General features: G+C 48.1%; 1 protein-coding gene across 1 annotated transcript; it reads left to right on the forward strand.

Moving 5' to 3' along the window:
• Positions 1-98,438: 98,438 nt before the first annotated feature.
• Positions 98,439-226,283, forward strand: LOC138498045 (E3 ubiquitin-protein ligase TRIM56-like). Its single transcript, XM_069621884.1, has 2 exons — positions 98,439-98,516; positions 223,417-226,283. Exon 2 carries the CDS (start codon positions 223,418-223,420, stop codon positions 225,608-225,610), a length of 2,193 nt encoding a protein of 730 aa, XP_069477985.1. The 5' UTR covers positions 98,439-98,516; position 223,417; the 3' UTR covers positions 225,611-226,283.
• Positions 226,284-288,358: the final 62,075 nt, after the last annotated feature.

The raw sequence follows: 288,358 nt of genomic DNA on the forward strand, positions 1-288,358 counted from the left end.
AACACCTTTTAAGACAACAGATACCATCAGTCGACAGCCAGGTACAGCCAAAGGGGGAGACGTGGCTCTAGCCAGACCAAAACACAAAGCAAACCAAATTGACAACTCCTATCTTCCCCTCCCACGTCACACCCCGGTGGGAGGAAGAGTAGGCCACTATTACCAATGCTGGCGGACAATAAACATCGGACAAGTGGGTGTTGCAAGTGATTCGAGAGGGTCACACAACCCCCATCACTTGCTCCCGTTCCACGCAAGGTACATCTCATGAAACATATAATGTTGGAAATTCGCAAGTTGCTTCAAAAAGCAGCTATAAAACCGGTTCCAGATCAACAAATAGGAAGAGGCTTCTACTCCTGGTTTTTCCCCGTGAGATAAAAGAACGGTCAGTGGAGACCAATATTAGATTTAAGAGCGCTAAACAAATTTATCAAGCGCATCAAATTCAAGATGACATCCTTACATAACGTCCTCCCGTTCATCCTGCCTGCAGAAAGTTTCCCAGATTTGCAATAGGGTATTTACATTTTCAATTCCGTGTTCTTCTATTCGGACTAAGGTCAGCACTGAGAGTCTTTACCAAGTGTCTGGCACCAGTGGAAGCAAGACTCAGACGAACAGGAACAGAGGTTTATACATACCTGGACGACTGGTTAATAAGAACAAGTGGTCCAAACTTGCAACCTCAGCCGTAACAAAAACAGTGAACCTACTGAAGTGGCTAGGTTTCTCAATAAACAAAGACAAATCCTGTCCAAAACCCGACAAGATGGTGCTCTTCCTGGGAGCGGAGCTGAACACCAGGATACCCAGGGTATGGCCATCAGCAGACAGAATATCAGCAATACTTCAACTAACCTCTTGGTTCCACGACAACGTAACAGCCACGGTACGCTATTTCATGTTACTCCTGGGCATGATGTCCTCATGTATATTTCTCATACTAAATTGCAGACTTCGCATGAGGGCAAACCAAGAGACCCTAGACCAGCAATGGAGACAAGCACTCGGGTCATGGGAAGATACCATCCAGCTTCCAGCAACCTTCCACAAGGCACTCCAGTGGTGGAGCACACCTCAAAATCTGTTGCAGGAGGTGTCTTTCCAAGCTCCGACATCAACGCTTCTCCTCGGAACAGATGCATCGCTATCAGGCTGGGGAGCCCACCTGGCAGATTTGCAAACAAAGGGCACCTGATCAGGCCCAGAGTCCCGGCTACATATCAATATATTGGAATTCAGAGCAATACGCTGGGCACTGAAAGCTTTCCTTCCGGCACTAGCAGGGCAAGTAGTAACCATCCAGATGGACAACACAACCTCCATGCATTATCCCACTAAGCAGGGAGGCACGAGATCAGAGATGTTGTCCCAGGAAGTGCAGAAGCTATGGGCCTGGGCACTACAGCACAAAGTTCACATCAAAGCAGAACATCTACCGGGAGTGGACAAGGTCTTAGCAGACAAGCTGAGCAGAGACTATTCAGAATCCCACAAATGGGAACTGGACGAAGCAGAAGCTCAACGGATATTCCATGAGTGGGGACATCCGGAGATCGACCTCTTTGCCACCAAGAGCAACCGGAAATATCACATGTTCATTTCCAGATATCCAGAACACCGGTCACTAGGGGATGCCTTCTCAGTGAACTGGACAGGGAAATTCCTGTACGTTTCCCACCGATTCCTCTCATAGCGCGAGTACTTCGCAGATTGAAGGGAACAGGCGTGCACAATGATACTGATAGCACCGGATTGGGCTCGTCAAGTTTAGTAACCAACTCTCCAACACTTATCCCAGTGGCCCCCGATTCACCTCAAAGCTCACCAAAACTTTTAACACAACAGAATCACAAGGTTCTCCACCACGACCCAGCAAGCCTGTCACTCAAGGCATGGTTCCTGAGCAGCGAAAACTAGCTAATTTGACTCTTTCTCCAAAAAGCTGGGACATAATCAAAGCCTCTATGGCTCTGTCCACACAGACCACATATATCTGGAAATGGACTTGTTTCATCAAATGGTGCGAGACGTCACTGGTGAACCCGTTCACTGTGTCAGTAGAACAAGTGCTACCATACTTATTGCCCCTACCTAAAGCAGGGCTCTCCCTGGCCTCATCAAGGTGCATTTACCCACCAAATTTGCCTACACTACAAATCCAAATCAACCATTCTTGCTTACCGACACGGCTATCAAGATATTTCTGAAAGGATTGCTGCGTACTTTCCCACCAACACCAATGCCAGTTCCTTCGTGGAGCCTGAACTCCTAGCAGCGCTCATGGAACCACCATATTAACCCATACATAGGTGTGACATGACATTTTTATCCTGGAAAACTGCTTTCCTAGTAGCCATCACATCAGCCAGGAGGATTAGTGAACTGCAAGCTCTTTCATCAGAGCCTCCATTCACCATGTTCCAAAGGGACCGTGTCATCCTAAAAACGCACAGTAAATTCCTAAATAAGGTGCTAACAGAAATGTCATTCTCAGAGAGTATCGTGCTTCCAACTTTCTTCGCAAGCCACACATCTAATGCAGAGAGATCATTACACTCACTAGATCAAGGCGATTCCTACAGAGGACCAAGGAGTTCCGCTCCTCTTCAAGTCTTTTCATAGCTTTCGATGGTTTCACAAAAGGACAGCATATCTCGAAACAGAGCCTAGGACGTTGGGTGACCCAATGTATTACCCACTGTCATCGGTCTAAAGGCTAGCTATCCTCTCATCAGACCTCCTTCACCTCACTCCACCAGGGGAAGAGCAGCTTCAGTTGCGTTCCACGCAAGGGTACCAATAAAGGACATCTGCAGATGTATGTATTCTTCCCTTTCATTCTACTTCCTTGGTGTTCGTTGCTGTTCCTCACTGTTCCATAATGATCTCCCCTTCCTTGTCAACCACGTTCTGGTCTTACTGGTTCTCATTCCTTTTTATCACGGCCAATCTCTCCCCTTCCCTCCTTTCCACTTCCTCACGACTCGATCAGGAGGATTATCATTGGACTGCCTGCATGAGGCAGCATGGGAGAGGAAGCTTGAGGTAAGCCCCTCAGGGCTTTGCCCTACTTTAGTGCAATTTCGCTTGAGTGCAGAAGCAATTGCTGCTTTTTGTTTTTTCTTGCCCTGGTGGGCTTTGCTTTTGGAAGAAGTTGTGCTCTTCTTAGCTTGATTGCTTGCATTGCCCCGTTTTGCACAGTGGCCTTGTGGTGCTTTGGCCATGTTTCCACCTTCCATCGTGGCCGCCGCGTCCCCTGAGCACCGGAGTGGTTGGATGCCTGCCCTGCCTCCAGCCTGATTGGACCTCCATTCTGGCCTCATGGCCAATCAGAAACCCATCTCACAAAGGCCCTCACTAGGCCCCCTCTCTGACCCTGTCCAGAGCTGGAGGGAACCCTTTCCATGCCACTTACTTCCATGATCCTGCCTCTTGGCAACTCTCAAAATGATCAAAACTGGAATTGACCCTTGCATGCTCTGACCCTGAACAACCTGCTTTCAATTACTCCAGTAAGCAACACGATTCCCTTGCTCTGGTCTACACATCTCCCTGGATCATTCTGACTGACTGTTGCCTGCATTATTTCCCTACTTGCCTATCTGCAAATTCTGATCTCTGGCCCAATTGAAATATGCATCTTGCTGTGTCTCTTACTGTATGCTTTCTGCTGATTTCTTAATGACGTACTTAAAAAAAAAAAGTTTACTTCTAAGGTGTGCTTTACACCTGTGCACCTCCATCTTGTACTGCATTTCTGTGCTTTCTGGTAGTTTAAAATGCAGGTGTGTTTACATCTGTGCATCCTCCATTTTGTACTGCATTTCTGTGCTTTCTGGTAGTTTAAAATGCAGGTGTGTTTACATCTGTGCATCCTCCATTTTGTACTTCATTTGTGTGCTTTCTGGTAATTTAAAAATGTAGGTTTGTTTACATCTGTATTGATCTAAACAAGATCCAAGAGGATATTAAAAAGGAACTTGATCTAGATTCTTCAAGACCAAACGAGAGTCACATCTGAAGTAAATATTGGACTTTAAAAATGATACCACCCTAGAAAGAGTTAAAAGAATGAAAAAAGATTTACACAACTTCAACCATGAAAGAGGTTTTCCTTAAGTCCCGGAAAATGACAAATTCGGGAGAAATTCTGGTGAACTTAACAGTAGGAGATGGGTACATTTTCAGGACACTTCATATAGCTCGAGCAGTGATGGAGGGAGCACCTCTGGACCCACTACCAGTGATGCCTTGAGCCAACAAGATACCAATACAAGAGGGAGAGGGTTCAGAGGGAAAAGTCCATCTAGGCAGGGTTGGACTCCTTTTACATCGAGGTTCCCAGAGAAGGAGCTGGAACAACGACCAAAGGAGGACTTGAAGCAGGAAACAATGTTAGTGAATCTGTCCAGCTATAAATTGAGTACAACTGAAGAAAAAACCCTCAATAAAGGGTTTAATTTTGTCATCACTAAGAATCATGATCCTTTCGAGTTCGGAACTGAATTCCAACAATTGATGCAAAAAGTACATTTAAGCGGGTTCTTTGAGAAACAATTCCCTTTTGACAATCAGAATCATAGCGGATTACGTAATCTCTCAACCTTCAATCCGCCCATCCACAGCCATTCACCGGAGTCCATTGTCTTTGAGAAAAGGGTGTTAGAGAAGGTTAACAGACTGGAGTGTATGGAGAGAGAAACCCACTCTAATTTTTTTTTTTATAATTGTCTTTATTATTTTCGATATATCAACAATCAATTAACATAACTTCAACATCCCCCCCTCAACTCCCTCCCCCTCCCTCCCTGGGGACACGTATGCTTTAGTACAGGGATTACATTATGCATTAAAGATATCTGAGATCCTGATGTTGTGTGGACACCACTGTTCCATATAGTCTGATTGGAGGTACTCCAGGACTCCGCCCCATTCCTTTGCAAACCTGTCTCTCGTTCCCTGGATTGTGTGTGTGACTTTTTCCATCGCCATCTGGGCGCAGACTATTTGGAGCCATGCGAAAATCAGCGGGGTGTCTTTCTTTTTCCAACTATGGGCAATTGTTGTCCATGCCGCTATAAGGAGACCCATAAGGCTTCTCCATTGTGATTTACTATATTTTCTTGTCATCTCTTATTCCACACAACCAGACACCCTCTCCTAATTGTCCCACATCTGGAAATATTTTGCCCATTTCTCCCTTAACTTCTTCCCAGAAAGGCTTTATTCCTTTGGATGTCCACCAAATGTGTTTCCAGGATCCCACCTCTCCGCATTCCCTCCAGCATAAGCTTGACGTTTTTGGGAACATAGTGTGGAGTCTCTCGGGGGTGTAGTGCCACTGTGTAACAATTTTTATCCACATTTCTCTTGTTTGAGCAGATCTGGTCATTTTTGGAATTAGAGTCCAGAGGTCCTCCCATTGTTTCCTTGTTGGTTCCCACCCCAGAGTGCTATTCCATTTAAACATATATGACCCCTTAATTTCTTCATCCTGTCTATTTATAAAGGAATATAAAGTAGAAACCCATTTCTTTGCCCCTGAGTTCGTTGTAACATATTTCTCGAATGGGGTGAGAGTTCTCGTTGCTGCCTTTGTTATGTCCGGGGATCTCAACCAATGTTTGAGTTGTTCGTGTCTGTATTTCTCCCGAGTGGAGCATACTGCGAGTGGGAGGCAGGATTCGTATGATCTAATTTCATTGTCGATGAACATTTCCCCGATTTTCGTTATTCCTTCCTCCTCCCAGCAATCGTATGCCCCCTGCTCCATCCCCGGTGGGAACTGCAGGTTTCTACAAATGGGGGTGAATGGGCCTAGCGTGGTGGTCATTAAGCCCCTACGAGTTTGCATGCCCCACGCCTCCATCGTTGTTTTCATTATTTCGCTTATCCTTATGTTGGGGTGTCTGTGCTGTTTCTGTTTCCAGAGTAGTTCCACTAATGGGGTTCTTGCCACTGCTCTGTCCTGTGCTGCCCAAATCGGTTGTGGATCATCGCCTAGCCACTCCCGTAGTACCTTTAGCTGTGCCGCTTGGTAGTATTTCTGGAAGTGAGGGAGCGCCAGCCCCCCTCCCTGGTGGGTGTGGACATGACAGCCCTAGCCAGTCTTGGCGTTTTCCCCTTCCACACAAAGGTTGAGATTACCCGGGACAATGTTTTAAAGAATAGTCTGGGTACCCCTATCGGGAGGGCCTGGAAATAATAGAGAAGTTTTGGTAGGATGGTCATCTTTACCGCTTGGATCCTGCCCCACCACGAGATCAGCAAAGGGTTCCATCTCTCCATATCCCTACGAATGCTCGTGAGGAGCTGCGGGAAGTTTTTACCATAAAGCTGCTCCACCCTGTGTGTAAGTGTAATTCCCAGATATTTGATGCCATCCGCTGCTATCTTGAGATTTAGTGCTTTAGCTTCTCTGACTATCTCCCCCCTCTCTCCCGCCAGAATTAGAATTTCCGATTTGTTTCTATTAATTTTTAAGCCTGAGATCGCCCCAAATACTTCTTGCTCCCCCACAGCTGCCGCCAGTTTTCGGCCCGGTTCTTCTAATGCAAGCAGCATATCATCCGCATATGCGGTTACCTTGTGTTGTATGCCTGCCATGTCTATCTCTTTAATATGTGTAGCTTCTCTCAATTTCAGAAGTAGGGGTTCTTGAAAGATAGCATATAACAACGGGGAGAGTGGGCATCCCTGCTTTGTTCCACGGGATATGTGTACCGTTTCCGTTACCTCCCCATTAACGGCCACTCTGCAAGTTGGGGCGATATAGTTCGCTCTTATTCTTGCAATGAAGTTCTCCCCAAATCCCATGGAGTGCCGTGTCTTAAAGAGCATGGAACACTCCACCCGATCAAAGGCTTTTTCCGCATCTACTGCGAGTAGAATAGCCGGGGTCTGCTTTATACCAATTTTTTCAACCAAATGAATGATCCTTCTCAGATTGTCGTGAGTTTGTCTTCCTGGGATAAAGCCCGACTGGTCTAGATGTATTCGCTTCGGGAGTAGAGGGGAGAGCCTGGTGGCTAAAATCTTCGTGTACATTTTTGCATCGATGTTTATAAGGGAGATAGGTCTTTATGAAGCTGGGTATGAAGGGTCCTTCCCTGGTTTGTGGAATACTAGGACCTTCGCCTCGTTCATTGTGGGGGTCACTGTGCCACTATCTTTAAATGAGTTTAGGAGCTTGGTCAGTACTGGAATCAGAAGATCTGCATATTTTTATAAAAGGGGGCCGTGAAGCCATCTAGACCTGGGGCTTTATTTATTGGGAGGTTATTTATTGCTTTTTTGACTTCCTTTTCTATAATTGGGTCCTCCAAGGTCTGCCTGTCTTATTCTGAGATTTGTGGGAAGGTGAGGGATTTCAGATATGTGTCCTGTGCGTCTGCCTGCGGGTGGTCAGTGGAATAAAGTTCCTGATAGTATTCTCTGAACACTTCCCCTATGTCTTGTGTGCGCGTGTGAAGTTCCCCTGTCGTGGCTGTGATGTATTTGATAGTGGTGTCTTTCTGTTTTGCGCGGAGTTGTCTCGCTAGCAACCTATCTGCTTTGTTTGCTTTTATGTAGTACCTTTGTCTTAGGTAAAGTAGGCTCCTTTCCGCACCTTTTGTGCGTAGAATCTCAAGTTGACCATGGGTATGTCTAAGCGTCTTCTTCAGGTCTCTGGAGGGCTGTGCCACGATTTTCCCTTGCAGTTCTGTTATTGATCTTTCCAGTTCCTTTTCCCACATAGCCTTCTGCTTCTCCTTCGTGATTTTCAGTGCCATTATCTTCCCGCGGATCACCGCTTTAAACGCCTCCCAGACCGTGCTCATAGAGACCTCCCCCATGTCATTCTGAGTGAAATATTCTTCAATCATTTCCCTTATGGATTCCCCCATAACCGGGTCCTGGGTAATGTCCTCTGGCAACCTCCACTTCCACAGCCCTTGTGGTTTCCCCGGGAGTTTCACGTCAAGCCACAGGGGTGCATGGTCTGATAATGCAATTGCCCCCTTTTACAGCCCCATGATCTTGCCCATAAGCCCAACAGAAACCCAAAAATAGTCAATTCTTGACATAGTGTTATGTAGATGTGAAAAGAATGTAAACCCTCTTTGATCCCCCTTCAATTCCCTCCACACATCATTTAGGGCAAGTTGGTCCATCTGTTGTTTGAGGCGTTTCGACAGTGCCCCGTGACCGTGTATACTACCCGTGCTCCTGTCCAATTGTGGGTCCCATGCCATATTCAGGTCACCCCCCAAGATCACCTCCCCCCTTGCGAAGGTTTCAAGTTTTCCCAGAGTGTCTCTCAAAAAACCATCCTGTCCCACATTGGGCGCGTATACTGACGCGAGAGTGAGCCGCTGCCCCTCCAATACCACGTTAGCAAACACAAACCTTCCCTCCCTATCTGCCATGGTGTCCTCCAGTTTAGCGTCCCTTCCATCCCTCACTGCTATAAGGACCCCCGATCTTTTTTCAGTCGTGTTGGCCTGGGCCCAAATTTTATACCCCCTTACACAGATTTTCTGTTTGTCCTTTGTTCTAATGTGGGTTTCCTGTAGGAGCAGGAGGTCCGCCCCTTCCCTTTTGAGAATTTTGTCCAGCTTTACCTTTTTCGTGGGGTGGTTCATCCCCCTTATATTATAAGTTACTATGCAGATTTTCCCCATTCAGTAAGGCACATGTTCATTGTGCTTGGAGTCCCTATCTTTGCCGCTATGCTGATTTTGTGTTCCCCTTCCCCTTGTCCCTTTCCCCTGAACCCCCCCCCCAACAATTAACCATAAACCAAACAAGATGCCCCCGAGCAGGGCGAGGGTCCCTAGTGTAGCGAGGGCGTTGCGCCCAATGTTCCCTGCCCTTCATCCTCACGGGGGACATTTTTGTGGGGGATCCTAAACCCCACATTACCGATTATCCTTACCGGATTCCAAGCCTGGTGGCCTCTCCCGGGCCGCCGACTCTGCCTCTCATGTAGCTGTCCTTATTCTCACCTTCCCCCTCGCTGTTGCCTTCAATGGCTGCCTCGTGCGGATCCCCGGCATTCCTCTTCTCTGTCTCCGATCACAGCATTTTCCTAAGGCCTTCTCTTCCCGTGTTTGTCCTTTTTTGTTTGATCGTTTCCCATCCGTTAGGTCTTCTCCTTTGCTCACCGCTAGACCTTGCTTGTTCCGCTTCCTCCCCCTCGTCCTGGAGCCCCATTATGTTGAAGCCCTCTTCCCAAGTGGTTACTCTTCGCTGTTTCCCCTCCCATGTGAAGATCAGCCCAAATGGGAAGGTCCACTTGTACCGGATTTCTTTTGTCACCAGAGCCTTGACGAGTGGGGTCATCGCTCTTCTTTTTTGCAATGTGATCAGGGCCAAGTCCTGGTATAGTAGAATTTCTTGTCCGTTCATCCTGATGTGATCCATTTCTCTGGCCTTCCTCAGTGTCTGCTCTTTTTGTGGGTATGAGGATAGTGCCACCAAAATGTCTCGTGGTCTTTCCCGCGGTGCTCCGGATCTTTTTGGTCCTACCCTGTGAAACCTGTCCACTCCGATTGTATCTGTATCCGAGGCATCCAGGATGTCTCTAAACACCTCCGTCACCGCAGTCTTTAGATCTTTGTCCAGCACTGATTCTGCCATATTTTGATGCGGATGTTAGAGCGCCTGGAGCGGTTCTCCAAATCCTCGCACTGTATCTTCAGATTATGGGTAAGTCTCACCAGGTGTTCCTGAGTTTCGCTTGCCTGCTGCGTTTCCTCTTCCACTCCCTGGACCGTTCTCTCCAATATGTCTGTTCTCTCCTCCAATTTCGCCACATCCACCCTGAACCGCCTGTTTCATGTTGTTTTTCATCGTCGTAAATTGTTCCTGAACTGACGACATTAATTTTTCTTGCAGATCCTGGAACCATTCTTGCATGTCATCCCTTGAAGGTGGGTGGTGTGGGTTCGTCTGCGACATGCCTTCGCCTTGTTGATTGTCCTGCGGCTTCCCTTTAGTTTGTGGCGCAGAGTCCGTTGACCACAATTGTAATATGTTAGCTTCTTGCCTTGCAAACTGTGTGGGCTGTTGGGAGGCAATGTTCTTGTTTTTTGCCCTTGACATGTTCCGTTAACTTGCCTGGGTAGGCGTGGGCTCCTGAGTTGCCCCTGTGAGCTGTAATATGTTCCCTCTGAGGCACACATTCTGCTGTGCTGCTAATGGTTCCAGGTCTCTCCCGCCTGTGGAATTAGCGTCTGGTGAGGCCTGCTTGGAGAGGCCCTTACCCCTATGAGTGTCAATCCCTTTGTTCCCGTCTAGACAGCCGAGGGGCTCCGTGCAGGTCTCGCAGTTTTGGTTGGGTCTCTCTCCTCCCTGTTGTTGTATCCCCCCCGTCTCTAGGCCTTATCCGCTTTGGTGCCTTTCTTACTGCCGACGGGCTCGTTCCTCCAGGCCCCTCCGCGGGCCACCGACTCTGCGCCCCTTCTTGTGAGACGATTACTGCTCCGATTGTGGGCTGTGGGGTTCAGAGGGAGACCTCACGCCCCCAGGTCTGCCTCCCCCGAGTCGCTGCGCCCCGCTCCCCTCCAGGGATTCCCTCCAGCCGGCGCACACCTCTCAGGCCTCTCGCTGCCTCCGATTTGCCCCCACCTCTGGGGTGGGCCTCCACCTTCTTTCAGCGCTATGTGCGCGCTGTCCCCGGTGGCTGCGTATTTGTCTGCTGCCCCACACTCCTTAGGCACTCTATCCCTTATGCCGCCTCGCGTAGTCTTAGCAGGCCTGCGCTCCGAGTGTCCGGCACCGGGTATCTTCTATGGGGTGGATTCGTTCCTCTGTGCCCTTCTGCAGGTTACCGGCTCAGCGCCCCTTTCTTTGTGAGGCAATTAATCTCCGGCTGGCGCCGAGGAGTTCCCGGACCTTATTCCCTCAGCCGCTGCGTTCGCCTTCCGGGATGTTCCCCGCCAGCATTCCCTTCTCCGGCCTCCTCTGCGCCCGCACCAAGCAGGAGGCTCCCTTCTTCCCTCAGCGCCGAGTGCGCACTTCCCCCGCTGGATGAGGATGCCTCCTCATATGCCGCTTGCGTGCCCGGTATCGGGTGACTCCCCCGGGATTGGGGGGAGGGGCCAATGCGCCCACTCCCCGGTCTTTGGCAACTGCCTCTTACTGTTTCTGTCCCCAGTGAAAGAGAGCCCCGGCGGCACGCCTGGGGGGAGGGAGCCAGGGAGCCCGCCCCTGCCGCAGCGTCTCCTCCTCGCTTTTGTGTGCGGCGAGGCCTCCGGCTCATCTCCGATGCTGCTGCCGGCTCGGCAGGTGGGGTTTCCCGATGGGGGATGGGCGGTCGCCGTCGCGGTCGGTTCCCCGGCTTCCCCTGCTCCGTTTCGGACCAGTTTTCGGATCGGAGGCTTCAGGGGGTGAGGGGGAGGTAATCCGCTCGCTGATTTTTCTCGTTCCGCTGCTTTGAAGTGCTGTTTTTGGCAGCCCGGGGAGAGCGCGGTTTAGACACGGCTCAACACCCCGGCGGACATCTTGGAATCCCACCCACTCTAATTTTAATAAGTGTCAGAAATGTCTTATGCTTAATTTAGCGGATAGTCATGAGGTGCTTATACGACAGGCCAATAAGGGTGGGGCCATTGTTCTTCAGAATTGAAAAGATTATATTACAGAGTGTAATAATCTTTTGTCAGATGAAGAAAGCTACCGCATGCTGAATGAAGATGCTAATGAAGAAATGGTCAGGGCAATTAGAGACAAGGTAACATGAGCTTGAGATCATCATATGATCAGGAAACAAGAGGCAGAGTTGCTTATGAGAGAAAAGGGAGGAGTCCTGGTTTTCTATACATTGCCTTACAATTCATAAAAATCCATTGAATCTGCCTGGTCGACCCATTGTATCGGGAGTGAGCTCCATTTTGGAGCCCCTATCTAAATACAATGACTATTATCTGAGGCCTTTTGTTAAAAACAAAATGATGAGCTATTTGAGAGATACTACCAACGCTATAAACAAAATTGAAGGTTTGACTTTTACTCCACCCACCTTCTAATGTGTCCAGGCATCCAGTCATTATACACTATGATCCCGCAGAAGGCTACACTCGAGGTGATTGAAAAGGTGTTAATGGGACAGAATGATGATTATCCAGTAAGTAATGGGTTTATTCTGTGGTGCACAGAGTTTATGTTCACAAAACATTTTTTTCAATTTCAGGGCCTTTTTTTCAACAAGTGTAAGGGACTGCCATCAGTGCCCAACCTGCCAATTTATATGTTGAAATGTTCGAGAAGACTGTAATGTATGCTGACTGCAATCCCCATCAAATTAACCTCAAACAGTGGCTCATATGCATAGATGACATTTTTATAGTGTGGGAGGGGACGAGACAGGAAGCAGAGAGCTTTATTGTGTGGCTCAACTTATACAATGCGCTTCTTAAACTCACTAAGGAAGTAAGTGATATTGAGATGAATTTCTCACCATTTTCCATCAGGAAGGGAAACTGTGGCTCAAACCCCACAGCAAGGCGACAAATAGAAACGCTTTGCTGCATTTCTCCAGCCACCACGCCCAATATAATAAATCGAACTTGCCATTTGGTCAGTGATTGAAACGCAACAGTAGCAAGAAAGAACATTATGAGAAGTGCCAATGTACTGAACAATAAGCTCCCTGAGAGAGGTTACCCCAAAAAACTGGTTGAAGATTTTGCCAAACAGGCGTATAAAAAAATCGGGAGGCTCTCCTGGAAAAGGGACATCAAAGGATGAGGAGGAAGACGGGCCAGTTTTTGTTAACATATTTTCCAGCTTGTCCTACAAGATCAAAACAGTGATAGCCAAGAACTGGAAGAAAGTTTACACAAAGTTGAAACCTGCCCCGCTAATAGCATATTAAGGAGTCAAAACTTGAGGAATATTCTAGTCAGGAATGACATAAAAGGGAAACATCAGGGGATGGTGAATCAAACAACACTATGGGGGGATGCCTCCGGTAACTGGCCATTTTGCCTGTGGACAATATGTGATGTGCAGATTTATCATGAAAACAGTTGAAGGCAACATCGGCTTACAGGCAAAATGGCATTTGATGGAATGTACCAACTGTAACAGCGAAAATGTTGTATACGTGCTTATTTGTCCATGCGGACTCCGGTACATAGGTAAACCTAACAGAAAATGTAAGAACCGACTCATCGAGCACCGCAGCTGTATTAAAGGGGAAATTGTACAGGCTCCTATGGTGAAACATTTTATGGAGAAAGGGTATAGCCATGTGGATCCACAGACTCCTTGTTTTTTAACAAAAATAATGTTTAGAACCCAGCGCCATTTGAACTGGCTCAATGAGGAGGTCTAGTGGCATAATGTTTGAATCCTTTTAAAAGTATATCCACATGGATGGGCCCTATACATGCTGTGAGGTGCTCAATGAGTCGGGTCCATACTGTTACCACCAGAGTCTATGCCAAAGGTGGAATATACATCTGGTGCCTTTGGAACCTGACTATTTGGAACGTGGTACTGTTTGAACATGTAATACATAAATATTGTGTCATCGTACAATGCCTATGTAACCGTAGGATAAGGAACCTGGTACTGTTAGAATATGTAACATTGGGTCATCCGAAAATGCCTATGTAACCTTATACTATGGAACTATGCAGTGGATTGAGGGAGTAATACATTGATTGTGTGTTCATTTGCTGTATTAATGCTACACATAAGGGTTTGATTTACTTTCATTGAGGGACAGAATAGGCATTCAAAGCAACAAAACTGATTTGTGATGTTGCAACACAGATGAATGAGACCCTGAAAAATTGCCACCATGAACGTTGCTGGTCTTTCAGGAGAGAATAAGAAAGTGGGATGAGTAGTCCTTTGTTTATGGCTCCCTGGATTTTTCGGGCTTCATGCTGGGTGTTTGTGTGTTTCTCTGGCTATATTCGATCCAGTCCAGGTGAAGGAGGATGACCTGTCGTTTTTTCTCGCCACAAATGCAAAGGTAAATGCTACCCCGCAATGTTGATCATGGTATAATGGTCCTGGTTACTGAGTAACGTATTGACTGACACAGTGTGTAACTAAGTGTGGCAAACTATATAGGAACTACTATGTGTCGGGATATTTAAGGGATATCACCATGGCTACATATTTAACACAGTGCAGCAAATAAGGTGTGGGTTTTTCCAACACATGATGTTAGCGTGCAGTGTTAACAATTTCCCAAAAACACAGTGCTTTTCTCAAACGCAAGTGCATAAAAGGTGGGGGCATCACATCTATGATTAAGAGAGATTTTATTAGCTTTTTTCTTCCATTACTTAGCGAGTGAGTCCAATTAGATTGGCCTTTGCAGGAATTAACTGCGTATGGAATCACCATGAAAAGTGTTGTGCAGTCCTAATTGTGTAGCATACAAAGTGGTTCCACATGAAGGTATTGTGATTGATATAGTTTACGGTCTTGGATCATTTATAGACTCTATGAGAGGGCCAATTCTTCTAGATTCATAAGTGATATCCATCAGTTTGGTTGCTTCAAAGGTTGCTTCAAAAGAGGAAAACACTTTTTTCAAAGCATTGATCATTGTCCCTCTGTGTATGGTGTATTTTTGCAGTGGTACTTATCAGCCATTTGAAGGCCAGGATGATGTTTGTCTCCTATTGAGTAGGATGGTCGAGTTGTTTCACCTATACATGGGCACTACCATGCACGATAAGCAGGTACCCTTTTATGTTTGGTTTAGTGGTTCCACAAACTAGCATCCCAGGAAACAGATTGTTTGTTTGGTGGTTAAAAGATGAATGAATATCTTCTATGGAATTGATTGGTGACCATTTTCTCTTTCCTTTCCCTCTTTTCACCTTGAATGTTTTAATTGTGTGGTTTGTAATATCAGTACGTGTTTTATGTGAACTTGAACACCCAAGATACCCAAGATACAAGAATTGAAAACTTGATGAAAGATTGAAAGAGAACAGGCCCTGATGAATGTCCGACCTATATGGTTTTAGGGACAGAAACACGTTGTGCCTATGAGTGTGGCATAGACGAATTGGATCAAGTGCAATTTATCTGTGTATCCTATTGTGTCTTTATATGATGTTTTGTGTAATGTGTATATATTTTTTTTATTGCATCAGTTTCCAAGAAAACTTTAAATGCAGTACATGAACTTAAACGGTAAGAAAGAGAAAGAAAAAAGGAAAGAAAAACATTTCGAACTATATAGGGAGGAAATAAGAACCAAAGGAAACTACGTGTTTAAGATTAAAAAAATGTCTCTCACAAAGTTCAGCAGTGCCAGAGTCAAAGATACTTTTCCTCCCCATCTTAAAATGGACCACCTCTCGTGAGGAAGTTTGGACTCGAGATTCTCAAAGTGTTTTCCCAGCCATTTTTCTCTGAGGACTGAGAGTGGAACACAACTCATTACCAAATGCTGGATAGTTTCTGCCTCCTGTCGGCAGCAACTACATGATACAATCCGATCTTCCCTCTTTTTAATCCATCTTCCTAACACCTCACTCGTAGGCAGGAGGTTTAAACGGAATCTCAGAAAGTGTTGCCTTTCTGAGTGTGAAGGGAATTTATCGAGGTATGGAAGCGCTATGCCTCTGCTGTAATGTTCGTCTAAGCCCAAGGTTATAGACGAGAATGAACTGAGCCTGTCCTGGGTAATGATCCAGTCCCAATCCAAGAGTGTATTCTTTACCCTGGACGGGTTTTGAGCTAGCCTATCTACATTTTGGGCAATGGTGGAATGTGTATATCTGTCTAATGTTTTGATTGTTGTATTTTTTCTATAAATTTGTGGGTGCTTCTTAGATCAAAAACCTTTATGGAAATGTTTTAGATGTGTAATACATTTGAACTTTTTGATATATAAATGCATTAGAATTGTTGATGAAAATGTTATGTTTTTGTGCTACGAGGTCCATTTTTTCAGGACTGAGCAGTAGGAAAGAATATGAGGGAGTCACTGGAAATGTTTAATGTGCTATCCCCATCCCTTCTTTATACATATATACACCTGTGCACCCTCCATTTTGTAATGTATTTGTGTGCCTTTTGGTAAATTCGAATTCAGGTGTGTTTTACATCTGTGCATCCTTTCTTGCCTCCCTCGGCTGCTAGGCATGCGTGCATTGTGCAGCCTCTCAAACTGTCCCTCTTTTCCTCCACCTCCATGGCACTCCATATCCCCATCTTTTCTAACTGTTACTCTATCACCTATCCCTCTTCTCTCACAAAGTTGAAAGAAAAAAGCTTTAGAACAATCTCTTGGCCTCTAATCCTGGCCTACCTTTTGCTGACACCTACATTATTGATGTGTTCGGAACCAGTGAAGTGGATGGAACCACTGAAGTGGGTGAAATGGGTGAAGTTGATAGAACGTGTAAAATGGGTGGAACCAGTTAAGTGGATGTAACGTGTGAAGATGATGTATGTGGATGGTGGCTAGAACGAATAAAAGGAGCAGTGCATACATTGGTTGAAGTGCTTGGAACGGGTTGGAGTGCATGGAATGGATGCGAGTGCATGGAACGGATGCGAGTCCATGGAACGGACTGGAGTGCATGGAACGGACTGGGGTGCATGGAACGGATTGGAGTGCATAGAATGGCGTGACGTACATGGAATGGTTTGGAGAGCATGAAACGTTCGGAAGAGCATTGAAAGGAACGGTTTTGAGTGCTTGAAACGGTCGGAGTACTTGGAACAGATGAGTACTTGGAACGGATGGAGTACATGGAACTATTGCAGTGGGCTTGATCTAATGTAAACCACCATATTCACATCTCCACGCTTACTCTCTTCTTTGCACCACCCCTCAAATAGAACACGGCGATACTATGACACCCTTCGGTATAGCTGTTCTCATACCATCATACTCCCCATCACCCTAATTAAACACTGCTGGTTACACAACCACCAGCCTAGGCGTTTCTCCTCAGGCCTAATGCCTCAGGCCTAATGCAGCCAAACTCGGCCTGGATAACAACCTGCCAGAACAAACACATACTCTTGATCTCTCAACCTCCACACCTACCGCTAAGAAGCAGCTATCACACAAATTCCACACCAGCTTCACACATATCCGGTGCTCACACGCACCTTTTGACTCTCTCTATTCTCTCTACTGACCTGAACTTCGGTTCCTGATGGCGTTCAACCTACCAGCGCCTTGAGACCATACCAATTGTACATAAGGCGCTATATAAATGCAAAGTAACATAACATAACATTAGTGCTACTTCCAGACGGACCTTCACTGATATCCTCTTCTCTGTCCCCTCTCTAGACCTATGGACGTCCCATCTGATCTCTCCCCTTTTTCCTCCTCACCCATTAATGGGGGAACTAGATGGGAAGTACTCTTGGCATACTTCTCATTCTCTAAGTGCATCATTAATGTCTATCACAATGGCACTGTCATGGCCCAGTGTAGTAAACCCAATCTTCTTCTCTTCGACCGGCTCCTGCCGGCTTTCATGAACTTCCTACCTTCTCCTGATACTCTCCTTCCTCTCTATCTCTGCACCTCCTTCACCACTTCTGACTGGTATACCACCTGTTAAGAAGGATTGCTGAACTCTGACCTGGAGAGGCAAAGGTTAAGAAGGCCAGCCTAGTTTCTTGGAACAGGGTAACCTCTGGACAAGCCAGACCAATCAGGGTAGCTATGGCAGGCGTTCAAGACTAAGTCTCAGGAGGGGTGAGGGTGACTGAAGGACCTCAGTGAGTACACAGAGCAAGGACACTTACAAATTACTCCAGGCAGGTGTTATATTAAAAATATAGACACATCTATTACAAGGCCTTTGTAACATAGACCATAGCAAAGGATCACAGTAACACTAAGTAAACCAATACATCACACTCAATACAATATATATACAAGACCAGGGGGGTCTAAAAGGGTGACTGCATGAAATATGTTGACAACCTAGATGGGAAGGATACAGGCAGTGCAGTTAATCATTAGGCTCAGTTCAACATCAGTTATTCACCTAACTAAGAGGCAGTCCAAGCCCTAAGAAGAGGGGAGCCTTATGCTCAATAGTACATGTAGTGCCAGCGCACGCGGTTGTTCCAATGGGCAAAACGGGGTCTCTTCAGGGGTCTCTAGCAGCTCGGGAAGGTGGATAAGGAGATGAAGAGTAGGTTCCCACTATTCAAGAAGGACCTCAAATTTAAGGCAGAGGCAGTTTGAGAGTTCGGGATGGAGTCGCTACTTCGCAATAGCAGTGGACAGGAGAGTGGCTCCCAGAGCCCACTTGTGCGTAAAAATGGGCTCTTGCGCGAGGGGCTCCCGGTTGGGGTATTGATTACTCACCGGTTCCTGATGCAAGGAGACCCAAACTTTGGCAGGCTAGTTCAATTCGGTTGCAGGTTCGAATGCGGCAAAAAGGACGTCTCAGCACCTTTTAGTTCCTGAGATCCAGCGAGGATTCCCAAACTGGACAGTAGCGATTTCTCCGCTCCCGGTGGATGAATCGCCCCAGTTTCACTGCAGCAGTCTTCAGGGGCAAGAGGGTCACAAATGCAGCAGACTTGCAAAGGACATTGCGGCAGCAGGGCAACACAGTTACTGTGCTTACTCCGGTCCGGGCGCACTCTTCTCACTTCAGACCTGGGAATGCCAAGTGTACAAAATTCGGTGTGAGAGTGCCGTGGATACAGAGCTAGCAGTATATCAAGTTTCAAGGGCCTCCTCGAAACGGCGGCAGAGACAGAGTAAAGGTCCTGCGTAAGCTGGTCAGCCCACTGGTTGGCCCAGGGACAATTCCGAGAAAGCTTACTTGCAGGTTTTGGTGAAGGTGCCGAGAATAGTTGGTCCCACTATTCCAATGGGTCGAAGCGTCTTCGCAGACCTTCTAGGATGACCAGATGTAGAGGGGTCCCACGGGACGACAGCAGGCTCAGGGTGCCAAACCTTCCAGCAGGTCACCAGGGGTTGCTTGACTCAGCTTCGTAGTTGCAGAATACTTGGATCCTGTCCTTTGTTCAGTGAGAACTCAGGAGATCGACCTGGTAGTGGCGTTTCCAGCCTCCTCCTATCCAAAGTTCCCTTCGCGCCAAAACGGAGAGGACCCAATGGGAGATCTGCTCACAAACAAACACTCCATACGTGGACCAATCACAGACCACGGTGGTCTCAGGCATTCAGGACACTCCAGACTCTCTTGCACCAAGGATGTGTATTGGGACCAGACATCCCAGCCCACATCCTGGAGGCACACACACAAGGCATGCAGAAGCCCGTGAAAGCGCTGGGATTCGCGGGAAAGTGCATGACCAAATAAGGACTGGCCCGGGTCGACTCGACCTGGGGAAGATGAAGGGGCAAGATGGCTAAAGGACAGGACAAAGAAACTCGTGGCATGGCCTTTTTGGAGCCAGGCCACCTATTCGTGCCAAACGCGGTTAACACAGTTAACATGGCAGGAAAGGGTTAAAAATATTGCGAAATGATAGCTGCCACCAGTCCTGTCCCTGACACATCTGCACAGTTCATTAAAAGTCCAACGAGAGTATCGAGGGCCTTTGGAAATGAGTATAGACCCAAGTGTGCTGTATGGTAAGATACATTGCACACTTGTTACATGTTGCACAAAAGTTGCAACATGAGAAAAGGACTAGGGGAAACAAAGTCCCCCAGTACTGACTGTCTTAAGGGCATGTCAGTTTCCCCATAAAAAGTGAGCGAAAGCCCAGAGGAGTGAAGCTGAAGGCTGTGCTTCTCTGGCAAAGTCAGTTAATGGTGTTTAAACAGCAGCAAAAAATGTGGGGGTTGACACATGGAGGGGAAATTACATACACATATGAAATCCTTCCTAACAACACCTCCCTTTACCCCTCCTTGGAAAACCTTCAAAGGCGGTGACCAGCTACACTTAGCCACCCTGAACGCTTGATCTGCTGTCAAACATTCTTCTGACATCTGCCTCCTTGAAGACTTTGATCTCAACGTCCTTGCTCTCACCGAGACGTGGTGAGCAGCTCAGTCACTGCTTTTGACTCCCTGATGGCTACAAGTTCCTCACCAAGCCTTGGCCCAACCAATTTTGTGTGGAGTAGCCCTGATCTTCCCTGAGTGGGTCCTTACCTCTCTCATACTCACGCAGCCCACTCCTCCTTTGAAAGTCTTGTCTGCAAGGTTGGTGTCTCTCCAACTCTCTCTTTCAATCTTGCCACTATCTAGAGGCCCCCCTGGACATATGTCTGTCTTCATTTCGGATTGGCAAATCTCTTCGGACTTCTACCTCTAAACTCCTCCTCCTTGGAGACTTAACATCCACTTTGACTGTTTCTGCCTCTTCTCTATTCCCTGATCTTTGTACCTCTCTCTCCCTCACTTTTCTCCCCTCCGCTCTCTCTCTCACTATTCTCCCCTCCGGCCATACCCAATCTGCCAGACACACTCTTGATTCCTTCATCCCAGCTGATATCCGGTCTCCAACCCTCTCACTACCCCGCTCTCCTGGTCTGATCACTCTCTCCTCTCTTCTCATCTGGGACCTCTCGGCCCCCTGACCGAGCCTCCACCACCACTGCCAACCTCCTTCGCTGTCATCCGACCAATGAAGCAAGTGTCAGGTTCTTTGTTTGCCTCCACATTCATCGCTCCTCCTTCCCCTCTTCTTGATTCTCCAACTGACTCTGTCCTTGCCGACCTTCATCTTTCTATCACCAACACCCTTGACATTCTTGCCCCTGTCATGAGGATCCACCTGAATCCTGCCTCCAAGCATACCAGCTGATACAACTCTGATCCAGCTGCTCTGAAACGCGAGTGCAGAGTTGCTAAACGGAAGTGGCAGACTTCAGGCTCATCCTCTGACAAACTGGCATGCTGCTTACTCCAAAGGCAATATCCGTTCCAAGAAGAGGGCACACACCCAGGCTCCTATCTCTGCAGGCTCTAACAACACGGCTGAACTCTTCAAAATCTGCAAAGAACTAGCCAATTCATCTGCAGTCTCCACCTCACCTCTTCCTTCTCAGGCCCTCTGTACTGCACTGGCCACCCATTTCACCTCTAAAACGCAGGGCATTCTCACCTAACTCTCTTCTCCCCCATCCTCCATTACTCATCCTGTCTCCCTGCCTCCCTTGGCCTCTCTTCCACCCCATCCCACTCTCTCTGCCTTCTCATCTATCACACCAGATGTGATCTATAGAGTAGTCTTCTCTATGAAGGTCTCATCCTAACAGGTGTCGCCCTGTTCTTCAAGAACCATTAAGCACAACATCTCCTCACTCGCTCTGCCTCTTGCTGAATTCTGCAACCACTCCCTAGCATCTGGCTCTTTCCCCTCTTCTCTCAAGCACTTACTTATGCACCCCATCCTAAAAAAAAAGCCTTCAGCCGACTCCTCATGTCCGGTAAACTACCACCCTATCTCCTCCATACCCTTCCTTGTAAAACTCCTGGAGAAGTTGGTCATCCCCCAAATGATCCAACACACTGAGCTTGTTGGTTGTTTGCATGACCATCAATCTGGATTCCAAGCATGCAGAGGCACAGAAACTGCCCTCCTGAACATCCACGAAAAACTGCTCACAAACCTTGACTCTAAGCCTCTTACTGTTCTCATTCATAAAGCGGCTCCAAAATGCTCTTGGTATCTCAGACCGGGCACTGCTTTGATTGACCCCCTTCCTCACTGACCACCCTTCCAAGGTGCTCCTGGGCTCCTTCTCCTCCTTCACCACTCTCTACATGTGGTGTTCCCCAGGGCTCTATCCCTTCGCCTTGGCTTTTCAACATCTACCTTGCACTTCTTGCTCACCTGATCCCTGCCTTCTCTGAAGATGACACACACCTCTTCTTCAAGCTCCCCTCTTCTTCTTCCTCCTCTATCATCCCTGACTGTTTGCTATTCAGTCTTGGTGCACCTCCAATGATCTTTGTCTTAATGCCAGTAAGAGCGAGATCCTTCCTAACGGGACACCTGCTGCCCATTTCCCTCCTGCACTCTGGCCGTCCTCTATGGGCTCACCTGCCTCTCCTTCCACTGAGGCCAGAAACCTTGGGGTCATCTTCGACTCCTCCCTCTCCTTTACTCCTCCCATCTTGGACCTTTCCAAGAAGGCCCATTTTCAAATTCACCCCCTTAGGGGCATTCTCCTTTTCCTCACCTTCCAGCAGAGCTTTCCAGGCTAGACTACTGTAACAGCCTTTCCTCCGAGTCGATGTCCCTCGACAGCCGCCGTATCGACGTCGACGTCGTCCTGCCTATAAAGGCCGCACGCAGCGTCCGTTGCTCAGTTCCGTTTTTCTGCGCTTACTCAGTGCCTCGGAATACCGTTGCTCAGTTCTTGTCAGATTAATCCTATTTACCTTGAGTTATTCGATCCGTACTCGATGGCTTCCTCGTCGGAACCGACAACTCCTCGATCCGGCTTAAAAGAATGCCGAGATTGTGGAAAAAAGATGTCACTGACTGACCCTCACAGAGTTTGTCTGTGGTGTTTGGGAGCTGAACACCATTGTTCGGAGTGCGAGGACTGTATGTCCATGACAGCTAAGGCCCTGAAGGAGCGTAGGGGGAAGCTGGAGAAAGGTAAGACTTTTAAAGCTTCTTCTTCGTCGACGAAGTCGAGACACTCGTCTCCTCGTCACCATTCGCGCTCCAGGTCTCGGAGTGGGTCCCATCACTCCTCGAGATCGAAGCACTCGAAGAGGAGACGTCGAAGATCCCCTTCTCCGTCTTCCTTTGTTTCGCCAAAAATAATCCCTTGCCCCACGAAACATAGTTCCCGGGCTGAATGGGAGGAATTCCGCAAAAATATGATGAGCGTCTTCGCGAAAGTGGCCTCGACCCCCTCGAAGACTGCCGAGAGCGATGCTCTGGTCGAAAGACCCGAAGGTCAAAAACGCCACGTGTCACAGTACCCGGCGAAGGAAACCTCTCGAGCGCGTCTCGAACCCTCGAGTAGGACTATGACCTCCAAACCTTCCTCGAAGGTTCCGTCGACGCCGTCGACGAGGGTTCCGTCGACGTTGAGGTCGATGTCTTCGACGCCGTTGTCGAAGGGACCTTCGACACACGAGTCTGTCGACTCGACGCCAGCGTCGACACCGGTGTCGACGCCAAGAAAAGTCACCGTTACGACACACCCAGTGTCTATCCCCAGGTCCTCGACGTCGATGGCTTCGAGATCGTCGAGTAGAATCCCAATTCTGTCGAGGTCTTCGAGGCCTCTGCCTTTGTTTTCGACGCCACGCTCGAAGCCTTCGACGTCGGCGTCGACGACATCGACGTTTTCGAGGCCGATTATGACAAGTTCGGCACCCTCAGCCTTGGAAATGGGGTTTACACCCTTTATGAGTTCAGAACAATTGAGGACTATGTCCTCAATATTGGAAGAGGGTGAATTGTCTGAACAGGAAGACACATTTGAGCTGCAGGGACCTGTAACCCCAATTAGAGAGGAATTTTCCTCTGAAGAACGCAGGTTAAAGGATCTTCATGATTCCTTACATGAGGCAAGGTGGTTAGACACCTCCCCTGAGGTGGAGTTTGCTAGACCAGACCCGGGGGAACATGCTGAAACCCCCTATAGAGCCTTAATGGCCAGGATCACAGAGTTTATGGGGTGGTCTGCACCTTCACAATCTTTCCAACAAGATGACCTCACGGATATTCTTGACAAAGGCCCACAGGAGGAACCTGTGGTGCCTTTTCATAAAGCTCCTCAGAGGAAGATCATGACAAACTGGGAAACCCCAGATGTCGTACCAGCAGTAAATAAAAAACTGTCTACAAAGTACAGGGTATCCTCTACAGACCCGGAGTTTTTGTCTAAACACCCATCCCCAGAAAGTCTGGTGGTACAGGCAGCATCCTCTACCGATGTCAAGACGGCTTATCCTACCATCCCACAGGACAGGGACGATAAAAAATATGATGCTATGGCAAAGAAAGTCTTTTCAGCATGTAGCATGGCGTTAAAATCTGTGAATGCTACTTGCACCCTTGCTAGGTTCAGCCATACACTTTGGGAGTGTGCTTCTACAGCGGCTGACTGCATCCCGGAGGGATGCGTTCCTGAATATTATACAGGACGGTAAATACGCTTTGTGCGAATCTCTCCAGACGGGCATTGATTCGGCTGACAGTATCAGCAGAGCAATGGCGGCAAGTACATCAACCAGGAGATTCGCTTGGTTGAGAAGCCAAAGGACTTGCCCCTCGCAGAGGTTCCTGTGGGACGAAAAGGGGTCTGACGGATTGCAGCTCCTAGGGATTTTGCTGCTGCTTTTGAAGTTTGCAGCTTCTCTAAACTGTCATCCGCCTTTTTCCCGAACAAAGAAGAGCCATCGAATGGCATGTTCAAGAGCCTGGCTTGCACATCTGGGGCAAAACCAGACTTTCTACACCGCATTCGGAAGAGGTAGAGGACGACCGGCTCAAAGGGGACACAGAAGAACTACCCGAGGTGGACGGGGTAGATATTCAAAAGCCGCAGCAACAGCAGGTGCCTCTTTACCATCGGCATCTGCATCAGCCGCCCCAAAACCACTCTGAGGACTTCCCTCACAGTACACTTGTAGGAGGCAGGTTGACTCAACATCTGGCGGTATGGCAGGCTATCACATCAGATGCTTGGGCATTGGAAACAGTTGCCCAAGGTTACTGCCTGCCTTTCCTACGTATACCTCAGAGTCATCCACCGGGGATCAGCTCTCAGAAAGCTCCAGATCTGCTCCTCTTGCAGGAAATTTTGGACCTGCTAGAGAAAGGTGCCATAGAACCGGTACCTGTAGCGGAGAGGAACAAGGGCTGGTACTCCCCTTACTTTCTCATTCCGAAGAAAGACGGAGGACTGAGACCCATCTTGGAATTGCGAGAATTGAACAAATTCCTCAGGAAAGACAAATTCAAGATGGTCACTCTTTCGCAGATCCTCCAGGCCCTTCAGTTCCAGGACTGGTTGGTATCTCTGGACCTTCAGGACGCTTATTTCCATGTGCCTATCCATCTCAAACACAGGAAATACCTGAGGTTCGCAATTGGCAACTCTCACTATCAATTTCGAGTGCTGCCATTTGGGCTGACCTCCGCCCCAAGGGTCTTCACCAAGTTAATGTCGGTAGTGGCAGCAAGTCTAAGGAGGGAAGGGATTCACGTCTACCCCTACCTGGACGATTGGTTGATCAGGGCTGTTTCTTCGGAACAAGCTCAGATCCAGCTAAATCACGTGTGCCACTTCCTTCACAGACTGGGCTTCTCCCTCAATTTAAAGAAGTCACAAATGATACCATCGCAGAGACTCCAGTTCATAGGAGCGATCCTGGACACTTCCCTGGGAAAAGCCTCGCCACCAGAGGTGAGGGCTCAAGATATTCTACAGATGGTTACCAAGTTCCAACATGCCCAACGTCTCCCAGCCTTCGACTTTTTGAGGTTGCTAGGCCTCATGGCATCCTGCATTTTCCTAGTGCCAGAGGCTCGTCTGAGAATGAGATCCCTCCAGTGGGCACTGAGGACTCAGTGGTCACAATTCTCAGGGAGAATGACAGATCTTCTTCAGGTTCCCGACAGAGTAGCTCGAGACCTTCAGTGGTGGGCCTGTCAGGAGAACATTCTGAAAGGAGAATAGTTTTGGCAACCCTGGCCGGAGATAACAGTAGTCACGGATGCCTCACTCACGGGGTGGGGAGCCCACGCCAACGACTTGACCATCAGCGGTCGTTGGTCTCCATCGGAGTCCAGACTACATATAAACCTGTTAGAGCTGAGAGCCATCAGACTTGCGCTGAAGGCGTTCCTGCCAGCTGTACAAGGGAAGAACGTCCTGATAATGACGGACAACACGGTGGCCATGCATTACCTCAACAAAAGAGGAGGCGTAGGATCACTACCCCTGTGCAGAGAGGCGATGCAGCTCTGGTTTTGGGCAATCCAAGAAGGAATCTCTCTATCGGCAGTTCACCTAGCCGGAGAGAAGAACTTGACAGCGGACGCTCTGAGCAGGCAGAGCACAGTCTCCCACGAGTGGGAGCTAGCTCAGGAAGTCCTTCAAGAGATCTTCGCCCTTTGGGGAACCCCTCAGGTACATCTGTTCGCCACCAGCCTAAACAGGAAATGCGACCTGTTCTGCTCAAGGGAATTTCCCCCGAGAGGAGCTCTCGGAGACGCGTTCACAGTGGACTGGGAGTTTCCACTTCTGTACGCGTTCCCACCAGTCCCTGTCATTCCTCAAATGATCAGGAGGTTGAGAAGATTCCGGAGAACCATGATCCTAATTGCCCCGGATTGGGCCAGGAGAACGTGGTACCCGGACCTTCTAGACTTGTCCATCTGCCCTCCAATTCGACTTCCACTCAGAGAGAACCTACTCTCACAGAAGGGAGGTCAGGTTCTCCATCCAGACATCAAAACCCTCAACCTTCACGCTTGACTTCTGAAAGGCTGAGGTACAAGGATTGGGACCTCCCTGATGATGTTATGGAGGTGTTGCTTTCGGCAAGAAGGCCAGCAAAGTCTTTATACCGCTGCCGTTGGAACAGATTTTGCAGCTGGTGTAGAGAACAGAATATCGACCCTTTTTCATGTGGTACACCAATGGTTTTGTCCTTCCTACTATATTTGGCAAATTCAGGCCTTCAAGTTGGCACCATTAAGGGCTATCTCGCAGCGCTATCCATCTTTAAGCGCACTGCGGAAGAACCATCCTATTTCAAATTACCCTTGGTAATACAGTTTCTAAAGGGGTTAACCAATGTTTATCCCCCAAGACCATTCCAAGTTCCCCTATGGGATTTAAACTTAGTACTAACTTTCCTGATGGGCACACCTTTCGAACCACTCCATTCTTGTTCGTTAAGATTCCTTACCCTTAAAACTGTTTTATTAATAGCACTAACATCTGCTAGAAGGGTGAGCGAATTACAAGCTCTTTCTTGTAAACCCCCTCACACAATATTTCACAAAGACAAAGTTGTCCTGCAAGTGAAGCCTAATTTCCTCCCAAAGGTGGTTTCTGAATTCCATATCACTCAGAAAATTACCCTACCATCTTTCTATCCTCCTCCTCACCCGGGGAAAGAGGAAGAGAGGTTACACAGGCTAGACCCTAGAAGGGCTTTAAGTTTTTACATCAGTAGACTAGCCAGGATAAGACAGGCAGACCAGCTGTTTGTAGGTTACGCAGGTCACAAGCTGGGGTTACCAATAACTAAGCAGACCATTTCCAGATGGATCATTCTAGCCATTCTGGAATGTTATAAACTGGCAGGGAAAGAGCCCCCTCAAAACCTTAGGGCTCATTCGACCAGAGGTATTGCAGCTTCATCGGCCCTCAAAAGAGGCGTGCCGGTTAAAGACATCTGTGCGGCCGCGACATGGTCGTCTGTCCATACCTTTACACGTTTTTACAATTTGGATTCCTCCTCCAGTCAAGAGACTAGGTTTGGAAGGGCTGTACTGCATTTTATTCATCAATAGAAGACAGCGTGAAGTCAGTACTCCCTCCTCCAATAATAGAATACTGCTATGGGAGCCTATCTAAGATGAGGAATACGTCGGAGGACACAATCCCTTCGAAGAACAAGTTACTTCTTACCTTGTAACGTTCTTTCGACGGGATGTTCCTCCGACGTATTCCTCATCGGCCCTCCCATCCATCCCCGCAGTTCTACTTCCCGTGTTGTTGCAGCTTACGCTCCTTCAGGGTGATTAGTCTAGTCCAGAAAGTATTATTGTGGGCTACAAAACGGAACTGAGCAACAGACGCTGCGCGCGGCCTTTATAGGCAGGATGACGTCGACGTCGATACGGCGGCTGTCGAGGGACATCGACTCGGAGGACGTCGACGCGCAGCGCCCTCTAAAGAAAAAAATTTCCGAGGCCAGCAGAGCTGGAAGGAGATATCTAAAATGAGGAATACGTCGGAGGAACATCCCGTCGAAAGAACGTTACAAGGTAAGAAGTAACTTGTTCTTCTTTGTGCTGTCCTCTTCAACTAAACCAGAATAGGGCTGCAAGACTTATCCTTTGCCTCAAGCCCTGGGGCCGTATCTCTCCAGCTCTAAAATCTCTCCACTGGCTCCCGGTTTCTGCAAGGGTCAAAATTCAACACCCTTTGCATCATCTACAAGGCTGTCTGGGGCCTGGGACCACACTACCTGCAACTCTCTCTCACTAAATACTCTCCTTCCAGATCCCTTCGATCTTCTGGATCCAACTCTCTGATGATGAAACGCTTCTCCAAGCAGAGAGCTGGGGGTAGATCTCTCTCCTCAGCTCGCTCCCTCCTATGGAACAGCCTCCCTCTCTCTCCGTCTTGTATAATTCACCTCTTCGAATTTTTTCTCTTCTCCTCCTTCCCTCTCCCACTCCCGTGCTAACGTCCCCTCTGTCGCAGAGGTTGGCGGCCTGGTCCCTCAAGAGTCCAATAGGGTCCTGGCCTTTGCCTAATCACCCCCAGCACTTCCCCCCCTGCATTGCCCTCTGGGCCCACACCCACCTGTCTGGTGGTTTGCCTCCGCTCTGCACTTACCTGCTGGGCGGTAGACCTCCCTCTCCGCCTCGGAGGTCTCTGCCCATGCATTTACCTGTAGCCTCCGCAACGGGTACCTATGGCACTTCCTCCCCCTTGGTAACTCTCATAACACTTACCCCCATGCCACCTCCCCTTTTTTTCCTTTTTCTTGCACTGCACTTTGCACGCTCTGAATGTCACAAGGGCTAGTAGGACCGCTATCCGTTTCTATTTATTCATTGCCAATTTTATTGTTTATTTGCTCCCTTGTTCCCTTCCCTTGTGTCTTGTGGCACTTTGAAACACCTTATAAAAATCCAATAAATACAAATACACTTTTCTCTTTGGAGCTTCCTTCACCACCTTTCTGTCTTCATTCCCTCATCTGATTTCATCTTCTGCACACCTCTCTCTCTCCTCTTTTCAACTCCTCTGCTCTTTTTTCTTCCTTTGCACCCTCCTCAGGTTTAATACCTTTCCTCTCCAGTCAGTGTGTTCTTACTTTTGTCTCCCTTTTCTGCCTCCTGTACTCATCTTTTTCTCGTGTGTGTGTGTGTGTGTGTGTGTGTGTGTGTGTGTGTCTCTACTGCTCTAAGATCCAGAAAGTCAATATTCTTGATTTCAATTACATGTTTGCAGAACTATCCAGTTATGCTAACGCCAGATACATGGATCCTCTCTCTCACTAGGACCCAGTGTCTCACCTTCTCAATTTTGACTTTTTCCTCATGGGCCCCACGTTTCCTGGATACCCCTAGTTACTCACTATAAAGGTTGCACAGGGGGCTTGGGATGGAGTTGGGGTTCTGGAAGACCCTCTGTATCCGTCCTCAGGCCTACGCGATGAAGCGTGCAGACTCCAGGCTCACCGCACGGTCTTCATTCATCATGTGATGTGACTTAGTCACAGGTGGTAAAGCTAGGGAACGACCCCTTGTGTGGGTGTGGGTGCTGGATGTTTAGGTGACTTAGTCACAGGTGGTAAAGCTAGGGGACGACCCCTTGTGTGGGTGCTGGATGTTTAGGTGACTTAGTCACAGGTGGTAAAGCTAGGGGACGACCCCTTGTGTGGGTGCTGGATGTTTAGGTGACTTAGTCACAGGTGGTAAAGCTAGGGAACGACCCCTTGTGTGGGTGCTGGATGTTTAGGTGACTTAGTCACAGGTGGTAAAGCTAGGGAACGACCTCTTGTGTGGGTGCTGGATGTTTAGGTGACTTAGTCACAGGTGGTAAAGCTAGGGAACGACCCCTTGTGTGGGTGCTGGATGTTTAGGTGACTTAGTCACAGGTGGTAAAGGTAGGGAACGACCCCTTGTGTGGGTGCTGGATGTTTAGGTGACTTAGTCACAGGTGGTAAAGGTAGGGAACGACCCCTTGTGTGGGTGCTGGATGTTTAGGTGACTTAGTCACAGGTGGTAAAGGTAGGGGACGACCCCTTGTGTGGGTGATGGATGTTTAGGTGACTTAGTCACAGGTGGTAAAGCTAGGGGACGACCCCTTGTATGGGTGCTGGATGTTTAGGTGACTTAGTCACAGGTGGTAAAGCTAGGGAACGACCCCTTGTGTGGGTGCAGCTAGGGGACGACCCTTTGTGTGGGTGCTGGATGTTTAGGTGGAAGGGTGGTTTCTCTGGGAGGGGAGAGGATAAGGAAGCTTGTCTCCTGATCACTTGTAACTTCCATTCATTGATGTGCTTTTCTCTCTCCTCTCGTTTGTCCTATTTTGGACCTTTGTGCCTGTCTGAGTTACTGGTTTGGCATATTGTGGAAATTGATCCAATTAAACAATTGAGGGATATAGTGTGGATTATGTGAGGTTTGGGGTGTAGAGGATTACTGGTTTTGACATGTTTGGATTTGACTGTGAATTCTTCTTCACGTGTTATATAAGTGTGATCAAGTAGTATCCTGGCTAACTCGCTGTCTACTTATTTTACCAATAATTGGATTAGCCACACTGTATATTTGGTGAAAAGGTGCAAAGAAAAATTATTTATTCATCAACTGGTACATGGGCTCATGGTCCCAGTTAAGGTCAGCCGACACGTGTTCCGACCCGTGGGTCTTTATCAAGGCTAGTTGAGTATGGATAATAGCCCCCTATGGGATCCTGGGATGGTAGACGTGGTCAGTCTTGTCTGTTGACAGCTGGGCTCCTTGTTGGGCTCTGATTAGTGAAGATAGTTGGCGGCAGTGTGTCCTTGTTCGAACAGGAACGCACTGCCGCCAACTATCTTCTGTCAGTTGTGCTTCCCGAGGCATACACTCTGCATCGTGCCCGGGCTCGCAAGCACTCTGTCTGCTACACTGCCTTCCAGGAGAGGTCTGCGCTCCTCTAGCAGTCCGTAGACCTGCTTCCACAGCTGACTCCATTTCCACTGTTCTTGCTGCTTGTAAACTTGCCAGCAGGTTGATTGTTCCAAAAAGGACTGGACCGCTCATCGCCGACTTGGAAGTTCTGCATTGCTGTTGCCTGCCTCCTCCTCGTCCCAGCACATAACTGGTGTTTTTATGTGTGTGTCTCAATAAAGAGAGGATGTATTTCTCTAGTTGGTCTATTCCTCGTCCCAGTACCTAACTGGTGTTTATTGGGAAATTATTTTTGGGAAAAGTAGGGAAGGAATTGACAATGGCCTATAATAGCTTGCGGAACATTGGACTCATGGTGAAAGGGAAATGAGAGTTACCATTTTTCACACATGGGTACCTCATCTCCACTCCTCAAGTCTCCTCCACACAGGTAGTCCTCCCTTGCATATCCACCCCCAGGGTCAGGATCCAATAGCAATGGCCTTTCCCTGGCCACCTGAGCAGAGGATGATGGTGAGACGGAAGTGAGGACACCCTCCGATTCCTTACACCGCTGATGTGCTGTTCAAGGTTTAAAGCAGGAAGATGTATTCCATGTGGTATGTGAAAAAGCCTGGATAATGCTGGTGCAGGAGGGCATGTGTGATTTTGTGTGGAATGTGATGTGTGGAAACTGGGCGAACGTTCCATGTGTGGCAGCTAGAAGTGTAGCTTCTGAGGAGTATATGTGCCACTGGATGTCTCCTCTGTTTTAACTTAATCTGAAGATCTATACTCGACCTGCTTGGAAGAGTCCACAATAACATGCATCCTTCATACCTGCAACATGTGTCCTGTGTTTCCTGCACCTGAGTCTTGTGTTATTAACCCTATCTTGGCTAATTCATTCATTTAATCTTGGAATCAGGTAGCCAATAGTAAAGAAGAATCTCTTTTGTTTCTGGCGGGCAGAGAGGCACCTGTGAGCACAGCCTGTCGAATGCACCGGCACCATTCAGAATGGTGCCGGTGCATCCGACCTCCCCATTCCCATTGAGCCCTATGGCACTCAAATAGAAATGGGGAGCATTCCGTTCCGGCGCCCGTGAATGGGCAATTACCGAGTCCGGTAATTGCCCGCTCATGAGCGGCGGAAATTTTCAGAAGTTTGGCGGCAGCCTGCCGGTTTTACCAGCAAGGTTACCACCAAACTTCTAATGAGGCCCATTATATGAAAATAGATGCGAGGGCAAGCACAAGTTTTGGACACAGACAGGTTTTGACTCAGACTATGCTTAGTTTATTTAGGTAGGGAAATAACACCTTAGGGTTTACGGCAAGATAGGCCTTTTTCCCACCTTTTTTCTGTTAATAAAAGTTTCTAACAAACTTTAAATTTAGTTGTCTGTCTACTTCATGATGCCTTCTCGGTGGGAAGAATGCAACACGTCTACACCAATAGGAGAAGATAGGGAACATGAGAACATTCACCCTATCACTGCTGATCCCTCACAAGAGAGAACTTCACTCAATCATCTCTGATAACTCACCCATAGGTACCCCGCGCTCATGCCACAGAAGGAAACGCAGATGAATGGTTGGTAGGAGAAAGCATGCCCACCAGGAAGTAGGAATACAATTCACCCCAATGCAGGCGCTCCAAGTTCAAAAAGTAATTGCACTGAATTACGATTAAGTTAGTTTATTGAATCCATCAACTAATGTAAAGAACATCTCGAACGTTAAAGCCAACTCATTTGTGAAAATGTTAGTAGGTGACATCCTGAAGTCTATACATCAACTTCTATCGTAAATGCTTGGAATTACAAGATGCTAAAGAAAAAGTGCCAACTGCGTAACCATCCGTTTTGCCCTGCTGGGCTTTTCCAAGGCAAATAACAGTAACACATCAGTGTTAACAAAAAAGAATACAAAAATGATTATTGAGGAAGTCCTAGTAGAATTCAGTTGATTTCAAGCATAAGTATTGCTTCGACCAAGAAAACCTTATATTGTCAGGCCATAGAAAGAGAGCAGTAAGAACAGGCTCAATGGGTGAAAACACCTGAAATTACTCCAGATGTATATCAGCAACCAAAAAGGAGTTAGGATTTTATGATCTCAAGCAGTCATGGAGAAGGTAAGCAGTAATGTGCCCATAACCCAGCTGCACATCATTGCCCATACACCCTGCCAGGGGCTGTGCAACCTATTAGCCTGATAAACCTCAAACAAAAACTGTTTTGGAGATGTCAATGGGAGAAGAGCAGTGGATGTCAGCAAATAGGTGCAAGTACATCTAAGGGTCACTAGCACCACCTGTGGAAGTGCCTTCCCAGTGGGATACGAAAGTATGGACAGTCCTTGCTGGAAAAGTAATAACGAGTTGATTCAGGAAGTACTAGGAGGCAAGTTTGACCTCGCTGAGGGGAATTGCTGGTTAGTGTCGGGGGACACCAAGTGCCGGTCCAGCTGTCTTAGCCTGGCATAAAATGCAACGAGCTATTCGGATGCACCTTGGCTGGCTTGCTGTATTGTCAACCGTTCATAGTCCTCATTGGCAAGGATAGTGGAACGCGTATTGAGGGTGTCTTTTGCTGCTTTGTAGGATCCATCTCCTGCTTGCAGTGTTGTGAGGATTTTGTGGGTATCTCCTCTGGCATAAAGCAGGGGCATTTACCTATTTGCTGCATCGCTTGTTTCTCTTGACGCAATGAAACACAGCGTGAGCTGTTCCACCCATAGGTTCATAATCTCAGTCCGAGGGCAGCCGGAGCACCCCTTTAGGAACCGGACTCAGTCCAAAGGTCGATTCTTCACCAGATGTTGGGCACATGCTCCCGACTCTGGGAGAGGTTAAAGAGGTGGGGCATACGCCATCCCCTTTGCTGCTGCTGCTGGCCATGGTGAGGTGAAACTCTGTCTGGTGGTCAGGCAGGCCACTGCTAGTAGTGCCACAACCTGCTTGTCTCCACAACGTTTATCGTTTGGGCCTGTGAACCTCTTAGCATGATGTGGTGAATGGTCCAGATTGTGTGGGTGTCCTAATCTTCCCTGTTTGTTTCTTAATAGAGACCTCTTTGCTTTTCCAGATGTGTCCGGGAGAGCTGTTCTTAGCTCTAGAACGTGAGAATGAGAGTCTGGTGGGTGTGTTGAGGAATCGCACTAGCATACATCTCAGGGCTGCTGGTGCTCTTGTCCTTGACTCTGGGGTCAGAGACTTGTTCTGGGGGTCAGAGCACAGGCAAGACGCTGCATTGTGCTCTTCCTACCCCTCATCACCAGTTAATGTAGGTTCACAGAACCTATGAAGCAGGTGTATGCGCAGCACCAGTTACAACAACAAGCACACTGGCATCTGGTTCAACACAGGGACTCCTCTCCAGAAAGGGAAGAGTCCTCTTTTATTGCACATATGTGTCGAAAAATGGATGGACAAACCGATGGCCTCACTAGGGCAGCAGCATATGGCGTGCCATTTTGTGTCCAAGTAGCTCATGGGGGAACCAGCTCTTAAAGAGGCAGCATCAAAGTAATGTTATCAGACCACAGTATGGCAATGTGATAGGCAACTAAGGATATTTACCAGAGAGTCCATTAAGTATTTGAGCATGCCAGGGAAGACTTGGTGACTGGTGAGCGCACCGGTGCGTGCAACATTGTAGCAGGCTTAAGAACAGTGCAGCATTTAGGTGGAACCCGCCGAGCAGCAAGGATAGTGGAAGACGCTGGGAAATTGCCCAGAAGTGCGGCTGTGAGCCCATGTACTGGACATAGATGCACACCCACATGCCATAATGAGACGCATGAGAAAGACACGGATGGCTCTGTGATGCAAGTAACCCCTGGGCTCCTGGAGCATCACTGCCCTAGTAGTCCTGTGGACCCTGCTGGAGAGGGGAAAGTTGGGGAAGACATAACTGGCCTAAGCCTCAGGGGGGGAGCCAGCTGGTGAGGAAGTCAGAACAGCATTGACTGTGCACTGCTGATGTGTGCATACCATATGAGGCTCGCCCGCCTGGGCTGATGGTGAGGTCGAGAGCGCAGGAGCACACCGGCAAGAGGGAACCTTTTAGGGCACAGCACATAACAGGCCGCTTTGGATGTGAGAGTGGCTGCAGTGGTGAAGCCCACAGGAACAATCACGCGTGGAACACCTTACTGTCAACAAACAAAGAGGTTGAAAGAGCTACAGTACATTGACGATGCCCCCTGAAGGGCAGACGGTGCAAGAGGGTGGTGGACGCCCCTAGCCCACCACTTGATGCCTGCAGTGGCTCTCCCCAATAACGGTGCAATTCATCAAGCCCTATGTTGGACGCATTGAGGCAGTGAACATTTGAGTAAACACTGCTACAGCGGCTGGCAGGTCTACAGATTAGAGACTGAGGAAGAGCTAAGGAACCCCTACTGTAGTGACGGTGACTGCATGGGCCCGGTGATCCGACAGGCGTGTGATGCGGTTCCCGAACACAGCGGCCCTGCCCGTTACACAAGAGTAGTGTGTGTGTGAGACTGGATTGTTGAGAGCCCCTCGCGCCCCCTGTGAGAGGACTATCGTCCAGCATTGGAACTGATATTACATTGGTGCCTCGCGACAAATTGCAGACGGCAGGCAGAGCCGGTGATGAAAGGAGCAATGGTGCTTAACAGTGGCAAAGATAAAGGTAAACAGCCGACAATGGATATTTTCGCGAAAACGCCGCAGTCCTCGACTGCGCCTGCACAGTCTAAAGGTAACACACAGGACATGGCCACCTTACTGCGGGATGATTATCTGATCCTGGATGCTATAACGGAGCTGACATCCTCATGGGTGACCACGATAGCGGATTTGAAAGCGGCACTGGAATCCAAGATTGATGCAGTTGGTGTGGACATCAACCTCCTGAGACAGGATGTGAGAGCGCTGGTGGAACGCACAAGTAACCTGGAAAGCGCGGTAAAAACCAATACTGAGATCAGCACTAACAATGCCAAGGAGGTCCACATATTGAAACAACAGGTGCCCAACTTAGAGAACCGAGCGGAGGAGGTAGAAGGGCGAGCTAGACGCAACAATATCTGAGTGGTGGGGCTGCCTGAAGGTGAAGAGGGCTCGGACCCTACGGACTACGTGGAGAATATGTTGATCCAAGAAATAGGGGCTGGTAAACTTTCCCAAGGCTTTGCGGTTGAACGGGCACATAGGGCCCAGATGAGGCAGCCTCAGCCTGGGGCTCCGCCCGTGCAGTTATTGCCAAGATTTTGAACTACAGGAATAGGGAACAGATCCTGGAGTACTTTCGTAAGGGCGGTACGATAAACCGAGCATCGGCGACTGTCACTGTGTACCCGGATTACAGCATGTTGGTGCAGAGACAGCGCTTCAGCTACGTGGCAGTGAAGAGAAGACTGAGAACAGCTGGCTTCAAATATATGCTTTTGTATCCTGCGAAGCTTAAAGTACTACACAAGGGTAAGGCACAGTTCTTCGACGTGCCAGAGGATGCGTGGAATTGGCTGGATGCCCAAGGCTGCCCAGAGGATGTGGACCGACCGGTGCAGGGCGGACAGGATAAGTGAACCGGCTCCATATTGCTGATTGTTCAGATTGAGGGTTAATGTGGTAGTGTTAACTAGAGGTGGTGTAGGGGGAATAGCGGCAGGTTTTGATATAGTCAAATTGGCACACTCATTATGTGGACTTGTTGGACTGGAATATAAATGTGTGCAACGTTAGACATGTGCGGGGAGTGTGCGATGGAACCGAGACCGGAGGCACATAAGGAGCACAACCTACCCCCAGTAGTTAGAGTAGTTGAATCGCCTATTGCAAGAAACTCACTTAACAAAGGAGAAGCAAGAAACAATGGGGAGGAAGTGGGGAGACATTACTATAGGAGCAACATACTCGGCATATGCAAGAGGAGTTACATCTTGGATAGCACCACATGTCCCCTTTCAACTTCTGCAATCTACCATAGAAAAGGACGGGAGGATGGTATTGATAAAGGGCCTGGCGGAGAACAGAGAATTGAATATTATAAACATGTATTCCCCGAACCTGGACACAGTGGGCTATTTCAGGACCCTATATGGCAAACTCAGCTCGTATATGGGGGGAGCGGTTATATGGGGAGACTTGAATTGCACATTAGACCCCCGGATTGATAGGTCGGATGAGAAGGTACGGCATCCAGGCCCAGCAGCTAGGGTCCTCCGGACCTTGTTGGCGGACTTTCATTTGGTAGACATATGGAGGTTACATCACCCACAAGACAGGCATTACTCTGACTATACAGCGCCACAGGATTTACAAACGCGGCTGGATTATGTGTTTGCCTTGGAAGACTTGTTGGGTGAATTAGTGCATTCGGAGTATAAAGCTAGAGTCCTTTCGGATCACTCGGCATTGATTGTACAATGGCAGTATTCTCCACCCAGGGCGAGGATCCCGACGTAGAAACTTAGAGTGGAGGCCTTGAAGGATGTGATGTTCAGGGAGGACTTAAGAAAAGAGATAGTTGAATATTTTAAGCACAACGCAGGGAGTGTGGCGTCGGCAGGCACAGTTGGGAGGCATTTAAGGTGGTGGCGAGATGGGCGGCAAAATCGAAATCCAAGGGGGTGCTGGATGAGGAAAAACTGGAGGAGATTATGCACAAGGGTGGGCACTCACAGGAGGAGATTGGGACTGTCAGCCGTTTGCAACAGGAATGCGAGACTCACTGGGGGAGGCTGTGTAACCTGAATCATAAAAAAATACTTGGAGCGGCAGCATGCAGGAGGAGACAAGCCAGGCCAGCTGTTGGCCTGGTTATACAAATGTGAAACGCCCAGGCAACCTATTAGAGCGATATGGGACGAACAGGGGCAAACGATGGACACCCAAAGAGGAGTGAATGAGGGTTTTGTAGGGTTCTACCAACAGTTATATGCAGATGCTGGTGGGGAGTCGGATACGGATATCGCAGATACACTGGAGGAAACTGGCCTTCCCCAGATAGAGGCGTCGGACAGAGAGGTACTAGAAGCCCCAATCACTATAGAGGAATTGGAGGCAGTGATTACCCTCCAGCCCACCAATAAGAAGCTGGGGACAGACGGACTCCCTAGTGAGTTTTATAAAACATACAGGGCGGAACTTCTTCCTCCGATGCTGGCAATGTTGAACGAGGCACTCGAGAATGGGGTTTTGCCGGAATCTCTGAGAGAGGTGATAATTATTCCGCTCCTTAAGCCAGGCAAACCTAGCATGGACTGCGGGTCGTACAGACTGCTATCCATGCTTAACCGGGATAGCAAGATCCTGACTGCAGTGTTGGCAAACAGGCTGAAGCCAGTCGTAGATTGACTTGTCCATCCTGATCAGACCGGGTATGTACCACATAGGAACATATCCATGAACCTTAGGAGGCTCCATTATATTATGGAACAGGCAGAAGAGGACTCACAAGAGGTTGCGATCGTATCACTAGATGCAGTAAAGGCCTTTGACTCAGTCAAGGTAGCCTTGGCTTATAGCGGTCCTAAAGAGTTACAGGATGGGGCCAGTGAATTTGAGATGGGTGCATCTGTTATACAACGCGGCACTGGCTCGGGTCAAGACGGGCGCGATAATCTCTGACCAATGGCAATTGGGTAGGGGCTGTAACACTGCGGGTATCGCTAATTCGACCTACAAGAGGTCTGCTTTACATTTCAACCGAGAAATTAAATACATTGTAACACACTATCACGGTCTGTAGAAGGAATATTCTATTCAACATAATCAATATGTGGGCTAATAGGATCTATCACATAAGGCAGCAAAACATAGTTATCATACTTGTTTATTTCTCTTATGATTCAGTGTGTTGATCCCAATAATGGACCTTACACCACTGTATAACAGCCAAAAGGACACTGATAGAAATAGCCTTCTACCTATTAATACAATTGCAAGTTATACAATTAAAAATCAATCCCAACTATTTGAGAAAAGATAGGCATTTTACATTAGATAATGCCTGATGCTTAGAGTTTTTTAGGGCTATATTTGCACGACATTGTATGCAAGAAAACGTTATTGGCCAATGTGGTGCCAACCACTAGAAAAGTCTGTCAATTTGTACTAATAACACACAATACAACAAAGGAACCTATACTATAAGGTCCTTTTCCAACATCCTGTTTAGGGCACTTCATGAAATGTAGCCCCGTTTCATTGGCTGGGGGGTGGGTTCCCTGAGCATCATAGAAACTGGTTTAACACACTTCGTAATTATTTTGAAGGCATCAATTGGAGGGCAAGCTCTGGTTTTACATAGTTTCATTCCCCTGCTTGCCCCTAGGTCTCGCCTAAAAGCCACCCCATCAGCCACAGCAGCGGCAGTTGTCTCATCTAGCCCTAAAAAACTCTAAGCATCAGGCATTATCTAATGTAAAATGCCTAGCTTTTCTCAAATAGTTGGGATTGATTTTTAATTGTATAACTTGCAATTGTATTAATAGGTATAAGGCTATTTTTATCAGTGTCCTTTTGGCTGTTATACAGTGGTGGAAGGTCCATTATTGGGATCAACAAACTGAATCATAAGAGAAATAAACAAGAATGATAACTATGTTTTGCTGCCTTATGTGATAGATCCTATTAGCCCACATATTGATTATGTTGAATAGAATAATCCTTCTACAGACCGGGATAGTGTGTTACAATTGGGTAAGGGCACCAGACAGGGATGGCCGTGGTCCCCAATGCTGTTTATCCTCTCCCTGGAGCCCAATGCAACATATCTGAGGAAACATTATGAGGAGGTGGGGAGCATTTAATATCGCTGTACGCGGATGATATGCTGTTGTATTTGAAGTATCCCGAGGAGAACTTAGAATATGTATTGGAGGTGCTGGACACAAATGCTGCATTGTCTGGGATGACGGTGAACCCCAAGAAGTCTTGTATATTTCCCCTTGGTAGGTATAGAGGAATATCACAAGAGACGCTACCGGTACTCCAGATACCATGGGAGACGGTGACCTTTAGGTACCTTGGGATTGATGTCTGTCACACAACCGAGGTCGAGTATGCACATAATACAGTGAAGTCGATGACGAAGATTGAACACAGTATGAAGTTTTGGGCCAATCTTCCTTTGACTATGATGGGAAGGGTGGCATTGCTAAACAATTATGGTGTTTCCCAGGTTATTTCACTTCTTCGGGAACATACCCTACATGATACCTAAGAGGTTCTTTGTTAAGCTACAAAGCTTGTGTAGGGGGTTTATATGGCACAACGCAATGAATAGGATTGCACTATGGAAATTGAAAAATGCATATGACAGGGGGGGCATTAAATTGCCTAACTTCGAGATGTACTTCCTCGCTAGTCAGTTGCAATACTTAGCCAGGTGGTTATCAGATGACTCAACACAGGAGTCTAGGTTAATGAAAGCGGAATGCACCCCATACATTCTGAAGGAATGGATCTGGCTGCCGAAATTGAGACAAAGGGAATGCACGAATATGCTGGGATTGGGAAGGAGGGTTTGGCAGAGGGCGAGCCAGGCCATGGGGTTCCCAACCCTGTGTTCTCCACAGATGCCACTGGTTGCGTTGACTGGGGTGGGTGACCAGTTGCGGAAGGTGATCCGAAGACCGGTCTGGGTCGGGGACAATATATTGCTTATGCTAGGCTGGCCCGGATGATAAGAAGTACGTGGGGGGGAAGAGGTATTGGAGAGTCAGCCAGACGCAGCCATAGAAACTATTTATGACATGTCAGAGGGCGGCCATGAGGTCTCTTGGATTTATGAACTGTTAATGTCTAAAGTTGGGAAGGAGGTGTTCCGGTTGAGGAAGGACTGGGAGGAAGAAGCCAAAGAACCCATGGGGGACGGGTTGTGTGTGTGGACCCTGAGGTATCACAAGAAAGTCTCTAGAAATGTGTGACTGTAACAAATTCAGTTGTATATCACCCATAGGGCATATATGACTCCCCAGAAGATTGCTCAATTTAAGGATGCAGGGACGCAGAAATGCCTTAAATGTGGGGAAGTGAATGTGGCCATGATACATATGTTTTGGGCATGCCATGAGGTAATGAGATTCCGGAGAGAGGTGGCTCGCTGCTTGAATGAGAAAGGCATTAAACTAGAAGTAGATACCCTGTGGGCGTGCATGGTGGGAGGGTTTCCCAAGCCACGTAAAATGGAACATGAGAGGAAACTAGAGGACTTGGCTTATATTCTGGCCAAACGCAGGATCGCCATGGGCTGGAAGGCTGTCAACAGGCCAAAGGTGGAGGTGCGGTGGTGTGACCTTCAGAAATGGGTAGAAGCGGAGACAGTGATGTGGAGCGAAGCAGCTAATAGAGGAGGGGATGACTCAGGAGAGTCATTGATGGCTTGGAGACACTTAGTGGCCACACTTTTTGACTCGCCGGGGAATGACTCCGGAGAGGAAGACTCCTCAGGTGGTGCAGAGGTGTGCATGCATTTAGAGGGCGAGACAGGGATCGATGTAGAGTTAGCTCGGGTGGGAGGGGGGAGTAGTGGTGTGGGTGTGATGTTTTTGTTATATTTATGAGTGTTATGGTTCATATGTTTTGTTTATAAATGTTGTTAAAAAAATTCAATAAAATATTGTTTTAAAAAAGCCCAAAAATGCAGTCAGTCCTACTAATCTGGCTCCAGACCTAGATGCAGTTCAGAAACGGCTACCCGATGATTCCCTTAAAAGCCTCGATGATAGCCATCCTTGCCTCCAGGTTTTCGACATCTCAGCAGCATTTGACATTTTAGACCACCAGACACTCACTGGCATACTACATCTCTGCATGGGGATTAGAAAGATCATCCTCAGTGGGTTTACATCCTATCTTCTAACCACCACCAGTTTGTCCTAATTAATTCCTCCAGATCACCAACTCTACCCATCACATGTGGAGTCCCTCAAGGATCCATTCACTCACCTGTGATCTTCAGTCTTTACATTAAACCACTTTCAACCCTCCTGCTCAACACAACATCCACATCCATAAATAGTCAGATGGTACCAAGCTCCTCCTCATGATATCTTCCATCAAAGACAAGTTCAAGGCCTGCCTCACATTGATCCATCCTGGATGTCCAGTGCTTACCTGAAGCACTACCCCTCCATGACCTGCTTCCTACTGCTGACAAACAACACTGAACACCCTCACATCCAGAACTGGCCTTCTGCTATGAACCTCGAGGGCTACACACCCGAGCTGGACACTTGCACCAAGTCTCTTGGGTTCAACAGGCACCTCTCCTTCAAATAGCACATAACAAAGAAGACACAAATGGCTTGGTATCAACTTTCTCTCCTCTGGAAAAAGAAGCCCTTTGACCCAGAAAAACAACTTCAGATCTGCTAGCCAAGCTTTGCTCTTTTGGGAGGACCTTCCTGCGACTACCCTGGCACCCCAGAGAGTTGTTCTACTGCTGCAGCACAACTCACCAAAGGGCTCTGAAATTCGACCATATTACTCGACCCTCATCGAATTGCGCTGCCTCCCATTGCAAGCATGCATAATCTTCAAATCCGACAGCATCATCTACAAGGCTGTCGTCCTGAAGTCCCCAAATCTCTGATCACCTATGATCCACCAGAAGTAAGAACATGTGCAGACTTGACCTCCGGTGCAGGAAGGAAAGAACCAGCAGACAGGCCTTCTCTATCTACACACCCAGACTCTGCACCCTCCTGCTCGTTAACACCAGACTCGTCCTATCACTTCTACATTTCAGGAAGCAGCTCAAGAGCCTCCTACTCAAGGAATGGCTCCTTCGTAACATCTAGGTCCATACACCCGCCACTCACCACCTAACCCAAGACTGGATAATCAGCTCTCACCCATTTGCTTGTAGATTCCTTGCGTCCAAATTGCCTGTGAAGTGGGAAAATGGAAAAACAGACTCCCCTCTTTCCCCTCTCGCGCCTGGCCTAAAGGTTCACGGCCCAAGCACCCGCCACGAGAAGAGTTTGCCCATCTACCAGACGACCAGATACCCTGGTACAGGAACATACGGATGTGTCCATCTGCTTGCCCAGCAGCCCGCCCTGCCCATGCCGATGCCTGCGGCATGGATCAACTGGACTAAAACTATACGTCGTTAGAGATGCCATGACGACCTAGCCAACGGATAGCACACCTGTGCCAACATACACACTGGACACTCCCGCACCAATCTACATGAAGAATATACTCAGTGCTATGACGTAGGCGACAGACATACTCACGGACGTGCATCTTTATCATTTTCCATATAGGCTTTCAGAAATGCAGAAACGCAAGACGCATCATGAACTCATCTAAAGAGCTTGCTTACGCTTCTCCTACACTTAGGTGCCGCAATGAGAATTATAACAAAGACACGACACTGGCCATAAGACAATATGAGACTATAACCTAAAGCGCCTGTGCACCAGACGGTTCCACCTATATACTAGGCCTGAGTAGGCCGTAAGCAAGAGCTCCCGTGGACGTTAACAGAACAAGAGTCAGGTTGCTGATCCTGCAGAATGAGCCTGGGGAAAGCAGACAGCCAAGGTCGTAATGTTGCAAACCCACATTCCAAAAGCAGACCGTCAAGGGCACGATGTTGCAACCTCGCACGCCGCGCACTAACATCAAAGTCGCACCTGCAATTAAACCAGGCACACTGTGGAAAAACAATATTAATTGTGCAGAATTCTGCCTCAAACACGGTCCCATCCCACGTGACCAAGCTGAACCTGACGAGATCCCAAGCCCAGGAGGAAGGAGGCGTCTGGATCCCTCGTTACAAGACACAGGCAGATACACTTGAAAGGATCAATGGACATCTGCAACGATGGGAGTAGTCGGCCATCTAGCTCACGAATAAGTCTTCACATTGTCTGCATGTACCAATAGTGAAACATTGTTGCAAATTGCAGGTACACCGAGAGCTGGGAACAGCGATGGTCCCAGGCTGGGAAGCTCACGGGCGCACCAATCAGAACATGGGGCTCTTATCACTGACGCCATTAACATCAACCAACCATTAGGAGTCTTCATGTAACAATTCTCATGTATCTAATTGTAGGGACAACCCAGATATATCACCTGACTAACCCTCAGCCACTCATATTATTCTCTATACGTATGCTATACTAACCCTACCACTCGAGCAACCAATTAAGAGTGGCGATAGGTTTTTTGTTAATTTTCTAAAGTGACGCAGGTAGCGCGTCATACTACAGTAAAAAGGGCCTGCGAGCCCCACGATTGTGTGTGTGTCAGGTCAGACGCGTATGATCCTTGACCCATCCCTGCCGTTTGTGTTTAATAAACAGCAGAGTCACTTTGCTTCTTGTGTGTGTCTCATACTCTATCTTTTTTGGGATATACGGGAGGAGTTGGCCCGGCCGACCCCGGCAGAATTTCCCCCCGACAAGTTGGAGGCACTGCTGAGATCTGTTTAAGATTGGCATTTTTTATTTTTACTTTTTCCAGGCACTCCAGTTGCGAGAAGGCCCGGCGGCGCGGCCCCCTCTGCCGTTGCCCCCTTCTGAGGACTACAGGACCATCGCGGAACTGCGAGAAGACCGGACAGCGCAATCCAAATATTGGCCCTCGGGAGCCGGTTGAGAAGTATCCCGCCCGCGGTTGGCGAGTGTCCAGACGTGGTCCAGACGAGGGGAGGTGGCGAGCCGCTTGGAGGGGTGCACGCAGTCGAGCGGCCCCGCATCAGGAGAACTTGGTGAACATGCCACGCACAACAAACAATGTGAAATCGTGAGGGAGGGGGGAAGAATTAAATACGGGAGGCGGGAGGTGTTGCACAGGTGAACGGCGAAGGTTTGATAGTTTAGTGTTAGAAATAGAATGAATGATAGTTGAACAAGCGCGAGAGCAGTTGGCAACGTAACGCGAGAGTAGGGGGCGGAGCACGAAAACATCACGTGCGGCCGCTCGTAGAAACTGATTGGCCTAGGCCGCGACTACGTGTAAGGGTGTGTGTGTGTGTGGTTTCCTACGATTTGGCATTTATTGATCAAAGAGTAGATGAGGATCCCTATTGTTCGAGCAAGACACTCGATAGGTAGATGACGTTTCCCCGTAGGCGGTAGCTAGTTAAGTTGCCTAAATACGGAAGATAATTGGCTGGTTAAGCCCTCCTGTCGAGGGGCGTATCACACGCGAGGCGACGCAGCGTGCGCAGTCCGATTATAGTGTTGATTTGGTTACCTTGTTCCAGGAGTGACAGGAAGACAGCTGTGGGGTTAACGGGGGTAGATTGCAGGTGTATTTTGGATTTAAAGAGTATATGAAGAACTTACCAGTAGCTCTACGTGATCGGTGACGTCACCAATAGGGTTTTCATAGGATATCGCAAACACGAGGCATCCTCGTTGTGAGAGTGTTGAGGAAGAGAACGGTGGTAAGGGAGTGGAAACGGAGATAAATGGTAAAACAAGTTGATCGAGAAAAGGCGAAACGGGGAACGTGGCTGCGCACGGAGAACGCCGGCCACGGCAAGTGTAGAAGGGGGAGGAGCACGTAAAAACAGGACGACTGTATAAGCACGTAATAAGGGGTACGCAGCCGCAGGGGGCTACGTGCGCCTCGGCCGCAGGGGGCCGTAAGGGTGTTGTATAAAGGAAGAAGGGCAGAGGAAAATGTACAAATGTGACATACTATATTTTTATAATTTCCCTTAAGCAGACTATCGTAAGTCCCCAAACTTACGGGGGCCGGTAACGATATAAGGTTGTATATTGTAAACTACTAGTGGGATAAACTGACACCAGATTAAGGGAGGGTAGCGAGTGGAGAGCTACTATGTCATACGGAACAGGATCAGGAGGGTGGGGGAACACCCTCACTACGCCACTACAATACATATGCACAACACTGCCACCCCATAGGGAGAAACTGATTAAGTATAGCATAGAATGGACCCAGGGGACGGATAACAAAATGCTAACACCGTGGCCGCCTAACGGTAGCTTCGATCCATATGCCCAACATTCACTATTAAATCATCTGCACAATACATATAAAGGGAAGAAGTTGGCAAACCACATGGAGGTGTTTAACTTATGGAGGATGTTCCAGGGGTCCCGACCAGGACCAAATGGAATATTCACTATGGGGGAAATACCAAAATAAACAGAGATTAAGGAGGAAGACGAGAATGGGAAGCAGGGGTATGAGGACCCAAAGAACACGGGGAACAGAGGTGAGGGAGGAGAAAAGAATAATAAAGCAGATGAAATAAAAAAGGAACCGAGCAATGATATACCCATAGTAGCGGGAGTAAAAACAGAGGAAGGGGGGTTGTACCCTTTAAGAGAATTGGGAGAAATAGAAAGAGGACAGTTAAGGGCGGCTGAGGGATACTCGAACCCGGCATACAGCCCTCCACCATATGTAGCTCATAGGAAAATGCCAGCAGGGGAAGGGAGGACTGGAGAAGACCAGTCTGTGGAGATAGGAAATGATGAATGGGTAGCTGCACAGATATTATTAAAATTACGAGGTTCATTAACGGGAGAAGAGAGGGAGGTAGTGAAGAAAACAGTTGAGGATAATACCAGGGAGAGTGAATTGAGGGGGGGAAGAGCTGTTAAGACAAACGGAAGAGATTTTGGAGGAACGATTAGCAAAACTAAGGGATGAACAGAATGAATTGACCAAGCAGCTTGAGAGGGAAGAGAGAGAGAGAGCGAGGAAAAGGAAAGAAGGTAAGAACGAAGTGGAAAAAATAAGGGAACGAACTGAGGAGCAAAGGAGAGAAGCTGACAGGGTAAAAGCAGCAGCAGAAAGGGTATCAAGAGTAGTACTGCGGGAAAAGAAAAGGGAAGAAGAAGAAAAAGAAAAAGAAATGGCAATATGGAGGAGGAGGTTACTATCAGAATCAACTAAGAAATACGAAGAAGAGAGGGTGATGGAGAGTATAGTTGAAAAAGAAAGGGCGAAATGGGAGAGGGAGAAAGAGGATGAGAGAATATTAGAACAGATGAGAAGTGAAGTGATGGAGGAATTGAAAAGGAAGAGGGAGGAGAATAATAAGGAGATGGAGGAAAGGTATGAAGGAGAAAGAGGAGATAGGGGAAGAGAGAGTGGAAGATGGGGGAATATATATCATGACACAGAAGTAGCAACAACATCAGCACAAAGGGGAGCGGTTGACAAAAGAGAAAGAGGAGAACGGGACCTAATAGATTTACAAACAGTAACGATCAGGGGGGAAAAGACCGAGTGGGGGGTGCCGTTTATAAATAGCTTTTGTAGTGAGGAAGAGAGAGTGGAAAGTGAAGGGAGGAAGAGTGAAAGGGAAAGCTTAGATAAACTATACATCACCCGGACCAATATGGACTCACCATGGATCAGTAGGAGAAAGGATGAGATGGAGAGAAGTGAGGGGGGAAAAACAGGAGTAGAGGAAAGACGGGCAAATGAGGACGCAACATCCCCATCCCCATCATCTCCATCACGCCCTCCCCTATCGCACCCTACAGGCTCAACCACCTCACGTTCGTTACGCAAAATAAAACTAGCTCCCTTCACAGACGAACTGACACCCTATACATGGCGGCTTAGAGACCTCCCTAGTCGCAGGCAGGAAAGAGGTGTACACATGCCCACATTAAATACAGAGGAAGAAGGAAGAAGGGGAAAAGATGGAGAAGAAAGGGGTATGAGCAGGGGAAATACAAACGAAAGTGAAAATGCGAAAGAAAGAGAAGTGGAGGAAGGATGTGAGGACTCAATATTATGGAACACAAAGGGTGAAACGGAACATAATTTAATGCCACTGTTGGAGAGAGGTGGGGTTAGACCACAGTATGTTCCTTGGAAGCATACCGATAAAGAAAATATCAAATGTAGGTTCCCATCATTAAGTGGAGGTGCGGGTAAATGGATATATGAAATGGAAAAACACACCGCAGGACCGAAGCTAGCAGTAGGAGATGTAAAGGGCCTTTTAATATCAATATTAGGGGATAGAGCGGATGACATATGGAAAAGAGCGGGATTTCATGGGGTAACAATAACAAATACATCGCACGATGGGGCACCGTTCGCAAACTGCAGACATGCACTATGGCAGGCATTGAGGGTACAGTACCCAGACACCTCAGATATAGGAGCAATTACATCTCGCAAAATGCATGAGAACGAAGATCCTGTTGATTATATTCAGGAAATCCAAGAGAAGTGGCGCATGGAAACTAGAGAACAATGGGATAAAACACCAGCAATATTTTACCATATACTGGTACAAGGGCTCCCGGAAGGAGTTCAGAAACAACTAAAGAAAGTAGTGGGAATGGAAGCAAAACCATGGCCCGAAATACAACTGACTATAGTGCATCATTGTAGGACATGGCAAGGAAAAATGAAACAAAAGGAAGAGGACAGGAAAACGGAAGAGGCTAAACTAGTACAGAAAAAGCTCACCAAGTACACAATGGAAGGGGCACTAATAACTACACCTCCAACAATGACCCAAAGCCCTACACAAGTAGTGGCTGCACGAGATTCCTCACAAATACCACCTTCACAGATTACAACACAACAGGTGCCGCCACTCCAACCATACACGCCCAACTTGGGAGGAGGATACCCAATGCAAGGAGCTGGATATTATAATTATAACAGGGGGAGAGGAGGACTTATGAGAGGGAGAGGGTACGGGTATGGTACCCAACCGCAGGTGGGAGGATTTAGAAATTCCTATCCCACAGGGCAACCAGTATAGCAGGACAACACTGGGAGCTTTCCATGGCAGAATAGGGAACCACCGGTGTGTTGGAGCTGTGGACTATTGGGGCACATGTCACGCATGTGTAGAGTTAGACCAGGAACACCATCATGGAATAGTGAGGGACAACCACGGCCCGCACAAGTACAGCAAGGCATACCACAACAGCAAATGTTGCCACAAGGAAATGAACAACAACAACAATTAACACAACAACAGCCCCAACCATTGCCACAACAACAGGTAGCGAGCACACAACAACCACAAATACCACAAACGCAATTGGGTAGGGTGACGGTTTTGGGACACAACCCTTATACCAGGAATGGCCAGTCGTTGTACCCCCAATAGGACAGCCCACAGACGGCCTTGGTGTGTCCCATCCTGTCAGTAACACCTAATAGTGCGGAGGAACCACGCATAGAGGTAACGATAGGTGACAAAAAATTATCATTCCTTGTTGACACCGGGGCGACCCGGTCTTGCATAAGGGAAGGTAAATTTAAGATGTCAGGTGAGACCATGAACACCCAAGGATTTTCTGGGGCTAGAGGGTTGGTTCCCTTTACTGATAACATTCCCTTATCTATTGGAGATTACGATCTGTCAGTTCCACTTTTATATTATAGTGCTTCACCAGTAAATATATTGGGGAGAGATATAATGAACAGGTTGAATATGACGATCTCCTTTACTGAGGACGGCATAATTTGCTCTACTCCAGGGATTAACATGCTCACAGCACGGCAAATTATGCAGGCATACTGTGGACAGACAGCGATTAGGGTGGAGCCAGTAGATGGTGAACTGTTCCAGTATGGAACCGACATGGCAATTGCATGGATGCCAGGGATAGAAGGGAAAATATGGAGAAGGCCAGCTGCCTATCTGTTTAGACCAGAAACACCTGTTAATGAACCAGAAGGGAAGGTGGTTTCAATGGATATTGAGAGCATTATTGCAACAGCTGATTATATTGCTGTACATGCCCAAGACAAAGAAGGAAGAGCATGGAGGGCAGTGATAGCATTAGCAGAAGGATGTAGGCTCACCCAGGTGTCAGATGAAGAGCTGTTTTCAGATGAAAAGGAGGAAGGTGAAATGGTGTTTATGATGAGTGTGGAAATATGGCTAAGAGAGGCCTACAAACAAGTAGCACAGAAAATTGCAATGGCACTTGAGGCACCCACATGCACCCCGGTCCCTTTCTTTAAGGACGATATGTCAAAGGTACCCAAATCATTGTGGACTACTGGCCCCTATGACGTGGGCTGCATAAAAAGTATAGGGGGAGTAAAAATAAAATTGAAAAAAGGTGCAATACTCCCCAGAGTAAAACAGTACCCACTATCAAAAGAGGCAGATGAGGGTATATGTGAAACCATAACGGCCCTTATAAATAATGTTATATTGGTCCCCTCAGAAACACCATGTAATACGGCTGTGTACCCAGTGCGCAAGGCTAAAGGAGGGTCTTGGCGCTTTATACAGGACCTCAGGCCCTTGAACAACATAGTAGAAGCGGAATATCCCGTAGCTGCAAACCCGGCCACAATATTGTGTGGCATTCCGGCAGAAGCATCACGATTTACAGTGATCGATCTTAAAAATGCTTTTTTCTCAATACCATTACACCCAGACTCACAAGATCTGACGAGCTTCACTTACAGAAACGCTAAGTGGAAGCACACCAGATTACCACAAGGGTATTGTGAATGACCTTCAATTTTCAACAGAGTGATACAGATGGATTTGGGTAACATTGAAGTAGAAAGCACGGTGTTGCAGTACGTGGATGACATAATAATTTGCAGTAAAAACGAAAAAACATGCAGAGAGGACTCATTAAAGATGTTGACAATATTGGCTGACAAAGGTTACAAGGTAGACATGGAAAAGATACAGTACTGTCAGGAACAGGTACTTTACATTGGTCAGCTTATATCCCAACATGGAAGAAAGATCGCACCACAAAGAGCACAAGCTATTTCGGCCACTCCAATGCCACAAACTGTAAGGGAACTGCAGCAGTTCCTGGGGCTCTGCAACTACTGTAGAGCTTGGGTATTTGATTACAGTTCATATATAGGGCCCCTGCTTGAGGCGTTACAGGAAGCTAATAAAGGGGAGAACAAATTGGGGTGGACGAGGGAAATGAAAGAAGCTTTTGATGAATTAAAAGATGCAATATCAACTGCTCCGGTGCTGGCATCCCCAGACTATGAGCGGCGATTTTTTATATTTTCACATTGCGACTCAGCAGTAATGAAAGCCGTGTTGGCTCAAAAAACAAGCATGGGCTACAAACCAGTAGCATTTTACAGTGGCCACTTAGATCCTGTGATGTTAGGCCACTTCCCCTGCGAACAAGGTCTCGCCGCAGCCGCTTTTGCGGTGGAGAAAGCATCAACAATAACCATGGGGTGCCCGACTACACTATTTGTGGAACATGCACTTTTTGCAATATTGAATAAACCTAAATCCACCCTAACCACGCAAAGGGCATCAGGTTATGAGATCATTCTATCCAGAGCTGAACTATCAATTGTTAGATGTAGCACGGTCAACCCTGCAAGGTTCCTAGCAGAAGTAATTGAGGAGGGAGACTATGCCCATGACTGTACTGAAACAACTGAAATGTACTCATGTACTAGAAAAGTTGAGGAAAACGCACTAGAGGGGGGTGAGCTGTTATTTATTGATGGGTCATCAACCATCGATCAGGGGGATGGTGTGAGGAGGACTGGGGCAGCAGTGGTGAAAATGATGGAGGTACCGGTGTGTGTGGCAGTGAAATGTGTACAATTACCACAGCATTACTCCGCTCAAGCAGCTGAACTGGTCGCACTGATCTTGGCGTTGAAGGAAAGCTTTCACAAACGAGTGACTATATATTCCGACAGCGCATATGTTACATCAACTGTCCACTCAGGGTTGTCGAAATGGAGAAGAAGAGGGTTTAGGAGAGCTGATGGCACCCCAGTGCAACATGCTCTCTTATTGGCTGAACTGATTGAAGTAATAAATGACCCCCAGGAACTAGCTTTAGTAAAATGCACCGCACACACCAATGGTGAAGATCACGTCTCAAAAGGGAATGCAGCAGCAGACGCACATGCGAAGTATGCTGCATACTTTGGTGAGATATGGAACCCCCCCAGAGTCACAGAGAGGGAGAGGGAGGGGAATAGCAAAAGAGATATTGTTAAAAGAAGGGTATACCCATCTCCCAGCCACACAGATTATGGAGCTACAAGCGGCTGCACCAATGGCCGAAAAGGAAATATGGGTAAAAAGAGGATGTACAATGTCCCCAACTGACGCACTATGGCGCCAGGGTGGCACTGGAAAGGTTGTAATACCATTGGCACTTTTGAACACTGCCCTGAGCCAACTACATCATCCAGCCCACACAGGCAAGGAAGTAATTGCAGCACGAATTAGGGAAGACTGGTTCTGCCCCGATTTAAATTCGCATATGTCGAATTTTATCAGTAACTGTATCACATGTCAACAGTTTACGGCCGGCCACACTCTAAAGGTGATAAGAGGTACTATACCCCGGCCAGAGGGACCTTTCCGGCATCTCCACATTGACTATGTTGATATGATCAATATATGTCAAGGAAATAGGTATATGATTGTAGTAGTATGCCCATTCTCTAGGTGGATTGAGGCAGGGCCCTGTTCACACCCAGATGCATTTAGAGCAGCCAAGTTCCTAGTGAGGGAGGTCTTCCCCAGGTGGGGAGTGTGCAAGGTGTTAAGGTCAGACAACGGCCCACATTTTGCAAACGAGATGTTTCAGCACATCACATCGCTGCTGAACATTAAACATAAATTTGCATGTGCATACCACCCACAGGCCAACGGTGTATGTGAACGCCTAAATGGCCTATTAAAGGAGGCAATTGCAAAGATACAGCAAACAACAAAGAAGAGTTGGTTATATTGTCTTCCATTAGCATTATTTGAGCTGAGGAATAGGCCAGGGTCCGACCACCACCTCACTCCCCATGAGGTGGTTACCGGACGTCAAATGCGCCTTCCCCTAACGCCAACGTCAAGAGCATTTAGCGACCATGAAAGCACTGCAAGTGTTCTGGGTGATGAAATGTACCAATATGTGTCTTCTTTGATTACTAGTGTAGTGTTTGTGTCTCAACAGCTCGAGCGCACACGGGGCGGGTCTAATAGAAGCCAACAAGAAGACGCGGATAAAGAACTGGAAAAGGAAGGACTGTGTAAGATTGCTAAAGGTGACCACGTACTACTTCGCAACTTCAATAGGAGATGGAATGACCCACGCTTTACTGGTCCCCATCTGGTAGAGGAGGTATCAACAAGAGCAGTAAAGTTACAGGACAAGCGTGCCTGGAACCACCTACACGACGTAAAGATCTACGGACAACAGACCCACCCCAGCGCCACCGACAGGCCCATTGAGAGAACAGCAACAACATCGACAACAGAAGAAGGAGGTTCTACCAGAGCCAGCGGCTCAAGTATTCCCATACCCTGTCACTCCCCAGACTCCCCAGAGACAATAACTGAAGAAGAAAGGGGTGATCCCCATCCAGCCCACCCCATGATCACACGCTCAAAGAGTAAAACAACGCCCACCGGTTGAACCCAAACACCCCCTGCCCACCATCCGCTGACCCCTGTACCCATTACAGTAGTAACTGTACTAAAGGACATTGCCTCGCACAAATACACATGTAAACACGTGAATGCTCTTTTCTTTTTCTCTCGCACACGCAGGAACCGCGTATTATTGTATTGCTAAGAAGTAGATAACTAACAAATTCACTGCCCAGGAGTAGATGGTACCCTCAGACGATAATTACCCAGAAGAATTGTCACACCAATTTGTATATGAAATAAAAAGGCCAACGTACCTGAAAAGGAAAAGGGTACGAGTTTACTACACAGCGTTCCTTTTGGCCATAGAATATTCGATGCCCCACCTCCACCCGTACTTACCTGCCCTAAGAGATAGATCGCTCAGAGTAGCGTGGGAACAGCTCTTCGCCTGGGCACTGAATGACTATTTGATAGGGAGAGCTTAACCACTAACATTAACCAGCATATTAAGAATTTTCAGGCGGGCAACTCTAACATCGCAAGAATTCGCTGCCGGACTGCAGCAAGGTAAGAGCAAAATGCCGGTGAAATTAGCATATGTAATAAAAGTAATAGGGATTTTGATAATCACCGGGTTCGTAGCTGCCTCTGTATGGCAGTACAGCTATGCTACCAATATTATTGCTGTACCCAAACCTAACACACCCCCATCCCCAGCTGCAACAGGTGTTACGTCAGGTGATATTAGCAAAATTGCGCACAAGCAGAATAGAGTACAACGCAGCACATACTCAGATAATAAAAGTATTGACAATTATATACAAGATTCAGCACACGTCTCAAACAACATATGGTATCAACATATGACCCGCATTGGTAAGCAGACAACAGAAGACAGCTGCTACGTTTGCTCATTAATACCATACGCCATGAGCGCTTCTCGAACATTTGTTGCCACAGAAATAGACGAAAAAACGGCACGGTGCCTAATATACTTGGCACTGTTCCAAACGAAAGGAAGATTTCAAGGAACAGTGGTGCATATGACGTGGAAAACACGAGACTCATACCCATACGAAAACAACTTCCTCAAGACTTATTTGAGTTACCACAAGAGCAGTTTACATGCTGAAGCATTTAGATACATAACAAGTGGTCCTGCAAAAGGAGAAACAAAGAAAGTAACACTGCAGTACTTATCATGTGATTGGTACGCCACTGAAGTCCCTGGTAAATTAGGATGCTGGGAGAGGCCACTGTTGACGATAACGGGGAAAGTATATTTGGACAACAAATGGGAGATAGGAGTGGTTGGCAGCAACATGGTAACAAAAGAAACTATTTCAACTATCGATGCGCACAATCACAGATGTTGGACAACTTGGATCAAATACGGGCCCATGCTCACATGGATAGAAATGGATGAAGACCCGATAACAATACTGCCGTTGACTGCGCCTAAAGTATGCTACCAACATAAAGGAGAGGTGGACGTAGGATATAACACCAATTGTGGAAGCGTGATGGAGTTACCTGAGGGGGGAGCAGGAACAGCAGTGATAATGGACCATTACTGGGCCTGTGGAGAAAAGGCATATCACACGCTGCCCCCTCTGTGGAATGGTGTATGCACGATGGTGCACGTCAAAGTACCATCGCTAGTGGTACCCCAGAAGCATGTGAATGTGGCAAACTTTCCCAAGATGGATGAAGGGGACAAGAGAAATAAGAGATCTGCACCGCCTCAGGGGGAGCCAGGGAACAGGACCAACGGCAATGATACTGTCCTAAACAGACGGAAAAGACAAGGGGAACCTCTGACAGGAAATTACCTGTGGGGAAGGTCGGAAAAGGCACTCACTTCGATTCCGCCAGAACACAGACTATTCAGCAGAGCAGCAATGTTCTTCTCCTCAATAATACATCCAGGACTGCAGGCTTACGCGAACGCAAAATGGCTCCAGATAACTAGATGGGAACTCATGATGACCATCAATTCTACAGTAAACGGATTCAACGCAATAAAAGAAGAGCTGCGAGCAATAAGGATGGTAGCACTGCAGAACAGATATGTATTGGACCTCCTCACTGCCATGGAAGGAGGAGTTTGCGCAAAGATAGGACAATCATGCTGCACATTCATTCCTGCCAATGATGCTGAAAACGGCACATTGACAGAAGCAGTTTCACAACTGGCCCAGTTACACTCCAAAATGGTGGACGAAAGTAAGGGTGTGAAAAAGGATGAGAGCTGGTTTTCGCTATTATGGTCATGGATGCCATCTTGGCTGTCAGATGGACTGAAAATTATAGTTGGCTGTATTATTTTGGCTGGAGCTACACTGATCATAATAAGATTTTGGAAAGCCCGGAAGGCACGCACCACTGACGAGTTGCTTGAAATGGTCGGTATGCACCCACTGATGCCAGCAGGTGACGGCCAACACACAGGCATAATAATACAAGAGAGAGAGAAATTGCGCAACCAGATCATCACCAACCATCTGGACCCACCATCGGTGAAGGTCGAGAACCCAAGAAACCCCAGGAGTTACATAGGGAAATGGGTATACTGTACTCCTGGAGGAGCCTGTGAGTATATGTATTGGTCATTTGAAGATCATGTCAACCATTATGGACATTTAGGAGGAATAACTAAAGTGTGGAGAGTAAGAGGAGATAACGAAAAGGATATGTTTGTGGTCGACAAGTCGACCAGAGGGGGGACTGAAGTGGGAAAATGGAAAAACAGACTCCCCTCTTTCCCCTCTCGCGCCTGGCCTAAAGGTTCACGGCCCAAGCACCCGCCACGAGAAGAGTTTGCCCATCTACCAGACGACCAGATACCCTGGTACAGGAACATACAGATGTGTCCATCTGCTTGCCCAGCAGCCCGCCCTGCCCATGCCGATGCCTGCGGCATGGATCAACTGGACTAAAACTATACGTCGTTAGAGATGCCATGACGACCTAGCCAACGGATAGCACACCTGTGCCAACATACACACTGGACACTCCCGCACCAATCTACATGAAGAATATACTCAGTGCTATGACGTAGGCGACAGACATACTCACGGACGTGCATCTTTATTATTTTCCATATAGGCTTTCAGAAATGCAGAAACGCAAGACGCATCATGAACTCATCTAAAGAGCTTGCTTACGGTTCTCCTACACTTAGGTGCCGCAATGAGAATTATAACAAAGACACGACACTGGCCATAAGACAATATGAGACTATAACCTAAAGCGCCTGTGCACCATACGGTTCCACCTATATACTAGGCCTGAGTAGGCCGCAAGCAAGAGCTCCCGTGGACGTTAACAGAACAAGAGTCAGGTTGCTGATCCTGCAGAATGAGCCTGGGGAAAGCAGACAGCCAAGGTCGTAATGTTGCAAACCCACATTCCAAAAGCAGACCGTCAAGGGCATGATGTTGCAACCTCGCACGCCGCGCACTAACATCAAAGTCGCACCTGCAATTAAACCAGGCACACTGTGGAAAAACAATATTAATTGTGCAGAATTCTGCCTCAAACACGGTCCCATCCCACGTGACCAAGCCGAACCTGACGAGATGCCAAGCCCAGGAGGAAGGAGGCGTCTGGATCCCTCGTTACAAGACACAGGCAGATACACTTGAAAGGATCAATGGACATCTGCAACGATGGGAGTAGTCGGCCATCTAGCTCACGAATAAGTCTTCACATTGTCTGCATGTACCAATAGTGAAACATTGTTGCAAATTGCAGGTACACCGAGAGCTGGGAACAGCGATGGTCCCTGGCTGGGAAGCTCGCGGGCGCACCAATCAGAACATGGGGCTCTTATCACTGACGCCATTAACATCAACCAACCATTAGGAGTCTTCATGTAACAATTCTCATGTATCTAATTGTAGGGACAACCCAGATATATCACCTGACTAACCCTCAGCCACTCATATTATTCTCTATACGTATGCTATACTAACCCTACCACTCGAGCAACCAAATAAGAGTGGCGATAGGTTTTTTGTTAATTTTCTAAAGTGACGCAGGTAGTGCGTCATACTACAGTAAAAAGGGCCTGCGAGCCCCACGATTGTGTGTGTGTCAGGTCAGACGCGTATCCTTGACCCATCCCTGCCGTTTGTGTTTAATAAACAGCAGAGTCACATTGCTTCTTGTGTGTGTCTCATACTCTATCTTTTTTGGGATATACGGGAGGAGTTGGGGCCTCCCTGCCCGGAGGTCTGCGGACGGCCCGGCCGACCCCGGCAGAATTTCCCCCCGACACCTGCCTTCCCCTTACCCGTTATTATCTTGCCACTCCATTGTAGCTCTCCTTCCCTCACAGTGCCCTTTCCCCTATGATAATTTGTAAAGAGCTCCATTGCTTCCGAAAGCCATTTCCATGAATACCCATAATAATTGTAATAATATTAATACAATAAACAATAGGTATTATCCCTAGGAATAGTAGGGGCCAGCCAGAGGAACACTGAATTATAAACTAAACTAAATGAAGACTCACTTAAGTTGAAGACAGGACAGTGTGCAATTTGGTTGGAAAATGACATCAGAATAATACAGCAAAGATGCCATCCAAATCATGGAGGAATGGAAGCATGATGAAGGTTTGTGGGGCAACGCTGAACTGCGAGTCTGCAAGCAAGGGGGAGAGAACAGGCAACCACCTGAGATCTTCAACAATTCTAGTCATCAGAATGCCCAAAGCAATAGAAAGTATTGACGCTAGACGCTTCATGCTGGACTGACTGTCTGCAAGCCTGGCATCGCGTCCAGCAGATCCAACACTGAACATGGTCCAAATACACTGGTTTAGACTAAAGGAAGAAAATTTAAGTGCACTGAAGAAATAACTGGGGGGCAGCCATGATGGTCACCCTTTAGGAGGAAAGCTCAAGGGATGAGATGAAGAAAACCTACTCTGTGTTTTTTAGGACACACCAATATTTAAATTGCCAGGTGTCAAGCAATATACTGAAGCAAGAAGGAAAAGCCTAATGCTTATTAAGACAGGGGTTAATTTCTGGGCTTTTTCACTCTGCAAAGATAAGGCTTTGTCGCAAATTTTTTGGGAACCTGAAGCCACTCAAGCGTTGCTGTGACAGTGAAAAGAGGAATTACCGGGCAGTGGGTTTGGGCATTGTTGGCTGTTGCTGCCAGAATAAGGGTGAGACATGGAGAAGCAACCCAGGCTTGAAGGCGGAGAGAGTATCCAAGAACTGACAGACTATTGGAGAGAGAAACAGATGGTGTGTGCAGAGCCTGAGGACTTGCTAGTCCAAAGGTGGTGGCTGTGCTGGCTTGGCCAACTTTAGACGTAGCAACTCCGAAGAGACGGCCCACACACCCCATCAAACGTGAGAATGGGATGTACCAGCAGCCGAGGATGCAACTGGAGGACAAAGAGAAGACCCAAGTTGTCTACAACCCTGAAACAAACAGTTTGCAAATCGAGACTGCGAGATAGAGAGCTGAGGGATCATGTGTGCAGCATCCTGGAACCTGGAGTAAGGTTCATAAGGGCAGATCTATTAGAATTACTGCCAAACTTATTTACCATTTCTGCCATTCAGTTCCACAGATTTACCATGGAGCTACAAGTGGGGAAACGGAAGTGTTCATCAATACGTTTGGATGCCATGGGATCCCTGGGGATCTTGTCAGACTCCACCTTGGCAAATCTGATGAACTTTGGAGATAAAGTTGAAGATTCACCTGCAGCTTTTTCCTGGAGGTGAATCCTCCACTTAACCTCCAAACTTTTCTGCAGTGCGGGAAACTAGCAGTAAAGGGGCAGCAAATCAGCATTTTTTCCTGCACTTCAGAACTCTTAATGAAACCCAGTGTGTGATGCATCCTGCAACTTGGAGGCAGGGTCCCAAGAGCAGAACCGACTGCAGAGAAAGCGAAGCAAGACCGTGCATATTGATCTCAGCACTGAGTAAAACAGTAAGAAAGAGAATGCACGTGCTGCATTGTGGGAATTGTGGTACATATAGTGTGAGAAACCTGAGGGCATCCTCACACCTACTCCCATCCGGTCCTCTTCGCAGGTGTCCAGGGAAAGGCCATAGCTCTTGGATCCTGACACTGGGGGTGGATATGCGAGGGGGGGATCACCTGGGTGGAGGGCCCTTGGGTATTGGGGATAGGATGTCTTTAGGCGTCTTGGAGAAGGAAAACCCAAGACATTGTAAACTGTGTTGTCACCTTAGGGAAGGAGCCTTGAGGTCTTTTCGAAACTGTGCTATCTTCATGGGGAAGTGAACCCTAAGAATTTTGGAACTGTGTGACTGCCTTGGGGAAGGGAACCCTGAGGCCTTTTTAAACTGCTTTGAACTTGGGGAAGGGGAGCTGGAGAGTAAGCCAAGAGCTGGAAGAACTCAGAACTTTATTTGGAACACTACTTTATTTGTTGCTGACATCCCTACACATTGTTTAGCTTTAGTCGTGAGGGTAAGCCTAGGTTTTGGACACGGACCGACTTTTAAGTTGAACTTCCTGACTCTGACTATCCTTAGTTTATTTGGGGAGGGAAATCCCACCTTAGCATCGGGCAAGTTAGGCCATACATAATGCTGACATTTAAGTTAATAAATACATTTTGTTTGAACTTTGAATCTGTTGTCTGTGCCTTGCTTCATGATGTCTTCACAATTCCTAAGTGTCTCAAAAGTGATTGTTTCCCAAAATGCATCACTGGGTGCTCTCATGCAAAGTAATTTTTTGTTATGTTAGGAGGGGAGAGTGCTACCACCCGACGGTATCCAAGCACGTGACCGAAAGATCCATAGAGACCAGATCCTCAACAAAAAGGCTAAAATAAGGCCGTTTGCATCTGTTTTCTGAATTCCGTTGGCCGATGCCCCGAATTTCATCTGGTAACAAGGTCTAAAGTTTGGCGGTCATTACTGAGCAAGATCTATCAAAACTCATGTGTGTTTAAAGCAGGTTTTGATCATGGTATTTTGTGAGGCAGGCTTTAGAGGTCTCGTTGATGCAAACCATCTCAAACACGTCTTAAGATAAAGCAGGGCCGAGCCATGAAGGGCTTTCTAAGCTGTAGTTAGCAGCTTGAATTCGATTTGTGCCTTCACCAGCAACCAATAGAGGTTGCTCAAGGCAGAGGATGTATGATCCTGTCTGGGAGTTAGCGTTCATGACAATAAGTAAATAACATCTATCAACGATGAAAGCCAATTCAGTTCCTCTGCTGGTGCGAAACCCAGATTGACAATATCCTAGCAGTTAGGATTTTTTGAGAAAACGTTGAAGTTGGTATGTTGCTACCTGGTCCAAAATGTTTAGGGGGAAGGGAGCATTTGTTATGGGACTATAGTTAGCACAATGATCTATATTTAGTCCAGGTTTTTTCAAAAGGGAGTGACTGAAGCTTTTTCTGAACCTCAAGAACATGATTCTGAGAAAATGCGACATTGATAAATTTATTGATTATTTGGCTCAAAGATTCAGCACAGTCCTTCCAAGAAAGGAGGGGCATGTATGCCTGGGACAAGTGGTAGGCTTTAAAAGAGCCAGAAAAGATTGTCAGGGTAATTCATAGAATTTCGCACAAAACTGGCGCACGCGGCTGGCGCACAGTGTGCGCGTGCGAATGCCTGCGCCAGCCGCGTGCTCTAAAATCGATTTCCGCGCACAGCGTATTCATGGATTTTAGCCTCCAAAACCAGCCGTGGCGCAGAGTGGCACAGCGACCCTGCAGCAGCACCAGTTACGCCCCCAAGAACGCCCTCGCCCCAGGAAAAGCCATCAAAATTACCAATTCAGCGCTAACCCTGGGCCAGTTTACAGGGCTGCCAAACAGCAAAGCCAAGCGGGGAACGTATATTACTGGGGTGCGCGTGAAGTTTCACACGCGAAAGGGCCTGTGGGAGTGGGGTACATGTATTACGGGGGTGCGCGGGAAGTTTCACACGCAATTGGCCTGTGTACGTGTATTTCAGGGGTGCGCGGGAAGTTTCACATGGAATTGGCCTGGGTACGTGCATTTCCGGGGTGCGCAGGAAGTTTTACACGCGATTGTCCTGGGTACGTGTATTTCAGGGGTGCGTGGGAAGTTTTACATGCGATTGGCCAGGGTACGTGTATTTCGGGGGTACGCGGGAAGTTTCATACGCGATTGGGCTTGGTACGTGTATTTCAGGAGTGCGCAGGAAGTTTCACACGCGATTGGCCTGGGTACGTGTATTTCAGGAGTGCACGGGAAGTTTCACACGCGATTGGCCTGGGTACGTGTACTTCAGGGGTGCGCGGGAAGTTTTACACGAGATTGGGCTTGGTACGTGTATTTCGGGGGTGCGCGGGAAGTTTCATACACGATTAGGCTGGGTACGTGTATTTCAGGGGTGCGCAGGAAGTTTCACACGCGATTGGCCTGGGTACGTGTATTTCAGGGGTGCGCGGGAAGTTTCACATGCGATTGGCCTGGGTACGTGCATTTCCGGGGTGCGCAGGAAGTTTTACACGCGATTGGCCTGGGTACGTGTATTTCGGGGATGCGCGGAAAGTTTCACACGCGATTGGGCTGGGTACATGTATTTCAGGGGTGCGCGGGAAGTTTCACACGCGATTGGGCTGGGTACGTGTATTTCAGGGGTGCGCGGGAAGTTTCACACGCGATTGGCCTGGGTACGTGTATTTCAGGAGTGCGCGGGAAGTTTCACACGCGATTGGCCTGAGTACGTGTATTTCAGGGGTGCGCGGGAAGTTTTACACGCGATTGGCCTGGGTACATGTATTTCGGGGGTGCCCGAGAAGTTTCACACAAGATTGGGCTGGGTACGTGTATTTCAAGGGTGTGCGGGAAGTATCACACGCGATTGCGCTGGTTACGTGTATTTCAGCGGTGCGTGGGAAATTTCACACGCGATTTGCCTTGCTACGTGTATTTCCGGGGCGCGCAGGAAGTTTCACACGCGATTGGCCTAGGTACGTGTATTTCAGGGGTGCGCGGGAAGTTTTACACGCGATTGGAGCAGGGTACGTGTATTACTGGGCTGCGCATGAAGTTTCACACGTGATTTTGCTGTCAGAGCGGGGAACGCGTATTTCGGGGGTGCGCGGGGAGTCCTACACGTGAATTGGCAGTGTGGGTCCTCCCAGGTGTCCCCTCTACCCCCTCCACGGCCCCTGCAGGCAGCCCACACCACAGGGGACTACCCTGCACCCCTGGTCATGTCCCGCAGGCAGCCCATCCACCATGGGCATGCCCCCCAGCCAAGCCACATGTCACGTTGCAATATGATCACCAACTCATGTCCCCCTGCACCCCCACCCCCCAGCATTGCAGGGCACCTGCCAGCAGGCCCCCACTCATGTCCCCCAGCCCCCATCATTGACAGACACCTGCCAGCAGGCCACCACTCATGTCCCCCTGCACCCCCACAGCAGTGCAGGGCACCTGCCAGCAGGCCCCCACTCATGTCCCCCTGCACCCCCACCCCCCAGCAGTGCAGGGCACCTGCCAGCAGGCCCCCACTCATGTCCCGCTCATGTCCCCCTGCACCACCACCCCCCATCATTGACAGGCACCTGCCAGCAGGCCCCGACACATGTCCCCCAGCCAACACGTCATCACAATCCAGATCCCTGATCTTATGGCCACACAAATCCCACCCCACGCCAGCCCAGTCCAAACACCAAACCAAGCTTTACATCCACTCCAAATTGAAATCCCCATTACATGATAGATCACAAATAAAGCAGTATGCGCATGAGTACAAGTCTGTCAGGCCCACACAATGGCAACACATTAATGATAAAACCCACATTGTGACATGCATGAAACCAATGAGAGGAGACCACACATTGAAGTAAGAAACAAAAATGTATTCAAGTCAAAATGAAGGGAATGAAATCAAAACACACAATAATGCCAATAATAATCAAAAAGCAGCATGTCCTAAAAAATGATAAATAAATAAAATGAGAATCCAAATCAATCCAAATGAAAATGTGTCCAAAGTCACCGTCCAACAAAGCAAATCCAAAGGGAGAGAAAAGCGTAATATCCATTGCTCCATGGTGAAAAAAAAAGATGAAGGAGAAAAATCCACTGTAAAACTATGTACAAATAGCAAATCCAGGGTCCATGAGCCCAACAACATAAATGAAACCTACAATGAAACCTACCTAATTACTAACTATATACAAAAATGTAGGGCATAGTCCATGCGCCCCAAATGAAAGAAAAAAGAAATGAAACTTAACACTAATGAACTATATACAATGGCTGCGGGCAAGTCCAACAGCTCACTTGTTGATGTCTTGGGCCAGGGCATCATCGAACTCCTGTTCAATGTCTTGGCGGTGGGCCTGTTCTCTGGCCCCGAGTTCTCGAAGGGATAACGCCATGTCCACCTCCAACTCCCTGCGAATTCCCTCGAGGCACTCAGCCCGCCTCAGCGCCCTGCGCATGGAGTTCTCCGCCCTGACCATTGTGAGCCGTGCCTCCTCCGCCCGCTGCCGCTCCGCACCTATCTGCTGGCCCAACCGCTGCCACACGGAAGACACTCCCATTCCAGGGTCCTCCTGCCCTCCGGCGATGCCTGCCCCTCTGATGTAGATGGCCCCGAGCCATGATGCCTCCCACGTTGAGCCTGCCGCTGCCTCCAACGCAACTGCCTCTGCCAGCACAACAGCATTCAGGCAGATGGAATCCACTGACGCCGTCGTGCACGTGCCCTGCCCGATGATGCCAGCACATCCTCCATCTGCTGGGGTCCGGTTGCTGCCGTGTCCACCCCTGCTGGACCTCCGACTCCCGACTGTGGCAGGGATGGGATCCCCACCGAGCTGGCTGCGTTGGTCAGGGCAGGTCCACAGGGGGCCCTGGTGGCATCTGGGCCGGAAAACGGCATGGAGAACGACTGGCGCATAGCCTCCACAGAGGAGGAGAGGGCCGCCAGAGTGGCCGACACATGTACAAAACCCCCGACCATGGACACTCCCAACTGGGCCACGTTGGCATGCTGCTTTTCGTGATGACGTGCGTGCTCCCCCCGGGAAGCATGCACGTCTTCACGAATGTCACACGTACGCAACGCGACACCAATCGGGACCTTCTCCATACGGCCAGGGGTCCCCTCGTCCGCAGGTAGAGGAGTGTCAGATGACATGGACATCCCCCCTACCTGCAGATGGGCCTGGGATGGGGCATCCCTGCTGGTGCATCGTGGTGCAGTCACAGTGTCAGGGACAGTGACATGCACAGGCCCCTCCATGGTGACCTGTGCTGCCTCCTGCCCCTGCCCCTGGACTGCACCACTTGCACCAGTGCTACCACCCCCACCAGGCCCCATGTTCGGCTCAGTAGCGGCCTCCTCCTCCTCTGTGGAAACCACCAACCTGTCTGGCTCCACACCGTCTTCCGCCGTTGCAAGCCCCTGTGGGGGCTCACCCACCTCTTCCGCTGCAGCCGTAGTGGCAGACGCAGCACCAGTCCCCTCACTCCCAGACAATGGTAATTTCTGGGAGGGTGTCTGGGCCTTGCATCGCCGGCCGGTGGGGGCATCCCCGCCGCTTTGCTCCACAGCACCATCTCCGCCCTCTTCATCACTTGCCGCTGTGTAGAGGGAGACATAGAACACAAGCATCAGGGTACTGTACAATGGTCCCCTAGACAGGAAGCAATAGCAGATGAGTGGCACTGTCAAACATCACTTCCATCATGTCCCTCCACAACACATGGGTCAGTGCAGGCAAAACACATGCAGTAACAGGCATGGGGCATGCTATGAACATCAGCATACATGTCCAAGGGACTCTTGAAACATACAATGCTGGTTTGAAACTCACATGCATCATGGGTCATGCCTATCACATGCACACACTTCACCGTAGTTTCATCCATCTGGCCTCGTACACCCCAGACACAGTGGATACAAGGATGAGTAGGCTGCATCAGTGAATCTTAACATTGTCACAGACATGTGTCATGCATCTATGGCATTTACAAGTCACAGACACGCAAGTCAGACACACATACATAGACACCATACATGTCCATGACAGCAGCACCCATCTCTCGCACCCCTTCCATGTCCAATAACAGAGACAGGCATGCATTAATGTGTGCATTCCGCATGCTGCTCCGCATGTTGCATTGTAACACATGCACCAACCATGTGGTTCACACATTACTGGTCTCACATGCATGACCATGATGTCCCTGCACACACACATACGTACATGGCCTATGTCACACATACAGGCAAGTATCAGACAACCAGCACCCTGCAACATGCCCTGTCTCACACAGCAATGCTTGACCACTTACCGCTCAACTCCAGACGGGTCTGCCTCCGAAGGATCTGGGCGTGGAGCGCTGGGCCTACGCGTTCCAGGACCCTCATATGGATGGTACGCATGCTGCCCCGGCCCCCCTCCACGAGGAGCTGGGCCTTTATGAGGGTCCTGGACCTCAAGCCCTCCCAGCGCTTCTTGACTTGCTTGATGTTGCGGGTTGCCACCCCCTCCACGTTGATGGCAACCACAAAGTCATCCCAGATCCTATCCCGTCTTTCCTTGTTGGCGCGTGATGTTCCGAAGAGGGCATCATAATGCCCCAGGACATGCTCCACCAGGACACCAACTTCCTTCTGACTGAAGCTGGGGGGTGGCAGTCCGCGACTTACAACATGTCAAGAAGCGCTGGGAGGACTTCAGGTCCAGGACCCTCAACAAGATCCGGCGCCTCTTGAAGGCAGCAGATGCTAAGGGGCGCCGGGGCCACCTGTCGGAAGACCAAATGAGGGTCCTGGAACGCGTATTCCCAGCACTCCACGTCCAGGTCCTTGAGAGGCAGACCCGTCTGGAGTCGAGCGGTAACTGTACATGCATACTGATTGTAAGTTGTGCGTGTGGTTCTGTGCCAGTAGTGTGCAGGTTGCACATGTGGTTTTGTAGGGCCATGTATGGATGTGTATGTACAGGGCCGTGAGGCTGACACATGCGAGTGCTCTCATGTGTGAGACACATGGATGGAGTATGTGTGGGTAAGCATGCAGGCCAAATGCAGATGTGTGAGCACACATGTTTGAATGACTGTGTATGTAAGTTGTCAAGGTTGTAGTGTCACACATGGATTTTGGTTCCAGCTGTATGTATCTGCACTGTGTACATGTGCATGTATGTGTATCTGACGAGTGTGCAACTGTGATGCAACATGGATGCACGTGACACGGATATGTAGAAGGATGAATGGCAGATGTGACATGTATGGCGATCTCATCACTGCAACAGTTGGAGGAGATGTAGACATGCATGTAAGTGTGGTGGCGTGTGTGCATGTCTAGTGCACTCCTTGTGTTTCATGTCATGTCAGGCCCACCTTTGGCTGTGTATGCTGTTGTATGTGTATGGACGGTGTTGCCTGGTGCAATATTGCTGTTTAAATGTTCATGTGTGTGAGTTAAAATGACATGTGTGTCGTGGAGTGTGATGCCGTGTCTGTAGTTAAACAATGCCACTCATGTGCAACTGTCATGTGTGTATCAGTCCATTGTACAGTGCCCTGATGCCTGTGTTTTATCTCAGGGTGCGATGGAGGAAGATGGCACGGAGTCATCCAGGTTGGTGAGGGGTTTGGTGGAGGAGGAGGCCGTGCAAGGGACAGACACGGGGGCCTGGAGGTGGGGATTCCACTGGTGCTAGTGGCGCAGTGCAGGGGCAGGGACAGGAGGCAGCACAAGCCACCGCGGAGGTGCCTGTGTGTAATCCTGTCCCCGATCCTGTGACTGCATCATCCCGCACCAGCAGGGATGCCTACGTCCTGACCCGTTTTCAGGGAGGGGATCCGCTTCCAACAACTGGCCTTCCTCTCCCTGCGGACGTGGCTATCCGGGACCGGGTTGAGCCTGTCCTGGGTGGGGTGGCGTTGCGTCAACGGGCCATGCGAGGTGACCTGCAGTCTTTTCATGAGGAGACTGCACGTCTTCTCGATTGGCTCGTTGACCGCGTTGACCTACTGGGACAGCTCACCAGGGCCGGATTCCTCCATTTTTTTCTGGACCTTCTTTCGACCCCCTCCTCAACTGAGCCCCCTATGCCCCAGTTGTCCTCCATGCCATCTTCCCACCCATGTATCACCTGGGTACCCTGTGGAGCTTCCTCTGACCCTGCGGCCAGGCTGGTGGAGGACACATCCCTGCCACAGTTGGGAGTCAGACGTCCAGCAAGGGTGGCCACCTCAAGAACTGCACCCCAGCCGGAGGAGGATGTGCAGGCAGCAAGAGCCAGGGCACAGGCAGAGGCACAGCAGCAGCAGCAACAAGGTGGGAGCCATCATGGCTCGGGGCCATCGACATCGGAGGGGCAGGCATCGGCCAGAGGGCAGGAGGACCCAGGACTGGAAGTGTCTTCCGTGTGGCAGCGGTTAGGCCATGCTATAGATGCAGAGCAGCAGCAGGCAGAAGAGGCACGGCTCATGATGGTCAGGGCGGAGAACTCCATGCGGAGGGCCCTGAGGCGGGCCGAGTGCCTCGAGGCAATTCGCAGGGAGTTGGAGGAGAACATGTCGTCGTCCCTGCGAACCCCCGGGGCCATGGAAGAGGACCGCCTCCAGGACATTGAGCAGGAGTTTGATGATGCCCTGGCCCGGGACATCCAAAAGTGAGCCGTCGGACTAGCCCGCTGCCCTTGTAAATAGTTTTTAGAGTTTTTCGTTTTCCTTTTATTTGTGGTCAATGGACAATGCTACACAAATTTGTATATAGTTATATTTTTAGGTAGTTTGTTAGGTAGGTTTCATTTGTTTGGTTGGGATCATGGACCCTTTACATCCTTGGACAATGGATTGTGTATGGTTTCATCATGTATTAATTTTTCTTTTTTTTTTGCATTATGGACATGGAGCAATGGATTTATTTTTTCCGGACAATGGATTGTAAATAGTTGGACTATGGATTGATTTCTCTTTTTTTTTTTAATTATGAACATGAAGCAATGGAGATTTTTTTTTACATTTACTTTTCATTTGCGTTGTTGGAGGGTGACTTTGGACTGTTTTTCTTTCTAATGTTTTGGATTGGTTATCATTTTCATTCAATCATCTTTTTCACATGCTTTTCATTTCATGTTTCATATTTTGGTATGGTTTCATTTAATTTTATGTACATAATACATTTTAATTTTTTTGTTCCTTGTGTGGGATTTGCTCATCGGGTTGATGCATGTGAAAATGTGGGTTTACACAAGCAATGCCAACCAGTGTATGTGTATGACGGACATGTGTTGATGTACATAGTTGACTTTTGGTTTGTGTCATGAGATCGGCATTTCACTGCTGAGGGGTGGAGGTGCAGGGGGACATGAGTGGGGGCCTTCTGGCAGGTGCCCTGCACTGCTGGGGCGTGGGGGTGCAGGGGGACATGAGAGGGACATGAATGGGGGCCTGCTGGCAGGTGCCCTGCACTGCTGGGGGGTGGGGGGTACAAGGGGACATGAGTGGGACATGAGTGGGGGCCTGCTGGGAGGTGCCCCTGACTGCTGGGGATGCAGGGGGACATGAGTGGGGGCCTGCTGGCAGGTGCCCTGCACTGCTGGGGGGTGGGGTGCAAGGGGGCATGTGTGGGACATGAGTGGCGGCCTGCTGGCAGGTGCCCTGCACTGCTGGGGGGTGGGGGTGTAGGGGGCATGAGTGGGACATGAGTGGGGGCCTGCTGGCAGGTGCCCCTGACTGCTGGGGGGTGGGGGTGCTGGGGGACATGTGTGGGGGCCTGCTGGCAGGTGCCCCTGACTGCTGAGGGGCGGGGGTGCAGGGGGACATGAGTGGGACATGAGTGGGGGCCTGCTGGCAGGTGCCCTGCACTGCTGGGGGGTGGGGGTGCAAGGGGACATGTGTGTGACATGAGTGGGGGCCTGCTGGCAGGTGCCCCTGACTGCTGGGGGGTGGGGCTGCTGGGGGACATGTGTGGGGGCCTGCTGGCAGGTGCCCTGCACTGCTGGGGGTGGGGGGTGCAAGGGGACATGAGTGGGACATGAGTGGGGGCCTGCTGGCAGGTGCCCCTGACTGCTGGGGGTGCAGGGGGACATGAGTGGGGGCCTGCTGGCAGGTGCCCTGCACTGCTGGGGGGTGGGCGTGTAGGGGGACATGAGTGGGACATGAGTGGGGGCCTGCTGGCAGGTGCCCCTGACTGCTGGGGGGTGAGGGTGCTGGGGGACATGTGTGGGGGCCTGCTGGCAGGTGCCCCTGACTGCTGGGGGGTGGGGGTGCAGGGGGACATGAGTGGGGGCCTGCTGGCAGGTGCCCTGCACTGCTGGGGGGTGGGGGTGCAAGGGGACATGTGTGTGACATGAGTGGGGGCCTGCTGGCAGGTGCCACTGACTGCTGGGGGGTGGGGCTGCTGGGGGACATGTGTGGGGGCCTGCTTGCAGGTGCCCCTGACTGCTGGGGGGTGGGGGTGCTGGGGGACATGAGTGGGACATGAGTGGGGGCCTGCTGGCAGGTGCCCTGCACTGCTGGGGGGTGGGGGTGCAGGGGGTCATACGTTGGTGATCAGCAGTGCAAGCTGACATGTGGCTTGGCTGGGGGCATGCCCATGGTGGATGGGCTGCCTGCGGGACATGGCCAGGGGTGCAGGGTAGTCCCCTCTGGTGTGGGCTGCCTGCAGGGGCCGTGGAGGGTGTAGAGAGAACACCTGGGAGGACCCACATTGCCAATTCACGTGTAGGACTCCCCGGCACCCCCGAAATACACGTACCCTGCTGAAATTGCGTGTGAGACATCCAGCAAACCCCAGGAATACACGTACCCCACTCGCACAGGGCCAATCGCGTGTGAAACTCCACGCAAACGCCAGTTATACACGTACCCCACTCGCACAGGGCCTATCGCATGTGAAACTCCACGCGAACCCCAGTTATACACGTACCCCGCTCGCACAGGGCCTATCGCGTGTGAAACTCCACGTGAAGCCCAGTTATACACATACCCCACCCGCACAGGCCCTTTCGCGTGTGAAACTTCCCGCGCACCCCCGAAATACACGTACCCGGATCCAATCGCGTGTGAGACTTCACGCGAACCCCAGTTATACAAGTACCCCGCTCGCCCAAGGCCTATCGCGTGTGAAATTTCACGCGAACCCCAGAAATACACGTTCCCCACTCGCACAGGGCCAATCGCATGTGAAACTTCACGCGAACCCCAGTTATACACGTACCCCACTCGCACAGGGCCTATCGCGTGTGAAACTCCACGCGAACCCCAGTTATACACATACCCCACCCGCATAGGCCCTTTCGCGTGTAAAACTTCCTGCGCACCCCCGAAATACATGTACCCGGATCCAATCGCGTGTGAGACTTCACGCGAACCCCAGTTATACAAGTACCCCGCTCGCCCAAGGCCTATCGCGTGTGAAACTTCACGCGAACCCCAGAAATACACGTTCCCCACTCGCACAGGGCCAATCGCATGTGAAACTTCACGCGAACCCCAGTTATACACGTACCCCACTCGCACAGGGCCTATCGCGTGTGAAACTCCACGCGAACCCCAGTTATACACGTACCCCACTCGCACAGGCCCTTTCGCGTGTGAAACTTCCCGCGCACCCCCGAAATACACGTACCCGGATCCAATCGCGTGTGAGACTTCACGCGAACCCCAGTTATACAAGTACCCCGCTCGCCCAAGGCCTATCGCGTGTGAAAGTTCACGCGAACCCCAGAAATACACGTTCCCCACTCGCACAGGGCCAATCGCATGTGAAACTTCACGCGAACCCCAGTTATACACGTACCCCACTCGCACAGGGCCTATCGCGTGTGAAACTCCACGCGAACCCCAGTTATACACATACCCCACCTGCACAGGCCCTTTCGCGTGTAAAACTTCCTGCGCACCCCCGAAATACACGTACCCGGATCCAATCGCGTGTGAGACTTCACGCGAACCCCAGTTATACAAGTACCCCGCTCGCCCAAGGCCTATCGCGTGTGAAACTTCACGCGAACCCCAGAAATACACGTTCCCCACTCGCACAGGGCCAATCGCATGTGAAACTTCACGCGAACCCCAGTTATACACGTACCCCACTCGCACAGGGCCTATCGCGTGTGAAACTCCACGCGAACCCCAGTTATACACGTACCCCACTCGCACAGGCCCTTTCGCGTGTGAAACTTCCCGCGCACCCCCGAAATACACGTACCCGGATCCAATCGCGTGTGAGACTTCACGCGAACCCCAGTTATACAAGTACCCCGCTCGCCCAAGGCCTATCGCGTGTGAAACTTCACGCGAACCCCAGAAATACACGTTCCCCACTCGCACAGGGCCAATCGCATGTGAAACTTCACGCGAACCCCAGTAATACACGTACCCCACTCGCACAGGTCCTATCGCGTGTGAAACTCCACGCGAACCCCAGTTATACACGTACCCCACTCGCACAGGCCCTTTCGCGTGTGAAACTTCCCGCGCACCCCCGAAATACACATACCCGGATCCAATCGCGTGTGAGACTTCACGCGAGCCCCAGTTATACAAGTACCCCGCTCGCCCAAGGCCTATCACGTGTGAAACTTCCCGCGCACCCCTGAAATACACGCACACGCTATTTTTCACACAGCTTGTGTCCGTGTTTGTCGCATACCCCTTTGCACATCATTTGTCCAAGAGGGACGTGCTTTTTGTTAGCGCACATTTTTTTCATGCGCAGGGACGCTACCGCCTGCCTTCGTGTGGCGGTCGTGTTTAGGCCTGTGCGCGTCTTTGCCCGTGCGCCGGTTTGCCCTATTCGATTCCATGAGTACGTGTTGTAGGCGAGCGTGTGGGCGTTCCGTGCACTTGCCTCCTGTACTTCCCCCATGACGCCCACATTTTCACACGTTGTTCCCCATTCCGCGTGTCACGCCCCGTGTTACGCCTACTTTTGTTGTGTGCGCTGCGCTATATGCGCTTTCGCTGTGAGCTTAGCGCACGCTGTTTGAAGGCATGTGCGCCAGCGTGTGCCGAACAGGATTTCAGCGCACATCTATGGATTTCCACACGCACAGACTTCCATGAATCGCTGTGCGCGGGTTTCACTGCGATTTACGCACTGGCACTGCTATTCGCACGCTTTCGCACACTTGCGCTGAAAATTTCAGCGCACATTAATTCCATGAATCGGCCTCTGTGTATCCTCTAATTAAATTGGATGAAAATCATACATGGTATCTGGCTTTAACCTGAGGAGGAAAAGTAGATATGGCTGAGTTTTCTAGAATCTGGTTTTCCATGGCTGAGACCAGAATGGGCTGTGAAGGTGTAATCTCCAATCTAATCTTTGAAATATTCTCTCCGTCTGTATTTTCTTACACCAAGATGGGGGGATGGGAAGGTGAAGAGGGTTCTTAAGTGTTATTAAAATTTTAGAAAATTATTTTGAAGAGTGGAAAGCAGTGTCTATATTGTTTTTTTTTCGTCTCTGAAATAGCATGTTTACAATGAATTCTAACGTTCTTTAAATCCCTGTTCCTATCATAGGAGGGATTTCTTCTCCATTTATGTTGAGTGATGTGAAGCAGATTCCTTAAAGTTATTAAATTCTGCTGCAAACCATTACTCCCCACATATTTTTGTTTTTAATGGTAAATGTTTATTGGTTTTATGGCAATCTTAACAGGGTAATGCAGGCGATACATACAGTTATTAAATCGAGCAAATAAGGGCATGTCTGCAAAGTTCAGAGCTCTGGGGCGTTTTGGACATGAAAGAGCATTAAAATCCTTTTGCAAGTAGTTAAAAAATGGTAGCCATACAGAGAGACAGGGTAGCTGGGAGTTTCTAATGTTAGCAGTGAGTTTCGCCATTCCCATTATTGTCCATACTCAATCAATACATAGATGCGTTGAAGGAAGCTCGGTTTTCCTCCATAGCTGAGGAATGGCAAGATTGGCTGCTAGAAGGAGATGGGCCATCAGTTTAAGTTCATTTGTACTTCACTGTGGTGCAAAAGGGATTTTCGAGGGTAGACATGGTCCTAGCATCAGCAACATTAATCCCCTAAGTCACGGTGATAGATATAGGGGTACGATACCTATTGGATCATGCCCCAGTAACCCTCCAAATTAACTTGATCAGATCCCAGGAACGACTATGAATAATGGAGACAGAATGAATTGGTCCTTAGGTCTCATTTGCTTTAGGGAGAACGACACTGGAGAGTGGTGTGGGATGAGGGCAAAGCAGTAGTCAGGGGCGAATGTATATCGTTTTTTTATTTTTATTTTTCATTTGATTTAATTGAATTTATCAATTTTTACAAAAAGCAACCCATAAGGTTGGAAGATTACTTGCATCCATTTCTTTTTGTTGGTATACAATCAAGCACATTTATAAACACATCTTGAAACGGGTATGTGTGATTGCATGCGTTTGTTTTTGGAATTACTGTCAAATGATTTGTTTATGATTACGTTGATTCATTGTTTTGAAACAGAAAACGATTAGGCATAACGAAATAATTGTACGGCCCTGATGAAGGTTTTAATAACCGAAATGCATTGGCAAACGTACATAGAATTCGGGCCAATATCTTTATGCCAGGCCTCATTGAATATGAAGTAGAATATTCAAGAAAGACGTCACAGCAACTAGATGTGAAATAAAAACATATATTTTTTAAGAAAATGATGCATAGTTTCTAATTTGAATCTTCACGCAAATACGAATATACATTGTGAAAGTGGACATTCCATATTTTTAGGGAAAACTGACAGCACCAGTCCTAATAGAGTCAATTCACTCTATTTTTCTGTGGTCAAATTTTTGGGTCCTTATGCCATAGGACCTATATAGACTGGTAGCCCCAGGCTAAAACTTCAACAAGTGCAATACGATTGTATAATTAACGCACAGAAAAGACACGTAGTGCCCTCCTTCAACTCCTTTGTTTATGACTGTAAACATCAATGTACTTGTCACCTCATGCAATCTTGAGAGTCAGCAATGCACAATGCCATGACCATCAGCCTTGAGATACCTCCGTTAATGCCATATTGATCATGCCAGGTTAATGTAATTAACAGGCCTCCACACATGAGCGTACACATGCTCGAACATGTCCAGTGGTCCACATCACACACAAATGTGTCAGGCACCATGCGCTATACACCCAGGTGTCAGCAAACTGTCACAAGCATGCCAAGTCACCCAGGGCTGAACAGACACCCTCCAGAAGAGTAGACCTAGAACTGCAGCCACCTGCACCAACAAACTAGGGGGGGCACCCTAGCAGTCACACCAATATATTAGCATAGATGATATGATATGATATGATATGATAAGGCATTTGTAACGCGCCTATACACAAGTGTTTCAAGGCGCGACGAGGCAGGAGGGGGAACAAGGGGAGACAGACAACGATCTTACTAGGCCAGGTGTCATTCAGATCGCGCAAGTGCAAGGGTAGAGGGGAAGGGAAAAGTGCATGGGGGAAAGGGAGAGGGGAAAGTGCAGTACAGGGTTATTACATACAGCATACAGGATAAATAACAAGGGCCAGCTGGTGGCAAGTGCGAGGTAAGTGCAGACAAGTGCTGGGAAGGGGGGCTGTACGGATACAGACACAGTCCCGTAGTGCAGGGGTTGCCGTGGAGGCAGTGCAGGGGAGAGTGGCTGGGCCGAGAACGGTGAATGGCCCAGTTGCAGATTCAGTGCAGTTTCAGTAGTATTAGCAGGGGAGAGGGGGAGAGAAAGCGGAGGCAAAGAGGAAGGTTTTGAGGTGCTTCCCGAACCGGAGGTGGTTCTCCTCAAGTTTCAGGGAGGCAGGAAGGCTGTTCCAGAGGGAGGCCCCTGCAGTGGAAAGAGATCTGCCCCCAACTCGTTGTTTGGAGAAGCGGCTGACCCTGAGGGAGTTGGAGGCGGATGAGGGAAGAGCTCGAGAAGGAAGATATTTAGGAAGAGAGAGTTGAAGGTATTTTGGCCCAAGGCCCCAGACGGCCTTGTGGACAATGCAGATGGTTTTGAACTTGATCCTCGCAGTCACTGGGAGCCAATGTAGTGATTTCAGTCCTGGAGAGATACGGTCCCTGGGCTTGAGGCCAAGGACAAGTCTTGCAGTCCTGTTCTGGATGAGTTGCAAAGGGCGGAGAGTAGAGGCGGGCAGATTTAGATAGAGGCTGTTACAGTAGTCCAGCTTAGAGAGAACCAGGGCTCTAGAGACAGTGAGCTTCTGGGGGAAGGAGAGGAAAGGAAGGATACCTCTGAGGAGGTGTAGCTGGTAGTGTGACTTCTTAGATACGTCGGATATGTGAGGAGAGAAGGAGAGTGTGGAGTCAAAGATGACCCCAAGGTTTTTTGCCTTGCAGGTAGGAGCAGGAAGAGGGCCCAGAGACCCTCTGTGTCATTCAAAGGCCAACTTCAGCAATGAGCCCTCCCATACACACTTCAAGAAATTATGAAAAACCTGGATCTTTAATAAATTCTAACCCTCCTGCAGACTCATGTTGGAACCTACGCTTCGCCTCAAGACTAGCGGCCAAGAACCACTGTTTCTGCAATGCTAAGTGTCATACTGCTCATCTCCTAACCATGTTTATGTTGTAACCAGTAAGTGTTGAAATTATTCTTGTAACCAGTAAGTTTGTAAGTATTCTTGTAAACTACGCCGTGACACCCCCGGGTTTGGGCGTATAATCAAATGCAATAAATAAAATAAATAAACTAAATCTGAACTGAACTTGCAGTGCTCATTTTGTGGCCCCAGTGAACTGTAAATAAGACAGCCATAACACCAACATAGGTAGATGTACCCAGTTCACTGACCATGACCTGTGTGTCCTGCATGAACCTGCCCATGTGCACATGCCAACTGATTCCAGGTCATTTCAGGTCATCCCACAGCCACACAAGTCAGTCAGAGTGAAGGTATCTGCGCCAGTGCAGCAGCGTCTCTGTATACTGTATCTGTCACCTCAACAGGAGACGCCACCACCGGAAGCACCTCTTCTGCCACTCCTGCACTCCATACCTCAGGAACCTGCCACAAGACCCCAGCCAGAAAAGCAGGAATCAAGGTGTTCTTGGCAGCATCTGCCATCTATACGGATGTTCACACCCCTATGGCAACATCTGCACCCCCCCCATCACCACTAAGCTGCCTGCCCCCATATTTGCTGCTGCACCCATCTCCACCTCAGCTAGTAGTCAGTCAACTACCTTGCCAGATCCTTCACCACAACTTCCACCAGTGTGCCTGCCTCAAGTCATGTAGGAATACCTATTGCAACCACAAGCACCAGTCAGCCTGAATCGGTCTCCAGTATAGGCTCTTTGTCACCTGTCATTGGTCAGGCTAGAGTTGTTCTGCCCTCATCCACCAACCCCCCCACCGCACCAGGCCATGAGTCTCCTGTGATCACTTTTGCCCAATCATCTGTCGCTGCTGTCCTTGAGTGGCCTACACCGCATGATGGCACTGTATGCACAGATGAGGCTACAGACAGTGGCAATAGAGCATGAGGATGCGGGAACTTGCCGAGTCACTGTCAGCTGGCCAGGAGAATATGCAGAGGCCATTTTGCAAAAGGTGCATGGCCTGGAGTCAGTCAGCTCTGCATCCGGTACCTCTGCAGGAGGGTCACAAGCAGTGAGTCCCCGTCGTTGGTTGTTGCGCAACGCCATTTACATACCAAAAGCGACTTCTGGCTAAGAACAACGTAGGATTAAATAATTGCCAGACTCCAAGATGACATTGAGATGCAGATTGAAGGTGGAGTGTCGGCATGGGGGTTGGGGGGAGGGCATGGATGTTGGGGATGGAGGGTGGAGGGAAGGCATGGTTGTTGTGGAATCGGGTGGAGGGAGGGCACACATATTGGGGATTCAGGGTGTAAGGAGGACAAGTTTGTTGGGGTTTGTGGTTGGAGGGAGGGCATTTGTGTTGGGGATTGAGGGTTGATGAAGGGCATGGGTGGTTCTTTGAATACAAATTAAATCACACTGTTGGGAGGGCAGTCCTTTTTGAGTGGGTGTGACAAATTTACTATATGAATATATACAATTGTGTCAGGCATGTGTTATCAAAAGAAATTCTCGATCAGTTCTTGGAGCACTTTATGCTTTTATCACGGTCAATGCATGGCGGCAGGTGGTCCCCGGCAGGTATGTCATTATCATCTGTGGGTGCCATATCGACATATGGGGACAGCAGGACATGTCTCTTAATGACCTGTGTAGCATGGCACACACAACAACAATTCTGACGACATTGTTTGGGTTGTACATTAAGGAACCTCCTTTCTGAGGTAGACACCGGAACAGTCCCTTCAGCAGGACAAAGATACGCTCAATGCAGAGCGGTCCTAATATGTGCCACATTGTCTGCCTCCTCCTGTTCTGTCTGTGGGTTCCGGGCAGGTGTTGTCAGCCACGGGTGCTAAAGATGACCAGAGTCACCTCCAAAGGTAATGGGGTTGGTTTCAGAAATATGAGCGAATGTAACATTTAGACATGACATGATGGGAAGCTCTTGTTTGGGCAGGCTGCGGCATTATGTTGCCTGCAAACAGTTGCCGCACATGTAAACCCCTGGTTCATCGAACCCGGAGAAATCCTTCCTCCGTTGTTGACAGCCCAGATGCTGCCTGGCTGGATGGCACTTAAGCGAGATGCTGATAAATTTGAAATTCGAGCCTTTCGAGCTGAAATTACATCAACATCGGTGGTACATAAGGCAGTAGTTGTTCGAGCACTGGAATAATTCCGGCTCCTTGCTCGAGATTTAGAATTCTCTTGAATTCTTTTCGAGTTATATTTGCGGGTCTGACCATCAAGAGCATATAATACTGGAAGTCAGTTGTAATATTGTATTCATTGTTTCTCCTGATGAAGACGTTGTCCTAATTGTTTTCAAACGTCGAAACCGGTAGAGAAGAACATCCGGGGATGGGAATTGTCATTTTCTGTTGAATGCACCCCCTGCGTGGAATAGAACACATCTTGGACAATTATTGTGTTGATACACATTCAATCTGGATTAAATGAAATGATAAAGACTATGTGGGGCTAACTAATGAAGTGCTACTACATATATATTGCACCAATAGTTTGGTTCAATTTTTATTGTGATTGAATGAGGCTGATTGACATGAGTTGCAAATGATGGTTTGATTGTTGAGGAATGATGGTTGTGTTAGGTTGTTTTATAATCTGGTGTATTTTGCTCTCCTGTAATATTTATGTAATTTAATGTGTGCATTAATTGATGATTAATTCATTGTGGAAAATATTGTATCTTAGCAAATAAATTTTGATACCTTTATAAATTAAAAAACAACCTCTGGACAATTTTTCTGTATACTTTGTTACCTAATACCCTGGCCCAGGGTGTGGGGTGTTCCTTCGCCTTTCAGTACGCATGTTGGTCAACATGTCAGCTAATGGACATATGGCACATTTGAAATTCACTATTCTCTCACTTCATTTTATAATGCTCATAGAATAAGGGAGTAATGGTTAATGTCACTTGGGAATCCCCCATTTCACACGTCACTGGCCTACTAGAGGTAACCATCATACATTATAACTAGATTGGCAATGAACATGTCTGTGGATACTCAGTACTGGGCACTCGTGCATGTGCTCTGATAAGCGTGCTGGTAATCCTGTGCACTTTGTGATAGTGCTCCTGCTTTTAGGAAATTACATTCCTGGGATGCAGCGTCGATACCATCACTACCTGTCTGTTTCGCGCGTCATCCTACACAGGAACACTGTGCTGTCTGCTGTGAGGGCATGGTTTCAGTATGAATTGTTGCACATGCAGTTCAATCTCAGTACATTTCTTAGTACATGTGGGATCATGCATTTCTGTCAAGCTCTTATGTTGTCCTGCAGGGACTTGCTCGTGGGGTTCTTCTTTTTATGTGTGTTGTCAGAGGGAAGGTCCTTCATGTACAGGGCTGTGACAGGGTGTGCATTACATTGACATCAAATAGCTGTTTGCACTCCACCGTCATGGGTACCAATTTTACTTGAGAAACATATATGTGTTGTTTGATGGTGATTGTACTTACCTAGGATCATGGTCTGTTGCCCTCTGTGGGTCTCCATATATGCTGGCAGTGTACTATGGCATCATGGGTGGAACCTTGGAAGCGGGCAAGGTAGGGTGTCACAGTGAGGCAGGGGAGTTGCTAGGTCTGGAAAAGACACGGGGCTAAGCTGATGTTGGAACTTTTGGGACTGGGGGCTAGCTAGTCTTTTGGCTGCAGCTCCTGGGATTCTATCAGGGGCTACAACCAAAAGATCAGGGGCTATAGCCCCCTTAATCGCCCCTTAGCAACGCCCCTGCAGTGAGGTCTGCATGAAAGTTCACCTGTACACTGAGGGAATGTTGTTGTTTGCTGTTCCTGAACACATCTTTCGAATGCCTAATAGGCCACCATGCAGTCCAGATCAGCGATAATGTTAGGGAAGTGGGCAGCTGCATAGAACTGTGCCTTTGATGCATTAACTGTGCAGGGGTGGTGGGCAGAGAGGTGTGCTAGGGTGCATGCTGCATGAGTTCGTCCAGCAACTGGCCAAGCAAAGCATGATGGAAAAAGTGGACAGCAATATGCCATGCTGTAATGCTAGAAATGCCTTATGAAGGGACAGGGCCCCCTAGTCCTTGTCCTACCACTTCTCTGTGTGTGTTTTTCTTGGTTATATTTCATTTTATCAAAGGTAAAATCAGAGTGGTAAATTTCACTGAAGCCAAAATACAGAATTTTTTATTTTTTATTTGGGGGGGAGGGGCTTTTTTCTATCCTTTTAACACCACCCCAACCCCATCCCCACCCATTTTAACCCCTTACCCCACAACCATATATATATATTTAATTAACATTTTCGGTGTTTTTTTGGTATTTTGGGTTTCGGTAAAACTTACCACACTGATTTATTTTTGGTAAAATGACTGGGTACTGTTTTCCTTATGTTTTCTCCCACTGAGGTCCAGCCTGGACCTCTGGCAGTGCAGCTCTTCCTTCTATCCTTTGGTGAACAACACCTATGGGATACCCTCATGGCACCCATGGGTGGGGGTACACCCTTGTACCCCTTCTCTTATGTGTGTTTTTGGTCATCTGTGTGTTCCCCACAGAGCAGGGTACGGGCTGGTGGCAGCTACATGCTGACTTAGGAGTGGTTCTGAGTATCCTCCATTTTGGGATACCTAGGCCCTTCCATAGGAATCAATGGATCCCTACACAAATGCAGGATGGCCCCTGTGGCCTTTTGGTTTCTAATACCTTTTACCTTATTTCCCGAAGTCTTGCAAAGCCCTGTCTCTATTCCCTTCCTCCTAAGTGACTGTTGGGTGGAAGCACCACATATCACTCTGGGGCTACCTCCCATCAGACTGACGGGAGCCTTCCCAGAGGCTGTGTGTTGCGGGCACACCTTAGGGGTCGGGCCTGTATGAATGGAATCTGAAGTGAACCCACATTCTGTGTTCTGGGTGTCTGGTTTCTGTGTGTGTGACACAATGAATGAGACAGCCCTGACTGAAACTGACATGAATGCAGTGTACTGTGCTGAAAGGCTGGTTATTTACTCCAATCCACATTCCTTGTTATGGGTGTCTGGGTAGAGTGAATGGCCTGAATGCCTGTGAGCCTGATTGGCTACCTGACTGCATGAATGCCCTTCTACCTGATTGGCTGACTGACCCTGCCTCAGCCAGGGTGAATGGGGAGCAGATGTGTATATCTAGGGACCTCCCACTTATTAATTAGTTGAGAAGCTGATCGTGAAACTCAAGTTGTCCAGAAGCTGAAGTCGAAGCCGAAGCCAGAAGAAACTGTTCCTTGAAGCCCAGCAGGAGGAGAAGTCTGCTGCTGTATTTTCTTTGTGTAATCCAAAAACTGCTGTGTTCTTCCAAGGTCTGATCCAGAGATGATCTGCGAAGGAGACCTCTTCCCGAGCTACAAGGGACCACCGTGAAAAGTGCTGCTCTTCATCGAAGTATTCTGGAAGCCAGTCCTGTGTGCCTGCCATCCGGGAGAAGCGGTCTTCGTAAGTCCTTGTCATGCCTACACGTGCATGTGCCCTTTCCTGGCCGTGCCCTAGACCAAGTGTTAGTGCCCGTACACAATCACGCCCCAATTCCTTACACAGGGCTAGGTTTCCCACTGTTGGGAGGGGTTGGGGAAGCCATCGTAGAGAACGTCAGGATAGGAGCCATCGCTTCTATCACAGATGGGGATTCCCTGGGCTTGTGCATATGCTGCAGAGTCTGCCCGCTTCTGGCAGACAGCACATACGGGCTCCAAATCTGCATGATGCCCAGATCATTGCCCTATCCCAGAAAACGGCGCCTGCTGCCCGCATTGTATAGCATCAGAATGGCTCACCTGTTTCTCGCAGCACAGCGTTGCGCGTCACCGTAGCAACAGCCACGCCCCTTTTGGAAACAGCGTCTTCATTGGACACTGGACCCAGTAACTCTCAAGCTCCAAGCAACCAATGTAATGACCACGTGACGCCTAACGCGTCCTCAGAACTCACGTGATTTGCCTCCCAGCATATAACGAACTCCAGGACGGCACACAGCGCTTCTCAGCTGGTTGCTGACGCCGTTTGGAGTTCGATTCATCGTCACGTTGCCTTGACCTGCTTTCGACCCTGGATTACGTCTTAAGGACTTTTTTGCTTTTCCCTGTTGGTACTGTGCACGCACTCACTGTTTTTCCTGGATTCTGACCACAGACTGTTTTTTGGATAAGCTCCTGTTACATTCCTTTTGGCTCAGTTGAAACCGGAACTTTCTATTGGCATTCTGGTGCTCCTAGTCACATACTCCAGGAGCATTTGTCTCAGGTGCATCCAGTGTGGCAACCCTCCTCTTTTCTCCTCCCCTGGCTTCCCTGCTCTCAGCCCACTGAGGGAACAGGTATTACCCCACCATTCCGGCTTTCCATCTATTGGTCCCTGGTAGCTGACAGTCCTGTTTCTTGAGATTCTGCATTGTATTGCCCTGTGTGTTCTTGATCTTACCTGCCCTTCTTTCCCTTACAGCAGTCATCCGGACCACCTGGGTATCCTGTTTCTACACCAGTGACCCTAATCCTCGAACTGCAAGTGGTTATTGTCTTGCTGTTGGTTTCTTAGACATCTCGAGTCGAAGAAGTCCATAAAGACTTGGGTTCCATTTTTCTTCTTGGACTCAGCATCTAAGTGGCTCCATCTTTTAAGGGGGGGGGACGATCCTCAGAGGGAATCATCGAATGAAACTGAGAAAATCTGCCACTTTGCCTGCCCAGACACCAAAGGTACTGTGACGAGGAAGAGCATCTTCTAGCCTCAGGAGTCGTCCATGGGTCCCAGATTGGTCTTGGATCCTGTTCTGCTGTGGCCTCTCAGGTACTTTGGTAGAACCTTTAAAAGAAAGCACATTTTTGAACATTATTGGACTGGGCTGTAAAAGACAAGATAAGGTTTCAACAAGGGGTAGTAAACACAACAGGCGCAAACGCCCTACCAGCACCTCAAAGAGTTACCAGAGCCTACTATCAACAGCAACAGATGAATCGGAACTGGTAATTCGGATTTGTAACCTTAGTGATTATCAACTCTCCTGTGATGAGAAATCTGTACTCAATAAAGGGTTATCATTTGCACCTTTAGGTTTTAATAATTATGTTGACATTCAGATTGATCTGTTTAAATTTGTACGCAAATTAAAACTAAAAAAGTTCTTTTCATCTCAAGTCAAGATGTTTCAACCAAAGGCAGTACAATCACCTCCTTCTCAGATTACACTTCAGACTATGATAAATACACGTCTATTGATGACATTGGAGGACTGCAATGATGAATCACAGTCAAGCATTGTGAATGTACTTAGTGATCTAGACATTGTTCAACAGAACATGAAAATCAAAGAGCGTTGTACAAAATCCAAATTCACGCCCACCTTTCCCGATGACAACATAATTGACACTTTTCATCAGGCTGTTACCATTGACATCCACAAATGAGTGGATGCACCCAATAGACAACCCTCTAAGAAACATTACAATCTTAGTAAAGGCAAACATTTGGCTATGCAGGGATTGGCCAACAATGGAGAATTGATTATTAAGGAAGCAGATAAGGGGGGGGATGTTATTGTAATGAATCGGACTGATTATATTACCATGGTTTTGAGCCATTTGAATACAGTTGGATGTTATCAAATAACCCCCTCAATCAGATCAAATTATCTATCAATAACATGATTCAGAAATGGTTTATAAAGGGTGTACTTTCTGATACTAAGAAACTATACCTAACAGTGGATGGCCCTACGATGCCTACGATATATTTCCTGGCCAAAATACACAAAGAGTTTAACAAGATCCCTGAAGGAAGACCTATTGCAAGTGACAGAGGAGGCATTCTAGAACCTATTTCAATCTATATCAACGAATGTCAGTTACCTGTAGTTCTAACAACACCCACATACATCAGGGACACTATGCACATTTTACACATTTTAGACAATCTGGTGCATAAGGAAAATATGATTTTGGTAACGCTTGATGTCAAGTCTCTATATACCTCAATCAATCATCTGAGAGCCATTGGAAGTGTGGACTATATTTTTTGGCAATCATCAGCTTCTTACTATGATCATTTGGAGATGCTAAAGGAACTTCTACTATTTACACTACAAAACAATGTATTTTTATTTAATGGCGAATATTACAAACAATTGATCGGTATAGCTATGAGTGCAAGTTTTGCGCCAGCCCTTGCAAACATATTCATAGAACATTTTGAACAGGTATTTGCACTTATTAGCATCCGGTACAAACCTTTTATACATGTTTGGAAGAGATTCATAGATGATGTTATTCTGATTTGGTCTGGTGATGTATTGAATCTTATGCAATTTGTTGAGTATTTGAACTCTAATGAGTGGGTATACAATTCACTTGTACATACAGCCATAGCAGTATTAACTTTCTAGATCTTACTATTTCTCTAACTGATCATGGTTTTGAAACCAAAACCTTCTGCAAAAGCACGTCTGTGTATGTGTTACTCCATGCAGATAGTTGTCATAAACAACAGGTGATTTGTAACATCCCAAAGGGGGAATTTATCAGGGCAAGGCGAATCTTTAGCCTTTAAAGATGAAAGCGTACGCATTAGAAATAATAATAATTTACAAAGAAGATATGAGGGCAGCAATCGCCACAAAAAAGAACAAGAAGTGAAATTAAGAGAGTTGATTTACTGACTCCCAAATCAGATCATCAGAGATCCGCAGCCAGAAAAATTTGATTGATTACACGGTATAACTCAGACATTTACAAGCTGCATTTAATTGTAAAAAAGCACTGGCACTTGCTGCATTTAGACCAGTATGTGACTAATTGGATAGATCCTCAGCCAAACTTCACCTTCAGCAAAGGGACCACACTTAAGAATATTCTGTTTCCATCCTTTATGAAAAATATTCAACAGAAGAAGCCATGGCTACATTTGGCTCAGAACAAGGGCTTTTTTTACAAATGTGATAATTTTTCAATGTGCATACATGCTATGGAAACATCTATTGTTTAATTTGATAATTTGGGTGATCACCATATTGGGACATTTATTAATTGCAATACTAAAAATGTGGTGTACTGTATTACATGTGTGTGTGGTCTAAAATATATAGGTAGCATTATCAGGCCTCTCAGAATTCAGATCAGGGAACACCTCTCCACCATTGCTAAATACTATTTGGTCAGTCATTGGCAAAAATATCACCAAATAGACAATAAATCGGACATTAAGTTTGCTGGTTTGGTGAAGGTTCTGCTGTCACCACGCGGTGGCAATTTGACTCTGCAACTACGTAGATCAGAAGCCAGACTTATATGTAAATACTGCATTGTCCATTTTGGCCTAAATTCAGGTCATGAGTTTGCAGACTTTTTATGAAAATATATGTATTTGTGGATCATTATATTTTAACTGACATGTAACACATCAATTTCGGGAAATTTTTCAATTGTAAATTACAATGTACATATATTGGCATGCACAGCGAAGCAAGCAGGGCGCACGAGCACCTAGGAGTATCTTTAGTATATTTATCAGTTAATTATTTGGTCTGTATTTGGGTCTTAGATAATTAACAAAGCTCAATTTAGAGTGCCATTACATACAATTTCCTTCAGATTGTTGGGTGCATTTAAGATCAATGGCGGAATTGTGCACGTTAAAAGCAATGGTTTAATTTTCATGCAATGGTTTTACAAATATGCAGGATCCATTCAAATGTTAGCACGCACTAATCACATTTATATCGTAACATCATGAACATTGCATTTATCTACGCAAGATGCTCAGGTCAATGTTAAGTAGTGCAATTGAAGGTATAGTGTACGGGACCAGGTCCGTACTCTCTCAAGATGGCGGCACGAAATTGCCATAGATCACGAACCAGTGTTGTTAGTGCAGCAAATTTATATATTTTTCCTAGTAACTGCATGGCGTCTAAACGTCTGAATTCAGACCAGTTACACGCTTGAACGAGGTGAGACGATTGATTTATAGTCCCTAACACCTCCGCGGCTTTGCGGTTCTGCAACTAATGAGCAGTCTCATTGCTTCGGTGAGATTCTATTATCAATTAAGTAGACGCTTAGATGCTTATGTATCTTTCATTTATTCTGTGTATTTGGAAACATGGATTTGATTGATGGCCCACCAATACATTCTCGTATGGATCGAATTGCATTGGCATGATGATCACGGTTAACAGCTTTGCAATTACTGCAACCGCGAAGAAGTAGAGGTAGGTTTTTAAGTTATGGCTTCATATTAGAAATAGATGCAACCTTATTCATTATTGGATTTGATCGGGATACATTGTGACAATGCATCTTTTATTTTTCTATTTTTGTGATCTATTGCAGTTTTCCGCATACCCAACAGGGCACCAGCTGGTAACTTAACCAGACTGGACTCTTTCTATTTTGGGAATACCAATACAGTTACAAGGTACCATTACACCGTTGGGCTTGTGTGCTCGGGCGCTTTGTCGCTTTGTTGTTCATCTTATTCTGAAATTATCAAAACAATCAGCAGCACTAACGGATTGTGGTTTTTCTTGTGATTTTTCTTTCTCTGTTTCAAATCCCTATTCCTCTTTATTCTTTTTGACATAATTTGTGAATTCATAATTTACCAAACAATTATGTGATGCAATGATCAATGTCTTGATATATGGTTTATTGCGGACTTGTTACACCTTGTTTGGCTTTTGGTTGAATTCATTTATGCCTTTCTAGTGTCATGATATGTATCAGCCTCTGAGAAAGAGCAAGTTTGTGCTCGAAACATGTGTCAGGCTGGACAGAGTCAAATTATTCAATTAAAAGCTTTAAAACTTTGGAAGTACTCTTTAATGCAATTTACTTTGGCGCTGTGTGACTGATTCTGTGTTTTAATTGATTCGGTATAGGTTTAGTGGCAAAGTGTTCTAACCATAATGCTGGAGAGTTCAGGTAAGGGTTGTGCAGTGGCGTGGCTGAGATGGTGTGTGAGCAAGAGTGCAGGAAGATGGATGGTGGTGTACTATCAACTGGAGGGAGTGTACTGCTCAAGGTTAAAGATAAGTGTGTAATGTTTTGCATTTTGGGTATGCAGGCAGATATAGTAGATAAGTGGCTTAAGGTAGGAGGGACCTTATTTAGAGTAATCAGATTGGCGAATAGTAATCATATGTAACTTAATAAGTAGGGTAGGTACATATTGAGATTAGTGTATGCATATCTCATTTAAGTGAGGAGGTGTACTGAGTTGGTGGTCTTGGCTGACTGGGCCTGGCTCAGCCAGAGTGAATGGGGAACAGATGTGTATATCTGGGGACCTTTCACTTACCAATTTGTTCAGAAGCGGATCTTGAAACTGAAGTTGTTTAGAAGTCAAAAGCTGAAGCAAGAAGAAGTTGTTCCTTGAAGCCCAGCTGGAGGAGAAGTCTGCTGCTGCATTTTTTTCATGTAATCCAAAAGCTGCCGTGTTCTTCCCAGGACTGATCCAGAGAAGACCTGCGAAGGAGACCTCTCCAGAGCTACGAGGGACCATTGTGCAATCTGCTACTCTTCATGGAAGTATCCTGGAAACCAGTCCTGTGGGCCTACCGTCCGGAGAAAGGGTCTTCATGAGTCCTGACGAGGAGTGCCTGGACATCTTGAGTCGAAGAAGACCATTGGTGTCGCCCAGGGTCCGGAGGTGTGTTTCCTGACCGTTGGAAGCCGTTGCTGTCTACCGCTCAGAAGAAGGGGGTACCCTGGCATAGTGCTGCTGGACACCCAGAGCTGTGAAGGTTCCAAACTGCCTAAGAACATTTCAAGGGACATCCTCACCAGAAGCTGTCCAGAGGTCCATGCTGCAGCTGCAGCACCGAAGAACCAAAAGTCGTAAAACTGCGATATTCCGAAACCCGACACCAAAAGTTACCTATGCACCCATCGCTGCCAGAAGTCGTCGAAAGATCCCAGGGGTCTTGCTTTCATCTGCCAAGCCTTTAAGGAGCCCACAGCAAATTACATCTTCACAGGACTTCTACAGAGAAATCGTCGACCAAAAGAGAGCACCGCAAAGAGTAAAGCTTCTGCACTTCAGAAAGACTTTGGTTCCATTTTTCTTCTTGGACTCAGCATCCCAGTGGCTCCTTCTTCCAAGCGGGGTCCATCCTCTGAGAGAATCACAGAGTAAAGCCGCAAATCTCTGCCACTTCGCCTGCCAAGACACATAAGGTACTGTGACAAGGAAGAGTATCTTCTAGCCTCAGGAGTCGTCCAGGGGTTCCAGATTCATCTTGGATCCTGTTCTCCAGTGGCCTTGCAAGTATTTTGGGGTGGTAGAACCTTTTAAAGAAAGCAGAATGTTATTTAGCATTATTGGACTGGGCTGTAAAAGACAAGATAAGATATTCCCTAACTTTTCCATTATAGGTTGCCCAGGTGGGGGGTTCGTCACACAGAATTGAATATCTAGTCTAAAGAAAGCATTCTGCCACTGTTCACAAGTAACCAGCCTTTCTTCCCTATTCTATGCCGATACACCTCACTTAAGAATTCACATGCCTATTTAAAACTGACTGCAGTTAGTGCATTTCTTACCGAATGTAAGTATTGTCTGGTACCACATAGAGTGTATATATCTGCCATTCTTTGAATAAGAATTTCCAAATACAAAGTGTTATTTCAATTTTATACATATATATATTACATTACTGAATCTTATTTTATATAAAGAAGCTGTGTTATCACCTAACATAGTGTGTACACATTCCTTTGTAGGCGGTTTGGGGATTCACTGTACTTAAGAACCAGCCAGCATCACCTCCTGAAAGCTTAAGCCTGGCTGCTCGTCCATTGCTACCAAATTGAGAGCCTTGCTGGGGTGCTCTGCGCTTTTACCCTACCATATAGAGGGCAGAAGTACAGATATGCCTGCCACCCAATCTTTACACATGGGATACCAAGGAAAAGTTTTCAAATTTGTCCTAAAGTATGTAAGAATGGGATCAAGCCTGACCCACACAGGCTCGAGTTATTAATAACTCCTTGTGAACATCTAAGTTACAGATATGCTTAGTAGATGCTGGTAACCTTACCCTGCAGTGAACTGCTGAGAACACATTAGAAAGATCCTTCTGGTAGGTTGGTGCCCATTGGACAATAATTGAATCATTTTAAGCAGTCTGAATCGCGCAAATCCGAACAGAACTTTTAATGGGATGTAATTTGTTTTTGTTGTAGACACTTTGAACACCGAAGTTTAGTAAGGAAGGCAGTCCATTCGGATGCCACTCCTTGTCCCGATGATGGCGGAAGCAGGATTTGGCATGAATGTTTATAACACCTATGGACAAGAAAATCCACCATTTGTTAAACATTGATTAGCCTATGTGAACACTGGCGCGTAGGCGAGCGGATATATGTTCGTTTATCTAGGTGATATGAATGTGTATGAATGTCAGATATGCGTGGATTGAGTTGAATGAATTAAGGTGTGAGTATTTTTATATAGATATGCTGTGTCAATATTTTATTCAGATTTGCAAAATGTTAATTTAATTGTTTTGCAAATAATAAATGAATAAGTAATACAAATTGAATTGCTTAGCTTCAATGGTTTAAGAGACTAAAACACTAATTTACAGGTGTTTTCTTCTGTTCCGTTCAACTGGTCTTGATCAACATTCTGTACAAAAACACAGTGGTAACGTACAGTGGTAATGTACAGTGGTAATGTATTCCATAGAGTGGGCGCAAGGACCTGAAAGGATCTACCACCGGCTTGGGTAAGCTTAATGCATGTGCTAGTTAGTAACTGCTGCGAGCTGGAAGGCAGGGAGCGAGGAGGCTTTTACCACTGTGGCCGAGCTTTAAGATAGGCCGGTGCTACGGCATGCAAGCATTTGTGGGTGGTGATGGTTAGGGCCTTAAACTTGATCCATTCTGCAATTGGCAGCCAGTGGAGTTTTTTCAGTTTTGCCGAGATGTGAGATCGTCTTTCAACGTTGGCCACAATCCTGGCAGCCACATTCTGCACCACCTGAAGTCTAGCAACTTCGTTGGCTGGTGCACCCATTAACAGGGCATTGCCATGATCTAGCTTACTTACTTCCGGTGACAGCCCTAGTGATGATGGCAGCAAAAAGGTCCAATATGAAGAGCTTATACTGCCAAAGCAGGCAGAGGTAATGACGGCAGGCACTGACCGCAGCAGGGCCATGAGCATTCATGTTCATATCAGAATTTAGGTAGCTGCCTAGCGACTTCCTCAATATTGGGATGGAGTAGGGACCCAATAGCATAGAATCATAGGCACTTCCCAGTTTCTTAATTGTGTTTTGAGCGGCCAATAGTAGTCATTTGGTTTTCAGGTCATTTAAGCACAGCCAGTTATCTCTCATCCAACTGGTGACCACCGTAAAGATGTTATTGACCTGGCTGGTATCTGAGGCCATGTCACCAGATAGCGTGAACAGCAGTCGGGCATCATCGCCATAGTTTTGGACGAGATGTTTTTTGTCATAAGGCAAATCATGGACTAGTCTAATATAAAGATTGAATAGCAATGGGGAATTCGCTAATTCCGCCGGCATAATTTCACTCGGTGGTTATTCCAATTAGCGCTGATTTTCAATTTCCATTCATTCAGTAGAGTGGTAAAGCGGAGTTAATTCTCTCAACCGCCCAACTCCTAAATGGCTCTTTGTGCCATACCGGAGGATTCACCCCATCTATAAGTCACTAGGCTGTAAATAGTGCACAAACAAGAGTCTGGTGGACGTATAATAACTTGGTTAAAGAAGACAAGTACATTGCAAACGGTTTAGATTGTTTGGCTGCAAAGGGATTAGAGAATTGGTTACATCCTTCTAACCTTTCAAACACAGTTAGGAGCTGATTTTCAATAATTGAACATCAGAAAGCTTGATCTAAGAACCTGTTGGACCCTGTTATTCAACAGAAGAAACAGGGGATGCGTGCAGTCATGTATAAACAGTCATTCTCAAACACAACAATCTGTATTTACAAATCTAATTCCAGGGCATGTCTGGTCATTGCTCTGTTTGACCTTTGTGCGTGCCCATGAACCATAACAGGCAGAGCCGCAACCACCACAGAAAGGTTGGGGGGTCAGGGGGGAGGTGGCAAGACAGATGAAGGAGTCAGACTCGAGGACGTCATTTCAAGGGGTGTATATTTAACTCAAAAGAAAAATGCCTATCTGTCCCTATTGCTGAGAGGGATTTCTCTTCCCATCAACGAAACTACAGGTGCTTGTCGTCTCTCAAAACAAAATAGTCCTCAGTCCCAACCCTATTCGTTATCTGGCCCTACCACTTTAGGAAATCAACATAAAATAAGCCAGAGCAGGGTCCTCCCGGCTCAGGCTTCGTCATAGCGATCTTACGTGGGTCTCACCCAGAGTATTGGTCGCGGTGCAAATGTTCTGTCTTGAAGTTAACCAAATAAAGGTTCCCATGTCTTTCTTTAGGTTCCTCAAAGAAAAGCTCCTGCGGTCTCTGCCAACGTCCAACGTTTGGTTTCTAGGGCTCCCGCAAACCTCTGTGATATTATTTTTCTGGGGTGCTGACTGACCCGTATGTGGTGTTACTCTGGTCTTCCGCAGATCCCTTTAGCCCTCTGACTTATTGAGCTCTCGGGGCTTTCTATTAGGTCTCTGCCAACGTCCAACACTCAGGTTTCTAGGATCCCATAACCCTCCTGGATATTATCTCTCTGGGGGTCTCTGATGGGCCAACGTCCAACACTCAGGTTTCTAGGATCCCATAACCCTCCTGGATATTATCTCTCTGGGGGTCTCTGATGGGCCAACGTCCAACACTCAGGTTTCTAGGATCCCATAACCCTCCTGGATATTATCTCTCTGGGGGTCGCTGACGAGTCAACGTCCAACACTCAGGTTTCTAGGATCCCATAACCCTCCTGGATATTATCTCTCTGGGGGTCTCTGATGGGCCAACGTCCAACACTCAGGTTTCTAGGATCCCATAACCCTCCTGGATATTATCTCTCTGGGGGTCGCTGACGAGTCAACGTCCAACACTCAGGTTTCTAGGATCCCATAACCCTCCTGGATATTATCTCTCTGGGGGTCTCTGACGAGCCAACGTCCAACACTCAGGTTTCTAGGATCCCATAACCCTCCTGGATATTATCTCTCTGGGGGTCTCTGACGGGCCAACGTCCAACACTCAGGTTTCTAGGATCCCATAACCCTCCTGGATATTATCTCTCTGGGGGTCTCTGACGGGCCAACGTCCAACACTCAGGTTTCTAGGATCCCATAACCCTCCTGGATATTATCTCTCTGGGGGTCTCTGACGGGCCAACGTCCAACACTCAGGTTTCTAGGATCCCATAACCCTCCTGGATATTATCTGTCTGGGGGTCTCTGACGGGCCAACGTCCAACACTCAGGTTTCTAGGATCCCATAACCCTCCTGGATATTATCTCTCTGGGGGTCTCTGACGAGCCAACGTCCAACACTCAGGTTTCTAGGATCCCATAACCCTCCTGGATATTATCTCTCTGGGGGTCTCTGACGGGCCAACGTCCAACACTCAGGTTTCTAGGATCCCATAACCCTCCTGGATATTATCTGTCTGGGGGTCTCTGACGGGCCAACGTCCAACACTCAGGTTTCTAGGATCCCATAACCCTCCTGGATATTATCTCTCTGGGGGTCTCTGACGAGCCAACGTCCACAACTCAGGTTTCTAGGATCCCATAACCCTCCTGGATATTATCTCTCTGGGGGTCTCTGACGAGCCAACGTCCAACACTCAGGTTTCTAGGATCCCATAACCCTCCTGGATATTATCTCTCTGTGGGTCTCTGACGGGCCAACGTCCAACACTCAGGTTTCTAGGATCCCATAACCCTCCTGGATATTATCTCTCCGGGGGTCTCTGGCGGGCCAACGTCCAACACTCAGGTTTCTAGGATCCCATAACCCTCCTGGATATTATCTCTCTGGGGGTCTCTGACGGGCCAACGTCCAACACTCAGGTTTCTAGGATCCCATAACCCTCCTGGATATTATCTCTCTGGGGGTCTCTGACAAGCCAACGACCAACACTCAGGTTTCTAGGATCCCATAACCCTCCTGGATATTATCTCTCTGGGGGTCTCTGACGGGCCAACGTCCAACACTCAGGTTTATAGGATCCCATAACCCTCCTGGATATTATCTGTCTGGGGGTCTCTGACGGGCCAACGTCCAACACTCAGGTTTCTAGGATCCCATAACCCTCCTGGATATTAGCTCTCTGGGGTCTCTGACGAGCCAACGTCCAACACTCAGGTTTCTAGGATCCCATAACCCTCCTGGATATTATCGCTCTGGGGGTCTCTGACGAGCCAACGTCCAACACTCAGGTTTCTAGGATCCCATAACCCTCCTGGATATTATCTCTCTGGGGGTCTCTGACGAGCCAACGTCCAACACTCAGGTTTCTAGGATCCCATAACCCTCCTGGATATTATCTGTCTGGGGGTCTCTGACGGGCCAACGTCCAACACTCAGGTTTCTAGGATCCCATAACCCTCCTGGATATTAGCTCTCTGGGGTCTCTGACGAGCCAACGTCCAACACTCAGGTTTCTAGGATCCCATAACCCTCCTGGATATTATCTCTCTGGGGGTCTCTGACGAGCCAACGTCCAACACTCAGGTTTCTAGGATCCCATAACCCTCCTGGATATTATCTCTCTGGGGGTCTCTGACGGGTGCTCATAGCTGTTGCTGTCGTTCAGCACGGAGGTAGCACAAACACCTTCCTCCCCTTAGAGGTCTTGGCTCCCGTGCTTGTGTGTACACGGGGAACCGTGCCCCACATGGACACACATACCATAACATTCTATGATCACCACGTGTCCCCCTTTGTAGGTTGAATTCTATAGGCCAAAATGAACACGCATTCCCCATGCATGTTTAGCATCATAGCACATGCATTAACTTATGTGTGTTAAATAGCAGTCTATCGCATCATAACACGCATTACCCTAATGTGTGTTAACACATGGTAACAATGGGAACTTAGAGGTTAGCGCCCAACCGCTGATCTGGCGGTAATACCCCCAGACCAATGGGTTCTAACGCTAATAAAGTTGGGCGGTATTACAGCCCAGATACCGCCCAACTCGTGATCAGGCCCAATGTCTGGGTGAGCCCTTCTCGGAGCCTGCTATTATCACGGACGCGACGCCTTTGTTGCTCCCTCCATCTGAGCCAGAAAACTGTGCTGAGCACCGCTTCCCTGAACGCTCAGTACAGCGTTTACTAGTTGCATGAGAGCAAATCCCTATGGAGTGGCTCCAGAGCCACAGTACTTATCTGTGTGGCACCGGGCCCACAAGAGCTTGAAGAGTGGTGCAGCCCCTTGCAAATTTCTGCCTGTGGTTTTGCTCCAGCAGGAGCTCCGATAGGGGCGACCGCTTCAGGCACGGTCTGGAGCCTGTGGTAGGGGCGGGCCTGTGCCGGTGTTGAGGTGTGATTGGTTTCCCTGTGAACGGTAGTTCTCTGTCGGTTCCTTGTCCTTGGGGTTCTTCTGTTCTGGGATATGGGCACTTAGTTCCTGCCTGTTCCTGTGCCCTTTTAGTGTCCTGTGCCTCAGATGTGGGCCTAAAGGGCTGATGTGGCATCGTGTGTGTTTTTGGTTCCTGTCCCCACCAATGCCACAGTTCTTGTTGGTGTCTGGGAGGACCCAGGCCCTGATGTCTGGAATGCCCGGAATCCCTTGGCCCTCTGACTTCTTTAGCTCTCTGGCCTGTCTATTGGGTCTCTGTCAAGGTTCAACACTATGGTTTCTAGGGCTCCCGTAACCCTCCTGGGTATTATCTTTCTGGGAGCCCGACTGACCCATTTTTGGTGTTACTCCACTTGCTCTTCTTTTGCCTTTCTTGCTCTGTTCAGTTCGCCTCCCTCCACCCTCAGTAACCCTGGTGCCTTCACTACCTTTGGGTGTGGTCCAGCAGAGTGGTGTCTCAGCAGGAACGTTGCTGTGCGTCCCTCTCTTTGGCATCTCCGTCACATCAGCATTCGATTTCCTTATCGGCCCATCTTGGCACTTTCTGGTAGTTCTCGTTACTGACCACAGAGGATGTGTTCCTCCATTGCTCCCTGGTCTCGGCCTCTGTTCCCGGGCACCAGGCCCACCATGGCTGCATTGTGGTCACACCACCAGGTAAGACGGACTATCTCCCGTCTTCACCTCGGTGAGATTTTACTTCTCGCTGCCTGCGTCTCTGTTCCGCCTCCTGGTCACTCCATGCCACTCCATGCCACTGCGAGCTCTGTGATGCAGCACAGCTCCGCCCCTCCGTGGCGTTGTCACATCAGAGGCGGGCCTCTGCGTAGGATTCCTCTCTATTCCTTTCAAGGTTTGTTCTCTCTTTATTCTTTCCGTCATCATCAGCTGTTGACTTCATGGGGATTTCAGCGTTGCCTTGAGCCCAACATTTGGAAGCCATGTCCGTGTGTTTTGGATTCCAATCAAAGGATATATCATCAGTCTTTTCTATACCCATTTAGGCAGACATGGTATTTCTTCTAGGGAGCTCCTGAGAGCAATGGGGGCTCTTGTCCCTCCAAGGGAGGTCCTTCTTTTTCCTAAACCCCTAAGGTGGGTGTTGCTGAGCAGGCTCACCTCCTTAGCCTCAAAGGGGGTGGCTCCCTCTTGGGGAGAAGTCATGAACTTGTTACAGGGGATACCAAGATTGCCACATGTACTTTTTCGATTGCAGTGTTGGCATGGTGTAGCAGCATTACTATGCAAAATGACTCTGTAGTCATTGTTGTAAAGTAAATTAGTATTAGTTGTGTCCAGTGACAACATGGTTTAGCCTGCAGGAAGGAATGAAAGCTCTGTCTCCTGTAGGAAAGATGGATTCAGTGAGGACCACTGGTCACTTAGTAAGGTTCAGTTTTAGAGATAAGCTGTTAATGGAAAGCATCAGCAAAGGGGATTCACTAAGCACCATGGACTGTCACCCGAAAGATTGATGTACTCTGTGAGTTTGCCTATAGAAAGAGAACTGGCATTTTTACGGGATGGGGTCAGGAGATTTCACCCATATTGGTGGATGGATTCTGTGCTTTGTCATGGTGCCAATACACTAGATGTCACCTCCAAGAAGTATACACTCTGCCCAATGTCCCAGCGGCAAAACACTACATTGCACCTGTTAGATTCTGAGCATTGTCTCACTCAAAAAAAGATGTGCAACACGTTTACCTGTCGAAATAATAGATTCAGGGGAATGAGCAAAGCGTGACCCATTGCCTGAAGGATGGAGGGCTCAATGGATTCACAGAGGGATGGAGAACCTGGCGAAGGGTCGATCCTTGGAATCTAGCCAGGGACAAAAACAACTTATCCATGGTAGGAAGTTGGGGTTTTGAGGATTCTCTTCTGGATGCAAGTCCTAGCAAAATATACTTCTACCTGTAAATGAATGGGCTCCAAAGATCAGCACAAAGACAGAGAACCTGTCATTAAAATGTGAAACTGCGCCAGTAGGAGCGATACAAACAGACGTTATTGCTATGCTGGAAGAGTTGGATCTGGTGATAAGCAAAGAGGTGAAGAGCCAGTCACCTCTAGGAATAAATGCTGGTAAGATAGCTCAGCAGGTTGAGCGTACGCTGCTGCGATCTATGTGTGATCTGCAGGTTGCAGGTTTGAATCCCGGCAGGGATCAGAATGTGGGACGATTTTCTTGCAACTGGAGGATGAGTGGCTGTTGGATGGGCTGTGGCTGAGGATGGCTTGGCCTGGTATGTCTCTCTCTCTCTCTCTCTCTCTCTCTCTCTCTTGAACCCGTGGTAGAGGCAAGAAGCTTGCACCTGCAGACAGAGCTGGAGGAGCCTGCCCAGCTCACAAGGATTTGGGCTGTCCTGTCCTGTAATTCTAGGCCCCTGCACAGCATGCTGGGTGTTCAGTTTTTAAAGTAACTGTGAGATGCAGCAATCAAAGCCTAAGTGATGCAGGGACTGATTACGGGTCCGGCCGTAACTGTTCTGGTGCTACCGTCAGGTTGCCGCCGGACCCGTAATGATTTATCGGCACCTGACTTCCCAGTAACACCGGGGGATTACACCCCTGGCGGCCCGGAAAGTCAGGCGCTGGCAAATTGTAAGTCCCCATTACCATACAGTCCTATGGGACTCTTTGGAAATGGGGACCACAGAAGCACCAGCACCGGTTAACAGTGCCGGTGTTTCTGTGACGGGTCTGCCTACCGTGGTCGCTGCGCCAAGCAGGGTTAGACCTGTGGAGAACGACGGCTCAGGCATATAACAGTGGCGGTAAGCAGGCACCGTTGTTTCCGGACCGGCAAACTTAGAATGAGGCCCACAGTCATGAAAAGTGAAATACATATATATATATATATACGTATGTTTTTGAATTAGACATTAAAATCGTTCACTTAGTGTAGAAACAAGGGGGGGGCATCTGGCCCCCAGTGTGCAATCTTACTAGCCATCACTGTGCACAGTCAGTAACATTATTAAGCGTATGACAATGGTACAGGCAGTGTAATGCATGCGTAAAACTGGGTGGTTTTGCAGGCGGGGTGGGAATGAGTGGGGGGAACTGTGTTTTCCCCTCCTGTCTTCTACTCTGCCTTCAAAAGAATATACCAGAGCGGTAAACAATGTTTAAAATGAGTCAATTGCCCTCATTCTGTAAATAAATCACTGATGAGATGGAGCATTGCTGCTTTGCATAAATTCAAAGTGCATTTTGGGAACATCAGAGTGACCATATGTTGGTAAGTTTGATAAATATCCCCGTGATAGTGATTTAAGCTGAAATCCTTCTGAGCACATAATGTACACTGTGTTTGGTGCACATATCATTTCTCACAATACTTACCCTAACAATAAAATGTCTGCAAACCCTGGTATATATATATTCTTTTGGACAAAGTTGTCTCTTAGTGAAAAGATGTGGACTGCCCTGCTTAAACCATTTTTTTTATTATTTTTATTTTTTTTAAAGCATTCCTGCCAATGCCAACACTTGAATATTAGTGGAAAAAAAGGGCAAATGTTGGGGTGACATATTTGGGAGATTGAAGTTAATAGTTCATATTTTGAGGGGGTCCGGACACCCTTAACCCCCTGGTTGTTGTGTACATGGTTCTTCACACATCCTGCTCTCATTCGTATTCATTCACCCACTCTGCCTAACTTTCACTGTAAGCATCGAACTGTGAAAATGCTTTCACTACACAGCAGTCAAACTATTGGCTTTGTCACTGCTCGTGTTCCTCTTAGCTCAGCACACGCCTTTGTTCCACAGCAGGATCTGCACTTTAATGCACTGTCCACGTCGGTATTGCCCCACGGCAGTGGCCTCTGCACTTCAACGCAGTTGTACTCTCTGCCCGTATTACCAAGGTGCCACTCTAGAGCTTTTTTTAATCAATTGCATTCTGGGAGTTGTAGTCTTCGGTGAGTAAAGTAACACTAAACACAAAGCTTAGTGAGGCATCTCACTTTCATGTGTAGAGGTCTCTGTTTCCAGCAGAGGTGCCCTGACACATGTGGGCGGTGTGTCTGCCATAGTGTGCAGGTGGCGTGCCTGTCCCATGGCGGGATAGGAACTGTGGGTTCAGTTCAGTACAGTGCATGCTGTGGGCAGTGGATACATGCATACTTGGTTATATGCCGGGTACTAATGCCAGGCTGCGCCTGTCCGATATTCTCATAAACTTCAACGAAATCTACCCAACTCAGTGACTTACCCCTGACAACTCCCAGAATGCCTTGCGCCTGGCCCCAGCTGGCCTAGGTTATAAGGTGAGTTCTGAGGCCGCAATCACGCCTCCAGGCAGACCAGCTGTGGCCGCGCATTGCAGGGCGAGTAGGGGGACAGCCTGGCTTCCTAGTAAAGTAAGTGCTCTCCCCGTGGGGTGCTAAGGGGGGGGCGGGGGCTTAAGAGCGGGTGTACCGTGTAATAGTGATGCCGCGGGAGGGCCACGTACCTTGTTTTACACGTTCAATTAGTCCTGGCCTTTTGCAACGCTTTGCATTCTGGGACTTGTAGTTGTGCTTTTTCTAGTGAGCTGTCGCATTTGCCAGCTAGGCTGATGGCTGTTCGCCCCCAGCATCCACCTGTTTCTCTGGATACGCTCCAACAAATCTCCGCGTGGGGCAAATATCGTCTGAGATATTGAGATCTGCGTTTCTTACTTGATAGATACCGGTAGCGCGCTTTGCATTCTGGTCTTTGAAGTCCTGCATTTGAAATTGGAGCTGAACAAATCTTCAAGTATCGAAATGCAGAGAAAGAAACATCCCCATGTGAGCTGCACAGTGCGCGCTGACCGGGCTCTGCATAGTGTGTACCTTGCCCCTGTCCAGCAGTGCATTTGCAGGGCTGTGCCTCACAACGCTGTTGTCTTCTCCAGGGGAACTACTGGGCACGCACGCGCACTTCTGCTGGAAACTCGGGGAGCAGTACTGGCGCCTCTGCTCCTGGGGGCACTAAGGTCCAGCAACATGCAGAATTGCCTTTTTCCTCGTGAGAATAGAGGACTCTGTGCCACCACATAGCAAAGTGTTTCCGCTTCTGGACATATTGATTAAAGTAATGCTTTCTGGGAGATGTAGTTCGAGGCGTCTTTCATTGCAATTTAGCACCAGAATAAAATGGTTCCTAAAGTCAATACCCAGTAGTGGAAACCATGTGCCTTGATTACATGAAATGATTGAGTCACACGCAGTCTTCTCTACTCGCCAAGAAGCTATGTCGACCCCACCCCCTCGTCTTCCTCCACTCCCCCTCCACCTCTCCCTTGCCATCCTGTTCTTTCTGGCAATTCTGAGATGTATAGTTTCCCAAACTGTATAATGTGAAAAGAAAAACACTACACGTTCCAGAATGCACATGGAAAACACGAGTGGGTGGCCTTCTCACGCATGGCCAAGGGCCACCTGAGAGGTTTGATAGTGGCTGCTTCTAGGCACCTCGGTCCTGGTTGGGGAAACCGAATGGCAACCAAGTAGTTTCGTGTTACTAGACCGTTTTACAACCCCAAGCTTTCTTTAATGCACACATGCAGTCTTGTAGTAAGTGGGCTAAAGGGACGTTATGGTTAAGTTGCACTAATAAAAAGCTATTAAATTCACTGAAAAAAGTTTTGTTAAAAGGACATTATGGTTACAAGAAAAGCCTCAGAAATTCGCCAGTTATGGTAAGCTAAGCACCCATAACTTGCGCCACCACTGTGCACTACTAAGACTAACACACAGGGCATCAAAGATGACATCACAAATGTAATTGAGGACATCACATATCTGGTAAACTTGTTTTTGTTCACTGACATATCTAGGCCAGGTGGTTTTGTTCACTGACAGAATATTACAATTCAAAAGGTGCTATATATCTAGAAGATGTTAACGCCATCGTATGTTCGAGAAGCTCTTTCCTTAGGGTTTGGTCTTAGTTCATGGTGCACATACATGGATGGGGCAACAAGCAGGCCTCAAACACACAATTCATTTGTATACATAAAGATGAACTTTAATGTTACTAACATTTTCTGATAATGCCGTTTCTTTCTTCCTTACTTTAGTTTCCTTGTACGTGCCTCTGATTTGTATGCATTGTGGGTCTTCATATGTATTGTTTGTACCGGCACACGTGTGTAGTAAGTCTTGAATTGTTAGCTAGTTATTACATGTTTAACATAACCAAAACTCTGATAAGGTAGCATTCATTATTTTACTATCCAAAATTACAAGATTATAAATATTGTACTTCTATGGGGCATGCTGCAATCATACCTATGTTCATGTATGATTAGGTCCTGGTATTATCAACACTCCAATATAATGTTTTGTTTAGATGAGGACATTCTTTAATAGATTAAGTATTTTATGCTAGGTCGCGTGATCACCCCTGACATCTTGTTGCCAATAGTATAAACACAACCCCTTGTGGGGACTTCATCAAAATTAATTTCATATATGATGCCATCAGCAATGTCATCAATGACATTTGTGATGTCACCTTAGATGTCCTGGGTGTTGGTCTTAGCAGTGCACAGTGCGAGTTATGGTTGCTTAGCTTTACATAACTGTTGAATTTCTGAGGTTTTTCGGTTTTACTTGTAACCACAATGTCCCTTTAACAAAGTGTGTCCAGTGAATTTCATGGGTTTTGATCAGTGAATTTCTTGAGTTTTTACCAGTGCATGCTAATTTCCTACAACTTAACTAATATCATACTTGCCCCAATATAGCAACATGTTTGTCCAATTTTAAAGTTTCACCTTAAAACACAGCCATTTCCCACCTTCTAGCATCATTTTTAGCACTTCTATACACTTTTTTTGTAACTTTTTCCACTGTTTTTGCACTCGTCATCCGCAAACGTCTGACATCATCGCAGACTTTCCGCACAGTCTTGAGTGCGCGGCTGGTTGACGTGTTCACGAAATGCGGACGCGTTTGTGATCGTGTAGGTGCTTCGCACACAGTTCAGAACTGCATTTTCTACTGATTTGGAACTTTCAAGCTCATCTGTTACCCTTGCACAGCTCCTACACAAACGTACCCCTTATTCATTAACCATCTAGTACAGAGCACATACTTGGAAAAATATTAGCACAACTGCTATTTATCTTACAAATGGCATCAGCTATTGCCATCCCTTCTCCCCAAGAGCCACCACCACCACCAGCTGGAGGACCTACACAACAAAAAAAGCGCATGTACTTCAAAAGACAGTTAATAGGACCAAGAAGATGAGGTAGAGAAAGTGCCTACCTCTAGCACCCAGAGAGAATCATTGATGTGGCAGTTCTTTATCACTGTCGGGAATAAACCAAAGGCTAAAGCTACCAAAGTGATATGTACCGAGTATAAGGCTGTACTCGGTCAAAGCATATGCTTTACCTAGTGAAAGGTTTTTGAATTAATACATAGATGACAACTCTTTTTATTTATTTCTTTCACTATTTTTAGATTAAAGGCTCCCTTGCTACATCCCCCGTTTTGGTTTCCATCAAGAGACAACCCGAATTGAGCGATTGCTCTTCCTGTCCTGAAGGAGGTTGAATACCAAGTTATTTTATGAGGAGACTGTTTTTTCCTCACTAAGAGAACCCAACCGAAACATGTCGACAACAGTTTTCCAAACCCTCTGAACAAAGACAGAGGGACCCATTGTGAAATAAGAGCGTTTAATCTACAATTGTTGGACCCATTATTGTGATTTGAACAAGATATCACTATTGCTTTTCTATATTTTGTGAATATGCATGTATGAAGAAGTTGTGAATGAGCTGTGTATGGAGGGATGTGTTGTGTTTGGTAATTGGAGCTAAATTTTACATGAAGAATATTGTATATAAGTTGAATATGAAATATTTTTGCACAATAAATAGAAAGTTTCTTTGATCTAAACAAGAAATAGTTGTCATCTCTAGTCTAGTTGGCCCACTGTCCTTTACTTCATTATAGAATTGCCTGAAGGGTCATAGACAGTAATCAGGCTTCCCTTATTACTTCTACTTATGTACTCGGTCACAGACTACCTGGGCAGTACTCCTACAGGACCCCCCTCCATGAGCCGCCACACCAAATCCAACCACTGCAATGCTCTCAGAAAGGTTGTTCGTTTCTTAGCAAGTAGTAGGCTGTCTTAACACCACCTCATCTTTCTCAACCAATACTGTAAACACACAACCCACTTCTGTTTGACTCAAAACCCCACCAGCTACCTTGCAAAGAAAGGAAGGTCCTTCCTACAGCTGTAGGAAGGAAAATCCTTTTCCAAGATGGCCACCATGGACTCCGTACAGAGCCCCTCTTCCCTTTCCATGGCGGCAAGCAGAAGCTGAAGAGAGAACTCTAAGCATATTAAGCTTCCATACACCAACTGCCACTTAACAATCTTTTACGTATCTTTTCTATCTACATTTTCCTTACTTATCCAAAAAGATTGTACACAATGCTCCTATAAATGCACATATGCATTGTGCAGTGAGAGAAGTGCATAAATAGAAGGGGCAGTATGGATGGGCAAGTGCTCATGAGAACCCAGGAGGGAAATGCCAAGGGATGCCAAGGTGGGACGTCACTGGCTAACTACTGGAGCAGAGGAGTCCCAAGGGTGGGGTGCATCTTAACCATAACATCCCTTTAACAAAGTTTGTTCTGTCAATTTAATAGATTTTTTTCTAAGTGAAAATATTACATTACTGTGTATAAGTTATTATAATTCCTCTTTTCACATATATGAAAGAACTATAAAGCTCCTTTAAGAAACATTTTTTTTGCAACACATACTTATGTCTGTTAGCAGTGCTTGCTGGGGATAGTAATCATTGTTCACTTGCTTATGGCATAAGGTTCCACCATGACCCAGCCAAACCAAACCACCACTATTATTCACTGCACCTACCCTGCATCCTGGTTCAGTGTACACTATACCATAATAATGTAAACAATGGCCAGTGCGCATGGCTTGCAGCCATGCCAGTATCCAAATCCATAGGGCATATGCTTCGGCCATGCCGCATTCCCCAATAAGCAAATCGGAGTACACATTTGCGTTTGCAGAGGACCAACCCAGACACCAAATGTATATCACTAGTTTTTCTACTTACATTCTTACACTTTTTAAAAATAAAATACAAGACATATTTACAAAACATGCCTGTAGGTCCGGTGTTGTAATCTAGTCCACCACCTCAGGCTGTAACCGCAACCAGAATATTTTTTCCCATTCAAACCTACTGCTTCAGCCATGTCGCATGCCCCAATAAGCAAATGACAGTACACATTTCTCCTTGCTGACGGCCAGGCCCATTGCTCAGACACCAAAGTTATATCACTGTTGTGTACTTTATGCTTCATAAAATTAAAAAAAAACCCAGGACATATTTGCAAAACCATGCTTTCCAGTTCTTGCTGATCCTCGTCGTGCATATTTGCTGCAATCCCATCCAGCATTTCAACCTGTACCCACAAGCATATTTATTTTCCATTTCAAACCTATCCCAATTTCGAAAAACGTTACCAAATAGTCGGTCCCTGGTGGACATGGCCACTTTAACCCTATTGCTAATCCCTTGTGGTCGTGGCCAGTATTTATGAGGAGACTGTTTTTTCCTCACTAAGAGAACCCAACCGAAACATGTCGACAACAGTTTTCCAAACCCTCTGAACAAAGACAGAGGGACCCATTGTGAAATAAGAGCGTTTAATCTACAATTGTTGGACCCATTATTGTGATTTGAACAAGATATCACTATTGCTTTTCTATATTTTGTGAATATGCATGTATGAAGAAGTTGTGAATGAGCTGTGTATGGAGGGATGTGTTGTGTTTGGTAATTGGAGCTAAATTTTACATGAAGATTATTGTATATAAGTTGAATATGAAATATTTTTGCACAATAAATAGAAAGTTTTTTTGATCTAAACAAGAAATAGTTGTCATCTCTAGTCTAGTTGGCCCACTGTCCTTTACTTCATTATAGAATTGCCTGAAGGGTCATAGACAGTAATCAGGCTTCCCTTATTACTTCTACTTATGTACTCGGTCACAGACTACCTGGGCAGTACTCCTACAGGACCCCCCTCCATGAGCCGCCACACCAAATCCAACCACTGCAATGCTCTCAGAAAGGTTGTTCGTTTCTTAGCAAGTAGTAGGCTGTCTAACACCACCTCATCTTTCTCAACCAATACTGTAAACACACAACCCACTTCTGTTTGACTCAAAACCCCACCAGCTACCTTGCAAAGAAAGGAAGGTCCTTCCTACAGCTGTAGAAGGAAAATCCTTTTCCAAGATGGCCACCATGGACTCCGTACAGAGCCCCTCTTCCCTTTCCATGGCGGCAAGCAGAAGCTGAAGAGAGAACTCTAAGCATATTAAGCTTCCATACACCAACTGCCACTTAACAATCTTTTACATATCTTTTCTATCTACATTTTCCTTACTTATCCAAAAAGATTGTACACAATGCTCCTATAAATGCACATATGCATTGTGCAGTGAGAGAAGTGCATAAATAGAAGGGGCAGTATGGATGGGCAAGTGCTCATGAGAACCCAGGAGGGAAATGCCAAGGGATGCCAAGGTGGGACGTCACTGGCTAACTACTGGAGCAGAGGAGTCCCAAGGGTGGGGTGCATCTTAACCATAACATCCCTTTAACAAAGTTTGTTCTGTCAATTTAATAGATTTTTTTCTAAGTGAAAATATTACATTACTGTGTATAAGTTATTATAATTCCTCTTTTCACATATATGAAAGAACTATAAAGCTCCTTTAAGAAACATTTTTTTTGCAACACATACTTATGTCTGTTAGCAGTGCTTGCTGGGGATAGTAATCATTGTTCAATTGCTTATAGCATAAGGTTCCACCATGACCCAGCCAAACCAAACCACCACTATTATTCACTGCACCTACCCTGCATCCTGGTTCAGTGTACACTATACCTTTATAATGTAACCAATGGCCAGTGCGCATGGCTTGCAGCCATGCCAGTATCCAAATCCATAGGGCATATGCTTCGGCCATGCCGCATTCCCCAATAAGCAAATCGGAGTACACATTTGCGTTTGCAGAGGACCAGGCCCACTACCCAGACACCAAATGTATATCACTAGTTTTTCTACTTACATTCTTACACTTTTTAAAAATAAAATACAAGACATATTTACAAAAACATGCCTGTAGGTCCGGTGTTGTAATCTAGTCCACCATCTCAGGCTGTAACCGCAACCAGAATATTTTTTCCCATTCAAACCTACTGCTTCAGCCATGTCGCATGCCCCAATAAGCAAATGACAGTACACATTTCTCCTTGCTGACGGCCAGGCCCATTGCTCAGACACCAAAGTTAGATCACTGTTGTGTACTTTATGCTTCATAAAATTAAAAAAAAACCCAGGACATATTTGCAAAACCATGCTTTCCAGTTCTTGCTGACCCTCGTCGTGCATATTTGCTGCAATCCCATCCAGCATTTCAACCTGTACCCACAAGCATATTTATTTTCCATTTCAAACCTATCCCAATTTCGAAAAACGTTACCAAATAGTCGGTCCCTGGTGGACATGGCCACTTTAACCCTATTGCTAATCCCTTGTGGTCGTGGCCAGTAGCCAAATTTTCTGGGTCATGACCTTATGCCATGACCTGGACAATCAAAGGTATACCACTATTTTTTTGTACCTACATTATGACACTTGTCAAAAAATAAAATGGACACATTTGCAAAACCATGCTTTCAGGTCCAATGCTCCTTACACGAGTTTGTTGGAAATTCAACCAAGTTATATATTTTCAAAAATGTCAAAATGTACATACAATAGTCATATAAATTAGCCCCCACTTGACAGTATCTATTCAGACTTTGCACAAACATTCATGGTTGGACCTCCCTCTAATTTTGACCCCTCTTGACTAAACCCCACCAAACTTTGCAAAAACATTTTATATCTAGATCTAAAATCTGTTTGTAAACTTCGTCAAATGGCACCACATTTATAAGTCTTTGCAATATTTTGGGACCCCCCTCTAATGTTGTTCCCTCTTGACAGACCAGGACAACACTTTGCAAAACCATTCAGAATCCGGTCTAGAATGAAATCCCAAAATGTCATGCAGGGGTGATGAGCATGGGGTGGGGCATGGTCTTAATAAACGAAAAACAGGTGTTTCTCTTCCCCGATGTCCATGAACAGTCCGGGACAGTCCTGTGATGTCCGCGAACATCTTAGATATTCGGGGGCATCTATGGCTATTTGTGCATTACAGGGTTGGTGAAAAGCAGTTTTTGGACGGCTAATAACTTTGGCGCCACTCAATGAAACTGCATGACATTTTGAGATTTCACTCTAGACCTTATTCTGAATGGTTTTGCAAGCCGCCGCTGCGGCTGCAAATGTGGTGAAAATCCATCCAGTGGTTTGGGCTGTAGACATGAGCAAAACGTTTTTTCAGTTGCGTCTATGGGAAAAACCACAAATTTAGGGATTTCCCTATAAATATGCCCCCCCTTAACCAAATCTCACCAAACTTCACATATGAGGGCGTCATATACATTTTTTTGCAAAGTTTTGTGAGGATTTGTCCAGAGGGTACAAAGTTATAACCTGCCCAAAAAGTGTTCTTCGGGTTGAGCAACTTAACCATAACTACTGGACCGCTACTGCAGGGTTAGTCAAGGGGGGGTAAAGTTATAGGTGGGGTGCCAAAACGTTTTTTTTTTTTCCATAGACATAATGGAAAAAAATGTTGCTCATGTCTACAGCCCAAACCACTGGACGGATTTTCACCAAATTTGCACAAGGAGTGGTGGCTTGGTACTGAAAGCGTGCTTTTGTAAATTTGGTGTAAATCAGTCCAGTATTTTCTTTTTACATGTCCAAAAAGTAGGTCAAAACAAATTAGTGATATCTGGCTCCGCTTCGCTGACCCATTTCCCTGTTCGGTCTGCAGACAGGCATCCGATTGGCCCAGAGGGTGCCGTGATGTCCACGGACATCGGACGCGCACACTGTTTGGATGGTGAAAAACGTGAAGTGCGTCAGATTTTTGGAAGCACCCGCCATGTTGGGTTCGTGGACATTCGCTGGTGTCTGCAGACACCGCGGTAGAAACATATAAAAAAATACATTGCACTTGTCAAACCTATCCAACAATCTTTGGGGAGGTGAGGGGTGATGAGGAAGGGATGGGATATGGTCGTAAGAAGCCAAAAAACGGTTGTTTTTCACCCCTGAAGTTCACAAACACTTCAGATGTTCGGGAACATCTATGCCAATTTCTGCATTACAGGGTTGTTGAAAAGCAGTTCGTGGGTGGCTTATAACTTTGACCTCAGCCAATAAAACTGCACGAAATTTCTGAATTTTATTTCAGACATGAGTATGAAGGGTGGAGCTGTTTGTCAAGAGGGAATGCATTTAGGGGGTGGGGGGCCCCAAAATATTGTAAAGGCTCATACATGTGGTGCCATTTGATGAATCTACAAAAACATATCTAGACTTGAAATTGTTTTGCAAACCTTTGTGCAAAGCTTGGTGGGATTTTCTCAAAAGGGGGTTACATTCGAGGGGGGGTCTCAACATTTTTAGATGGCTTATAACTTTGTTGCTGTTTGACGAATGTGGGCAAAGGTTTTCAGAAAGATTATAGGCCCAACCTACAATGTCTGTGTAAAGACTGAATGGATTTTGTCAAGTGGGGGCTAAGTTATGACTATCGTATGTACATTTTGGAAAAAATAAAGCCTGGGCGGATTTCAAGCAAACTCCCGCATTGGCAATGACTTTAGAGCATGGTTTTGCAAATGTGCCTGTGTTTTATTTTCTGACAAGTGTCATAATGTAGGTACACAAAATAGTGATATACCTTTGGTGACTGAAGTATAGACTGTGGCCAAGGGAAGTTGCCAGATTGTCCGGTTCATTGTATAAGGTCATGACCCAGACAATCTGGCTACTGGTCATGACCGCGAGTGACGGAAAATTGTGTTAAAGTGGCAATGTCCACCTGGGACCGGCTATGTGGTAAAGTTATTCGAAAGCAGGATAGGTTTGAAAGGGGAAAAAAATGGGTAATTCGGTCATAGGGTTCTGACTTCACCTTCTGCAGGCTGCCATGGAAAGGGAAGAGGGGCTCTGTACGGAGCCCCGCCTTTTCTTTCCATGGGGGTCATCTTGGGAAAGGATTTTCCTTCCTATGCGGTAGGAAGAAAAATCTATTTTCTAGCATCCTGGGTTCCCGCTTTGGGATTTAGGGGTGTTAATGGCCTTTATCCCCCATTGCAGGTGCTGCAATGGAGGATAATGATCAGGAGCCCTCATTATTTATTGATCACGCGCTGAAGCCCGCAGGCATCAGGGCGCACACAGACACACTTCACTTGTTCTTATAACTTGGGCTGCTTGGCCGTTATCCCGATGAACATCACATTATTCCCATTAGCATAACACAAAATGCTAATGGGAATGTTAGAAAAACGTATTGAGTCTATGTACTTTACCGAGAAATGTAAAGTAGATGGAGTCTATAAGATTTGTTTTTAGTTCTATTTTTTTTAACTGTGAAAGGTGGTTCCTAAAGGAAGCTTTTTTTTGTTTGAATTTTCTTTAAATGTTTGCAGTAAATGTTAGAACGTAAGGTGAGGAGGGAAATGAGGGAAGAGGCACTAAGCACTAATATGGATGGGCAGGTGGACGGGGGAAGATGTTGCGAGTGTGTTACTTCTAAGGTAGTGGGCAGTGTTTCTCATGCTCCTTGATTACAGCTTCAAACGCACATCGAAATTGCTTCCCCCTGCATAGAGGTGTGTTGCAGTATATGCAGAGGACCGTTGTCTTCCAAAGATATGGATCAACAGCCTCTTATATTGCTTGCAAGGTAGCTGGTGGGATTTTGTGTCCAACAGAAGTAGGCTATGTGGTTACAGTATTGGTTGAGGAAGATGATGTGGAGGAAGACAGCCTACTACTTGCTAAGAAAGGAACAATCTTTCTGAGAGCATTGCGGTGGTTGCATTTGCTGTGGCGGCACATGGAGGTGGTCCCGTAGGAGTAATGTGCAGGTAATCCGCGACTGAGTGCAAGTTGCACTCAGTGCATTTCACTTTTGTAGCTTTAGCCTTTGGTACATTCCCAACAGTGGTAAAGAAAGTCCCTAGATCAGTTGCAAAATGCAGTTCCAAACAGTCCTTGAAGCATGAACACGAAGTGCGGATGCCTTCGCAGGCACGTCATCGTGCTGCGTGCGAGCGCATAGTCACGTAGCACTGTCCGGAACAGACGTTTTGTGGACGTCGACGGATGCAAAAACAGTGGCAAAAGTAGCAAAATTTTATAGAAGTGTTGCAAATGATGCTGAAAGGTGGGAAATGGCAGAGCCTTAAGGTGAAACATGGTAAATTGGACAGATGGGTTGCTATCTTGGGGTAAGTATGCTATTAGTAAGTTGTAGGAAAATAGCATGCAATGGTAAAAACCCATGAAATTCAGTGAAAGGTTTTGTTAAAGGGACATTATGGTTAAGTTGCACTGATAACCCATGCAATTCTATGAAAAAGCTTTGTTAAAGTGACATTACAGTTACTTTGCACTAATAACAACCTATCCATATTATGGTTACAAGTAAAACCGAAAAACCCCAGAAATGTGTCAGTTATGGTAAGCTAAGCAAACCTAACTCGCACCACCACTGTGCACTGCTAAGACTAACACCCATGACATCAAAGATGACATCACATGTCTGGCTCCCTCTTTTGTTTTGTTCACTGACATATCTAGGCCAGGTGGCTTTCTGTACTGACAGTTGGGAACTAAAAATTCAAGATACTATATTTGTAGACCTTTCCCTTCTCATATGTTCTTACACTACTTTCCTTAGGGTTCAGTCACATCATAGGATACATAGGGGAAGAAGCAAGCCTGAAACACAGCAATCGTTTCTGTGCATGCAGACAATCACCTAGGTTATGAACACTTTCTGGTAATACTGCTGCTTTTTTGTTTTCTTTACTTTCCCCATGTATGCTCATGTTTGTATGCGTTGTGGTCTTTGTGTTGTGTGTAGTAGTACAATTATGTAGTAAGTGAGGGATTGGTAGCTACTTATTACATGTCTCACAGTACACAAAACTCTGAAACAAAAGCATTCATCATTTCACTATCCAACATGGCAAGATGTTGAATATTGCACCTCTATGGTGCATGATGCAGACAATGCCTACGTTTCTACATGAGTAGGTGCATGTACTGGACAGATCTCTGTAATGCAAGGGTGTTTATAGCAACGCATTGCTTAATGAACTATGTATCTCATGATGGTTCTCCCAATGACCTGTCATAGTTTAATTACTCATGTCTTTTATAACTGACGAATTTCTGGGGTTTTACCTATAACCATAATATGGATAGGTTGTTATTAGTTATGAAGCAAGGACTAAGGCTACCCCACCTTGCGGACACTGGCTGTGAAAAGGAACCAGCACACTATTGACAGATCACTGCTAGTGGTCTGTGTTTAGAGAAAACCCAGAAAAACATGTAACACATATACATGTTATTCATATGATTTAAAACCCAAACAGTTTTTACTAGCATGACATTGCTAGTGTTAACGTAACCTTTTGCTTGCCCTTGAGGCATTACAAGTGAGCTTCATACAGTCATTTGTGCATTTAGTTTCTTTGCAGTGGGAGGCCAGTGTCCGCAAGGTGGGGAAGCCTTAATCCTTGCTTCATAACTGTTCTACCCCCTCATGACTTAGGCCCCCCTCAACAAAAAAGAGGGCAATTTACTCCCTTATATAGCATAGGTTGTTATTAGTGCAAAGTAACTATAACGTCCCTTTAACAAAGTTTTTTGCACTGAATTTGCTAGGTTTTTATTAGGGCAAATGAACCATCACGTCCCTTTTTTAACGTTTTTTCATTGTGCATATATATATATATTTTGAGCCAAGTCACACATTCCACAACACCACCTAGCCGCCATCGCTGGAAGTTCACCTCCAGTTCTGAGCCACAACAGCAAGGTATTGTGGGTATGCAAATTAACTCAAATGCAAACCTTTTTTGTCCAGGAAACTGTCTTTGTCCTGTGTGCAGTGCTCATTTATACAGAGCTTAATCACCCCAAGACAGGCATTTTGCAAGGCTGCCAGGACAACCACATACCTGGATTCATCCTTGTTAGGGATCCTCCGTGCAGCATGGTCCTGACAGCCCTGTGGTTGCAGCATTTGGCCATGTTTTCACAACACCAAGAAAGTTATGGTGGGTTTAAAAAGGTTTCAACAAAAACTTTCACCTGAAATGTGAAAGTAGGAAAGTATATTTGAACACGTGGATGGATACTAGTCATGGCCTTCAGTTATGGAAAGTGGTCACAAACTTCACCCATGTGCACTGAATATTTTAAAACACGAATTGGATACCTGATATATATATATATTGGTCAGGCACTAGCCATGGACTTCAGCACAAGCTTTGGCTGTGCTCGCTATATATTCTAACATATAAATGGGCCAGTAGCCATGGCATTTGGCCTTGATCAGTTTGTACATCTTTTGGCCATGTCCACTGTATATTTAAAATAATAAAATGAGATAAGCGATGGTCTTCGGCCGTGCCCAATAGGTATTATACAATACTAACCAGCCACTAGCTATGGCCTTCAGCCGTGCCCACTGTACAATATATAGACTAACCAGCCACTAGCCATGGTCTTTAACACAATACTAGTCAGTGGCCACGGCCTTCGCTGTGCCGACTATATATAGTCTAACTTATTAATGGGCACTAACTATGGCCTTTAGCCATGGCCACTTACTACAGCTTTCAATGTTGCCCACTTTTTATTTTAAAACAGTGATGGGCTACTAGGCATGTCTTTTACCCATGCATATTATTTGTTTCTAACACTAACCAACCACTAGCTATGGCCTTTGGTACTGGACAGTCACTTCCTAAATTGTAATTTCTGAAAATCTGAAGACAGAGGAACCCAATGGAACGACTTGATGGCGTCAAGAGGGCTTCTCAATTTGGCCCAGTTATTTCCCAACCCAAACAGACTCCCGACATGGGAAATAATGAATAAGTCTGCTACAATAGACTACATCTTCATATCCCCAGAAACTCAGATGGTGATGTCCTCTTTTGACGTGATCGAAACCGAAGCGAGTGACCACAACTTACTTCAAGCCTCCTGGTACTCATTCAGAGGGAAAAAACACCTCGACGGGCTACTCGGTCGAAAGCAACAACCAAGGGACCCGCCTCAGACTAACGGAAGAATGCATCGCCCATTTAACATCAAAATATAGAGCAGGCGGTCCATCAGCAGACTACCAACCACTCTTAAGCCCCTTCAAAGTCACCTCGAAAGGGACAAAATCCACGGTCGTGACCAAATCCCATAACTTCGACAAACAGGTGGTGGAAAGAAGGGCAGTATTGAGAAGACTAAGAAGGCTAACTACTCGGAAGCCATGCAAGAAGAACTGACAGTGGAAACGAAAAAATACAAAGCCTGGATAAAAAACTACCGCATAACCTTATATCAAAACGACTCAGAAGCCATGTTGAAAAAGGGGGCCGGAAAAGACGACATAGAATTCTGGAAACTGTTAAACCAAGCGGGCCCCGCATACCAAACAAGCCCCTGCAACGCAGTAAGTGAAGAAAACTGGAAAACTTACTTCACCAATCTGTTTCAGGAACCACCATCAGTGTCGTCCTCAATTCAAGCTGAGGCTGAAACAGAGTGGGTCAACGTTTCTGATAAAGAAGACATCCAAGACGCACTCAGAAAACTCAAAGCCTCGCGAGCACCCGGCCCAGACGGGATCACAAATACCGACTTGAAATCCCACGCTGAAAACTGGGTCCCCTTCATCAGCCAGGTGTTCAGCAACTGCTCAACCACTAGAACCATCCCGAGGTCCTGGACTTCTGCCACAGTGGTCCCTATCTACAAAAAGGGAGCGAAGTCAAACCCACAGAACTACCGACCAATTGCACTCCTGGACACAATCGGGAAGATATACGGGTCACTGCTGCTAAAACGATTCCAAAAATGGGCGAGGGCAGCTCCGTGTGCAGACCCATTTCAAGCAGGCTTTAAGAAAAACTCATCCGCCACGGTAAACATTATGCTACTGAGCATTATCAAAAGCAAGACCATTCAATCCACATCGAGAGTCTTTCTCTCGTTTATAGACCTATCGCAAGCATCTGACCTGGTGGATCGAACAAAGCTATGGGAGAAGTTAACAGCATGGGATTGCCCCCCGAGCATCCTCGCCCCAATAAAAGCCCTCCACAAGGCCACCACCATGAGGGTCAAGCTAAACCAGCAGGGCCTACTCTCCGGAGAGATTCCGACCAATCGAGGTGTGAAACAGGGGTGCCCGTTGGCACCAGAACTCTTCATAGCCTTCATTGGTGACCTGAAAGAAATAAACAAGAGCTCCAGATCATTCCCCCCCAAAATAGGCAACGTACCAACAGCACGTTTGCTATATGCCGATGACATCACCTTACTGGACAGAACAGAAATCGGTCTCCAGAGACAAATGACGGACCTGGCTGACTACATCAAGCAGGCAAACCTTCTTATAAACAAAGCAAAAACAAAAGTCCTTATACTGGAAAAAAAAACAGAAGACTGAAGCGCTTCAACTGGAGCCTGGAAAAAGTCAACGTCGAAACAGTGCAAAACTTCAGATACCTGGGAATAATAATAGATAGCACTCCTACAGACTCAGCCATGCAAAAAGACCTTTGGAGGAAAGCCAGACTACTGACCTCCCAAGCCCGACTTCTGGATAAAAAGTTCGGTCGCTTCTCACTGATACCTATGATAAGGTTCTACAAAGCCAAGGTGATACCTGCCTTGACGTATGGAGCGGAGGCGATGCCAGCCATACCAATGACAATATGGAAAAAACTCGAAGGTTTCTTTTGGAAAGCAGTCCTGAACCTCCCGAACTCCACCCAGATCGAAGCAATCAGGCGTGAACTGGGCCTCTCTTCACTGAGTGCCAAAGTGAATCTAGCGAGCATATTCCTATATAGGAAAACGATCCTTCCTGACGCGCCCCGCCTCTACAACCTAATAGATCTGGAGATCAAAGCAGGCACCTGTAGGCTGATTGTCAAATGGGCCGAGCAGATACAATCGCAGTTGACCGAAATTGGCTGCTCCAACGAAGACCTTATCAAGAACCCCAATAAAATTTAAAAATAAATTGGAAGAAGTAGACTGGATTGACACCCAAGAGCGTGCCAAAGGAAACAAAACACTGGCTCTTTTTCCTCATTCCCCAAAGAAGCTAAATCAAACAACACAACTACTCGGAAGATTCCCAAGCAAACCATTACGGCAATTCCTCTTAAGAGCCCGCTTAAACTTGCTACACAACAACGAAATCCTGTTCTTGAGAGAGTCAGTCACCCTCCAAAACCTGCCGCCTATGCAAAGCTGACACAGAAACAATTAGACATCTGCTACTCTAATGTCCTGGGACTGAACACGCTCGTCAAGCCTATCTACTCCCTCTCCTGGAAACCCACGTTGTGAGTGAAGAGGAAATATGGTGGGCTCGTCTAATCAGCGGCCAGAAGACAAACTGGTCTATTGCAGCGGCAAAAATCTTACAAGTCGCCTTAGCGCAGTGCTTACAAGGGGCATCTGCCAAAGTCACCGTCTAATCAAAGCAAAATCAAGCATTTGTTAAAATCCAGAAAGATGGATAAACATAATAAAAAAAAAAAATAAAAAAAATTGTAATTTGGTAATCAAACTTTTCATGAGCTAACTTCTAAATGTTATTTCTAATTCCATTATTGATGTAATCGGTTATATTAAATGTAATTGGTGTTGTCACCAGGGATGGCATCAGTGATGTGATTTATAATGTCATCAGTATTCTCATATACCATGTTATTAGTGATGTCACCAGTGATGTGATCTGTGTGGTGATAGGCTGTGCAACATGGGTGCAAAGTTAAGGTGGCTTTAGCTGAATTTCATTTGTTTTGGTGCGTTCACCTCAATGTCCCTGCAACAAAAAAAGTTTTGCTTGCAAGGGTTTTGTTATTCCATAGATTTTTAGAACGCTTCCAGACCACTAGCAAGGTCTTTGGATTGCAGGCTTTGAGATCTCACAATGTTTTTAGGCAATGCGTAGTGAGACTAAATAAGCCATGGACCACACACTTTGGTTAAGCAGCGTACTCCAAGCGGTAGACCCCATTTCAGCACCCTCATTTTGCCACACGCTGATCTGGCGCAGCTATACCACTGCAGCGCCCATTTCGGCACACCCTTTTCAGCGCAAAAGCCATTCCTTGTTATTTTGGTGCAAGGGATGTTTGGACGTGGCTGACATTGCAGCCACATCTAAACGCCGTCATGCCAAATAAGATCACAGGATTGCACTGCAACAAACCTCGCCACCTCCCAGTTGCTTTTCTTTTATTTAAATTAAATTGGTTCAATAAAATGTTTTTTAAAACGTACAGCCTCGAACTCTAGTCTGCCAGAGCTCAAGGCCCAGCGTTTAACCACTATGCCACAATGGTTTACTGCTTAAAAAATGAATCTGTACCCGCGGGTTCCGAACTACACAAAATCTCGGCTATACGTAGTGCTTTGTAGCCTTGAACATAAACGCGAATATCAGCGAAACGACTGAAAAATACATTCTTTCCTGCCACCCTCCATGCCCCGTACAACACACACTGTTTCTGTGATGCAGTTTGCTCTCATATGTCAGCTATTAGCGGCTATAGCAGAGGCTGCAGGAAGCTTCATGTTGCAAACTCAGTCCCTGAACGCCCCGGCCAACTCCCATGTTTCACTTGGTGCCCTCTAGCCACACCCCCCACCCCCCGAGCTCTAGCCTGATGGCATTTCATGTTTTTTGACCTGCTATTAGCTTTTTTCCTGCGTTTCATTTTCCAATATCCTCGGCTATATGCGCGGATATTGCTTGCATCGAGAGAACAAGAAGGTTGTCGTTTCATGTCTAAAACACCCCAGTTTTGGGTAACTCCCCTAAATATCTCTATCTTTGGGAAGGGGGCAGCCCTTCTACGTCAAATATTTAAAAACGACTGCAGGGAATAACTAAAAAACCGCGCATGGATGGTGAGTCAACGCTTCGTGCCCAAGTTTTGGGCTGTGCGCTTTGGCAAAAATGTACCTTCATTGTCTAGGAGAAAATGAATGGCGAGTACGCCGCACTTTGGAATGTGTTTTTTTTGTTAAGCTTAATAACTTTTCTCATTTTTTTAAAGAATCTTTACGAAAACCTTGCAGTCTAGGGGGGAGGGGTCCTGTGGGGTTTGTATCACTTTCGTAATTTCGGTCAAATCCGTTACTCCAATCAAAAGTTAATGATAGAATTTTGAGGGGTTCCTATGGGAGTCTGACTCACCTGAACTATAGGGCGGCTATTGCCGCCCTAATATATACAGACGCACACACGCCAGTGGTATACCAATGTCCTCTTCTCATCTGTCACTCCAAGACGAAAATGCTTCGTCTTTTTTGGTCTTTCAGGGTGGGAGGGGATCATCTAGAATGTTTTAAGCCGCTTTTTGACATGCTTGACAGAGTAGGTGTCCATTATACGAATGATGCTGACTACACACATCTTCGCTGTCAGGTAATTATGTCAAAGACGCGGCCAGGATCAAGTCTGTTATTGATCTTATTCAAAGTTGGATGGCCCATAACTGCCTGGCCCTCAATGAATCAAAGATGGAGCTGCTCCTGGTTGGCACTCAGCAGAGATTGGATAAACTTGCTTGGCACTCAGCAGAGAATGGATAAACTTGCTTGGCACTCTGCAGAGAATGGATAAACTTGCTGCCTCCTATACTATGTTTACCATAGCATACTATGCAATAGGTTCTTCCCAAGGTAAAATACTTGGAATCATGTATACTGTGTTGCCTCTTCGTCTGCCTAGTACCTAAGATTGCTAGGCAAGATTTGGCTGTTTATCTCCTATCTCTGCATTGCCTTCTGGCCTGGGAACGCCTGAAATTTAGGCTGTTGACAATTACGCATAAATTAATTTAATTTAACTTTAATGTGATATAGATTTGAAAATGAATTCAAAACTTTACACATTGTGAATTACATACATTAACACAAATAAAGAGCAAGTCATAAAATAAGAAATCAAATCATACAATACAATATACCATATAACATATGGAATATCAACCTAACAGATATATGTGAATCTATATATATTAAAACATCAGACATAATTTCTTTAAAATGAGAATGAGATAAAATATTAGGACTTCATTATAACAGATCTTTAACCGTTATGTTTCCCAAGTCAGTACCGTAAATACGGACATTACATCTCTCACCCACAGCTATCCTAACGAAAAGATGCCATAGATATAGGGTTCCATCAAGTAAGGGTGCTTTACAAAATAGCATGCTTATCCAGCACATACAACATCGGCAATCTTTTAGCCCACCATGATCAGACATTTCAGATCAGAGTAAAGGACCCAGATGTTTTTCGATCTGTTGCCACACATTATACAATGCAATAAACAGGTGCATATTGCTGGTATTTGTGCAATAGCGCCAGAAGGAGGTTCTACGTATGTTAAGTGGGTCGTGTACGAATTCCCTAAGATATTTAAGTATTGGCTGTTCCAACATTAAGCACTCCGTTAACAGATGCTTAGCTGTTTCCACACATCCAGGAGATTTGCATATACGGCAAACTCTGTCACAAGCTGCAATTTTTTCTCTGACTCCTATGTTATAAAAGGTAGGTAGTTGCTCCATTCGGAACAAAATAATGAACCGTCTAAGCCTTTTGGTGGGGCAGAGATATAAATATGCTTGTGGTTGCATTAAAGTATATGATCTATATTTAATGAAGTGGTAGGAGTTTAGGCTACTTAAATGTGAGAAATTCTCTAGCCAATCCCACATATCCACCTTTTTGCCAAGTGCTATTAGCACCTCCTTAGAGACTGTTTCCTCTCTTTGCATCCAGCCTATGTTCGCAAGAAATTTGGTCATTTCTTTCAAGAGGGGGGAGGAGGAATGTTTTTTACTCACTTCTTGATGTATCACCACCAATAATTGGTTGGAAGTGCCACCCTTCATTTTCAAATAGAATCCTGCTCTCCTCTTAAGTACTAATGCTTTAAGAGAGGGCAGGCCGAGTTCGAGCCTAATCAAGGCCATAGGGACACTGGGGGGTAAGCCGAGTATCCGGCGCCAAAATTTGCCCTCTATTACTTGCAGCCAGGCGAGGTCAGTAGAGAGAAGAGTCTCCAGGCCATAAATGATAAATGCCTCTTTGGCAATAATGCCACTTACCTGAGGCAAAGATTGAGTGTTAAAAGATGCAATTGTGTACCAAGATCAAGCAATAGCCATCTCCTCTCTGTGCCACGTGTCAAACTGGATAGAGCGGGTAAACGCTCTTCTATCTTGCCCCAGAGCTCTGGAATGGACTGCCTGTTTATCTATGGTCTAGGGTTTCCATTAAGCGGTTTAGGAAAATGCTAAAAACCTTTTACCTAAAGCTGTTATTTTACCAGTTGTATTAAGTGTGATGGTGTTGGGGTTTTATTGAAGGTCTCTATTGCCTCTCATCTGCTGGGCGTTGCTTTTTAAGGCTTTTATCCTGTATACTTTTGTCTGTTTCTACTCCTTTCTTTTATGTGGTTGTTGTCCTTGTTCGTTTCTGGTGTTTTATGTACTTGTTTACAGCGCCCATTTACCCCCTGGGCTTAAGGCACCCTACATAACATTCTTACAGTCTTTTAGGGAAAAGGAAGTGGCTAAGGAGCCTTCACGCATCTTTGGACAAGCTCTCGGCATGGCACAGTGACTGGCAGATTGCACTGAACACCTGCGAGACCACTGCCACACCGTTTACCAGAAAGCACATTACAGAGCGCACCCGCGCATCAGCCTCAATGGAGAGAATATCAAGTGGGAGAGCAACAGCCGCTACCTATGTGTAACCATGGACAGAAAGCTCAGTTGGAGGAAGGCATTGAGGGTGATCGGCACAAAGCATATGGCAAGCTGGTGGCACTGTACCCACTCCTAAAGGCAAAGTTCATGCCTATCTGGTGTAAAATCGACATGTAAAAGGAGATTAGACCCACACTGACATAGGCTTCCCTGGCATGGAGCATTTGTCTGCAATGGCACAGGATGACTCTTCAAAGAGTGCAAAACAAAACCCTAGCAATGGCATTCAAGGCCACACTTGTCACAAGAAAATGGGGCCAGCACAGGGAGATGGGCATCGAGATGTTGCACGAACAGTTTGCGGAGCAGAACAGGAGTTTATGCCCAGGACTGGATCAGTATGCAACACCACTGATCACAACTGTTATTATTGCAAACTGCTTTGATTGCTACACGCAGCCCATTACATTGCTTGCCCTATTTAACCAACGATACTGTGACAAGATACAAAACATCAAGCAGCAAATTAAACGGGGATTACAATTACAGTCCTCCTTGTTATGTTGTAGGAGAGGCTGTAATTGGGGGGGAAAAGAAACAAGACATCTCACAAGGTCTGCATCTTTAACGAACATGGACCAGTCAAGAGTCGCCAACCCACACCCAAATTAGACCTAAAAGGTTAATTGAGGAAATGGGGTGCACGTTATTCATTTTGTTTTTATTGGCTATACTGTCCTCCTTGCTATGTTGCACTGTAATTGGGGTGAGTGTGTGTGAGGAATTTGACCATCCACGCGGGCAGTGTGCGCTCGCCTGGGCTTTTTTGATTTTTTGACAATGAAATTAATGGAGTTCAACCTCTGAAAATGTGTGTGCCCTTCCACACACATTTTCCCTGCTCAGCGCACGAAACGCATAATCACATGAACACTGGGAGGACACAGCCTACAGGCAAACTCCTCCCCTGTCATGTTCAGCTGGAATGTGACAGCCGCGGGTACATCAAAGAATCTCAAGAAGGGGAGAGGCACACCTTCCTCCAGCCATGGGCAGCATCTGCTTCCCTATTGTCTCGTGCAGCTGGTGGCGGTGCATACTAATGAGAAATAATTAAGGCAAGCCTTCAAAGGGGCTTGGTCGCAGGACAGACAACAGGAAGGCGGGGCTAACACCTCTTTGATATCCACATATGTGGGTTTGAATTTCCACATGAAGACCCACTTGCAAAATCAATTATCATATCCTACGGACCGTGACTTCAGTTCATTGCAGGAAGACAGTCAAAAGAAAGAGTACATCTGTGCACTTGGGAACCAGTCAGCGCTTGACCACAGCCCCACTATATTTCTCCAGGTGAGTGTGATGACCCTTTGCAATTACTGGTAGACATGGGTGCAATGGTGAATGTCATCAGTGAAAAGGCATATGCCAACCTACCAAAGGCACCTGCATTGCGACCCTCCAACGTAGATATATTTCCTTATGGTTCAAACACTCCCCTACCATGCAAAGGGACATTTGTGGCTATGTGCAGCTACAAATCCAATCCGCACGCATTCCACTGCATGTTCTAAAAGCTGCAGATGACAGTAGGTGTATCTTTAGTTTCAAGACAGTGCTAACCCTGGGTCTGGTGCACATTTTACACAGAATGGCTCACAAATATGCTCCATTGACTGATAATGTTGAACAAATGTTTCCTTCTTTAAGGGATTGATAAAGCCGAAGGACTTATGGGGGCATACCTGTTAACATACAAAAGCAGGTGGAAAAGGAGCTGCGCAGGCTACTGGATGAAGACATTATAGAACCGGTCACAGGACCTACCCCATGGGTGTCTGCCATTGTCTGGGTTCCAAAGAAGGACCTAAATAAGTCCATTTGACGGTGTGTTGACATGAGATGCCCAAATCAAACGATCCAATGCGAGCACCATAAATCTCTGCGAATAAGACCTGATCCCCTTCCTGAAGGAAGCAACTGTATCTTCGAAACTGGATTTGATGAAAGGCTACCTTCAGCTGGTACTGGCGTCCAAGTCATACTATATCACTAAATTTGTGATACACCTTGGTCTCTATAGATACAAGCTTCTCGGTTTTAGGGTCTCCTGGGCGGCAGATCTTCCAAGAGGAGATTCACAAGGTTATCCATCACATACCCAACTGCATCAACTATAGTGATTGTTTTAGTATTTGGAACATCTCTCGAACAACATGGCGCTAGAGGTGGCTCACCTCCGATTAAACCATGAAAGAGTTCAGGGAAGGAGCACTGGCATTTTTCTGACATGTTTTCTAAACAGTGGATGAGGCCAGACCTGGAGAAGGTAGCTATGTCAAAGGATGCCCCTTCACCTGCAAATGAGTCTGATCTTTCCTCCTTGCTGGGGTTAGCGAGATGCTGCGCATGCTACATACAGGACTTCACTACAGTCAGTGTGCTGCTGTGAGACCTCGGTTTTCACATGGACCCAACAGTGTCAGGAGGCATTTGAATCCACCCACAGACAGATATCCGCTGAAGATATGGCGTACTTTGATACTGACAGATCCATGGAGCTGACAGTGGATGCAAGCCCACTGGTGTTGGGAGCCATATTCGTGCAATGAGCCGGATGCCTCGCAACACACACATTGTCGTATGCGAGTAAGAGTCTCTCTTCCACCAAACCAGCATAATCGCAGCCTGAGAAAGGTTTGACAGTAGTGTGGGCATGTGAGCACTTAAATTATTTCCTGTATGGGAATGCATTCCCCATAATGACGCACCATCAAGCACTCTTCACAATCCATGGGACTCCAAAGGCACGGAATGCCACCCTGCATTGCCCAATGGGGTTTGAGACTTCAGGATTATGACTTTCGTATTGTGTCGACCAGGGAAGGATAACCCTGCAGACTTAATTTCACACCAACCCACAGTGTCCTCTAGAGGGTATCCCGTCAAATGCTGACGGGTATATCAGGGACATCCTACAAAGCTGATGTGTCTAGAGATGGACACGTACAAAGAGAATATGATCATGATACTGCCTTTTCCATCATTGAGGAGTGTCTCACTCAAGGAAAGAGGCGACATGCGCAAACAAATTGCGAGAAAGAAAACTAAGGAGGTGAGGGATGAGGTAGCGAGTTTGTTGTTGGTACGAGATGAATTATCTTTGACGGATGAATTCAATCTATTTAAAGGCAATAAGATAGTGATTACCTGATTTCTGAAGCAACAAATAATTGAGCCGGCTCATGAGGGTCACAGGGAAATTGTCGACAAAAAGAATGCTCAGACAAAAGGTGTGGTTCCCGAAACTAGATGTGAGAGTTGAGGGCATCTTAAAGAAATGCTGCGCATCTAGCATCATAATGCCCACTGCTCATCCTGCTCTATTTCAGATGTCAACCGTTCCAAACTGTCTGGGACGAGGTGGCCATGATTTTTCTGGTCGCTTGAGGGATGGACTATACGTGCTGGTAGCGTGTGGCATACCACAATTTGCAATGGCCCTCCAGGATTTCAGCAATTTTGCAACATACATGGGTTTAACGCATTGGAGACTGCCGCTGCTGTAACCACGGGCGAGTGGGACAGTGGAGCGATACATGGCTATTGTCAAACGATCGCTTCAGATTTCGCATTTAGCGAATCGCCCATTGGAGCGCATGTTCTACCTGTTGCTGAGGGATTACTGCAATACCCCACACAGTACCATGGGAAAGTGTTCATGCGGAGCGAATGTTCGGGCGAGAGATCAGGACTCGGTTGCCACATGCAAGGTCAGAAGATTACACTATGAAGATCCGAAAGTGTGTGAAAAATATGGGAATGCCAAAGAACAAATGAAAGTTCATGCAGACAGAAGAGCGAGCGAGTCCTGCATAGAAGTGGGAGACTGGGTGATGGTGAGACAACCTCTGCTCAGGAAAAGTCGAAGGCTGAGGAGGGGGGACTGAAAAAAGCCCTTACTCCCCCCCCCCCCACCCTTTGTTTGCACCGGCTCTGAGAGGTGAGCGGTCCGGCTGCCTGGATCTACGTTCCTGGAAGCCGTGGAACCCTCCATATGTACGACCCTTCTCTGAGCGCTGCTGAAATTGGGTGCAAGATTTGGGCGTGGTCTTTGTAAGAATGGACAAAGATTTTGCCGTTTGTGAGCTGTTCTTCTTGTCCAGCTCTTCATCCGTAATGGAAGAGGGCCCCCCCTCCCCAAACGGTAGATCTAGAATGCACTCCTGGAAGTTCGGGTTGAATTTCGTCACCCGGAGCCAGGCTGTGCGCCTCATGTCAGTGGCAATGCAGATGGCTCGGTCCGAGGTATCAATATGCGCCACAGTGGATTCTATGAGGTTGTGCGCCACGAACTTGGCCTCCGCTAGCCCCGTCTTGAAGAGTAATTGGCATTGGGAGAGGAGTTCCGGGCGGAAGTCCGCAATTTCCCGCCATAACCGTTGGTTGGCGGCAGCCAGAATGGCATCTGTGTTGGCCTGACGCAGGTGCAGGGAGGCGTTGGAGTAGATGTTCCTGCCATAAGCATCCAAGAAGGGAGAGTCCATATAATCCAGGATCCTTAATAACTTACAAAAAGGCACATGCTGATGGCGTTGCATTGTGAAAGAGAAGTTACGTCTAATGTGTCCTACTTCAAACTGTGTGAAGGAATGTGACCCGAGTGGAAGTGACTAGGTGGACACTCGGGTGTGAATATGATGTTTCTTATCTAGGGGCTTGTGAGCCATCCGAAGATGAAGACCTCATCGCAAGGTTTGCACTTTAACGAACATGGAACAGTCAAGGGAGTCGTGCCCAACTTGCACCCGAATCAGACCTACAAGATTAATTGAGGAAATGGGGTGATAGAACTGTTTTGTTAAAAAAGGGGGAAGGGGAGTTGTAATTTTGTAAAGTTGTCATTGACTATGCAGTCCTCTGCATTGTGGTGTTGGGACTGAGGGGGTGGTGGGGGGTGGGGGGGTGTAGTTTGAAGGGGAGGAGGTCTAACGTCATGGGAGGAATAAAGATAGGAGTGGGAAATTAACACACGGTACAGGACTCTCAAATCTAGGCCTATTTCCTCTGCTGCACTGGACAAAGATCACTCCAGCCAAACTATTTCAGAGCCTAAGGTACGAATATCTCACACCACCAGTGTGGACACAGGCCACAGGCACGGCATGACATACCTCAACACCTCTGCCACTAGCATACAGCGACTACCAACCAAAAGAAACTTGGTATAGCTGGCCACACATCGACTCTCAACAATAGCAATCTTTCGCAAACCACCAACAGCGCCCACCCACGTGCCTGGCCTCTCTTTGGGATGCTTAGTGGAGCCTTGCCAGCCACCCAAGTCCTAGACTGGCAAAATTAGCACATGCGTCTCCTAAGGTAAACTCTTTAGAATGTTCCTGCACATTGACTACGGTCACCAAGGGCGTTCCAACAAAAAAGCGGATTGAGGCTACGCGAGTGGGGAACGAGCGCTATATAAATAACCAAATACAATACGTGCTGTCAAGTTATTTAGCACTACAATACGGGTGTATACCCAGTGCTGGAAATTGGCAATAAGTTACTCGGGGAACTTGTGGGGAGGGGTAGTGGGTGAGGGGTGGGTGATTTGTCAGTAGTGTGGGCGGGGATTGAGGGGTGGAGCCAAGTGTTGAATAATGTGGGTGCCCTGAATATAGGATGCTAGCTGCTTTGCATACAAGTGCATTTTGGGAACGTAAGAATGGCCACCAACGTGTCTGTTGTGGTAATTCAAATGTGCATTCCTTCTGAGCATGCAATGCACACTTGGTATAGTACTCATTTAATCTGTCGGTCGGAATAGTCCCCATGACAGTACAGTGTGCATTACATGAGACACATATGCAGCATTCCCTGGAACGGTGCTCCGCAAGACGATGTTTGCCGGAGCACAGCTCCGTCTTGTTCCTGCTCAATTCCTCCCCTGTATACCACCTGCAGCTACAGCAAGCTAAGCGCGGCTCTGGACCTCTGGTCCAGCTAGTGGTCGCCTGCGACTTCCTGGGCGTTTTGGTCGCAGTGCGGCCCCGCCCTGCCACGCAAGACTGGCGACGAGGGGCCCTTGCCCCCACCCCATGGCAGCTGTAATGGCATGGCGACGCCTGTAACCGGTGTTACGTTGCTGGCTGGTACACAGTGCTGCACCCCAGCTTGCTACCACTGGTCAAGTGGCGAGGAGGCCCCTCCCCCCAACCTCCAACTGGAGGAGTGGAGCCTCCTCTTCTAAGGAGGAGGTCAACAATGCGTACGATTTTGGGGGGCTGGTCGAGGAAAGAAAAGAACAATTGGTGTAAAACACATACCCAGAGGAGTAATGATGATAAAGGGTGTCCCGACCTATCAGGCCTGCAGAAGGTGCATGTTCAAGGTGGCAAGAAGCTATGCCAGGCAGGGTGTTTGGGCTGCCAGCTCTTTAACCTTGGTTCAGGTGGCAGACAGCCTTCTGTGCAAGGTGGAAAAGGCCAGTCTGGCGTGTTTCACCACACACCAGTGTCTCATCCTGCTAGCCCATCCTCACTGGGGACCAGATGGGAGGTGTGGGTGGATCGTCTGGACATTGGCTTTGATGCCACAAAGGTGACTAAAGCAATCCCGAAACATGTCTGGGGATGCTTGTGGTCTCCTGCAGGAGACATGTGACCTAGCAGTTCGGGCTGGACAGCTCCTTTTGGGGTGGGGCCGAGCCTGATTTGCATATGGTCTTTCCCCTTCTGTAATTGCTTGACAGGTGAAGAACGGTGGTCCGGAGGGCTCTAAATCTAACAGCCATCGCCCCTTTTGTTTTGCTAAAGTTGACCGACGGCATGGCTAAAACATTGAAGCTAATAATGTTTGCAGGGAATGCAGTGCATTAGATTTGACAATGCAACCAGCCGATGATTCTTATGAGGCTTCCAAACTCATTTTGGCCGACTACATGAAGGCTATGATTTACCAGGTTATGAATGTTCCTCGCTGGTTCAAGCAAGGGGACGAGTTCGCTAGATGCGTGTCCAGCACTGCTCAGGCACCTGCTGTGAGAAACCTGAGGGTATTCTTCCAGGCAGACCTCGAGAATCCCTTATTCAGGTGGCCAGGGAAGGGCTGGCGCTCTCAGATCCCAACCTTGGGGCTGGACGAGTGAGGTAGGATCACCTGGGTAGGGGAACCATGGTTTGTGCTTGCGGAAATACCCAAGGTGAGACGCAGTATTGTGCCATAGAAGGAGAGGAGGACGAGATCTGAGGCCTTTGTAGGTTGTACCACATCTGTCTCCCTTCCTCCCAATAAATCTCTCTTGCCCAAATCCCATAACACCTCTGTATATAAAAAATGCTCTAGGATCCCAAACCCTGTTGCACCCGAAAACCACAACTCCCAGAATCCCTGTTTTCTACCCGAACACTCCAAAATATTCTTCTCCACGGCCCTCCAGCCGACATTGAATAAACACTATAGTTCCCACATCCCCCCCCCCGTTCCTTTCACAATAATCCCCGTCATTCCTGTCTGTCTCACATAAACTCAGAAGGGTGAGATTGATAGTTTTATCAAAACCCCTGGTACGAGGGTTGTAATTCAATATAGCACCTTTCCCCTATCCTACCACGCAGGACAATCAGACACACTAACCTCTCCCCTTTGCGACACAAACACTGTCATACCCCCCCTGAAAGACAACAGACTAATATTAAAACTGTCTACCTGACATGTCCCAACCCAAGGGTCAGACAAGGTCCGGCAATTGACCAAAAACTCACACACACCCGACGGCCCTTTCCTTTCCCCACAGGGATAAAAGGTGGAGCACCAGAGCACAATACGAGCAAGGCAGACCACACGACTAGAGAGCTATCAGGCACAGAGGTTCAAAAGGAGGAGAAAGGCAGCAAGAGTATCTAAGAGACGACAAGGAGAGAAGTGACCTTGCCCTTTCTGACCCAGACCCGCAAAGCCTTCGCAGAAGGAAACATAAGACCGCAAACAATAGCCCAAGTGTGTTGCAGCAGATGTCAATGGTACACGGAGCGTGCCTACGCTGATTAGCAGGACAGAGGGAGGTGCCTTCTACCGTGGTACCGGGTTTGATTCCAGATAGAGTGAAAAGCCAGGCGGTTCATCACAGCCGGTGAGTCTAAGGGGAACCGATTAAGAAACCGAACTGTGTTGAATGAAAATCGTGAAGTGGCACATTGAGGAAAGTTCAAGGAACTGTAAATTGTTTAGGGAAGACCAGCTGCAGAGGGGATTGCCACCACATGGGCGCTGACTCAAGGGACTCTGGTTGATCCCGTGTTGATGGAAACTACTGATACCAGAAGGCCATAGGAGAGCCGTCAAGAGTCAGTGGTCATACAGGGTTCTAGCAAAATCCCTGTACAGTTGAAAGTCTTTGACCGACAAACCATTGAGAAACGTAAGGGAATTGAATCCCATAGCAAGAGAAAGCAAAAGGAATTGTGAAGTGGCACGACAAAGGGATGCCAGTAAAGAGGGGCAAAGTCTAAAGTCCCAAGAAACAGTGTTGACAAGTGAACCCGGCAGAGGGATGTCCACGGAGAACTGTTTAAAAAGACATTAAGATTTGTGAATGCCAAGGAGAAAATATCTTTGCAAAAGCCATAGTGAACCTGACGGAGAGAGGCTGATATTCGAGAAGGGTCTGCGCCCTGAAGAGGGGGACCCAGGGGTGAAGCCATCATCCAATGTACATTTGGAACAGAACTTTTGTTTATTTTTGGAAGCCGTCAGGTCCTTGGGGCAAGAGACTTTTTGTAGAAAAGAGACTTAACCACCTAAGGTGATGATACGTGAAGCAGAACTGTTGTCTCGTGCTGGGAAAACTCGAGTGTGTGCTGTGCTCAGGAGTCCCGCCTTGACCCCTGCTCGATATGGGGAAGAGAGACCCTCGGCTACACATCCTGACTTAACATTTGTGAACGCTTCTTTCTTGTGAACCTTATACCACACTCTTTTTGTATCTAGCGTTGGATTGGCAATAGGCTTTTCTTAGTATGGGCATTTTTATTTGACATAATGCCACTAGGACTGCCTTATTATTTGGTCGTCGCTTGTTCCCATGTTAGATTTAGATTGGGCGTTTTTCCAACCTACCTATACAGTTTAATAGACACCCTTGAACCATGATCACTTGTGTGTCTATTCATAATACCATGCCTTCCTTACACTGCCCATCACGCATCCTCTAAGAGACCAGGACGCTGCAAGAGCACAAACTATTCAGGGTCTTTTCTTGGTAAGGGTCCGAAGATGGGTCCTTCATAAAGTCAGGGGTTCCCTACAAAAAAGTCTGGAATTAAACAGATTATGGAAGTTAGCGATAGTGTGCGTGAATCACATGGAAGACGCCCTAAAATGCCTTAGGGTGGAAGAGGTGAAAGTAGTGCGAGACGGCAGAAACCCATAGGAACGACATGCATCTCTACCAGGCTCAAGTTGAAGGGTCATTGATCATGACGCGACTACTGTGGAGATTATCAACAGCACGCAGGATACTATCCGCTGATTAGAGAAACATGTGGTTGCTCTTTCAAATTGAAGCATTTTGTGAGGGTCTGCAGAGCACCTGCTCCATAATAGCTCCACCGTAAATACCCAGAGTGGGGGCATGGATTTGCAATGTAGCAGCTGTCCAGGGCATACTGGAAGTGATCGCCTAATCCACAATCCTACTAGTCCTCCTAGACCTGGTCATCTGTGAGATGTCATCGCGTTCTCCCAGTTGGTCTTCTATTACTACAGGAAGGGGCGTTCGTGACACAAGTGGGCAACGTTCAAGCACAAGCCATATTGTGACGCCAGAAGCAAAATACACTTTTAAACTGTACCACAGATGACGCGATCATACTAGTACACTTTGCTTTTGGGGTGTACATCTAGGAGTCCTTGCTGCAGGAGTAGCAAGATTGGTTCCTGAAAGGATATCGGATATAATTGTACATCGATTACCATTTACCCAGTGACTATTCAGTAGAGGGTAATCCCCTTTCACCTGAGGAATAAAGTAGAGCTGTAGAGTCCAGAGGAAACCCCAAAATCTGGAGACAGGAAATAATTGAGAGAGTCAAAAGCCTGGCTTGATGGATCTCGCCAATAGTGTTCACTGCACAACCGAACCAACCTGATGTAGTGTGCATATGTGGGGATATGCGGCTGCCCAATAAGGCTATCAAATGTGAACGTCGCTGAACACCCACTATTGACGACATTGTGGCTGACTCACGTGGTGCCTCTAGTGTTTCCAAAGTGAATTTTAATGCAGGATACCACAATGTACCAATCCATCATATTTAGTTTGGCGATATTCCTGGCAGCAGAGGCCTTCCAGGATACTGGAAACATCAATGATATGAAAACATCAATGATATGCTATTTGCTTCCTCTGTGTAAGAAAACATACCGCAAGTGGTGGCTCTCTTCAAAGGATTATGCGAAAATTGTGTAACCTTCAACAGAGAAATGTTTGCCTTTCTACACTTGAAGATGGTGTTCTTTGGGAATGTTTCTCAGGAGTTTGACCTCTCAGTAGACTCCCAAAGAGTTTTGGATGTTTCTGCAGGAGATTCATTCAGAATCTGGTGGTACTCGCTAAACCCCAACATTGCCTCACAAGGGAGTGTCAGCGGACTTGGTCGGACATGGAACCGGCGCCATTCACATGGCCATCTGGCAGGCTCTCATGATGATGGTGTTCTTTAACACTGCAAGGCCCACGGAAATAATAGTGGGTGCCGGTCCGACTAACCGGTATCAGCGCTGGTTTGAGTAGATAAGAATAACAACTGACGGCTATTACTTATGCTAACGGAGCACTCGCCAAAGATACTCCCAGAGCAAGAAGAACGGCTTGGTGGCGTATGAGGCCGTTGGGATCATGTTTGGGCGTCTTTTGGCTGTGATCACGGATCACAAACTGTTATTGATTTTTGGTACTTCTGACTGTCCAGTAAACCTTGTCTGCTGCAATCACCGGCCTATGGGGAGACTTGGTGCGTGCCGGCCGGTACAGACAATCCAACAAGCCGGCCAGAGCGGACAATCCAGCAAGAATTTGTCCTTGCACTCAGACAATGGTCCGACTAACCAAAGTGGCAAATTCTATAACTACTTGCGTTGCTTGGCCTACAACGCAAGCAATTGCTATATTATCCCAGAGCCAGTGGTGATGTAGAGAGTTTTGAGGACCCATAACAAGGTGTTTCCCATCGCCATGAGCATTGCTGTACAACGTAACTCTTCGACGATTAGCCCAGCCAAGGAACCCTGAGCAGGACCATGAGGTACCGGATTCCAGAGCACCCCTCAAGGGCCGCCCCCAAGATAAATGGAAAGCAAAAGATGTGGGACTCCCACTAACTAACATTGGCAGTGCTAACAGTTTTGGCTTTTGTGTAGGCATGGGAAAGGGACTGCCGTAGTGTTATTAACTGTCCATTGATGATAGTGGGTGCAAAATGGTGCGAGTACCTGGGAATCTGATAGTTCTGGCGAATTACTAATACAAGTACATGCTTGTTTTGACAGGACTTCAGGGAAAGACATGCATAGTGCTTTTAAATCGAGTGGCTGAAGCAGGATCGGACTAGGACAAAAAAGGCCCGGACACCCAAGAAAAAGTGGCCCACCCCTCGCCTCTGTTAGGCAGAATCCTGTGCAGTGCCCTTAGGGACCACTACACACAATTAAGACCACAGGTGGCAATACAAGTTTTACCTTTGGTACAAGCCTGTACTACCATGTTAAAGTGGTAGCAGTAGCGGAGCAGCCAGGCTTATCTCAAGAGTATATGAGCGGTAGCAGAGATTACACAAAGGGACCACAATTACTGTGACTCAAGCAAACACTGACTCAAGGTTTCAGGTAAAAAATATAAGTACATTTATTTTTAAACCATTTGTTATCACCACGACACTTACATACAACTAACCAATTCACTTTGTACAGTATTATTCGAGGTAAGTACCTGTGTTTGAATGGACTGGTGTTACGAAACAGAACACGTTACCGTGAATACAATTGCGATCACTTTTTGACAGTTCGGTCTACTAGATAAACGCGTATCCGTGGCAAGAAATGCTACCGGGGTAAAAACACTTCGCACCCTAAATACCCAGAGAGAGTTGGGGGCAAAAATCACAGACAATATGTTGGTTAGGCAGACAGAATCGAAGAACACACATAGACAGGAATTCAAGAGTCAAAGGTCCGGAGCCAAAGTCAAGTGACACCGGGTGCCTGTTGTCGAGGATCACACAGTCGGACAGTTCACGATTCAACGTAGCCAAGAGTGCTTTGATATTGTCAATGTTCGGAAGCAAAAGTTATAAGAAGGAGGGAAAAGTAAGGACAAGCCTTACAGAAGAGAAATAGGGATTTCACCCATAATTCTTCACAGGACACGGTACCTTTCTCAAAGAACAAAGCTGGTGCCACGGCAGTTGTTCCTGTTGGTTTCCCGCAGACCAACGCTTTCCTGCAGCTTCAGCACAAAGGACGATGAGGGGGTCCGCACCACACAGGGATGAGGCCGGCAGCAGTGACAATGAATAAAAGGTGCACTTTTTAAAAACAGGAGAGGTTCTTCGGGTGCTATCCGGACCACTACAGCAGTGTGCAGTGATTTCGACCACGAAGGCGAACTCTGACTGAAGATGAGCTGGTTATCCCCACCAGGCTCAAGGGAAGAAGACTCCGGACTGGATCTCCTCTTAGTCGTTGGAGGGTAGATAGCTCAGGACTGCAGCAGGGCTTCACCGGTATGGTGTAGTTGCAGCAGTAGACCTCTCCTCCACTTCTCGTTGGTTTCTTGTAGTTCCAGTGGCGACTCTTACTTCCAGCCCAAGAGACCTGCCTTTTATGTGCAAAACCCCCATTAACACAGCCTGGCTGTCAATCACCCAGCAGGGGGATTGTCCAGCCCGAACAACCACCTCAGCCAATCATGACAAAGTGCCACTTGGGTTTCCTAGGATACCCTGTGCAGGGGGTGACTACTCCCCTCCCTCACATTCAGCCCACCTAGACAACCAGGCGCCTTGAGGAGGGCTTCTAGGTAGAAGCCCGCCAAAAGACAGTGAACAAAGAAGGCACACCTGGTTTGCCGCGCAAAGTAAAACACAAGAAGGATTTTAACAAAAAGAAATGGCAAGTAAACTGCACCGGAGCCAAAAGAAAAAGGATTTGGTCAAGCGGGTTTAAGTTCGAGGCTAATACAATAGCCTACAATATTACCATGGTTATATAAGATAACCGCGGTAGAAAGTTAGGGTAGATACCACTGCCACCAGCCATATCTAAATGTTCAAAGAGCGAAAACGATGCTCTAAGAGGTACAGATAAAGAGTTAAGAGTTAACCCTTCCAGCACTCCATGGAAGATGGTGTGTACTGGATCTGTGGTTAAATTTGACTAGGTAAAGTTAATGGTAACTTTACCCTTTTCTGGGGGACAGTAGTCTCCTCAGAAATGGAGTGGGTGGGAGTCTGAACGACAACCCTGTGCCACTGCACAGAAGGTGCTGTGTGACGCACACAAAGAAGGGGGCGACTGAAGTGGTGCACTCCAGAGCCCACAATCACAAAAACAGGTAAAAACACATAGCAACATACAAGTAAGAGTGGGGGAAAAGCTCACACTCTTACCAAGTGGAAAGAAATAACTCCAGAGATCCAGCAAAGCTGCTGAGGGACTCGCTAGGTAAGGGAAATTAGCCATAAAATGAGAATTCTCCCTAACCGGTAGTGATGTCATTTGACCCCACCGGAAAGTGATATCCCGGGAAGCGATGAAACGCGACTTTTCACCCCTTGACAAAACAGGAAGTGTCATCAAATAGCATTGTTCCCAAGTACACTATGAACAATATGGTTATGATTTCACTAATGTGATTTCCATTTCATACAAGAATGGATCACCATATGTATCATTAATATATGTGTGTATAGATCCAGATTGTCAAATTACTGTGCATGCAAGCAGACATCCAAGGCCAAATGAAAATGTTATTGTATAGCACTTACCCGTAAGCGCTTTTTTATAGAACAAATATGCATACAATATCACCCACCCTGTGTTGTACTCATTTATCGACCTCAGAAGGATGAAAGGCTCAGATGGCCTTGCTGGGATTCGAACCTGCAAACTGCAGATCACACACACATCGCAGCAGCGAGCGCTCAAACCACTGAGCTGTCATATCGGCTATAGTAAAATGAGCAATTATTCTGTAGTGGATACCGTTAAACTGGTAACTGAGATTTAACAGGAGACCAGTTAAGTTTATCTGCATGTCTGGTGCAAAGTTGGCCACATGCCAAGCCTGCATTCTACTTTCAGGCTTCAGAGGTTGGCAAAATAGGGAAAGCAGCGCACTCGCAGGACATCCCATATTATGAGCACTCGCTACCTCATAGTGTATGATGTAAAGAGTGCTCAGAGTATGCAAACAAACATCCTGAACAGCATGCCAGGGAGATAGGAAAGATAGACACATTACAACAAAGCATTCATTGTGGCACAATGAAGTCAAGGGCCACTTTTTGTGCTACGGTCAAATATTTCTACACTGTACAGCAGCTTTTAGGCACAAGGATTTTGTCAAGTGACCGAGGACACCGAGATGGAATGCACACATCATGCATGCAAATCAATCATCAAAGCAAGGTAACAAGTGTTAACTTGCTTTGATGAATGATGCCATTGCGGATGCTTTTATTTTTTCAAATTCTTTTTTTCAAGTTTTTTTTTTCTTTTTCTTCAAGAAAGCCCAGGTGTGGCCAGAAACCGGCCCCCAGGGACTACTCATGATTTCGGCCCGGCCACCGGCCGATTGGCAGATGGGCCAATCCGACCCGGGGCTGAAGGCAGACATTTCTTACACCATTAGCAGGTTGACAGCTCCAATTAAGTAATTAACTCTCAGAAGACTGCTTTAGACACACTGGCAGGCACTTCCAGTGAAAAGTTTGATGGCAAGGCTCCATAAAGCTAGCTCAAAGAGATCCCAGGAGGCCGTGTTTTGGGTGGGTAGGGGAGAGAACTGGGTGTGAATGGCCATAGGGATTTGCATGGCCATGTGCAGTCAATTCAGTGTAGGGTGCTTTCCTCCAACATCTAAGGAACGGAGCAGCTTGTGCTGGCGAGCGTCGGTGAACCCTGCAACACTATAGGCTCAATCTCTGAGAGAAAAGGATGTGGAGTGTACTTAAATTGCGCAGATGGACCTGAATTACAGTGATTAATACTTGAATTTAGAATTTGGAATCCTTAACAACATCCAAAAATATATACATGGATGAAGCCATTGGATGTGTGTAAGTGATTTAATCCAAGCACAGCCAACAAGTGTTTTTTTTTTTGTTTTTTTTTTTGGAGCGTTCACATTTGAATTGCGCGTGACGTCACGTTACATCGATGCGCGTGACGTCAAGCGCATGACGTCATACGCAATGCGTTGCGCAACCAAAACACGGACTGCCATACTGAGCACAAACGCTGACTGCTGGCAACCGCTTGGGATTTATCCCATTAATACGAATCCAAGGTAAGACTATCCCCAACTTTTAGGCTACTAGCCACTCACTATTGCCAATTTGATTGTGATATCCCTTCACTCGCATTACAAGCCCAAGTAGTAATCTCCATATTGAATTTTCAGGTATTGACACCTCTATTTCTAATGGAAGATTGAATGACAGACTGGCCACTGCGCCCCACTACAGATCTCCACTCAGGTGAGGGCAACGTTATTTCTCTCAGTTAGTGTCCCATTGCAATTTTCTGTTCCCCTGATTCCTGTGAATGTGCATATCTTGCCTGTAGGCAACACATTCAGTGATCCTGACTTATTTTATAGGCACTCAAGCCAAGAAATCAGATGACCTACCACGGGGGTTTCTTTGACTGAGGAACCCTTTTTGCAGCGCAGTATCTACTTTCCATATCCAATCCACCAGGGTAAGGATCATGCACCCTATTCTCTCTGCACTTACCTCTCCACAATATATTAATTGGATACCTTCACTATTGACCACAAATGTTTTGTTTCCTTTCATATTTTCCTATAGGGATTTTGCCCAGAAATACTAGACTGGTGAGTTACCAGCACCATTCATTATGCAGGACTATTTACTATCACACGTGGTACTTTGTCGCTAAGTAATGGGTCTTAATAATGCTACAAAACAATGGCATCTGTGCACAATCTGTTTATAATGATCACCTAGATTGGATCAAATTACGATAATAACCCCAATAGCTGTAACTAATCCTTCTGAACAGAGTCAAAAATAAATATTTAGCATTTTGAGCAGCTAAATCCTTTCCATGTTTTAAACAATTCTCATGTCTTATTCCCCTACTCCTGCTTTCGCCCTCCATGATTGTGCATGCCCTATTTTGGGTATGTATACATATTTTGTGTTTACTTGTTTCTTTTTTATGTACTACATCTGATGTATCATTTGTGTCTTAATGTTGTGGCATTTCACTTCACACCAACATTTTGTAAATGTTCTTACATTCATAAAAAAATATCCCATTTCCTTTTGCTTTCTGTGTGATTGATGTTTGAACTGTTATAACTGTAACAGTTCGCCACAGTTGTCGGACATATCTACTCTGGTATCTCTACTGCGGTCTCAATAGGAGCAATTGCATTTTTGCATTTTTGTATGAGTTAAAATTAGAAGAAGTAATTAAGCAGTACTAAAATGCAGTGTGTCGATTTGTAGATAGCAGATTGTAAACTGTAATGGGAATGTCTTGCATTTTAGTTTATAAGAATAATGTGAACATTTTTTGTAATTTCTTGTTTTCGATATTGAAAAGTTGATAAATATCAGCTATAACAATAAATAAAAAAATAAAAAAAATGTTATAACTGTATTAATAACACATGTCGGCTGTGCTTGGATTAAATCACTTACACACATCCAATGGCTTCATCTATGTATATATTTTTTGATGTTGTTAAGGATTCCGAATTGTAAATTCAAGTATTAATCGCTGTAATTTAGGTCCATCTGCGCAATTTAAGTACACTCCACATCCTTTTCTGTACATGGGGTTTCAAGGGGAATCTTCTGTGTACTATCTGCTGCGTTTAGACAAGACCTCAGGAAGTTGAGCGCACCAGTTATCCCCCCATTTTTGTTATTTTCAATCTCTGAGAGGTCTGACCACGCTGTCGGTAGCGAGGAGTGTGGCGCCCCATTCCTTGCCCCACACCTCTCTGAAGCTAGTTGGAGCCCTCGCCCTCTGGCAATCCGCCATCCAGCCGCCCGTTCCACCCGCCTCTGGGTCTCAGCCTTGGAGAGAGGTCTGTATAGTACCACGGTGTGCCTGCGCAGTGCTTGGAAGGCGCTGGGCTTAACACATGGGTAAGCGTTTACTGTTCTTTCACCCTCTCGAAATTTCTATTTGCGTCCGTATGTTGGACCGTGGTTGCTCCTGTGTGAACAGCTGCCAAACAGTCATGCCTGTTACATGGTACCAATTTCTGCTTAGCATGGACCAGGATATTGTCCGATCATTAGTAACAGATTTGGTCTCTACACCGCCGCCTCGCAGCACCCTGAAGGATGGGGGGGGGGGCATGGTGGTCGCTGCGGCTTCCTTGCTAGCCTCACCTCAACCGGAATGTCAACGTGACGCTCGCATCTAGGCGAAATACTGCCCTGTCAACTAACCCGCACTGCCTGCCTGCCACAACTTATGCCTGCCCAGCTCACCTGCCCACACAGGTCTTAGCATTCCTACCCCTGCCTAGACTACCTTACTAGACTGCACCCGCCACCTGCCTACACCCTTAGCCCTAACTTGAAGTTGCCTCATCAACTCCTCCCTGCCCATGACCACTATGAAAACCTCCCCACACCATTCACTTCACCTCATACTGAGCCTCCTTACCACCATGGCACTTACACTTGCCGCCTCACACCCTCCTAAAGACAGAAACATGAGGCTGAGGGCAAGACTCCCCAGCCTACACGAACCATCATCCTAGAACCATCATCCTACCACAACCACAGAGGTTACATTAATCTAGCAAACAAACGCTCGCAACATACCAAATCTGCCCCTCTCATAACACCCAACCAGACACCGTCACAAAGAGACACCCTAACCAAAAATAAACAACCCCCTACCACTACACTAGCTAATACCTTATCACTTACTGGTTCACTAGTCAATGCTAGATCCATGGTAGCCCACGCAACAGAGATCTCTGACACCTTAACGAATGAGAACCTAGACCTACTAGTCATTACCGAAACTTGGCTCCATGAGGCGGCTGGCCCAGCCATCATGCTAGCAATACCGGACGGCTACCAACTCCTAAGAGTTGACAGACCTCACACCAAAGGAGGTGGCCTAGCCATTATCCACAAATCCTCTCTACCCATCAAATTAGCCACTAACGTACTAATTCAATCATGCGAACTCCTTACCGCTAAACTTCACCTCTCGTGCAACCGTACCCTCACCATGCACGTCATCTACAGACCTCCAGGACCACTAGGATCCTTTGAAGATGACCTAACCAGTATCCTAACCAATAACACTAAAGACCATGCTCAAATCCTTCTACTGGGAGACTTTAACTTGGGCTTCAATGACTGTAACGACAAACACGCCCTATCCATTGCTACAATCTTGAATGACCATGCCCTAACTCAAAAAGTCTGCTCCCCCACTCACGTCAAAGGTAGGACATTAGACTGGATTGCTGATCGGAACTGCAACATCAGCATCACCAACATCCTGCCACAATCTTGGACCGACCACTACTTAATTGCATTCAACGCCTCTCTTGACCTCATCCGACCCAAACCTATACTCATGGCCCCGCCTCTCCCTACCAGAAGTAAAAAAGATATCACAGCAGAAAGACTCCTACCTCACCTTCTCCCCACACTCAACAATCTAGACACTACTACAGACCCTACTCTGCTTGCGGAAGTATACAACAACACGATGACTAAGGCACTAGATTTGATTGCTCCCACCAAAACTCGCAAAAGCAAACAACTCTGTCACCTGAACAACTGGTTCACACCACAGCTGAAAGACCTCAGAATCCAAAAAAGAAAGCTACAATCAATTTGGCAACACTCACCCACGGTGGAGAACAAAATCAAATTAGCCACATTTGCCAAACAGTACAAAAAGGAAATTATAACCACCAAAAGGAACACCTTTAACAACAGAATATTTAAAGCTAAATCAGACACCAAGGAACTATTCTCTATCCTCCGGGAAATGGAATCACCCATACCCCCGACTGATAACTTCCCAAAAAACAAACTCTGGTGCACTAACATACAAAATGCCCTCGCGGGCAAAATTAGCCTGCTCCAAACAAAAATCGCAAATAAAAAAGCCGCCCTGCTCCTGCAAACCGAACCCATACCTCACTCAGAACCTCCCTTAAACCAGCCTAACACTCCTCACCCATTCAGCTTCAGACAAGTAACCATACTAGAGACAGAAAAAATCATACTATCTCTAAAACCATCCAATTGCAAAGGAGACAACTGCCCTCCCCAAATCATAAAAGATGCAGCTAGAGACCTAGCCCCCTTCATCTCTAAACTCATCAATGCATCCTTGAAGTCAAACCTAGTGCCCAATAACCTAAAACACTCCTGGGTGCTCCCCCTCCTAAAAAAACAAACACTTGACCCTGCTATACCGACAAACTACAGACCCATCACCACCGTCCCATTCTTGCTTAAAATCATTGACAGAGCAGCGTATCTGCAAATACAGGATTACTTAGAAACTAACAATCTACTAGGCTCTCGGCAATCAGGCTTCCGTCCCCTTCATGGAACTGAGACAGCCCTGATTGACCTCAAGACCCAAATTGACGAGCTGAAGGACAATGGCAAATCAGCCATGCTACTCCTCCTTGACCTTTCCGCGGCTTTCGACTTGGTAGATCATGCAGTTCTATGCAATCACCTTAGTTCTGCCGTTCATTTTTCAAGTGATGCCATAGCCTGGATACATTCCTTCCTGGCAAACCGGACAATGAGAGTATTTTCCCCCCTAGCAGCTGCTGATCCCATACAAGTTTCATGCGGTGTCCCCCAAGGATCATGTGTATCTCCAACGTTGTATAACATCTTCACTAAGCCCCTGTTCGACAAGCTGGATAGACTGGGTGTCATCTATACTAATTACGCTGATGACACGCAGATCCTTATTCCCCTCTCAGGCAACTTCTTGGCGGACACAGCCTTAGTGAACAAGATATATCTCCTCATTCAGGCATGGATGGCATCTCACGGCCTCTGCCTGAACGACGACAAAACTGAGCTACTGATCCTCGGCTCAGAGCTGGCCATCAAAAAACTGGACCCTAATTATGCCTCATTTAACATAGACAATAATATCATTAAAGTGATGCCTGCAGTTAAGACTCTCGGGGTCCATCTTGACTCAGCGCTCAACTTCAAGAAACAAACTAACTCACTAGCATCCTCCACTGCATACACCTGTAAACTGATCCGAGCATGCAGACCTTTCCTAACGGAAGCTAGTTGCATTACCCTAGCGAACGCACTCATCATATCCAAGCTGGATTACTGCAATGCCTTATACGCTGGCTCCAACAAATACATCCATGACAAGCTGCAAACGCTCCAAAACAACGCTATCAGAGCAGCTTTAAACATTCCTAACAGAGTTCATATCTCCACCGCTAGGAAGAACATTCACTGGCTAAAAATCAAAGACAGGATTGCGCTCAAGACCTTATCCCTTACCTCCAAATGCCTCAACCACATAGCGCCCCCCTACCTGGTAAACAGAATCAACAAGAGAATCTCAAACCGACCCACCAGAACGACGAATGCCTACACACTAGTGGTGCCCAGATACAAAAAGAGCACAGCGGGCGGCTCTAGCTTCCCGGTCATAGCTGCTCAAACCTGGAACAAACTCCCCCTTGACCTCAGAATAGACCAACCATACACCAGCTTCAGGCGCAAAGCCCTCTCCTGGATTCGCTCCCTCGACACTTAGCCCGTCCGTCCACCTCACCGCCACTTTTCCCGGATGTGCATAACTAGATTACAGGTCGCTAGACTACCTGCTCTATCTACAGTTCTGTATTTTGTACTGCCTGTATATGCTTTCCTCTCATCTGTATAACCTTTTCTTGTATTGCAACTAAGTTCTCAAGTATCCTTGTACTGCCTGCGCCCAGTTACCCTCGCGGGTTTGGCTTCTGCGCTATACCAAATAAACAAACAAACAAACAAACAAGGGAAAAGTAGTGCAATAAAACGACCGAAGTTACAGGCAGAACAGCGCCTACTTTCCGAATTTCTGGTTAAAAGCAAAAATCTTAGTTGTGACATTAAGAATAGTGCTAGCGTGGCAAGTTCTCCCTCAGCCTCCTATTATCGAACAGCATCAAGCACTGGAGTCCATGGCAGAACTCCGTCCATTACGTGCCCAGACAGCCATAACCCTGCAACCAACAATGAGGGAGCATAAGGGATTCAGGACACCAGGAAATCCCAATGGGTGGCGGGGTACCGATAAGGCACCCGATAACTGGTCGCCCTACAAGGGCCAGCTGCTGCAGGAGTTGGCGGCCTGTTCAGATTATGAGGACTTAGACCTGGGGGACCTCTGTTGGTCACACACTACGAGTGCCAGCACTGTCATCTCCGCAAAAGCCTCATCAGGTCTCAACAGTACTGATAAGTCCTCTCAAACTTCACCTTGCAATCATCGGTTGGATCAGGAATGTCAAACAGTTTCAATCGACCCTGTCCAGCTGGTCTTGGCTTCGCAAGAGAAAGCAGTTGCTATTGTTCCCTGTTCTGTGGTGGAGCATCCAATAGAGGGTATCCCCCATTCCACCAAGCCTGCCGCCCTACAGGCTTCTAAACTATACAAGGACCCACGCCGAAAGAAATTATCCATGGCTCAAATCCCTGACCCCAATCTCAGGAATTTTGTGCTGGACCCCCCCTTAATATTGTCATCACTAATGTTGAGAAACCGGGTCAGTTTGAATCGAGGGAGACTTTGAAAAACAAGATTTTAGCCTGGTTCAACTTGAAGGTGGCGTCGAATTGCACTAGACCGCAGGACTTTGGGGTACTTCAGAGGACCAAGATTGAGAACTGGTGCAGCTTGGACAACAGTGTGTTGTGGTGGGCTGTGGTCACATCAGCCTACCTTTGTTCTTGCACAGAATAGCTAATATGAGTCATCCATCGCCACACTCTAAACTGAACATTGTTAGGAACTGATCTGTTCCAATCTGCCCTGAGTGACTGGCCCGCTTGATTTTTGCTCTGCCTCGCTACAATCATGTCAGCATACCATTGAGGGAGGCAGTCTTTCTTTTCCATTGGCTTATAATCTTATTTTTATAGTACATATGTTCCCACCATTCTGTCTAGAAATGATTTGTGCCATCAGCGAACCCCTGTAATAACAGATGGGATGATGTGTAGTTCCAGGCCCCACCCAATTTCCATCATTATCTTGTCTGCTAAGTACCTGTTGCTGTTGTCTTCTGTTTCCCTTTTTTATGTTGTGCATGTGCACCTATGCTTGTTACCTGTATGTTTTTCCTAGTGCCCTGATGCCTGCAGGCTTTCGGCGCTTTATAAATCTACAAATAATAAATAAATGGGTGGGCACATAACCAAACACCTCCTTCAGGCTGTGCTCCTATGCCATTTCTCCTTATCTGTGCTCTCATGCAATAGTTTGGGCTCGGCCACCTAACAGCCCAAACTAAAAAGGATTCTTCTCAAAGTGCAACTTGTGTTCGTGCCACGCTCATGGACCATAACTAAGATGAAAGGGTCGATGATTGCAACCAGTGATGACTGAGGCACATCATCCGAGTACAACAAGGTTTCAGAGGAGCTTGGCCTAAAACTGAGGCAAGACCAAGCCCATGAAGAGCATAGAAGACCGATCTGAGGGCTCAGGCGCTGCTGATGAACAAAGTTGTTTCCTAGGCAACAGCGGAACATGGGACTCCTTGCAGAGATGCCACCAGGATGAGGTCAAGGCTTCAAGATTGTATCCTTTCTGGTTAGTTACAGGTGTGAAATGTTGTTCCTTTTTGGGATCTCTTTTGTAAGGAGATGCTCCAGGTGTAGCGCGTGGTGTTATGGCGTGATGATGCGGGCAGCCTCGGTGCACGTGCAAGGCATGGCTCTCCATCTCTGGTCCATCTAGTCTTCGCGTGGAATTTGCTTGTTGTTACTGGTGCTCAGACTCCTTGCGCACAACACCCTGCAACGTGTGCAGTGTGCCATCTGCAGCAGTGTGTGGCTGCACTGTATAAAATTGCTACTAATTTACAGTATCCCTACTTATTATCCCCACCAAAAATATCGCCGTATATATAGTCGTCCCGAACGCCATAGGTGATATTTTTGGTGGGGGATAATTTGTGGGAGCGGGGGTTGCGATGGTGTCCCCCGTACATTTAAAAATAATGCAGGGGTTGCGGGGGTGTCCCTGCAGGGTCCATGCCTCAATTTCGCCGGAAAAATATGGCGATCGTGATATTTTTGCATGGATATTATCACATGGAACCCTAATTTACATCATTATTTAATAATTCAAGTTCATTCAAGCTTCAATAGTTCATCAGGCAATTGGTTATCATTCTGTTGATATGAGAATTGATATGGCCAATTATAGACAGCATTGGCACCCACTCCACTGGGCCAAACACCTGTACCACAGCTGTGAAGAGGTATGGAGTAAAACACTCCTGAAGTTCCTGTCTCACAGACACTTGCAACAGGGTGGCGAGAGTGTACACTATGGGCCGCAAGAGTTTGATTAGAATTTTTATTTAGATAGGGCTATAGAACGGTACAGGTCAAGTAAAACAAATTGAAAAACACAAGTTAACCAGTAAGCAAGTGGGTTTGAAGACGTGAACGGAAAACAGGAAAAGAAGACCACGACCGAAGAGGGAGGGAAAGCGTGTTCTAGTTTTTCTGGCCCAAGACGGAAAAAGATCAGAAATGGGAATTAGCACAAGGGGGATGAGGAACGGTTGGAAGAAAGAGTTTGAGAGCTAAGTGGACGAGATGGAACATAAAGAGAAGAGATTAAAGATGAGCGAGATCCAGAAGACATTTAAAAACCAGACGACGAAAGTTAAATAGCCAGCATGACTCGAAGGGGAGTCCATGAAGCGAGGCACGGGCAGGGGCAATAGTCATGAGAGGAGGCGTATAGCTGAGTTCTATGTGGAACGAAGACGAGAAAGATGAGCAGCAGGAAGACCTAGGAGAAGAACAGTAGAACAGGGGAGACAAAATAAGAGAAGAAACAAGAATTTCGGTAGCAGTGAAGGAGAGAAAAGGCCAAGCCTTATGGATATTAAAAAGCTGGAACCGACAAGAGCGGTAAAGCGCAGAAATATGACTAGAGAAAGAAAGGGACGAGTCGAGAATAAGTCCAAGATTCTGGGCAGAAAAAGTAATGGGGAGCACAGAAGGGGGCAAATGAGATAAAAAGGGGAGGCAGGGAAGGGGGCACAGCAGGGAGGGAAAGTCAGTTTTGGAACGATTTATTTGGAGGAAGTGGGACGACATCAAGATTTAACTACAAGAAGGCAAGCGGTAAGAATTTAGTGTATGGACGGAGAGAATGAGGAGAAGGAAACAAAGAGCGGAGTATCAGCATAGAGATGGTGGAAAGACCAAAAGAAGAAATAAGAAGCAAGAGGAATAGTGTAAAGGGAAAGGAGGATGGGACCCAGGGCGAAACCTGAGGTACCCCATACTGAAGAGGAAGGATGGTGGAATTGAGACCAGCCCAAGACAGAGTAGGTACGATTAGTCTGAGAATGAAACCAGTTCAGAACAGGGCCATGAAAACGTAAGAACCGAAAGAGTGAAGGAGTGTAATCAACAGTGTTGAAAGCAGCAGACAGAGTAAGACCAGAAGAGACGATTGCTCAGAGTGGCTAGCAGATAGAAGTGAATCAGACAGAGCGAGTAGAGTGCAAAAGCCGGATTGATAGAAAGGAAGAAGAGAAGAAAAATTAACACGTGAAGAGACTTGAGAATAGATGATATGTTCCAGAGGTTTAAAGGGGAAAGGTAAGGGTGAGATTGGGTGGTGATAGATGGCCGAGAAGGGGCCAGAGGTGATTTCTTGAGGAAAGGAAGGATAAAGGCAGTGGCAGCGTTCCTGTGTCCTTTATTATCACCAGAGACTTCACCGCCTGCCTCTCTGCAGGGGCACGGCCCCTGCTACGCTATTTTTGTTTTTGTTGCTGTGCCTTTGGGCTCTGCAACAAATGTAGAGTGAATAATGGGGCTCCGCTGGGAATCGAAGTCTGGGCCCGCCGGCTCTCATTATTACGTCGGCAGCGTAGGCACACTGCCTGGCAGGAGAAGAGCCGTTCATGTCGGTCAGCGTGTTCCCGTTGCAAAGAGCCTCAATGTGAACAAGCTGACAGGATAGGCATCCATTCCTGTCAGGCAGTGTCTCTACGTCCCCAGAGAGGAGGGCTATCGCCGTGGCTGCGCATGCACGTGTGCATGCATGCATGCAAGGTGTGGCGTTGCCCCTTTAAGGGTACGCACGCGACGGAGTGACGTCAACTCCGTCGCGTGCCAGTTTAAATAAACGGGGCGGCTCCTGGTGACGTCAGTTCACCGGGGAGCCCACACCGACAACATCTCCGTCTCTGTGTCTCATTACCACAGGGGGTGGGGGGCTCACGGAGGCGGCCCATCGGAGACCGCCAACAGTGGCGACGAGACCGGGATCGCTTCCTGGGACACGCGGGGGAGTTCCGCCGCAGCGCAGATGATCGTATGTGAGCGCGCGACGAACTCCGACCGCAGAGAAGGAAGCGACGCACGCGGCCGGCGGCCATTTTGATGAACAGGCCTCGGAGACTCACGGCTTCATAACGAAGCGTCGGTGAGCCATCCGGGCTTAATTTTTGGAAACTTCAGCGGCGGATGGTCGCTGAACACAGCACATGTCAATTTCGTGAGGAAATTTTGACAATTTTCACTATTATTGTCGAGCAGAGGCAGGGAGACTCCATGGGGAGCCTGCTGTTGCACTAGGAGTCTGTCTCTTCCTCTACTCAATTTTTGGACACATCATTGTCTGCATGCTGGCTGGAGTGACACCTTCACGAAGATCACGGCTGGTGGTGAGTTGCGGCCCCTTTCTTGCCAATCTTGTGGGGTGCCTGTGCGCTTTCCACCATGAACCAGGATGCTGCTGCTGCTGCTGCTCCTGCTGTTGTGGGTCCGGTACCGCCTGTGCTTCCACCTGCCCCTCCGCCGAAACCACCGGGGTCCCTACAGCCAATGCCTGAGTTTGATATCTCGGGTGCTCCATCGGGCCTGGGACAGAGGTGGAAGATGTGGATGGATAGGCTGGAGATGTATTTCAGGGCCACAATGGAAACAACGGACGACGGCAAGCTGGCCACCCTCCTGTACTCTGCTGGTCCGGCGGTGCATGAGGTATTTATGTCCCTGCAGCCGGTGGACGGATCGTTTGCTGCGGCAAAGGAGGCACTCCATAATCATTTTCTGCCAATGGCCAATGCGGACTATGAACGTTTTCTTATGGGAACGGCTCGCCAAAAAGATGATGAGACTCTGGATGTATTCTTTGGGCGGCTGCGGCGTCTGGCAGCACCGTGTGCCTGGAATGACCCCGAGGTCATGATTAGGAACCAACTCATTCAGGGGTGCAGCTCTGGGAAACTGAGACGCCAGATCCTGCGAGAGCCGGGCATCACCCTCCCTCGCATCCTAGAACTGGGGAGGTGCCACAAGGTCTCTGAACTGCGGGCAACCAGGATGGAAGCGGGTATTCGCCCAGCCAAGGTGGAAGAGATCTGTGCGGTCGGAAGAGGCCGCGGGTTAAGGCGCCCCATGAACAATCAGAGCCAGCGCGCGCAGGGGTCGAATGTCTCCTGCCCGAAGTGTGGCTATGATCTCCCGCACCCCGCGGAGTGCCCGGCAACGGGAGTCAAGTGTGGCAGATGCGGAGGCCCTGACCATTTCGCCAGAATGTGTAAGTCTGCCGCCCCCAAAATTGTGCCGAGGGGACCAGTTCGAGCCGGCTTCTTCCGGCCCCAGAGGACCTCCAACGTTGCCCAGGTGGACCAAGGTGACGAAGGAGCCCCTCAGGAGGAGGAGGAGGAGGAGGAGGACGAGGATGAGAACGTGTTTTTCGTGTCCAGTGTGAGCGTGCTCAAGTCCCGCTCCAAAAGACAACCCAGGTGTAACGTGCTGGTTAATGGAGACTCTGTGCCGATGCTAGTGGACACTGGCGCATCTGTAAATGTAATGGCCCGCCAGCATTACAAGACCATGCTGGCCCTGCCTGCGCCGAGGGCACGCATATTCACCTTCGGCGGGGACCGGCCTTTGCCTCTAGACGGTGTATTCGTGGCCGGTGTGCAGTATGGGGACTCGCACATACGGGCTCGATTCTACGTTACACCGGTGAGCGACAACACCCTGCTCTGCTGTGCCGCGGCGGAGGCACTGGGTATTGTCACGTTCGCATACGCAGTATACTTAACATCCAGGTCCTCCTGGCCAAACATGGATCCCTGTTTGAGGGCATTGGACAGCTGGTGGGTGAGCCGGTCCGGCTCCATATCGATGAATCCATACAACCAGTGGCGCTGAAGCACCGACGGGTCCCTTTCCATCTCAGGGATCGTGAACTTGACAACCTCGTGGGGTTGGACATAATCGAAAAGGTTGAAGGACCCACCCCCTGGGTGTCCCCCATTGTCATCGCCCGCAAGCCCAAGCAACCCGATGCTGTGAGAATTTGTGTGGACATGCGGCTGCCTAATAAGGCCATAAAGAGGGAGCGACACCTCACCCCCACCATCGATGACATTATTGCGGAGCTGCAGGGTGCAAGGTTTTTCTCTAAGCTCGACCTGAGATCGGGCTATCATCAGGTGGTCTTGCACCCCGAGTCCAGGTACATTACTACCTTTTACCACACATCGGTGTCTCTATCGATATAAAAGACTAAGCTTTGGGGTGTCCTCGGCAGCGGAGGTCTTTCAAAACATAATAAGAGGTGCATTGGCGGATCTGGAGGGCGTCCTTAATATCAGCGATGATATCCTAGTGTACGCCAAATCGGAAACGGAGCATCTGTCACGCCTGTCCAAGACTTTTGAACGGCTACGTCTGCTGGGCCTCACTTTACACAAGGACAAGTGCGAATTTCTGAAGACGGAGATCGAATTCTTTGGGTTCGTATTCAAGGCGGATGGGGTGTCACCAGATCCCCGCAAAGTGAGAGACATCAAGGAGGCGCGCCCGCCCGAAAATGTCGCGGAGGTGAGGAGTTTTCTGGGGATGGTCACTTACTGCGGCCGTTTCATCAGAAATCTCGCATCCCGCTCTGAGCCCCTGAGGTCGCTCACCAAGAAGGACACCACCTGGCAGTGGGGCCCTCTGGAACAGGCGGCATTTGACGATATTCGAGGGGCGTTAGCGGCGCATGACACCATGGCATTCTTTGACCCGAGCCTGCAGACGGAGATCGTGGTGGACGCCAGCCCATATGGGCTAGGGGCAGTGCTCACGCAAGTGGGAAAAGACCAGGAGGTCCGGCCAATAGCATACGCCAGCAAGGCCCTGTCTGACACTGAGCAACGTTACTCTCAAATCGAGAGGGAGGCCCTGGCGGTGCTGTGGGGCTGTCGGCACTTCCGCCTCTACATTCTGGGGCGTCCCGTGACCGTGGTCACTGACCACAAGCCGCTGTTGCCGATCATGGCGGGCTCGCCATCTCGCCCGCCAGTGAGGATTGAGCATTGGATGCTCGCCCTGCTGGAGTATGGGGTGTCATTGACCTATCGTCCCGGTGCCAACAACGCGGCGGACTACCTATCTCGACACCCCAGGAACGACTCGCAGGTGTCGGCGTCGGCGGAGGAAGCCGACGAACACGTCTGCCTGGTCATAGAGACTGCGACACCCAACTCCATGCAGGTGGAGGAACTTGAGGCGGCTTCGAAAGGCGACGAGTGTTTCTCCATCCTGAAGGAGGCCATGCAGAAGGGTGCCTGGAAGACAGTGCTGGAGGCGGTGGAGCGAAGAACATGTGAGGCCAGGGTCACTCTCGAGCAGTTGTGGAGAGTGAGAGAGGAACTAACATTCTCCGAGTCGGGGCTACTGCTAAGAGGGGAAAGGATCGTAGTGCCCCAGGCCAAAGTGGCACAGGTCATCGCGCTGGCGCACCAAGGTCATCAAGTGGCCCCCAAAACCAAAGCTCGCCTCCGTCAGAAGGTGTGGTTTCCTGAGCGGAAGGTGGAGGCGTTCGTGGCCTCTTGTGTGTGGTGTCAGGCGGCGGCCCCGGCCCAGAAGGAACCGTCCATTGAAGCAATGCCCCGCGGGACTCGACCATGGGAAGTGGTGCACGCCGACTCTGGGTCTACATCCAGAGGCACGCATTTTCTAGTGGTGGTAGACGAGTGGTCGAGGTACCCGGAAGTTGAGTTTATAGACTCAGTGGCGTTTGAGAACGTGGTGGTGGCGCTGGAGAAGATCTTTGCCACTCATGGCCTCCCCTCTGTGCTGTGCTCGGACAACGGAGCCCCATTCCAGGGGGAGAGTTTCGCAGAGCTCATGAAAGAGTATGGAATTCAACACCGGCGGGTCACCCCGCTGTGGCCCCGCGCCAACGGGGAGGCCGAGCGAATGATGCGCACCCTCAACAAGGTGTTCCGCATTGCCCATGGAAAAGGGGAGTGTTTGCAGAGGGCTCTGTACGTATTCCTACGAGGGTACCGCACCACCCCTCATTCGTCTACGGGGGTGGCTCCGACAGAAGCACTATTCCAGCGGTGCCCGAGAGATGTCATACCGGAGGTGGGGGACAGAGACCCCGCCGTCATCGACAATGAGCAGGTGGAAGAGGACAGACAGGTCAGGACACAGATGGAGAACATCCGGAGGGGGCTCAGACCCCCACACATCGCGCTGGGGGATGAGGTGCTGGTAAGAAATCGTCACCCTCATGGAAAACTGTCTCTCACGTATGAACCCGCCCCCCTGGACGTGGTAGCCGTCAAGGGGTCAATGGTGACTGCATCGGATGGAACTTCATCGGTAACCAGGAATGCGTCGTTCTTCAGGAAGATTGGTGACCCCAGAGTGGACAACCCGGACAACCGAGAAAGTGAAGGCGCTCTGGATGAAGGTGGGGGAGAACGCGCCGTAGTGGAATCGCCGGCTCGAGGCGGACCCAGTCCAGGAACACCAGCCAGGGACGGTGGCAGGAGGTACCCCCTGAGATCAGGGCGTGGGAAACCTGCCCGTCTCAGTGACTATGTTACGGTCTGAGCTGGGAGGCTGACCGGGGACTAATGGTCAGGCCATGACAGGTACACACGGGGGATCCGGGGTGGCTGTCAATAAATGGGGGTTTTTGTTGAAACTTATAGAGTGATATGTGTCATAGATGTGTGCTAGTTAAGTACTCCTATTTCCAATTTGTTGTTATGGAAAAGGAGGAGTGTGGCGTTGCCCCTTTAAGGGTACGCACGCGACGGAGTGACGTCAACTCCGTCGCGTGCCAGTTTAAATAAACGGGGCGGCTCCTGGTGACGTCAGTTCACCGGGGAGCCCACACCGACAACATCTCCGTCTCTGTGTCTCATTACCACAGGGGGTGGGGGGCTCACGGAGGCGGCCCATCGGAGACCGCCAACACAAGGTAAGTGTATTTTTTAAAATGTATTGTGTATGTATGTGTGAGGCTGGAAATGCTTTGAAGGGACAAGGGCCCTCCTCGTCCTTGTCCCACTACTTCCTTGTATGTGTTTTTATGCCACAGGAGTCGAGTCTGGACCTCTGGTAGTGCAGCTCTTCCTTTACATAGTTGGTGAGTAAGACCCATGAGACACCACTATGGCACCCATGGGGAGGGGTACACCTAGTGTGTTTTTTAGATACAGGTGTGCTAACCACAAAGCAGGGTATGGGCTGGTGACAGCTACATGCTGATTTTTCATTGGCTCTGGGTCTCCCCCATTTTGTGACACCCAGGCCCTGCCATAGGATTCGATGGATTCCTGAACAAAGGCAAGATGGACACTGAAAGCCTCATGGCTGCCTGCCTTTCCCTTCATATTTCTCAAAGTCCTGAGAAGCCCTGCCTTGGTCTCCCTTCCCCTGATTGGATGTTGGGTGGTAGGACCATATATGGCTCTGATGCTGCCCTTACTAGACTGGTTGGAGCCTTGCCAGGGACTACTTGTTTTGGGTACACCCTAAGGGTGGGACCCTGAATGGAAACGGGAGTCCATTCACGTTCTGTGTTGTGTATATTTGGTTTTGGTTGTGACACAATGCCTGTGGTCTGCCCGAGCCAGCCCCATCTGAAACTGGAGTGAATGCAGTGTCTGCTCTGAAAGGCTGGGAGTTGCCCCCATTACACATCCACTATGTGGAGTGTCTAGTGTTGGGTGAATGGCCTGAATGCCTAAAACACTTGTGTATGAGCGTGATACAAATAAAATATAATATCATTAAAGCCTGATTGGGTGCTGCACGATGAATGCCCTAGTGTGATTGGATGACTGAGCCTAGCTCAGCCTGAGTGAATGGGGGGGATTGTGTATAACGGAAGGCCCCTTACTTAGCTATGCTTATTCAAGGACTGATCGACAGGACCTGAACGGGCAACCTTTTCCCGTAGCTACGAGTGGACATCGTGCAACTGCTGTTCTTCACCCGAAGTGTCCTGGAAGCTAGTCTTGTGTGCCTGCCCTCCTGCAGAGGTATCATTGTGGGTCCTGAAGAAGAGTGACCAGACATTTTGAGCCCTAGAAGTCCACCAGTGTCGTCCAGGGTCCAAAGGCTGTCTTTGACCCTTGATTTCCTGTCACTCTGCATCAACCAACGATGGTGGCCTGCAGAGAAGTCCAAGTCACCAGAGGCCATCCTGTTATCTGTGCTGCAGCACCAGAGAATCACAGTGGCAAACTGCAAACCGATGAAACCCGACACCTACTTCTGCCACTCCACCCATCTCCACCGAAGGTCATCAATAAAAACCAAAGGACTCTTCCTCGCTTGCCACGCCTTGTGGAGGTCCACAGTGAGTTTTAGCTTCGGCGGACATCCACAGCCATCATAATAACGCAACCACTATGACAGCCTTCTCTGCTGCCTTTCCAACACTGCTTGGTTCCCTTCTCCTGTTCGACAGCAAGAAACCTGTGGCTTCTCCTTCAAGAGGGGGGTCCATGCTCGTGAGGCATTGTCTAGTTAAGCTGAGGGACTCTACCACTTCGCCTTCCAAGGTACAGTGATGAGGAAGAGGGAGGAGATTCCACCCTCCAGGTCCATCCAAGGGTCCCAGATTCGTCTTGAGCCTGGCTCCCCTGTTGCTTCCTAGGTTCTTTGGGGTGGTGGGATCTGTAGAAACAAAAGCAGACAATTAATGAACAGTGTTAGGGAGAATTCTCATAAATGGCTGATTTCCCTTACCTAATGAGTCCCTCAGCAGCTTTGCTGGATTTCTAGGTTTTATTTCTTTTCACCTGGTAAGTGTGAGCCTTTTTCCCACTCTTACATGTGTTTTGCTGAGTGTATTTTTACTTTTTGTGTGATCTTGGGTAATGGAGCCTCACCTACTCCATAGCCTCACTTTTTCATGTGTGTTACACAGCACCTTTAGTGCAGTGACACAGGGTTGTCTTTGAGACTTCCCACCAACTCCATTTTCTGGGGCTGACTACTGTCCCCCAGAAAAGGTAAAGTTGCCATTAACTTTATCATAGTCACTTTAAACCACAGACCCAGTACAAACCATTTTATATGGAGTATTGGAAAGGGTTAATTCTTATCCCTTTTTGTCTGTGTCTCTTGGAGCATTGTTTCGCTCCCTTTACATCAAGACTTGGCTGGTGGCAGTGGTATCTACCCTATATTTTTATACCGCGGTTATCTTAAACAACCATGGTATTGTTTTAGGCTATTATATTAGCCTCAAACATAAACCTGCTTGACAATATATATTTTAGTACGGTTCCGGCTAGGTTTATTCGCCATTTCTTTTTGTAAATGTATTTCTCGTGTTTTACTCTGCGCGCCACGCCAGGTTTGGTCCCTTTGTTCGCCGTCTTTTCGCTGGCTTCTGCACAGAAGCCCTCCTTAAGGCGCCTGAAAGTCTGGGTAGGCAGGATGTGAGGGAGGGATTTTAGGATTTATGGATGCCAGGCGGTTATTCCTTCATTATACCTCTATGCGGCCCACTGCCCTGTTGGGCTCTCACTCTCTCTCATTCATACACAAGCAATGAAGAGACCGAGCCTGCTCTGCCGTGAACTTCCTTTATTCACACCCTAACACTAACTGCCGTTTTCCTCTCCAGCCCCCCCTCCCTTTCCGCTTTCCTCCCGCTCTTTCTCTGTTGGTGCTCTTAAAGGGGCAGTGTCTCTTTGTTCATGTACAACACCTCCCCCGTACTTAACATGATAGTCCAGTTACATCTGTTCGATGAGCCTCACTGGTTTCTTTATTCTCCTAGGGGGTCTCCCTGGTGATTCTCGGCTTTCACCGGTCGATTCCACTGGGGGATCTGTTTCTTCTTCCTCGCTGAGGTTCTCGTCGGGTGTCTCTTGTGTTTCGGGTTCTTCCAGATATAACTTCTTGAAGAATGAGGAGTTGCGGTTAATGTCTCCCAGTTCTCCAGTCGCCGTGATCATGGGCCCCTTGATGGCTGTAATGATTTGTGGCTCTGGGTTGTATCGGGTGTCCGTTCTCTTACGTTGTGTTTGTCGCACCAGGACGGTTTGCCCGATCTCTAGTTGTTGTTCTTTCGCTCTTCTTTTTGCGTCAGCCCATTGCTTGGCCTTCCTCTTCTTTTCGGCGTCTCGTTCTCTGATGGCTAGGTCTTCTTCAGGTGTGTAGTCCTCCCATCGGGGAATGCGTGTTCTGGGTTGATACCTCACCATGAGTTCAGCTGGTGGCTTTCCCATTGCATCGTGTTGGGTATTTCTGTAGCTTCGGAGCATGCTGCAGATGGCTTTCGGGTGGGGCGTCTGCTCTGATACTGCTTTTTGTCTGGTCAGTTTGATGGTGGCCATAAACCGTTCCACCATCCCGTTGGCTTGGGGCCAGAGTGGTGTAATCTTTTGGTGGTGGAATCCTAGGTGGCTTGCAAAGTTTGCGAATTCCCGTCCTTGAAAGGGAGATCCATTGTCGGTCTTGACGACATTGGGGATGCCCCATTCGCTGAATAGTTCGTCCACTATGGGTGCGTTCTCCACAAATGACGTTGAAGGTGTTTGTTTAACAAAGGGGAATCTTGAATATTCATCTATTATTACTAATAGATAACCTCCCTCTTCTAGAGGTCCATAGAAGTCCATTGCAACTTTTTGCCAGGGTCTTGTCGGGAGTGTGGTTAGTTGCAGAGGGTTTGGGTTCGGTCCTTTCGCTGCCAGTTGGCAGGGTCTGCAGTGTCTGAGCATGTCCTCTACTATCACGTCCATGTAAGGGAACCAGACATAGTTCTTGCGAAATCGTTTTGTGTTGTCGATTCCCCTGTGGCCTTCATGTGCCAGCGTTGCTAGGGTCTTCCTTAGGTCCCTCGGTGCTACTAACCTCTTCCCACGTAGCAAGAGTCCTTGGTCAGTGGCTATGAGTTCGTCGTGTATCTTGGCTAGCCGGTCAAGTTCCTTCTGGTCTGCGATCTCCTCTTCGGTTCCTTTTGTGTGGCGTTCCCTCCATTTGTTGGAGCGTGTGAGAGAGACAGCGGCTCTGATTGTTGGGTCCGCTTTGCTCCTTCTTTGAACGTTGCGGTTGAGATGGTGGGTGGCATAGCATTTGATGACAGGTACGAGATATGTTCAGTGGCCTCATGGGCCAGGGTGTCATCTTTGTACAGTAGGGGGTGTCTGGATAGATAGTCCGCTGGGTTTGCGTCTCCTCCTGGCTTTTGGACAATAGTATAATCGTACTCTTGCAGTCTTATTCCCCATCGCTCTATGCGGGGTGGCATTTTCGTTTTGGGGTTCCCAAAGATTGATATGAGGGCTTGGTGGTCTGTTACCAGGGTGAATCTCCGGCCGATGATAAAGTGGTGGTATTTCTCGCATGCCCATACTGCAGCTAGGCTTTCCCTCTCTGCTTGAGAGTAGGCCTTTTCCGTGTGTGACAGGGCTCGGCTGGCATATGCAACTATTGCGTGATGGGCGCTGTCTGCAGAGTCGGTCTGGCAAGGATGGCTCCTAGCCCTACTGGACTTGCATCGACCGTAATGATGGTGTGCCAATCTGGACGAAAATATGCTAGTTGTCGGTTGCTGGTAAGGCCTTCTTTTATTGTAAGGCCTACCTGTGTATAGGCGCGTTACAAATGCCATATCGTATCATATCATATTGTCCTGAAGGCTTCCTGGCAGGGTGCATCCCATATGAATGGTTGATTCTTCTTTAGGAGGTTGCGGAGCGGGTCAGTTGTTGTGGCGTAGTTCGGGAGGTAACGCGCACAGTATCCCGCCATGCCTAACAGGGAGCGCAGTTCAGCAGTGGTCATAGGCACTTGGAGATCGGTGATGGCCTTGATCTTGTCCGGGTCAGCTGTTATACCTTTGTTCGAGAATATGTGGCCGAAGAATTTGAGGCTTGTCTTATTGATGTCGCACTTGGACTCATTGAGAGTCAGTCTCGCATCTTGTAGGATGGAGCAGATGATTCTTAGGGCTCTGTCATGTTGCTCTTGATCCCTTCCAAATATTAAGATGTAGTCACTATAGTTTAGTGCGTTCATCTCCGATGCTATGAGGCGTCTGATGGTCTCTTGGAAGATCTCTGCAGCAGACGATATGCCGAAATTTAGCCTTTTATATCGAAATAGGCCGTCGTGCGTTGCAAATGTAGTGATGGGTCGTGATTCTGGGTCCAGGACGAGCTGATGGTAGCCCTGGTTGAGGTCAAGTTTTGAGAAGAACCTTGCTTGGTTTAGCCTGATCAGCATGTCCTCCAAGCTTGGCCCTGGGTGCCTTTCCCTCTGGATGGCGGTGTTCGGGATGCGCATGTCCACACATATGCGGAGGCGACCGTTGTCCTTGGGAACGATGACTATTGGCGATACCCATGGTGTTGGCCCTTCTGCTTTCTCTATGATGTCGTTGAGAAGAAGTTGGATTTCTTTTGATACCTGTTCCTGAAGGTGGAAGCCCACTTTGCGTGGATGCTGTGGTACCGGCCTGATGGTATTGTCGATGTGTAATTTGATGCGTGAGCCTTTTAGCATGCCCTCTCCTTCAAATAACCTGGGGAATTGGCTCTTGAGGTCTCCTTTCGCCAGGGGCCTGTCTATCATTGCCCTGATGGATTTGTCGGGCAATTGTAGTCCTTCTATTACTTCCGACTGGTCGTAGTGTAAGTCAATCAGGGCGAGGGCATTGGCTCTCCGGTAGCTGAGGAGACAGCAGCCGATGGATGGGCTCCTTATAACATGTATCGTGGCAGGTACTGTGATGTTCCTGTTCCTTAGATCACATTGAAATTTTCCTTTGGAAGTCATAGGTTGAGCCGCTCCCCATTGAAAGATGTGTGTCTTGGATTCTTGCAAGGGGTATGAGGAGGCTATTTCACGGTAGATATCTTCGTTCATGATGTTTACCGTCGCTCCCGTGTCGACGATGAATCTGTTTCTGGTGTTTCCCATCTGGATTGTGACTTCTGGGAGCTGAGGTGTCTTCAGCTTCAACACTGAGGAGGCATACGTACTCCCTGTCGTAGCCATCTTGGAGGTATTGAGCATGTTCATTCCCTCCTAGCTGATATTGTGGTGGGGAGTTGAGGTATGGTTCTCTGTCTTGCCCCAGGAGGTTTGGAGTTTCCGCTTTGTAGGTCTCTTCGTGTTCCAGGTTCTGCATGAAGTTACTATGGTGGATGTCATATAGTTCGTGGTCTTTCCTATCTGGCTCGATCTGAAGTCCCTCAAGGGCTCTTACGGTGTTTGGGCGTTGATAAGTATTTGTGGGGATTGACGCGTTCCTGTCTGTCTGGCGATGTTGTTCCGTGTGTGTCTCCATCATGCGAGTGGCAGGCCGTGGGCGTGTTGATCCTCCTTCCGGTAGTCGTTCCTTGCAGATCACTTGGAAGTGGTTTTCCATTCCGCATCTCATGCAGCGTTGTCCGATGGCAGGGCATGGACCTCTGTGTGGATACTCGAATCCACAGCGATAGCATCGGCGGTCGCTTTGTGTCCGTTGTGTCGGGTACCTCGGATTTATCCTTGTCTGTGGTGCTGGGTGTCGGGTGTAGGGGTGTATTGCTGCTATTACTTCTTTCTTGGGGTTCTCAATGGCTGCTGCCTGAATGTCCACTCTCTCGTAAACTCTGGCTAGGTCCAATTCCTCTTTTAGGGATAGGGGTTTCTTTAGGAGGTGTTTCAGGAACATCGAGGATATGCAACCTTCTATTATGCGTAACCTGATGGCTTCTTTGTCATTAAAGTTGCGAAATCGCACTTCGATATTTTTCTTTGAAGGCGAATGACAAATTCCCCTATTGATTCGTGTGGTAATTGACCACATTGGTTGAACGTGTATCTCTCATAGTCACGATTGGGTGAGATGACAATTTTTTCATTTATGGCTTGCAGGAGTTTTGCATATGTAGTGCGGTCCTGTAGTGGAATCGTGCGTATGATGTTTTTAATTTCCCTCCCTGCGACGTTTGCGAAGATGCTTAGTATGTTTGGAGGTTCTTGTGTGCCGATGGCACCCACAAAGTCCTCGAATTCCTCCATCTACTCTTCCCATCGTTGGCCCTGGTCATGGTGTGGGTTTAATGTGAATGGGGCGGGTCTCCTCATTAGGCTTGCGTGAGGGCAGGGTGCCCCTGGTGACGGTGGTTGGGCATCGGGGTCCGCTGCATCCGGGGCCGACATGATGTTGCCGGTTTGCTTTGGTTGGGTAGGTGGCACGTGGGCGTTGGTCACAGTCACTCTTGGTGCTGTGGCTTCCTGTGCAGATCTCACATGTGAGGCACAGGCTTTCTTTCTTGTGTTGTGGGATGATTTGGCTCTATGTCCCTTTAAATGTCACGTGTGGGGGGGGACACGGGGTTTCCCTTCTGCTGTGCCGTTCTCGGCGTATTATCCCTTTGAGTGTCACGTGGGGAGACACGGGGATTCCCTTTTGTCATGGCCTTCTTAGCTAAATATCCCCTGTGATGTCACGTGGGGAGACACGGGGATTCCCTTTTGTCATGGCCTTCTTAGCTAAATATCCCCTGTGATGTCACGTGGGGAGACACGGGGATTACCCTTTTCCGTATTGTAATCCTCCTGTAATATTCTAAATGTCACGTGTGGGAGACGCGAGGGTCCCTTTCTCCGACACCTTACTTGTTGTGGTTGCCGCGGTCCAGTGGGTCTTTCCACGTCGCGGTGTCGGCTCTTCTCTCCTGGGCACACAGGCCCCTCGATCCTCCGGCGCTCTCAGGTCTGCTGCGTAGTGCTGGAGTGTGGCAGGCGCGTTCTCCTGCTCTCCGGTATTGCTGTGTGGTGCCGGAGTGTAGCGGTCGCACTCTCCTACTCTCCGGTCGGGCTGGTCCACCGCTGGTGGGCCTTCTCTGCTGGGAGGCGCATGGGCCTCTCGGTCAGCGTTGGGCCCTCGGGCTCACAAGGTCGCTTTCTGCTGGTTGTTGGTTCGTTGGTTTCCTCAGGTTGCCAGGTTGCTGTGGGCTTCCCGATCCTTCCAACTGCCGGGCTCACGGGCCCTCTGGCAGGACACACAGGCCACTGCCCGGTGTCAGGGCTCACGGGCCTCCACTCCCTCCACAGGCACACGGCTGCTCTCTCACTTTGCTGGGTACACGGCCCCTTGGCAGGGCGCACGGGCCGCTGCACACTGCTAAGGCACATGGGCCTTTCCAAACTGCCAGGCGCGCAGGCCCACCAACAGGGCACACGGGTCGCTGCTCTACTCCGGAGCACCTCGCTCCTCACACCTGCTGGGCTTTAGCCCTCCACTGCTGCCTACACGCAAGAGTTTGTCGGCCTCGTCGCCAGTGTTGGGCTCTCACTCTCTCTCATTCATACACATGCAATGAAGAGACGGAGCCTGCTCTGCCGTGAACTTCCTTTATTCACACCCTAACACTAACTGCCGTTTTCCTCTCCAGCCCCCTCCCTTTCCGCTTTCCTCCCGCTCTTTCTCTGTTGGTGCTCTTAAAGGGGCAGTGTCTCTTTGTTCATGTACAACATGCCCCCATGTGTCATTGCACTCAGACGATGTTCCGACTTATCAGTGGCAAATTCTATTACTACTTGCGTTGCTTGGCCTACAACACAAGAAATTGCTATATTGTCCCAGAGCCAATGGTGGTGTGGAGAGTTTTGAGGGCCCATAACAAGGTGTTTCCCATCGCCGTGAGCATTGCTGTACAACGCAACTCTTCAACGAATGCCCCAGCCAAAGAACACTGAGCAAGGCCAGGAGGTACCCGATTCCAGAGCACCCCTCAAGGGCCATCCCCCAAGATAAATGGAAAGCAAAAGATGTGGGACTCCCACTAACCAGCATTGGCAGTGCCAACAGTTTGAGCTTTTGCATAGGCATGGGAAAGGCACTGCCGTATCGGTATTAACTGCCCATTGATGATAGTGGGTGCAAAATGGTGCGAGTACCTGGCGAATGCCTAATACAAGCACATGCTTCTTTTAACAGGACTTCAGGGAAAGACGCGCCCAGTGCTTTTAAATCGAGTGGCTGAAGCAGGATCGGGCTGGGACAAAAAAGGCCCAGACACCCAAGAAAGTGGCCCACCCCTTGCCTCACAACCCTTCACCTCTGACGACATCACCGGAAGTGATGTCATTTGACAGCACCCAAAAGTGATATCCTGGGAAGTGATGAAACAAAACCTTTCACTCCTTGACAAAACAGGAAGTGGCATCAAATAGCATTGTTCTTAAGTACACTATGAAAAATAGGGTTATGATTTCACTAATGTGATAAACATTTCATACAAGAATGGATCACCATATGTAGCATTAATATTAGTATGTATAGATCCATATTGTCAAATTACTGTGAATGCAAGCAGACGTACAAGGCCAAATAAAAGTGTTATTGTATAGCATTACCCTTAAGCATAATTATTTTTTAATAGAACAAATATGTATACAATAACACCCAACCTGTGTTGGTACTCATTTATCGACCTCAGAAGGATGAAAGGCTAAGATGGACTTGCTGGGATTCGAACCTGCAAACTGCAGATCACACACATCGCAGCAGCAAGCGCTCAACCCAATAAGGGTTATATGGGCTATAGTTAAATGAGCAAATATATCCTGTAGTGGATACCGTTAAACTGGTAACTGAGATTTAACAGGAGACCAGTTGTTCATTTGCAGGTCTTGCAAAGTTGGCCGCATGTCAAGCCTGCGTTCTACTTTCAGACTTCAGAGGTTGGCAAAATAGGGAAAGCGGCGCACTCACAGGACATCCCATATTATGAGCACTCGTTACTTCATACTGAATGAGGTAACAGGTGCTCAGAGTATGCAAATAAACATCCTGAACATCATGCCAGGGAGATAGGAAAGATAGACGCGTTACAACAAAGCATTCATTGTGGCACAATGAAGTCAATGGCCACTTGCTATGGTCCAATATTTCTACACTGTACAGCAGCTTTTAGGCATAAGGATTTTGTCAAGTGTCCGAGGACACCGAGATGGCATGCACACATCATGCATGCAAATCAATCATCAAAGCAAGGTAACATGTTACCTTGCTTTGATGAATGATGCCATTGCGGATGCTTTTATTTTTTCAAACTCTTTTTTTTCAAGTGTTTTTTTTCTTTTTCTTTAAAACGGCCCAGGCGTGTCCAGAAACCAGCCCCCAGGGACTACACATGATTTTCGGCCCGGCCACCGGCCGATTGGCAGATGGGCCAATCCGACCCTGGACTGAAGGCAGACCCGGCTATGACATTTTTCTTACACCATTAGCAAGTTCACAACTCCAATTAAGTCATTAACTCTCAGAGGACTGCTTTAAAAACACTGGCAGGCACTTCCAGTGAAAAGTTTGATGGCAAGGCTCCATAAAGCTAGATCAAAGAGATCCCAGAAGGATGTGTTTTGGGTGGGGAGGGGAGAGAACTGGGTGTGAATGGCCATAGGGATTAGCATGGCCATGGGCAGTCAATTCATTGTAGGGTGCTTTCCTCGAACATCTAAGGAACGGAGCAGCCTGTGCTGGCGAGCGTCGGTGAACCCTGCGAGTTTCCCCGCACTATAGGCTCAATCTCTGAGAGGTCTGACCACGCTGTTGGTAGCGGAGTGTGGTGCCCCATGCCTTGCCCCACACCTCTCTGAAGCTAGTTGGAGCCCTCGCCCTCTAGCAATCTGCCATCCAGCCGCCCGTTCCACCTGCCTCTGGAAGCAGCCTGTGGTCTCCGCCTTGGAGAGAGGTCTGTATAGTACCACGGTGTGCCTGCTCAGTGCTTGGAAGGCGCAGGGCTTATCACATGGGTAAGCGTTAACTGTTCTTGCACCCTCTCGAAATTTCTATTTGCATCCGTGTGTTGGACTGTGGTTGCAATCATGCCTGTTACAAGGTACCAATTTCTGCTTAGCATGGACAAGGACATTGTCCGATCAATAGAAGCATATTTGGCCTCTAGACCGCTGCCTCGCAGCGCCCGGAAGGATGGGGGGGGGGCAGGGTGGACGCTGGTTAAAAGAAAAAAATCTTAGTTGCGACATTAAGAATAGTGCTAGGGTGGCAAGTTCTCCCTCAGCCTCCTCTATTATCGAACAGCATCAAGCACTGGAGTCCATAGCAGAACTCCGTCCAGTACGTGTCCGGACAGCCAGAACTCTGCAACCAACAATGATGGAGCATAAGGGATTCAGGACACCAGGAAATCCTAATGGGTGGGATACCCATAAGGCACCTGATAACTGGTTGCCCTACAAGGGCCAGCTGCTGCAGGAGTTGGCGGCCTGTTCACATTTTGAGGACTTACAGACCTGGGTGACCTCTGTTGGTCACACACTACAGTACTGATAAGTCCTCTCAAACTTCACCTTACAATCATAGGTTGCATCAGGAATGTCAAACAGTGTCAATCGACCCTGTCCAGCTGGTCTTGGCTTCGCAAGAGAAAGCTGTTGCTTCTGTTCCCTGTTCTGTGGTGGAGCATCCAATAGACAGGCTTCTAAACTATACAAGGACCCACACCTAAAGAAATTATCCATGGCTCAAATCCCTGACCCCAATCTCAGGAATTTTGTTCTGGACCCCCCCTTAATATTGTCATCACTAATGTTGAGAAACAGGGTCAGTTTGAATCGAGGGAGGCTTTGAAAAACAAGATTTTAGCCTGGTTCACCTTGAAGGTGGCGCCGAATTGCACTAGACCGCAAGACTTTAGGATACTTCGGAGGACCAAGATTGAGAACTGGTGTAGCTTGGACAACAGTGTGTTGTGGTGGGCTGTGGTCACATCAGCCTACCTTTGTTCTTGCACAGAATAGCTAATATGAGTCATCCATCGCCACACTCTAAACTGTCAATCTGCCCTGAGTGATTGGCCTCGGTTGATTTTTGCTCTTCCTCGCTACAATCATGTCAGCATACCATTGAGGGAGGCGGTCTTTCTTTTTCCATTGGCTTACCTGTGCATTGGACTATAATCTTATTTTTATAGTACATGTGTTCCCACCATTCTGTCTAGAAATGATTTGTGCCATTAGCGAACCCCTGTAATAACAGATGGGATGATGTGCAGTTCCGGGCCCCACCCAATTTCCATCATTATCTTGTCTGCTAAGTACCTGTTGCTTTTGTCTTCTGTTTGCCTTTTTTTATGTTGTGCATGTGCACCTATGCTTGTTACCTGTATGTTTTTCCTAGTGCCCTGATGCCTGCAGGCTTTCGGCGCTTTATAAATCTACAAATAAAAAATAAATGGGTGGGCACATAACCAAACACCTCCTTCAGGCTGTGCTCCTATGCCATTTCTCCTTATCTGTGCTCTCATGCAATAGTTTCGGCTCGGCCACCTAACAGCCCAAACTAAAAAAGGATTCTTCTCAAAGTGCAACTTGTGTTCGTGCCACGCTCATGGACCATAACTAAGATGAAAGGGTCGATGATTGCAACCAGTGATGACTGAGGCACATCATCCGAGTACAACAAGGTTTCAGAGGAGCTTGGCCTAAAACTGAGGCAAGACCAAGCCCATGAAGAGCATAGAAGACTGATCTGAGGGCTCAGGCGCTGCTGATGAACGAAGTTATTTTAGGCAACAGCGGAACATGGGTCTCCTTGCAGAGATGCCACCAGGATGAGGTCAAGGCTTCAAGATTGTATCCTTTCTGGTTAGTTACAGGTGTGAAATGTTCCATTTTGGGATCTCTTTGTAATTAGATGCTCCCGGTGTAGCGCATGGTGTTGTGGCGTGATGATGCGGGAAGCCTCGGTGCACATGCAAGGTGTGGCTCTCCATCTCTGGTCCATCTGGTCTTCACGTGAAATTTGCTTGTTGTGTTACTGGTGCTCAGACTCCTTGCACACAACTCCCTGCAACGTGGGCAGTGCGCAGTGTGTGGTTGCACTGTATAAAATCGCTACTAATTTACGGTATCCCTACATATTATCCCCACCAAAAATATCGCAGTTTATATGGTTGTCCGCAACGCCATAGGCAATATATTTGGGGGGGGGTCGTTTGTGGGAGCAGCGGTTGCGGGGGTGTCCCCCACACATTTAAAAATAATGCAGGGGTTGCGGGGGTGTACCCTGCAGGGTCCATGCCTCAATATCGCTGCAAAAAATATGGCGATCGTGATATTTTTGCAGGGATATTAACACATGGAACCCTAATTTCCATCATTATTCAATCATTCAAGTTCATTAAGCTTTAATAGTTCCTCAGACCATTGGATATCATTCTGTTGATATGAGAATTGATATGACCAATGATAGATGGCATTGGCACCCACTCCACTGGGCCAAACACCTGTACCACAGCTGTGAAGAGATATGGAGTAAAACACTCCCATAAGTTCCTGACTCACAGACACTTGCAAAAGGGTGGCGAGAGTGTACTCTATGGGCCGCAAGAGTTTGATTTGAATTTTTATTTAGATATAGGGCTATAGAACGGTACAGGTCAAGTAAAACAAATTGAAAAACACAAGTTAACCAGTAAGCAAGTGGGGTTGAAGACGTGAACGGATAACAGGAAAAGAAGACCACGACCGAAGAGCGAGGGAAAGCGTGTTCTAGTGTTTCTGGCCCAAGACGGAAAAAGAATGGAAATGGGGAATTAGCACAAGGGGATGAGGAGCAGTTGGAAGAAAGAGTTTGAGAGCCAAGTGGACGAGATGGAACACAGAGGAGAGAGGAAAGCTAAGGAGTAGTGAGATCCGGAAGACATTTAAAAAACAGACGACGAAAGTTAAATGGCGAGCGTGACTTGAAGGGGAGTCCATGAAGCGAGGCACGGGCAGGGGCAGTAGTCATGAGAGGAGGCGTATAGCTGAGTTCTATGTGGAACGAAGACGAGAAAGATGAGCAGCAGGAAGACCTAGGAGAAGAACAGTAGAACAGGGGAGACAAAATAAGAGAATAAACAAGAATTTTGGTAGCAGTGAAGGAGAGAAAAGGCCAAGCCTTATGGGTATTAAAAAGCTGGAACCGACAAGAGCGGTAAAGCGCAGAAATATGACTAGAGAAAGAAAGGGACGAGTCGAGAATAAGTCCAAGATTCTGGGCAGAGAAAGTAATGGGGAGCACAGAAGGGGGCAAATGAGATAAAAAGGGAAGGCAGGGAAGGGGGCACAGCAGTGAGGGAAAGTCAGTTTTGGAGCGAATTAGGTGAAGGAAGAGGGACGACATCAAGACTTAACTGCAAGAAGGCAAGAGGTAAGAATTTAGTGTATGGATGGAGAGAATGAGGAGAAGAAAACAAAGAGCAGAGTATCAGCATAGAGATGGTGGAAAGACCAAAAGAGGAAATAAGAAGCAAGAGGAATAGTGTAAAGCGAAAGGAGGATAGGACCCAGGGTGAAACCTGAGGTACCCCATACTGAAGAGGAAGGATGGAGGAATTGAGACCAGCCCAAGACAGAGTAGGTATGATTAGTCTGAGAATGAAACTAGTTCAGAACAGAGCCATGAAAACTTAAGAACTGAAAGAGTGAAGGAGTGTAATCAATTGTGTTGAAAGCAGCAGACAGAGTAAGACCAGAAGAGATGATTGCTCAGAGTGGCTAGCAGATAGAAGTGAATCAGACAGAGTAGAGTGCAAAAGCCGGATTGATAGAAAGGAAGAAGAGAAGAAAAATTAACACAAGAAGAGAAGAGACTTGAGAATAGATGATATGTTCCAGAGGTTTAAAGGGGAAAGGTAAGGGTGAGATTGGGTGATGTTAGATGGCCGAGAAGGGGCCAGAGGTGGTTTCTTGAGGAAAGGAAGGATACAGGCAGTGGCAGAGTTCCTGTGTCCTTTATTATCACCAGAGACTTCACCGCCTGCCTCTCTGCAGGGGCACGGCCCCTGCTACGCTATTTTTGTTTTTGTTGCTGTGCCTTTGGGCTCTGCAACAAATGTAGAGTCAATAATGGGGGCTCCGCTGGGAATCGAAGTCTGGGCCCGCCGACTCTCATTATTACGTCAGCAGCGTAGGCACACTGCCTGGCAGGAGAAGAGCCGTTCATGTCGGTCAGCGTGTTCACGTTGCAAAGAGCCTCAATGTGAACAGGCTGACAGGATAGGCATCCATTCCTGTCAGGCAGTGTCTCTACGTCCCCAGAGAGGAGGGCTATCGCCGTGGCTGCGCATGCACGTGTGCATGCATGCATGTAAGGTAAGTGTATTTTTTTAAATGTATTGTGTATGTATGTGTGAGGCTGGAAATGCTTTGAAGGGACAAGGGCCCTCCTCGTCCTTGTCCCACTACTTCCTTGTATGTGTTTTTATGCCACAGGAGTCGAGTCTGGACCTCTGGTAGTGCAGCTCTTCCTTTACATAGTTGGTGAGTAAGACCCATGAGACACCACTATGGCACCCATGGGGAGGGGTACACCTAGTGTGTTTTTTAGATACAGGTGTGCTAACCACAAAGCAGGGTATGGGCTGGTGACAGCTATATGCTGATTTTTCATTGGCTCTGGGTCTCCCCCATTTTGTGACACCCAGGCCCTGCCATAGGATTCGATGGATTCCTGAACAAAGGCAAGATGGACACTGAAAGCCTCATGGCTGCCTGCCTTTCCCTTCATATTTCTCAAAGTCCTGAGAAGCCCTGCCTTGGTCTCCCTTCCCCTGATTGGATGTTGGGTGGTAGGACCATATATGGCTCTGATGCTGCCCTTACTAGACTGGTTGGAGCCTTGCCAGGGACTACTTGTTTTGGGTACACCCTAAGGGTGGGACCCTGAATGGAAACGGGAGTCCATTCACGTTCTGTGTTGTGTATATTTGGTTTTGGTTGTGACACAATGCCTGTGGTCTGCCCGAGCCAGCCCCATCTGAAACTGGAGTGAATGCAGTGTCTGCTCTGAAAGGCTTGGAGTTGCCCCCATTACACATCCACTATGTGGAGTGTCTAGTGTTGGGTGAATGGCCTGAATGCCTAAAACACTTGTGTATGAGCGTGATACAAATAAAATATAATATCATTAGAGCCTGATTGGGTGCTGCACGATGAATGCCCTAGTGTGATTGGATGACTGAGCCTAGCTCAGCCTGAGTGAATGGGGGGGATTGTGTATAACGGAAGGCCCCTTACTTAGCTATGCTTATTCAAGGACTGATCGACAGGACCTGAACGGGCGACCTCTTCCCGTAGCTACGAGTGGACATCGTGCAACTGCTGTTCTTCACCCGAAGTGTCCTGGAAGCTAGTCTTGTGTGCCTGCCCTCCTGCAGAGGTATCATTGTGGGTCCTGAAGAAGAGTGACCAGACATTTTGAGCCCAAGAAGTCCACCAGTGTCGTCCAGGGTCCAAAGGCTGTCTTTGACCCTTGATTTCCTGTCACTCTGCATCAACCAACGATGGTGGCCTGCAGAGAAGTCCAAGTCACCAGAGGCCATCCTGTTATCTGTGCTGCAGCACCAGAGAATCACAGTGGCAAACTGCAAACCGATGAAACCCGACACCTACTTCTGCCACTCCACCCATCTCCACCGAAGGTCATCAATAAAAACCAAAGGACTCTTCCTCGCTTGCCACGCCTTGTGGAGGTCCACAGTGAGTTTTAGCTTCGGCGGACATCCACAGCCATCATAATAACGCAACCACTATGACAGCCTTCTCTGCTGCCTTTCCAACACTGCTTGGTTCCCTTCTCCTGTTCCACAGCAAGAAACCTGTGGCTTCTCCTTCCAGAGGGGGGTCCATGCTCGTGAGGCATTGTCTAGTTAAGCTGAGGGACTCTACCACTTCGCCTTCCAAGGTACAGTGATGAGGAAGAGGGAGGAGCTTCCACCCTCCGGGTCCATCCAAGGGTCCCAGATTCGTCTTGAGCCTGGCTCCCCTGTTGCTTCCTAGGTTCTTTGGGGTGGTGGGATCTGTAGAAACAAAAGCAGACAATTAATGAACAGTGTTAGGGAGAATTCTCATAAATGGCTGATTTCCCTTACCTAATGAGTCCCTCAGCAGCTTTGCTGGATTTCTAGGTTTTATTTCTTTTCACCTGGTAAGTGTGAGCCTTTTTCCCACTCTTACATGTGTTTTGCTGAGTGTATTTTTACTTTTTGTGTGATCTTGGGTAATGGAGCCTCACCTACTCCATAGCCTCATTTTTTCATGTGTGTTACACAGCACCTTTAGTGCAGTGACACTGGGTTGTCTTTGAGACTTCCCACCAACTCCATTTTCTGGGGCTGACTACTGTCCCCCAGAAAAGGTAAAGTTGCCATTAACTTTATCATAGTCACTTTAAACCACAGACCCAGTACAAACCATTTTATATGGAGTATTGGAAAGGGTTAATTCTTATCCCTTTTTGTCTGTGTCTCTTGGAGCATTGTTTCGCTCCCTTTACATCAAGACTTGGCTGGTGGCAGTGGTATCTACCCTATATTTTTATACCGCGGTTATCTTAAACAACCATGGTATTGTTTTAGGCTATTATATTAGCCTCAAACATAAACCTGCTTGACAATATATATTTTAGTACGGTTCCGGCTGGGTTTATTCGCCATTTCTTTTTGTAAATGTATTTCTCGTGTTTTACTCTGCGCGCCACACCAGGTTTGGTCCCTTTGTTCGCCGTCTTTTCGCTGGCTTCTGCACAGAAGCCCTCCTTAAGGCGCCTGAAAGTCTGGGTAGGCAGGATGTGAGGGAGGGATTTTAGGACCCCTGCCATGGGTTCCCTAGGTAACCCAAGTCGCACTCCTGTTTGATTAGCTGGGTGACTGTCCTGCATTTTTAGTTGTTTATTCGGGTCCCAACACATCTACAGGGCTTTGTCAAACGTGGGTGCGATGTTGGGGAAGATCCATAGAGGGATTTCCAGGTCATATAGGGTCGTCAATCCCATCATCTTGTATATTTTGGATCATGCACGTGTAGTGGTGCTTACCAGGTCAAATTCACAAGAATCTCTGTGCTTAAGGCAAAAGATGACCGATCGGACATCGGCGGGGGAAGCAGCATATTTCTCTGAAGGGATGTGTGGCTGTGTCATTGGGATCAAACCAGTGTTTAGTGAATTGCGCCTGTTAAGCTAAATAATATAATTCAAAGTCGGGAGCTGAAATGCCGCCCTTAGAGAATGGTTCCACCAGTTTGCCCCATTTCAGTCTGGCTGTCTTTCCTCCCCACACAAGAGGTGGCGAGTGTCTGAAGCTTCGCAAAGAAGGTTTTTCCAGGTCAAATTGGAATGTTGCCAAAACAGTACAGCAATTTGGGGAGGACTACCATTTTAAGAAGGGCTACTCGACCAGATGGGGAAATAGGGAGCTTAGATGACAGTTGTAGTCTGCAAGGGTTCCCCATGGTTTTCCATGTATAGCGTGTGTTTGTCTCCGGATACAACAATTCCCAGGTAGCGGACATGTGCAGGGGACCATTTAAACCAGCTTATATCCGATATATCTCCGGTACTGGGGGTCAATGGGAACAGTTCAGATTTTGAGACATTGATCTTATATCCAGAGTATTCGGAGAATATATGAATGTCATAATGGGCTCTAGATTATCTTTCGGGTTACAGATATATAGCAGGGTATCGGCATAAAGAGATTATCTGCGGGGTCCTGGCATTCTGAGACCTCTATGCGCATGATTCTTCTGCACTAATTCCGCCATGGGCTCTATAGTGAGTGCAAACAAAATAGGAGGGAAGGGACATCCCTGTCGAGTACCCCTGCCCAGATTAAAGAGAGAAGACATGGTGCGGTTAGTAAGGACTCTTGCTTCCAGTTCCTTCTAAAGCAATCAGACACATTTAAGAAAATATTGGCCATTCCGAACCATTCGAGCGCTAAAAATAAATAGGACCAGGAGACTGAATCGAAAGCCTTCTCGGCATCTAGCGCCGCAATAGCTGCATTTGCCTTTGGGTCAATTTGCGCCATCACACCAAAAAGTCGTAAATTTAAAGCTGTGGATCAGGTACGGATAAAGCCAGCTTGTTCGGGGTGGACCAAGATGGGCATGGTAAAAGTCTGGTCGCAAGGATTTTGGCAAACATTTTTGCATCCGTATTGATCAGGGAGAGGGGCCTATATGAGGACATGTCGTGTGCGGGGCGTCGGGGCTTAAGGAGGACTGTAATAACCGCCTAGCGAATAGATTTGGTGAGTGTGCCCCGATCCAATGTCTCCTCCAACACCATCAACAGTACAAGGGCCAGCTTGTCGTGGAACTCCTTGTATAGCTCGGCTCCCAGGCCATCCGAGCCAGGTGCTCTGCCGGAAGTTAGTGCTTTTATTGCAGTGGTCATTTCTTCGAGCGTGATGGGTGCATCTAGTGCATTGCGTGTGCCGAGGGTAAGGGTCGGGAGGTCAAGCTCATGTAAGTACTTGGCTATCTCCTCCTTAGATTTAACATCTTGGTTGGAATATAGGGATTTGTAAAGTCGGCAAATATGACGTTGATATCTTGTTCCCGGTTCACCGTCGTCCCGTGTGTCGTCCAAATGCTGGCAATGGGACTATGGTAAACCTCTGCTTTAAGAATACTGGCTAGGAATTTAACAGCTTTGTTACTTTTCCCGTATCTGCGGGCCCGGGAAGGGGTGGTCATATACAGGATTTCTCTGTCTGCCAGCTTATTAAACTCGTTCAATGCTATATGGATATCGGAAAGGGTGTCCTTATGTGTGTAGGGCTGTATTCAATTTCAAGCATATCGAATTTCGCTTTCGCTATACTCTGTTCCCTCCTGACAGTTTTCAGCAAACCCAGGGGACTTTGCCATAATGACACCCGGCACCCACACCTTAAACATCTCCCATAGAGTAGCATGATTATTTACCGACCCCTCATTCAATTAGAACAATTCTACTATCTCTGTGTGGAGTGATAGACATACATGGGGATCTCTAAGTATGGTGGGGGGCATCCTCCAGCATCTGGCATGGGGTGCAGTGTCTCGCATGGTAAGGGTAAGGGATATTGGGGAGTGGTCCGAAAAGGTGCGGGGGTGAATCTCACAGATACATTGCATCTGAGCCAGTAGTCTATACGCGAGTCCGAGTCATGTACAGATGAGTAATATGTAAACCGCTTCTCTTGCAGGTGCAGTACACGCCATATGTCGATCAGGGATGTTTGTAATATTATCTGTCTTAGGGTAGCTGCAGCCTTTGTGAGCCCCCGGATGCAACCGAGGAGCGGTCCAAGGACACATCAAGGATTGTGTTGAAATCTCCCCCCCCCTACAACACCAGTGCATCATCGGATGTAACCAGCATGTCCAATATTGTGCTGTAAAATTTTGGATCGTCAATATTGGGTCCATAGGTATTGACTATCACTATCGGACGACCCACCATTTCCCCCCAGACCAGCACATATCTGCCTTGGGGTGTCTATCTTGCTGTCCAGGTATCGAAAACCCAGTTCTGGGTGAATCAATGTGAGAACTCCTCTGGACTGGGCAGAGTACTCCGTGTAGTACCAAAAAGGTCCCCAGCGTAAGTGAAAGCTAGTGTTGACATTTCTGAGCGCATGTGTCTCCTGAAGGAGAAGGATCTGTGGACTATGCCTAGTTACATAGGCTGCACTTTTTCTGGCTTTGACTGGGTTGTTGAGATGATTGCTCAGATATTCCAGGAGAGTAACTTAATCCTCAACCGCTTATCAACCTGTGTCGTGGTTGTCATTTATCTTGGTTCGGTTCCTTGTACTCTGGCGCGTGCCAGTCCAGTGAGCGGTGCCTGCTGCAACATAACTCCCTGATTTTGAACATCGAACATCCCCAACAAATCTCGGCCTAGCCAAGGGTAACATTTCTCCGTGCCCCAGCCCCACCCGCACCATCAACCCCAACATGATGATGAAACCCTCTCATTAACTTGTGGAACTTTCCGGAGGAGCATGTCGCGGCCAACAGCCGTCGCAACTGGACACAACTCATCCGGCTTACAACAAATATAGGTTGGTGCCACCCAGACACTCACTTTCCATATTGCAAATATTAAATGATATTCTCCAGCATGGGGTCTGGCATGGATTCACATGCTCATGAATATTCCCCGTCGTCAGGCTGGGAATCCTCGGTAAAGAAAAAACCAGTATCAGTTTCGTTTCTGATCTGTCTTTCGTAGTAATAACCAATCACTGGTCTCTGCGTCATACTGACCACAGCCAATGACTGCCCTCTACCTAAGCACCGCCTCTGGCAGCCATCTTCAGATTTTTACCGCACGTTCATGTGTTGGGATCCTCGTGCTATTGCTCTCGAGCGTTAGTGCTATTTTTCGCGCTTTTTCACAAAAAACTTCGATTCTTTCGGTCAAAAGAGCCTCAAGCTCCACCGATCCTACATCCGATCAACGGGGACCCGTGTCGGATTCATCTGTGCCCCTCAAGGGTGAAGATTTCGTCGAGCTACACTTCGGAGGACTCCAGAAGCTTCTCAGGCCCGGTCTCGGAGATGGCCCAGGAGAAGGGAAGCTCGACGCCCGGAAAGCTGTTCAGGGTCTGCCCTGGATGCCAGCTGCAGAACGTCTTCAAGGAGGACGAACACTCTTTCTGCCTTTACTGCCTTCATGAGGACAAGACGCACGTGGAGAAGGACTGTGCGTTTTGCGGCAACATGTCGGAACGGACCATGAAGGACCGCCATCAACGTCTCGCCAACTGGCTGGAGGGTAAGAGCCCGTCTGGCGAGAAGAAGAAGAAATCCGAGCGGTCTTCTAAGACCTTTGAGGGCGCCCCGGCGACGGGGGCCCAACATAAGGCCAAGCACCGCGAGTCCGCTGGCACCGGGAGCGCCGAACGGTCGGGCTCTACGGGCGCCAGGCAGGGCGCACCCTCCCCGGCACCATCAACCACGAGCCAACGCTCTGGGTCGGGTAAGAGGAAGGCCGAGCACCCGGCGAAGCTCCTGGAGAGGCCCCGGTCGAGCTCTAAGGCAGAGGAGGAGCGTGGCAGTGCCCCCTCCCTCAAGGATAAGGCGGTGAGCGCACCTAAGGTGGTGAAGGCCTTGATCCATCCGACCAAGCCCTCTATCGAAACGGTCGCGGCGGCCCTGGCTCAGCCTGTGGTGGCTACACCAGTGGTGGCGACCTCAGGGCCCAGAATCTCCCTGCCTCCGCGGAGGGAATCTTCCTTTGTGCCCATCGATAGGACCCCCGTGAAACCCTCCGTGGGGAAGAAGAAGGGGGGGCAGGGCGTCGTCGTAGATTCGGCCTCAACCTCAGAAGAGGAGCTGATCGAGGTCTTAAGCCACGGCCTAGGCGTGGAAGAAGGCCAGCCCGTCGGAATGGACCCCGACGCAGGTGACGACGACGACATCGTCGAGGATACCGACGGGGCCCCTGCTCGCCCGTCGGATTCCCCTCTGCCAGCGCCGCAAGACAACTCGGCGGCCATTTTGTTGGCCATACAGTCCTTATGCTCCGAGATAAGGACGAGGCTACCGTTACCGACGGAGGAACCTCTCCCGTCGGGGGATCCAGAACCGGGACCTTCTGGTGTTCCCCCCACCAAGAAAAGAAGGATCCATCCACCACCTCCTTTTCAACCGTCGCGCCCCGTCCAGCCCTCCTCCCCGTCCACCCGAGGGGATGATACGGGGACTGACACGGCAGCGACGGGTACGGACGACGAGGCATACGACGAGGATTTTCCGTCGTCGCCTCCCACCAGGGCTTCTCCGCCCGACGAGATCGGATCTTTCCACTCCATGATCTCCAGGGCTTCCGAGCTTTTCCAACTCTGCCCTGAGGAGAAGAAAAAGGAAGGCTTCCTTTATCAGCGGCGCGAGGCCAAGAGGAAGACGGTCCTCGCAGTGCCTCTGTTGGACGACATTTGGGATGAGGGCCTTTCCCTCCTCAAGAACCCTTCCACGACGCCAGCTAGAAGAGACCGGTACGAGAAAAAGTACCGGGTCCCGGACACGGCCCCCCTATGCCTCCGGGCGCAGCCTACCCCGGACTCCGTCGTCTCCGCGGCAGCCAGGAAGAAAGCGGGGGGGGGTGCGGCCTCCACATCAACTTCCCCGCCGGACGGCGAGGGAAAGAAATTGGATGCTATGGGACGTAGAGTCATCTCGTCGGCAGCGACGACGATTAAAGCGGCCAACGCCTTGGCTATCGTGGCCCGCTACGACAGGGAGCTCTGGTACAAGATAGCTCCCCTGCTGGATTTTCTGCCGGACGACAAGAGGGCGGAGGCCCTTGAGATCCTGCAGGAAGGTGAGGTGGCGTCGGACCACGCCATCACCGTGGCGACTGACATCGCCGACACTGGGTTCCGCCAGCTGGGCAACGGCGTTTGCCTTCGACGTCGTGGATGGCTCAAAGCTACAGACTTTCGGCAGGACGTCCAGACCAGAGTCCTGGACATGCCCTTCGACGGGAACAACCTGTTTGGGAAGACAGTGGACGATTCCCTTCAGGCCATCAAGGCGGATACTGAGACGGCCAGGGCCCTTGGAGTCCTGCAGCAACGACGAACGCCCTTTCGGAGCGGCGGAGGCAAGGGCGCCTCCAAAGGTTCCGGCGGCGGTTTCGCTTCCTACCGTCAAGCGGCCCGCTCGTCGTCGCAAGAGGCCTACAGAGGACGAGGCAAGTCTAGCGGACCCCGCCGTCGTCGCCAAGGAGGTCAAGGCGGCAAGGCCGCGTCCAAGCAGGATTGAACCGGCCGTGGGGTCGGGCCCCCACCGAAGCACCCCGGTGGGAGGCCGGCTGGCGGGCTTCGTCAGCGTGTGGGAGTCCATCTCCACCGACCGTTGGGTGCTGGACGCCCTGGCCCGGGGCCACGCGCTCGAGTTTCAAAGAAGGTGCCCGCGCGTCCCCCCCGTGGCCAGGAAAGAACTTCACGTCCCTCAACTTCTCCTGGAGGTAAAGGCGATGCTCAGAAAGGGCGCCATCGAACTCGTCCCAAAGAGGCTTCGGGGCTCCGGAGTCTACTCGCGATACTTCCTCGTGAAGACGAAGACGGGAGGATGGCGCCCCATCCTAGACCTGCGACGTCTGAACAAGTTCATCAAGGCGCAGAAGTTCCGGATGGTCACCCTCCAGCACGTCCTGGGTCAGCTGGAGGAAGGAGACTTCCTATCGTCGTTGGATTTGGAGGATGCCTACTTCCACATTCCCATCCTAAAGGGGCACCGAAAATTCCTCAGATTCGTGGTCCAGGGGCGTCATTACCAGTTCAAAGCCCTTCCCTTCGGACTACGGTCGGCACCCAGGGTATTCACCAAGTGCCTCGCACCGGAGGCGGCGCAGCTGCGCCGCGAGGGGATTCACGTCTACCCCTACCTGGACGACTGGCTCATCCGCGCCAAGACGAGGGAGCTCGCCGTGGTCCACACGGCAAGGACCGTCCAACTCCTCACGGACCTGGGATTCTCCGTGAACTACGCCAAATCCCACCTGGTGCCCGCGCAAGTCGCACTGTTTCTGGGAGCGAGGCTCGACAGTGTCCCTTCTGGCCTCCCCGTCGGAGGAGAGGACCAGGACCATCTTGGGCAAGGTGCAACGGATGTTGGTGGCCGACGCGGCCAAGGTGAGGTCCATCAAGTCCCTCCTCGGGATGATGTCTTCCTGCATCTACCTCATTCCCATGTGCAGGCTCCGGATGCGCCCGTTGCAAGAATTCCTGGATGCGCGCTGGATCCAGACGACGGGCAGCTTCGAGGAAAGGATCAAGCTCGACGAGAGTTTCCGACGAGCGATACGGTGGTGGGGCACCCGCGCGCATCTGACGGCGGGCATGGACTTCCAGACCCCAGCCCACCAGGAGACTGTGACCACGGATGCCTCCCTGGAAGGGTGGGGAGCGCACACCGAAAATCTGCACGCAAGGGGACTCTGGCTCCCGACGGAGAAGTCCCTGCATATCAACGTCCTGGAGCTCCGTGCAGTGTTTTGGGCCCTCAGGTCCTTCCTTCCGTCCCTCAAGGGCAAGGTGGTGAGGATCTTCACCGACAACACCACCACCATGTTTTACATCAGGAAACAGGGCAGAACCAGGTCCCCAGCGCTGTCCAAGGAGGCGCAGGACCTGTGGCATTGGGCCGTCGCCCAAGGGATTTTTCTGGTGCCGTTTCATCTGGCAGGAATAAAAAACACCATCGCCGACTCACTCAGCAGGGAGCTGCGCTCGTGCCACGAGTGGGAACTACGGCAGGATCTGGTGGATCGCCTCTTCCGACGGTGGGGCACACCCCAGATCGACCTGTTCGCGACGGCGACGAACACCAAGTGCCGGAGGTTCGCCAGCAGGTTTCCCCAGACGAGGAGCATGGGCGATGCTTTCTCGTTCCCCTGGGAGGGCCTGTTCCTCTACGCGTTCCCTCCCTTGCCTCTGCTAATCCGGCTCGTCAACCAGCTCAAGAGGTCACGGTGCAGGATGATCCTCGTCGCACCTGCGTGGCCGAGGCAGATATGGTTCCCGGACCTTCTGGACTTGTCAGCGTCCCCGCCGATCAAGCTGCCGGCGGACGCGGATCTACTCTCCAGGGAAGGAGGCGCCATCCTCCACCACGACCCGAAGTCGCTGAACTTGCAGGCCTGGCTCCTGCAGCGCTAGAGTTTGGAGGATACGACATACCGGCCGATTGCAGAGAGGTTCTTGCAAAGGCCAGGGCGTCCTCGACTCTTAAATGCTACGGACACAAATGGAAGAGGTTCTCTGTCTGGTGCCACGCACAGAAGATTAACCCTCTACGGATTACGGCTCCCCAAGTACTGCCGTACCTGCTGACGCTGGCCAAAGCTGGTCTGGCACACGCGTCCATCAAGATTCATCTTGCTGCGATCTCCCGATACACCAGAACCACGGGGCGGACGTCCTTGTGGTCTCATCGTCTGGTGAAAGAGTTCATGAAGGGACTGTTCAGATCGTTCCCGCCGGTGAAGGCTCCGGCCCCGGCGTGGGAGCTCAACGTGGTGCTGACCAAGCTCATGGGACCTCCGTTCGAGCCTCTGCACTCGGCCCCGTTGAAGTTTCTATCGTGGATAACAGCTTTTCTTGTGGCCATCACCTCCGCACGACGAGTGGGAGAGATCCAGGCCCTTTCCTGCAAGGCCCCGTACTTGACTTTCCACGACACAAGGGTAGTGCTCAGGACGCACCCCTCCTTCATGCCCAAGGTGCCGTCGGACTTCCATCTCAACGAACCCTTGGTGTTGCCTGTGTTCTTCCCGTCGCCTTCGTCGCCGGCTGAGAGGACTTTGCACTCGCTGGATGTGGCTAGAGCGCTGAAGTTCTACGTAGACCGCACGAAGTGTTTTCGGAAGACGTCACAACTCTTTGTGAACTTTGGACCTGTCAATCAGGGGAAGGCTCTCTCGAAAGCTTCCATTTCCAGATGGCTCTCCGGCTGTATCATGTACTGTCATCGGTTGGCAAACCGACCGCTGCCTGGCCGTCCGAGAGCCCATTCCACCAGAGCGATCGCAGCTACCACGGCGTTCCTATCTGGTGTGCCCCTGCTGGACATATGCAGGGCTGCTACGTGGAGGTCGACGCACACCTTCACGAAATTCTACTGCGTCGACCGGGATTCCAGGGAGGAGTCCAGGGTCGGCCAAGCAGTGCTGCGCAACCTGTTCGCCTGAGGTGAGCCTGGTGAGGAGGTAAGATGCTTAATGTTGAGTTTATGTGATGCTTAATGTTGAGCCTTTGCCACCTCCCGTGGTTGTGCATGTGTGTACTGCTATCTATTCTTTATTCATGAGCATGTGAATCCATGCCAGACCCCATGCTGGAGAAGGAACAAGTTACTTACCTGTAACTGTTGTTCTCCAGCATGGGTCTGGCATGGATTCACATGCGAACCCTCCCGCCTACCCCTCTGCGGCTCTTCACTTGGTCATACTGCCACTTCACGTGCTTCCAAATCTGAAGATGGCTGCCAGAGGCGGTGCTTAGGTAGAGGGCAGTCATTGGCTGTGGTCAGTATGACGCAGAGACCAGTGATTGGTTATTACTACGAAAGACAGATCAGAAACGAAACTGATACTGGTTTTTTCTTTACCGAGGATTCCCAGCCTGACGACGGGGAATATTCATGAGCATGTGAATCCATGCCAGACCCATGCTGGAGAACAACAGTTACAGGTAAGTAACTTGTTCCTTGTGGTACATTCAATCAGTCGTCCGGACCTCCCCTATCAGCGACTAGTTGTAGGAGACCATTTTGATCTGGACCTCTTCCTTGTGGCGGGAGTGGAATCATGGCCTCTATATAGTCCATGGCCGCCATAGGATGTTTGAAGAAGTGTGCACGGCCTCCATGCTGTATCTGTAGTTTTGCCGGAAATATCAGTGCGTACGGGACCTGTCTCAATCGGAGTTGTTTCTTGACTTGGTCATATGATCTCCTTTGCACCTGTACTCCTGCAACAAAGTCCGGATATATGTGTATATTGTCGCCTTCATGGCGGAGGGGTCCCATCTCCCTCGCCAGACGGAGAGCAGTGTCTCTATCTCTGTAGTTTAGTAATTTAGCGACGATGGTGCGGGGGAGGGGGGGTCCCCGGTTTGGGTGCTGGGGCCAGTGTGCGATGGGCTCTCTCTACCAAAAAGTGTTCCGAAAAGGCGTTGTCACTGAACAAGGTCTTCAAAAGTGCTTCCATGTGTGATTCCATGGGCCCTTTACAGAAGGATTCCGCCACTCCCATTATGCGGATATTGTTGCGACGAAACCTGGATTCCAAGTCGTCACATTTGCCACGCAGTTTGGTCATTTCGCCCAAGTATTTTGGCCAATCGAGTCCACGTTGGTGCTGATCCTGCTCTCCGCTTCCGTGACCCGTACGCTTTCTTTATCAACGCAGGCCTTGAACGAACCAATAGTAGCGACAATGTTGTCGAATTTTACGTTGACTGACGTGAAACTGTTTTGTACAGTAATAAGGAGTTGGCCGTATCTGGAGTTTTCAGTTGATATTGTGGGAGGGTCAGCCGGAGGTGGCAGCATATTGAGCGGGGCCTGGTTGCTCGTGAAGGAATCCATCAGACCAGTTTTCTTCTTCTTGGCGCTGCCTCCTCTTGTCATTGCCCGGGAATGGATTATAGGCAGCTGGCGGCCGCCCGGGTGGCCGATATTGTCTAGTACGCACAGTAAGTCCCAGCAGTCCCAGGCACCAGATACTTCTATAAGGCGGGGGTCTGGATATGATCACGCTATAGCATCGGTTGATCTGAAGGGTTCTGTATGATGAAGCCCACCGATGGAGTTTATTTTATGTGGGTACCCCTTCCACAAAAGGATGGACATGTCAGATGAGGTCATTACATAGGGTCGGTGCCTACGAATGTCCAGTTCGGGGTAGTAGGTCAGTGACTGCCGATCAATGTACAAAATTCGGGGCTGCGGTTAATTGCACGTGACCAGGTAATAATTAGTGCAGGTCTGTACACAGCGTCCCCAATGATTTCCATCAGGCGTACGTAGGGCAGCTTGTATGTCCATACACCCCGCACCATGGCGTAGTGAAAAAACGGCGGGTGGATGTGGTCACTTGCTTTCATTCATATGTCCTGCGAATTGTGAATCTGAGCAGGCTTCAAGTTTTCATAGCTTCACTGATTACCCTGTTCTTCGTGCAGGTTGTAGCACGCAGGAGCCACCAGTCCCTAAAGAATGGACAGTGCCCTTCCACGTATCGCAGCTCTGCTTATTTTTCATGGGAATCAACTCGGTTGGGTGTGGGTGTTGGCCGCCTGATAATTGGGCAAGGGTTGTGTCCCCTCACTGTGTATCCTAGAGGAGTGCTCTTGGTCCGCGGTCCCACAGCTGTACCAGTTCAGTGTCGCGGACTGCTGTTTCAGGGCAGTCTCAGCGGTTGCATGGGGGTCCAAGTGTAGACCAGCATCCCAGTCGTCCTTCCAGTGTGATATCACTGGCTCCAGACTACCTCTGTCGATGCATTGCTCAGATGTACATATATTACACGTAGGCTGTCTGGGTACCAGTAGCTAACTCACCTCCTCTGTCACAAGGCGCTCCAGATCCATGGTGCCTGGTGGGGAACAAGTGTCTCAGCCCTTAGTTAGGTGTTACCAGTACAGTTCGTTGTAGAAATTATGGACAATCGGAGCCCCGGGGTCAATGTTCTGTGTCACTCTGCATGTGGGGCAAGTGGCAGGGAGGGAGTACGGGAGGATTTTCCAGGTTGTGGCCCAAGACCAGGATACAGTTGTCAGTGCCCTAGCCGGAGCGTCGCGGGTTTGCTGCTGGTCAACCAGTACTCCTCTTGAGGGGGCGTGGCTTGGCAGCCATGGAATAGGCTGGAAACCCTGCGAGCTCCGTCATCCGACAACTTGATCCGACCAAGAAACGCATATTTTTCTGATCAGTGTCCGCCCAAAAAGGACGTGCAGGCGTGGGAAGGTACATAGTAGAGCATGAGCAGGTTGACTGTAAATTTACGGCGGAGAAAAGACCGCTTTGCCGCTTTGTTCTGAGTGGCTGGCCGCGGAGAGGGCATCAAAATGGCCGCGGACGAGAACAAAGAGATCCTGAGGGACACACCCCTGAGACGGAGGAGCTGTCTCCGTTCGACGGCAGCAGAGGAAGATCGCTAGGGATACGAAATACTTATCACATTGCCCAGTCCGGGTTGCTGTGGAGAAAGAAAAGCAAAAGGGAAAATGCGGGTGGAGTGCCCCGAACAAAGAGTGGACGATCGAAGGAACTAGCAGAAATCACCGGCCCTTAGAGGACGGCGAGAACCCACCCTTTCTCGGACTGAGGACCACGGGTGAAGGGGCTGATCCAAGACCCATAGGCACAGCGCCATGTCGAACAAACCTCCAAGACTGAAAAGTAAGCAACCCACGTTAGAAGAATACACAAAGACGCCGGCAGGCCCGGAGGGAGCCAGGAGCAAAGACAAAGCCCAAGTTGGGAGCAGTGGCACCATGGGCGCGAATCAGGAGGTCCTCGAAGCGATCGCCGATCTGAAGGCAGCTTGGGAGACCAAGCTCGAACTGGTAGTGGCAGAACTAAAAACAGCACTGGAGCTCCGGGTCGGGGCAGTGCAGGAGGATGTGAATCTGCTGCGGCAAGACGTAAGGTCTCTGGCGGAGCGCACAGAGAACCTCGAGAAGGAGGTGGTGTCATGATGCCCGCTCCCGGGGAGCCGGTTCAAGCCCTGCGTCTGCGAAAGCGGACATCCAGTCCCCAAGGGAGGACCCAGCAACCGCATATAGGGGCCCTTTGGACAGTGTCCTGGCGCCTATGGCGCCAGGCTCATAAAAGACATCAGTCCTGGCGCCATAGGCGCCAGGCTCATTATGGAAGTGCTTGGGTGCACTTACCTGATGCAGACCATGCTGCAGGATCCCGGCCTCCTTGAGGCCTGAAAGGAACTACTTTACCTGTGGGACTAATTTACCATCCGGGCGTGGTCGGGGAAGGATACTTACCTGGAACTTCTTCCAAGGCTATTTAAACCCCACCCGAACAGCCACATGTGCTTCGCGTTGTTCTGCATCTAGCAGCTGGACGCTCACCGTGTCTGCTCCTGCATCCTGACTTCTGCCACGCCTGCCAGCATCCTGGATCACCTGCAAAGAAAGAGAAGAAGAGAACAGAAGAAAGAAAACTTACCTGCTAAATCCGCATCCCGGAGACATCTCGCCGACAATCCTGAAAAGGAAGACTTTTATTTAAAAGCTCATCGCGTCGATCGCTGCAGCGCCGCATTCCACTCACCTTTACAGGGCGCCTCCTTGTTCAGCAGCGATCATCCGGATTCGCAGTCACGCCCCAGCGCCTAGGGAGAAAAAGACCAGAACAAAAGGTGAGAGAGAGAAGGGAATAAGGAAAGCTAAATATCCATGTTAAGACTTACCTGTTGATTCATTCCCTCTTCATTTCGGGTCCGCGCCGCATCCTGGCATTTCCGGACCCCGGCCCCTAAGGGGAAAAAGAGACATCAGCGTTAATGAGCGAATGAAAAGACATTACCAAAAAACGCTCATTAAAGACTTACCTGATTTCTACAAGGATTTCACCTCTCATCTCGGGTCGGTGCCTGTTCCCCGGCATTCCGTACCCCGGCCCCTATGGGGAAAAAGACACTAGCATTAGTACATTAATGCATGGACACAAGGGGAACCTCTTATCAAAAAACTTACCTGGAAGCCAAGCAAGTTTGGTTCTCACCAATCCGAAAATCCAGTGAAGTAACTGGATACCAACGCGCCCCTGCATCAGAAGCAGGATGGAGAGCTCGTCCTTCCAGACCCTAAGGTGAGATGCTACGAGGAATCACAGAAGGGTTTCGAGGAGGGTGAGAGGGGAAAGTGGGAGGCTGATTGCATTACCCCGCAGACAGTTAATCCCCTATTTTTGCCTACAGAAGGATACTTCTGCGAGCCAGACAAGCCAGATTTGGGGGCCCGGTCCAGGCCGTCTTCTGAACCCTGCGCATCACCTTAGAAGAGGTCACAGCAGCACGAACCAGGCCAGCGCCTCCGTGGGAGTCAGGTGAGCGTTACAGGTGGGCCCCAACACGGCGGATTGTGCTTCCCACCGGTCGGAGCTTCACGCCCTGGTAAGAGTGGGTAATCTGGAGAGTAGAGCAGAGGAGGCACAGCGACGGGCCCGGAGGAATAATATCCGTATTGTTGGACTACCAGAAGGAGCGGAAGGCCATAACCCCACGGAATTCGTCAAAACAATGCTGCTACAAGAAATCACTGGAGGAGAACCACCTAGGCCGGTGATTGCTAAAATACTTAATTACAGGGATCGTGAGAGGATCCTGGAACATTCCCGCAAAGGTGGGACAATACGAAGAGGCTCGGCAAGCATAACGGCTTACCCGGATTACACCCTGATGGTGCAGCGGAGCAGAATGAACTTTGCGGCCGTCAAAAGGAGATTGCGAGAAGCGGGCCATAAATACATGCTGCTTTACCCGGCCAAACTGAGGTTTTTCACAAGCACAGAACCTTGTTTTTTGAAACTCCGGAAGAAGCCATGGATGGCTCGACACGCAGGGATGCTCCCAGGAGTCGGACGTTCGGACGGGAGAAGGAGGTGATGCGGATAAGTAATGCACCAGGGGGGTCTCAGAACTTAAGACTATGGGACTTGAATATAGTCACTCATGATCCGTGAATACTGCGATTCAGCCTTTAACTAGGGGCCTTGCAGGACCAACCTGTACATCCCCCATTTAGGTTTAGGTAGGTCACCGGTGACGCCCTGCTGGGGTTCTTGCCCGGTTATCGAGGTAGACCCAAACCCGGGGGAGCCTGAGATCCAGGGATGGAGCTGGGCAACAGTTGTGGTTGGGGTAGGGTGGGGAGGAGGGAGGGAAGGGGTTGTGTGCTGTGGTTTGTTATAGTTGGGGGGGGGGGGGTAAGCCTACACTTCACGAAAAACGACCTTAAGATAGTCACTTGGAACGTTAGGGGGCTCAATAGTTATCTAAAGCGGAACAAGGTAATGATGTATCTACGTAGACAGAAAGTGGGCATAGCCCTGTTACAAGAAACTCATTTAACGAAAGATAAACTAGAAGTGATAGGGAAAAAATGGAGAGGAACAATGGTGGGGGCAACATACTCCGCCTACGCAAGAGGGGTGATCACATGGGTAGCCCCGCATGTTCCGTTTCAGTAGCTGAGCTCGCAGGTAGAGGTGTATGGTAGGTTGGTGATTATGAGAGGGATGATGGAAAACAGAGAAATCTGCATTGTGAATACTTATGCTCCGAACCAAGATACAGCTGCGTATTTTAGGACCCTGTATAGTAAACTCAGTGGCAGCGTGGGGGGGCCATACTGTGGGGGGAGACTTCAACTGTGTGTTGGACCCCACCATCGATAGATCAGACACCAAAATAGTTAGACCCACCCCGGCTGCAAAGGCACTACATGCCCTATTGGCGGAGTTTGGGCTTACAGATGCGTGGAGAACATGCCATCCGCAGGATAGACACTATTAGCATTACGCGACCCCACAGGGCCTACATACAAGATTGGACTATATATTTGTCACGCAGGAGTTGCTGACTGAAATACCGCAGACGGAATACAAGGCTAGAGTCCTCTCAGACCACTCGCCACTGTTGCTATCATGGCAGTACTGACCCCCTAGGGGAAGGATACCCACATGGCGATTGCGCGCAGAAGCTCTTAAAGACAGCATATTTAGGGAGGATAGGCGAGAGGAAATAACTATTTCGAGATAAATACTGTGTATGGGCCTCATTACGACTCAGGCGGTAAGGGGTTTACGCCGGCGTAAACAGCGCCGACCCTTACCGCCTGAGTACGAGGTCCCTTAGCGCCATGGCGGATTTAACACCTGCTTTTAGCAGGTGTTAAAATCCATGGCGCTAAGGGACCATGGAGTTAATTACGCCACCGTAATTTACCGTGGCGTAATGAACGCCTTCCCCACTCCCATTATGCCCTATGGGGCAAAAATGGGAATGGGGAAGGGTAAATGGGGATTGGGGACTTACCGCCCCGCCAACCTCGGAATGGGGCGGTAAGTCCGCCAACCACCATGCCATGGTGGTAAAGTCACGGCCCAGGCGGTAACTTACCGCCTGGGTCGTAATGAGGCCCTATGTATTTACTGTAAAGACAGCGGGCGTTCTCTGGGAAGCCTTTAAAGTGGTAGTGAGAGGAATAGCCATAGCCAAGTCTAAGGGATTGCAGGATGGGATTCTGACCGAATTACAGGACTCTGAGAAGGAATTGGAGAGGGTATTGGAACGAGGCGGTAACACTAAGGCAGATACAGAAAAGGCCCTGGGCCTGCTGCAGAAATGTGCAGGATATTGGGATAGATTATGCAATCTCAATTATAAAAAATACATAGAAAGACAACATGCTGGAGGTGACAAACCAGGTATACTCCTCGCATGGCTTTACAAAAACGAGACTCCTAGGCCCCCAATTAGAACAATGGTGAGAGACAATGGCGATGTAGTGGACACGCAGGAGGGTGTTAACCAAGAATAGACTGAGACGAGGCGGGAGACAAGAAGGGGGAGATAGAAAATATATTGGAAGACATTGGGCTACCCCAGATTAGTGTAGAAGAGAGGGAGGAGCTAGATGCCCCGATCACTCTAGAAGAGTTAGAAGAAGTGGTGAGGCAGCTGCCCACGTTTAAAACCCCGGGCACTGACGGACTCCCAAGCAAATTTTACAAGACATATAAAACGGAGATTCTCCCCCCACTGCTGGAAATGCTTAACAAAGCATATGAAGTTGGGAGACTACCAGAATCACTGCGCAAAGCGGTCATTGTGCCACTCCCCAAGCCCGACAGGCCTGGTAGCGACTGTAGTTCCTATAGACCCCTATCGATGTTAAACCAAGATAGTAAGATCTTAAAAGCGGTGTTGGCAAATAGATTGAAAAAGGTCATAACCAAATTAATTCACCCTGATCAAACAGGATATGTCCCAAACAGGAATAATTTGAGGCGACTCCACTGAGTGATTGAACATACTGAAGGGAGCACTAGCGAAATGGCGATAGTGTCACTGGATGCGATCAAGGCATTTGATTCGGTCGGGTGGCCCTGGCTGAAGGCGGCCCTAGCTAGCTATGGTATGGGACCGGGATATCTCCACTGGGTAGAACTTCTATATAGCGAGCCGTTAGCGAGAGTGAAGACAGGAACTGTGATTTCTGAGAGGTGGCAACTTGGTAGAGGGACTAGGCAGGGATGCCCCTGGTCCCCCATGTTGTATATTCTGGCTTTGGAACCTCTGGCGATTTATTTAAGGCAGCAGTATGACGAAATAGGCATTGTAGTTGGGGAAACACCACATTTAATCTCTCTATACGCAGGCGATATGTTATTGTATTTGCGCTACCCAGAGGAAAATCTGCAGTATGTATTAGAAGTGGTAGACCGGTTTGCGGAACTCTCCGGTATAGCCGTGAACCCAAGCAAATCATGCGTGTTTCCGCTGGGCAGATATAGAGGGCTCATGGCGGAGAACTTGCCGGTACTTCAGATACCGTGGGAGACCACGACCTTTAGGTATCTTGGGATAGGTATATATCACACGGTAGAAGACGAACATAGGCATAATACAGTCAGAACGGTTCGGAAACTGGAAAATAGCATGAAGTTCTGGGCGAAACTCCCCCTGGCAATGATGGGAAGCGGGGCGATGCTCAAGATGGTGGCATTGCCCAGACTGTTGCATTGCTTCGTGAACATCCCATACTCCATACCCCGGCAATTCTTTACTAAACTGGATAGCATATGCAGGGAATTCCTATGCCACGGGATGAGGAATAGGGTAGCCCTATGGAAACTCCAAAACCCGCATGAGAAAGGAGGCATCAAATTACCCAATTGGGAAGTATATCATGCAGCGAGCCAGTAGCAACATGTAGCCAAATGGCTCTCTGCGGAGTCCACCTTAGAGCATAAGCTGCATCAGGGTGATTGCTCCCCATACTTTGAGAGAATTGATATGGTTACCCAAGAGGGAGCTAAGAGGCTGCCCGGGGATGCTGGGTCTTGGGTGGGGGATGTGGCAGAGGGCGTGCCGGTTGATGGACAAGCCAGCCCTGTGCTCGCCACAAATCCCACTGGTTACAATGACGGGAACAGATGTGCAACTTAGGTTAATGATTAGGAAGTATTGGGAACCGGTGGGAATGGCAACATTGGGGGATGTGTGGCAAGAGGGGAAAATACTGGACCTTGAGCAGCTGGTGGAGCAAACGGGGTTGAGCACTGGGCAATATATCACATACCATGGGATGGTGCAACAATTTAAAGATACCTGGTCCGAAGTGGAACTTGCAGAGGAACCGGACACCACGTTAGATGTGATATATGATATAGCGGAAGGTGGGCATGAAACGTCTAGAGTGTACGAGACGATGATGACTCAAGTGGGCAAGGAGGTGACGCCACTTGGACTGGCCTGGGAGGAGGAAGTAGGAGAGGTGATGAGTGACGGGATGTGGGAAAGGGCTCAGGGGTATCACAAGAAGGTGTCAAGGAATGCTAGGCTGCAACAAATACAGTTGTATATAACGCACAGGGCTTATCTGACGCCATTGAAGGTTGCTTAATTTAAGAATGCTGGAATCCAGGTGTCCCAAATGCAATGATGAAAGCGCAGGAATGGTGCATATGTTCTGGGCATGCCCGCAGATAGCGGAATATTGGAAAGATATAGCACAGAAAATGGAAAACCAGGGAATCCGCATGAAGGTGGATACGGCATGGGCTTGTTTGCTGGGAGGGTTCCCTAGACCGTGGAAGCTTAAACATGTGAGCAAATTAAAAGATCTGGCATATATATTGGCGAAAAGAAGGATTGCAATGGGATGGAAAGCGTGCCACAAGCCCAAAGTGGAGACGTGGTGATGGGACTTGCAGAAGTGGGCGGAGGCAGAAACAGTGGTATGGCAGGAAGCATGCAAAGGGGACATAGAGGGTGAAGTCGGAGCCCTGGAGGGTTGGAGACAGCTAATAGCAGAGCTGTTTGGGCCCACGTATGATGGACCAAGTGATGATGACTCAACAAGCATGGCGGGAGACTTCTCCCCACCATAAGAGGTGGAGACTAACGATGGGAGAAAGTAGGCTTGGGTGGGGGGTGCTACGGGGAACACCATGGCCGAAAAGATGATAATGTATGTGTACTTATGAGCAAGCTGTAACCACTGTAAATTGTTGGGTTTGTTATTTGTTGTTTGTATGAAATCAATAATTGTTTATAAAAAAAAAAAACTAAAAAAAACAGTACTCCGCCTGTCTTGCATGGTCCTGCCTTGCGGGGTCCATGGAACTTTCCCAATATAGTAAAATCAAGCCTCTGCGTCCCCACCAGGATTTATGGGCACAACTATCCCGATCATGTTTGGTTTAGATGTCTTGTCTGACAGCCAGGTTCTCAACGTTAAATGTCTGAGTTCGCCCCACAGTTTCTGCACCGATGAACCCGCTTCTACACTCCTGTGCAGGGCTCAGGTCCGCCGCACACTGCCCAAGGGGTGCACTGTGTCTCCTCTGGTGCGACCAGTGCAGAATTTGAGCTAGGATCTTCAGCTGCCCTGTGTGATCCTTCGTGCCTCCCAGGACCACCTGTTGGCTCTGTGCTATTCGTGGCAATACGGCTCAGTGGGGGGCGGGGGCACCATACCGCACCACACCGCCAGTCGGGCTGCTTAAGCAGGCAGACAGCTGACGCAGTTGTCGATCAGCTCAGGCACGATCCGAGGACCCTGGGGAGTCCGCGGCTGGGGAGTGGCTCCGGTCCGTACAATCTCCCCACCTCAGTAATTCGTACCTCAGTTCACAATTCATGGGTCCACCAAGGATTTGTAAATGCAGGCGGCCGGTCCCAAGCAGCCACCACTGCGGTGCAGTCCGGTAGTACGCAACGCCCCGACCGAGGGCGCACGGTGGGAATCACTGCTTTCAGCCAGTACACCAAGTGGGCAGTGTCGCTGTAATGTCCTACCTTTATTGTATTGTTAGAGGCACAGTTCTCTGTTTATTACATTTATTGGTGGGCTGCGACCCACGTGTGCAAGGAGGCGGGGTTACCGCCTCGGGGACAGTTTGCGCCTGAATAAAGATATGTTCAGACATGCCACCACTGCCTCCTGACTCATTGATTTATTTGTCACCAGTTTCATTATATGTGCATGCTGCAGCGCGGTGCCTCGCAGCGCATTCCTAATTGGATCCACAACAATGGCGACGAGGTCATCATAAAGCGGCACCGATGTTCGGAGACAAACCAGCCGTTCCGATACAGTGCATGCAATAGAACGTCCGGATCAACGCACCAGAGCCTCCCAGAACTCATACGGCATCAAGCAAACCCTAAGTAAGGATTTTCCAAGTGCAAGACAGACGCATTTCATACAAAGCGTAGAACTGCTGGTACACGTGCTACACGCATCGCGTATTACACACGGTGAGACAGCAAATCCATACGGGTGCGCTCCGCTTTGATTCACATCAAAGCACAGAGACATTTCCAGGCTCAGAAACATTCACAGCTAACTAGCACGCTCCTCATAAAGTGTGTCTAACAAGATTGAACCCAGCAGCATCTGACAGGACCCTGAGGTCCCCAGCCAACCATCAGAGCCTTACTAACACATCAGGAAGAGCTCAGACATTCTGAGGACAACCCAGACAGTGGAATCTTGAGCCAAACCTCCAGCTCCACACCACGCCACAAACAAAGAAGATAGTGGCTCAGAATATCTATAGCTACAAGCCCTGCAGCCATTTGACATGGCTGACACCAGCAGCCTAGCCCCCAGATGGGCTAGATGGCTCAAGGAACTGCACATCTACATAGGTGCATCGGGCGTAAGGGAAGAACGCCGACTAAGAGGTATCCTGCTACATTCATTAGGCCCAGTGGAAAGAGACATTGTGTTTGAAATGCCTGAATCTAACACAGACACTTCAAGGCATTATTGACTCATTAAACGCTTATTTCGCAATGCTGCGAAATGTAGATTATGAACGACACATTTTTCACACATCCACACAAGAAAGTGGTGAAAATATGGACAACTTTGTGAGGAGGCTAAGGAAAAGAGCAAAATATTGTGACTTTTGCAGATATTCAACGGACAAAGTGCTAAAATCTCAAACCATAGCCGGCTGTGCATCACATGAATTCAGAAAGAAACTACTTCAAAAGAGCAGAACGTTAGAAGAAATTTTGCAATTCGCACGGGCTGACTCTGCTCTCGCACTACAAACGGAATCCTTAGGTAACATCAAAATCAAACAGTCAGCCTCCACTGCATCAGTATGCCCCATCAGAACGACTAAGGACCCCATAGAGCAAAAGAAATGCTACAGCTCTGGGCCTCCCAAACTGTGCCTCCTCAAAAAGCTTGAGATTTGAGCTAGGTCTAAAATCGTTGAACTGTATGGCAGACTGGAAGCTCATCTCACTGTCTCGAGAAATAACAACAAGCAAAGACTCGACACTGTATGGAGACCTCAGATATGAAACACTGCTAAAGAAATCAACTATCCTCACCTTGTCAGAGGCGAAAACATTGGAAAGACTGAAGACTTTAGATATAAACGAAGAGACTTTAGTCCTAAACCCACTCAAAGTGAAAAGAAGATTAGAACAACGGGATTGGATTGAAGCAGTAGAGAGAGTAAGAGAAGAACCAATTCAAAATCTATTTCTGAAGGGAGAAAAGAAACTTGGGTGTCTCTTGCTACCTACTAAAATCCCCAAACAGGAAACTGCGCTCAGACTTTCTTAGAATGAGACTGAATCTTGTCCAGTGTGGGGCTGTTCTGGAAAAGCGCAACCAAGGGGACGTGGCAAAAAAACTATGTTCAATCTGTGTCAACCATGCCAAACAAACATTAAGACATGTTCTAATGGAATGTGAAGGCACATGGCCTCAACGACTAAGACTTTTCAGAGACTTTGTGTGGAGAGAGGAAGATATAATCTCAGACTTCCTTTGGGACAGAATTACCTCAGGAAGCAATGCAGCTTTGACGTTTGCAGCCATTCAGGTGATAATAGAAAGTGGACTGATCATTTAACATAATAAAATAAAGGACAAATGTACTTAAAACATTGATTAAACAGAAAATAGAAAATTGACAGGGTTGGTGGAAAACAATGAAATGTAATGTTATTTTTATGTGCTTTTTGCTAACTATTTTGTATTATTTTTGTAAAGGCTTAAGCCAAAACAAATAAAAAAAAAAAAAAAAAAGAAATGCTACAGGTGTAGTTTCAAATTTCCCCATGTCGGCCCATGTCCAGCCATTGGACACAACTGTGACAAATGCGGCAGAGAAAACCACTTTCACTCCATGTGTAGAAATATCAACTTGTTCCAACCGACGGAATCGAGCAGGGACACATGGGTGCAAGACCGCAACCCAAGGCGGGAAAGCTCAAGATCCCGCATGAGGCACTCGCCTGCTGCTTCCAGATACCAGTCTCAAAACTCACCACGTGATCCACCGCGAGAAGAGAAAAGGCGGGAAAAAAGAAGAGATTACACCAGCACCAGACATGAGTCACAAAGACCACAAAGATTAGATATCTAGATGACTCTCCTCGCAGGAGACGTGAGTCGCATTCATCTTCATCTTCATCAAGTGGAGACCGGAAAAGAGGATATGTGCATGCCATAGGAAACAGCATAGCCGTGGAGTACAGCCCCCCCTGCTGTTTCCAATAAATGGACAAAACAAAGAATTCTTAATTGACACGGGAGCAACCGTAAAGGTAATAAATGATGAGACGTAAAAATTACTCACCTACAAGAAGGCATTGAAAGAAGCAGACCTGCTGATATATCTGTACGGCTCAAACAAGCCACTAAATTGTCAAGGGATGTTCACAGCACACTTTCAATACAAGGACAAGAGTCAAAAGATCAAGATATGTCATAAAAGGGGAAGTGCCAGGCAGCAGCATCCTAAGCTTCAAGTCAGCAATCCAGATGGGGCTCATTCAAATAATGTTTGTTTGTTTGTTTGTTTGTTTGTTTTATTTCTAATGCGCTCCAGACCCGTAGGTAGAAGGGCGCAGCAGGTAGGATAATGCGAAACTTACATTGTTACAGATTATACAGGTTACAGTAAAAGTTATACATATTATACAAGATACAGTAATGGATATTATAGATATTATACAAGTTGTGCAAATTATACAAATTATACAAATTATACAAGTTACAGTTATAGTATACAAATGTATACAAATGTGCAGGACCATCATCGTGCAGGTCGATGAGTTACATAGAGGATGGTACGCATAACATATCGTGGGAAGGAGGAGAGGGACAAGTGTCAAGTCTGGGAATATTATAAGCCTAAATCTAGTGGTCGTTGGAGATAAGATATTGGATAGCATTCCTTCTGAATAGTGAGTACGGCTGGTCTGCTCTTAGATTGTTGGGTAATAGATTCCAGGTTTTGGCCGCCTTCACAGGGAAACTATTCCCACCGACCGTGGTAAGTTTAAATCTAGGTACTACCAGACAGTTAGTATTGGTAGCTCTGGTAGGTCTAATAGAGGTTTTTTTTTGCATTTTGTTTGTGAGGTAGCTTGGGGCGGCGTTGTTAAGAGCTTTGTGTCAGGGAGATAATTTTTAATTGAATTTTGTGGTTTGTAGATAACCATTTGTGTTGGCGTCTAATGGTGGAGATGTGTGTTCTTTTGTTTATGCCAAGCGCTGCTCGCAAAGCATTATTTTGGAGCGTTTGAAGTTTCTGTATGGTAGATTTGTTGGCACCACTGTAAAGGGCATTACAGTAGTCGATCCTGGAGAGGATAAGTGCTCTAGCCAGGATCATGCAACTGTCATTAGAGAGGAAAGGCTTGCCTGCTCTTATCAGTTTGCAGGTGTATGCGGTGGTGGAGGCCAAGGATTTTAGTTGTTTGTCGAAAGATAGTGTGGAATCCAAGTAGAAACCGAGGGTTTTTACTTCCTTGGAGACCCTGATAGGATTTCCATCAATATTGAAGGAGGAGAATTCCTGACCTAATTTTTTGGTGTTCATATGTGTTCCCAGGATTATCAACTCCGTCTTGTCGTCATTCAAGCACAAGCCATGTGTGGCCATCCATGCTTGAATAACGAGATATACCCTATTCACCAATTCCGAGTCCTTCCTATGATCCCCAGAAAGCGGGAGGAGAATCTGTGTATCATCTGCATAGTTAGTGTAGGTGATACCCAGAAGGTCTAGATCATCGAACAAGGGCTTGGTGAAGATATTGTATAGGGTAGGCGAGACACAGGAGCCCTGGGGAACGCCACATAATATAGGGGTAGGGTCAGCTGCGGCCGATGGGGAAAAAACTCTCATTGTTCTTTCGCTGAGGAAGGATTCGAGCCATTTGATGGCCTCAGGAGAGAAATGGGCAGCAGAATCCAGGTGTTTGCAGAGTACCTTGTGATCGACCAAGTCGAATGCTGCAGAGAGATCAAGTAGGAGCAGGAGTGCTGTTCCTCCTCCATCCCTCAGCTCGTCGACCTGCGTCTTTAAATCAATTAAGGCGGTTTCTGTTCCATGAAGTGGACGGAAACCAGATTGTCTTGCTCCTAGGAGCTTATACAGGTCAAGGTGTTTTTGTATCTGAATATAGGCAGCTTTGTCCAATATTTTGAGGAGGAATGGCACAGTGGTAATGGGGCGGTAGTTGGTTGGGATAAGTGGGTCTAAGGTCTGTTTTTTGAGAAGTGGGAGCACCAGGAATGTTTTAAATTGGCTGGGATAGTGCCTGATGTGAAGGAGGCATTGATTAATTTAGAGATAAATGGTGAGAGGTCTCTGGCAGCGTCTTTTATTAACTGTGCTGGGCAAATATCACCCTTGCAGTTAGAAGGTTTGAGTGAGAGAATGATTTTTTCTACTTCTAGTGGGGATGTTTTGGAAAATTGAAATTTGTTGTTTGCCTCTGGTGGGATACTATATGTAGAGGTGTTAGGGTAGTGCTGAAGGTTGAGCACATCTTTTTTTTGTTGTATTTTGGTTTGAAGTGTATTGATTTTATTTGCTAGCGCATTTTGAATATCTGTGCACCAGGTCTTATCCTTGGTAACTAAGTCTGGTATGGCTATTGGTGACTCTAATTCCTTCAGTATGGCGAAGAGTTCTCTCATGCTAGAATTAGAGTTGGTGATACGTTCATCATAGGAGTTCTTTTTGGCAAGGTTCACTTCTTTTTTGAAGTGAGAGGAGATGGAGGATAGTTTTGCTTTATTTTCGATAGAGGGACATAGTCTCCAGGAGTTTTCACTTTTTCTTTTTAGGAGTCAAAATCTCTCAATTGGGGAGTGAACCATTTGTTAAGGTGCGCTTTGGGTTTGCTTTTTCTAAGTTTGAGCGGGGCGATTTTGTCCAGTGTGTTGAGCATAATTTTGTTATATTCTTCAACTAGAGTACTAGGGTCTAGATTGTCCGATAGAGCGTTTAACGTGGGTAGGATGGCAGGGATGACTTTTTCCGCTGTAATACTCTTTTTGTTTCTGGTTAGACAAGGCGGGGCTAGCAATGGGACCGTCGGAGAGGGTCTGGCTGTAGATAGGTTAAAGGTTACAAGAGAGTGATCTGTCCATGATTGGGGAGAGATGGAAGTGATGGAGGCTGTGCAGTTGTAATCTGCTATCCAGTCTAGTATTCTTCCTTTGGAGTGAGTGGGTCTGTTGACTTTCTGAGACAGGCCTGATGCATTGATGGTATTGGCTATGTCTGAGGCTTGTTTGTCCGTGGGGTCATTAAAGCCAAGGTTAAAATCTCCTAATAATAGAAGCTGGGAGGTAGGTTTAAGGTTGTTGGTGATCAGGCTATGCAAGTCCTCGTCGAAGGTACCGAGAGGACCTGGGGGTCTATAAATTAGGTGGATGGTGAGGGTTTGTATGTTATTTATCTGGAATTTGACCGAGATATTTTCACAGGATTGTAGGGTTTGAGGAGGGGATGTTCTGAGAGAGAGGCTCAATTTGGAAATGATGGCAATTCCGCCACCTCGTGTACCATCCCTATCTTGTCTTGTTATGGTGTAGCCTTCTGGAATGGCTAGCATTAGAGATGGTCCAGCTGCGTTATGTAGCCAGGTCTCGGTTACTGCCAGGAAGTCCAGATTGTGTTCTGTAATGAGGTCGGCTATGTCGAGGGCATGGGCGACAAGGGATCTCGCATTCAGGAGTGCTCCTTTGAGTACTAGCGTCTCTTTGGGCATGTTTGCTTGGCTAGGGGTAGTTGAGTTGGTATCTGAAGTTTTGGACTTTTGTGTTTTGATTGTAGTGATATTTGTTGTTACCGTCTGGTGTGGTTTATGTGGGTAATTTGTTTTTAGGTTGGTTGATGGTAAGGTTCTTCTAGGTGGTTCATAAAGTTGTGTGAGTCTTGCGCGAAGTGTAAGATTTCTGTGTAGTAAGGTGCGTGGGAGGGAGGTGAGGGTTTCACCTCTGGTGCTAATATTATTTGGTGGAGAGTTGTTAGGGTTATTAGTCACTATGTTGGGCAGCGTATGTAAGGCCGGGTCTGATATCAAGGCAGGAGATGCTGTAAGGTGGTCTTGGGTCATGGTGATAAAACTTAGAGTAACAGCTATAGTGCTGTAGTGCAATAATGGATGCAGCATTTTTAGTGGGTCCAAATATATGCACGTGGGTGCTTAGGACTATAGGCAGGGTGGGGCGTTCACTAACACGGCACAAATGGATGTTCAATGGCAAGGTGCATATGGGCGTTCAGTGGCGGGGCACATATAGGCTAGGTGGGGCGTTCACTAACAAGGCACAAATGGGCAATTTAGTAGCAAGGCACAGCTGGACTAGGTGAGGCATTCGCTAACGAGGCATAAGTAGGTTAGCATTCACTAATGAAGCATGCCTAGGGCGCAACAAGGTCCAGATAATGTACCAGATAATGTCAGCATACACTACCAGCCCAAAGGACATGATGCAGAAAATGTTCCCTGCCCTTTTCACAGGTCTGGGGAAAACTAAAGAATAAACCAGTCAAATTGCACATCAATCCGCAAATACCTCCGACGGCGCAACACTACAGAGGCATACCTCTCAACATACAGAAACACTCCGAAGACGAAATCCAGTCATTATTGCAGCAGGACATCATAGAACCAGCATCGGGACCAATCCACTGCGTGTCTCCTATTGTACCAGTACCCAAGAAAGACAACAAGGACAGCATTCACATATGTGTCGATATGAGGGCTCCAAATGTGGCCATAGAGCGAGAACGGCACCTTGCCCCAAGAATGACTGATATGATGCACTTACTTCATGGAGCTAAAGTGTTTTCAAAGTTAGACCTAAACAAGGGATACCACCAGTTGGAGCTACACCCTGCCTCAAGATATATTACCACCTTTTCAACACACCTTGGTCTGTTCAGATATAAAAGACTTGTTTCGGATATCTTCAGCAGCGGAAATCTTTCAGAACGAGATACACCAGGTAATAAAACACATCCAAAATTGCCTAAACTACGCCGACATTTTAATCTTCGGCACCACTCAAGACAGTCATGATGATACTTTGAGGAGAGTCTGCATGGCTTTAGAAAACGCCCACCTCACACTCAACCCTGACAAATGTGAGATTTGCAAATCCACCTTCAAATTCTTCGGACATATTTTCTCAAAAGACGGCCTGAAACCCGACCCTGAAAAGGTTCAAGCGCTAGTAGAGACCCCCACACCCACGTCAGTATCTGCAGTACGCTCATTCCTTGGCATGGCGAGCTACTGCACATGATGTATTCAAGATTTTGCATCAGTAAGCACGCCACTTCGACTTCTTACAGGAAAACATCATGAGTTCCAATGGTCCAACACATGTGAAGAAGCATTTCAAGAAATCAAAAGGCGGATCGCCGCAGCATCACGCATTGGCATACTACGACCTTGACACGAAACTAACAGTAGACGCAAGCCCCGTGGGGTTAGGAGCAATACTAGCGCAATCCAAGTGTGGAGCATCCCCAGATTCCCCAAAGAGAATCGTAGCATATGCAAGCCGCAGTTTGTCCACCACTGAATGCGCCTACTCACAACCTGAAAAGGAGAGCCTGGCAGTAGTATGGGCATGCAAACATTACCACCTGTTTCTGTACGGGCAACCGTTCACCATAATCACAGACCACCAGGCTCTCACCAAACCAACAGCCAAAATGCCGCCACGCATTGCCAGGTGGGGTCTGAGGCTACAAGAGTACTCGTTCAAAATAGTCCATCATCCGGGTAAGGACAACAACCCTGCGGATTTTGTCTCACGGCATCCACTTCCAGCTCAAGATGAGCGTCAATCGAACAAAGCAAATCAATACCTGAACTACCTGATCAGCAGTGCACTACCCAAGTCTATCACCACAGCTCAGCTACTGGCGGCGACACAAAAGGACCAAACTACTTCAGACAGTACAAGCGTGTCTGCGATCAGTGGCAAAGCAAACAGAGAGGTGAATCCATCATACCCGCAGAGGAGGAACAACACTTCCGCACATTCAAGCTCGTCCGCAACACTCTGTCCACATCACCAGAGGGCCTTTTACTGAAGGAAAACAGAATTGTAATTCCTGCAGCCTTGTAAGACAAGTATTAGACATCGCACGCACAGAACACTGAGGCATCGTATCAACCAAACGACAACTAAGGACCAAGGTGTGGTTCCCATCCATGGACTAGCGAGTGGAACAACTGCTACGGAAATGTCTAGCATGTCAGGCAGTGGCTCCTCGAACGTTCCCCGAGCCCATCCAACCCTCCAAAATGCCTTTACAAGTGTGGGACGAAGTAGCTGTCGACATGTTCGGGCCTTTAGCAAATGGCAAATATGCCTCAGTGATCATTGACGAGATGTCACGATTCCCAGAAGTCCATCTGATCCACTCCACCAGCACTCAGGCCGTTATACCCGCTTTGGACAAGACATTTGCCGACTATGGCATCCCTTCCAGAGTTAAATCGGACAATGGGCCTCCTTTCAGTGGGCATGACTTTACAATGTTCGCAGAACACCTAGGTTTCCAACACTGCAAGGTTACACCACTGTGCCCACAAGCCAATGGAATGGTGGAAAGATTTATGGGAAATCTCAAACGCACCCTCCAGATATGTTCCATCACAAATGGTTCATTCATGCAAGCCATCTGCACATTGCTACAGGAATATCGGAACACGCCCCACAGTTCGACCGGTGAGTGCCCATCAATGCTAATGTTCGGGGGTGTCATAAAAACAAGACTGCCACACAACCCACAAGCCAGGACTGAAGCCACCCACGTTGATGCCGCCGGAATCAAGGATCAAGAGAGCAAGGCCAGGATGAAAGAATACGCAGACACCAAGAGACAAGCAAGACCAAGCTCAATTCGGATAGGAGACCAAGTCTTGGTACGACAATCAGATCACAAAGGGCACTCCCGCTTTCAAACCGGATCCGCTGACCGTAACTCATGTTGAGGGCTCCATGATAACGGCCGCAAGCCCTCAGGGAACAATCACCAGAAACTCATCCTTCTTCAGGACATTCTGAGGTAACGACACCAATGTCAGCATCACAAGGACACTGGTGGATGACTCTTCAGACATAGAATCCGAATACCACGAAGAAGAAAGAGATGCCAGTGACAGCGACGGTCATTGGACACTCACGAGACTGTCCCCACCAGCACGCAGTCCATCCAAGAGGGTCATCCGAAGGCCCACAAGATTGATCGAGGAACTCAATTAACCAAGTTCAGGTGTTTGTTAAAGTAACGGGGAGATGTAATGTCCTACCTTTTATTGTTATTGTTTTGTTAGAGGCACAGTCTTCTGTTTATTACATTTGTTGGTGGGCTGCGACCCATGTGTGCAAGGAGGCAGGGTTACCGCCTCGGGGACAGTTCGCGCCTGAATAAAGATATGTTCAGACGTGCCACCACTGCCTCCTGACTCATTGATTTATTTGTCACCAGTTTCATTTTATGTGCATGCTGCAGCGCGGCGCTTCGCAGCGCATTCCTAATTGGATCCACAACAGTCGCCAGGTCCAGGGTAGGGCTAGGGCTATGTGGCACAGCAGGGCAGCTCCACTCGGCGGCAGTCAGGTGTTCACCAAGGGGCAGCCACACCACTCTCAGGAGGAGGCAATGTGCGGGCAAAAGTATCACTTCACACGACGCCAGGCGGGTGTTTAGGCTCCTCCCACCTCACAGCCCTGAGGTGTTTAGCATTCTCATGGTTCTCCCCTCCGGCACCCGCGTCTCGTATAGACGCCGCTTCAGGACCCACTAATATCTCAGCAAAAACTCGGCAGAAAGATTAAAAATTTTCACCAGACGACCTTCAGGTAGTCTTGAGGTTGGATAGCAATGCGTAGGCTCCCTGGGTCGCTCCTAAATAGGATATTTTATCGAACGGGATGGTAGCTGGAGAGGAGCTCTACAGTCGGGTGACCCATTACGTGTGCGCGCGACAGCGTCCCCCCTTCTCCTTTGAGGAGGAGGGTGGAGCCGAGGGTCATGGCCAAACCTGGCATTTTGCATAAAAGCAAATGGCAAATTGGGAACATTTCTTATGTTCCCAAAATGCTCTCTGCTTTTATGCAGTATTCATGTTTGACATTTTAAATCTGGGCATTCTTGGTAAGAATGGCCATCATTTTAAATATGAAACATGTCTCTGCTAGTGATTTAGCATGAAATCCTTGTGTGAGTATTGGAAGTTGGACTCTGCTGTTTTCATTGGTCACAGTCTGTAAATTGCAAGACATATATACCAATTTGGACATCTTTTGAACAGGATGTGAGGCTGGCTGTTTATGCATTCAGTCTTGTGCCAAGGTTTCTGAATCAGCCCTGGTACTCTGTGCTGGTGCCGGCAGCTTTTCTTTCACACAGGGAGCCTCCCTGAGCTGGCACAGTGGTGGAGCCAGTCTTGCGTTTAATTTTGAAGGATGGCTGGATGACAGTTTTGAAAGCTCGTCATTATAGGGATGGGGTATTGATGTCACCTGAGTGTGCTTTTTTCCTCTACAAACGTATGTTTGCCGCTGCTGCCATGTTAAGGAATGTTTAAATGTAAATGGTCTGTTCTCCCAGGTGAGAAATCGGACAGGATCTTGGTAGCACGCCTTTCCCATCGGAGCCCAGTGCTTAGCACGCAGACATCAATGCAGAGGCTGCCGTTTTCCTGCAACCTCTTAAATGTGGGCGGCTTAAGCCCTCCCAAGGCAGGGGCTAGCGCCACTCTAAGTGAAAAGCTCCCGGGGAACCACATTTTGTTTCACCTGGTGCGCTGCCCTAGCTAAGGCCGTCCCTGCCTATATTGAATGTAGGGCAGTCTAGCCACGTATTCACACTTGCCTTTGCTTTACGTTTGATGCACAGACAGTTACTGTGCATCAAGGATAAAGCGAACATGGCAAGTGGCATAAATGAAGTCGTGGGCCAAACACAATTATCTGGACATACAATGTAAGCGCTTATCTATTGGTGCATGATTTACTTTCAGAATTGCACATTTTTGTCATCCGAGACCCACAAATAACTTGTGTGCCTGACTTCAAGGCCATCAAATCGTTTTTTGGAGATGTGACGGCAAGTTTATACACTTAGCGCTGTGATATCTGCCAACTTTAGGAGATCACAGGAGGCCAAACCTGTGTTACTGGCAAAAGAAAGCCTAATTGTACGGAGATGAAAGGCTCGCTTTGTGGCTAAAAGGGTCCTCAATTTAGTGATGACCATTTTTCTCAGCATGCCCCGCACGCGGCTTTTCTAACACTGTGTGCGGCCTCGAGAGTTCCAACCAGCGTGTTCATTGACGGCTCTGGTTGTTACTTGGCTACGTTGATTGAAGGCCAGTCTACCCACATAACACTTGGCTTTGCTTCACAGTTGATGCATAGTAACTGTGCATCAAGGGTAAAGCAAACCTGACAAGTGTTGTCACTGGCTTACATCCAATGTAGGCCAGTCTAGCCAGCTGGATATGCATTTTTTAAACCTTAATTTATTGGGAAGTAAAACAGACAGCATAAATGTCAACATAAATCAATGAAAGTATTGTTCAGACATGGGATTCTGATACTACGAGCGTTCCCCCGCCCAACCCACAACTGATGAAATGATTCCAAATTGTTTGCTTCTAATGAATGGCCAGTGTTCTCCAGCTCACATGCTGAGAAACCATATGTGAAATTGAATGACGTTCTATTTACTGGGATTTTAGCTAATGTTAATGTGCGTGTCATGTTTTCTCTTGCCACTGGGGACACTCTTGGGTTTTTCTTCATGTAGTCTTTTGGATTACTGTTCTACTGCACATGACTATCAAAGGCTAGTTGTACCTATTCTAAATAGCAGATGGGCGGCCACAGAGCAAAGAGCAATGGGTAGGGCATTCCACAGCATAGCAGCGTTAAAAGAAGAATGATGGCCGCCAGTTCAAGCACGCCGAAACCTGGGGATGGCCAGAATGAAGCGATCCTTAGAACGTATCACACAGCCAGGAATATAATGTCGAAACGTCTACTGCAAATACACAGGGCCACCTGCGTAAAAAGCCATGTGCACCAAACGGAGATTTGAAGAGCACATGTTTAGCCACTGGCAGTCAATGTGAAGCACTGAGAACTGGAGAGATGTGCTGCCTATAGGAGGAGCCAGTGGCAAGGCAAGTAGCTGAATTCTGATGAATTTGAAGGCGGCGTAACAGATAGTCAGGCTGTGCCAGATACAGAGCGTTACAATAATTGATCAGACGAAGGACCAGAACAGAGCCCACAAGTGAGAAGGAATAAACTGCAAAACCTTTCTGAGTATCTTCAGCTGGAAGTGACCAGCCTGGCAAACCGAGCTGATCTGAGAGGACATGGAGAAGGAAGCAGACGGATTCCCGCCAAGATTCTTGACCACAGGAACAGCAGCAGGAAAAGAACCAAAAGAAGTGGGCCAAAAAGACAAAGTCCAGAGGGACACGACAGCAGTAGAACCCACCACCATAACCTCAGTCTTATCCCTATTCAATTTGAGACAGTTGTCGGTCATCCAGCACCACACAGCGGACAGACAATCGCGCAGCTAGGTGGCATAGGGCAGGTGAGAAAGGTCCAGCCAATCAAGAATCTCTTACCTTATTTCACATACGGCCTCTTAGCACATGGCCCGGACATGGAGAACAATGGCCATTCATTAGACCCGAACACAGATCGGGCACCTAGGAACGGCCTACCTCCCACTTTCAGACTTGGGCCGGATCTTCTTAAGATCCGGAAACTCCTCAAGACTTTTTTCTTTTCTCCCCTTCCTTCCCTCTCCCCCTTCTGTGCTAACTCTCCCTCTGCCGCAGAGACTGGGGTCTGGTCCCTTCGAGTCCTACAGGGCCAGACCACCCCCTACCAGTCCCCAAGCATCCTTTTTGCCAGCACCTGCCCTCAGGCTCCCTTTCCTGGACTAGCATTACTCTGTCCTTCTTGCCCACAGCACTCATCCTCCCTCGCCCCATTTGTCCCTGGCACTTGCCACCATGTCCCACCCAGCACTTGCCTGCACCCTTCACAGGGGGCACCCCACCAGTGCACTTCTCCCTCTACCCAACAAGCCGGTAAGATAGCTCAGCAGGTGTTAGGCAGAATCCTGTACAGTGCCCTTAGGGACCACAACACACAATTAAGACTACAAGTGGCAATACAAGTTTTACCTTTGGTACAAGCCTGTACTACTATGTTAGAGTGGTAGCAGTAGCGGAGCAGCCAGGCTTATCTCAAGAGTATATGAGCAGTAGCAGAGATTACACAAAGGGACCACAATTACTGTGACTCAAGCAAACATTGACTCAAGGTTTCAGGTAGAAAAATATAAGTACATTTATTTTTAAACCATTTGTTATAAACACAACACTTCTATTAAATTCGAAACCACACGTAAAATACACTACAACTAACCAATTCACTTTGTACGGTATAAATCAAGGTAAGTACCCTGTATTTGAATGGACCGGTGTTGGATTCACCCAAATTCCTCAAGCAGGACACAGTACCTTTTTCAAAGGATGAAGCTGGTGCCACGGCAGTTGTTCCTGGTAGTTTCCTGCAGACCCACGATTCCTGGAGCTTCGGCACGAAGGACGATGAGGGGGTCTGCACCACACAGGGAAAAGGCTGGCAGCAGCGACAATTAATAAAAGGTGCGCTCCTTAAAAACGGGAGAGGCTCTTCAGGTGGCTATCCGGACCACTACAGCAGTGTGCAGTGATTTCGACCACAAAGGGATTCCTCTGACTGAAGAAGACGAGCTGGTTATCCCCACCAGGCTCAAGGGAAGAAGACTCCGGACTGGATTTTCTTAGTCATTGAAGGGTAGATAACTCACGACTGCAGCAGGGCTTCACCGGTACGGGATAATTGCAGCAGTCGACCTCTCCTCCGCTTCTCTTCGGTTCCTTGTAGTTCCAGTGGCGACTCTCTGACTTCCAGCCCAAGAGACCTGCCTTTTATGCGAAAATCCCCCATTCACACAGCCTGGCTGTCAATCACACAGCAGTGGGGTTGTCCAGCCCGGACAACCACCTCAGCCAATCATGGAAAAGTGTGACTTGGGTTTCCTAGGATACCCTGTCCAGGGGGTGACTACACCCATCCCTCACATTTAGCCCACCTAGACACCCAGGTGCCTAGAGGAGGGCTTCTTGGCAGAAGCCCACCAAAAGACACTGAACAAAGAAGGCAAACTTGGTTTGCCGCGCAAAGTAAAACACAAGAAGGAATTTAACAAATAGAAATGGAGAATAAACCGCACCGGAGCCAAAAGAAAACGTATTTGGTCAAGCGGGTTTAAGTTCTAGGCTAATACAATAGCCTACAATATATATAAGTTTAGGGTAGATACCACTGCCACCAGCCAATTCTAAATGTTAAAAGAGCGAAACAATGCTCTAGGAGGTACAGATAAAAAGGGCTAAGAGTTAACCCTTCCAGTACTCCATGTAAGATGGGGTGTACTGGATCTGTGGTTAAATTGACTAAGTAAAGTTAATGGCAACTTTACCCTTTTCTGGGGGACAGCCTCAGAAATGGATTCGGGGGGGAGGTGGGGGTTAGTCTGCACGACAACCCTGTGTAACTGCACTAAAGGTGCTGTGTAACACACAAAGGAAGGGGGCCACTGAAGTGGTGTACTCCAGAGCCCACATTCATAAAAAACAGGTAGAAGACATAGCAAAACAGAGTGGGGGAAAAGCTCACAGAAAAGAAAAAAGTCCAGAGATCCAGCAAAGCTGCTGAGGGACTCACTAGGTAAGGGAAATTAGCCATCAAATGAGAATTCTCCCTAACGCTGGGTTGAGCACTCGCTGCTGCGATCTGAGCGTGATCTGCAGGTCGCAGGTTTGAATCCCGGCAAGGCCAGCTCAGCCTTTCATCCTTCCGAGGTCGATAAATGAGTACCAATTTTGGTTGGGTGATATTGTATGTAAATATGTGCTCTGTAAAGCGCTTTGGATTAAGGCGCTATGTAAATAACACATCATTATCATTACCCCCTGTCACGTTGTCATGCCCCTGCACGGTAGGATTGTAACAAGACCAATATAACACTTCTTTGTTCTACTTTTTTATTCCCATGTTCCCCCTAACCCCATCTTGTCTTGTGGCACCTGGAAACACTTGTGTATAGGCGCCATTTTATTTATTTATTTATTGCATTTGGTTATACGCCCAAACCCTTAGGTATTGCAGCGTAGGTTACATAGATCTTCGTTTTCATGTCAGAGTTGCATACATTTTAAGGTCCAATAAATAAAATAAAATCCATAGGTAGCTAAACCCACAAACCTATCGCCATTCCCCATATACTCTGTGAACTTCTATCTTGTGACGTCATTAATGACGAGTTTTCAGTACTTAAGACATTGGGCCTCATTACGACCCTGGCGGAGTGGGTTTACGCCAGCGTTATTCGCGGCGGACCCGTCCGCCCTACTACGAGTTCCCGTAGCGCCATGGAACGTTTTCCGCCTGGTTTTTCCGGGCGGAGAAATCCATGGCGCTACGGGACCTTGTTGTTAATTACGCCACCGTATTTAACGGTGGCGCAATTAACGCCTTCCCCACTCCCATTATACCCTATGGGGCAAAAATGGGAATGGGGAAGGGTAAAATGGGGAATGGGGATTTACCGCCCCGCCAAGGTCGGCATGGGGCGGAAAATCCGCCAACCTCCATGGCGCTATCTGCAGCTTACCGCCGTGCTCCGCGGTGCATTTAGCACCGCGATTTCCGCCAGGGTCGTAATGAGGCCCATTGTCTTTGATTAACGTGTCGAGAGCAGCGAGACGTTAGTGCTTGTATGCTGTTCCGGCTTTGTTTTGGTGTTTGAGTAAAGCTGGGTTTTGCTGTGCACTTTGTCTACTCCCTCATTGAGTCTGGTTTTGGACTGAGTTCCTCTGGGTCTAGTCGAGATTTTGGGGCCTCTCCTACAATATTAGCATATGTTGTGGGAAAAGGATGAAATGCATTGGGAAATGGCCCTGGGCCCTGTTGGTAACTTGCATCTTTTGGGTGTTTAATGTGCAACCACACAAAGTGAATAGCAAACTGTGTAGCTTTTGTTTTTCACAGAAAGTGCTGTAAAATGCACCATTTTAGCCCATTATTTAAAACATTTTCTCACCTGCCACTGCATACAGGCATGTTTATATGGGTAAATAGTGTTAATAACGAAAAATAAATAACAAAAGACCTTCACAGTGAAAAATAAATAACGAAAACATTGTCGAATTTTTGTTTTTGGGTTGTGAGGGGTTAAAATAAAATCTGGGGAAATGGATGGGGGGCTTGGGGACCCCGCAAATGAAAAAAGAAATGCGCATTTTTCGTTATTTTTCTTTCACTGAAAAACTTTATTTAGTAATTCGTTATAAAGACATGGAACCGTTTGCATGAAGAAGGAAGAGTAGAAGACAGAAGGCCGGGGTTTAAGGGCAGAGCCAGATAGGAAGAAAGGAAGGGATAGACCTTGGGGGGAACAGGGAAAAGGATCAGGAGGGGCAGTCGGTGAGCTTTAGATAGAAGCAATAAGGCAGCAGACCAAGGAATAGGACTCCACTCAGCAGTACTATGGATGGCCCCGGCCATCTCTGTGACGGGCAGCATCAGGGAAGGGAATCCATGTTAGTTCTGGTGCAGTTAGTCTGCTAGGCCCCAATCTCTGCTGCACTGACAGGCGGGTGAGAGTGGTACGGGACTAAGGGAAGGCCAGTGCAACAATAATGCAATTCTAGGCGACGGTGTTGGGGGGGGGGGGCACCGACTGAGTAGCACGAGGGTTTATCCCTGAAACCAACAAATGTGCCCCTTTTGTAAGGGTGCCTTTTTTCAAATAGTGTGAAGTTTATCACCTATGAGGACTCCAAGGTTTACAGTAAAATCAGTGAGTTTCAATTATTTGCCCAGTGTCTCACACATTGAGGGGAACAGAAAGGCATGGATTCTAACCCATTCTGCAATTCGACCACATGCCTGCCAAGCTTTACTTGCTGCAAATATTTAAGTTTTTGATGGCGAGGCCTGCAATAATACGGTCTTATAAAGTTTACCCGCAAAATACAAACATTGCATAGTAAAGCAATAAAACACATGTAAATCCTTATAAACACATGTAAAGTCAAAATCATATGATTGTAGCTTTAGTTTCCACATGTTATAAGGTTCGTATACAGTGCCCTGTTGCCACCTGCATGGTTTATTGGCGCCCTAACAGATCTGTAAAGCATAGGGGGGTGGGGGTGTGGGGGTGGATTAGGAGTCAGCGGGGAAAAAGAGCAAGGGAGCTGTGATGTGCTGTTGGCAGCTTCAGTTCAGTTGACACCGTTCGCTGAGGGTAGGTGTTTTTCGGTCATTAGCTGTTGTGTGCTTTTGGGCGAGGCTGTGTGGTTTGTTTCGTCGTTGTTGTTGTGGTGGTGGGGTGTGGTGTAGTGAAGTGCGTATGGTTTGTTGAGCTGTAAAGGTATGGTTGTGTCAGTTCTGGGTATGTGAGTAGTATGCGGAAAGATTTTTTGTAGGTTTGGTTAGTAGCAGTGTCCTATACTACCCCCCTCTTTTTCATTGACTGTGGCCCACAGCCCTCCCCATTGCACAGTTCGGTGTGTTAACAGTTGCCGCTCCTATGTTGTGTGCAGAGGTGTGGGTCCTCCATACGGAACTTTTCTGCCCATAATTGCTAAGACTACATGCTTCCCATATCCTTTCCCTGTCGTTATAATGGTTACATGTTGTTTCATTAAAAGAAAATTGACAAATGTTTCACCCAATGTATGTTAATGACACATTTCATTGAAAACATTTTAACATTTTAATTTTAAAACCCCTGTTTTCTGCCCTTAAAACAACCCAAACATTCCCAAATATTTTTTTTTATTGGGTGTCCCCCCCCCAACCACCAATTTCCTAATGTAACCCTTTACCCCACCCAAACATACATACACATATTTTAGATAAGGACAAAATAAAAAGAGATTTTTTTCAATGAAAAAAGTTTTCAATTAAACATTTTTCAATGAAAAGACTGAATACCTCGTATAATATGGTGTGTAGCAGTTGTACTGTCCCACCCCCTTCACGGGTTGGTCAGGGGAGGAGTTGTGGGGGGAGATGTGTTGCTTGTGGTACATCATTCAGAGTCGGGACATCTCTAATGTCCTCTACCAAGGGACCAATTAAGTCGGACCCCTCTCCCTCGCCTGTTTCCCTTTGACCTTCTGTATGGATGGTATGTCTAGATCTTCGCCTCATTCAAATGCCTCTTTCCCTGTACTCTGTTCCTTTCTGGCCTACTCCCCCGACCTTCTCAGTTCGTGCTTTTCTGTTCATTTGTTTTGGTCCCGTTCAAGGTTGAAGAGCCAGGTTTTTAGACGTTTTCTACATTTTTGATCGTCCTTCATAGTTTGTATTTCTCTGTGGAGGGAGTCCAAGGTTTTACGGCTACGCAAGAGAATTCTGAGCTGCCATGTTTTTTCCTCATGTATGGTTTCGGCTCAAGGCGGATGTAGCCGCTGGATCTCAGGGTTCTAGTCGGCTGGGAGATGGGGATTTTCTTTTGTATGAATTCTGCTCCTTGGCCATGGAATGCTCTGTGTGTTATGCTCGTTGTTTTGAAGGTGATTTGTTTTTTGACTGGGAGCCAATGTAGCATCCTTAGCGCTGGAGTGATGTGGTACCTTTGTGAGGGTTTGAAGAGAAGTCTAGCAGCTGCGTTTTGTATACGTTGCAGTTTCTTTAGTAAATACTCGAATTTCCGAGGTATAAGCTGTTGGCGTAGTCTATCCTGACCATGAGTGAGATGATGGCCAGGTTTTGTGCGGGAGGAGAGGAATGGTAGTATCTTCTTGATTGTGTGTAGAGAGAAGAAGCATTTCTTGATTATCGCGTAACCGTTCCAGGGTTATCTTGTTGTCCATTATGATTCACAGCTTTTTGACTACTTTGGATGGCGTGGGTGCTGTTCCCAGTTCTGCCGGCCAAGAGATGTATTGCTTCATTCCTTGGATGTAATCATGATGTCCGTCTTGTCCAGGTTGATTTTGAGGTTGTTTGTGTTCATCCATTGGTAGAGTTTGTTGAGACAGTCTATTAGCGTTCCGTTCTCCTGTTCATTGTCGATATTGTAAACGATTTGGGTATCATCTGTGCAGTTGTAGCAAGTGAAGCTGTATATTTTTATAATGTTCTTTAGTGGCATCATACAGATGTTGAAGAGGAGTAGGGATAACTAGGATTCTTGTGGTACTCCACAGGTAGTCTTGCAGTGTGGATTTGAAATGTTTTATCCATACGGTTTCTGTTCTTTCAGACAGGAAGGATTTGATCCTGAGCAGTGCTGTCAGTGATCCCTATTTCTTCCAGTCTATTGTTGGAATTTTATGGCTGACTGTGTCGAATGCTGCGGAGAGGTCAAGGAGTATCAGTGCTGAGTTTGTGCTGTAGTCTGTGTTGGTCTTTAGGTTGTCCCTGAAGGAGAGAAGTGCCGTCTCCGTCCCTCTTCTTGTGTGTTGGTCTAGTGGTTTTCTGCGTGGGCGTCATGACTGTCTCATCAAGCCAACTTGTGCCTGGTCCAATAGTTGGTGTTTTTCTACGTGTTGCAGTGTTTGTTAGTACACAGGTCTCCAATAGTTTGGCTGGGTAGGGAATGTTTGAGATCGGTCTGTAGTTTGAGAGGGCTTCCACGTCGTCCGTTGTGTCCCTGAGGAGAGCTTTTATGTACGCAGATTTGAATGCTCGCAGTACTTTCCCCATTGAGTGTGCTAGGTTGAAGAGGTTTAGGTAGGTAGCATTGCGATGGTGTGCCCTGTGTAAGGATTGCTTTCTATATGTCTGGTGATTGATTGTTTATTATGCGCTTATACAGCAAGTGTTTCAAAGCGCAACCATGCATGGGAGAAGAGACATAAGGGAGGGCAGGGGTCCATTGGCAAGCCTGCCCTGTTGATTTTATTCACCAGGCTGAGGCAGTTTTTCTCTTGACCTTTTGGGTGTAGCTGTTCAGCATGTTCTGTGTTCCTGCGATGGGTAGGGGATGGTTCACGGTCTGGTGGTTGATTCGGTGTATGTTGGTAATTTTACATTTTTAAAATGGTCTGCAAGATCATTGCATCATTGGATTTGGCGCTTTTATTTTACAGTGGCCCTTTTATTTACAGTGTAAACTGTAAAATAAAAGGAGAAAGGGGAGTTCGGGAGCAGTGTATGCTGTTGGCATGGCAACTTGCCGACGCCTGGCCGTGAAATGGCCAAGGCACCATCCGGGCCTTCACCCTCGCGCCCATGTCTGCCGGCCTGCTGCTGTTGCTTGGGAGCTGTGCGTGCTCCGAAGTAGGAGCGAAATGACGGCTCTTAAGTAGATGCCCGTTTAATTTTAATTTCTATGCGCCAATCAGTTTTTTCAGTTAAACTCAAAGGCTGCCGTGGAGTGATCTGAGTCCTGCCCTGTGGGGGTGGACACTGCTTGAGGCGTACGTGGCCCTGGTGGACGGCGTCTTTCTGAGCGAGGTGATGCAGCGGCAGGTGAGGTGGTGAGTGCCGTATGAGAAACGCAGTGTAGAGAGGGTGGTTTTCTCGTGGAAGTGAGCATGGGCAGGGTCGGACTGGGACAAGAAATAGGCCCGGACACCCAAAAAAGTGGCCCACCCCTCGCCTCAAAAAAGTGGCCCACCTCTCGCTCCAAAAAAGTGGCCTACCCATTGCCCCAAAAAAAGTAGCCCTCAAACCATCATCCGTGAAGGGCGTCAATTCACAACTTTACAGAAAATGCTGCTTATGGAGGCTTCATGTGTCTGTTACATTACAACACAACTCATAAAATAACATAACTTTGCATACAGTTCTGTAACAGGGCCACAGCTTGTTGAGCCTCCATCCAGGGCCATAACGAAAAGAAGACCCGGGGCTACAGCCTCCCCAGATCCCCCACCCACCAGCAACGCCCCCGCTCATGGGAACTCCTCGAGCTCACCCCAATCAGGCCCATCAACAAACCTTGCATGCAAAGTGCCCCCGCCAGCACGTTCCTCAAAGCCGTCCTCTGAGAGCCAATAGCTCAATTGGAGTTGCAAACCGCTACTGGTGCAATAAAAATGTCTTAACCAGGTCATCCCAGAGCCACTCGACCCATAGGCATTCTGTGTGACCTGCACTGAAGTCCTGTCGAAAACAAACACTGGCAAAGCCAACAGCCCTGACCTGTGCACAAGTGGCATTTCTCAGGCACTGCTATTATATGCCCAAGTACTCGCTCGCACCATTTTGCACCTGCTACCATCAATGGGCAGGTAATACCACTACAACCGTGCCTGGCAAGTGCCTTGGCCATGCCTACACAGAAGCCCAAACTGTTGGTAATGCCAATGTCTTACACTTGCATACAGAATGCAGCCCAGGACCACTCCCATTCTTCAAAAGGCCTTTGAACATTTCACTCAAATCCAAGACTTGTTACTTTACTGGCTGAAACCCTTATGAATGCGATTGGCAACCGCATAAAACAACATTACAAATTCAAAGAAGCAACACCCCATGGGCCACAAGAAAGGGAGCGCCCTCCTGCCCCCTAGGTCACAACATCCGACCACATCTCCTTCAAAATATCACAAGGACAAAAGCTTTGCCTTTAAAATGACTATTTGTCAATGGGGGTCTGAGTAAGTATTTTTGTCCGATCCAACCACTTCATTCTCATGTTATCTTTTCACTGCTAGCACGTCCCAAGGCACCAATGGTAGCAACCACTGGCACCCAATGACCCGCTTGGTGCCCCGTCATTCCCCCCCGTATCACCTCCACTGTACAAAGATCCATGCCACCTGCCTTTTGCCACAAATGCTGCACCCACCCTACCTCTGCACATTCTCCACACAAGCACGTCACCCCATGCTCGTATAAATCCACAATAAACAAATACAGCGAGGGATTTTCAGCACACACAGCTGCACTTACTCCAGTGATACCAGGGTGACTACTAGCTGCATTCCCTCTATTGATAGTGAGTGGCTCACACCTGCACTCACTACAGTGGCACAGCTGCACTTACTCCAGTGATACCAGGGTGACTACTAGCTGCATTCCCTCTATTGATAGTGAGTGGCTCACACCTGCACTCACTACAGTGGCACAGCTGCACTTACTCCAGTGATACCAGGGTGACTACTAGCTGCATTCCCTCTATTGATAGTGAGTGGCTCACACCTGCACTCACTACAGTGGCACAGCTGCACTTACTCCAGTGATACCAGGGTGACTACTAGCTGCATTCCCTCTATTGATAGTGAGTGGCTCACACCTGCACTCACTACAGTGGCACAGCTGCACTTACTCCAGTGATACCAGGGTGACTACTAGCTGCATTCCCTCTATTGATAGTGAGTGGCTCACACCTGCACTCACTACAGTGGCACAGCTGCACTTACTCCAGTGATACCAGGGTGACTACTAGCTGCATTCCCTCTATTGATAGTGAGTGGCTCACACCTGCACTCACTACAGTGGCACAGCTGCACTTACTCCAGTGATACCAGGGTGACTACTAGCTGCATTCCCTCTATTGATAGTGAGTGGCTCACACCTGCACTCACTACAGTGGCACCCGAGTGACACACAGCTGCACTCACTCGATTGCTCACAGTTGCACTTACTCCAGTGATACCAGGGTGACTACTAGCTGCATTCCCTCTATTGATAGTGAGTGGCTCACACCTGCACTCACTACAGTGGCACCCGAGTGACACACAGCTGCACTCACTCCAATGATACCAGAGTGACTCACAGCTGCATTTAGTCCATTAATAACCAAGTTACAAACAGCTGCACTCACTCGATTGCTCACAGCTGTACTCACTTCAGTCATACCTGAATTGCTCAGCTCTGCACTCACCACAGTGGTACCCGAGTAACACACAGGTACACTCACTACAATGATACCAGAGTGACTCCAAGCTGCACCCACACCGTGATACAGTGGTGATTCACAGGCGCATTTACTCAGAGCGCTCAGGTTTTCCGTGGTCATGCGTGAGAAGGCAGTCCAGACCTGTTTTTACTTGGAATTCTGGGGGTTGTAGTTTTCCATCTTTCAAATCAGAAATAAAAAAACGAAAAGTTCCAGAACTCAATGGGGAAAAAATGGGACTGGATGGCCAGGGGGATCTTGAGAGCTCTGGGTAAATTGCACTGATGTCCGAATAACTGCAAACTCACTGGCTGACTGAAGTCATAGCTGATCAAACCACTAAAACAGAAGTAACCCACAAATACTCTCACTAGTGCACCCTCCCTCACCTCCCACAGTAGTGCCAGAGCACCTCATAGCTGCGCTCACTCGTCCCAGTGATTCTGAGGGGACCCGAAGCTTCCCACACTCTGCAGTGATTTACAGCAGCTAGGAATATACCAGCGTCCCAACCCCCCCCACCTTGAAGGCTGGCATCAGCTGAAGACTGACTACTACTCCAGTGCTGCTTCAAGTTGTTTTGGAAACAGTCACTGTTACATACTTACAGTTAGTTACAGTATGCTTACTTTGCTTGCTGTAGGAATACAGGATGGTGATAGCTAAACAAGCAAGATTGGTACATACAGTGAGAGAAAATAATTGCACGTATAGCTGATCCTATAGAGATATACACACACAGAGCAAACCATCTGTGCAGATTGTGGCCTCAGCGCACATGGCCTTTTCTCTGCAGTCTCCTCTCTGATGCAGCCTGCGTGGACCTGTCCAAAAGTCCTGCCAACATGCCCCATCCTACTCAGATGGCAGTCCAGTTCTGTTTTCCCCCTTCCATTTTCCTGATTTGTGGTCCTGAAGTTACCCAATTTCAAATCAGTGCTACAAACCATCCCCTGAATGGAATGGGTCGTGTTGACATGTATGATGCGATTAGTCCACACTGCTATTGAAAAGTCTCGAAAGTCTTGCAACCTTGATTCTAGGGACATGGTGAGCAGCTATTGGCCTATATTTACATATCAATAGCATACGTGCATCTTCAGAATCCCAGTTTCTGGTCACGTAGAAACAGCCAGCGAGTCAATCACAGCTAAAGTGAGAGTTTCGATTTGGGCAGAAAGTAAGAGGCCACTGCCCTTGCTTCGGCAGGTAATATACATTTGCAATATCACCAAGTTAAGAGGTCGAAACACGCCTAGCCCTCAATCAGCGGGCCACTCTCCTCTGCATGTAATTACTGCTTTCTCCCTTGGAACCAAAGCGATTTCTCATAACCAGTTATTTGCGCTAGAAGGGAGCCGCCCCCTTCCTCCTCATGGGAACAGCCTCCCCGGTCCAGTGCTTGCCGCATCCCCTGAGGACCACAGTCCAGGAACCGAAGGGGAATCCGAGGAGCCTGGCCTATGGAACAGTGGCAAGATTGCACGCCAGGCCTGTGTTTCTGACACGCTGGCATGCCAGGCTAAGATAAAGCTATGGTTCTGGCAAAAGCATGCAAAGAAGCTGCCTGTAAATTCAGCTCAAGCCACCCTGGCACTCACCCAAGCGTCAGTTACTTACAAAAATAAAAAGCACCTCTAAAAAATAATAAACAAACACGCACACAATTTTCCTGCTCCGGTCTCCTCGATTCTTTGGAAGGGGGAGGGCAATGGTATTTGAGGGCCTTACCTTCTCCTGGCCGGTAGCCTACATTTCCAGGAAAGAAGCAGGCCCAGAAACAGCAGCTGAGGCATCAGCTGAAGGCTGACTCTCTGCACATGGGAATGACCGAGGCCAGACCCTTGGCTCCTGGGTCCAGGATCCCTGGGCTGAAGGCTCGACCAGCGCTCGATCAGGCGAGATGTAGGGGGCCCAGATGGGAAGCCTTGGATGCTGGTCCACCACGCAGCTCACTGCTTCAACTTGTGACGGGCACTGGTCGCCGAGAGCAGAATCTGTGTAATACAAAACACTGGGAGGGAGCAGGCCGGGCTGAGGCAGCACCGCCCAGCCCTGCCGCTCGCTCCCAGTGTTTTGTAACACTGACTGCTGCTGGCGCCAGGGTGTCGCGGGCCGCGGCAGTTGGCCGCCGACTCACCGCATTTATCAAATTTCTCTGCATCTGCGGCGGGCCGGCGGCGGCGGGCGTGGGGCTGCAATTGCAAAGGATCTGTAAGTTACTTACAGATCCTTTGCAACTTGCATCCGTCCGGCAAGGCAGAGGCCCTGGGGGCTGGTTCCTTAAGTGTGAAGCCCATGCCTGGGCCGAAACCGGCCCACATGGGCTTCAGGAACCGGCCCCCAGGGCTCTGGCCATGATTTTGCATCGGCCACGGGCCGATTGGCCGACGACCCAATCCGACCCTGAGCATGGGCAGATGTCAGCTGCACCGAGAGGGGTTACTTCCCGGAGTACGCGCGTGGCAGACCACTGTGAAACACACTGCAACCTTTGTTCATGTTATTTGACAATCTGAAAGGACCTCGCTTTAGCGGCCAGGGCATTTACTTAATAAACACGCAGTGAAGTAGCGTCCAGCTAGATGTGCAGGGTGCACCCCAAAGCCCCATTCTGGGTTTTCACGAAGGATCTAGCCCTTTTGTTTAAGCAGTATAGTATTTGCGTGAAGAACCTTTGCACTTGCATGCGTTGATTATCGAGCTGTAATATGCAGAGTGCAAACAGGAGCGTGAGCAGCTGTGTTAAAGTTCATTTGGATCTCTTCTTAAGAGATAATTGTTTTCTAGTGGGAGTGAATTCTATGCTGAAATTTTTATTTATTGGGCACTTGTTCGGCGCTTTTACAACTTGTTTCAAAGCGCCCACATGGCAACAGGGAAGGAACATGGGATTGAAAACATATACACACTGAGGAATAAAGACTAACCTACTAGGCCTTGTGAGTAGTCAGAAAGTGCAAGCGCAAAGAGAGAAGAGGGGGGAGGGAGTGGTGGTAAGTCCTGGAATGTCCATGCTCGTGGGTGAGCAGCAGAAGGAAGTTGGTAAGTGCTAGAAAGAGTTGAGCTGCAATAAGTGGGTATGTGCAGGCCTACAGTGGCGGTAGGCCAGTGGGTGCCGAGGCGAGTGCTGTGTGTAGGCAGCTGAGGCGCTTGGGTGTGGGAGGCCAGGGCCCCGCGGACACATGGGCCCTGGTCACCAATCGTAGAGACTGTGAGGTTAGCAGAGTAGGGAAGCAGGGGGAACATGGGATTACTAGTACAGCGTACTTTCAATATGGCTAAAGCTGTGAGGTTGGGGGTGGTGTGTGTCTAGAAAGCGTGGTGATCCCAATAACTCAATGGGGAGTGCATCCGTCTGCCACTGGCAAAGGCCTGGGTTCAAGCTGATGCTCAGGCAAAGGTGTAATCTTCCTTAACCATCTGTCCTTGCCGATGCAGAACGCACAAGCCATATTCTCATGTAAATTTTTGAAGTAATAGCGACCTTCCCACCTGCATAACTGCCTTGGGCAAACACGTCATTGTTGTGACCATACATTCAAAATAGTTTCACTGCTGGTACACGGATACAAATGAACCCTCAGGCCCGCTTTTCCCTCCTACAGTGCCATGCCATCCATCCTGCTCAATAGTCTCCGGGACAACCTTGGTATTACTGATCAGGCCTCGCTACTTTCTGCTCCAATTTTCAATGTTATGTGGATGACCAGCTCTTTCAGGATCCCCTCTGCCACCTCTGCTTCTTCTCTTGTACCAGACTGTCTGGCCACAGCTCAGGAAGGGTGTGCCGCCAATGATCTCCTCATTGGGACACCCGCTCCCTCCTTTACTCTCTTACTGCTTCTTCCTGTGAGGCTAAAAACCTTGGTGTCATCTTCAACTCCACCCTCTCCTTCTCTCTCGCATCCCTCCTCACATCACTGACTTCTCTAAAAAGTCAAACTATCAGCTGTACCTCCTCATAGGTCTTCTTCCTTCTCTCACTTTCCCCCAGAAGCTCACTGCCTCCAGAGCTCTGGTCCTCTCTAGGCTGGACTATTGCAACAGCCTCTTTCTAAATCTTCCTGCCTGTACACTCTGACCTTTACAACTTATCCAGAACAGGACTGCGAGAATTGTCCTTTGCCTCAAGCCCAAGGATCGTACTTCAAGACCCTCTGCATTGTCCACAAGGGTTTCTGGGACCTGGGACCGCTGTACCTCAAACTTTCTGTTCCAAAACCTCTTCCTTCTTGAGCTAATCTGCTCATCCACCTCCAACTCTGAGGGTCAGACGCTTCTCCTTGGCTGGGACCTCCCTCTGGAACAGCCTCCTTGCCTCTCTTAAACTGAACCACTTCCGGTTCCAGAAGCAACTCAAGACCTTCCTTTTCACTTCTTTCTCTTTTTCTCTCCCCTGCTGATGCACCCGGTCACCCTCTGAACTCGGGGCCCAGACTGCTGCATGTCCAGTTTCCCTTGCACTGCCTCCAGGCTCGCCAGCACTTAAGGTTCTGTATCTTCAACCCTACAGTCACTTCTCTCTGCACTTCTGAGCCACCCGCTGGCTGCACTTGTGAGTTCGCTGCACTTCCCCCTTCCTTTCCCCCCTGGCACTTTTCCCCTTCCCTCTTCCATGCACTTGCACGATCTGAATGACACAAGGCCTAGTAAGATCGTTATTTTGTCCTACCTTGTTTCCCCCCATACTTGTCTTTTCGCGCCTAGAAACACTTGTACAGGCGCATTATAAATGCCACATAATATCATACGGTGCTTACCAAGCACACATTGCTGCCTAAATAAAACCAATACTAGGTACAAGGCCAATGGCTACTTGAGAGCCCCACAACTGGCTACAAATCCACTGAGCTAACGTTGCACATATGCACAATCTGCCAACGGCTACTTAGTACTCCACAGCAGGCGAAGAACCCACTGAGCTAACGACACCCTTGTGCACAACACTGCAGGTTCTACTAGCAGAAACAATCATACCATACCTGGTGCCCCATCTTCTCTTACTATAACGTAGGTGTCTGATTGTGTGTTATTACATCAAGGCATGAATTTGGTTATAGAAGACATCCAGGCACCTGCTGGCCTGTGATCCGCCGCGCTACAATGAGCAGTCGCCCGGCTGAGAAGGGCTCACCACAGGAGATATATAACACACCATAAGGAAGCATGGGACAAAGGGTGGAGGAGCGGCAGAAGGAAGTCCTGACACTGGCCAGGAACTGCAGAGGGCAGGCGTGTCGAGATGAACAGCCCTGCCATAATGCAGCGATCAAAGAAACGCGCGGGTAAAGGGCCAGGGTAATGTGGTGGTGCGCGCCTTCTATTTCCAGGCTGCGCACACCTTTTACGCGTGGGAAAGTGCGGTGGGATTTGTTAAACCTATCAACGGTAGTTTCTCTACACTTGCCTAAAGGAGTACCTATTACAATCATATGCTATAACCTGTGCTTACTATTCATGCATGTGATGGCGGATTGGAGAAAGCTGGCTCTATGTGCCAAACTATTCCATCCTCCTGTATCTGCCCTCTTTGGTGATTTGAGCAGGGTAACATCTAAAAGCTCATGTAAAGTTTTAAATAGTCTCTCTGTCTGTCTCTCTCTGTGTCTCTCTCTCTGTGTCTCTCTCTCTGTGTCTGTCTCTCTGTGTCTGTCTCTCTCTCTGTCTCTGTGTCTGTCTGTCTCTCTCCCTCTCTGTCTCTCTCCCTCTCTGTCTGTCTCTCTCCCTCTCTCTCCCTCTCTCTCCCTCTGTCTGTCTCTGTCTGTCTGTTTCTGTCAGTTTCTCTCTCTCTCTGTCTATCGCCGTCTCTCACATATCCCCTTATTCCATCGTCTTCAACTCTTACCTTTGCTCCCAGCCCTTACTTTTTCTCTCACACTTTTTCTTTCACTCTCTCATCCTTTCTCGCTCATATCTCCTCTCGCTCATCACGGGCTTCCTCCGTTCCGTTGCCCTATTCCTCTTCTCATTCCGTTGCACACCTGCACCCCTTATTGCATCTGCCTTTAAAACGTTGCCCTCACACCCTGATGCCTATAGATGCAAGGAATAACAGTAAACGCCCAAACTTGACATTGCCAACGCTTGTTTTTGTGAAGGCACCAGTGCGTTATTGCATCCAGGGGGATTTCTCATCTCGTTTACGATGTTGAATAGTTCTGAGTGTTGTTGGCTTTTGTGACCCGGTCGTTGTATTTCTTTTTGGCTTTTAGTTTCCTTTTGTATGCTCGGATTGGTTTCTGAAAAATTATTCACACATCCTATATGGAATACTACATGTCTCAGGATGCAAAATAATGCAAGCCTGAAAGATCTATTTAACACCACTTTACGTTTAGTGCTTTTCAAAGCCCACACTAAAAGAAGGTGTGTAAGGAACTCGTTTGGGTATGAAGATTCTGTCACAAACCTGCAGCTCCTTGTTATGCATGATCTTGAAAACCTTTGACTATGGACATAAAATCAAACCTTTTATTTGTTGCTTGTCAAAAACATGTTTTTTTTAATTTGTGTTTGGTTACAAAGAAGTTTTGATTCAATAATAAAGCAATAACCAATACTACATAAAATATTCCAAAAGACATACATTAGATAAGCTAAAAATAGTATTACTGTTTTTAAGAACCTTAAAACCAAAAGCGATGAAGGGAAAAAAATAATAATCACACTGATAAAACATAATAACTTTCAGATCACAATATTACTTCTTGTCAATACCTGAACCACCACTATTGTCAGTGCTATTTCATAAGCTGAAATCTACCTATCCCAGAATAGGTCTGGCAAAAAGCTTTCATTCCCCCATTCTAAACCTGGTGAATAATAGTGATCTAACTGGCCACGTGGCTGCCCATTCTGCTAATAGGTGTTTGAGGGATTGATTCTCCGGATTGGTACAGACATTACACAACTTCTTAGCATTGTCTCCCTGTCCCCTACTATGCAAGACCTCCCCCGTGTGCACTATATTCAAACAAATTCTCAGAAAATCTTTCCTGATTTTCCAGTTCCGGGAACTTCACCAGGTATCTCGGTAGAACCCCTAGTTTCTTATCGAACTTCAAAAAAGTTCTGGAGAGACCGGGCACGCAACTGGGCACGCATTGATTTGATGGTGTCAATCCAGTCCCTCGTCTCCAATAATTAGTCATGGTTCTAAACAAAAGGGGTCTTTATTGTGTTACTGTCACAGATTAGCGCAGTAACTGGAACTAACTGGGATCTTTCAGTTAAAAATGTCCCATCTGTTGGCCCGCCCCTCGTGGGCTTTGCTCGTACATTAAAGGAGCACGCATGAGCCAGTCTCCATTTCAACCGTCCCTTTATTCCTCCGTTACGCAACTGATTTCTCTCTTCCCTTGCCTCTTCCTTTCCTCCCGCTTCCTTCCATAGTCTTGAGTCCTCTCCCTTAAAGGGGCTTTGTCCTTATTCCCTCACAACACCTCCACCCCACTTAACAAGACTTCCCAGGCTACATTTGTTCAATCAGCCGTTGGGGTCTCCTTATGATTCGATGAACCCTGCTCGGTGGCTCGTGGGTCTCACCCGCATTTCCTCATTGCTGTGCTTCGTAGGTCTCTCCACTCTCTACTCCTTCCTTCTCGACCACTGCCTCTTTCATTGGTTCGGGTTCCTCCAGGTATAGCTCGTGGAAGAGGGAGGCCTTTGGTGTCATTCCTCCGTGGTCCTTTATCGTGGTTATCACTGGTTCTTTGTCCTCTGTGACTCGGAGGGGAACTGCGCAGTATGTCCTTTCTTTAGCTTTCTTTGGGCCTCATTATGAGGAGGGCGGTAGGGGGGTTAACGGCGCTGGTAAAGGTGCCGAGCTGTTAACCCCTTACCGCCCCATTACGAGGTCTGCTCGCGGGACCTGCTAAGGACGCCTGGTTTTACCAGGCGTACTTGGAGGGTCCCGCGAGCAGCCCAGGATGCTACCAACAGGCCCGTCATTAACGGGCCAGTTGTTAGCATCATCCCCGTTCCCATTGAGCCCTACGGGGGCTCAAATGGGAATGGGGATGTACCGGGTCTGGATTCTCTGATGGGGAAATACCAGGCCCTCCAAGGTTGGAATGGCCCGGTACTTCCCCATTCAGGGAACCCGGACCCGGAATGGAGGTAGCCATTCCGCAAAAAGTGACATGGTTACCTCCTTCCTTGTAATTAGGCCCATTGTGTCTCCCGTATCTTGTTCAGACATGTGGTTCTTAACTTGGGTGACTTCGAAAGATCTATAGTGGATGTTGATGAGGGCGCGCTGCAGTGCCGTCCAATGACTTAGATGGTTGGGCCCTGTGACGGGACCCAGTGCCATGTGGATGACAGTGGGTCTTCTGTGGTCTTCCCAGGTTGGGTCGCAGCATGACTGTCTCTTTGGCTGTGCCAGCTGTGCAATTCCCCCCTGGACCACATGGGCTTGGGACTTGCCCAGAGGGTATACTTGTTCATTGCTGACGTTAATTGTGGCTTCTGCATTCCCCCACCCCCTGTTTCGGCATCCCATAAGATCCTCAGTGGTTTACCTATGGGCGGAGTGGGTGTTCATGCCTGGGCAGGGATGGCCCTCATGACGGCAGTCTGTGCCACCAGTGGTACCAGGTATCTCTCTTGCAGTGGCAGTGCCTGGATCCTTCTGTGTATGGACCGGGCGTCGGGCCCTCTTGATGGGTCAGAACCTCTAGCCGGGCTCGGTAGTGGTTTAAGTTGGCATGCAGGGTTTGTAGACGGTCGCACTCTGCACATCGCCTGAAAGTGGCTTTCTTGGCCCCATCGCCGGTATCTCTGTCCGATGGCTGGGCATGGTCATCTGTGTGGGACCACAAATCCGCAGCTGTGGCATTGCGTGCTGCTCGGTGGCTTCTGAGTCTTCGTTTCCTCCCGTGTCCTGTAGGCCTAGAGTATTCCGGCTGCCCTGCCGGGAGGGCCGCAATGAAGTCACATTTGTTTTTGCTTTCAATGGCGACTGCCTGTGCGTCTACTCGCTTGTATGTTCTTTCCAGATTGAGTATTTTTATTAGGTGCAGGGGCTTTTTGAGAAGATGTTTTCTGACCGTTGATGAGGTGCACCCTTCTATGATCCTTAGCCGTATAGCCTCCTCATCATTGAAGTTGGCAAAGTCGCAGTTCATTATTTTCTGCTGGAGACCAACTCCCCAATGGACTCATGCAGAAGCTGCACGTGTTGATTGAACGCGTAGAGTTCATAGTCCTTGTTGGCGTGCATAATCAGCTTATCGTTGACTGCCTTGAGGAGGCATTGGTATGTGTTTCTTTCATACACGGGGATCGTTTTCATGATCCCTTTGATCTCTTTTCCCGCTAGGTTGGTGAATATAGGCACTTTGTTTGGCAGGGCATGGTGACCTACTGCCCGCATGAAGTCCTCAAATTCTTCGACCCATTCTTCTCACCTTTGGCTTTGGTCATGGTGCGGGTGAAGGGTAAACGGGTTGGGTCTCCTTAGGAATGAGGTGTGGGACACTGGTCCTGTCCTTGACATTGTTGCCGTTGGCTTGTGTGTCTGTGGCCTGGGTGGCGTTGCGGTGGTGCCGGTAGGGGCGATTGTCAGGGCGTTCTGCTGGTGCCAGATGGCGTGTGGGTGAGTGATTATTCACTTGCTGTGGGTTTCACCTCTTCATTTTCTCCCATATGGTGTTTGTCTACTTCACAACTTGTCCATTTGCACTTGCACAGTGCCAATTGCAGCATTGCCGGCTGTTGGGCGTTCTTTCCAAAGTGTTTATTGGCACACGTGTGTTGTGGTGGGTATTGTGTGTATTCTGATTACACTGCCCTGCGTGTTTTGTGAGCATGTGCGTGGGTTGGCCCACCTACTTGTAGGGGCTGTTGCTGCGGGCATGGCAGCGTTCCGTTGTCCCTGGTGGTCATCTGGGCAACTGGGTGCCACGTCCAGGCGCTTCTCGCTGTGTCTCCGCACGTGGGAAGTGTCTGTCTTGCCAGGAATGTGTGGTGGCGCAATCAGGCCGTGTGTGCTGGGTGCTGTCGTTCCCCTGCTGGTAAGGTGTTGGGCTGTGTAATGTTACGTTCGGGTGTTCTTAGGACTTTTTTTTTCCCCCACAGAAGTATTGGTCATCATAGTGTGGCTTTTCTTTCCCTGCGAGGTGCTGGGTAGCAGGGTGAGGCCTCTGATGCAGGCTAACGTGGTGCGGGGTTGGGTAATCCTCACTGGAGACCTCGTGGACGTGTGCTGCCTCAAACTGCAATGTGGTCTGTTCCTTGGGGCTCCCTTCATCCACGGGGCCGCCAGGCTGTGGGCTGCAGGGTGTTTGCGTTTGCTGGTTCCTCCTCCTCGGTGTGGGATGCCGCGTTCACCTTCTCCGCCACACGTCCTGTATGGCACAGGCCCTCTTCTGCTGCTGGTGCCTGTAGTGCCGCACTGCTGGGCTTCCGTATACATTCTCCTGCTGGGCCGGGTCCTCTGCACCCTCCTTTCTGCTGGGCACCTCCTGCCCATCGCTCGCTGCTCCTCTCTGCAGACTGCTGTCAGCTTTGCTGGGCTCCCCTCACCTTCCGTGCTGCTGGGCACTGCTCCCTCTGTCGCAGTGTGTCCTGCCGGGCTCCGTACTGCAGGGCTCACCTTTCCCACAGCACTGTGTTCTCCCGGCCCTTCCTCTTTTCGCTCGTCATCGTTAGGCACAGCGTCCCTTCTTCACTGCTGGTCGGACAGACTTCCGCTGGCACCTCACTGCTGGGCATAGCGTCCCTCCCTGCTGGTCAGGTAAACCTCATCGCTGCAGCTCCACTGCTGGGCACACCAGTCTCTCCTGTCCCACACTGCTGGGCTGGGCTGGGCTCATCAGCTCTCCCCGTCCTCTTCCTCGGCTCTGTTCATCGCTGCACCTCTTATGCGGCACACCTCCTCTGGCTGGCACCCTCGTTTCTCTGTTGCGCTCTTTCCGCTCTCCTGTTGCTGGGCTCCTCATTGCAGGGCGCTATCTTCATGGCATAGGATGAGTAGTGTGGGTTCACTTTGCTTCTCTTACCAGATCCCTACCTAAGCAATAAAATTACAGACAACTTATGTGTATGGAAAAGTTGTAGGCCGTAGGCATTTTATTTTCTTACAGAGAATACAACACAACAAACATAATTATACAGCCATATGCTTTTGGGCACATTGTGTCCAGTTCCAAAGCTGCCCAAGGCTCCTCCTGAGTCCTTGTTATCCCTGAGCCTTCGTTCCTGGGCACATGCCGCCTACGACGTGTCTTGGACCGTGTACCGAAAGAGTACGCGGCGTTCCTTTCTTCTGCCTGCTCCTTCTTTTCTTGGACCGTGTACCGAAAGAGTACTTGGCGTTCTTTCTTCTGCCCGCTCCTTCTTTTTTGGACCGTGTACCGAGAGAGTACTTGGCGTACTGGCTCCTGCCTGGACACCCTCTTCCTCCGTTTTTCTTGTAGGGTGGGTTGGGTGGTAAAACGTTTTTCCTTCCCCTTCCCCTTCTCCAGGTACCAAGAGCCTATCCGAGAGAGGTGAGCTCTTACCTGGTTTGTGCCGCCTTTCCTTTTCCAGGTTTACTTATACCCCCCCGGCCTTTTGTTCCTTCCTGGGGGCGGCCGGGTTACCCTCCTGACCCCTCGCTCTTACACTTCGCACCTACCCAGGTGCTGTTTCCTGCCCTTCCTGGGCTTTTGTTTCCTGTGGCGCCATTCGGACGCCCCTCCCTACGCTTTCGCGCTGTTTTCCCCCACCCTGCGTCTAAACTCCCAGACCCTCTATCGTCCCGCATTTCATGCGGCCGGGGCCTGGGTCACTGCTGGTGTTCTTTTTGCTTCGTCGGCAGTTGTTGCCCCCCCCCCCACCTCCTCGTGTGCCGTGCTTGAACATTAAAGGAGCATGCAGGAGCCAGTCTCCATTTCAACCTTCTCTTTATTCCGCAGTTAAACAACTGATTTCTCTCTTCCCTTGCCCCTCTCTTTCCTCCTGCTTCCCGCTCCCTCCCATAGTCTTGAGCCCTCTCCCTTAAAGGGGCTCTGTCCTTATTCCCTCACAAAACCATCACATATAAGAAAGGCTCTGCTGCTGATAACAAGAGAAATGTGTGAACAGGTTAAGGTGCACTGCAGAGCTGTGCGCCTGTTGCTCTGTCTGCTTCTCTCTGCCTACACGCCCTGTCCCTGTCTGCCTGTTTATCTCAGCCAGGTCGTGACTTGACAAATGGAGGGTTTGATCCGAGCCAAGCTGATTCTATGTTTGGCTCGGGATAAAGAAAATGTGTCACGAGTCTTTGAACTATAGGCAAGCAATTTAAAAAACAAATTAACTAGTTAGTGGAACGCTGGTCCAATGATTTCCATTACACTTCCACCTCTGAGCCTCCTAGCACAAGGGAGATCACGAGCGCTGCCAGTGATGGTCACTGCTGCCTAGCAATGTGCCAGGTGGCCAATGGCACCTTTAGGAAGGCAGAGGCGGTGCAAGCATAAGGAGAAGATCCGCAGACTGTCAGACTGTCATTGGGGGCCAGTCCAGGCGTCATGAACCCTGCTCCTACATTTTGTGATCGATGATTGATTGTTAATGCAATTCACCAATTTTCTTTTAAATTGCGTCTCCTGTTGCTCAAACTGCTGTGGGATGCTGATGCTTGCTCTGCAGAACGTTGTTAAATGTGAATTTAGGTGCCATGTTTTCGGTCTAAATGCTTTCTTTCTCATCAACAGAATGGCCCGCATTGTGACCTCTTTGGACGACGTACTGGCAAAGGATTTCCTGACCTGTGGCATTTGCTCTGACATGTACAAGTCGCCGAAGATCCTGCCATGCCTGCACAGTTACTGCCAGGAGTGCCTCGGTGGACTGGTGAAGGAGGAATGCTTGGCGTGCCCAGGATGCCACCTCACAGTAAATGTCAACGACGGTGTCTCCAGCCTGAAGACCAGCGCCTTCATCAGCGGCCTTGTAGGACTCGTCCAGTCAAGAACATTGAAGGATTCTGGAGATGTCTGCTGCTCTGCCTGCCTGAAGACACTGCCCGCCACGGCGCGCTGCCTGGACTGCGCCAGCTTCTTATGTCAAACTTGCATAGACGGTTTGCCCTGTTCCTCCCTTGGCCACAAGCTGGTGGATCTGAAGGAGTTCCTCACTGGCAAGCACGATGCCGAAATCAGAGCCCGTCAGCAGGTGCCTTGCCAGTACCACGCTCTGGCGCCCTTAGCGTTATTTTGTGATACCTGCAACACCTCCATCTGTACGGAATGCCGCCTGCTGAACCACCTTGAGCATCGGGTGCTGCCCATGTCAGAGGCGTGCCTAGAAAAGAAGCTGGAGGTTTCAGAGCTAATTGGCGTGTTGGAATCTAGTGCCAAGACCCTCTCAGATAGTGAGCAGGAGATGGACGATGACCTGGAGATGGTACTCGAAGCGTCTAAAGGCATCGACGAAAGCATCCATAGTTATGTGGACAACGTGTCCGCTCTTCTACTGGAACAGAAAGAGGCAACTCTTGGGGAACTGGACGTGTTCCTGAAGAAGAAAATGGAACAACATGTGTCTGCGAAACAGGAGCTGCAGAGTCAAAAGGAGAAGTCCAGACGTGCCCAAGAGCTCGCGCAAAAGGTGGTTGATGTTGGTAAGGACTATGAGATCATGTCCATGGGGGATTTAATAAGGGATCGGGTAAAGGAATTGCAGAAGTTTACTCCACAACAGCTGGATATTCAAATTCCTGAACTGGATTTTGGCTTGGATAAAAAGGTACTTTTGGAGTTTCAGCACTTCAAACTACGGCTTTTCATAATAAAATCGGAAGGATCTGTGACTGAGAATCAGAAATCTGATTCCCTTGGGATCAGTTTACCTTCAAAAGATGTATTTCCTACCAGGCTGCCTTTCGCGCTCAGCGGCGCAAACCCCCCAGTAAAGGCTTTGCCACCAATCCAGGTGCTACACAAAGGACACAGTTTGCCCCCAAAACTTACATATTTTTTCAAGGAGAATTACACCGAAGAAGATAGCTATGATTGGTCAGGAGAATACGATTCATCTGATGACTACGGCTCAACAGATGAAGGTGCAACCTCCGATGGCGATGACTGGTTTCTGAGCAGAATGTTCCCTCCTCCAAGCCCCCGGCCCATCTGTGTCTGTACCTTTGAGATCAATCAGTTCTTGGACTTTACAACGCCCAAGATCACTGGGGTGACGGTCAGCAGCTCGGGCGACATTCTGATGTGTGATAAAGCAAATGATGATATCAAGTGGTTCTCGCCAGATGGTGTTGCTGGAAACTGTACTCTTCCCCCTGAGCCTGAGGGATCCCTACCTTTGTGTGGTCTCGCCATGTGTGGGGATATCCTGGTGTGTTCTTCCGGGTGCTTCCTGCTGTTTTTGTCCTTGGAGGAGAAATTGCTTCAGAAGATTAAGTTGCGCGGCACCCGCGCTCCTTATTCCATTGCGTCCTACAAGTCGCAGTATGTGGCAGTGAGTGAGGGGACCTTGTGTTCAGTTTCCCTTTACAGCACCTCGGGTCAATGTGTGGGTCGAATTCAGCCTAGAGGCTGGCAAGGGGGGAAATTCCTCTTCATTGCAGTCAACAGCAAAGAGATCTTCATTGTTTCCGACTTCTACAAAAAAGTTATCCTCCTTTTCCAGAAATCTGGAGAGGTCGTCAATGTACTGGACACTAACACGCCTCTGCTCAGGGAGCCTTTCAGTCTGTGTGTGGATGCGCGCGACCACATATTTGTGGTGGATCAGGAAAGGGTTCTTGAATTCACCCCGGATGGGGAATTTGGCCGGGTCCTACTAAGCGCAGCCAATGGAGTAGAAGAGCCACGAGTCCTCGCTGTGGACAAAAAACGACGTCTCATCCTGGTCCATAAACAGGATTATGCCAAAATCTTTCAGCTCCGTTAAATTATCCTTCAAGAAATATTCTCCAGCGAGTGGAAGAGAATTGGGTGCTGAAAAAAGTACAAACAGATTGGTTTGCTTTGTTCAATGATGGAATTTGTACCTAATGATTCCTCGCAGAGGAAAATAATATGACCTAAGGAAGGTATACCAAAGTGTATCCCCAAAAGCTCATCCAAAATTCCAAGGAAACTCAGTCTTAAATAAATAACTGACCCCTATTTCTATACATAATACAATTTTAATACAAATCAATGTGTTTAAAGTTTATACACTTTGATGATCATATAAAAATATCAAAATACATTCATAAAAACCTATCAACACAAAACATAGTTGTGTTCACAAGTGTAAATATACATGAAAAGCAAACATCAATTCCTATTCAACATCATGTCACATTTCAGCGTATGCTGCTCAACTGCATGTTACCCTTGACATCAGTAATACGCTCACACTGATAGGGTATCTGTTGAGTTTCCTTGGAATTTTGGGGGGCTACACTTTGGTGTACCTTCCTTTGGTTGTATTATTACAGTTATTGCCCACTAAGTAGGAAGGTGTGGAGTCCTCGGTGGGAGTACCGTTGTGAGACATATCCTCGTAGCAGAAAGCTTAATTATTCCAGGCGTCATTTCCTTTGGGAATTTCAATAAAGTTTTTCTGTTGGCATGCACATGCTGTTGCGCGTGTGGGTCTCTTGAGTAGCGGTTCTTGTGTTGCTCTTCTCGTTTCTCATGTGAATTCATCACCTTGATTCATCAGTTGCTTGTTGGATTTCTAGCTTCTGATTGCTTTGTATGTCTAACACAAGGAAGCTCATTTTGCACCGAAGAGTAATTTGAAGGCGGGGAGTAGTGACTTTTCCACTGCAACGTAAACAGCTCCCTGCCACCAAATGTTAGTCATTCATACAGCGGCATTCAAAAGTGCAGGGCAAAAGGTGGTGTCCACCTCTGTACATTGTGTGTGCCATGCACTTGTACACTCTGATGTGCAAAGTGAGTAAAGGCTGCCTAACATGCTCGCATGCCAGGCAGCATTTACTTTTAATTGTGAGCGCCGCTTTCCATGCTCGCATGACAAGCAGCACTCTGGCCGACATGCAAGCATGTCAGGCAGGTTTTAATTGTGAACTCTGCCTGCCATATGAGCATGGCCGGCAGCATTTACAATGCATCCCTATATGGACCGCCTGCTTTATGGTGGTGTATAAAGCTGGCGGACCCCATAGGGATCTTCAGCATTTGTGCCAGCAATATTTAAGGAGATGGAGGAAATGTAAGTTGCATTCCCCCCCTCCTCCCCACCATACAAATAATTGAAAATGTGGCATGGCGTGAATGGAAGGTGCCTTACTCAAGGCTTTAACGCCTTCCATTCACGTTACGCCAGTATAGAAAATGAGCTCCAAGCATTCCCTGAGGAGGCATGTTCAAGATCTGAACATCTCAGACATTGTGCCACCCATTAAAAAGCTGTGCTCTGGCAATCATTCCTTCGTAGTAAAGAGGTCCTGAGAACGAATGATAAAGGATTGCTGTGCAAGCCTTCAACCGGATCCGAGCCTCTGTGACTGGAGAATCCTTAAATATGTGCAATCCTCCAGCTGCAGAAGCCTCTGCTCAGGATCTGTAACCAGCTCCACCAGGCTTTCGACTGAATTTCTAGAGTTCCAGAAGGTTAAAATGTTTTTCTAATCAACCAAATGCGATTTTGAATTATTGCATTGTTTCAAATGGCCCTATGAAAGCCAGGTCGTGTGCTTGGAGTGAATGCTTCCAAAGTGATATTTAAGGTACATTTGTACTGTAACTGGGATGATCAAGACCTCGTACTGCACTCAACCACTTTCTGATGCTTGGAATAGCCTCAAACTATTCTTGGGGAAACTTTCTGATTCCATGTGCTTCGGATCAGTCAAGCTGGCGGTCTTGACGAACCCCTGAAATTCCATACCTTGGGATGGATTGAAGTCTCCTCCCTATACAATAAGGGACATGTGGGTCTAGGGGAGAGTTATTGCATCTAGACCCAAGTAATGTGTTTTCTAGGCCTGATGCACTGCCACGCTTCAGGGTTTGTGGGCCCCAGCAATTGTTTCAGAAATTTTGTTGAAGCAACTTGGAACAGAAGGAAGAGTATAGAATCGCCCGCCCACTTTAATGAACCATAATTAATTTGGGGAGTACTACTACCCAGCCACCTCAATTTCAGAAAACTAGACCTTGTTTAACCCAAAGTTGTACACATGTGTTAAACTGGAGAAAACCTGATGCAGACGTGAAAGATGTGCACCCCCAAACACTACAGGAGATGGACATCTGGAGCTCACCAAAGTATTCTTCTGCCCCACCTGTGCCATCCTTTGTCTTGCTGTTGCATTTGCAAAGAATTATTTAGAAAATGTAAATGTTATTGATAGTTGGGGTGCTGGTTTCTGAAAAGAGATTTTCAAAACCCCTATAAGGAAACCTTCAATTGTCTAATCATTTTGACCAGGTTTTCTAAAAATGTGCTAACCTGCCTCCTAATTTGCATATTAAGAGTGGGACATCTTCCTTGCTGAGAAAATTATGGCAGCAAATAGAGGCCGCCTCCATCGTTTCACAAACATTTGGTCGCCGGTGATAGACTATGACCTACGCTTCCCGGCTCTGACATACAAACCGCGCCTAGTGCAACATGCCCAGCGGGCGGCGGACAGGGAACAGACTCAGTCGATGGAGGAGCAGGCCCCGGAGGATAGCCAGATCCAGGATTTGAGGACGTAAGCCTGGAGAGGAGGGAGGAAGGCGAATCGAGGTAGGAGGAGACAGGAGCGAATGAGTCAGGAATTGGACTTAATGGGCAAAGAGACAGTCCACAGAAGATTGCCGAGACCAAAAAGTGGGTGTGGGTGTCTGGGGATAAACAACTGTATATTAATGCTGTGATAAAGTGTTGAACTGATATGCTAATTTGTTCTCCTGTGCGCCAACCAAAAATAAACAAGTTTAAAAAAAAAAAAGAGTGGGAGCATATTGTGTGTGGTAGGTCACTGCTACAGTCACATCAGCAATATTTAGAGTCCTAGTCGCAGACCTCATGACAACTAGACATAGAATAAATGCAACCCTCTTTGGGGTGGGGGGAGGGGGGTTAGGCTTGGCACACCTTTTGCAAGGATAAGGTTTTTTACTTCCAGAAAGAAAAATGCATGTCAGTGGGGGCATTAAGGCCAACTGCCATGGAGCGCACTTATTAGTTCAAAGCCAAGCATTTTAAGGCACTACAACATCACTCGTGACGAAAACAGTATCTCATCATTATCGTTGGTGGGGCCTCTATGTACATACAGCCGGCCCCTTATTGACCACCAGATGATTGGCTGCCAGTGCTTTTGTCGATCTTCCACGTGGACCTTGGCCTCTAAGTGCACACCCAAGCAACACTATTGTCAGATTTCGACCACATGATGTGCACCTGCTAATTCAGACATGAGCTCAGTGCATACTCTCAAGGTCAAGAAAGCCTGCAGGAATGCGAGAAGCTTCATTCGATCCCAGACGCTCTGGCGCCCCCACCACACCTCCCCATCATTGGCCTACATTTGTTATCCTCACCTGTGCACCTCACAGTACAAATCACAGGACATTCTATTTGGGCTCACCCGTTGGCCTCTGCCCCCTCCCTGGTACATAGGCTGGGGTTTTGGGGACGTGGGTGCTCTAAATCTGGGATCGTTATTGTGACAGCTTCAGACCTCTGCCCTGCTTCTTGTGAGATCTTCCTTCAATCCCAGGCACAACCCTACGTTTGCTTCGTTGGGCACATTCCTTTCGGATAGCATGGGCCTAAAGTGTGACACAAAAAAGGGCTCTGTTCTTAATTGATAGAGTAACCTTCTACCTTGGGTGGGAGCAATGGTGGGGGGTGGTTATCCGTGCTGAGGCCTACAGTTATTATTCCTTGGTGCTGGGTTCTGACTGTACTGGGCTTAGCTTCCAAAATGGCAGTGGTCCATATGTCTTTACCACTCTGAAAACCTAACATCTACAAATGCTACATTTCCTGTGAGCTCTATTATCCCTTCTATGCACCATTCCCTACCCCCTCGAGCCATTAGGTATGCACACTCTTAGCCTATTGCTCTATCTAAACCGCTTGGGGGGGCATGGGGTCTCGGCATGCATTTTAACACCCCCCCTTTAGTTAATCCTCCATTAACTAACTGCTGCCATTCTCTGTGCTTCCTCATACCTTCCAACACACATCTCTCAAACCTTCCCCAGCCTGGAAATATTGTTCAGGAGCACACGTTAGATAGATGCATCCTCCATCCCTGGATAGGTCTACCCAATGTGTAGTATAGTTCTCTGGATCTGGCAGGGGTGTGGTCACCATTCCTGGGGCTCTATGCACCTCTCAATTCTCACAAACCCCACTTTGGTGGGATCATCTGTGTGGGCCTGCCCATCTATTGCACCACACAGAGCTCTATTTACCCCAATTGTAACCATCATCATTGTGGTATTCTGGAGTATCTTTATGCAGCATCATCTGGCACGTTCAGAGCATCACCAACAGGAGCACTGCTATGGGGACCAGTATCTTCACCAGTGCTCCCATCCAAGATGGCGCCCACGAGAATGTCATTGATCCAATTGTCTGTGTCAATGTCATCTTCTCATTACATGTTTGTCTTCAGTTTATGTAGAGCCCCAATAATGTGCTTGAGGGACCCATTTTCAGCATCATTTGGGGGTATGTAGGTACAGCAAGATGCTGATTTTCCTACAGACCCCCTCCCCTCCATGAAAGTGAGCATGTCAAGGACATGGGGGTTTTGGAGTGTCATCAACCTAATCGCCCTCATTTCACTCTTGATCACGTTTAGTCCTTGCTCTGTGTCGTTGGCAAACTGGATCACTGCCCACCTCACTATTTGCAGCCATTTTTCATTTGTCGTCACTTGCTCTCCTGGTAGCAGTATTGACACGAACACTTCAGCTTTGTTGGTTAGCCGATATTTGTCAGGAATTTCTTATAGTAACTTGGAAGAGTCTGCAGATAAGTAGCTCAAATGCTTCTTCTGTTGCCTGGGTGAGCGTTTCTTTCTTCTTGGTTGTGGGGGCTGTGGCATGGGATATCCGGGTTGCTTTGTGCCAGTGTTTGATGCTGTTTCAAGATGCACCCCAGGAACCACAAGGATCGCTGAATGCACAGTGGCCAACGAACACGTGCCTTTCCATGATGGTGGAAGGTGCACACCCAGTGCATGTCTAGGAGTGCTGCAGTACCCTTTTTGAGATATGGACTATGCAAAGTCTTGTTACATTTGCTATTACTACAGGAACAGTGCCAACTCCTTGAAGCACACCTGGTACTCTTCTTGCGCCTGCACTGTCACTGGAGCTTATTTTGCTTCGATCCATGTTAGTTTGGAAACGTGTGCTGTCCATATCGCTTGACACAGGTTTATTTCCCATATGACCTCAAACCCCACCAGGCCTCCAGCTGTCCAGCTAACCACTGCTCCTTCCCATCACTTGGAAACAAACAGTATGCCGTCCATCTTTGAGCGGTCGCAGTATGCACTGTAGGCCTTTACTGTCCTTGGCACATTTTTCACTGTCTTTGTCCATTAATACGAGTTATATCCCATGCTCCTGGAACAAGCTTTGCACTCAACATAAAGCTAGATGGACTAAGCACTTTGCATCTAATGACATTGTTTCTTGAGGTGCTAACTTTTTGGGTACCCTGATGCGTTGGTGATCATGGAGCACACGAGCAGATCCCATTTGCCCTCTTTCCCCAGTGAGCTCATGTCATTTTACCACACATCACTAAACTCCGGATGGTGCATGTCCTCCATCGCATCTAAACCAAGGCCTCTGTATTCGTCACATTTCCTTTTGTTGTCCATTTCGCTTTTACTTTGATGTAACCCTATAACAGTACTACTTAATTGCAAATTGAGAACTGATTCAGAATGTCAGTTGCTACCTTCCCTTCTACATCTATACCTGCATGCAAACATTCCTGGCTATCCCACCTATCACCCACTCCCTTTATATGCTGGCCCCATTTAAAATGAGTACTACTTATGTAAACTGTAAATGTAAAGAAAACACTTTATCATCACTGTTAAATACATCATACAATTGTAATGGGAGTGACACTGCATAATCGCTTGTTTAACAGTGCTGTACATTTGTAACAGTGCAGAAAAAGAAACACGCATATTAGCAGTACTCGGAATGATGTCAAGAAATACTAACGTTGGTGGGTACTTGAGTGTGCTGAACGTTAGTCGAGTTGGTGAGGTATGTACACAGATGTCATTTTTCCAGTTATTTTTGTTTGTACTAGAGTGTTGAACTTTAAACAGCATTATATGCAAAATGAATGAAAACAGCACCGTTAGTCAGCAGGTATTGGTGCTTTGTTAGCGTAAGCAGTATGGTGGGCATGTTGGACATCCGATAGGTGCCCCTAAAAGTGCAGCTACTTTACCTTGACCGCAAATGGAGTCACATACATGACGAAGGAACTGTTATATCTGGGCTCGCTCCCCCTGTGTACAAAGTTTCTAACTTGAATGGAATCTCCAGGTGGCAGCTGAAGAGATGGCAAGCGTGCGTGTTCTGGTGCAGTGCTGGTTTCTTCTTTCGCCCATCGTGGTGCTATCTGTTGAGAGATCATTTTGATTGAATGCATCAAAACTGATAAGTACTTTTTAAACTCATTCCCCAGCATTGATGCAGCCCTGTGAGCCTCCGAGGAACTTATGATAGGTGATATAAGCGTGTGGCATATGCTGACCCATCATTATCTTATGGGGCGACATGTGGTGATCCTTACAGGGCTGCGTTCTCATGCTAAATGAGGTCAATGGACCCAGTTTTTCCTGAGGGTAACGCACAGTTCTGAAAGTTTTGATTCCAAGATACCATTGATCTGTTCCAATAAGCCGTTGGCCTTAGGTGGTAAATTGAACACATCCTGTTCTTTATGCCCAATAGTGCCGTTATACCCTTAAAAAGCTTGTTAAAGAAGTACATGCCATTATCAGATTTTAAAGTGTTGCACAAACCCCATTGAGGAAATACCTCTCACCAAGAACTTGGCAGCCGATTTAGGATGTGGATGTGTACAAGGACCAGCCTAGAGCCAATGGGAGAAAGGGCATACTACCAGGATAAGATAATGATATGTGTTGCCGTGTTCTTCCATGCCAGAATAGTCGATATGGAGCACCCTGAACAGCTCAGTAGGGCGGGGCAGAGTGCTTCATATTGCCTGGAGTGTTTGCCCAGTATTATAACTCTGGGCCACTATGCGGTTAAAAATAAACACATTCTGCATTTCCTGCAGGTTGGGGACAAATCAATCCTCCTGAACGTCTGCAGCAACATGTTTGGATACATGAGAAAGATAGTGTAGTTGCTCAAGTGCAATGACCATCAACTCATGTGGCATAACCGCTTTTCCTGTAATACTTTGCCTCCACAGTAAGTCACTAGGGAATTGTGCACATCCTCGCTTTTGCCACAACAGTTTTTCCTCTGGAGGAGCCTGCCCCTGTATCTTAATGGTTGGTAAGGACGTTTATGGTGGTGACAACTGCACTTGCAGCTCCTGGATACTCTGCTATCTCAGGCATGGGTAGATGCGCTGTATGTTTGCTCGCTGCAGCATTTCAGAGAAATGTTATCTCTATTGTTAGTATGAGCAGCACACTTCACGACTGCTACTAATGTAGGCAGGCATAGGGTGTCTATTAATCTGTTCGGTAGGCCGGCATGCTGCACAGTGAGCCATCTGCTCTTTGAAATGCCCTCCTTTTCTATCGTGCTAAACCAGAATGCTCCGTGGTGGTAACATACACTGAATCGGAGTAGATGGTCACTCCACCCCTGAGATGCTTCAAGTGCTTCTATAAGTGCTATCAGTTCCGCCGCCTGTGCTGAATAATGCATGGGTAATCTCTTTTGTACAATGGTTTCAAATTCTCCATCTACTAAACGGACAACAGCTGTGCCCGTGTGCCTTTGCCCGGTCTCTTGATCAATGGTGGCTGACCAGTCAAAAAATAAATACCTCTCCTTCATTTTGGGCATAAACAAATGGACTGGCCCTTTGTAGTTGGCACAATTATGAATGATAGGTTCAATCAGAAAGGGTGCAAGATTTACTGTTTTGAATTGCACTATGCGAATATTGGGGCTTGACAAGATAATCTCACATGTGGATGCTAGCTGTGTTGTGAGCGTGGATCTAGACATTTCCAAGATAGCAAAAAGCACGTGTTCCGCATACAACATTATTGAACACCCCATGGTGACATTTGGCAACTTCTCTATAGCAAAGCCACCTGCAGCAAGCACTTGCTCACATGGGAATTGGACCTGCATGACAGTCGAGCATACCGCTGTACTATGCGAGAGGCTTGTGGCCCATTGTGCTTTCTGTGTTAACACAGCTGTCATTTGGCCATTAGAAGGTAAATCTTGGGTGTAATCAGGGGTTCCTAACACTGGTGCTGTGGTAATCACTTGCTTCAGTGAGCATTTCTTCTGTCCATTCGATACTAGTTTTCGTCCTTTGTGCATCTTTGAGCACATACAACAATGGTTGTGTGTATGTGGTATAATCAAACAGGCAGTCCCTACAATAGTGACATAATCCCAGAAATGTCTGCATCTCTTACTGTGGTTGGCTGCGGTGTGCGGCACACAGCATCGGTGTGGTCAGGGGTTACCGTTTCTTGTCAGCAGAAATGAGCTGACTTAAGTACAATACTTCTTGATGGCAATACTGCAATTTCACTCTGTCCACTTTGTAACCTTTTTCAGCTAGTAGTTGCAGAAGGGTGATGGAATCTGCTCTGCACTGCTGCTCACTAATATTGCACACTAGCAAATCATCTGTGTACTGGATAATGGTACTAGGAACATGTATGTTGCCTACATCTGCATGGAGCACCCTGTTGAAAATGCTAGGCGACTCAAAATACCCCTGGGGCAGCCTTGTATCTTTGAATCTCCTCCTGCCATGGGTAAACCTGCTAAGATAGAATCTGGTTGCAGTGGCACCAAGAAAAATGCATTTTTGAGATTTATGACGGTGAAGTGGGTGGCTGTTGAGGGTGTGGCAGGGTTCGGAACAACTGGAAATTCTGCCTGTACTATTATTCAGAGGGTGCAAATCCTGTTTTGATTTTTTAATGGGGCATATGGCCGTGTTACAGGGAGAATTGGAAGGCACAAATATCCCTTGGTGTAAGTGTGTATTGATGGTATAGTTTATCCCTTAGTCTGCTTCCTTTGACAGTGGATATTGCTTAACCCAGGGTAACGCTGCACCTGGTTTTAGGGTGATATGTATCGGGGCGACACTTCGCAGAAGGCCTGCATCATGGGGGTCAGTTGTCCAAAAAACATCAAGGACCTGGGACGAATCTCCTTGAACAAATCAGGGAACACTTCCTGCCACAAACATGGATGTGAAATTCGCCGATATTGGACCATTATTTTACAGGGAACACATAGTGCCATTTATCTCCCCTTCGTCGTCCGGGTCTTCAAACAGTTCAGTGTCAGTCAATTCCTTCAACGGCTTGGTCAGATCAACGTACAACACTGTTCGCCACTGTGTTCCATCTGGGTCTACTGCTATCAAACGTTTTTAGTCCTTGACACCAACACTCCTTCAATGTCTAGCAGGAAGATTGTCCCTGCAATCTGGTCTTGGGGTACTGCAGGTCTAAAGATAAAGTTGCAGGGTATTCTCCACCACCCATTCCGTATACTTCGGATTGCATGCAACAACACTGCCACACCATAGACAAATATGTCTGGGTGTATCGGTACTCAGGAAGTGAGCTGGCAGACTAAGGCATGAATAATCACCATGGCTCTTATGATCCCTGGGGGGGAAACGCACTATTCCTCTTATCTCGTACCAAAAGGTTGAGAGGAGAGGTTGCACTGCCTTGGCCCCCACTTGATAGCCAATTCTTCCATAAAAGCAACTGATCTCCTTACCCAAGGGAAGCCCTGCGTATCCATGATTTTGCATGATAAAGGAAAGCATCGCCCCTTCATGCATGATTTGGTGGTGCCCGTGTCCACCATAAAAATAAAGGGTTTGTTACCTATCTTCATGCCCAGCATGGGTTCCTCTTCTGGGTCGGCATTAACGGACAGGACTGGGCACAAAAGAACTTGCTGTGGGCTCTCCTAATCTGGATAGGTATTTGTCTCTAGAAAGACAAAGGGGTTGCCCCAGCACCCTCACTCACTGGTAATGGGACACCCAGATTTTCCCAGATGCAGCTGGGGCTCCTTGGGCAGGAGGTCATTGTGCTCTGTACTGAGCCACTCTGGGACCGGGGGTGTATGGCATTTGATAGGGGGCTGGTACTCCTAGGGCATTTGGTTATATCCTCCACTAATCCCACTTTTGTGCACTCATGAAAAATGGCCCATTTTCCTGCATGTCCAACATTGCCCCATACTTCCAAATGCGGCCCATCCTCCTCCAGGGCCCGCAAATCCCTGCTTCCATGCGGGTACCCTCCCTGGGGCAATCCTTGGTATTGAGGTTGAAACCCACAGTTCCAGTCATACTCTCCTGACCATGATGGGGCTGTTCTCACATCTGCCTGTGCTGGCCTTGTCTCTGTCTGTGGATCGTGTAATGCAGCGAGCATCCTGGGGCCCTTCCACTGATATCTTTGCTAATTTCTTTTGCACTAGTTTTGCCTCTTCTTTAAAAAAAAAAAACTTTATTTATTGATGGTCATGTCAACTACATGGAGCACAATCAATTGAAACATAGTGGGAAAAGGCATTTTCAATGTCGCTACACATTCTGGTTGTACATAATCATGGTGATGGCACAGGAAAGAATTAATTGTCTGGTATCATGTCACATAGGGACATTCTAGAGGGGGCCCACATGTCTTTGGGGCGACTTGTCATGGGCAATGTCATTACATATTGTTCCTTGCATTCATTAATGAATGTTAACTCTCAGAGAAAATGATCAACATGCAGTGCATGAGGGCTTTTCCAACTTTTCCATATACATTTTTTCGCTATCACACAGGACACATTAAACTGTCTTCTCGTGGTTTCTGCCACCTTCCCGATGTACCCAAACAAATATTTGAGGGGTGAGAGAATTCGGAATCTGCGTTATCTGCTCGACGATCCCAGCCACCTCCCTCCAGAACCCAGCAATCAGAGGGCAGGGCCAATACATATGGAACGAATGTGCCAGTGGCTCTTCACATTTTTGACAGTCCCCGGAGCAGTTTACTGAGAACTTGGCCATCTTGACCGGTGTTTAGTGTAGTTTATTCAGGATCTTCAATTGGATCAGGCAGAGGCCAGCGTTTAATGATACGGACTTGAACAATTGATAGTATTTGGACCATTTCTCTGCAGTGATCGTCACCCCCATATCTTCCTCCCATGTTGCTTTAACAGTGTTCAAGGATGGGGAGTGTGTTTGTATCATAGCATGAAATGCGGATATTCCGGGTCCGGTCCCAGAAATCATGGCCCGCAAGCATTCATGAGAGGGCGGTTCATCGGAGAATAACGGCCCTCTAGTGCAGAACGCTGCCCTCATACAGTGATATTGAAGCGATCTGAGCTGCCCTCCGACTGTGTTAACAAAGACATCTAGAGTCACATATTTCCCATTTGGGAACATATCATGCATTTGTATCTCTTTTTTGGGGTCCCAAGTCCTCTGCAGAGCCTTGTCAAATGAGGGGGAGCTGCTGGTGAAGTTCCATAACGAGGCCTCTGGGTCATATGGGGCCTCTATCTGTAATTTTTTGTATATCGCGGACCAGGCATGGACCGTGACACTGACGGAGTCAAATTGGCATGGGTCCCTGTGTCGTGTGCTGAATAGGATGGAACAAAGATCGGTTGAGGAGGCAGCATAATCTTTCTATTGGGATTTGTGGTGCGGCGTCCAGCGGATCATACCAGTGTTTGGCAAATTGAGTTTGCGCCACCAGATAATATAGTTCAAAATCCGGTGCCGCTATGCCTCCAGTGTGGTATGGTTCAACCAGTTTTTCCCACTTCATCCTGACCACTCCCCCATTCCATATGAACGAGGGGGCCATGAACAGGAGCCTCACAAAGAACACCCTACCCGGCCATATAGGGATGTTGCTGAAAAGATACAGGAGCTTGGGGAGGACCACCATCTTCATGATTGCAATCCGGCCATATAAGGAGATGGGGAAGCCTAGCCCATATCTGTAATTTAATGGCAAATGATTGTATACAATGTCAGCCTCTCCTTGGACACAATTATGCCCAGGTAACGAATATGTATGGGTGATCATTTTAGTCCATGGGTGTCAGCTGGACACATGGTAGCAGCTGTACGAGGGAATAGTTCGGAATTGGAGATATTAAACCTGTAGCCCGAGTATTTAGGGAACTCGTTTATGTTGGTCGTGATGGGGCCAGATTTGCCTCGGGATCTCGAATATAAAGAAGTGTGTCGTCCGCATATAGTGATATAGATTGGGTTGGGCCCGTCATTCTAATGCCCCTGTGTCCGTGGTTCTGTCACACAAGTGCCGCCAATGATTCGATTGTTAAGACAAACAGTATAGGGGAGAACGGACAGCCCTGTCTAGTGCCCCTGCTCAGTGAGAATAATTTGGACAGAGTATTATTAGTCAGGACCTTAGCTCCCGGGTCGGTATATAGCAGCTGAACACATTTAATAAAGTAGGGGCCCATTGCAAAACATTTAAGCACTGCAAACAGATCTTCCCAGGACACGGAATCAAAAGCCTTTTCGTCATCTAGGGAAACCATTGCAGCACGCAATTTGGGATAAATCTGTGCCATGACCCCAAATGATTCAAAGCAGTGGACCGAGTTGGGACAAAGCCACACTGATCCGGGTGGACCAGTCTAGGCACACTGGGGAGGAGCCTAGTGGCCAGGATCTTAGTGAAGATTTTCACATCAGAATTAATGATGGGGGTCTATATGAGGACATATCATGGGGTGGATGCCTAGGCTTCAATAATACGGTTATTATGGCTTCCCGCATAGATTCTGGCAGGATACCCTGGTCCATCGCCTCCTCCCATACTTTTAGTAGAATAGGGGCGAATTCGGCATGGTATTCCTTATACAGCTCCACGCCTAGACCTTCTGACCCTGGAGCCTATCCCGGTGTTAGGGACTGTTAGGCAGAATCATATGCAGTACCCTTTGGGAACACAACACACAATTAAGACTACAAGTGTAAGTACAATTTCACCTTTGGTACAAGCCTGTACTACACAGTACAGTGGTAGCAATGGCTAAGTAGCCAGACTTATCTCAACAGTAAAGTGAGCAGTACAAGAGGTTACACAAAGGACAACAATTAACACAGACTGATTCAAGGTTTCTGAGTAAAAGAATATACATTTATTTACACTATTTATAAAACGGTTCACTATTATTAAGCAGCAGAAGATCACTGTCTTAATATGCTATATTAACACCCAATCAATTCTGGACAAGTTAAGCTCAAAATTAAGTGTGAGCAAAATGGCACTCCAGCAATTTAAAAGGGAGAAAAGACAAGGTTATCCAAAATGAATAGCACCAACAAGTTATAGGCATGGCAATCTAGAAAAGGCTACTAAAACTAGGATTCAAGTCAATAGGTCTGGGCCAATGTTAATGGTTCAGAGTCTTTGCAGAGGATCACATAGTTCAGAGTAGTTTGTGGTTAAGTCTTTGCCAAGAGTTCAAAACTAAGTTGGTCGGAGGAAAAAATACTTAAAGGAGAAGAGAAGGACAAGCCTTCGGAGAGGTGAAAGATTTCCCACGCTTTCACCATGGTCGGACGGAAAGAACAACCAAATTTGCGCAGTACATTATAAGACGAAGAATGATGTAGCTAAGGCAGTTGTTCCTGCAGGCTCGCGGTTCCTGAAGCTTCCGTCGTGGTGACAAGGACGACGGCTGGAGGTTCCTGTACTGCCCAGGGAAGAAGCCAGCAGCGTAGCAAAACGACGAATAAAAGGCGTGCTCTATAAAACCCAAACTGGTTCTCTTCCCACTGGCTATCCGATCTACTGCAGCGATGCACAGTAAATTCGACCAGGATGAGGACCGGTCTCTGGTGTTTGGTGAGCTGGTTGTTCCCACCAAGCTCAAGGGAAGAAGATTCCTTGCAGATCTCCTCCGTCATTGAAGTTTCAGGTGATTCAGACCTGCAGCAGGGCTTCATGGGTCCATGTCATTTCATTGCGGGATGTTTTTTCGCGGGGGTTTTTACCGGCATTTTTATTAATGAAAAAAAATCGCATTTTTTACAAATTATTTTTGGGGGGTTTCCTCCCTCAACCCCCCCCCCATTTTCTTACATTTTTACAAACATCCACACCCCATATATATAATTTACTAACCCCCCCCTAAAAAATGCGATGGGTTTTTTTAAAAAATAAATTTGCGGTAAAATACACTGTGAAAAAACATCCCCCCATGAAAGGACGTCATACCGGCTTCACCAGGTGTCCAGTAGTTGCAGCAGTAGTCTTCCTTCAGCTTCTCGTTGGTTCTCTCGTTCCAGTGGCGACTCTTCCTTCCAGTTCCAGAGACTGGCCTTTTATGCAACAAATCCCCCATTCACACAGCCTGGCTGTCAATCACACAGCAGGGTGGCTGTCCTGGCAGGGCAGCCACCTAGCCAATCAAACAAGAGTGACCCTGTGCAGGGAGCCTCAAACCCCTCCCTCACATCCTGTCCACCCAGACACTCAGGCGCCTAAGGAGGGCTTCTGTGCAGAAGCTCGCCAAAGGCCGGCGAACAAAGGAACCAGACCTAGTTTGGCGCACAGAGTAAAACACTAGAAAGACCTTTACAAAAAGATATGGCAAAAAGAACTCGACCGGAACCAAGTTAAAATAAAAGTGGATTACCGGGTTTGAGTTCGAGGCTACCACATTGCCTCCAATGGTACCAAAGGCTATTTTCATAGTCTGCGGTACAATAAAAATGGTAGATACCACTGCCACCAGCCAAATCTTAGAGAAAGGGGAACATAATTATGTTCCATGAGATTCAGACTAAAGGGGCTAACTATTAACTCCGCCAGTTGGAAGATTGGGTGTATTGGGTCTGTAAATTTAAAAAGACTAGTAAAGTCAATGGCAACTTTACATGTTCTGGGAGACAGTAGTCAGTCCCAGAAAATGGAGTTTAAAGTGGGAAGTCTGAAAAGACAACCCTGTGTCACTGCACTAAAGGTGCTAGGTGACACACAGTAAAAAGATGATGCCTATGAGGTGGGTGAGACTCCATAGTCCATGAGCATAAAAATGTACAACACACAGCAAAACACATCTAAGAGTGGGGAAAAAGGCTCACTGTTGCCAGGTAAAAAATGAAACCCTATTAATCCAGCAAAGCTGCTGAGGGACACAAAAGGTAAGGGATAGCCATTCTGGAGGATTCTCCCTAACAGGGACTTTATTGCTTCACCCTGTGGTCTCAGGTTTCCTCACAGGTGATTGGTTGTTCTAGGGCCAATTTAGCTTCGGGGGAGGTTTTGGAAGATTCAATGCATTTAGGTAATCGTTTGTTTCCATAGTGCATTTTGCATCATGATTTGAGTTGAGCTCTGCATAGAATCTTGTGAATGCTTGGTGGATTCCTTCTTCCTTTGTGATTACCGTGCCGTTTATCACGTGTAGACTGGCAATGGGGTTATGATGCTGTTTGGCTTTCAATAGATTGGCCAGAGAACGTCCCGCTTTATTGCCCTTCCCGTATCTACGTGCTCTTGTGGGGGCGATCATGTACTGTATTTCCCTGGCCGCCACCTCGTGGAAATCATTCAATAATCTATTAATGTCCGCAAGTGTTTTTTTTCTCTCATGAGTATCACTGTATTTGAGTTCCAGTTCCTGCAGCTGTGACTCCACTGCCAGGTCTGATCTAACGGATTTGAATAGCCCGGTGGTCTTAGACATAAGGACCCCCGCACCCAGACCTTGAAGGTCTCCCAAGTGTTGCATAGCGATCGACCGACCCCTCGTTAATTGTAAAAAATTCCTCAATTTCCATATGGAGGGATTCGTTTACGGTGCGGTCTCTGAGGATAGCCGAGGGCATCCTCCATCGTCTAGCCGGTGGTGGAGTCTCATGTAACACGATCACTAGGGATATCGGGGAGTGATCTGAGAGCATGTGGGGGTGAATATCGCCGCTCATCAACGTGTTCGAGAGGGACGAAGAAAGGAGTCTGTAATTAATTAGTGATTCAGAATCATGTACTGAGGAATAGTACGAGTATTGCCTATCAAGTGGGTGAAGTGGTCTCCATGTGTCAAGCAGTGGAAATTGTAGCAATATCTGGTGTAAAGTAGTAGCTGCCCTGGTGGGTGCTCGGTGAGTGTCAGAAGACCTGTCAAAGTGTCATGGCTACTGGGCAAGGACCACTAGTTCCATCATATAAAGGGCCAGGTGGACCCAGTTCTGGTGCCTTTTTGCACCAGGCATAATGAAAAAGTGTGCTCTGCACACTTTATTTCTGGTGCACATGTTCTCTTCACCACTGCAGGGTCCCCACGTGAATCCAGGTTGGGCTTGACCATAAGAAAACATTGGGCTGCACGTGCAGCATCCTCTGGGTGCGGCAAGGTGGGGCCACAAGGCGGAGCCAAGGTGGTGTGGCTGGGACCGGGCTATTTAAGCCTGCCCCGCTCACATGCAAGCGCTTTGCGTTAGTCTGCTTATAGCAGCGTAACGCTCACCGCCGCCTGAAGCGCTCTTACCCGATTTCAGCAATACCATCGCTTGAAGCGCAGTTTACCTGATTCCAGCAGTCCCCGCAGTCGGAGCTCATCCTCACCTGTTCCAGGCGTCTATGCTACGTGGGAGCTTGTCTCGTTCAGCATCCTCGCAAATCCATCCATCCAGCAACCACTAGCAGGCCTTCGGATAGCTGCCTCTCATCAGACGTAGCCAGGCCATCCCTGCTGGAGAAAAGGTCAAACAAGGTTAGAAACAGCATAAAGACTTTATGCTAAGGTCACGCGCAGCACATTCCTCACGCTTGACCTTATAACCAAACTTACCTTCTACTTGGGACATCATAAACTCCTCTGGCCCCCTTTTGGACTGGATTCCAACACCGCGACTCCACTGGGCCCTTCATCACTGTGATGCTGGAAATGCATTGGAGGGACAGGGCCTCCCTGTCCTTGTCCTGTAGTCCTTTTTCATTGTGTTCTGTATTGTTTTCTGAAGAGGAGTCCATGTGGGACTCCTGGCAGTGCAGCTCTTCCTGTTTTTGGTTTGGTGTACAGCCCCATGAGATACCCTTATGGCACCCATGGGTGGGGGTACAACCCTGTGCCCCTAGTGTGTTTTTGGGCACCTGCGGGTGGCCCACAGAGCAGGTTATGGGCTGGTGGCAGCTCCATGCTGAATTTGACAGGTGCGCGGAGTATCCTCCATTTTGGGATACCCAGGCCCTGCCATTGGAATCCGTTGATTCCTGATGGAAAACAAGATGGCCCCTGTGGCCTCTTGCTTTCTATTGCCTGTTACCTTGTTTTCCCAAAGTCCTGGGAAGCCCTGACTCTGTCCCTTCCCCCTGACTGGCTGTTGGGTGGAAGTTCCATATATGGTGTTGTTGTGAAGTCCAGTACAGACTGGTTGGAGCCTTCCCAGTGACTGTATGTTGTGGCTACACCCTGTGGGTGGGACCTGGGTGAATGGAGTGTGTGACCAATATGCACTTCTTGTTGTGGCTGTCTGGTTTCTGGTATGAGAGACAAAGACTGAGACAGCCCTGCCCGAAACTGGCCTGAATGCAGTGTGTAGTGTTGAATGGCTGGGTACTTGTCCCAATCCACATTCCTTGTTGTGAGTGTCTGAGAGGGAGGAGGATGGCCTGAATGCACTGTATGCCTGATTGGCTGATTGATTGCATGAATGCCCTTCTGTATGATTGGCTGCTGAGTGACCCAGCAGTGTGGATGAGAGACAGGATAGTATATCTGGGGACCTCTCACCACTGGAAATTGTTCAGAAGCTGTGTCTACACTTGAAGAGTAACTGAAACTGCTGATCCTCGACACCCAGCTGGAAGAAGACTTGCTGTTGCATTTGTTTCGACCTGATCTGAAAGCTGCCGAATTCATCGAAGGCTGATCCGAGAGAGGACCAGGTAAGGTGCCCTCTTCCCGTGCTCCGAGGGACCATCGAGCACCGCTAACCTTCGCCGAAGCTCCCTGGAAGTCAGACCCTCGAAAGGCTGCCGACTGGACACGGGGACCGCTGAGGAGAACGAAGTGAAGCACCAGGACTTCGCCGCTGTCGAAGTCCATTGCCGTCGACCAGGGTTCGCAGGTTTGTGTAACCGCTGGAGGCCCGTTGAAGTTGTGTTGCCCCAGAAGAGGGGACCGCTTGACGCTGTGCCGCCGACGACCGGAGCCGCCCGTTCCTTTGCCTAAGAACATTTGAATCGAAGGACTCCCTTGTCCGCACCGACGACCGCTTTATCCTGCCGGAGAGAGTCAAGGCTGCCGACGCGCAGAGGAGAATCCGCCGGTGGGTTTCCCGCCACCTGAAGGCCACAAAGACTTCGACGACTCGACGCCCTTGCTGGGCCACAGTTCTTCAGAAACTCTTTGCGGTCCTGAACAATCAAACGCTGAGGTGCCCCGCACACCTCATCCTCGCAGGACGTCGCCGACGAGCACCACCTGGATCGACGCCGTGGTCTCAGCACCCTCGAACTTCTCATCGACACCAAGTTCACCTTCTTTGACACCTCTTGACGATCTGTGACTCCTGCTTTAAAGGGAGTCACTCCAGAAGGATCCGTCGATGCTTCTTCGAAGAACTCTACTCCACCAGGTACATTGGGGGGGTAAAAACATTATAGGAGAGAATAAGACTATCGATCAATATATGAACTGGGCTTGTGCTATATCTTTATTTTACAGGTTGCCCAGGTGGGGTGGATCTCCACACATAACTGTGTCCAGGGGTAGGGTCCAGTATTCTGCCAATTGTGTCAACCATCTTGCTTTCCTTCCTATCTCTATTGCTGGTTTCCTTGTTATTGATCTGTGTGACATTCTAACAGTATAGTTGATGCACTTTAATGAGATCTGATAATATTGGTGGTACCACGTTAGAATTGTATACATTTACCATTGTTGATTTCTGAGTACAAAGTGCGTTATTGTGATGGTGCACATACCTTTTGAATATTAATTATATAAAGACTGTGTTTTCAGTAATACAGTGTGTGGACATTCCTTTGTGGGGGCTTGGGGACTACACTATACTTAAGAACCAGCCTGCATCACCTCCTGAGAAGCTAGGCCTTGATTGCTCGACCATAGCAACCGCATAGAGAATCTTGGCTGGGGTCCTCTGTGCCTCTCCTCTACCATATAGAGAGCAGAAGTACAGACACCCCCCTCCAGTCTTTACAATCACCTATTGTGGAGAAGGAAAGACATTACAAGGGTTACGGGCAATAATCGCGGAAAAAAGACATTGCAAAAGGATGCGGACAATAATCCTTGTTGAGAAGCACTTACCTTAGAAGCGGTCAGCCACAGACGGCCTGGGCTTCCACGCACATGGACCAGTGAAGAAACCAGGTTCCTTAAAGGTGCCCCTTCAGTTGAGAAGCAGGACGGAGAGCTCATCCTCATAAATAAACAGGTGAGACTATATGGGTAAACGCATGCTCCTCTCGTTCTGGGAAGAAGGGTTCGAGGGAAATCAGTCTGACCACAGCATTCTGACAGCCTCTCGTACTCTCTTAGGGATAGTGTCAGCAACCAGCACAGTCCATGCTACCGGAGGAGGGGAAGAAGCCTGATCCAGGGGAGCCAAGTCCAGGGAGGGCTTCAACCGTGCCCCAACGCCCCCACAGAGACCAGGTGAGCGTAACACAAGGGTGTCCAGTATCGTGTTAGTCACCCCCCCCCCATAATATCCAGGTGTCATCTAGTAGTGTGAGCATATCTAGAATTTTAATATAAAAATCAGGGCCGTCAATATTGGGTCCGTAAGTGTTAACTAAGACAACTGGTTGTCCACCTATATTGCCCCAGACCAATACGTATCGTCCCTGAGGGTCGATTTTTGCTATCTGTACATCAGAATCCCAGCGATGGATGTATTCGTGCGAGTACCGCACTGGCTTCAGAGGAATTTTCTGTGTAATATTGATGTAGACCCCAGTACGCCAGGAGGTCGATGTTCATTTTTTTTAAGTGCACGTGTTTCCTGTAACATCAATATGTGTGGGTGGTTCCTAGCGATATATGTTCCCACTTTTCTAGATTTTGTTGGATTATTAAGCCCACATACGTTCCAGGACAGTAGCTTAATTTTCAGCCCTTTGTGGGATTCTAGTGTGCCATTTGTGCTTATCACGTTCACCGTGAACTGCGCATGCCATTTTAAAACATTAACTCCCACAACAGGGCCTAAACTCCACACCTTCATCCACCTCCCGGTAGGTGTCTTGGAGAATGACCAATTCCCCCCTCCCACATCACCCCCAACTCGATGATGCTTCCCTTCAAACTTGGGGAACTTTCCCGAGGCGTACATGTTGTAGCTACTGGCTGCCGCAACCAAGCGCCCTCGATCCGGGCTTAACAGATAGTGAACAGAGCAACCCACTATCATTGATATTGAACAAATACAAAGGATGTCAACTTTAACATCATTCAGTCTGCAGGATCACGCCTTTCTTCTCCGGGTCTGGGTCTCATGTTCTGATCTGTCCCGCGTTCTCTAGGGGGCAGAGGGATGGAGGCCTCGATGTAAGCCATAGCTGCAGGAGGAGTTTCGAAGAAATGAGCTCTACCCCCCCTCCCCCTGTTGGATCCTCATTTTGGCAGGAAAAATCAGGGCATTAGGGAATTGGCGTAGTATGAGTTGTCACTTGACTGGCTTGTATGACCTCCTCTGTGCTTGTATTCCTGCGGCAAAGTCGGGATAGATGTGTATGTTGTTTTCTTCATAATGTAGCGTTCCATTTTCTCTGCCCAGTCTAAGGATTGTAGCTCTGTCCCTATAGTTGAGGAGGCGGGCGATTATTGTGCGGGCGGTGCTCCGGGCTTGAGCATAGGGGCTAGCGTGCGGTGGACCCTCTCAGCCAGGAAGTGTACTGAGAATGATTCTGTGCCAAATATGGATTTCAGAAGGGCTTCCGCATGTCCCTCCATCGGGCCTTTACGTAGTGATTCTGAAACTCTGACTATCCGGATGTTGTTTCTCCTGGATCTGGATTCGAGATCCTCGCACTTGATCTGTATTTTGGATAGATCCCCTTTTAGTTGTGCGATGTCACGGCCATGCTGGGTGATTGTATCTTCATTCGTGCTGATCCTGCCCTCTGCTTCAGTAATGCAGCTGCTTTCCTTGTCAACCCTCGCTTTTAGTGAGCCAATGGTTGCCACTATATCGTCTAATTTGATGTTCACAGCAAGGAATCCACTCTGCACGGTGGCCATCAGACGGTCCTCTCTGGAGTTGTCGGGCATCTGTCTGGGTGTCGGCAGCAGCTGATGTCGCTGCCATAGACCCCCTAGGACTGGGAGCTTGTGAACGAGACCATTGGGCCTTTCTTTTTGGCACCTGACCCCTTTGTCATTGCCTCTATATCAGGGTACGTCATGCCTAGTACTATATAGCGGGATGGGGTAGAGCAATATAGATGTGTTTGTTGCTTTATCTGAGTAATACCAATAGAATGGCTCCCCAGCTATTGCACAAGTCCCCCAGCATTAGGAGCGTCACATGCAGCGGGACCTCCTTCTGGTTTTAATATTGGTGGGCTTGTTGAACCAGGTATCGCAGGGGGATTGTGCGTTATCACTATTTGGCCAGGTATGGCCCATGTGCACTCCTTTATATAGGGAGAGTCAGTATTTCTGGTATAGGATTTGCCAGTATTTGACGGTGTTGAACCTTATATGTTATGCACATCCGTGGTGGTGGTTGTCTCAGCCCTCTGGGTTGGTTCTGTCTTCCCACCAGTGGCACCCCGTCTCTGGCTCAAAGCGTTTGGGGTCGTGGCGTAAGCAGAAGTGCAATTGTAGATTGTGGACTTGACTGAGGATCTGTGCTGTGGGATTAAATATCACCACAAATATGGTCGGTACGCACCCCGGGTCTTCCCCGCTTGTCACTGGTAGAGAGGTTAATGGTGTGACGAGCTCGGAGCTGTTCGTGTCGGCCCCTGCGTTATGATCTGTATTGAAGACTGGACTATGTTCTCCCAAGTCGCAGAGCAAGCAAACTGGTGCTCTGACTGTGCTACGAAGCGTCAGGGTTGCAACATAGTAGTACATCCGCTATGCAGTATTATTGATAATAGGGGATGTTATCTCAGCTTCTCATTGGCCTCTGTAACCCTCCCACTCCTGATTCACTCACCAGCAAAGATTAATACGAGTGTTCCGCTCCACATGTGGCCGTTGGCGGTGTTGGTGCCCTGGATTATAGGGTTGCCAGTCTCTTAATGATGCCTTATTTGGGGCTATGACGCCTCAGCTTGCGGATAACACACCAAAATTCAGGGCATGGACTGAATGTTATTTCCCACGTTATCCTCTCACCTTAGTGACCTGGTAGCTGTCATCCGGGTATTCCTCGACAGCCAGACAGGCCGGTGTCCAGCAGCGTGGACCAGATTAGGTCAATGATAGGAGGGGTTCATGGCCAGACACCGCCGCAGCCTTAATGCTGTGGGGGCCTAGGGCTCAGTCTCTGATCTCTGATCCCGCGCAGGGCGGGCTCCCTTGTTGTTTAGATGTAATAAATTGAAGGTGTCCCACTTGTGCGTAGGTTGCCGCACTGGGGTTGCCCGGATAATGGAGTTTTCCCCATCTGACTTCTTCACTCTGTGCTTGCAAATCCTCTTTCTCCGCTGGGTGGGATGGTAGGAGCTTGTATGGACCGTGTTAGATGTTGGGAGGGCAAAGATCAGAGTAGACCAGTTCGGAGGCCGGTCTCAGCATCGGGCCTGTGTGGGGTTGGGGTTATCCACCTATGATGGTCGTGGTCAGCAGGAGCCAGCACCAGGTCCCCACTAGCTTCCCCACTATCAAGCTATTGGAGTCTGCCGCAGGATCGCCCGGCCAACATCAAGTGGGCCCCCTGTGGGGACAGCCGTGCCCCCCTTCTCAGCTGGTACGTGGGGCAGTCTGCACAAGGTGCACCCTCCTAGCCGCTGTGGCGTGGTGTGACCACCCAATGTAAGGTCTCTGAGACAGGGCCAGCTCCACCGGCCGATCATGTGAATGTTCTGGGCTATGTGCAGGTTTGTGGGGTCCGATCAGTACCCCAGTGTTGTTCTGCCCAATGCTGCTGACCTCTGTCGTGCTCTGCCTCCCGAAAGCCTTTGTGGGGGCACTGTTTCGCTTGTTGGGCGGAATGCAACACCGCTGCAGTGTTAATGCTGGGAGCCCCACAGCGCGAAAGGAGCCGGCGTCTGCCGCCAGGCTGTAGCTCCTCCCCCTTCACAGCCTGCAGCTGGGCTTCACCCTGTGGTCACAGGTGTTCACCGCCTGGTTCCCGTGGGCGGCTAGTGTCTCCTGACGTCTCCGAAAGCTTTTGCTGTAAGAATCTCTGTCATCATCTTACAGTTTCCCACCAGAGTTTCGGACGGTGTGCCCCAAGTATTCAGCTCCCAGCTTCTTTGTAGTTTGTCTGTGGGTGGCTCCAAATAGGATTATTTCACATCAGGATTTGCCTTGGATCAGAGTCCCTTAGCTCAGACTGCCATCTCTTACGTGAGGAACAGTGACCTCCATATAGTTTTGCCTCTTCTGACTTGAGTCGCTGGGCTGTTTCCTTCTCCTTTTCTCTCAACGGTTTACAATGATGTATAATAATACACGGTATCTCTGCCCACCCCTTTGCTTCTATGCCCAGTGCCTTTTCAACCTCCTTAGCGAGCCCACTTTTAACCACAAAATAAAAGAATGGAATTGACTAATCCCATGATTCCCCTGTTTCAGCCTTCTACATTTCTTGGGTCTGGAAAATATATTGGGCAGGGTCTTCATCTCCCATTGTACCCTACATAATCGATTAGCGATCAGGCGTGTCAGGATATGTGTGGTGCAAGGCAGCCCACACCTGAGATCTGATGTTGAAGTGGGCGCAGTCATGAATATCACCCCCTAATTGTACACCCAGATACCCCACCTTTACCCAAGTGTCATCTGCCTGGTCTCTCAGAATAGCAACAAATAAGCTCTTTAGATCCACCTTGCCGTTTGTTTTTCAATGCTTCAATCCATTGCCCCACCCCAAGAGTAAGGGATGGCAAACTTCTTATTACATTATTTTTGTCCGTCTGGGGCCACAGAATCTAGTGTGCCCTTCCCTTGTGCAGTAAGGGAAACTGTGTGTACCTGTTACCACCCTCCTCCTCCTCCTCCTCCTCCTCCTCCTCCTCCTCCTCCTCCTCCTCATCTTCTTCTGCACACCCCTCCCTTAAGCCACCGTTACACGTCCGCATCTGTGCTGCAATTGGAGCCCCCATTAGCTTTCCACTTGTGGTGATATCACCGGCGGGCCACTCCTTCCCCCACCTCATCCACTGTGTCCCATTCTTCCTCTCCTGGGTCTCCGCACATCTCGTCTTCTGACCTCACTATCCTGTAATCCAAACTTCCCGTTGACTGTCTTCCATTCACCTTATTCTCATTTTCCAGATGTACATACTTAATGGCTGTGCTGTTAATCCTAAGTAGAATGTCTCCTGCTCTCCACTCATCCAGTCCACATAATGCTTTTTGCCCCTCCCTCTTCTCTATTCTCAGTCGAGCCAACTCTTCCTATGCTGCTTTTAAAGCGTCTAACTCCTTCTGGGGTTTTATATCAATGCCCCCCCTCTTTCATTGGGTTTTGCTGTTCCTGGGGCATAGTATTAGGAATATTTTGATATTGTGGAGGGCTTGGAAAATAGCAGGTAGGGAGGACATATGTGGGGCTGGTGTACCCTAAAGCAGCATGGGTGGATAAGCACCCTAGCAGGGACTGTGACATGGTAATGGTCGTCTTGTTCTCTACACTTGATCCGGGTGGGGTGGGACAAGCAGGCCCTGGTGGGGCGGTGTGAACTGTGTTACCGTTGAGTGTGGGCATTCCTGCGAGTACCTTTGCCTGACTGGGGGTGGCCTTCTCTAAGTCTTCTACCATCTTCCACAGTTCTACCACTTCCTTCCTCTTTTGGTGCTTTTTACCCTTATCTCTAGATTGGCAAAACATGTACATGCGTTCAAATATTTATTTGTTCATGCCCTGATTGGGCCATTATTGGAACAACCCTCCCCGCTTCTCAGTCACCCACTGCTTATGGTATTTCAAAATCTTATCATTTTGCTTTATACAAAGGAAAAGTAGCACACATATATTATAATGGGGTACTCCGTGTCGCTCCTCTTATCCTTTTTATGTTCAAAGAATGTACTCATCTGACTCGAGCAATTCCCATGTACCTTCATGGTGCCCATCTCCGCCTCAGTCACCTTCAATGCTCCTTTATTTCCCTGTGTCTCACCCTTCTTTTTCCCCACTCTTACATCCACACTTTCCATTGCATCCACCACACTCGCCACTCACACCTCCATCCTATAAACCGTACCATCAACATCATGGAACCCTCCTTGGTCCAGTCAAAACCAACAATAAAATCAACAACCGAACAGCAAAATTAATAAAACTCAAAACTACTATGTGTTGTTCCAACACCCCCTTCATATCGGGTGCAGAGATCCCAAGCCCTCAAATTTACAGAGTCACTACCCTTTTTCCTTTGCTTTAGAATACAGTGAGGTCTTCCTCCCTTTCTCAGAAAGGCGCCCGTACTCCTTTATCCTTAAATTCCATGATAATAGAAAATAAACTGCCACATGGTCTTTTCACCCACTCAAATGCGCCAGTCACGCTGCTTTTCTGCTCTTGAAAAGCCACACATAACCCCCTTCCCCCCCTTCCCCCATTGTTTTCTCCTGCACTTACATCTGTGTGTTCTCCTTAGGTCCCCCATCATGGGGTCCAGTCAACAGCCTGCAACATCCGGGAACAGCGCCCCACTCCAAAGAATAGACAGGCATTCTAGCAACACGGCTCCTGTAAACCACTCCAGGTTGTGCACAAGGGACTGGTTACTGCAGGTGGGCGCAGCCCCTCCAAATGTGCGGCCCGGAAGCCTCTGTCTGGGTAAAATCTGGCATCATGCTGGGGTATGGCAGACCTCCTGAGAACCAGACACGAAATAAATGCAAACCTCGGGGGGTGGGGAGGGGGGTGTTCTCAGCACAGCTTTTGCAAGGATAACAGTTTTTTACTTCCAAAAAGAAAAATGTTTGTCTGCTTTGAACTAACCAGTGCGCTCCATGGCAGTAGGGTTTGAATGCCGCTACTGACAAAGCATTTTAAGACACTACAATGTCAGTTGTGATAAATACTGTATCATCTCATCATAATCATTGGTGGGGCCCCTATGTACTTACAATTGCCCCCTTATGGACCACCAGATGATTGGCTGCTGTTGCTTGTGTCAATCTTCTTCCACGTGGACTTTGACCTTGATAAGTTCACACCCTAGCAACACTATTGGTTCATTAGATGAATAGACCTTTCTTTTCAAGTTTTGATCACATGATGTGCAACTGGTAATTTAGACATGATCTCAGTGAATACTCTCGAGGTCAAGATCGCCCTCTGGAATGTGAAAAGCGTAGTTCAATCCCAGACGCTCTGGCGGCCCCACCACGCCTCATCATCGGCCTAAATTTGTTATCCACACCCCACACACATTGCAGTACAAATCACTGGACATTCTATTTAGTCCTCCCTGCCTGCATCTCCCCCGTCCCTGATAGTTCAAACAGAAAGGCTTGGGGGCTTGGGGACATGGGTGCTCTAAATCTGAGATCCATGTTTTGGCAGCTTCAGACCTCTGCCCTGCTTCTTGTGAGATTGTCCTTCAAACCCAGGCACAATCCTATCTGTGCTTCGTTGGGCACATTGCTTACGGATTATATGGGCCTACAGTGTGAGACAAGAAAGGGCTCTGCTTGGGGCAGCGGGGGGGGGGGGGCGTTATTCTTGCTGAGGCCTACAGTTATTCTTTAGTGCTGGGTCTTGGCTGTACTGGGCCTAACTTCCAAGATGGCAGTGGTTCAGTGTGCCTTCACCACTCAGAAAACCTGACCTCTACATTTCCCACAAGCTCTATTATCCCTTCTATATACACCTCGAGAAATTTGGTGTACGCACTCTTGGTGTATTGTTCTGTCTAAACCGCGTGTGGGTGACATGGGGTCTGGGCATGCATCCCAACACTCCATATTAAGGTAAACGATAAACAACGGGTATATGAGACAGGAGCATATTACACGACAAAACCGTTTTCCTCTAACTTTTTTCTCTCATCCATGAAGTACACCAACATTGGCGAGCAGCTGTTCTGGCCTGATTTATACTCTGATTCCAAATTTGATTACATTTCCTTAAACATTTTCATGTCCATAATCCTGGTTGAGAAATCATGTCTGTTGCTTTTTGAAACCCATCAACATTTGCACTTTCAGGGAAGCATTTCTCAAAATTATCCATTTCAAGAGATGTCTGGCATGCATTTAGCCCTTATGCTGAAATTGCTCAAAGTTCAAAAATAGGATTGGCGAGACCACCGGGGGGGTGCAGATGACCTGGCAGCCTAAGCCACCATCTCCCTCACTGAGAAAGAAGCAATGGTGAAATGGACCCCCAACCTAACGCAGAAGCTCTGACCAGCACCGAAAAACGAGACTGGACCCCCTCCAGCACATCATATGAAGACCGAAGTACAGGAGCATCAGAGCATGCTAGCAGCCCGAACGCTGCCCGAACTGAAGTGAGGCACGAACCCAAGGAAAATAACATGGCGGCCACAGTGAGGACCTGAGGAAGAGGGCCTGACTTCCCAGCAGGCGGCCGAGACAGCAAAATCAGCGCAGATCATGCAGCCACAACGCTTCCCCCGGCAGGCAGAGCAAGCGGTAAGAAACCGCTGCAGCAAGCAGACCAGAATTCCTCTGCATAACGCAGAACATTACAGGCCCCCAGACCTGCACGAAACACACGCCCCAGCCCCCAACCGCACATACATAATAAATAAGCTGACAAAAGGGAAATCCCACCAGACAACAAGCGGAGGGGGAGGGGATAATAGCCAAACCGCCACCCAAGGAAACAAAGACAAAGCTGTTGAGATGGATTTCTGGACTCTAACCTGGGGGGGGCAAATGTTCAGAAGGCCAGCATAGTTTCTCGGAACAGCGTAACCTTCTGGACAAGCCAGGTGAGGAAATAAGGGCTCCAGGCAGCAGTGATGAAGAAACAGTAATTTATTTCATTACAGCGACAGCGGCCTATGAGAGCCGAGTGCCAACATGGCTCTCTCCCTGCAGTCTGAACTGTAACCCATCAACATTCTTAGAACTTAATGAGCTCATAGTGCAGCTCAATGCTTAACTAGGATCTGGTAATACATTTTTATGAACTTGTTTTAACTTACACTTACATCATAACACATCTCATCCCTTATGTGCATAAAGCTGTTTACTCCACATAATAATCCTTAAACCAGCTGGGTTTGTTCTTGACTCTATTTGAATGTGTCTCTGCTGCAGACCTTGAATTGTTGTCATCCTTGGAACACTTATCTATGACACTAGAGTCTCTGATACTGTTATTAGCAAATTCACCATTGTCATGTTCACCATTGTCATGTTTATCATGTGCATTGTCCTTCATGCATTCTGGACATTTCACAATTCTGGACATTGACCAACACTTCCCCCCCCCCTTCTACAATTACTACATTGTTTCTTACTGCAGATATTTTCTTGGGACCAATGTATTTGCTTTCTACACATTTGGGAGTGAATCTAGGGTTCTTTATGAGAATACAATCTCCCACTTTCCAGGTATTACTTTTGACACTCTTGTCCTCATCAAATCTTTCTTTGTACACATCCTGTGCTTCTTTGATGAGAGTCATAATTCTCTCGCGATCAATGCTGGAACTCTTGGCTAAGTCCATCCACCCTGGACATAGTTTTGTTCCAGGTTGTCTCCCTTTCAATGACATGAACGGAGATACATTTGTAACTGAGTGTGGTGTGGTACAGTAGTTCCATATCATTTCTCTTACTACACCAAACCATCTTAGATTAGAAGCCATGGCCAATTGCAAACCACCCTTTATGAACTTATTGGCTCTCAACGAGGCCGTTGGCCATTGGATGATATGAAGCAGTTCTAGTGTGTCTAATGCAAAATTTCTTCAAGAAAGTTAACATCCTTTCAGAACAGAATTGTACTCCGTTATCAGTGATTAATTCTGTCGGGAAACCCTCCCTGTAAAACACTTCCTCGAAGGATAACACCATCTCTGCAGTGGTTGCCTCATGCAAAGCCTTCCATTCAATCCCTTTGGAATGGTAGTGTACTAACACAACAATGTATTTATACCCATTGTCAAAGTTTTTTTTTTTTTTTTGCGTTTATCAGTTTTATGATTTTGCAAAGTGGTTTACTTCATTCTCTTCACTTCTATGTACTTTAGTTTCAGTGTAGACGTTTTATGTCGTTTTTTGTGCATTCATCCAGTGCAGCTTTTAAAATTTTTGTCGCTGCTATGGACCACAAAGTTCTTGACCCACTCATTAAGCGGGCCCACCACACTTCTTCGTCATATTGGGAGAAAGGTTCAAGTAGGGGGCCATGAAAAGCTTTTCTCTATTTGGTGGTCTTTGGGGATTTTAAGAGAAGGTGTTTCACTGACTCCTTTTCAGATTCGCTTTTGCACAAGCGACATTGATTTGTGGCAGAAAGGCCCCTTATCGCTCGGATTTCGTTGGTTGGGAGTAAGTTCAACCTTGCCCTAAGTAGGGTTGAACGTAGAGCTTTGTCCGGAAATCTTTTGAATATTTCGAGCGTGGCATCCAGTTTTTTAGGTTGAGGAGACAGGTGGCTTAGAAGTTTGTTTTTTTTCAGCCGTAGTGTGGGTTTCAATCCAGTCTTCTTGGTCCATTTTCTTTTTCACTTTGGTAGGGTTGCCGATCAGTGTCTCTTCTGAGCAGGCGATATTGTCCAGGGTGGCTCTTTGTTTAAATGTCCATGTGGTCAGCATCTTGCACGTACCGTTGAGCATTTCAGTATTTATCAAGTTGTAAAGTGGGGGGGATTCCTGCATGAGTATTTTCCTGAAGAGTGACATTTCTCCTGCCTCTTTTGCTGCTTTCAAAGATCGGAGGCCTAGTTTGCGTCTAATGCCTGCGATTGGTGTTGAATCCGGTAATTGGAGGACCTTCCGCCAGAAGTATCCCTCCAGTTTGGCCCATATCGCAGTGGGGAGAGTGGGTTGTGCTTCTCCTCCGTAGACCAGGCAGGGGACCACCTTTCCTTTGTAAAATTTCAGGACCGGTAACAGAGAAAACCGTCCATACTTTCTGTCGATGATCCGTGCCTGTGTTGTCAGTTTATGAGTTTTTTCCCACAGATGCTTTTGCGCTGCGAGTTCCGATTTGGAGCTATCCATCATCACACCAAGATATTTAAAGTGTTTTACGACCTCTAATGCAGCTTTTTCAATGTGCCAGATCGGCTTCTTTTTTTGCCTCTTCCCGGATGGTTTTTCCAGTATCAGAATTTTCGTCTTTTCCTTATTAATCTCCAGGTTGTTTGTGGATATGTAGGAAGCCAGATTGTCTAGTTGTCTTTGTAGACCAATTTCTGTCTGGTCGAGGAGGATTATCTCATCGGCATAAAGAAGTCGAGCTAGAGGCGTTTGGCCGATTTTTGGAGGGACGATCTTGTTTGGTTTGCGCTTTCTTTATAGTCCCCCAAAAAAGAGATGAACAAAGCAGGCGCCAGGGGGCATCCCTGCTTAACCCCTCTGAATGTTGGAATGACTTCAGAGAGTAGACCTTGATGGTTCAGTTTAACTCTTATGGAGGTTTTTGTATGGAGAGCTTTGATGGGCTCCAGTAGGGACCCCGGGCAGTTCCAGGAAGACAGTTTGGACCATAGTAACTCTCTGCCGACTTGGTCAAAGGCCTGGGTCAGGTCTATGAAGGATAAGAAGACTCTTCCAGGGCCTTCCATAAGTTTGCTCTTCAAGATGCTGAGGATCAGAATGTTGACTTGGGTTCCGCAGTTTTTCATGAAGCCCGCTTGAAAAGGGTTGTTGCATTCGGCCAATTTAGCCCAGGTTTGAAAGTTCCTTTGTATGAGCGAGCCATAGATCTTTCCAATGGTATCCAACAAAGCGATTGGGCGGTAGTTTGCCGGAGCCGACCTGTCACCTTTCTTGTAAATGGGGGCAACAACTGAGGTAGACCAAGAGACTGGGATTGATCTGGACGAGGTACAGTTTTGGAAGACTTGACTAATAAAGATCGCCCATTCAGACGGGTGGTTTTTCAAGTCGATGTTTGTGATTCCGTCGGGACCCGGAGCTCTTGATGGTTTTAGCCTTTTTATTGCTGCCGTAATGTCTTCAATATCAGAGAAGTCTGCCCAAGGAGTAAGGTCTAATGGTGCAACTGTTTTGGGAGCAATTCCCTCGGGAAGTTTGAAAGTGGACGAGAAGTGAGCTATCCAGGCAGCCTCTGCGACACAGTTTGATGTCGAGGACGACGTCTTGTTGTCGTTCTTTTTTTCAGTTGCCAAAAAGCTCCGGAATTTTTGTCTGCTAGTTTCTTTAGCATTTCTTTGGCGTCTTTCTGGTATAAAGCTGATCGGTGGAATCTTAGCCAGGATTTGTAGTTTTTTTGCTCTAGCAAGTAGATTTTATCTGTGTCGCTCGTTTTTAAATTTTCTGCTTGTCTCTTCAGTTTCCTGAGTTCTCACCTTTTGAGTACTAGATCTAAGTTGTACTTGTGCAGCGGGTTTGTTGCAGCCTTCCTTTTTTTCTGTTCTTTTGAGTAATATGGAATCAGCAGCGGTTGGTAGTCTGCTACATAAGTTGTACCTCCAGATTCTCTGTATTCCTGCCGTTCGTAATTTCTCGTCAGTTCTCTAATCCTTTCACTCGTGAGTCTGAGTCGGTTTCATTGGGCAGTGGGTTCTGGGACTTCAGACAGGAGTATTCTTGTGCCGTTCTCCGATGGCCAGCTGATTTTCAAGATGTTGTGATCGCTCTCAGTTGTTCGCAATGTTTCAAATGAACCCAACTGTGCTAGCATGGCCTCAGATGTGTAGATATAATCTATAGTCCCCTTTTGTGCACCTCTTTCCCAGGACGGGATGGGATTTTCTGGTAGGAGAGCTTCCAATGTTGTGGAGTTTTCTGGTATTCATAGGTGTCTGCCATTTTTCCCCACGGGACACGGCCTTGGTTTTTTCTCTCAGGTTGATGGTTTTTTGTCCCTTTTTTGGACAGGTCGCATTCAGGTCGCCACTTATTATGATTTGTGCTTCTTCGTATGATGATAGGATTCCGTCAATCTCTGTTTCGATGATATTGAGGAATTTCTCATCGATGATGGTCTGTGGGTTCCAGTACGTGGCGATTATGGCCAGCAGTTTGGTCTCCTTTTGGTTTTCTTTTCCAATTTTATGTTTCTCTGACCTGGCTTCAGAAGGGGAAGCCCATTCCACAAGCACCACTAGGTGGTTTTGACTTGCGGCCAGACGCTTCTTAATTGTGAGACCGGTTCCGTTCCGAACTGCCACCAAAAGTCCAGAGGACGGGCGACCCAGCCGACCCTTACTAGCTGCCGCGACCATGACGGAAAAACCATCGATTCCAGGTTTGTCGAGGAGCCATGTTTCTTTAAGTGTAATGATGTCGTATTCGGCGAGGTTCACTTCGCCTGGTCTGGTAAGGTGATTGAATCCTCTTGTATTCCAGGACATCATTGTGATATCAGAGCAAACTTTAGACTTTGTGTGGTGTGAAGCTGCTAAAAGTGAGAGTTGCATTGTGTCTCTGGTTGGTAGGCTCACCTGGGTTGGTTGCTATTTTTTCGCTGAGGACTTTGGTGCTTTGGGCAGCCACGCTAATAATTGTTTTATGGGAGCAAATGAGGACGAAATATTTGATGATTGTGAGGGTGACTGTGAGCTCGTCTCTTCGTTTGTAGTGGCACTCTTGAAGTTTCTTGGGGGTTTAGGTAGGCCTTTTGAGGTATGGCTTGTGGTGCATTCTTCTCTTTCTATCGCCGATGAGGTATGGCTTTCTTTTCTTTTTGTGCCTAAGCCCTCTTTGGCTGAGTCATGTGAAGGAGCAGTCTGTTGGCTTGTAGATTTGACAGGGTCGCGAGAATTCCAGTTTGGTTTTTTTGCAGACTGATTTTTGGCGTACTCCGTCTTCGTCGCATGGTTATGATCCTTTTCCGCTGAGCTGGACCATTCTATGATGGTATACCCGCATTTCCGGAGGTCGCTAAATCGTCGCTTGAACCTCTCTTTACCGCATGCACTTTGACATGGAGCAATGCCTTGGCTCTGCGGTCTTTGTGGTAAGGTTCCACTAGCGTTAGATCTGATGTAGTCAAGTGTTTTAGGTTTTTGGAGTGTTTCAGAATTTTTAAAACCGTTCCTCTGTTTAATGTTATTGCTTCTGAATTTTGTGGGATCTGTTCGATCTTGAATATAATAGACGGAGGAAAGTTTTGCTGTGGTCTGTGGACTCGTGAAGAGAATTTTTGTCTGTTAGGACTGTTTGGCTTATTCTGTCTTCTTGAGCTGTCCGGACTTCTTCTGCTTCTTGGATTCCAGTAGTCGAAGTCCCTTACTTCCGCATCTTTGTGATGGTCTTTTGTTGAAGATGGACGGTTTCTCATTTCTTGTGGGCCTCTGGGAATTCTAAGGGAGTTAACTTGTGACTCTTCCTCCCGAAGTCCACTCTGACGCCTGTGTTTTTTTGAGAGTGGGGATTTAGGCATAATGCCTTTGGTAGGCTTTTTTTGTTTTTCAAAGTGCCAGTTCTGTGGATCTGCTGCGTTCGATGGTGATGAGTGGGTAGTTAAATTCATAAAGTTATCATCTCTCAAGAAGTCTTCCATTGTAATTGGGGCCTTACATGGATTTACCGGGATAGAAGTTACCGTCTGTTGAGCATCCGATGGTATAGGTCTCTGCGATGTGTTTACCTTGTGGGCTTTTGTTTTTGGCCTGACTGAAGGGCCCGTTTGGATCAACATGGGCTGTGAGTCTCTTTGTGTACGGGATTCTATGTCTTTGTCGGACTGCAGCGGCGCCTTTGCTGGATCGACCCTGTTTGAGGGCGTTGGTACCTCTTCCCTGGTTTTCGAATGGTTCCTGAATTCCTCCAATTTTGCTGGTTGTCCTTTTGGTTGTTGGTGCTGGGTACTGGGACCCCAAGCTCCTTTTTCCGTCAAAGGTACGGTGGATGTGGCCGGGAGCACAGGCAAGAGCTGGCTTTTTTTTTTGTTTGTTTTGAGGAGCAGATGAGTTGGTTGAAGACGACTTGTTTTCCAGCACTTGTTGATTAGATGTCACAACAATGTATTTATACCCATTGTCAAGGTTTTGTAATGGTCCTATCAAATCAACTGCAACTTTTTGCCATGGTTCACTCGGTACTTTGACAGGATTTATTGGTACTTCTCTAACCATCTTGGTCTTGTCACTCTTACCACACACTCTACAACCCCTAACACACTTCTCTGCATCACTGTCAATCCCGGGCCACCAGAAATATTGCCGCAAATATCTCTTTGTTCCTCCCATGCCCAGGTGACCTTGATGTGCTATATTTACTAAATGAGATCTGACTCCACTGGGGGGGTATTATCCTATTTCCTTTTCTAAGTTTACATCCGTCCTCAGACATACTTAACTCGTCCTTCACACCAAAATATCTGTCAAACTCTTTTCCCACAATATTCTTGTGAGGCCATCCTTCTCTGGTCCAAATCATAACTTGATTCAATATTAAATCCTCCTCACCAGCTCTTATCCACATCTCTTTATCAATGGCATCGTGCTCAATTTCTGCAATGCTCACATCTTGAAATTCAGGTGCTCCCTCCAATTCACCATCACACACAGGTAATCTGGATAAACAATCTGGTGCCACATTCTCCCTCCCGGGAATGTAACACACCTTGAAATTATAACCCAAGAGTTCTACCATCCACCTCGAAACTCTTGGAGACCCTTTGGCCCACTCAGAACCGTTCATCAATTGAACCAAAGGCTTGTGATCTGATCTGACAATAAAAGGTCGACCCCATAGAAAGAACTTGAAGTGCGTGACTGCAAAAATACTGCTAGTGCCTCTCTTTCAATGACCGTTCATTTTTTTCTGCTCCTCTAAGTGGCCTGGATGCAAATGCAATTGTGTATTCAGTTTTACCTGAGTCAAACTGAGTCAAAACTGCTCCTAAACAAAGGGTACTAGCATCAACTGAAAGCAATGTGTTCCTGCCAAACATGAATCCACTTAAGGATGGGGCCTTGACTATACAATCTTTGATTTGCAAGAATGCTTCCTGACACTCTTTGGACCATGTGTACTTCACGTTCTTTTTTAGCATCTCCCTCAATGGAGATGAGATGGATGCAAAGCCATTCACAAATTTCTGGTAATATTCCGCTAGTCCCATGAAAGAACGTAGTTGGTCCTTGTCTTGGGGCTGAGGAGTATTACTAATACTTTCTATGAGTGACTTTTTGGGAGAAATACCTTCTTTCGAAACTGTGTCCCAGATACTTCCTCAACGCTTATTTTACATTTGCTTCTTTGGACCGTTAACCCAGCCTCTTTCAGTCTGCATAGTACTGCCCTAAGTACTCTGTCATGCTCATGCTCATTACTTGCAAAAATCAGAATGTCATCTTGAAACACCTTAACATTTTCCAACCCTTTTAACACTTCCTCCATCACCTTTTGGAACACAGATGCGGCCGAGGCCAACCCAAATGGCATGCGATTGTATTTATAAGTGCCTTCAGGTGTGATAAAGGCAGTGAGATGTTGCGATTCTCGGGAAAGGGGAACATGGTGATAGGCAGCAGAGAGATCAATGACAGAGAACAATTTGTGTTCGCCAAGAGTGGAGAGTGTCTCGGAAATGTTGGGTAGGGGATGTCTCTCCACCAGAATATTGTGATTAAGACTGCGCAAATCTACACAGTCTTAATTTACCATTATTTTTGGCCACTAAGACAATGGGGGACAACCACTCTGTGGCCTCAACAGGTTCAATGACACCCTTATCTACTAAGTTATCGAGTTCACTGCGTAGTTGCGCTCTCATGTTTAACGGCACATGTCTCACTTTATAAACAATAGGCTGAGATTCTTTCTTTAGTCTAATATGATGTTCGAAGTTCTTGAGTCTGCCCAGACCTTCGGTGAAGACCTCTGGGAACTCTCTTGACCACATATCATCAATCTCGGCAATGGTGACAGGCTCAGTGGCACTAGCTTGCACCCTGACTCTCAACTTCCTTTGTTCCTCCCAACCTAAAAGGGAGGCTCCCTTTCTTGCAACCAAAATGTCAGCTATGCATTCTCCACCTCTGTATTGCACACTTGCAGTAAACTGTCCGAGCATCTCAATAGGGGATTCCGCATAACCGCAGGGCCGAATTCTTGGTGGATCCAGCATTGATTCATCCTTTTTTAGAACATCTTTAAATGTCTCTTTAGAAATGATGGTCCATGGGGAACATGTGTCAACTTTCATGAGTATTTCTTGACCATCAATTACAAAAACATCTGTTGGACCTTTGCTGTCTCCTCCTCCAATGGTCGAAATCTCGAAGACATGTCTGGGGTTGTCTTGCGAGGAGTATATCTCCTGTATGTTGTAAGCTGAGTGAGCACCTTCTTCTTGGTTGTCTCTGGTTTCTAAGAGATTTATTGATGACCTCTTGCATACAGTAGCAAAATGTCCTCTGGTCCTACACTTGAAACATTCAGCATTCCTTGCTGGGCACAAAGGGTAATTCGGACCATGCTTGACACTGCCACATCTGGTACACTTCGCACCCCATGTTCCTTTCCTGCTTGTATTGACATTAAGTCTCTTCCTGTGATCAACTGCGCACACAGCTTGGGTACTCTGTTTGTCAGACTTCAGTTCTTTGACATATTGTGAGGTTTGTTCTATGCTTCTGGCTAGGTCCACTGATTCATCCAACTTCATGTCTTTTGCCAACAATTTCTCCTGTATCCTAATATTATTTGTGCACCTCACTAACTGATCTCTAATTAACGAGTCAGATAGATGTTCGAATTCACAGGAGTGGCTTAATGTTCTTAATGAGGCTATGTACGATTCCACGGATTCTGAGGACTCCTGCGTACGCTGAAAGAACTTGTGCCTCTCGAATGTAACATTTTTTTAGCTCAAAATGATCCTTGAGTTGTTTAATCGCAAGGGCATATTCATCTGTGTCCTCCGCTTCACCAGCTTGTGCACTGCCTAACCCATCAAACACTGCACGGCCTTCCACACCAAGATTGTGAAGTAATAATGCCTTTTTGCGAGTTGAGCTGAATCTCTCTCCTCCCATTGCCACCAGGTAGTTTTCAAACATGTCTTTCCACCTGTCCCACCTAATTTGGGGGCGTCCAGGTTCATTCAAAAATGACATTGGCGGAGGTATTGAAGCTGCCATGTCTTAAGCGGTAAAAAAAGGTGGTAAAGAGTGGGCTTGCTAGATGCAACCAATAGACTCTGGATCAGTTCAAGTATGCCCAGTGGATGCACAGACTGAGCAGTGACAGTGCTGTGCTATGCAGACAAAGGGATTAGTCTTGAATGAGTACAATCCCTTGTGTATGATGTCACAATCCTCCTTACATCAGTCTGAATTGGAACGTGATGGCTGCTCATCCACAGAATGGATACATGTCATAATGGCTGGCTCCTGAAACTTGCCAGAACTGCATGGGCAGGTTGCTCAGCAACGATAATGTCAATGCTAGGGAGGCCACGCCCACTTCCTTGCTCAGTGACTAGTGCTCGAGCCGGGGATCCTTGAAAGTAAACACTGTTGCTTTGAGATAGTCAATACAGTAATGGGGAAGGCAAGATTACACCCCCAGGGGACGCGCCTGCTGACCTGTTGTTCCGCTCCTCCTGACCTTCCTGCAGCGTCCGCTGTCGCACGGGAGTGTGGAATAATGCAGGCCGCGCTATGACGAGACTTCAAAGGAGTAGGGAGACACTGCTGAGAGCCATCCTCGTCGCCAATGAGGAAATAAGGGCTCCAGGCAGCAATGATGAAGAAACAGTAATTTATTTCATTACAGCGACAGCGGCCTATGAGAGCCGAGTGCCAACATGGCTCTCTCCCTGCAGTCTGAACTGTAACCCATCAACATTCTTAGAATAACATTCTTAGAACTTAATGAGCTCATAGTGCAGCTCAATGCTTAACTAGGATCTGGTAATACATTTTTATGAACTTGTTTTAACTTACACTTACATCATAACACCAGGGCAATCAAGGTAGCATTGGCGGCGGTCAAGACTAGGTCTCATGAGGGGTGCGGGTTATCGTAAGCCCACAATGAGCACACACCACAAATGACTCTGTTCGGTGTATATATCAAAAATACATATACATTTTTTAAAAGGCCTTTTGAGTCAAAACATAAAGTAAATATTCAGCAGTATTAACAAAACCAACACAACACTAACTATGAAACATATATACAGTAACCAATAGCCTAAAGGGATATTACACAGTACAGATCCACAACCTGCAAAGAAAGAGGTCACACAGTGCAGATATCTTTTAGGCAGTCTTCACAATTCAAACCCTAGCTAAGAGGCAGTCCAGTCCCTAGGATAAGTGGAGTCTTGAGCGCAAAACTACATTCGGTGCTGGTACACGCGGTTGTGTGGTGAAGTTCAAAATGGGGTCTCTACAAGGGGCTGTAGCGACTCAGGAAGGTGGGTGAGGCAGTGAAGAATAAATTCCCACTATTCGTGGAGGGTCTCCCCAAGAGGCAGAACAGGATCCAAGAATTGGAAATAGCTTGGTAGCGCAGGCTACCTCGATAAAGAAGGGTGGCCCTTAGGGGATACTAATGCTTAAGTCTATGGGGGTGACAGCGCACCAAACTTTGCTAGTCCAGATCGGTCCCAGGTTCAAATCCTGCAGTTGTGCGGCTCTGTGGCTGCGTTCCAGAATCGATTCCGTGGCAGGACAGTGGTGATTTCTCCGCTCCTGGTGAAGGCATCAGGCCAGTTCCAATGCATCGAGTCTGAGGGCACAGTGTGGCACAGCAGCAAGGTACTCACAAAGTGTGTTACCACAGCTGGGCGACACAGTGACTACATATGCTCTGGTTCAGGCATACTCTCCTAATTCCAGAACTAGGAATGCTCGGTGTACAAAACTCAGTGGGAGAGGGCCTTATACCCAGAGCTTAGTCTCCAAAGGTTCAAGTTGAAACTCGAGATGGCAGAATTTCCAGGGCAAAGGTCCCATATGAGCTGGTCAGTTCACTGCGCGGTCCAGGAACATTTCTGAAAATACTTGCTTACAAGTTAAGCAGGAGGTGCCAAGAATAATTGATCCTACTATTCCAATGGGTCAAAGTGCCCTTGCAGGCCTTCTAGGTTTCGATCAGAAACAGGGGGTTCGACGGGACAACAGCAGGGTCAGGGTGCCAAATCTTCCAACGGGTCAGTAGCGGTTCCACAGAGCTGCTTCTTCATTTCAGGATACTTGGCTCCTTTACTAAGTTCAGTGTGAACTCAGGAGATGGACCTGGAAATGGTGTAAGATGCCTTCTTTTATCCAAAAACTCCTTTGCGCCAAAACAAACGGAAACCAATGAGAGATCTGCTCACATACAGCCATCCCATACGTGGACCCAGTCATCCCAGCACACCAGACATCCTAGTACCAAGGATGTGCATTGGAACTAGACCGCTCCAGCACACATCCTGGGCGCACACACACAAGGCATGCAGGAAGCCCACGAACGCTTCGGTTTGCATGGGGGCCCTGCATGACCAAATAAGCATTTCCCGGTTCTGCTCAACCTGGGGAAAGGCAAAGGGTCAAGATGGCCAAAGGACAGAACAAAGGACCCTGTGGCATGGCCATTTTAGGCACTGGCCACTGTCCTGGGGTAAACACGGTATGGACCATAGAAAAGAGTTGAAAATGCGTAAAAAGTAACAGCTGCCACCAGCTCTCTTCAGGGCATACTTGTACATTCACCAAAAATCCTTCAAGGGTGTCTACGGCCTTAAAAATGTAAAAGGGACCCCAGCGCACTGTGCTGTAAAGTACTTTGTGCATTGATAAAATGTTACTAAAGAGTAGCAACAATGTGAAAGACTAAGGGAAACAAATTCTCCCAGTACTGACTGTCTTAAGGGCATGTCCGTTTCCCCCATCACAAAATGAGCAAAAGCCCAGCGGGGTACAGCAGAAGGCTGGGCTCCACTGGCAAAAGCCAGGTTAGGATAGTCAGACAACAGCAAAAAGTTGGGGAGTTTATAACTGGAGGGAAAATTACCCATAAATGGAAATCTTTTCTAAGAAAAGCCAACAAACCCGTGGCTTACAGCTAACAAGCAACGGCCACAGCCTTACAAGCACACAGCAGTGCCCGTGCTCACATGGACCAAAAAAAGAAAATAGAGCCTGCGCCCGAACAAACCGCAAAGTAATAAAAGAACATCCACAGCCCACAAGGAGGAGGCTACCATGAGTGAGGGCTGAGTGCTACTACTAAGCACAAAACAAAAGCAGCACCTCCACACAGCAACCTGTGACCGCCTCTCATACCTAGTGAAGTGGAGCACACGGCAAACTCCGCCAGCACAATTAGAAACGCTGCCCCAATGCACACAATGGACACAAACATGCCAAAAGCCCTGCACACTCTGGACCAGAGCACCAGGATCAGGCTGCACAGCTTCTGTTACGTGCCAGCGGACATGGAAATGAACAAGGTAGGTGACCATCCATACATACCTAGGGCAGACCATGATAGCTCCACCAAAGCGGACATACGGCTCCTATTAGGGGAAATCATTAAGTCTACCCTAACCGAAAAAGTCACAGACCTGCAGTCCAGGATGGTTAAAGTAGAGGATTGCGTAGAAGCACTAAAAAACAACCAACTGTCAAGCAAACTCAGTCATGAGCAACAAAGCCCAGTTCCAGGATCTGGAACAGAGAGAAAGGGATCTGGCACTGAAGCTGGATGACATGAAAAACAGGGAACATCGGGCAAATCTTCACATAATGGGCCTCGGCGAGAAACTGGGCGAGTCTCCATCCTCCCTAGAGAATCGAGTGACAGTCCTGATAGCCTCAGTCTTTGATCCCCCAGCAGCCATGGAATTCCAGTTCCAGTCGAATCCACCAAACAGCCCGGGGTTAGTCCTCGGCAAGTGTCACTACTACAAACAAAAAACAGACATCTTGAAAAAGGTGAGGGACCAAGAACCCATCTTATTTGAAGGATCAACCATCAGAATCTTCCAGGACTTTTCAGCACTAACACTCCTTAAAAGAAAAGGCTGCCGGCCGGGGGGCTGTTGCGCAACAGACAAGATGGCCGCTCCCATGTAGAGCTCCACCGCCTGTGGCCAGCCAAGACAGTGGGCCTCATTACGACCCTGGGGTTGGACCATGGTGCTAATAGCACCATGGTCCATGCCGGTAACTTACCGACTCCGCCATGGCGGAATGGGTAATTACCGCCCCATTCCGAGGTTGGCGGGGCGGTAATTCCCCATGCCGCCATGGCCCTTCCCCATTCCCATTTTTGCCCTATAGGGCTCAATGGGACTGGGGAAGGCGCTAAGTACTGTGCCGCAAATTGCGGCACCGTACTTAGCACCAAGGTCCCTTTGCGGGTTGGTTTTTAACGCCTGCAAAAAGCTGGCGTTAAAGTCTCCAACCCGCAAAGGGACCTCGTAATCAGGCGCTAAGGGATTACCGGTACGGGTACCCTTACCGGTACTGGTAATCCCTTAGCGCCAGGGTCGTAATGAGGCCCAGTAACTCTCTCCTCCTGACTGGCTTCCAGTGCCTGCATCCACTAGGCAAGCCCCTCAACGCAGCGCGCTATCAGCAGATCTTCTCCCGGTGCTCGAGGGCCAGAGAATGCGATATCCGATCCAGAGCCATGGCGAGGGACAGGGAACTCGCGTGCTCCAGAGCAACATTAAGGAACGAGAACGAGGCTGTCTGAACTTCGCCTGGCGCCAAGATGGAGTACATAATCCAGGTGCCCTGACACAATGAGATCTCAGGGGCCAGGGCTGGGTGCGGAAGGACCCCAGTCCCCCAATGTGTACACCCGTAATGCCCCTGCTCCCCCCCGCATTGTGGCTGATAATGCTCCACAGCGACTAGCTGGAGCTCCACTGGCACCGTTGCTAAGCCCTGCCAGTGAAGTGATCCAAGTCTCCACCCCACCAATTTGCCGGGAGACCATAAATTGCACAATCTGGGTGAAATCACATCATGGAACAACATTTATCCCCCATATCACCTTGCACCCGTGTAACTGCAACCAAAGGCACAGCTACGTTCACTACTACGTCCATTGCCACGTGCTGCGCCCTAGGGGAGCATCTCGGCAGAGCACACATGATAATCACTGGCCTAACTCTGGTTTGTAACTGCTTAGAGGGGTCCCTGCAGCCCCTCCCCATACCTTTTAACTGGTGGGCCCCAGTAAGTGGAAACTGTGGGTGCAACACTATCTAATGACCCCATCACCCACAGACGTCAAGCTATGCATCCTGCTTATGTGATCCATGGTTGGCACATAGCCAACAACTGAGGGACCAACTGTTATTATCCGCCTGCTGATAACTATAGTGAGGTCAGACACCGAACGTCCAGCGGACAGACAGTCGCCTCATGCACCTCTGACATTACCCTATGCTCTGACTAACCTACACGATAAAGAGATTCGATTGAGGTTTGGAAAGTCCAACCTGCCCCACTCTGCTAGGTAGGGACTACTCCCACCATCTGGGACTACTCCCACCATCTGGGACTACATGTCAAATTGAGAATCACCAATCTACCACGATACCTAGAGAGCAGACCACTAGGACAGCGCACTGGTCTCCCCTACGACGATCTGAAGAAGGGATTGCACTCCTCGCTCCTGTATGGCATGACTAAAGGAAACGCTCTGAGCGAGTACGACAAATCCGCCTCAAAACAACCAACCACCAGCGGTCATGGAACCAGAAGCAAAACCATTGGAGCTTACAGAAATCCAACATATGATGGCTTGCATGCAGGAGGGGTTTGCCAAAGTACACAGAAAGCTGGACAACATGACCACCACCATAGACTTCATCAAGACTTGCATAGACAAAACTGATCAACGTCTAGCTGAAGTTGAAACTAGAGTGAGCATAGTGGAAGATGAGGTGTCCACCATGAGAAATGAACTTGCTACACTCTCCTGACACGTACTGCAGGTCGAAAGAAAGAATGATGACCTAGAATCGCGCTCTCACCAGAATAACATTTATGTCATAGGAGTCCCAGAGAGCAACTCTGAACAAGCCTTGGAACAGTGGATCGTGGCCACTCTACTACCACTCCTGGGAAACCCAACGTTATCACCACAATTCGCAATCGAGTGGGCACACAGATCCCTGGCGCCCAGATCACCTCCACGACCCATCATTGTCCATGTTCTTAACTACCGGGACGCGATTTTTCGTGCAGCTCGCGAGCAAGGGGATCCGATCTTGGGTTCCAACAGAATACATGTTTATCCTGATTTTACAGTGGGTGTTCAGCAACAGAGGAATTCCTTCTTAGCGATCAAGAAGCAGCTGCGTGACCACAATGTAAAATATGCAATTCTATACCCTGCCAAACTACGAGACGAGTGGAACAACAAGACCTTCTTCTTCACGCTGCCTGATGAGGCTATGAAGTTCTTGGACAACATGCTGCCGATGCAATGACCCCACAAACACGGTCCCCGGAGAACTTCCTTTGAAAGGGTGTGCTGATAGCCCCCAACCACTTGGCTCCTATGATTTCTGAGAATGGTCAGCAGTGCACCCAGAATACTTCTGGGGTACCATCTACAATTGTGCCAGGAATGGTAGCCCTCACATCTGGTGACCTACAAAAGGAGGGAGCATCATCCCCTTACAGGGGCAATTAAGTGAGAAGTATGTCAATACTTATCCGCTTTATCTGTATCCATGTCCGACGCTGGCCTTGGTGGAGGGGTTTGTCTAGTTTGTTAAAAAAGCACTTGGTACACACTGTACCTACAACTGAGACACTGAGCAGGACCTTGAAGATACAGAGAGGGTCAGATCCACATCTTAGCGTAAGCACCATTGACTACCCCACACCCAAATGGAGATATAACCTGCCTAAGTTGGAATGTCTGGGGGCTGGGGATCCCCAATAAACAACATAAGATATAGAAAGAAAACAAGCCCAAATTATATATTTGTAGGAAACCCATGCTCTCGCAGTAGCATGCGAAGGGGTTGCCAAAAACAGGGGGGGTAACCACTTCTACACCAAATGCTCCTCACAAGCTAGAGGGGTCATGACCATAATACACAAATCTATCCCATTCCAAATCAAGCATGCAAAAGCAGACCCCTGGGCAGATATGTCTTGGTGTACGGTTTCGTTGCCGGGAGAAATATACTGCTGCTGAATGTTTACGGCCCTAACATTGATGGCCCGCAATGTTAGACAGAAATACTAGAGGAACTAGCCAGATATCCACTAATCACTATATTGTGCGGAGGGGGGTGCTTTTAACGCTACTCTACATTTGAGACTGTACAGATCCACCCATGCCCACAAAGTGCCTACAGGAGCAACTTCTACAATTACAGAGGATATACATACCCTGGGTCTGGTGGATACTTGGAGGGCATTGCTGTGAGGGGTCAATTATGCCAACATAGTTCCTTGCACCTACTCTGACCATTCCCCAATCACTATTTCCCTAATATTGCTGACGTTTACCAGACCCCCGCAGCAACTGGCGCTTTAAATCGCTGGTTCCTGGATAGATCATTTGCCTCTACCATTGACAAACATGTGTAGTTATTCTTTGATCAAATGTAGGCTCAGTATCTTCTGCTGGTGTACTCTGGGAAGCCTTTAAGGCTTAAATCCGTGGAATAGCAAGGTCGACGCAGTTCAGTGTGCTTAAAACCATCCAATGCAATATAGCAGAGAGCTAGGGTAAGCTACGGAGGTTGGAGAGTGAACTAGCCAATAGTCCCCCTACTGCCACATTAGCACAAATCAAAGAGGCCATAGACGCATTTAGGACACATTCTGATCGTAAGGTCAAGTTCTTTGATTCCCCAATGCCCGCTAGAAGATGTGGGGAGGGAGACGGACCTGGCAAACAACTTGCCCACATGGCAAGCCAAGAGAGTGCCAACCAGTGAATCCTACTTATAATGAATATCACTGGGGATTTAGTCCACATGCAGTCAATGAGGTATTAGCTGGATTTTTTAAAGACTTATACACTAACAAAGACACATGTACACAAGAAGAAACTGCCCTTCCATTTAGTCAGATATTACAGGACACCAAGATTTACCTGGACCTCCTTATTTCCATATCTGACATAACTCGGGCGATAGACCACCTGCCATCTGGAAAAGCCCCTCGTACTGATGGCCTCACGGCTGATTTCTAGGAACGCTACAAGGAAACCCTGGCTCCATCCCTTCTCCAGGTCTGGCGGGAATCCCTCGTATCCTCATCACTCCCCGATACCATGCACAAGGCAGTTATTACAGTCCTGCTGAAACCTGAAAAACCTACAGACCAATGTGGTTCCTATTGACCTCTATCCCTAATTAACACAGATGTGAAGGTGTTCGCGAAAATCCTGGCCCCTCAGCTAATACCACTTATGCTGCACATTGTCCACCTAGATAACTCGGGATCGATCCCGGGCAGGTCCACAGCAATGAACCTGTGTCGCCTATTCAATATATTAGCACAGATAAATCCCGAGGCTCAAGCTGTGGTGGCTGCGTTAGACACCCAAAAAGCTTTTGACTCTGTCTCATGGCGACTCATGTACACCGTACTGGCCAAATGTGGCTTAGGTCAGGGGTTCCTCAAGGTCTTATGCCTGCTATACACAGCTCCAATGGCCAGAGTGAACACTAATGGGCTGCTCTCGCCCCTAGGCGCCCATTCTTTCAAGAATAAGAAAGTGAAATTTGCAAATTCAGCTGGCATTCTGGGGCAGTACGACTGAAATGGGACACACTAGCGCAATCATACGATAAGGGTGGATTTGCGGCTCCCAACTTTTGGTTATGCTGGATAGCCACGCAGGCACAATTTGTGATCAGTTGGTTTGGAGATAGCCCACTCACACCCCATACACAACTTGAACAACACTCTGCAGGTGTAAAGACCGACAATCGCTGGTTCTTCCTGATAGATTCACAGACGACTGCAGATGAACAAGTTACTTACCAACTGGTAACGTTCTTTCGACTGGATGTTCCTCCAACATATTCCACATCTTTGTATTCCACATCTTTGACATGTAATGTCCACAGTTGTGCTGCTTCGGAATTTTTTTGGCAGAGGGCATCCTGCGTAGATGGCATCTGGTCGATGTCCCACGAAGGCCTCCGTCGAGGGTGACGTCATCTAATGTTATAATTAGGATGCACGGTGCCCATAGCCTCAGTTCATGTTTTTCCCTCCACAACATGTGCCATAACCGTAAACCAAGCCTCCATGACTGCACATAGCCTTGTGGGAACGTAGGCTGCAATAGCATGGGAAATTCATCAGAGGGGTAGGCTGGTCGAAAGAACGTTAACAGTTGGCAGGAGCCCCCACCCTCCCCAGCCCAGAATCAGCTCATCTGAGCTGCTGCACCGTGCCACGAGTCGCGAAGAGGATCGCCGCCCAGACAGGCCCCCAGGAGCCCCCACCAGCACCCCTGTGCTGCCCACCCTTCCAAGAGCGCCTTTCCACCGCCCTGCCGCCCACCCCTCACCCAGAAGCGGCCCAGGTCGCGCTCCTGCAGCCGCGCTGACATCAAAACAAAAAAAGAAGAAAACAAAATGTCGGGCGCGATGCGGCGCCAGAGCGAGGCTCAGCGTCCTGGTTGCTAAGCAACCGTGCTTAATAGCATCCAACATCCGCCAGCAGGCGGAAGAGCCGGCCACCTTCAAAGGCCATTCTAAGGCCCTGTTTGCCCCTCTGCACTCAGTCTCATCGGCCAGGTGGCGAGGGCAGGAGCCCCCACCCTCCCCAGCCCAGGATCAGCTCATCTGAGCTGCTGCACCGTGCCACGAGGCACGAAGAGGATCGCCGTCCAGACAGGCCCCCACGAGCCCCCACCAGCACCCCTGTGCTGCCCACCCTTCCAAGAGCGCCTTTCCACCGCCCTGCCGCCCACCCTTCACCCAGAAGCAGCCCGGGTCGCGCTCCTGCAGCCGCGCCGACATCAAAACAAAAAAAAAAAAAGAAAACAAAATGTCGGGCGCGATGCGGCGCCAGAGCGAGGCTCAGCGTCCTGGTTGCTAAGCAACCGTGCTTAATAGCACCCAACATCCGCTGGCAGGCGGAAGAGCCGGCCACCTTCAAAGGCCATTCTAAGGCCCTGTTTGCCCCTGTTCGCCGTGCTCGGCGCGTGGCGAGTTGCCCAGGATATCCTTAAACGAACTCTGCCCCATCATGGACAAAAACCCGCTGTAAGTACCACTATGCCATTCTAAGCTGCTCTATAGAGCATACATATGTGCATTCAAATGTACGCAGCTCCCTAGCGTGACGCTCGTTCCTGTACGTCCGATTCAGGCCCCACTCCTAGCCGCTGCCCAGGAATATTAGTGAATTGCTGCATTGTGCCTGTGCCCCACACTGTTAGTGAATTGCTGCTATGTGCCTGTGCCCCACACTGTTAGTGAATTGCTGCATTGTGCCTGTGCCCCACACTACTAGTGAATTGCTGCTATGTGCCTGTGCCCCACACTGTTAGTGAATTGCTACTATGTGCCTGTGCCCACACTGCTAGTAAACAGGGCCCAAACCTCTGTTACCTGACTTCCACACTGTGCTTTAACTAAATGCACCTACAGATGACTGCTACCCTATGCTCACCCATCATGGCCAATACCACACCCCCACCATCCGCACTCATCGCCCCTACGCCTTTCCTCCCATCTTTTTTCACCAAACCTACAGAACACAAACCCAACCAACCCTCAACGCACCCCAGAACCACAAACTCTAGAAATCAAAAATTAGGCCTCCGCTCCAGACACTCACAGCAAACCCCTCTAAGCAAAATTGAAAACAAAATATCCCCTGAACACAAGAAACTGTCCACTCCCAAGAAGGTAGCCAAAAAGCCCAATACCACTCCCACACCTCGCCCAGACCTACAGTGTGCATTAATTAATGCCAGATCCCTCCCCGCCCACGCCACCGAAATCCATGACCTTCTCACCAACCTTGACCTCGACATTCTTGCCATCACCGAAACCTGGCTACACAACGCCGCCGGCCCAGCCATCTCACTAGCCATTCCACCAGGATACTCCATCCTCAGACAGGACAGAACATCATCTACAGGTGGAGGAGTGGCACTCATAGTCAAAGACCACCTTGAATTAAGACAAACTCCCTCCAAACTAGGGGATAACATCGACTTTCTATCTGCCAAGATCGCACTATCTCACAACACCACCATCACTCTCAATCTAGTATATCGCCCACCAGGCCCTTTACTGGACTTCCAAGACAACCTCACACACCTGCTAGGTGAAAACCTTAAAACCACTACCAAAACCATTCTCCTAGGAGACCTCAACTTGGGGCTCCACGACCAGAAAGATAAACCATCCACTAAGCTAGCACAAGCTCTCCAAGAAATGGGCTTTGTACAAAGAGTTCTCCAACCTACCCACAGTAAAGGGCGCACTCTGGGTAGTTGACCACAACTGCGGCATCGACATCAGCTCCACCACGCCCACGCCATGGTCCGACCACTTTCTCATTCACTTCTTCATCCCCCTACCTATCAACTCGGTAAAAAAACTCTCACCTGCACCCCCAGCCATGGCCAGGAGCGCCAAGAACCTCACCAAAGAAAGCATCACACCCTACCTAGCTCCTCTCACGAACAACCTCCCTGCCTCATTTGACCCAGCTGCACTGGCAGATATCTACAAAACCACCATTAGCACTGCCATTGACATCATCGCCCCCCTACAAAAGAAAAAATCCAAAAACTCCAAACACTCCAATACGTGGTTCTCAGCAGAACTAAAAGAACTACGAACTAAAAAACGCAAAGCCCTCAACGTATGGAAAAAAAACCCCAATGCCTCCTCACTATCGTCCTACAAATCACTGGCCACCCAATACAAAAAAAGCATCATAGCAGCCAAATCTGCATCATAGAATGAAAGAATCTCCAACGCCACCTCAGAATCCAAAGGGCTCTTCGCCATCTTCAAGGAACTCTCCACACCAGCCACTAAGTCACAAGAGATTGTCAAGGACCAAGCCTGGTGTAACACCATACAAACCGCCCTTCTAAAAAAAAATCGAACTCCTCCAAGCCAAAATCTTAAACCATCACAAAAATCTCACTCAGCAAATCTTAGCTGCATCCCCTAAGGAAACAGTGATTGAGAACAAAAAGATAAGTCACATCACACCCTTTAAATTTAGAGAAGTCTCAGAAAAAGAGGTAATCGATATCGTTAACAGAATCAAACCCTCCAACTGCAAAGGCGACGCCTGCCCCGCCAAACTAGTCAAAGACTGTGTTGAGACACTAGCACCATTCCTCAAATCCTTCTTTAATGCATCCTTCAACTCTAACTCAGTCCCAACCAGCCTAAAAGAAGCTTGGGTGCGCCCCCTTCTCAAGAAACCCACTCTAGATCCAGAAAACCCCAACAACTATAGACCCATTACAACAGTTCCCTTCCTGCTCAAGATCCTCGACAAAGTCGCCTACTCACAAATACAGCACTACCTCGAAGAAAATCGCATCTTAGGCAAAAGGCAATCTGGCTTCCGCCCGGGGCATGGGACCGAATCGGCCCTTCTAGACCTTAAAATTCAACTTAATGACATCATGGACAAAGGCAAACCGGCTCTCCTCCTACTATTAAACCTATCTGCTGCCTTCGACCTGGTCAATCATGACATTCTAGGCACACAACTTAAAAATGAAGCTCACTTCTCGCCAGAAGCCGTCTCCTGGGTCAAATCCTTCCTCGACGGTCGACTTATGAAAGTCTTTTCTGAATCTGCAAACGCTACCCCAACCACCATCCACTGTGGCGTCCCACAAGGATCCTGCACTGCACCCACCCTATACAACATTTTCACCCTCCCTCTGTTCAGTGACCTCGACCATCACCACATAGCCTACACCAACTATGCTGACGACACACAAGTCCTGCTCCCCCTTACTGGCTTATATGAACAAGACGCCGCAGCACTAACTAAAATATACACAGCCATTCAAACCTGGATGGCAGCCAACGGACTCTGCCTTAACGGGGACAAAACAGAGTTCCTACTAGTTGGCACCAAAGAAACACTAAATAAACTCCCGCCTCTATACAAATCCTTTAACGTCGATAACTGCACCATCAGTCTCCACTGCGGTAAAAACGCTAGGAGTATACCTCGACTCCACTCTCTCCATGACACGGCAAGTCAATGCCGTAGCCTCCTCTGCTGCACTAACCACTAAGATAATCAACGCCGTTACACCCTTCCTATCCCCTAAAAACTGCCTGAATGTAGCCAGAGCCACAGTAGGTACCAAATTGGACTACTGCAACGCCCTCTTCCTGGTCACATCTGCACAAAACATTAAAAAAATGCAAGTCACACAAAACAATGCTCTAAGAGCAGCCCTAAGCATTCCAAAAAGGGAGCACATCTCCCAACCCAGAAAAGAAGCACACTGGCTACCTATAAAAGAATGCATACTATTTAAATCCATGGCCATCACACACAGATGCCTCTCCGCCAATGCCCCACCCTATCTTTCTGAAAGGATCACCCTCCATACCTCCACTAGACCTACCAGGTCACACCTGACCAACCAGACCTATGTACCCACTTTCAAAAGAAGCAAAGCCGGAGGGTCCAGCTTCCAACACCTAGCACCCAAAAATTGGAACGCACTCCCCACCGCCTTAAGAAGCGAAAAATCATACCATGCCTTCCGTAGACTACTCAAAACCACGCTGTTCCACCTGTATTCTCACCACTGTAATTATGGAAATAACAGCAAATGTATGAAAAAACGTGTCTATGCTAATCTGCATATCTGTATATTCACCATGTATGCCTGTAACAAGTAAGACTTCTTAGCGCCACGATGCCCCCGGGCAGATGTGCGCTCTACAAATCCAAATAAATAAATAAATAAATAAATAAAAATAAATGTAACTTGTTCTTCGAATGGATTGTGTCCTCCAACTTATTCCGCATCTTTGACAGACTGCCAAAACAGTATCTGTGAACAGAGGTGGGAGAAGAATTTGGATATACCCATCAGATCAGATGGCAGAATAGAGCACTGCTTTACCAAAGGCCATATCTTGACCATGGAAAGTATCCAGGGAGTAATGCTTGACAAAGGTGTGGATGGAAGACCACGTTGCATCATCACAAATATTTTTAACAGGAACTCCCCGTTGTAGGGTCGTGGATGTAACCACGCCCCTGGTGGAGTGAGCTCGCAAACCCTCAGGAGGGTCCTTGCCTGCCAATATGTAACATTCAGCAATGGTGAGGATAATCCACCTGGACAAGGTCTGTTTGGTAACTGCCTGGCCCATTCGGTGTCCAGTGTATCCCACAAAAAGTTGGTCGTCCACGCTGACTGTGGACATCCTAGAAATATAAATGTTCAAAGCTCTCCTATGGTCCAATCTATGGAGTCTCTCCTCTTCCTTACCAGGATGAGGAGGAGGATACAAAGCAGGAAGTACTACCTTCTGGCTCAAATGAAACTCAGACACTAACTTGGGTAGAATGGAAGGATGTACCCTCAGTATTACCCCGTGGAACACAGTAAAGGGTGGCTTAGACGAAAGTGCCTGCAACTCGCTCACTCTGCGAGCAGATGTAACTGCAATCAAGAAAACTGTCTTGAAGGTCAACAGTCTCAAAGGACAAGAATGCAAAGGTTCAAACGGAGCACCCATCAAGAATTTCAAGACCAGATTCAGATCTCAAACCGGCACCTGAAAAGGGGACGGCGGGAACACATTTGTGAGCCCTTTTGGAAACTGGGTAATCAAAGGTATCTCAAAATTAGAACATTCTTCGGATGAGCGCTTGAAAATAGATAGCGCTGCCAGGTAACCTTCAATGGTACCCACTTGAAGACCCTTGTGGGCCAAAGAAAGCAAGAAAGAACTAACCATCGGAATGGAACACTGAAAAGGATCGACATTGTTTCCTCTGCACAAGTCGTAAAACTTACGCCAATGGCAACGTTACAGGGATTTGGTTGCCGGACGCCTGGCCGAAAGCAACACCTCCATCACGTCATCCGGAAGGTCCCAATACTTATATCTCAACCTTTCAGAAACCAAGCATGAAGGTTGCGAGTCTTGACCTCTGGATGTAGAACCCGAATCCCCTTGCGTGTGAGAAGATCCTCTCCGTGGGGAAGATGGTGTGTAGGACAGATGGACATTTCTAGAAGGTCCGGAGTACCACGCTCTCCTGGCCCAATCCGGAGCAATCCGGATCATGTGGGACCCGAACCTATGCAACCTCCTTAGAACTTGAGGAATGGCGGGGACTGGAGGAAATGCGTACAAAAGTGGGAATGACCAATCCACGATGAACACATCCCCTAAAGCTCTTCTCTGGGGAAATTCCCTTGAGCAATATGTCTTGCACTTCCGGTTGGCACCGGTCACGAACAGATCCACTTGAGTGGTTCCCCAAAGGGTGAAGATCTCCTGAAGGACTTCCTGAGCCAACTCACACTCATGGGAGATTGCGCGCTGCCTGATCAGAGCATCCACCGCCGCATTCTCCTCTCCGGCCAGATGAACTGCTGCAAGTGAGATTTCCTGCTGTATTGCCCAGAACCAGAGCTGCATTGCCTCCCTGCACAGCGGGAGCGACCCTACACACTCCTTTTTGTTGAGGTAATGCATGGCCACTGTGTTGTCCATCGTGATCAGGACACTCTTACCGCGCACAAACGACCGAAAAGCCTTCAGGGCTAGCCTGATGGCTCTCAGCTCCAAACAATGTATGTGAAGTCTGTACTCGATGAAGACCAACGACTGCTGGCGATCAGCTAGTTGGCGTGAGCCCCCCATCCTGTGAGGGAAGCATCCGTCACTGTCACCTCTGGCCACGGTTGCCAAAACAGCTCTCCCTTCATCAGATTCCCTTCGCTGGCACACCACAGAAGATCCTGTGAGACCTTGAGCGGAATCTCTAGGAGATCCAACATCTTCCCTGAGAATTGGGACCACTGCGTCCTGAGGGCCCATTGAAAGGATCTCATCCGCAGCCTGGCCTCCGGCACCAGAAAAATGCAGGATGCCATGAGGCCGAGCAACCTTAAGAATTCGAAAGCCGGGAGATGTTGGGCATGTTGAAATTTGTCGACCATCTGTGATGAGCCCTCACCCTGGGTGGCAAGCACTTCCCCAATGATGTTTCCAACACAGCCCCGATGTACTGGAGCTGTTGGGAAGGTGTCATATACAACTTCTTGAAATTGAGGGAGAAGCCCAGCTTGTAAAGGGAGTGGCAGGTGAGACGGATATGATCCAAAGCTTGTTCGGGAGAATGCACTCTGATCAGTCAGTCGTTCAGGTAGGAGTAGACGTGAACCCCCCCCCCCCTTCTGAGATGCACTGCCACCACCACCATGAGCTTGGTGAAGACCCTCGGGCGTAGGTCAACCCGAATGGCAGGACCCAAAACTGAAAGCGCGATCTGCCAATGGTGAACCTCGGGTATTTTCTGTGCTTTGGATGGATCGGCACATGAAAATAAGCATCCTGTAGGTCCAATTGCACCAACCAATCCTGAAGTCGAAGGGCCTGAAGGACCTGAGAAAGAGTGACCATCTTGAACTTGCCATTCCTGAGGAACTTTTTTAAGCGACGCAAGTGCAAGATGGGTCTCAGTCCTTCGTCTTTCTTGGGAATCAAAAAATATTGGGAATAGCAGCCCTTGTTCCTCTCTGCCACAGGCACTAGTTCTATAGTGCCTTTCTGCTGCAGGTTTCAAGATTTCCTGCACAAGGAGCGGATCTGGAATCGTCAACATGTTTCCCCAGTGGATTGTCGTGAGGCCGATTTAGGAAGGGTAGGCAGTAGCTGTTAGCTATTGTTTCTAGAAGCCACACATCTGAAGTAATGGCTCCCCACTCTTCGAGATGCTGAGACAGTCTGCCCCCAACCCGGCGAACAACGGGACCTGGCCTCATAGCTGTTTTGGAGTGGCTGGGGCAGTGCCTGAAGGCAAAGAGGGAGCTTGCCTCAGTTGCTTTGGCGCCTCTCCGCCGTCACCCACGGGTAGTTTTACGGTGTCCCCTTTGACTGGCCGCTCCCCTCGCTCTACCAAAAGAGGAGTAGTAACAAAAGGCACCCCTCCACTGCTGTCCCCTAGGACGAAAAGGCAGAGGTTGACACACAGCTGCGCCCAAAGATATTGCAGCTGCTTTGAAGGTCTGCAACCTCTCAAGGCTCTCGTCAGCCTTGCTGCCAAACAAATGAGAGCTGTCAAAAGGCATGTTGAGAAGACGGGCCTGCACGTTCGGTGCAAAGCCTGACTTCTGCAACCACGCAAACCTGCGTATCACAGTGCTCGCAGCCATGGACCGGCTGACACTATCTACCGTGTCCAACCCAGACGGGATTCACACATGGCATCCTTGCCATCCTGCACAATAGCAAGGAACCCATCCCTTTCTTCCCCTTCGGGAATATAATCAGCCACAAGAGAGACACAATTCCACACAGTGTGCGAAAATTTGGCCAAGGCACAGGTGAAGTTGGCCGATTTAAGAGCTATACTCCCAGCCAAAAATACCTTGCGTGCCAATCCATCAAAGCGCTTGCTGTCCCTATCTGGAGGGATGGTAGGGTACGCCGCCTGCCTCGAGGTGGTCGCGGCCACCTGAACCACCAAACTCTCCTGAGTGGAGTGTGTGGATAGGTAGCTGGGGTCGCTACTGGATGGGCGGTATTTCTAAGTCAGCGACTTGTTGACCGCCGGAAGAGACTCCCGGGTGTTCCAAGTAGCAGCCACCCTTTTCTGTAACGCCATGTGAAAAGGCAACACTGGGTCAGTGGACAAACCCTGATCTAAAATGTCAGTCAGGTTATCCTGATCGAATTCAACTTGAGGGCCGCACCACCCCAGGTACTCTAACACTTGACATCAACCTCCTATAGGAGGATTCAGCATGGGCCCTAGGCTCAGGCCTGCCAAACCCCATCTCAGGAGATGTATCCAGGCCACTGGCATCATGTAAAGATTGCCTCAGATCTTCCAGCTGACTGGCCTCCGAAGAGACCATGTCAGGAGCTGCAGGAGCGTCACCAGGAGCACCAAAAGGCTCCAACTCCACATCCGACCGTTCCTCATCCTCATAAATATCTTGTAGAGAGTGAAATAACTCCCTACGAGGTACAGGAGTAGACCAGGAGTCCACAGGGGGCCTCACAGTCTTAGCCAAAGTCTTTCTCGGAGGATCCACAGCTCTAGAGGCCTCCACCGTCAAATTCAGACCTGTAGGTGTCGAGGGCGTAGAGGGCCTGGTCAAGGGCAAAGTCCTGACAGCTGCACCCGAGGGGCACGGCACCGAAGGGGTCGACAACTTTCTCGACACCTTCCAAGGCTTCGACGGTCTCGCCGGGGACGAGGACCTCGACCTGGATCTGGCACGTCTCTGGCAATCTACCTGAGCCTTGTTCGAACAGGATCTCGACGGTTCCCGAAGCTTATCGCGCCGACCGCCTGGGCCCGAAGGCGTGCGAATGTCAGACAGAGACCACTCCTCACCGGCTTCAGCCAAAGGCACGGACCGGGCAATGCCCTGAGATTGGAAAATGTCCAACATGTTCTCCCTGAATGCCTCCCATTCCTCCGAAGTAGAAGATTTAGTAGGGCAAGCCACTTTCCTCACTGAGCCATCATCCGACGAGGAAGGGGAAGACAAACACTGATGCTGCTTCCAGGAGTGCCTTGACGAGGAGGACTAGTGGCGAGAACCACTCCAGGACCGAGATCCCCTGGACTCCTGACGGGGAGAGTCACCCCTCGAGTCATCGGTAGAAAGACCTGATTTCTGGGATGTACAGGGTTTGGATACCCGACCTACCTGCAACTTCCCCTTACGCTCCTGCAAGGCCTTGGCATTCAACGACTGGCACTTCCAGCAGTCGTCCATGCCTTGGCTCTCACCCAGACACCACAAGCGGATACGGTGCAGGTTCGTGATGGACATCTTCAACTTACAGTACCTGCACGTTTTAAAGCTGACCGCGGGGTCAAAGAAGACATTATCGCAGTTGATAACACGAAGCACGCTGAGTTCTGGAAGCAAACACGTTTGCGGAAAAAAAGGAAATGAGGCTACGGGTGCAGTGCGTCCTACTTATAACATCTGATGACATCACCCTTGACAGAGGCCTTCGAGGGTCATTGACCCGACGCCATTGACGCAGGATGCCCTCTGCCGAAACATTTGCGAAGCAGCACGGCTGCTTTATGCGGGACTGCGTAGAGCGTGTAGAAAACTATGGAGCCGTTTCCCAATCCAACCGCCCAATGATCCCATGTTAGAGTTTGCCCTGACAGCGGGGGACAATAGTCGGGTATCCACCCTATATCGCCTAATCCAAACCCACTCACACACACCGCGCAACAATGTACGTGGGCTGACGACCTCCAGATTGATATCACCGATAAATTATGGACGGACATATGCGTGCAAACACGAAGGGTGTTGTATATCTTCTGATTTCAGTTAATACAGCTCAAAATACTACACCACTATCACTACACCCCAGATAGGTTGTGCATGTTTTCAAATGAGGGGAACGGGGCATGACTACATTGTAAATCTCCCCATGCTAAATACTTCCATATGCTACGAGACTATCCGCAACTTGTGGCCTATTGGAAAGATGTATGTAAGAAGCTGTCAGAAATGACTGATAAAACTGTCAACCCTATCCCATTACTTTGCTTGTTTCATATTTCGGGTCCCCCATTGGGGAAGATGGGTAGATTTGTGCACCTGTGCCTTTGCTGGCCAATCGCTACATCCTTTTACGCTGGACGAGTGAAAATGCTCCAAACAAAGACCACTGGCTAAAGGATGTGATATGGGCCAACAACAAGGAGGAGCAATGGGCACACATGCAATTGCCCGATTCTAGACCAAAGGATATATGGGGTCCACTCACATCGTACCTCTGGCGCGCGACCACAGCTGAACTTGAAACATTCCAGGTCCTGCTACAGAACTGAACTGCTTTTGTGCTGCATGGGCCAGAAAGGCGGGCAACTCTAGAACTACATTTCCCCCGCTGTACCGCAATTTAATTTCCAAGGTCCAAGGTTCAGCATGTCATATCCTATTGCATAACATGCGTAATGCGTGATGCCAAAGTGTACCAAAAAAGAAAGTTTAAAAAAAAAAAAAAAAAAAAAGACTGCCGCCCCGCACAACCTGGTTACAGGAACAAGACATGCACTACAGGTGGGGGTTCCTCTTTTCATTGAACTTTGAGTGCGGCGGAGAAGACTACTGCATTACATCTGAAGACGAAGCAAGAGGAGTCCTGGAAGGGCTGCAGACGAGCACACAGGAAACGGGACAGAGTGGAGCATGAAAGATAAGGGGCCGCATAGACAAATCAATAGCCTCCTCCCCGTGCAGGGGTCGTTCACAGGGCTCAAGGAAATATAAATGCTATAACACTCCATGAAAGCGGCTGCGACACTGCCCCCACAGAGAACTAAAGGCTTGCTAACTTATCGTTCACTAGTCCGGCCCGGAAGGCAAGCTTTACACCCCATGAGCAGGGGTCACATTGTAAAGGGGGCGGGGGGAGTTTGAGTGAAGCAAGGGAAATTTGAAATATCATCCCCCCCATGGTAAGGTTTATGTGAAGTACTTAGAAGAATGTTTGGTTGGTTCTTAGTTGCACGTTTACTACAGTGGTCTGTTCACGCCATCACAGTTAAATCTGAAGGAAAGCTATAAACAGCTCGGTGAGGGGCCTCTGTGGTGTGGCCCTTACTACTCAATTAGTAGAGAAGTGCCAATGGAGGCCATTTTCAAAGGGAGGGAGGGGAACTCCCATCGGGCATAGGAAAACATTCAACCCAAAGCAACAAAATAGGACAATATAGGCAAAACAAGCGTTCTCAACAGAGAGACTGTTCACCCTGGGTAAACATTGAGTAAACAGGTCCACAGTCCAAGGCAAAGGGGGAACATCTGACATGGGATCAGGATGCAGGCTAATGGGATACCCTTTTGGTCCCTTAAAGTTAAAGGCCTGAATTCCCTGCAAAAGCGCTCCATGCTGGCTAGAGAATTTAGACTTTCCAAGCTAGATGTGCTGTTCGTCCAGGAAACAAAATTTGCAAAGGGAAGGGAATTCAAGGTGGGGGTCCGGGGGGAGACCTGGGAGGAGTGCTATGGGAGTCAGGAGAGCACAAGAAAGGAGGGGTAAGTATTGTAGGAATCCCTTTCTTTCCAGGTTGTGGAACTGTTGACCATTGGTTCGATGCATACATGTTTGCTAGATTAGTGTTGTGTTGGTTTTGTTATTACTGCTGAATATTTACTTTGTGTTTGACTTAAAAGGTCTTTAATAAATGTATATATATTTTTAATATACACCTGTAAGCAAGCCTTTTCGGAAGTGTTCCTGGACCACCCAGTGCACTGACCAGCTCATATGGAAACCTTGCCCTGGAACCGCCACCGCCTCGAGTTGTTACTTGAGACTTTAGAGACTGTAAGCTCTGGGTAGAAGGCACTCTCCATCTGACTTTTGTACACCTAGCATTCCTAGGTCTGGAATTGGGAGAGTATACCTAAACTCGAGCATACACGGTCACTGTGTCGCCCAGCTGTGGTGACAAACTTCCTTGATGCCTTGCTGCTGTGCCCCCCTGTGCCCTCAGACTCACTGCAGCAGAATTGGCCTGATCCCGTCATCACGAGCGGAGAAATCGCCGCTGTCCCCCGCTACGGAATCATTCCTGGAACGCAGCTCCTGAAAACCACAGAGCTGAGCAACTGCAGGATTTGCACCTCTGACCGAAGTGGACTCGACTGTCGAAGTTTGGTCCGGAGTGCACCCAGGGTCAGTAAGTACTTGCAACCTATACCGGTGGCCCCTGGCTCAACCATCCATTTTTACACACAAGTGTCCGCTGAGGGCCAATCCCCTTTATTAAGGTAGCCTGTGCTACTGAGCTATTCCCAATTCTTGGAGCCTGTTCTGCCCTCTTGTGAAGACCCTCCTCGAAAAAGGGAACTTATTCACTGCCTCACCCACCTTCCTGAGTCACTACAGCCCCTGAAAGAGACCCCGTTTTGATTTATCTGCATGATTTCGTGCTCCAGCACTGAAAGTACTTTTGAGCTCAAGGCTCCACTCATCTTAGGGACTGGACTGCCTCTCAAGTTAGGGAGGGTGTGAATAGTGAAGGACTGCCACAGAGATATTCACACTTTATAACCCCTTTCTAATCAGTTTGTGGAACTGTATAAGTAATATCCCTGTTGGCCATTGGTTAATATATATATATATGTTTGCTAGATTAGATTTGTGTTGGTTTTGTTTTTACTGCTGAATATTTACTTTGTGTTTGACTTAAAAGGCCTTTGATAAATGTATATACATTTTTACTAAGCACCTGACAGAGTAATTTGTGGTATAGTTTGCTGTGAGTGCTCATTGTGGGCTTTCGATCACCCTCACCCCTCCTGAGACCTAGTCTTGGCCGCCGCCAATGCTACCGTGATTGGTCTGGCTTGTCCAGAAGGTTACCCTGTCCAAGAAACTAGGCTGGCCTTATGAACCTCTTCCCACCAGGTCAGAAATCCATCTTAACAAATTGGTGGCAGCGGTGGGATAGGATCAGAATTACCCAGCGTTGCGCACTGGTAAAGGTACTCAGATTACACTCACCCAGGACTCATAGTGATCTTAGTAGTAACGTAACAGTAAAGGCTAATGACCTATCTTAAAACGTGTAAGCAATAACCAACATAACCTTGAATGCTTCCAAGTCAGAAACACTGCGAATGATGTGTACCGAGAGAGGCTTATCTGCTCAAGGTACAAAGAGTGAAATGATCCAAAGGATCATGCATTGGCAAAAGGTGCAACTCAATGCCATTTCCTCGGATGAGGGTTCAGAAGGTAGTGGGGCTGCTCTCACTGGCAGCTCTATCCGAGCTGTCGTTGCACTCATCCGTGGGGGACATGAAGAAAGGGATGATGTAGAGTCCCATGTTTTATCTGTCAGCTCTGATGCTGAAGCCATGCTTGAATTCAAGAAGCAAGAACTACTGTTTAAGCAGAAGGAGGTTGAGTTCAACATGGCAAAGCTGAGAGTTGAACAGGCAGAAAAACAGAAGGACAGGGATCACCAATTTGAGCTTGCCAAGATTCAGGCTACAACTGGCTCCTCCAAGGGATCTGGACATGGGTCTGGGTCCTACTCTCATCCAAGATTTCCTCAATATCTGCTCAGTATTTATGATGAAAAGAATGCCATTATGGACCGGCTGACTGAATTTGAGAATGCATGTGAGGTCAAGAGGTTGTGGATGCTGACAAGATTGCATGGCTGCTCCATCGACTACCCCATTCTGGCTGCAGTGCCATTATGGAAATATCTAAGACTGATAGTCGTTTTTGAAAAATTGAAGCAAACTCTCATCTTAAAGTTTGGGAAGACTCCTGCTCAATACTTAAAGTGATTAGAGAGTACAAAAAGAAAGAAGGTAACACTTGGGTGTCCTATGTTACTGATTCCTTGAAAAACGTGACTGGCTGGGTTGAAGGCTATAAGATAACCACCGTTGAGAGTATGATATGTTTAGTCATGCTTGAACATATTTTTTGCATCTTGTTCCCCTAGGCTTAAGCAGCACTTGGCTGATTCAAAGGAGATAGATCCTAAGAAGCTGGCTAGTGCAGCAGATTTGTGGGTGTCACGCTGAGTGTCCCATAAGGACAAGACTTCTCCTGGTAAGCAGGAGGAGGGGAAAAATAACAAAGATAAGGAGGGTTGGGTATCTGATAAAACCCCCTCCCAAAAGAGCCACAAAAGGAAAAACAAGGGTAAGTCCCAAGAGAATGTTCAGGGTAGTGAGAGTTCACTCCCAGACAGAACTCTGGTTATAGTAAGCCTCCCTATGTCCCAAGACCCAGTGGATCTTGTGGAGCAAATCACAATGTGAAGGGGGACCCCAGATGTAAGGTCAAAACCTTGGGGGTCCACTCTGTGAGTCTGGCCTTTCCCTCCTATGAGAAGGAAGAGATCACAGGGGCATCCTTCTCCTCAGAGTCCTTCCCCAGTGAGATAGAATCTGAAGTAGTCCTAGTTTCCCTGGGTTCTGGGGAGCCTAAAGTCTCAGAGGTTTATGTTAGCATTCCAGACAATACCAAGTACTACTTTAATGACAGTGTGCTAATCAATGGAGTAGATACCCCTGCCGCTAGGGATAGTGGGGCCAGCAGAACTGTGGTGGATTCCACAGTGGTAAACCCAGAGGAACTTACCAGAGCTCCTCTGATGCCCACCCAGTTAGCCAATGGCCCCCATCTCAGGTTCCCAGTAAGGCCTGTAAATCTTACAATAAATGGTACTATGGTCAGGATTCCAGTGAGCATACAGAGGCAAGTCCCAGGTAAGGTTCTGCTGGGGAATGATCTCAGAGACTTGGGTCTTGTGGGTGACACAGCAGAGAGACCATGCACAGGGTCACAAACAAGGGCTGCCTTAACCAAGACCAAGGCAAAGCCCAAGCCAAAGGGGAACCCCAAGGCTAAAGGAGTCAAGAAAGATGAGAGAGGCAAAGAAAACCTTCCCCCTAACTCATCTACTAGGTGGAGGTATTTGGCCAAACACCTGAACCTGACGAGTAAGAGGTGTTGCCTGAAATTCATAATCCACACGACCATCCTGAACTCCAAAGTTTATGACTTGAAGGTGGTTCTGATAGGGTTGAGTTTAGTAAGGGCCAACGTGAGTGCCCATCTTTGGAAGGCCTACGGAGACAGGCCTGCTCAAAGCTTGAGGGTGAACCTCCTGGGAAGCGCAGGATTTATTGGGAAGGTGGGCTCCTCTACAGTGAGCCCACAGAGTCTACCAAAGGAGAACATAGGAGGTTGGTGGTTCCCCTTCATGCAAGACCCTTCCTATTGCAGCTGGCGCATAAAGTCCCCCTGGCTGGTCACCTTAGCATCAAGAGAAACAAGCAAAGTCTAGCCATGCACTTCTACTGGCCCAAGATGGGGGTCCAGATAGAAAGTCACTGCAGGAGTTGTACCACATGCCAGTTATCTGGAAAAAGTGGCACAACAACCCAAGCTCCATTGGTTCCACTCCCAGTTGTGGGGGTACCATTTGAGAGGGTAGGGATTGACATTGTTGGTCCCCTTGACCCTCAAACATCCTCAG

This window comes from Ambystoma mexicanum, chromosome 5q, assembly GCF_040938575.1.
Source record: "Ambystoma mexicanum isolate Mex_15411 chromosome 5q, UKY_AmexF1_1, whole genome shotgun sequence".
Classification (NCBI taxonomy): domain Eukaryota; kingdom Metazoa; phylum Chordata; class Amphibia; order Caudata; family Ambystomatidae; genus Ambystoma; species Ambystoma mexicanum.

Excerpts from the sequence above, each read along its gene's own strand:
- LOC138498045 (XM_069621884.1), top strand. The coding sequence starts at position 223,418 with ATGGCCCGCATTGTGACCTCTTTGGACGACGTACTGGCAAAGGATTTC.